The sequence below is a fragment of the Myripristis murdjan genome, chromosome 22 (genome assembly GCF_902150065.1).
Source record: "Myripristis murdjan chromosome 22, fMyrMur1.1, whole genome shotgun sequence".
Taxonomy (NCBI): Eukaryota; Metazoa; Chordata; class Actinopteri; order Holocentriformes; family Holocentridae; genus Myripristis; species Myripristis murdjan.
The window spans coordinates 27,869,528-28,140,544 of record NC_044001.1 but is presented as its reverse complement, the minus strand read 5'-3'; the positions used below and the strand labels follow the sequence as shown (position 1 = coordinate 28,140,544).

Here is a 271,017-nt window from a genome sequence, read left to right as displayed (position 1 = left end):
CATCATGCTAACTGTATAGACTCATGGTGTAGCTTACTAAAGTACTAAAACCTGTGTGAACTGTTTTCAATGTTTTCTATAATTGTTCAAACACAGCAATCAAAAAACCTTGATCATAGAAATTTTACTTTGGAGGGCAAAAAAGTGTTTATTGAACTGAAATGTGCTTACTTCACAAGCCATGTGTCTCCCTTCTTTGCAGGATGAGTGAAATGGATGCCTCTTCAAAAATATGTGGTCATATGACCAACTTCTTCTATGGTTTTCTAGATAACAGGGGTGGCACTACTTGCCCCTTGGCACAAATTACCCCCCTCTCCCCTACAACCCAACACTGCTGTCACTTTGTCCACAAGCATGGCCTTGCTGTTTCTCTGTGGCTTTGGACCAGAGCAGCACAGGGTCTCTCCAGCATGGCCCAGTGTCAACGAAAATGTGTAAAAGACCTGCCAGTCCACCACAGGAAAGCATGTCACTGTCATGTTTTGCATTGTCCAGGTGTGAAAAATGTGGTTTCATGAAAGAGCAGTAACATGAAGTCATATAAATGGAGCCCACATAGGAAAGCAGGCGTGGGGGTCAGTGGGTCAAACACTCGGACATTCACATGAACAAGTGCACATCCAAGTTCAAGCAAAACCAGAGTTTGCTCTAACGGGTTTGCTAATGTTGGCATGCTGGGTAACATTGCCAGCAAAATTTTTCTAAGCTTAACCCACACTTTAACCAAGTATTTTACCTAATGTTTGCTAACAAGCTAAGAGGCTAATGCTCACTTGGCTAAGAAGCTAACACCTAGGCAACAGGCTGATGTTTGAGCATGCACACATGTTATGCTTCACCTGGTAACTGGCAGTGTGGCTCCTGCATGTACTTCTAACACCTAGCTGAGGCAAAATGTGACCCCACGGGTGCCGCCAGGAATTTTGGGCCCCATGAAAAAAAAAAAATATATATATGTATTTACTCAATGATGGTTTAATAATTTTATATTACTTTTTACCTATTTTTTGGGGCCCCTGTCAGGCAAGGGCCTTTGGAATTGTCCTAACTTTTCCCACATATACGGCACCCCTGTGTGACCCTGACACGCTTTCCTCTCGTGGACCAGTGACCAGCCTGTGTTGATATTGGCTTGTCCCAGTGCCATCCCATGCAGCCAGCCTGGGGCCTCATGTCTTTGTGCCGACTCATGATTAAAACCGTGTGCATGCTCAGCTAGAAATATGCATTTGCATTCTTTTTTTTTTTTTTTTTTTTGCATGCATGCATGGTCCTATTTTATAAATCTCACTTCTTGAGGAACTAGGCGTATGTGCACAGGCCTCTTTTCCACTATCACATAAGCTGTAAATGTATGAAGATACACCATTAACCAGCTGTTTGTATATCAATTTGCCGCCTGCTCCACCAGTCTTTCCACCTGTCACGTAAACAAAGAGCAAATAAAAAGTAGCATTTCACTGATTGCATTACACCTCGAGGTTCTCCAGCAACAACAGCTGTCATTAAGCACGGCTTTGTTGCCTTTTATACCGTTCATATAATTACTTCATCACATTGGACTTAAAGCATCAAGTGGTATCTCCCAAATGTATCTGTGATTAGTTTGCAGCTCTCAGATCCAAACCCACATCACAAGGTGTGCCACAGCTAATAAAATAAAAACATCAACAGCTAAATAAAATGTTGAGTCTGACTTATTGTAAATTAAAAGGCTTAATTGCAGCAAAGTAATTAATCAGTGTTACCTTAATAAATCTTACTTTGATTGGCACTTTACAAACCTCTGTAAGCACAGACACACACACACAAAAAATAATCCAAACAGTGCAGAAGGTTATCAACCTAAGTAAACAAGGTTTTACTATAAGATTCTGTCTCTCACCTTATTTTTCATCTCTTCCTCATCACATCATCCTCAGATCTCTGTAGAAAAACATGTGTACACATAAAGAATCCATGATGTGTGCACATTTTTATAAAAATCTGTTTTTATAAATATGTTAAAAATGGTGTATGTGTGGTTTTTGTGTGTATACATTGTCTCTGTATGTGACTCTGTGCTGTAGCTTGCTGATGGCCTACTCGACTTCAGCCTCAATATGCTATAAAGACAATACACATGATAAGATATCATGCCAAAATATAAAGCTTCAAATGCAGTCATAACTTTTCCCATTGCATACTGAATGGTACCACTCATACAAAGGTGTGCTACAGAGTTCCTGATCATTTCACAGCAGTACAAGTCCATTTTGAAAGATTTCTTGGGGAATCAGGTCCTGCACAATCTTACACTGGCAGTTCGTAAGTGATGTTCACACACCGATTATGCTGTCACCGCGAAGAGGAGAGAAAGTGTGTGTGCGTGAGAGAGAGCGAGAGACAGAAAAACCAATGATCCTCACACTCTTCACAGTACATGCATCTCAAGAGCTATTAGCATCCATTGAGTGTAGAGCATAAAAATCATAATAGCTTTCCTTACACCTGTAGAGAGCAGTCGAGATGGTGTTAAGCAGGTTTTCGATGGCCTCATTTTCCATGACCTTATGGCACAACGGCACCCATGGGCCACGTCTTAGCAGCGTCGTAAACGTGCGAAAGTAAAAGCTATATCACACCCACACGGTGACATTCAAACATGCATGCACACATGCAGGCGCCTGCAAACACACACTGAAGAGGCAGCTCTATTAAGTGCACGAGTGCACATAAGTTTCCATTAAAGCATTTTATGAAAATTACGATCAGAATATAAAAAGAAAAGTGGCAAATTTAGGTGAAAGTTTCCTTCATTTTCATACTTGTATATTTTTTTTTCAGAGTTGGAAAAGTTATGGTGAATAAATAAATTGAACAATAAATGACATTACCAACTCATTTGTTTCAATAACATGTTTTAGTCTGATTACACAACAGCTCTAAAGGGTTTATCATCTGAGTTGTACTTGCAACTGTTTTTATATTGGTCACACTAGAGTGAAAAAAATCTATATATCTAAATCTATCTCTCTCTCTCTCTCTCTGCATATACATAGACACACACACACACACACACACACACACATATATATATGCACATACTTCAGCAGTATACCATGGCTCATCATTTTGCTGAATGCCATAACAGTAATTCTTCCCTTCTCCATACAGAAGGTATTGATCATATAAAAGCGATGGCTTGTGAAGTTACATAAGAGGGAAACTCTCTGGATTCATTGATTTGAAGCTCTTAAACAATGAGACTGACTTTATTTGTAGATCCACTTTTGGATGTATGAACTGTTAGATTCACCTGCAGTCTCAGTATTTTCCTCCCTTTTCTCTTCTGTTGTCTACCATTTTATTTTTAGTTGTTTATGCTGATGTATTTTGCTCCCTGTCATTTCTCTTTATTACATAAATACCATTTGACCTTTTGGGTGTTGATTAGATGTAGTGATTGCTACCAGATGGGTGGGGACTCTGATTCTCTGTGTAGCTCTGATCTGTCATCCTCTAATTGATTGTTGAACTTTGAAATTGTTTGCTTGTTGTGTGAGGGATTCTTGCCCTGATGAAGACCTGCTTGGTTGAAACGCGCTGACTTAATAAAGGCTTTTTAATCTGGCCTCCACCTTCGCCCTCCTCTCGTTCTAAAGTGCCTTGGTTAAGGGATACTGCTGCTTTTTTACCAGCAGATGTTCTGAAATGCTGTCTGTGTTAGGTGCCGCCTCCCCCTGTCCCTGTCTGTGTGTTTTTCCTCTGTTTTCCCCTCCCCTTTGTGTTGTCCTTCTGCTTTGTAGGCTGGGCGTGGCAGGCTCATCTCCCTCACCTGTTCCACTCACGCACCTGGTTCTCATCCTGTCATCATCCCATCAATCTACCGCCTTTATATTCCTGGTCCAGACCTCCACTCATCGCCAGTTCGTCGTTTACTAAAGCGTGGTAACTAGTCGGCTCTTGTGTTTTGTGCTAGCATTATCTCCGGTCAAGCATTTTTGTGATTTCTTGGATTTCCCTGTTTTCCTCAGACCCTGCTTCTCCGTGCCCTGCCTGCCACGTCCAGCCTCGCTGGTGGATCTCCCGTGTTTTTTGTTCTTGTTTTTGTCCCCCAAGTCCCTTATTAAACTGTGTTCCTTTTTTTACCGCACTCCGCCTTGTGGGTCCAGTTTTTCCTGAGCTTCAAGCTTAAGAGTCTGCACATCAAAGCTGCTGTCACTGTCATGTTGAAGTCTCACATGTGAACCACTGTGATGGAGCTGTCTCCAGAGGAGACATGTGGCTTGGTCCTGTTTTGGTTTCGGTGTCTGGTCCCTCTCTCAGGATACTGTGTGTCTGTGCTGCCTGGGCTGCAACGTTTCACACCACAGATTTTTAGAAAGCAACAGCACACACCACTGAAAACACCTGAGCATCTAGAGAAACTTCATTCATGTCTGAAGAGAAAGATATGTTGTATGTCCAAGGACTATGTTTGCTAAACTGCGATAGGCAGGTTTACATTTGGTATTTACAATTTTTTTTTTCAATTACTGGCACACTGAAATGACACCTAAAGCACAGCTCACACTCAGACACTCACACAGAGAAGAACCTCAGCTCAAATCTCTAAAACTCAAAAGGCATTTTCTGCATTGCACCCAGTCTGCAAATCAACATGGCACATTTTGCAACACACTGCGTACAGTTGTCTACAGTGGAAGGTTCATGATCTCCAGCTCTATGGCAGGAAACCCCTCATCCAAGCCATGGAGGAGACCTGCCGCCACACTGATGCAGGGTCTGTGTGTGTGTCTGTGGGTTCGCCATTCAACAAGGTTCTCCCCTCACCATCTCACGAGAGAGAACACAGCCTGTGATGTGGATGGAGTGCTGCGGCCTGATCCAGCTAGCTGAAGAGACGATGCATGTGCTATGTTCTATTTTATATTCTGTTTTCTAGTTACAGCAGAGTATGTTCTCGTCTGATTTTCAGTGCAAAATGCAACCTTCACAAATGTATGGATGTACAGACAGATTTTACAGCGTGGACAGAAAAAAAATATTTTCATCATTGTGCAGTGCTGGTCTTGTGTGTTGTGTTTGGTCAATATATTCATGTAACCATATCTGAATAAAATCGAACCTGAATAAAATCATTAGAAAAGTAGAAATTTTAAGTGTTTAAGGATTGAGCACAGCAGTGTATAACTGGTTCACACTGAATCAGATTGTATGAACAGTGTGTGCAGAAGACCCTCAAGGACCCCTGGAGGTCCCCGGGCACCGAGAGTGTTTGGTTTGCCAGAGTGAATTAACAACGCTGCGTAATCACTCTGCATTGTAGAGCAGCTCAAAGGCTTCACACTGCAAGTCAGGGCCTTGTCAAGATGCCTCTGTCAATATGTGGCTCACCCACACACACACACACACACACACACACACACACACACTTTTCAATTGTGCAATTTGTGTTTGACAACCGAACACATACACACACACACTTATTGGGTGTACACAGATACAGGCACATATGTAGAGGTGTTAACAATACATGTAACTATCCACTTGTTTTCACATATACACAGTGTGCATGTGTGTACGTATGTGTACACACACACACACACCCACACACCACAGCTCCCTAAGGGCAGGCATGACTTACATACTCTGAAGCAGAGGAGATAACACAGTGATCTGATCAATAGCACTTTGGTGGCGAACACTCCCTGTCCCCCTTCCCTTGGGCTATATACTGTTTGAGGGCAATAAAAATCCTAATGGATTCAACCTCTCTCCTTCCCTCTCTCTATTTCAGCTTATCTCTGCTACGATCGCTCTCCCTCAATTCCCCTCCCCTATATCTTTGCCTCTCTTTCACATAGGGACAACTTTTCTTAGCAAAGTAGACATTTCTATCTTCTAAGAGCACGCCAGTGTACGTAGTGACTCAGCTTGTCATTAAAGTTGTGTCAGCACGTACAATATGTGGGGAGGTAATGGAAATGTTAAATAGGATTGTTGGCCAGGAGAGATGAGTAGATTCTTCTGGCTAGAAAAGGTCACAAAACGAGTTCCTGATTTATTCATTTTCACAACAATATTTTAAACAGGTTGCCTAAATATGTAATGAAACATGCATAAAAAGATGCAAAAAAAAAAAAAAAAGGATAAACCTAAACTTAATATTCGTATTAATGAGACAGACTTTGTAACAGTTGAAAATAAATTATTGAGGCAGCTCACTAGCAAAATAAGCTAATCACACTTTTTGACCGTTAAAGCTTCTTTGCCATTGCCATGGAAACAAAAATAAGCCTCGAGCGCAGGGAAATAGTATCCTGTCAGCTGTAAAAGTGATGAAGCAATAAAGTGGCATCCAGAAAAGGTAATGGCAACAAATGAAGAGAAACTTCATGTGGATTATGTGTTAAAGGATGTGGGAGAGCGGCACTGTAAAGATGCCAACAGAGAGGGTATCAGGAGAGGAAGCAGACTAACAGTCGGCCATGATGACACCCTACACACTCATATCCCACTGAGCACAATTACAGTATATAGGGGAGACTGGGGTAAGATGAGCCATTTTTCATATTTAGGATCACTGCATCAAGGCAATCATAGTTTTGTCGCTAACTAATATATCTGCATATATTTCAGGATGTTGTGCATCTCTTCAAACAAACAGAATGAGTGTAAACATAACTGTTTCCACAATATAGCGTGTCCAAAAAAAGTGGTCTCGTGGCACAACTTACCCCGTGTATGGGGTAAGTTGAGCATAGGAGCGGGGTAAGTTGAGCCGTATCCCTCCTCCCCCCCACCTTCCTCCCCACCTCCATCAAGCCCCTCCCTCACCTTCTCCCTCCCTAAATAACAGTCACTTCTTCACATTCTTGTGTATTTTTATGTATTAAACACAATTCAACAGGTACAATAAACAGCTGTTTTAACATGCCTTAAAGTGCACTTGGGAAGAGAACATTAACAGCTGTGTTTTTGGAAAGAAAACACTACAACACTAGTTTCTTGGTGTCCTTGCTGACAGTAAGGTCAGTTATGAACATATGAACGTAACACATTTGAAGACTGAACCAAAATACACTTACCCCATACACTTAATAAGTAATAAGTAATAAGTAATGAATATTTATTATTTTATTTATTGATTGATTGATTTATTATTTCATATTTATTTAATATTTAAGACGTTTAGGCTACAGCCAAAATATACTTATTAAGTGTAAGGGGCTCCGGCTCAACTTACCCCTGGCCAAGTGGCTCAACTTACCCCAGAGCTACCATTTTGACTTTTTTAGTCCCCACAACTAAAATGGCGTACTTTTATGCTAGGTTTATGACCTCATGTTGTAGCTCATAGATACCACAACTGATGTATAAAACAAATTTAAAATGATCTATTTTGGTCTTAACACAATTCTCATGAAACTGATGATAGACTACATTCACTTTCAAGAGTAAAAAATGTTTTTTTTTTTGGAAATAAATGTCTAACCACTTTACCCATGTGGTTCTTACCTTCACAGACTCCATGAAATGATGCCTTCCTCCTAAGTATTTGGTCACATGATCAATGTTTTTTACTTTCCTAGCAACAGGGGGTGGCTCAACTTACCCTTTGGCTCAACTTACCCCAGTCTCCCTTACAGCAAAAGCACTGACCCAATGTAGTTACAAACTCATAATACATTTATAAAAGAAAATTTCCTCAAGATGAGGGATGACATACAGAAGGAGAACTGTTATGAGCAAGCCATTTTAGAGTGGTGTTGAAAATTTAAAGTGGAATCAAATGCCACACCCTACTTTTTGAGGCAGGCTTATATAAAGATAAAGGGCCAGGTGTTTTCCACGTTTTGTGGGATAAATGTTCAAGGCCTAGAATAACCAGTTTGATTTTGTCAGTGTTCAGCGGTACAAAGTTTGTGAACATTCAGTTTCTCACACACACGACCAATCTTAAGATTCATAACAAAGGCTATAGCTCTTATTGTCTGGTTTTCAGACCCCATGAATCCTGCAGTAACTCTGGATTGTGGTCATGTCTTTATCAGATTTCATTTACCAAAGTCAGTGCTTGTCCCACTTATGGGCCAAAACCACTGGTCAGCGTTACACCAATCGTAGTAGGTTAATAAAAAAAAAAAAAAAAAAATCCCAGACACTTCCAGATATCTCAGTGGATTTTTTCCAGACTATGTTTTAACATCCTAGACTAATGATAGCTACATTTTTATGATGCATATAAATACTCTGTTACATATGCTGGCGGCTTCATCACAAATGATGAGACGCCAGGTGCTGCTTTCACCAGATCCCCATGGTTTTTCTCTTCCAAATGACTAATGATGGCGCCTTGCCCATGTTAGAGATGTTGAATGATTTCATACAGTTTGCCCCGTGCTCTTTTCTGTTTTAGCGTCCTTCATCAACCATTTTGTATATTTTAGATGAATAAGCCATTGCTCAGAAACCTTGCATTTCCCATCTTGTGGCCGTGGACAGGTTGGCGCAGCATGTGTCACTGTTGATTTGCACACCGTAATGTGACAGGCGTTTGAATCGCTTTGCCCCGCCCACTCAATGGACAAAAGGTTCAGCTGCCTGCTCCCAATGCGAACAGCATCAAAATAGGCTGCTTGTATGATTACATTGTTTTCTGATTGCTTAGGCTTATCTTTGGAACTTGCGGCTGTTTTTTCTACACACAATAGCAAACAATTCTTCTAAAATTCTTCAAACACTTTTGAAAATATATGTTTTTGTGCCAAAGTAGTACACACAAAGCATCATTTGAATAAGCACACACACTCGAGTCAGCTTAGTAAAAGTCCTGTCCGCCACCACACCTACCTCCTTGTATGGACTTTGACACTCCCTTAACACGGCACCATAGTGTCATTCTTTACAGGGCCACTAGAGGTCACTTGACTTTAAAACGTAACTTTAGGTCTTAATAAGCTGCTGTACAAACAAACTATAGGGTTGTTTTTTGCCAAAGCACAGTCTCAAAACTTCTTGTACAGCAGGCGAGGTAACAAAGTAAAAGTGTCTGAGTGCCCTTTAATGATCTTGTCGTGTAATGATCTGTTTAATGATCTGATTAATTTGTATGGGTTGCATTGCTGTAGCAGATTTTATATAATTTTATAAGAGGAGGCCTCATTTTACAACAGAACGTTATTGAATCACTGCTGTATAGTTTTCTTCTTATCAGCAGGTTAATACAATAATATGATGTCAACTGGTATATGGTTTATATAATTATTTTTTATTTAACAATTCACTTAAAATGAACACATTGTGATTTTGCATCTATGGCTAATTTTGGCACGTCAGTTTGAAACAGTTCAAGTTAGAACAAGCCTACTGAACTCTTCCTCACACAGTTATGACAAGTGGGCTATCTCAGTGTTCCCCAAAACAGCAGAGCTGAAACAAAAACCTGCAGGACAGGTGGTCCTTGAGGACTGGGTTGGGGACCACTGGGCTAGAGTACCTCTCTTCTTGGTAAGGCATACGTGTATCACAGTCAAATTAATGTCATACTCATGTCAACCTCAAATCAAAGTTGTTTGTGAGATTTAGAGCTATGTGACATGTTTTGATATTGTGCCTCTCCTTGGCAGCTATGGAGTACAGGGCAAGATGGAAAGAAGGAGGGGAAAGATAGAAAAGAGGCAGAGTAAAAGAACGAGACCACAAAGAGTTTGAGGATCGATTGCAGATCGTTTTCCTTTCTTCCCTTCCGTCAATCACTGTGCCTGAGAGCTTTGTCCCGTCTTATTGATTAAGCATTGTGTGTCGCATTTCTCTTTCATTTAAAGAACACCTCTTATAGTTCATCTCCACCCATGGTTATCTACAGTGGGAGAAGAGATCGCTTCTGATAGCCCTCAGGGCCCAGATATCAATGATGTCGGCTGAAAGGAGGAGAGATGATTGAGAGCAGCTAAATGCCAGAGTATAGAGCACACAAGCAAGAGCAGGACTCAGCTTTTCATCCAACAGCTGTGCATACACATCCACCCCTATGAATGGGTCTTATGTTGGAATCGAATGCTCCTGGTCGACTCAAAAATATCAGATGACCAACCTTGACCACCTAATTCGCAGGCATTTATGATTGGGTGCTTATTATATATCTGCCAGGATGTCAAGAGGCGGGCCAATGGCATGGTCCATGTAAAGGATAAATGATGAATGCCATAAGTACATTATTTAGATCATTGTTGCTTGCTTTGTGATTGGACTAGTTACTGTTACAATGATTTATAAACATCATGATCAATAAGGGTAGGTTATGTGGATATTATTTACCATTAACATGGTACACACTGTCCAAGTTATTAACATGTGTCGAGGTGACGACCTGAAAACTTGGGCATCATGGAACTTGCCTGAGTTTGCCAATTATATTTAATAGGGTTTTATTTGCTGTGCTTGAATGTAAATTTACAGTGGAAACTCAGAAATTTATGACTCTGCAAGATGCACCCAAACACACTATGTGTAAGTGCCATCACATATACTTACATTGGTTGTGCTGGCTTTTAAAATTAATTTCTGCCTGGGATTCTATAATAGTATACAGTACTTCATTTTGTTTAGGAAGTGGGCAGTGGCAATGACTGTGGGCTGGGGATGGATGATAGGAGGTTCTGCTGAACAGGAATAGCTCAGATCAGCTCATTAAAAAAAAAAAAAAAAAAAAAAACGGAAGTAACAAACGATTTCATTTTTCAACCGTGTCTCCAAAAAAATTAGTTCCCATGCAAGTAAACTGCATTCTTAATTACATTTAGGGAGAAAGGTATTTTTGTCCTGGATTCCATTTGTTTCTGACATATCACAAATATATTTCTAATTAACATATCCTGTACATAACATCAGATGGTATTTTAGCCAGTTTCCTTACCTTTAGCCAATAAACCCACTTGGTTAAGGGTAGGGAAAGGTTAGGCTCACATATAAAAAAAACACGCCTTTAATTTGTGTGAAGTGAACTTGCAATGGGTGGATGCGGTTAACATCCACCCATTGCTCCAAACAGGACAAGAGGATAGTGTGGTGGACTGTGTCAAATGCTGCACTAAAATGGAGGAGTGCCCGGCATCAGCACCGGAAAGTAAATCATTAGTGACCTTCATAAAGGTAGTTTCAGTACTTTGAAAAACCTGACTGAGAGATTCAGTCATTGAGTCATCATTCCTAAAAGCTCAAAGCTGATTTGCAACAATCTTCTCCAGGACTTTAGCTGCAACAGGAAGTTTAGAGCAATGGTTCTTCAGAGGTTCATTCCTGTTCACAAGTGGGTCATTTAATCTCATATCCCTTTTGGTTTGGAGACCAGTTCTAAATAAATTTTGAAATACCTTTTATTTTACATGAAAGTGCTCCTTGACTTGCAAACAGATATTTGGAGAGAGACTCAGATGTGGTTGCTGTAGCCAGGTGTGTTGCTCAACTAGTGGGAGATGTTAGGCCTGGGTGCACAGACAGAGGTTATATTTTCTACTCTCCATGGGATTATACACTGAACATGATTTAGAGGAGACACAAATCTGAGGCTGGAGCCAATTATCACCATAATCTTTATCTTTCCAGCTGCACCAAGAGGAACTGGTTGAAGATGAACATATGCAACATCATATGCACAACAAGAAAATGTTGTAATGTCTAATTTCAGGGTAACATTATTTCCCTCCCACAGCTACACTGTAAAGAGTGTACTGTAACTCTTCTAAGTCTGCTAATTTTGCTAATTTTCTGATAATTTCCTTGTAATTTCTTTCTTCCTTTCATGCTTTTTTTGGTCTGCTGATTCTCTAGGTTTTTCCAAAAACAAAATACTTGCTTTTTTCAGTAAATTTATGGTAATTTTATGGTTATTTGATATTAAATATACAATGTTTTTGAAAGAAATGAAGTGAATTTGCTTAGGTCTCTAAGGTTTAATCACGTATTCGTAGAAGCAGTAGCAGTAGTACACTGCAAAAAATCAAAATCTTACCAAGAATATTTGTCTTATTTCAAGTCAAAATGTCTTCTTTCTTGTCAAAATATCTCATTACACTTAAAATAAGACATGATCACCTCAGAAGTAACTTTGCAGTATTAGTAGTAGTATTGGTAGTAGTAGCAGTTGTAGTAGTAGTGGTAGTATTAGCAGAAGTAGCAGTAGTATTAGTAGCAGTAATAGTAGTAGCAGTAGTAGTCGTAGTACTTATAGTATTATTAGTAGTAATAGTAGTAGTAGCAGTAGGAGTGGTAGTAGCAGTTGTAGTAGTAGCAGTAGTAGTAATACTAGTAGTAGTATCAGCAGCAGCAGCAGTAGTAGTAGTAGCAGTTGTAGTAGTAGTAGTGGTAGTAGTAGTAGTAGTAGTAGCAATAGTAGTAGTAGCAGAAGCAGTAGTAGTAGCAGTAGTAGTAGTAGTAGCAGAAGTAGCAGTAGTAGCAGAAGTAGCAGTAGTAGTAGTAGTAGCAGTAGCAGTAGCAGTAGTAGTAGCAGCAGTAGTAGTAGTAGCAGTTATAGTAGTAGCAGTAGTAGTAGCAGCAGTAGTAGTAATAGTAGTAGTAGTAGTAGTAATAGTAGTAGGAGCAGCAGTAGTAGCAGTAGTAGCAGTAGCAGTAGTCGTAGCAGCAGTAGTAGTAGTAGCAGTTATAGTAGTAGCAGTAGTAGTAGCAGCAGTAGTAGTAATAGTAGTAGTAGTAGTAGTAATAGTAGTAGGAGCAGCAGTAGTAGCAGTAGTAGAAGTAATAGTAGTAGTAGCAGCAGCAGTAGTAGCAGTAGTAGTAGCAGCAGTAGTAGTAGTAGCAGTTATAGTAGTAGCAGTAGTAGTAGCAGCAGCAGTAGTAATAGTAGTAGTAGCAGTAGTAGTAGCAGCAGCAGTAGTAATAGTAGTAGTAGCAGTAGTAGTAGCAGCAGCAGTAGTAGTTGCTTGTTAGTGCTGACAGAGCTCTCTCTATCAGTCAGGCCCTGGTCCCTTTCTTCTTCAAATCAGATGGTAAATTAATTCATCCAGTGAAATCAAGGTAGCCACATTCCCACCATCAGGCCTCATTTCATTTCTGTTATCAGAAGTGACTTGTCAAGAAATAGGAAATTGAAGGAAAATTGACTTATCAAGGATTATAGGCAGTCAAAACACCATTCGGAAAGTGAGTAGGTCTTTCCCCTGTTTTTTTTTTTTCCTTTCTTTCTTTCTTCTGTGCCAGCGTGGCTGTCAAAGTGCCTTGGAGCATTTCCTATATTAGCCGTTGCGGCTGTGGAGGTTGGTTAAAGCAATTTCACAGCTGACAGTTGGCTACCACACCAGTTCACAAACTCTGTGTGTGTGTGTGTATGTGTGTGTGTGTGTGTGTGTGTGTGTGTGTGTGTGTGTGTGTTGTTTGTGATTGTTTTCCAACCAAGGCTCTTATAACTCAGTCATATTACTTTGTCATAATAAGTAGTGTAACAAATTACTATCTCACTTTTTAGAGATAATGTTGCTGAAAGTAAGAAAGAAAGAGACACACAAAGACAGAAAGAAAGAAGACTAGAGGTCTGGGTGGATGTATTCTATGGAAGACTTTCAAGGTCTAATTCAATTAAAACCAAAGTAAAATAAAGTGAAGTAAAACAAAATAAAATGAGTGTTTTTATATTCATGTCTTAAGGGTTACACACATTTAGGCTGAACATGGACAGACTGTTAAATGCCTTTTATTTTCCTTTTTTCTTTTCTTTCTTTTTTTATTTTGAGTGATGTGCTTTTCATTTTGACGTGATTGATGCGACAACATCACAATCAAAATTAAAGAACAGGAAAATAATGACCTGGTTGATGCATCCATATATAGTCCTAGTACCCTGAGAGCATCAAACATTAAATCTGTTACATTTCCTCATCATTCATAGGGGAATAACCTTGACTTTTGTCTCTGTTCTTCCCCCTTTTTTTTTTTAGGAGGATCAGAGGATGAAGCCACAAATTGATAGTACTTTATTCTACTGGCTACAAACTACAGTGCAACTACCTTGTAATTGCAGGGTAAAAACAAACTATATTATAGGTTACCAAAACAAAGATTCTAGGAATTACAATGGGTTCAGATAGGACATGGAAGCGCTGTAAAATGCTACAAGTGAAATATTTTCACTTGCATTTTGAATGGTCATTTGGGCTTATAGCTTAACCCTCCTATTATGTTTGGGGTCAATTTGACCCCATTCAATGTTTAACATCTCTTAATAAATGATTAACATCATTTTTTTTTTTTTTTTTTTTTTTTGCTTCATATTTAATGAGTTTTCCTGATGTAATAGGAACTACCGGGTAAACATGAAATTCACATGATGATATGTTTTCAATGTCCTGTACACACTTTATACACATCAGTTATAAATAACAAAAATCTGTACTTAGAAATAATATAAAGCCATTAAAACAGCAAAAATTAATATTTCTTTCCAATTTTAGGTCAATCAGTCAGATTTTATGGTGATTTGCATATTTTTCCATAGTCGTGTAATAGGAATACTGGATGTATAAGTGGGGGTGGGAGGGAGTTATGTTTTATTTAAAGGGCTATTTAGGTCATCAACAAAGAAACATAAAGTACCTGACACATAAACTTTGGTAACAATTTTAATCATAATAATTTTGTGGAGGTTTAAACTGCTGGCGTCAAATTGACACCAAACATAAAAGATGTTAGTAAAATTGAACATAACAGGAGGGTTAAGGTAAGGCTTAGGTTAAGGTTAGGGTTAAGGCATAAGGTGGTTAATGTTGTAGAGAATGAAAGTCAATAAAAATCCCCTCATTTTGCTAGGGAAAAAAAAATCATTTTTTTAAAAATGGTTGAACTATCTCTTTGTGCTTTGAGAATAGCATAGAAATCCAACAGCGTATAATGTTATCCACCCAAGTCTTGAATGTAATTTTGGCATCACCAGACAATAACACTAAGCTCCAAGAGACAACAGCGTGACGATGATCTCCCAGCAGAAACATGGAGGGTGACTCCTCTTGCACTGGACTCTCCTCGGTTCATTTAATAGCATTAGCAGAGAGAACAGCATAAAGAAAGAAAAAAAATGGCAACTTTGTCACTCTTCTCATCCTCTCTAGGTAAGACACAGCGAGATCAGAGGAGATGGTAAAAGAAAAAAAAAAAACAGGGGGATGTGGGGTGCAGTTAAAATCACATTTCCCACTAGATCTAATCTGGATAATCGCCCAAATGGCTTTTTCCTGCTGTCTTTAAAGCCGTCTGAGATTAGATGACCTTGCAACAGAGAGAGGAGGAAATAAATCTTGGTGTTTAACCACAATAGGTGTGGCTATATTACCTCTATTCTACAAGGCTGCATGGGATTTTTTTGTTTGTTTGTTTATTTGTTTTTTCTTTTCTCCAGTGCTTGACAAGCTAGTGTGTGTTGGCCTTGTAAGGAGCAGTACAACTGTTTTTTCCTTTGATTCACTCTAGTGTGTGAACCCATAGTGCCTTGAGGTTGTCTACATCATTTGCACGCACGGTGTCTGGGATAAAGGGTACAGGGATAAATATATTACCATGTACAGCATTTCTTACTCATGGGTACTGGAGTAAGAAATTAACTTTTTGGGGGCCCCTGCTAGTGGAGAAGGCCTGGAAACTGGTTATGTCACTCACTGACTTACTGACTTACTTTTTTACTATACCTATTTTTCAGAATTCACACAGTGGAGCCCCCTAGCAGTGACAATGCCTATGGAAACTACACACGCTTTATGCCATTCGTAAAAATATCACAGTACAAGATGGCTGCTGCACACGACAGTGGCTTTCAAAGTACGGTGACCAGATGTCCTGGTTTGTCCGGGATTGTCCCGGTTTCAAACTGCGTGTCCTGAGTCACAAGTGTCTGTACAGCACTAAAATGTCCGGTTTTCAACATTCACTAACAAACTATCCTGGTTTTTCACTACTTGCACCTGCAATTTGAACTGAACATACACAAATTAGGCTATATACCAAAATGTTCATTGTTTTCTGCTAAATCTATTGGTACCAAAATCAAAGCAATCTGACCTCTACTTTTGATGCTATGACCCTTGGAAGCCGGTGATGTCATGCTCAGCAGAGATTTTGCTAAATGCACTGAACTATCTTAAATTACCTCTTTAATATGGCAGTAGTTGGTAGTAGAAGCCAAGCTGGACCTCTTCTGAAAGGTTAGGATGTCCATTGCAAGATACTGAGGTTTAATTTTGGGTCAGATGGATATTATTTATGTAATATGTCCCGTTTAGACAAAAATATGTAATAAAACTAAATATAGATCAGGAAATTACCTTTGACGTCTCGTTGCAAACTTGACTTTGATTGACAATGTCTTCTTCCAGTAGAATAAAAAAAAAAAGGTGTAGAAAAAAATAAATAGAAAAAAGTGTTTTAACTTGGGTTAAAACACCTTTTTGCTGGTGTGTGTTATTCTCCAAGCCAAGCATGCAGTTCTCCTTCAAGACAGCAGATTGCGCCGTGATCAGGTATGGCAGGTATCGCTTGCACCGTCTCCCCATTGGAATAATGTCAGCACAAGATGACTTCCACAGGAGGATCAACAAAACCTGTAAAGGTCTATGAAGTGGATGACTTATTGGTTTTTGTGAAAGAAGAACAGAATGCAAACCTCCATACTATACTGGCGCACACAAGCGAAAGAAGAGTGAATCTCAACCCAGAGAAATGTGTGATAGGCTCCACGTAGAGGTCTTACTTAGGGCATGTTTTTTGCCTAGGGCGCCAACATAGGCAGGGCCGGCACTGCCCCACACCCCTCAGAGATCAATACCCAACTGCATCAGCTCCTAAACAGGACTCACCTGGGGCGTAACGAGGACACAGCCTTCCTGCAGATGAAGGAGTTAATCACGAAAGAAACAGACCCTCTCCTCGCTGATTATGACCCCAACAAAGACTTGTGGTTGCAGGTGGACACATCAGACAGCAACCTGGTGCTTTTCTACAGCCAGAAGAAAAGCCAGTAGCAAATGCCTCAAAATCCCTGACAGCCACAGAGAAAAATTATGACCAAAATAGAGCTGTTCTATTTGGATGCAAATATATGGCAGAAAGTTTGTCATGGAGTCTGGCCACAAAGTCCATACTAAGAAAGTTACTCACCGCTGCCCCTACAAGGATGACACTACAGTTGCAGTGATATGACATTGAGATCCTGCATCATCCTGGGAAGAACATTCTAGTTGCTGACACATTGTCCAGCAAACCAACAGCTTATAGTGATGAGTCACTAAGCAAGGGGATGAATGAACAGACCCTTACAATCCCAAGTAACCTACCAGTGTGTGACAAAAAGCTTGCCGAAATCAAAATAGCCACAGAACAACACCCACAGTTTACCAGACAGAAGCACAGGTCAGAGTGGCCAGATAAAAGGAAACAATGCCCTCCCATCATACAGGGATACAGGGACCAAAGAGACAGGATCACAGAAATCAGGGGAATAATGTTTAATAGGACAGAAAAGGAAAAAATCATAGTGCTGACCACCTTGGAATGGGTAAGGAAATCAAGACTACTGTGGGAAAACGCCCAATCTGCTTAGAGCACCAGAATTCAAATCCAAAAGAGCCTATCATGTCACACGAGGTACCAAATCATCATGGCAGGTTGTTGCAACTGACCCTCACATATGGAATGGGGAAAACTACACAGTAGCCACTGACTACTATAGCCGATACTTTAAGCTGGAGAAAGTCCATCCCACCACCTCAATGCCAGCCAACCAGCTGCCCTAATGTTCTCCAGTCTAGTCCCCTGTTTCTAGTTAGTGAATCAGTTCAGTTCGTTTTTAAGTCTTGCTTTCAGTTCAGTTCTTTGTGTGGTCATTGTGCTTGGTATTGTGTTTCGTCTGCAATTCCTGCTAGTTCCTGTTATCTCTGTAAGCAAAGACCTCACAGACCTAAGCCTGCCTCTGCTCCTGTATTTGGACAGCTCTGCTTCTTCATTTCCACACAGAAGATGTACCAAAACTCATCATACACCTCCTGGTTGGGTGTTCTGACCTGTCTGTTGTCCTCACCGATCCCCAGCTAAACACAGTCCCTTCACATGGTTTGTGGTTAGTGTCTTGCAGAGGAGTTCCTATTGTCCACCCTATTGCCTTGTTGGCCCTCGGTGTCAACCCAGTTCCTGCCCTCTCAAACCAGTTGCTCTCTGATGCCAAATGACCCGCCTGACCTCCTGACCCCCCCAACAGTGTACTTATCAATGTACATCTCCTGCTAGGCACCAGGCCCAATCTTAGCTCTTAAAACTACAGCTATGGAGGATTATAAAGGACATCCTGGCTTCATTCGTCCTCCCACCTCTCTGGAGGAGATCCTCTTCATGGGCAAAAGAAACAGCCTCAGACCCTGCATCAACTTCTGTGGGTTAAAGAAGATAATAGAAAAGTCTTGGTACCCCTTCAACTACTGTCCTCTGCTGTTGAACAGCTTCAGAAAGTGGTCATCTTCAACACTTAAGCCTATAAAGCCTGAACTATGAAAGAATTGGCAGAAAATTCCAATTTTTTGAAACTGAACCCTTTATTTAGTCCTATAACAAAATGTAAAAAAAAAAAAATAAAAATAAAAATAAAAAAAAATATGTTATTAAATATGATTTTTCTGTTGTATCATATATGATAGTACTTGAAGTGCCAAAGGTATGGTCCAGGGTGAACAGGGGATGTGTCCAAAGGTATACAACAGTATTTGGTCAAGTATTGATTAAACTGAGACGGAATGTGTTATTTGATAATGTGTATCATATATGATACAAATGGCTTTATAGGGTTAAAACCAAGTTGTAGATGTCCTTCTCCATCCAAACCAGTCCCTATGAATATGTGGCCATGCCCTTCAGTCTTGGCATGGGCCTAGTGCCCCATGCCATCTTCTAGGCCCTGGTCAATGATGTGCTCTGTGTGATGGTGAACCAGTTCCAGTGTGTGTATGTGGATAGAATCCTGATACTCTCTGGGTCTCCCCCTGGAGAACATTCAGCATGTCTGATGAATTCTTCAGCGTCTCCTTGAGAATCACCTCCATGTCGAACCTGAGAGGTGCAAATTCTGATATGCCTTTGTGGGATGTGTAATTGCTTGTGACAGTGTCCACATAGACCCTTGTATGGGGGTATGGGTTCTTTGTGTTCTCAGTGACATGTGATGTAATAGATAACAGCCAAAGTACAATATTTGAGCCAATGACCTTTCACTATTAAGGTATCTTATCCAAACTGCCATCCCCTGTATTGTTTGTAATATCAGATAGTCCACAGAACTTGATCATGCAAACTGGATTTCTTTCTTTGTTAATATGGGTGCACCCAAATGGGCCAAACTGCCACATTTGAATCAATTCAGGAAAGGTCTTTCCATGGACAACTAGTGAAGAATTGATTGAAGTCTACAATAAATACGTGATAAAACAAAGTACTACATCACATTCATCATGTTGGAGGGGGATGATGCTGACTGGTCAGTATTGAATTTCTAATAAAAGGCAAAGGCTAATGAACAAAATATGATCAAAATACTTGAGCGAGGTAGACTGCCAACTTTCTGTCAAGCAAATAAAAAGAAAGTTAGAGCAGGAGAGACAGAAAGAGGGATGGAGAGAAGAAACACACTTTACTTACCTCAGCGGTGAGGGAGGCAGTGTGTGGTCTGTGTTGTGTTGTGAACAGCGTGGGCCAATCGACTTTGACACCTCATTTATTACCCTGAACACACCAGAACAAAAGCACAGTGACATTGCCATCGCCCATGCTGCAGTACAGTCCATCGGCCTCTTTCTCTACAACATAGACTTGATGGCACAACCTCTATTACCTGTGAATAGTGGGAGATTTCTTAAAAGTCGGTTTGAACTATCAAATGTAATGTCAGCATAGAGGCTTTGCAGTTGTGTCACAAATTTTGTAGTGTATCTTTGGCAATCTTGGAGGATTCATAGAAAAATTGCCTAAGGCTAATGATGGCTAATGTGAAACGTCTGACACATTGTGTTCGTTGTGGTGTGGATACATGATACAACTGGAATATTCTGCTGCAGCAACTGGAATATTCTGTTTACATGTTACTTAGCATATTCCCATGTTTCAGCGTATTCCACTCTCTTACATAAGGCAACACTCAACCTGCGGGGGGGCAGCAGTACGCGTATAGGCGTCTGGTACATTTCTGTGTTTTCTCCCATTGATATCCTCCATGATATTTAAGTCTTCCATTAGCTGAAGGCAGACTGCAGTCTCCTGGCTCTTGCTGCTTTTCGCCATGCTGTAGTGTGTGCCATGTCATTTTCCCCGCTTGCAGTAACCATAGCAACAAAGACGCCCCAGAATTCCTTACGAATTGAGCATGCGCAGTCGTGACTGAATATTCCGTTTCGTGGCATTTTCCGGCTAAGGTGTTTACATGCCTCAATATTCCAGTTGGAACAGGCATATGCCAGGGGTCTTATTCGGAATTCTCTCCAACCAGAATATGACCTTAATCGGGTTCGGTGCGTGTTTACATGACACGTGCGCAACCGGAATATTGCGAATATTCCGAATAATACCGGAATATGGTGTGCATGTAAACGTACTCATTGTGGAGGGTCTGGAAACTTAGAGCTTCAAAAACTTTAATTCCTGCATCTGGTGAATTTGCATGCACCAATTTGTACCTTTTTGCATCAAATTATGGTAGAAATGCCTTTATTTATGGAAAAAATTTAAGCACCAGGTGACAAATCAAAACATATTGTAAAATAGTACAGTAAAGCTCTCAAGCATACCGTATTGCTGTCAAACATGTATTCTACGGTAGATCAACTTTTCTCATTTAATATTATCCCTGCTGACTCAGCACACATATAGACATGATTTACTCTTCTGTCCTCTTTTGTGTCTTTTATTTGGGTAAGTAACCTCTTTATTAAATATGGCACATGGCACATGGCACATACCCATATCATATCATATGGGAATTTCCCAGTTTGGGATCAATAAAGTATACCTATCTATCTATCTATCTATCTATCTATCTATCTATCTATCTATCAGTGATAACTTAATTCTAATTAATTTCTAAAACCCTGAACTTTAATAGCTCATGTGTTTCAACATGATTTCTGCTCATGTTTAAAACTTTATGCACATTCATATCACACATATCTGTGTTTTGGGATGATTTTTAGGAATCACATGCATCTCAACTGTTATTGAAACTGACTGAAAATAAGAGTATAAGACATTTTGGCCATAACATTTGGCCATTAAAACATTGATCTAGCAAGCTTATGTGGGCTTAGTTAGCAAACTTTCTAGTCATTTCATGACCATGGGAATCCGGATTATGGTATATGAACTGCAAACGTAATGTTAAGTTATGTTACATTATGTTACGTTACCGTAACCAAGTTTTTATGCCTAAACCAAATTTTTCTCCAAACTTTACCAAATGGTTTTGGTGGCTAAAGTAATGACAATGGCTAAAATGCTGCCTGACTTGATATACAAGATATGTTGATTAGAGACATATTTGTGATACTTCAGAAACAAATGTAATCCACAAGAAAATATTCTTACCCCTAAACATAATTAGGAAATATAGTTTTGCTGTATGGGAACATAATTTATTGGAGTTTGCAAGAAGTACTTCTAAAAGTAAACATCACCTTGTGCTGAAGAAAAATGACCTTCCCCTGCTGGAGGCATGCTTTGCGTTAATGGGTTATATTGCTTGCTGCTATTTATTATCTGTATACTGTAAATTTGCTTCATATTTTGCTATCCACTTTGCTGCTGTAATGCTTAAAATTTCCCCACTGTGGGACTAATAAAGGAATATCTTATCTTATCTTATCTTAATGTTAACCTTTTTTCAAAATAAAAGTCCTCTGTGTCTTTACTGGGGCGGACAAATGCACATGTTTTAGCTATAGAGTGAGATGTATCCCCAGCGTCCCCCTGAAATCTACGCCCATGAGTCGAGTCAATGGTTGATTCAGTAATAAGTAAAAATGAAAAGATTTGTTTTCAGATGTAGCTTATTGTGATCATTGGTGTAGTTAATGACTTTCAAGCCAGTTTCCTGCATGTTCATAACAGATGTTTGTACTGTTCTATGCAGATGAAATGATATATATATATGTGTGTATGTATATATATATATATATATATATATGATAAAAACATAAACATTTATGAAATCACTGTATATCATTTCATCTGCATAGAACAGTACAAACAAATGGCCTCTGTGTACATTAGATGCATTGACCTAAAGTGCGTGTGTATGACCTCATACTTTTTGTCCACTTTGGCAGATGGAGCATTTGACAGGAGGGAGGCAGCGAGAGAAATATGGCTATAAGGAGAAAGAGAGAGAGAGAGCTACTCTTATTAGCTGCAGCGGGCCTAGGTGGGTCTGTGTGATAGAGATGGATGGTCCTCCTGTGGCGAACAGATTCTGTCCCCGGCCACACACACACACACACACACACACACACACACACACACACACACACACACACACACACACACACGCACACAAGCATACCAAAAGACTTACTGCACATCTACCCCATCACACACTTTATCATATTCTCACTCTCAAACACACACACACACACACACACAGACAATGACTGCACTGAGAAAACATTAGGTGCTGAGGGATTTCATGACTGCATGCATGCATGTCTATCCTGAGAATTGTGGTGAGCAACAGGGAAAGCAGATAGTGTGTGTGTGTGTCTGTCTTTTCCATGGTTATGAAATCACCATTCACAATATTGCAGTGTCAAACCATTCTTGAAATGTGTGCCAGCCAGGGTAAGTAATGGTGTGTGAGTGTGTGAGTGTGTGTGCGCGCGTTCAACTTGTCCTTTTTCAAATCATCATTCCCAATAAAGCTGTGTCAAATGTATTCTGGACATGTAGAGTGGATATACCAACAAAACTGGAACAGATTTCAATTCACCTGACAGGGCACTGCAAATAACCGTGGCCATAATCTTGTTAAAATACCTATTACATTTGCTTGGGTTTCCAACAACTGGTTGAGAAACATTTTCTTCCTTTTGGATATTTTTCTTTCTTTCTTTTTTTTTTTGCAATTATGCAGTTTGGCTGGATGTAATCCAAAAGAGAGAAAAATTATCAGCACTTCTGACTAGGGTGTCAGTTTGAGAGTGTGTGTGTGTTTGCAGAGATTGGTTGCTGTGGGGTTTTGAGTGTTTGAGGCGAGGACTTGGGTTCGGTTTCAGCCACAGTTGCCACAAAACACACCCACCCACACACACACACAGATACACATACACACACACACAGAAGGGCACACTCATACGATCAAAGTGGGATCCCCAGCAAACAAGGCAGTTTAATTTTACGAGTGCTTTGCCACAATGTATGAGATTGTCCATTGCGGTCATAAACCTTTTTCAAGTTGGACTGCTCAACGAACATTTTGAAAATTTCACACACACCTTTTGCCATATAAATTAAATCTGGGCCATTCATTTCAGTTAGGGTTAGGGTTAGAAGAACCTCTTCTTGTGTGGAGGTCCACCTGTCCTTCGCCCAGTGCTGATTTAATAGTCTTTATGCCCTTTGCCTAATTCCAATCTATTGGGAGCTTTTTAGTTTGAAAATGTTTGGGACTTCCTGTAATCAATATCTATTTCCATTATCTGATGTGCACCCAGGGACCACGTTGCACTGAGGCAGCCCAGACATCCCTTTCCCCTGGCCACATCCTCCGGCTCCTCCTGGGGGATCCCGAAGGGTTTCCAGGCCAGCTGGGAAATGTAATCCCCTCAGCGTGTCCTGGGTCTGCCCTGGGGTCTCCTCCCAGTCGGACATGCCCGATCATTTTCACAGGGAGGCACCCAGGAGGCATCCTAATTACAGCAGATGCCTGAACTACCTCCGTTGGTCCCTTTCAATGCTCTACTCCAAGCTCCTGCCAACTGCCTGAGCTTGGCTGCAGCCATCCTGTGAAGGAAGCTCATTTCAGGCGCATGGATTTGCACTCTCACTATTTCAAGCACTACCTAAAGCTTGTGACCACAGGTGAGGGTTGAATCATAGATTGACCAGCAAATGAAGAGCTTTGTCTTTAGGTTCAGCTCTCTCTTCACCACAGTTGTGCAGTACAACACCCGCATTACTGCATTTTACCCCTCACTTACGAACAAGTCCCCAGAATATCTAACCTCCCCCAGTTGGGGCTGGAATTCTTTGACATCCTGGAGGTCCCAAACCATCTTTGTCCCACTGTGAACCATAGCCTTGGACTTAGAGGTGCTGACCCTAATCCGAATGCTTCACACTAGTAGGACCATGTCTTTTGCAAAAAACAGAGGTGCAACCCTGACCTTCCAACTGGAGACTGTCCTGTACAGCGACCTCAGCAACCCTGTGTTAGAGAGTAACTAAGCATTAAATCACATTAGGAAGAAAACTGCTGCACTGCCCTCTTTGGGTTGAAGCTTTCAGGCACTCATGGCCACACCCAATCAGTGATGTGGCTGCAGGTATTTTTAGCAGCTGTCAAAGGGAAAGCACCTGTGGCGGTGCAACAGAAGTTTTATGTTCATGCTGACTTGCTCCTTAGTATAATGGTGATAAGGGCAGTGGTGTTTTCTAGAAAAACCTCCTTCTACAGCACTGATTGGGTGTGGCCAACAGTTTGACCTGCCTGAAAATTTCAGTCCTCACAGGGCAGAGATTTTCTGCCTTATGTGATTTATTTATGACTAAATCACATAAGGCAGAAAATCTCTGCCCTGTGAGGACTGAAATTTTCAGCGTTACTCTTTAATTACTTTTTTTCCACTTTAAGTGCATGTGTAGTTGGTATCGAAGCACCAGGGCATTCTTCTGCCTGCTGACTGTCTAGCTAACTTTCAGACTGTGACTGATTCGGATCACGGCAATGGAGGAAATGGACACCACTGTGATACTGAACACAGTTTGTTTCACTTTAGAGGACTCCCAGACAGCTCAGCTGACAAATCAACAGTATAACAAATACCTTGTGTCATGTGGAATACAAGTGCTAACCACATGAAGTGACTAAAAAAAAAAAAAAAAAAAAAAAAAAAAAAATCCTGTTGTGAAGCAATTTTGCTCTTTTTTTGTATTTGAACAGAGTTCATGTGTGATGACCTTTGACCTGTAGATTTGCTTTTCCTGCTTACAAAAATTATAATTATGATATATAATTAGGCAGACTAGCATTATTTAAGCTTCTGTTGGCATTGGTGCTGGCATGAACAACCTCAGCCACATGAATGACATCAGTGATTAGCAGCACACATCTCCCATAAACCACTAAAAACCGCCCACACCCCCCTCCCCCCAAAAAATCATTGGATGTGTTTTTTACTTTAAAAGAAATTCATGCATGCCCCTTTCATGCTACACACTGGTTTGGTCTACTGCACTTCCTGCTTTGATTACAACTCATGTGTGTGTGTATTTGCATTAGTGCAAATATACAGTGTTCCCCAACAAGGAGCTGGAATATCCGCCCTTGTCTTTGTTGACTCCTGAGAATTCCATTAAGGAATGGCCGTGGGAAAATAGGACCTTTGCCACATAGGGGACTGGAAACATAAGGTAGACTGCAGTGTGTGAAATATTGGCCTTTTTTGTCCAGATGGAGGGGTGGAATTTATGTGCTCCTCTCCCTGTATCTACATTATCACTGCTGCTTTTTTTTCTCTGTCGCCATAATCATTGTGTTTGCTCCTCCTCTGAAACTGTTTCCCTGCCTTGACCCGTTTCCTCATTTTCCTTAGATCTTGAATCACCTTCCCTTCCTTCTCTGGCTCTTGCATCCTGTGTCTCCACCTCCCCTGTGTCTTCTTTTTCCTCATACCCATCTCAAGTGCTTGGAAATATAATAGCCTCTAATGTAAGCCTAGATCACTTAAAAATTTGACCCAATGTATCCAGTTGTACTGAGACTTGGATAGAGTTAATTTCAGCAAATGAAGATTAACTAATAATAATTTTAGCTGCACATAGGTGCTGACAGCTACTGAATTCATATGATTTCTGCAAAATGGCTTTCCCTAATAGTGAGGCCGTGCTGCTTTTCATTACATTAGCAGTATTGAGTAGTCAGGCCAGGGCCTGCACAAGGCATGCACGGATGAAGAATGTGTTTTGAGATGCCCATATATGTCAACAAGACAAGCAGTTCAGCTGCCCTCAGCACCAGCTGGGCCATGCTGTCAAGTGGTTTGGCAGATCTGAACCTAATGAGAACAACGTCTGATTTGTGTGTGTTCATTAAAATTAAACTTCTGTAGAGTGTTGGGTTACAGTTACCTGATTGTCATGAGAGTCCAGGCAACATCCTCACTAGTTGCTTTGTGCTCCCCTTGGCTTCCACAGCACGGCAAAACAGATCCCAAATTAACACTTTTGTCCTGGTACCATTTTTTTGAGGAATTTAAACATCTTTTTTTTGTGTTATTTTCCTATTTGAACTGCAAAGTAGACAAGGCAGGTTGCTTCTGTAAGACACTTCCACATAGTAGCTTTGCACCAGGACTTCTTGATTTTTAGATTGTCTTAACCTGCTTTTTTTGCGGTCATTTATGCTCTAGATGTGTTATTTTGAGAGCCGTGCTGCCATACTAGAAATACAGTATTCTGAGTTCTTCTTCCATTGGTTGATGGGCAGGAAACATGTCACACATCCATCAGAGTGGGGTTGAAGCAAGTATAACAGGCATGAGTAGCATGAACAGATGCATTTACAGTAGAATAAGCTGTACTGAATTTACTGACGCATGCTGTTTGAACACAATGTAAGAAGAAAAGTAATACCTCATTTTTTAATTAAACTCTGGAAGAGTACAACAGAAATGCTAATGACAACTGAGAGAGAATGTTGAAATAAATACAATAAAATAAAATGAAATAAAATAAAATAAAAGCAGCATTAATAAGCCATAACTTAGTGACAGTAAATACCCCTTCTGATGTGTTTCAAAGGGGTAAAACGTATGCTAGAGTGGCATTATTACAGCGAGAGAAGGGGAGAAAAAGAAGAGTAAACAGTGGAAAGTATGACAGAAAGAGTAGCAAATGAAAAAGTAAAGATGAGGTCAGAGTTGAGGGAGGAGAGACACAGAGAATTACAGCAGGAATGTATCATTGAAGAAAGAACCGTCAATTTCAGAGCAGAGCAACAACACTGTTGCTAAGATAACACCTACATGTGCATAATTTCACAGTACTGGTATTACAAAAAGAGCAACTGACATGCTTGTTCCATGTTTGTCCTAAGACCAGACAAGACTGGGTAAAAAGTGAAGACATTACCATAACAGGGCCACACCAGTGATTTTGCATGTTTAGCATAATATCAGGGCTGTACAATTAAACCATATTAATTTTGACGTCTGCATTTAAAAGAACATGTTTGCTTGCAATATTGTATGTAAAATGACAGCTCTGATTTTTTTTTTTTTTTTTTTAAATCAAGCGCTCCTTATCCTACCATCTGATCAACCACAGGCTTCCACTTTAAGGCTCACTCCTTTGCATGCTCGTAGCGGCAGTCAAGAGAATACAATTGAATGGGATGGGATGAAAAAAAAAAATATCAGGAGTGGAAAATGGATAGTCATCTGGAGTTTGGATGCACAGTTTGGATTTGGAGTGAGTGATGTTGACCAAAAGCATGAACTATGCAGGCTGGGTCTGTGCCACAAAGCAACACAACCAACCTCTACAACTTCCTCAAAAAACACCACAGAGTGCAGTCCGATGGACACATGATGGCACGCACAGTTACTTCACAATTAAACAGAACAGAGAGAAAAAAAAATACGGTAAAGCTCAACAACCTCTGTGCCTGTAACACTGATTGCATTTCAGCAGCATAGAAATGACCTTCTGTCTGCCATGTGGCCTAACACTCTTACAATTGAAACAATATAGGAACAAACTTCAAATAAATACATAAAAGAATGAAAAAGAATAACAGCCCAATAAAATGATACAAAATTAATTAAAGAAAGAAGAACCGGAGCCATAAGAGCTGGTTCCTATCACAGAGGCGTAGTTCTTGTCATAGCTGAAATAACCAAGGCAGTCGCACATGATTGAGCTGAAGAAGTATCCAACAAATCATTAACAATCAAGGCTTTAAGAAAATGATCAACACAATGTGGCTCAAACCCAAAATTCTAATTTGAAAATGGAGAGATTTTGATTGTATGACGTGAAATCTTTAGTATTCCCGCATCATTTGCAAAGTGGCGTACTGCAATGTAAAATGCAGGGAAATTGGAGTAAATGGGCCAACTCTTCAAAATCACTGGTATGGTCCTTTTAGCATTCAGTGCTAGCTGCATCGTTATAAAATGTCGTGATTTCATGCAAACTTCAATCTGAGGTATTTTAACTCATCTCATGGAGTATTATCTTGGAGAGTGGTTAGCAGTCAGTTCTCCAATATGTCCTCTCAAGTATTAAAACCGCCCATGTGCTCGGACCAGAACTTCCACACCTCGTCTTGGTGCTCAGCTGGGAGTTCTTAGTGAGGGTACACCCTGCGTTATGACAGCCTTGGGTAACTCTGGACCACCCTTGCCTCAGAGACAGCTGTTGGCTGTTACAGTGAGTGACAGTCGCGGCCATCCATACCGTCTTTGAATTTGTCCGTTTTGTCCATCGGATGGAGATGAAGGGGAGTAATGAATTGCAAAGATACCATCACAAGGTCACTTCTACCTATCGCTTACTGGTCAGTGCTTTCTATTGTCTGAAGTGAATATTTACTGGCTGTAGGCAACCGTCTCAATGGCTGACTTTGTAATCAACTTTCCTCTCTTCTATGATTATTTAAATCTCTCATAACCTCCACTGCTGTGTCCTCATCCTTTTTGTGTTTAGTGGACTGATTTAGGGTTGCCTGTGTGGGTTTACTTTCTCAGGACTATGTGACCTTTAAGTCATTTACATTTGCCTCACATTACATTTCCTTGATGTACGTGGATGTTTTTTGTTCACGTGTCCATACAGTAAATTTCTTGTGCCTAGACATGTCATTAGGCACTACGAATGTATGGACGCAAGCTACGCAACATGTGCCAACCCAGAAGTTTCGAGCCATGTTCCAGCTTCGTCTCCGGGTCCGCTTCAGTGCAGCAAGCCCAGCAGAGCGGCCACCCAGCATCCCAGCGCTGAACCTTTAACCCACAGGAACAGTTCATACATGCTGATCTGCCACAGGCCGAACGACTCAGAGAGCGTAATCTGAAGACGCCTTGTCCTGGTCCGAGCCTTACTCCTCTTATGCCTGTCAGAAGCAAGACAAGAGAGATGAAAAGGGACGGTGTCAGATGTGAGTCACAAATGGTTTTCATCAAGTTTGCTTTCATTAACTCTTAAGGTTCTTTCGTAATCTACATTTCATAAAGTTGCCGCATTATTAAAAGAAAGGAGGCAACAAGACGTCATCAACACACGATCATTTATAGGAAAAATGAAGTTTTTCCTATCATTGCAAAATCAGCTTTGGCAATTAAGTTTCTACAAGGCACTGATGAAATCTGAAACCTAAACTGTACCCAAACAAGGCAACATATCATCCACGATGAATAATGCAATTATCTCTTGGGCCAACCAGTGACCTCTATGTCACCTTGTTTGAGCTTTAACTGTAGCGGCCCCCCTGGGTTAGTATAGGTGATTCTGAAAACACTTAAATGTACTGATGAGATACAGTTTCTCCAGGTTTTGTCCAAATCCAACTAGCATCTGAGTAATCAAGTGTGGTAAACAAATGAACAAACAAAATGACAAGACTGATTTTTGGTTAATGTGCTCTCAACAAAGTCCTACAATTCAATACTGTGACATTTATCATCAGCCACAACTGCAAGGTTATAGATCCACTCGCAAAACATTCATGTGGCACAGTGCAATATCATTAACGCCTGCAGTCATGTTGTTCATACACTTCAAGCTGCAATTTTTTTTTGTCTATATACATCTTTCTAATCAGCCTAAATAAGGAAGGGGGTCTATAACAGAGACAAACAGCCCATTCTCCTTTCTGAGATGTGGGTAGCTTCACTCTATTTTTCCAATTTAAATTCTGGTGGTTGGTTGGTATGGCCACTGATGGAACATTTTTTCCACAAATGAAGTGACAAATCCAAAAGTGTCTCCTTAACAGCTTTGTGCAAGCGCTCTCAGAGAAAGCTGGTCTCACTGCTGATGGCTGGAACTTTAAATTCAGCCTTTCACTGCCACTTGGGGTGGCCAAAGTATAACTTTAAACCCTGTGCAACAACAGGAAAATATTGAAGGCTGTCCTCCACCAAAACCGACCCCATACTTCATTTGCACCAACAGCTTATTAGGACCTATAGTTAGATTTAAGAGTTAAGCGACCTCAACCGGTCATGTAAATAACAACAAGGTGGTGTATGAGGAAGTGAGGTGTTGTAGAGTAACAAGCCACAGAGTCCACACTGGGTGGTGGATGGGTCAGCCCTTCACAGGACTTGCAACCCAGAGACTGGAGTTCTATTCCCACGTGAAGTGAGTCTGTTGTTTGTGTCCGGGTATTTTGTTTCGTTCATTTCTGCATGTTTATTATTGTCACCACGACGACAATGATCCTCTAACCTTACCCTAACCTGAACCAAGTGTTTTTGGTGCATAAACACAACTAAACTGTGAGCATTTTGACGCATGTGCGTCACAGCTTGTGGTGTCTCCTGCCACCGCTAGGGGGTGCTAATTTAGGAAACACTCCTGTGGGTCGATGAGAGGGTAGGAACAAACAACCTATGCGGTCGTATGGGTTGGAGGACTTAATGATGTGTCCCAAGAGTCAGTGGGTTTTCTTTTGCTGCCAATTGCTGTAACAGCTGATTTTACTTAATATTTCCTTCTCTGGTTAAATTTATGTTTACTGGTGAAGCTACTGTAGTAGGGATGTAAGTATGGCCGCCCCAGAATTTGTGCTAGCAAATTCTGACACTGGCTGCCCTGATGAATAATCAACGATTAGGCTTTTTTTTTTTTTTTTTTTTTACTGCTTTCACTATTAAAGGGATAGTCAACGCATTTTGAAAAATGTAATATTATTTCACTTTCCCCCCACCTGTTCTGTAGGACATTAGTGGCTCTATCTTCCTCTCATTGTTACTGAGTGCTGGATACAGGCTGGATGCTCCAAATGCTAACTGTTAGCCTCCTGCCATTGAGCTGGACTTCCCCCCAGCTAACATTCTGAAAAATAATCACCCATATCCACATGAACACCAAGTATGAATCCTAGAAAATGTTCACCTCAAGTGAAATAAGACTGCAAGCAGTGAGAGATGCTGTGACTGTGGTGGACTGGAGGAGGGAGTGGGGGCTGGAGGAGGAAGAGGCTCCCCAGTGTCCCCCTGTGCTCTGGTATTACATTACTATTTGTGACACCACAGTTGGTTAATATTTTATAAGGTCTGCTTACTCAGACAAGCTCTACCACTGTCATACAGCACAAACCATTCACTCTGCCAAGGAAAGAGCAGTACTCTGTGTGTGTGTGTGTGTGTGTGTGTGTGTGTGTGTGTGTGTGTGTGTGTGTGTGTGCGCGCGCGCCTGTGTGTGTATGTGCAAGTCCTGTCCTCCCGCCATCAACAGAGAGCTGAAGTGACAGCCCAGATCCCTTCTCTCCCAACCAATTACACAGCAGAGGGAGCCAGCTGCTCTCTCTCTCTCCCTCCCTCTCCCTCTCTCTCTCTCTCTCTCTCTCTCACACACACACACACACTACATCCCAGAACCCGGACCAGCGTATTACACAATAATAACACAGTTGGGACGTTGGCTTATTATATGAAATATGTTACAAAGCTTGAATCCATTTTTTTTTTTTTTGCATTTTGTGGTTGTAACAGCTTGAATTTAAAATATACTAGTGTGATTTTTTTTTTTTGTCCACAATCAATACAAAATAACCTATCATGACAAAATGAAGGCATGATTTTACAAATGCTTGCATATTTACTGAAAATGAACAAGTGCATGATGAAGAAACATCTCATTCAAGAAAGCAGGAAACCTCTTGAGTTGATATTTTGCAGAAACGTCTTTGGCAACAATGACAGATTCCAGTCTTGGACACAGTATCTCCATCCACTTGGCATACCTGCATTTTGGGATTTTCTGCCATTGTTGATTGCAGATTTGCTTAGTCAGTAAGTTACATGGAGAGTGCTTGTGAGCTGTTATCTTACATGGCTTCCAAACTGGGTTAGGAAATTGATTAAAACTGTAAAGCTGAAATGATTTCAGTAAGTTACACTAAATTTAGTTATGGAGCATCCCAATTCCTTTCAGTGTCCATGAGATGACCAGTGTAATCCCCCTGTGGCCAGCAGGACAACAGGGCAGAATTAGGACAACAGAACATCATTTAAACAAACAACAACAACAACAACAACAACAACAAATCCAATTCAGTTCCCATTGGTTCTGGAATTGCTATATCATGGAATTTTTCGGGATGTATTCTACACAAGGAAACTCATACATGGAATATGATGAATATAAATTATAGGCTATTCAAGAATGTGACAAATGTGTCACTTTGCAGGAAAACTATAATTAATGTATTTTCCTACTTGTTATAGCAAACCTATGTAACTGTACACCCTATAATTTATATAGGGTATTTATTTAAAACCCATTTAAAATATCTGATATTATTCCACTTCCTCTTTAGCTGTTATGTAGGACAGCAAAAAGAGGAAAGCTAGCCACAACATCCTAATGTAGCTACTTCAATGAAGCAAACAAATGATGGCAAACTCTGCTGCCTCTGTTGTGTCTGCTGCTCCTCTGGCGCAGATCTTTCCAGATGTTGACAACTGGAAAAATCAAATTTTAAACAACAATTTGAGCAAAACTATTGTCTGTGTGTATTTAATATTCGTGCATTTTATTTTGGGAAAGTGACAATTGTAAGTGATGTTAAACCTTCTCTGAGTGGATTAAGGTGGTTATTTTTCAGAGTGTTAGCTGGGGGGAAGTCCAGCTCAATGACAGGAGGCTAACAGTTAGCATTTGGAGCATCCAGCCAGTATCCAGCACTCAGTAACAATGAGAGGAAGATAGAGCCACTACTGTGCTACAGAACAGCTAGGAGGTAAATAAAATATCAAAATTTTCAAAATGGATGAACTGCCCTTTAAGATGCTATAGATTTGATGTCAAATCAAAGCCACATGTTTTAGTCAGCCTGCCAGCGAGTTATACAGTCGAGCACTGAGTCTGTCTGCCAGCCAGCTAGTCAGTCAGTGAGTTATCCAGAAACTTATCCATCTAATTTGCCAAGTCATCCATTCATTTATCTTTTGGATGGTTGGCCATCTATCCACTCTGTCTGCCAGCCAACCAGCCAGCCTGTCTGTGTCTCTGCGATTTTATCCGTCCATCCATGCCTCAGGATTATTCAGGCTGAGGCCATTATAGAGTTGTTCATTAGAATGGCCGGGCTCAGATCAATACGGCCAGTACGCTGCTGGCTGGCCGGCTGTGAAAAGCACAATATAATCACCGCCTTTACTCCGGCCAATATACTCAGAGAGACACAGCGAAGAAAAAGAGGAGTCGGGAAAACAATCACAAGAAGTGGGAGAGGAGAAGAGGAGGTGGAGGGATAAGGGGTGGGGAGAGGAGGGGGTGGATGGAGTGATGGAGGTGGAGCAAGGGAGAGAGGAAGGCTGCTGGTGGAGAAAAATGTAGATATGAAGCCTGAGTGAAAATAATGATTGCTGACTGCCCTCAAAGTGATATGAATGTGTTTATTTCCCCAGACTGCACTGCTGTTGTGGAGGTACAGATAGTGAATTCTGTGTGTGTGTGTGTGTGTGTGTTTGCGTGTGAGTGTGTGTATGGGGTCTAATAGAAAAATGGTTGTTCCTCAAGGAACTTATATGAGGGGTTAGGTGTTGTGTTAAAGGATAACATCAGTATATATTCTTTATGCTGTTAACCCTCTGAAACCTGAGCAAATTCACTTGATTTCTCTCAAAAACATAAGAAAAAAAAGTGAATTAGAAACATAACTAGAAAATGATCACAAAAGTAAAATAAACGAATGAATGAGTGAATAATACATTCAAAAACAATAAAATTTTCAGAATATTGTAAAATGAATAAATAATAAACAAAAAATAATACATTGAAACAAATACAAAAAATATCCAAAACTGTGAATAAACAAATAAATAAGTAAATACATTAATAAAACAAACAAAAAAACAAACAAAAAAAAATACAAGGAATTTATCAAATTAGAAGAAGAGAGATTAAATTAAATTAAATTAAATTAAATTAAATTAAATTAAAGATTAAAAGAAATAGAGTGAATTTGGCTCCTGCAATTCTACAGGATCACATGGTGTGCCAAATGCTGCCCTCTGAGTTTTGAGCATAAATACATTCTCACAAAAACATTATTTTATTCCACATAATCCAAAAACAACTTGTTTCGATCAACAAATTTCAGGAACAACACTGCACACAGAACTGAGTTTTGGATTTTTGATTTGGTGGATGAAACTAGCATTCAAACTGAATCTTTTTTTTTTTTTTATGTATACTCTACCATACATATAATCCATATAATTTCCCAATGGAAATTAGGGAAATTCTGGAGTTGTGCAATACACCACCACATTTCCTGGCTGTGAACGCGATAACTCAAACACTGTTTTGTTTCTTTTCAAATTTGCTGTGCACATTCATGACCCCTCGAGGAAGAGAGGGGTGGGTCTAAAAGATCTTCAAAAAGGGTTGGATTAGCAGGTGGTATGCTCATTTCACACTGTTTTGCAACTCACTCTATAAGTTTCAACATGTAGCAGTTGTCACAAATAGTCTTTTTACTGGGGAAACTGACATCCTAAAACAAATGCACAAATACACATTAGAAGAATTCTATCATGTCAAATGTGTCTGAGAGATTAGAATACATAATGAATGTTCCTGTCATTTTTATGAACTGGAGACAATTGTCCATTTTTTAAAGTGTTTTAAGTGTTTTTAACTGATTGGACTGAAGGATTTTGACATTTTATTCACTGATAGGATAACAAAATGGATGTAAAATTTTTGTTTTGTAGAGATTTTAATAATTATGTGGAAATATTTCAAAATGAAACAATGGACTGATTGTAAGCCAACCTTCACTGTCATCATTTCCTTCAGGAGATGAAAGAATATGGCACAACAACTGGAAACTGAAAAGAAAGACAGGAGGTGCTTGTGGCTCTCCTGTTTGACATAGAGAAACAGGAGGCCTGGACTGTTTTGGCGAGCAGGTCGGATGAACTGGGCAGTGAAGCTTCACAGCAATAAAAACGTGCTGAGAGAAAGACCTTCAGGTCTCTTGATTAAACAAGAAAACAAAAGATTTCGACTGTAGCTCATTATTTCCTGTAACTTGCTTAATACAGATACTGCTTACTATGAATTTATCTAATCAAGAATTTAAGTATATCTGGACTACAGTGGAGTCCAAAGTCAGCATCACAAGAAAAAAGAACAAGCCTCTTTTAACCGTCTCCACCACAAAGGGCTTTTAGGAGGAGATGGTTACAACAGGGACTTCTTCCTGTCATGTTTCAAATGATGCGGTGTTCATCTGACTGTGCTGAAAAGAAACGAGAAAAAAGCAAAGAAGCAGTGGAGTCACTTCACTGCCTCCAGTGTTTCCCCTATCGTTGCTTTGGCAGGGCAGCCAACCCCACAGCCCTCCTGAGAAAAACTAAATATTTTATTTTAGTTACCTTATTTATGTGCACTTGTTTTATTTCAGCTCAGTGCGAGAGTCTCTACTATGTTTTGCTGTCATTTACAGCATCACTAGTTTCTCTGTTGACAACAAGTGCACCCAAACACCCAGTTACATTTAGTTTTTAACGAATGTGTACAAGAAGTCACACAGTTCACAAAATGGTTCACAAAACAGATCACTAAATCAATCCTGAAATCAAGAAATTTTCACTTGTTGACGGGCTGAACATGATCATGCAATTTCAATGTGTTCAGTTCATCACCCAAAAGCAGAACACTCTCTGAATGAGAGGATGATTTACATAGAGAAGATAAATGGGCGGTAACAAATTGGAGGGATGGATAAAGCAAGGGACTAGAGAGGCGGTACACAGACGGTCACTCGGCAGAGAACTGATCAGCAAATCAACTAAAACCTCACAGCACAAGGCAATAAAATCGTTGCAAAATGGGTCATCTTCTAATGCAGGCCTCATGTAACTAAACATTCTAGCTGAGTGCACAGAACTAATCTAGCATTTGTGTTTTGGCCTTATTATGCTTGAGGCTCTGTGTTCAGAAGCGACGCAGGCACACAGCACTCATACAGGACCACTGAACCAACTAGTGACCCAATTATTTTGCTGAACGGAACCAAATGAACTGAAACTTCCAAATGAACGACTGCCAAGGGTAGGGCCGCCACACACACACACACACACACACACACACACACACACAGCAGTCTACACAAAGTCTCTGAGCGGAGCAGAGGAGAGACAGGCGAAGTGAAGATAATGTTACTCAAGCTGACAAGTCGTTATGGTCGTGTCAGAGTCATTTATTAATGTCATCTGTATAAAACCAAAGGCAAACCCAAACTTCTGAAATTCCACCCAACCTGAATTTGGTTGAGTTCAGGGTTCAGGGTCCACGCCCATCTGTCCCACCACAGCAGTCAACCTAGAGGACACACTGGCTTCATAGGCTCAAACGAAAAACAGCTGCATAACTTTTTGTTTCACTGTGCGAAATCAGTACAGTGCATACCTCTGCCATCACTGTGCAACTGCCAACATCTGGCTGTTCCACGTGTTGGATATTCACCGAAGTTAATTACGGCACGACCACAACCACAACCCCCTTTGGCCAATCAGTGTAAAAGATTAAACACTTCTTCCTTGGCCCATGATCAACCTTTCCACCCAGTCTCATACAAACTGGTTCATAACTTTTTGAGAAATCCTTCTAACAAACAAACAGACAGTTAGAATGAGGTGAAAACAGTTACATGTTTTAAGAAGCTGTGGTGAAACACATCATCTCAGTCATACTGATCCATTTGATATTTTTGCAGAATTTGTCAGATGATCGAATCCACATGAATACCAGTAGCAACCTTGGACATCAGTGGATGCTGAAAAAATGCAAGATTTTCAATTCAAAGTGAAAATTGCTTGGAAATGGTAAAGACTGCGAGATGCTTTTACCTGGCCACGGCACGTATACAGCAACGGGACATGTTGATGAAAGAGGAGGAGGCGGCCCTGGTCTGCAAGGTGGTCTCAATGCCCCTCAGTAGGTCATTGGTCTTCAGCAGCAGCAGCATCTGTCGGGGGACTCGGTTCAGCAGCTCACTGATCTGGGGCAGGTAGAGGGCTGCGTTGGTCCGGATCTCAACGTCCTACAAAGAAATGAGGACACTCAATAATAATACTGATGACAATAATAAATGTAATATTATTTTCTTTGAAATGCTATTTTATAATTAAATAAATACTTAATTAAAAAAATACTCATAATAACAATAAAATAATACAATTTGTATTATCAATTCACACAGAGTACTTGCAATGTTGTAGCGTGAGTATAGCCACTCACATTCAAACATACTGAATATTACCATAGTCTGAGACTGGCAGCTTCAGGCATATTGGCATTGTGTCTGCCTTTATAGCCTAAACCAGTCTTATACTAATGTACGTATAGCCTCTATATTATGTACATACACACAAACTACACACATGCATACACACAGTCCATAGATATGTTCTCTAAATCCCAGTGGAAAGTGTGTTTGCAGACAAGAGTTGTGAGACAGAGACAGAGAGAGATCACAGACAGATTTCTGCTGACTTGCATGTTTCAGTACAACACTGCTCACCTTACTGCAACTCCAGGGAAATCCTTGTTATAGTGCAAGCCTTATGATAATAATAAATACATATGTTAATAACAATAATAATGATAATGATAATAATAATACTACAGTGGAAACTTTATAGTGATCATGGTTGCAGATCAGAAGCTTATATGGATCAAAAAGCTGGGACAGAATCATTTGTATTGAAATGCTGTTTAAATAATTCACTTATTGTCATTGTCTCATGTAATTATTTATTTTTTTCTTCCTTCCTTTTTAGCATTAGGATATACAGAAAAAAATATAATGTAATCTTACTGCTACAAAAGGGGACATCAGTTCAGGGCACTTAAGGTACAGCCCAATGGGAACAAAAAACCTTACTGCAAACATACGCTGATGTGTCACCGCTAAAATGATTACAACTTTGTCCTCTATACAGGTCATTTACCTTCTTTGAAGGGCTTTCATGCTTATTTGAACTCTGTTACAGGTCACTTACAATTCACCATGGCATACAGTGAGTGTATTCTGGATTTTCTCGATGTTAGAGTAGCCAAAGCAGGTACCTCCCTCAGCACTGACCATTTCAGGAAGAACAAAGATGGAACAATTTTCTTCATGCACATAGTCACCACCCACCAGCTGTGAGGAAAAGCTTTTTCAAAAGTCAACTACAGAGTTAAAAGAATCTGCCAAAATGAATCAGTTCAAAAAGAAAAGAAGACCTATAGGACAGATTTAGCAAGAAAGGTAACCAAGAAGCTTGATTTAACCAAGCACCAGAAACTTCAGGATCAGACACAAATTGAATTACCACAGACCAAAAGTCCCTCTTTGCAGTGCATCACCACATACACACCACAAAGTCCAGAACTCCTCAATATTAGGAAACATTGCCATATTTTGAGAACAGATCCCATCTGTGGTGGCAAATTTCTAATTTCAAATTTTAAACCTGAGAGACCATTTGGTTAGAAATGAAGTGCGCCCTCAGATAAACAAAGCATCTTTACCTGTCTCGGCTGGGAAATTACAAATATGCCAACTATGAAGAGTGCAAATACACCAGATGCATGAGGCAGTTTTCTCACCCATGACCAGGCCATGCCATTGACATTCACATTAAGAGCACTATCAATTGCAACTCAAAAAATGTAATCTATGCCATTAAATGTCTGTGTGGCCTTTCTTATGTGGGTGAAAACTGTGTACAAAGGATGCGTGACCACTGCAGTGCCATACAATGGGAAGACCTCACAAACCCTGTAGCAAAAGCATTTTTTTTTTAAAAAAAGGGGACATACACTGTGTGACTTCTTCCACTTTGGGACTTAACAGATAAAACTGAAAAACTGAGGAGGTGACAGTTTTTTCATGCTCCAGTTTTTTCATCCTCCAGTTCTGTTCTAATGAACAGCATGAACTGATGACGCCACTTGGATATGGGGCGAAACGTCTCCCAGACATATAACTAAGTCCAGTTGGCCTGATTCAATTTCCTTGAGATGCCTATGACCCGGACAAATGAAAATATGCACAGACAACTCCCATGATGATTGTGGATAAAGAACTGACCTGGTGTAATGTATCTTTATCTTTGGCACTTGCCTGAGTTGGTCGTCAATGGGGCTGGGGCTCCAGAGTGCAGGTCTGTGTGATTGAGTGCATCTACCCCACCCACTTTCTATCATGACTGACTTTGTTGGTCTTTATACGACATCATGGTATGTCTGCCTCCACGGTCCCATTTGACTGGTTAACGCAGATTGACAATAAGAATATATGATAACAGCTTCTCAACCACTAGAGGGTGCAGCAGGCAAATATTCACTAAGAGTTGAATCGAGGTCAGCTGGACTTGTTTGTAGATTCTAGAAGACGTTTCACTTCTCATCCAAGAAACTTCTTCAGTTCTGACAGACCGGTGGGGCATCCCAGGTATTTGACCTGTGTGGGGACGTCCAGGAGTGAACGATGGTCATTAGGGTCACCTGATCCAGGACAGAATGTTGGTTCTCAGGGTCACAAGTGGTCAAGGGTGAGTGGTTCAATCTTCTTGGAAGGGATGACAGGACATCATATTAGGTTGAAGACAGATGGTGTCTGAGGTCTCTGTTCAGAGATGGTTTCTCTATCTTGACATAGCTAGAGACACCATAGATCATTCACTCCTTTTTTGAACCATCTGTCCTTCCTATCTACGATGTCTATGGCAATTCCTATCTACGAACATTATGGTCCCCGAAGGAATGACCTTTTTCTTTCTTTTGATCAGGATGCTTTAATTATGACATCCATTAAATGGTGGAATAACTGTTGAATCAGGTGCTTGACAAAGCACTCAATTCAACCTGAGTCCTGAGCCTTTTAGTCTGAGGAGTGGTGGTGTTTTGTCTGAGTTCTGATGATGTCCTAAAATGTACATTGTACTGGTGCCACACACTCATTGCTATGGTGTTTTTTCTTCACTTCTGAGGACATCTATATACCTTGCATGGATTTAGTAACTCATCCAAACAAATTACAGAATCAAGTAAGTGACTAAAACTAGGACAGGGGATGCTAACTCTTTAGCTATTCCCCTATCAATTGCTAATGTATAAATTGGGAGGGGTAAAAGCCTATAAATCTTTAGTGGAGCCAAGTGTTTTTCTTTCATTACTCAGGGAAGACATTGCTGTGTAGAGTTAGTGGTGTCTCAGAATTGCTTTTGAAAAGAGCTAAGGTGCATTTGGCATAATGCATTTCTTGAGAGAACGCAATATAAGAATGAGTGAAAAAAATGAATAAATCAAGTAATTGGATTCCTATCTCTGTTTACTACTTTTCTGGGTCTTTCAAGTGTGCTCTATCCATAATTGCAATAGCATTTGAAGGTAGCATCTGCTTGCTACTGCTATGATTGTTGAAAAGGTGCACAACAAGTGTGGAAAATCTATGATATAATGAGAAAAATACTGGACTTCTGGATCCGTGGTACAATGATTTGGCTTCAAAACACTTGTATTATACTACAGAGGCTATTTTTCATTTCCTGGACTTCAAAGAAATGGTCTCCGGCATCTTCTGTGTTTGGAAAGAGGCTGCCAAGGAACTTCAACGGTATTTAGACTGATATGACACCCGCACCTTGTGCCAAGATATAAGTCAACATCTCAAAAATAAGTTTGAGTATTTCTTGTTCCTTTCCTAAGATGGCCCAGGGATTTCCCAAAGGGACTGAAGTTGAACATGCTGAAATGTCAATAATAGACAGTTTCAGTGTTTCTGAAAACTTACAAAGCACCAAGAGATGGTCACATTGTCATCATATGAGGTGATAAGTTTTTTTTTCTAATACATTCACAACTTTAATATAACCCATTTAATATAACAATTTGAGTGGATTCATGTGGTTATTTTTCTGAATGTTAGCTGGGGGGAAGTCCACCTCAATGGTAGGAGGCTAACAGTTAGCATTTGGAGCATCCAGCCAGTATCCAGCACTCAGTAACAATGAGAGGAAGATAGAGCCACTACTGTCCTACAGAACAGCTGGGGTGGCGTGAAATAAAATCACATATTTCAAATGGGTAAAATATCCCTTTTGAGAGTAAAGTTCACAATCACAGGTGTAGAAAAAAGGAGAGGTTTGGGAAGAAGATCAAGACCTGTCTGATCAACCAAAGCTTAATCAGCACAGTTCCTACACAACACAGCACTATGAGAAATCGTTCTGCTACTTCTCATAAACTACACTTCTCTGACACATACACACACACACACACACACACACACACACAGGCGCGCGCGCGCACACACACACACACACACACACACACACACACACACACACACACACACACACACACACACACACACACACACACACACACACACACAGAAAGACCATAGCTCCATGCTGTTGAATTTATTAGACAAGACATCTCCTCATTGGCTAATTTATATGCTTATTAACATTTCATTGGTGGATTTACGAAACACATTAGGACTAAAGTGCCTGCTGTGCAATGTTGGTTAGGAAATGTGTGTGCGCGTCTTTTTGTAAGTAAGATCTATGGTTTATGGCAATGCTCGTTATTCTTGTGTGTGCATGCACGGGAGAGCAAGAGAGAGAGTTGTAATGTATGTGTTTTACATGGGGGGATGGATGTGTGTCTGTTTACACTTGCGCGTTTCTTATTTATTATGTCAGTGACACCATTATTTTCGTTTCACTGAGGCAGATGCAGAAAATAACACCGACTGAGGTTCCTGGGCTTTGTACTTACCAAAAGTGGGTGCAGAAGTCTTGAAAATCCAATAAGTGGGGAATTTGTGTGCCAAAACAGTACAGACTAGCAAGTGAGTTTTGAAAGCCAGAGATTTCAGCACCTGGCCAAGTAATCGTCATTGGTATTGATCAACAACCTTATCAACCCACTGCAGCTCTATAATGGTCAATTTGTACTACTGGGCAGTGGAAAGAAAAAAAAAAAAACTTTCTCATTGCCCCTTTAAATTATGAAGCAGGGAAGATAGTAGAATGGTGCACAGGCGAAAGGAAGGAAATAATGAGGGGGTTGTATGTAACCAAGGAGGGGAGGAAGGAAGGGAAGAATAAATGATAGGCTTGCAAGTAGGGTGGGACAGCAGGGATGAAGAGATGGAGTAAGGGAAGAAGGAAAGATCATTGTAGGAGTGAATAAAGTAGTAAATGAAGGATGGGAGGGATTAAACAAGAATAGATCAGTGGAAGACATGGACAACCATGAATTACAAATAACAGTCCAAAGAAATTATGAGGGATGTGAAAAACAGAAAAAGAGATAAAGTTTGCCTCCATGGCGACTATATCTCCTCTTTGATGTTGTAGACAACTGCTTGTCTCTCCATCTCTGCCCTAGTGTTCTGCTCTACTCCACTTCAAAGGCCTCTTGCTGCTGCAGGTAAACAGGGCTAAATTACACTATTAGGTGTGGAAGGAAGCGGGCCACATATTTAGAGCTTAAAACCACATCATTTTTGCCATCCGTCTTTAGATTGAAAGTAAAATCAGAACGTGCACAATCTGCCTGAGAGCAGAAAATTACAAGACTGGACTGTAGGACAATGGAATTGAAAGATAAGTGGAGATTGGGAAGTTGTTGAAATGCCTTTTATGTGGGCCAAAACCCTGAACATGAGCACAGTCAGACATGCTAGTTTTAGATTTCCTTGTAAATAATGGCAAATGTGTTCTCATCTTTTTTCATTCAATATTTTCCCATGAATTCACAAAGCACTGTACACGATTATTAATAAACACTCTGCTCCACATTCAGTTACAAATATTCACACTGGATACTATTACTACTACTGCGTTTTTCCTCCAGTAACTTCTACACTTCCTGTATAAGTCTGGGCTGGAGAAGCAGTAGTCACCACAGAGACAGGAGTAGATTGCTTGCAATTCACCATTTTTGATTCTATTTTGAGCTGTAAACATTCTGCTACACATCATCAAACTAAAACTTTGTTTATTTAACAATATGAGTGGATTAAGGCAGTTATTTTTCAGAGTGTTAGCTGGGGGAAGTCCATCTCACTAGCAGGAGACTAACAGTTAGCATTTGGAGCATCCAGCCAGTATCCAGCACTCAGTAACAATGAGAGGAAGATAGCACCACTGCTGTCTTAGATAATAGCTAGATGGGAAGTGAATTATTGTCATAATGGCCTCTGAAATATGGTACACTTACAGTTTTACCGTTTTTCTCCTGTAAAACAAAAGAAAGTGGTGGCACTCCTTATTAATTAAGCTTTCTCTGGGAATATTCCTTACAAAAATAAGCAAATCAGAAAAATCCACCAATCATTTACAATCTTAAATTTGCATCAGCCCGCCCTTGCTATAACAGATATGTGGAGTAGCAGCTATTGGTAATACTTTACAGGAGAGCAGGGCCACCAGTTCAAAATAATACCTATAATACCAGGATTGTAGTCATTTTAATACTTTTCAAAAAATTAGATGATTAGATGATATAAGCATTTTTTAAGACTCTCTAATTGCTGTCATAAAACAGATGTAAAATAGAGTTAAAATAGACATATGCACTCTGGACTGACACTTTTGACTACGTTGCCATTTCAATCAGCAACCTTGTCAGGGTTTCTGGATGTTTCTCCACCTAGTTGACTTTTACAGAATTTTCCCAGGATGTGTCCGTGTGTGTGTGTGAGTGATTGAGTGAGTGAGTGAGTGAGTGAGAGAGAGAGAGAGAGAGAGAGAGAGAGAGAGAGAGAGTGAGAGAGAGAGAGAGAGAGAGCAGTATTGTCAGAGCTGTCAGTCTGGATAAACAGGGAAGTGACAAGCACAGTGAGAGACAGACAGCAAGTCAACATCCTGACGGAGATAAACACACTGACAGGAGGTGGAGTCTCTCTCTCTCTTTCATTCTCCATCTCTCTTCTCTCTCTGCCTGGCTTTCTTTGTCTTTTGCTCAAATTAAGTGGTGTGAACAAACAACACTGATGCAAGAAACACAACTCTCACCCGTCAGCATCCTACAGCTTCTGACTCGACTACATTATCATTTTATACACACACACACACACACACACACACACACACAAGGTCCCAAAGGGGCTATATTGGGGAGCTGGGGGAAAGAGACAACAGCAATCTGTCCCCTGAGACATACACATGTGAAAACACATTTAATGTGCTACAGAAATGGTTCAACTGATATTTATTTATTCTTTTAATTTATATTATTTATTTATTTTATTCATTTGTATTTATATTTATATTTAGTATTTTTTAAGGCCTATACAGATGCTGCATTTTATGGACTGAAGCTGCTGGCTGGTCCCACATATTTGCAATGTATTCAAAATCTTTGAATTTATTCATTTTTATGAATAAAATTTATGATATTTTTAATCAATTATTTCTCTGTTTCTCAGATTATTCATTCCATACATCCATGTCTCTAACAGCCACATTGGTACTGATCAACTCTACAATAAATACAGAAAGACCAATTTTAAGGCTGACACTGGCTCAGGCCGAACCGCCAAACAAAAAGCGATCAAAACGCTCGACATATCGGCGAAGCCATGTAGCCATCCAAACTAGATAAATCCTTCCTTCCGGCCTTGCTTACTTACAAACCCTTCATTCCTCCCTCCTTTCTTTGCAAATCGCTTACAAATCGAAAACAAAAGCCACCAGCCCAACGACATAAAACCCACAACATAAAACCCATCACAAACCATCCCCCCCTCCTTCAGTCCAAATAACAGGGGCTGGGTGCTCTGAAGTACTCTGCTGAGTCCTGCTTTGGGAATAACAATTAGCAGCAATTATGGGAGGCTGGTTAGCGGGCATTACAGCTGTCAGCAGGACACAGAGAAGGCGACAGCACTCTTATTTGCATCTGAAAGCTCCAATAAGGACATATTGTATTGCGAGTGGCGCGGTAATAGGCTATGCAAAAGGCAGAGAATGTGTGTGTGTGTGTGTGTGTGTGTGTGGGTGAGTGTATCGAAGAGTCGGCAGTATGACTTTGTACAGCAGCCAGCAGACATGAGGAAATGGTGAGGAGAGAGACACAGAGGGAGATGAGAAAGAGCAAGGGAGAAAGAGGACACAATGAGGCACGTCAGAATCTTTTGTATGATCTGCAATTATTATGTTATTCTTCACGATGCCATTCTGGTCCACACTATTACTATGGAATTTCAACTGTACTCAGGGCAGCGAACCTTCCTCAGTTCATTTTTTCTGTTTTTTTTTTTTTTTTGTGCTGTCACTCTTGAGGCTGCAAAAGACCACTGCGCAGGTTGGGTGAAAGAGGTAACTTTGAAGTTTGAGGATGTCATTACCCAGAAATCCTGCACGTTTGACTTAACAAATGGAGCTTTCCTTTGGACTTGAGAGTGAATAAATCCAACATCCTACATGACGAGGTGCAAAGGAACGCTAGCTAAGTGACATCGTGACAAAATGGTAGAGAGCACAGTCAATGATGAACAAATTTTTTCTGTGACAGGGTTTTTATTTGAAAACACGTAGTGATCTAATGTTCTCTGCATGTTCCGATGGTATAGATTTATAGTAGTGTATTATTTCAGTTTGATGAATGGACCTAGAACCTGGTAGTGAAGCTGTAATTAGCCTAGCTAACATTAGCGGCTAATGTTAGCTATTGTCATTGACTCTTGTCAGCAAGCAATTTGCTGTCAGAGGACAAATCAGTGTTTTCTATCTTCTGTCTTGCGGGCGTCCATGTCAGTTTCAGTGGAACACATTCAGTATGGAGCTGGAACATCGGGGTACGGCCCCGTGGCTCACCATGTGGGGAGCCTACCGTGTGGTGCTGGGTGCCGATGGGTCTCTCCTGGCTTGTGGAGCAGAAATGCCCCAAAAAATCTTTAATAAAATAAACAAATAATATGTAGGAACAACCAGCAGTCAGGTAAAAACTGCATAAATAACTTCATCATATGCTGACCTTCAAGCTCAGAAGTGGAGATTTTTCTGACCTCCAACTAGTTCAATGGAATGCCAAGGTTGGGGTTACCGGTCATCTTGAGACAAATCCATCCACCGTGACTTCACGAGAAGGCACACCAATGGCAGAATGGATGGAAGTGTACGCTGTAAGTGGTAAACAACCAACTAAAAGGCTATACAAGTCATTTTTCCTGCATGACATTAAAATAAAATGTAACATCATATTGTCAAACCTGTTTCTGCATGTAAACTGTCAAAATGTGCTGTCAGTGTTATTTATTAGTTAGAGTTATTTGCTAGTTAGTTTGCTAGTTGCGAGTTTTTGTTTGTGTGTGGTGGATCTGGAATGCCTAGAGGTCGGAAGTTGGAAATTACAACTAGGAAATTCTGAACTCCATCTTTGAATAGATTGCAGTATTAGTGTGTGGTAGGGTGGAGACGGTGAAGAGGATCAGCCATTGTTGGTGAGTTAAACTGTCTGTGGACAGGGGTGCTTGCTCACTGCTGTTAAAGACAAACTTCTGGGTTTCAGTTAGTTTGGAGTCATTACTTCCAGTCTGGAGAAGATTTCCCACCATTGAGCATGATGACACCAGAATTTAATTTGGGCAAATTAATTTGGGTTAATCGATGGCATCTCGATGCCAGAGGCTAATGAAGGCCTTTACACTGAGATAAAAAGAGCTGATTTCAAAAGTCAATCTATTAGCATGCAAGATGCATTTGGCATGTCCCACTGCATTAAAGTCAAAAAGGAGAAAAGAGAAAAGGGTTTGTGTTTTGGGGGGGGGGGGGGGGGTAAGATGCCTTGCTGAAGTGGACGGCAGAAGTGGATGATAATTACCCAAGCCAGCAATATCAAGCATGCAATTCCCTCTTTTGCTATTTCATCACTAGAATACTCTATAAGCCTTACAATACTCACTGATAGACTACTAACACTACTGCTGCTACTACTGATAATAATAATAATTCTCCAAATCAAAAAACATCCTCAAAATAATAAAAAAAAACACCTCTAGAAGACAGTGAAGGTGAAAGACTACATTTATGCATGTAGTGTATGCACATAATTAAATTCATACCGAAAGCTAAAAGGACAGTACTAATAATTACTATACAATTATGTTTCTAACCTCTTACCTTATTTAGTACTTATCCTACTTCCAGATAATTTTCCAGTAAGTAATTTTTGTTACAAACTTTTCTCCTAGCACACACCTGGTAATTAAAGGAGTGGGAAATAAAGCATTATTGATTTTTCCTTTAAAAACTATCCACAACAAATGTTCACATAACTCCACAATTGTTTTCTACTTTTCTTGCTTTTGCTGTTTGGGTCTGTTATTTTATTTTCATGCTGTTTTAGTGCTTATATTCTACTTGTCTTTTTCTCAGCTCAGTCCTATTATCCATTATCATTTGCTGCTGCAATGACCTAAATTCCCCTCACTGATCGATAAAATTTCATCTTACCTTGTATGAACTTTATTTGATTCTATTCAATGGATGGCAACAAGATGTGCCTTAGCTTGCTAAACCACGATGTCCACCAGTTTCATACACAGTTACCGTTTCTGTTCATTATCTAAATGATTTGCCTATAAAACTGAGACCAGTTGAAGATCACCCACAATGACCTTATGCAGATGATTTGCCTAACTAATTATATTGTTTTAATGTTGACAGAAGAAAAATCCACACAGAGATAAATATTCATCTATGTGTGGACATAAAATTGAGGCTGCAAAAAGCCAGTGCTTTCAAAGCACTCAACATTTTGTATGCGCATTGATTAAACTATCACTAATGGAATGCATTATTAATTGTTCGAGGAAGGACTTAAAAACTAGCTATAGACAGGAGAGCAGAGAAAAGAGGAAAAAAGAGGAGATTAGAGAAAAAGACGAGGGGAGAGAAGAAGGGAGTTGTCAGGAGGGCCGCACAAGACAGAAAAAAGCAGCTGAATGGTTGTGAGAGAAATGTGTCTCTAATAATGTCTTCTTAACTCCAGAGTGCTGCACAATCAACTAGTGTACTGATGTAGAAGGCACTACAGTGCTTTCTGCCCTAATGGGCTGTGTGTGTGTGTGTGTGTGTGTGTGTAATGAATAGAGAATATAAATTACAAAGTCAGACGCACTGGACTGATGGAAAGAGTGCTTTCATCTCAAAGAAGAGAGAGAGAGAGAGAGAAAGAGAGAGAGGACGGAATTACATATTTCACACACACCAATTGCATGTTCATGGATGCATAGCAATGCACAAGATGTAGTTATGAAAATATCCTTTCTGTTGTTTCTCTGTCAAATAAAAAAAAACCAAACAAACAAAAAAAAAAACAGATTTGCACCGATACTGCCACAAAAACCATCTTCTCACTGAAAAGTTCATTCTGCCCTGCTTTAACATGGGGTTCTCATGTTACCATTGAACTGAGACAAAACGTTTTAGGCCATTAGCCTTCATCAGTGCCATTGCTCATGGAGAAGAAAACTCTCATTTTCAAGAATTAACACATGCAGAGTTCCAGCAGGTGTTCCTAATGACAATCACTTGTTTCTCCTCTCTCCTATGAATCATCAATGGCAATGGCAAAAAGACCATATCAAGTATCACACTGAAAAACACCACGCATCAATCAAGGCTGCAAGCCACATGTGAAAACAAAACAAATAAATAAAAAAAAAAAAAACACTTATTAAATGCACCACAATCACAACAGTCTATTGAGGAAACACTTTGAAAACCTTTTTTTTTTTTTCCAAAGTTCACTTTGTGACCAATGCTGGTTATATGGCAATGTTTTTGCAAGCCCGCTGTAAATCTAAAAGTAGGTATATATCTTAAATTAATAATATCAACCACCACACCTCCCACCTAGATCAGCGCTAATAGCTGGTCCTGAATTGGCCATGTGCGTGCAATCGCCATCTGATCCAGGTCAATGTACGACCTGGCTCTACAGCTGTTTGGGGCAGTTAAAATAATTGAAAGCTGCTGGGTCCTGACCCAATGCAGCAGATAAAGGAGCATCCTCTTGGGTGAAACGCATTCAGCAGCCCCTGTTGCCACATCGGCTGTGCAATGTATCCACCCCCAAGGGGAAGGTTTGTCGCCGGCCCTCAGAGGAAAGTACAGCAGGCATGGGCATTCTCCCAGGGCACGAACCGATACACCACTGGCCAATCAAACGGCTGCCAGAGCTTCTTTGCTGGGTCCTGGCATAGTTGCCAGGCATTTGGACACAGATGTCCCTGGGACATCATATCCACCCCATGTTGAGGTGACCTGAGAAATAGTGGGCCTTGAGGCAGTTCCAAGTGTCAGGCAGCTTATCATAGGATCTGTGCCGCCTGGGAGACCTCATGACCTCATGCCCTGGTGGTTTAAGTAGGCCACTGCAGTGCTGCTGTCTGACCTCAGCAACACATCCCCTTTCAGACACTGCTGAGAGTGAAGCAAGACCTTCTGAACTGCAGTCTGGTGCAGAGGTTCAATTCTCTATCTCGACGAATATTTCATAGCACAAACTAAATGAAAACCAAAGGGCATGTATTCATCACTTGCAGGCAACCCTACTGTAATGCCAAAAGGCCTTTCTACAACGACTGGGTGACTATCCAAAATGCTGCGACAGTGTCTTGACTAGGACTACACAGTCTAACCCCATTACTCCAGTTCTCAAAAATCTGTCAATGACCTAGGACCACAACATATTACATATCAGATCTGTTTTATCATCTAAAAAGCAAGCTGGTCCCTCAAGGAATCTGGTTTTGGCGTTGGACATGTTCACATCCATATCCAGAGACTGTAATTAGGAAAGGTGGCTTGGACAATTATCAAATAAATTAATGAAGAATACAATTCCAAGCTTATTTCCTATCTTCCTATACTGCAGAGGTCAGCATAAGGTAGTCAGTGGGAGATAACTAGCCTTCCAGGAACTGTTTTTGGCCTGCCAAAGTAATTTAGGATTCTTTCAATATTTTCAAATTCACTTGATTTTTTCTGTCTTGGAGCACTTTGAAGGAGCAAGACAGAGAGAGAGAGAGAGAGAGAGAGAGAGAGAGAGAGAGAACAAAGAGCACGCACACACACACACACACACACACACACACACACACTAAGTGAGAGAGAGAAAGAGAGGCAGAAAGAGAAAGGTGATGGATACAGTGGGAGAGAGATACAGATGAAAAAAAGACAAATGGAGGAATAGAAAAGCATGAAACAAATCACACGGAGAGGATGAAATCAAAGACTAATAAGCATGAGATGCAGACGAGGGGTGAAAGGAAGAGAGAAATGACAGAAAATGTGTGGAAAAAGGAAAAGAGTGGGGGAGACTGACAGATCGTATAAGCACTACGCTTTAAGGAAACTGAAAGGAGCACATGTGAAATCACAATGTCACTAAAAGTGTGTCTAGCTCTATCTCTCTTACAACATGCACTCACTCAATTGCTTCCTCCTCTCACTCTCGCGCTCTCACACACATGCACACACACAAAAAGACCAACTCATACACACACACAGCATGTGCATACACACAGAGGCTGGGTCTTCTCTAAAAAAGGAGGTTCATTGGGAGCAAAGAATGGGAGATGTAACAGACAAAGCTAAGTGAAAAAGAGCCCTGTAAGCCTAGGGCCATGAACTGCATGACAAATATGCTCTTCTCTCCTGTCCAACCCAATTCTGTCCTTTTCCTTCCTCCTTTAAGCCCCCCACAGAGGATGTAATTTTGGCTTTTTGTTTGCAATTTCATCACGCCAGACAAATATTTCTGGTGAATTTCTTAGGTTGTGAATGATGGTCTTGGTGGTCTTTGACAAACTGATCTAAGATTTAACACTTCTTTTGTCCGACTGGAGGGTTTGACACGCATGACACATGAAAATCAAGACAGTCAAAAACACCTCTGCCAACACCATACACTTGTCAAGATATGTCAATTCTACATGATGGATATTCACCAAAAATTAAATCACGCTCACTGCTACACCACCCTCTGGTCAAACGATCTTGCCCAATGACCAACCTTTCCACAAAAATTCCTGATTTTTTTTTTTTTAATCCGTTCAAAAGTTACACGTCTTTTCATAAAAGGCCACACCCACTGTCACGCCCCACTTTGGCCAATCAATGTGACCAAACTTTCCAAAAAGTTTAACGCAAATTCGTTCCTAACTTCCTCAGATATTCTGCTAACAAACAAACAAACACACACACAAACTGTCATGGACTCAGCCAGAGCCTCCAGTTTCTCGTAGCCCTCTACCTCTACCACTCCCTCCTGTCTGCTCACCTGTCACCTGCACCCACCTGTACCAACTATACAAGAAGTTGCCCACAACAGACTGCAGGTCCATCATTTTTATTTCCTTTACGCAAGAGCTTCACTAAAATAATGCAGATGTGACCAAACCTGAGCATAATTTCTACATTTTTGTTCGAACCCAGCCCGACCCACACTCTAACTCCTGCCTCCTGACTGTGTGTCTGCACTTCAGTCCGTTCTGATCTGTGACACAAACACACCGAATGGTGCAAAAATGTAACCCCTGTGGTGGTGATAACAATCAATATCATCAATATGTGTATCATGTGTGAGCAAGTTACTTTAGTTCTTGTAATGTTTTGTTATGCATTTATTCATGAAAATAAATCAGAACCTCAGTGGGTAGACTGTATAGACTATTGAGCCTATTTGAGCTATTTCTTGCAGACAGAATGGGCATTTTTTTATCTTTTATAAATGTTTTTCAGAGCATAGGCTCAAAGCATAGGCTCTGTGTGTGTGTGTGTGTGTGTGTGTGTGTGTGTGTGTGTGTGTGTATGGCTATGTGTGTGAGAGAGGGAGAGAGAGAGAGCAAGTGAGCGAGACAGAAAAACTTCATAGGGCTGTAAAAAACTATACTTGTAAAAAATGAGAGCGAGATAGAGAGATGAAAAGTACAGTTTGAGGATCTGGACATATATTTCATTATTAATTACATGTAGAAGCAGGGTAGGGGTTCGTGGTACAACTATGGAGAAGGGGGAAAGTCTACAGAGATCAAAATTCCAGCTATACTTGTAGCATAAAGAACAACTATACTGATAGACCTACGTGTTTCAGCTTGTGGCTTTTGTCAGGGTCATCCCTGAGCCCCTGAATAATTATTTATATGCTGACATTGAATCACGTTGATGCTATGAAGGGACAACAATAGCATAACCAATGAATAGAACATTAGAAAGACCAACATTTGTCCAATTTAATGAGACTACGGGTGTAAGCCACGCCCACTTCCATCTTCTCCACTCTTGTAGTTTTTAAATGGAATTTTGGATTTACAAACACTTTCACGAGCACTTTAGATACTTTTGTGCGCAATTTCCTTATGATTCTAGGCATTTCAAACACAATGTAGTAGCAATAAAGGCAAGGGTATGTTTGTTTGAAGAAGAGTGTCTATTGCTCATACCTCTGCAAACTTATTGGAATTAGCTAAAAGGTTCAGCATATTTTACTGTATTTCAGTATTTTATTTTGGTATTTGTGACTGTCTATATATCCTGATATGTTAACAGACCATACCAGTGATTTTGAATGTTTGGTCCCTTTACTACAATTGAACCATATTTTGCATTGCAACAAAGCCATATGCAAATCAAGCAGGGGTATTAAAGATTTCATGACATAATCAAAATTCCTCCACTTTCTAATGATTTTTGGTTGAAACAGCCACCTTGTTCTGCTTCTGGAGCTAACAAAGGTAAAGGAAGTTTGAAGTCTCTGAAAGTTCATTTTCATATCTTAGTGGAAAGCAGAGGCTGGAAAAAAGGTAGGAAAATTAAATTGGAGCTGTAAAATACAGCTGCTTGCTTTGGTAAAAGATTAGCAGAAATGCAAAGTTTATACATTTTGTAAATATTAGACTAAACATGCAAAATCATTGGTGTGGTCCTACAATAATGCCCCGTAATCTCCCTCCTTAATTTACATTTCACTTTCAGAAATAGGGGGGAAAAAAACATTTATTCATGGACTAGTCCTTGCCAAACTCTTTCTGTATGCCCAACATGTGTGAGTGGGTGGCACGGGTGGCACGTTCCCCATCAGTGCGCTGTTGCAGATTGTTGTGTGGTGCTTCTGCCAGCTAAAAAATGTTGCATAACAGAGATATAAATAAATCCCTCACTCTAGTGCAGATGGCATCGTAGAAACCCTGTTGATAAAGTATATATACACACACACAAAGACGTACAAAACACACACAGAATGATGGCACAGTGCAAACATATACAAATAGAATTTGAAAATTGCATGATGCTCAATCAATCTAAGACCAAATATGTCTAAATGCTGGAAAGTTCACATTTGTATAAGGGAAATGTTGATTCTGTGGGAAACTAGGTTTGTGGATTTTGCATTGATAAAGTGAGGTTATTCTGTCCGGCCGTCACCTCTACAATGGAGTAATGTTTTACCTCCGTGTGTGTGACCGGTGTGGAGCTGATGCCTGAGTTGACGGCGGTCCAGGATCTAGCAGTGAGGACACAGGCAAACAGCGGGTAGAGATCTCCAGCACCCAACCTGCGGCTGTAGCGCTCCACCCCAGACATGTCGCCTCGAATCAGAGACTGCCACAGCCGACAGTAGTCCAACCTGAAGTCTGGCTGCAGAACCTACAAGAGAGTGGAAGAGAGGCCAGTAGCACAGGGTAGTGAAAAGTGGAACCTCTGAAACCCAAGAGCCTGTGAGTGGGCTTTTATTTTGAAAGGTCTTGTTTCACTACATGAACAAAATTTGCTTTATTTATTTTGATTCTTATTTTTGGGTGGGGTAATTTCTTTCTTTCTTGCTTCTTTCTTTCTTTCTTTTTAGAAATTTTATTGGCAGGTTTGTGGTAGCTTTCTTGTAATATAATTTTAAATACATACAAATTTTCCTGTGATTTCCATAGTTTATTTTATATATTATTTATTTATTTATTTTAAACTATTTTTGCTCATTTTCATTGCTCATTTTGCTCATTTTTTGTAATTTCTGGGATATTCCGTGGCTAATTTTCTTGTAACTTTTTACCGATGTCTTGCTAATTTGCTGATTACCCTTTTCCTGTGTTTTTGAAAGAAATCACATGAACTTGCTCATGTTTCAAAGGGTTAAAAGCTTTAATAACCACTTAACACATGCATTTTGACAAAGATCCAGCATCGCTGATGTGATATTAAAATATATACTTCCAAAATTTTCTTTTATTTATTGAGTGACTGATTGATTTTGCATTTTGTCAGGTCATTTTTGTGCTAATTGTCTAGAAATTGTTTTGCTAATTCTCTGACAATTTTCTTAAAGGAAAACAATGTAGAAAAAGTAGAGTGGAGGAAAAGAGCTGAATAACAAAGAGTAGAGAAGCCTAAAAGTCAGGACAAAGCTGAATCAGAAGAGCAAAAATAAGCAAAATAGAACATAAAATAAAATGGAATAATACATAAAGTAGAAAGACTATACACATAACCAAGTGACACACTTGGTACTAAAGGACCAGGATTCAGAGCCACTGGTCAAGGCCAATTAATTCTCCATGTCTCTCTTTCCACATATCGACCAAAACAGTTCTGGATCTTGAACCAGTTCCTTTCAGGATTCTCCAAACCAAGATGCTAACTAGTGACCTGGTGAGCATTTTCATCAGTTTGGGAGTGGAAGCATTGTGATGGAGGTGTCGCTGGGCTGCTGGTCACTGACTCCAGCTCTGGGTGTTCCTGTCCAGACAACTTGATCATAAATGGGAGCCATCTGTTTTTTGTTGACACTGGCTCAGTGTGACTGCAGTTAGGATGAGGTTTCGGTAGTTCAGTGGGAGGGAGATGACATCGGACAAAGCATTGTTTTATAACTTCTTACTGATAAAGTCTGATTTTATTAGAGCTGGAAAATTTGGATTTTCCACTGTAGGACTAAAATCCAGGCACTGAGGAGGCAGAGGATCTTGAATGGCTGGTTGTCTGAAGCAGATGATGATGATTGAGTCTGTGGTGGAGAGAGTCATGAGGAGAAGGGACACCAGGGCCAGCAGCAGAAGGATAGCAAAGAGGGCCCTCTCTCCTCAGGTCAGCAGCCTGGTGGTGGTGTAAGAAGAGATTTCATTCATTCCCCCTGTGGCCATTCTGGCCTTGGCGAGTGGGTTCTTTGAGCGGATCTCAAGTAACCAGAGCAGGCTGGTCACTGCCTATGTGCTGCAGGACCAGAAAGTGATTTAGAGGTGGAGAGCAGGGGAATATTGAAGATGGCAGGCTTTTGGCCAATTCCTCTCGCCTTGCCCTCGACCACCCCATTCGACAATAGGCTGTCAAGTTGGGAAGTGGACCAGCTGGCAGAGGGAGCGCCATTCCAGGAAATTGTGGTGTTGGCTATAGGGTCAGCAGGCTAACAGCCAAAAGTGCAATCCAACACAATACACCGCAACAATCCAGCATCAAGAGATGTGGTCCACATAAAATGTGGTGTGAATTGAGGGTAGGATAAAAAAACAATAAACACTAAACAACGATAAAATCGCGCAGTGAACTTCACATCTGAGTGCAACAACAAACTTTTTGGCATGGCACAGATATGATATCAGGATGAATGAATACCTCTGATATCTTTTAAGTGAGCATATTTGTAAAGTGTCAGTCAATATGCTCCCACTTTATCTACATAAATATGGCCTCCTGTAGACCTGTTAATGTGGGCACAATGCACATTTGGCCGCCATGTCCACTACTAGAAATTTACACACTTACTTTTATATTTTACATATTTAAACAATCATTTTACTATTAGTAGTATATTTCAGAAAATAATCTATTTTTTTCCAACAAATAATTGCATCTTCACATACCAAAGTAGTGATTTTTAAATATTTTTGAAAAGAAATAAAGGAATAAAACATGAATAAATCATGCTGAAAGTGGGGTTTCAGAGGCATAATTGCTTATTTTTATTTTGAAGCTGTGCACTTACATTCTATTTATCCCTGCATCCTATTACGTCTGCCGTTAAAACAAAATCATTTCCAAACAGGGGATCAATAAGGTTTCATGTTATGAATGCCTTCATTTACAAACCCCTATTTCTACACACAACATTTTGTGTCTATTTACTGTGCATACATGGAAATTTCAGTCTACTTAAAGATGACAGAATTAGCAAAACTTGTCTCTCTATGAACACCTTTTAGTAAAACAACCAATCCCCCAGTAAAGAGTTCTCCATCATTCCCATACCCACAGTGCACTGCAGCACTTTTCCTAACACACTGAGGCCTAACTGATATTGCATCATAAAGGATGCTACATGGTACATAGTGTGCAGTAGTAAGCAACTGGAAATGACAATGAAAATAACTGTGTGTGTGTGTGTGTGTGTGTGTGTAGTGGATTAACATTCTACTCCAAAGTGATGGTTGAAATCAGAAGTCATTACTGATAAATTGGTGCCATTATTGTCCAGAGTGGGAGGAGAGGAGTTTGTCTGAGTGTGTGTGTGTGGGTGTGTGTCTCAGACATAGGAGATGTATATATCCTGTTTCCATGATTCCTTTTACAAGCCCAAACATCAACTAAGGAGGACCAACAAAGAAGTTTCTATGTCAGACCAAAGGTATTTGTAATAAAGTGCAAATATCCAAAATCGCTACTTTGGTGTGTGAAGATGGTTTGAGTGTGTTTACAGTCCATGAATGTGTGCTGGAGTGTAGAGCCTGTTCGATTAAGGCTGTGTGTGGCGCATCTCTCAAAGCACACAGAAGAATGGCACCCTTCCTAAAGAACAACATCAAATCAGTTTTTATCAAAAAGCTTTTAGCCTGCTGCTGCACTAATAAAAGTGTTTGTCTGCATGTGTAAGTCTGAGTGGCATCTATATTTCCCTTTGTCTGTGTGTGTGCGCATCGGTGCTGTCTACATGCTGCTCTACCTATTGACCCAAGGCAGCATGAAAAATGGACTGCAATATAAGAACAAATGATATTTTCTTTTTTTGACCGGCAGCCTGGCGATTTCCCAACCTGATAAAGGCCGTGATCGAGGAGGACAATCTCCGTGTTCTTGCTTTGGGGACACTTGCGAACCAGCACGTTGCCTGGATGGGGGTCGCAGTGCACAAACCCGTGGACGAAGATCATTTCGCTGTACATCTTGCCTAGGTTCTCTGAGATCTGTTGGACACAAGATGGAGGAAAGGAACATTAATGAGGCAGACATGCATCTAGAGAAGGTCTTTCAGGGACAAAGACAATGATAGTTGAAAAAATCCCCTTATATTTACACTGCCTAAAGAAGATACTGGCATCTGACCTATGTACTGGTGTTTTATTAAAAATTTGATAGCAGCATGTTATTGTTGTTCACCTCCAATATGATGGATATGATCCTCCCTGACCAACACCACTGCATAGTGGATCTTTCCATTAACTGATTAATGTTCTGACCCATAGAAATTGAATGGGTAGAATCGATGTGGGCTTTCGTGGGCCTTTGGTTTATGGCAAATCTGAGTTTTTCCAGCAACAGCAGTAACATTCACTGATGTCACTGCATTGACGATTCATAACCTATCTCAGGCTAATGTTAATATTAGCTAATTAGATGTGTGCTAAATTGTTGGAAACAAAGTTGTTGAATAATGTTCAGGCAAAGCCTCTAACGACCTGACAGGTAAGACTCAACTACTCAACAACTCCTAAAATCAGGAGTCACAAGGTTATTTTCACAATTCTTTTATTTGTTTTTTCTTTATGTTTGCTGAGCATCACTTCTCCTAACGTAAACAAAGTCAAAGTGATGCCGACACTGTGACATCAGTTGAACACTGAAAATGTTGCCATGGCAAGGTGAACCATCTGGAAAAATTCTGTGATTTGCTGTGAGCCAAAGGTCCTCACCAGTTTTACCCATTCAGTTGCTATGGTTGGACCTTCCCACCTCTGTGTACCATTTCAACCAACATGGATACTGGCAAGAGGATAAGAAAAACACTGATCTGTCCACTGACTGCAAATGACTTGCTGACGAGAGCCAATGACAATACATTAGCCCTAAATGTCAGCTGTGCTAGCTACAGCTTTATATGGTTATTGTGGCACAGAGTTTTCAGATCTGCACGGCAGTTCGGACTTACATGGCATTCCTTTGTACTTGTCCCTGTAAAAAGTCCAATTTATCCTATTATCTGAAGCTCAATAAGTACTTGGACATACATGAGGTAAGTTGTTATATCATCTAGTTTCTTGTTTGGTGTGCGTGTGTGCTTGATGTGTAGGATGTATTCAGTAATGGATGACAATATTTACACCTTATTCAGCAGCTGTATTCACTGTGACCATATTATGAATTACTATATTGAGCAATTGTTTTTATGTGCACTTGGGTAAGATAGTTAGCTAATCAGGGGGTTGTTGAAGGCAGAGCCAAACACTCATTAAAAACATCATTACTGACTAATTTGAAAAAGCACCGATACATAAGGAGTGATCGTATGGCTTTCTGAGACATGGATAATGCTGCATCAATCATATGGAGTACTTCTGAAGACATTTTTAACTTTTAGTGATCGGGAAAGAACTGGCCACTGGTTGTTTGGAAGAAAGCTGATCTGGTGTTGTGCTAGCAAACTGTGTTGGTTGTATAAAAATAGAAACCTCTTCTGAGTCAGGATTTGATGACTACAATTTGGTTTTAGGGGTGCATCGTCCCTTTAAGACCAATTTAATCACACAAATACATAGCAGTCCAAACCAGACTATTTCTGTTTTAACATAACCAGTGACCTTCTGAAACTACAAACAGGCAGGATAAGAAAGCAGTCACCAAGAAATTCAGTATGGAACATGGAATTCTATGGACTTAAAGCAGAGAGAATGCATATTGTACTAAACCACCTGTTCTGCATGAATCAAAGGGTGGACATTTTTTTTTTTTTAATCATTGCATGGTTGGAAAATACAACCTCTAAACTGGAATTGAGACACTGTAATATTCATTAAGGCCTTATGTTTAAATAGATACCTTCTAGACTGCAGGTCTATGTATTCATTTGTTTCATTCTCTGCTGTAATATGTAGACAGACTTCATGTTGTAGGCAATGCTTTTTACATCCTTAAAGCAACATATAAATCTTATGTAAATGATAATTTAATTCACAAGATTCAGCTAAAGCATTTTTAAAAAGTACAGATATGAGTCATCGTTAGTCAGAGTGTGGAAAATGATGTGTGCCCCCGGAGGACAATCTAGGGCCTTGAATGTCAGGACACACATACCCACATACCCACACACGCACACACGGACACGCACACGCACACACGCGCACACGCGCGCGCACACACACACACACACACACACACACACACACACACACACACACACACACACACACACACACACACAAGGGAACACATATGAAAGCAAAAAGACAAGTACTTCTGCTGACTCAAGACCCATCATACAGTCCCTTGTCATAAGGTGGGACAGAGAGGGTGCGTGGGTGGCTCTTTGCCTCCGATTGTCTTTATTCTGCTGTCTGAATCAATGGATTGTGAACAGAGAGAAGAACTGCACTTTGTTTCCATTGTCATATATTCTTTCTGTATCCTGGGGCATTTTCTTAAGTTTGACATCTGTGCCTAAACTGGACAGGAACTGTAAAACCTAATAGGATCTGGTTAGACTTACTATTGGTTAAATTTTAAGACGAGAATAGGTTAGATTTTCTGAAGAAATTTGGTGTGTATGCGTCATCTTGAAAAGTTGAACTCATTGGGAATAATTGGAGTAATGGAAATTGAAGAAAATTAAACAATTAGTGGTAGTTGTACCATTTTTAGTTCTAGTAGTACTTGTATCACTTAACTGTAGTGGTAGTAATAGTAACAGTAGAAGTAAGAGAAGCAGTTAAAATTAAGGCGGTCATATTAGTAATAGTAAAATACAAGTAGATGTATCAAAATGAGAAGCAGCAGAAGCAGTAGTTGTGGTGGAATTGAATAATACCTAATAATATTTGAAAAATTGCAGATAACATTTATCTGAAGAGTGCAGAACTCATTTATAACCCCTGCATATGCACAAAATGTGGCTTGAAACTTTACAGAACTTTATTCTGAAAGCCAACACATCAAGATCATCCAAAAATATCCTGGTCTGTAATTAACCTTCATTTTATGACGTAATGTGGAAAACCACAGAACTTGAATTGAGTAGAACAGACAACATAGCAGGATGGTTTTTACGTGCGCCACCAGGCTACATTCATACGCATCGACTTCCAGTGTCCATTAACCCTTATCAGTCAAACCCTTAGTGAATCGAATCGGCCTGATACGGTGTAAGATCAAACTTCGCGTGCATCCCACAAATCTAAATAAATTGGCTTAGTGATCTGGAATTGCCTTGTCTGGGTGTTGTACTGTCTGTTGTAAGGACCTTCAATGGAGCCACTACTGTGATACAAGATGCCTGCAGAGAGCTGGCATGGGAATCACAATGTCATTCATTATGCACACACACACAAACACAAACCTATTTAGTGAGGATGTGGACAGCCAGCAAATTATCTGAAAGAGGAATGGGCAGACACTAATGGCCATTAATTAGAGCATCTCACTTTGTCAGTAAAGAGAAAATGAGGCGTGCACGCAAGCACGCACACACACACACACACACACACACACACACACACACACACACACACACACACACACACACACACACACACACACACACACACACACACACACACACACACACACACACACACACACACACACACACACACACACAGGTGTTCATGATTTGACCGCTGGGTCACAGATAGAGGAAAGAGGTGAAACAGATACTAACTTCCTCATTTGACCTGCAATATCCTGTTTTCTTGTGCTGATAAAACGTCTAAATCATTTCACAGTTTCTCTCCCTTTTCCTTGTCTCATACAATTCTTCTCAGCTTCACTTTGTCAAAACTCATCCACTGTTTTCATTTTCTTTTTACCTGGACTCAACTCGTTATTGTGGGTGAAGCAGTTGGAATTGTCAATCACAATGATTTGCTGAACTGAAACACTGTGCACCCTGTATGTGGTAAAAACATGGGTATGTCTGTAGAGAGCAGGGGAAATACATGAGCCAATGATGTGAGCAAATATGAGCAAAATCAAACCTTTTATAGATTAAGCCACTTTGCACAGAGACTTTGTAGAAATAAAATTGAAACATTAAAGCAATCCAGGCTTATGACATGCTTCCAATATTTTGTTCCAAATATTGTCAATGACTTCAGGAGGACCTAAGTAAATTCTTCAGGTCATAAAACAGCCTTGAAAGAGCCCTGTCTTCTAAAAATTACACTCTTATACAGCTAAACTGCATTCTCATGTATGTTTCGAGGGGAATCTATTTTCACAAATGTTTGTTTCTAATGTATTACAACAGCATTTGTAATCCCTGGGTTTCAATGTTGTGCTAGGAGGTAGGTGGGGTGGTGGATGGATCAAACAACTAACTTTCACTCAAGTGACCTGAGTTCAAGTCCAGTACAAAGCGATAGTGGTGTAACCAGTGTTTTTTTTATGCCTACACCTAACCTTGCTCTAACCTTAACCAAGTGATTTTTTTTAATGCCTGAAACTAACCTTTCCCCTTCCCTAGAAATGTATTTGTGATATGTCAGAAACAGGCATAATATGTTGACTCCCAAAAGTAATTAAGAAATGCTTTAGTTGTATGGGAACTAATTTCTGGGAGACAGGGTTGCTTGAAATGTCAGAAAAACTCTCAGTGCTCTCCTTCATATACCAATGCATTTTTAGTGCAATGCATTAAACCTTTGACCAGCCAATCAGTTAAAATTATTTTTTCTAGCTATTTTCAAATTTGTCATTGGAAGAAGTGGATTCAGATTCAGATTCAGATATACTTGAATGTCATTCAAACATGTTAAAAAACATGGAAGAATGAAAAGTGTCTCCCAGGACCAGTGAATAATAATAGATAAATAATAATGACCTAAAAAACAATAACTTAAAAAAATATAATAAATAAAAAACATATAACAAATCATGTGTAAACTGCAACATGTGGGATAAAGTGCAGTGGTGATGGAAAGGTGCAGAGGACAGTTCATAGCCCAGAGTTCATGAGCCTCACAGCCTCATGGAAGAAGCTGCACCTCAGCCTTGTTGTCCGGGCAATGAGGCTGCGCAGCCTTGTGCCTGAGGGGAGGAGGGGGAACAGTTCATGGGCTGGGTGGGTGGGGTCTGCTGTGATGTTCATTGCTCTGGTTCTGCATCTGCTGATGTAAATATCCTCCAGAGAAGGAAGGCTGCAGTTGGTGATCTTTTGAGCAGATTTCACTACCCTTTGCGACGCCTTCCTACCAGCCGCAGAGCAGTTTCCCATACCATACGTTTATGGAGGATGTCAGGACGCTCTCCACCACACACCGATAGAAGGAGGTCAACACATCAGCACTGAGGCCAGCCTGCTTCAGTCTCCTCATGAAATACAGGCGTTGGTGAGCCTTCTTGACTATGCTAGTGGTGTTCACAGTCCACTTGAGGTCGTTGGAGATGTGCAGGCCCAAGTATTTAACTGTGTTCACCAGCTCCACAGCCTCTGTTTCAATGAAGAGGGGAGGAGGGGTGTGAACTCTCCTCCTAAAATCCACCACCATCTCTTTTGTTTTCTCCACATTGATGCACAGGTTGTTTGCCTTGCACCAGTCATCAAACTTGCTCACCTCCCTCCTGTACATATACTCATCATTATTGAGGATCTGACCAACAACGGCTGTGTCATCTGCAAACTTCACAATATGATTGCTCGGGTACCTTGTGGAGCAATCGTATGTGAGTGCGTGTAAAAGAGGGAGGCACACACCCCTGTGGCGAGCCAGATATCACCAGTGCAAGCTGTTCCTAATTCCCATTGGCTTTAATGAGAAATATTAATAATGCTAGAGAGTCTTATTAGAGTGCCTTGCAAAAACCAAACAACTCTATTCTCTTAAATTGACGAATGCGTGATTAGTGCTTAAAATGCTTGAAATTCATATTAATATGCAGTTGAAGGGTGAAAGATAATTTAACGCTCCTTTCCAAGTATCCTTCTTGGTTAAAAGACTGAAAGACTTAACCCTATTTTCTATTGCAAATGCTACTATTCCTAATAATGAAACAAACAGTTAAAACATTCTGTGGTCCATTATTACTGAATGACAGACTTTTCTCAAGGCCGCTTTCGAAGCTGCGATCTCATGACCATACCTGTTCATTCTAAATTACTGTGCTTCACCAAAGAAAGCTTTGTGGCTGTGTGTTTTGTAGGTTAGCAAGTTAACTGCAGAGGTCCATTCAGCAGCTCACTGGAGACACCCAAATGACATTAAGATTGTTAATCTGCGGCTCCAACCACTGCAGACATGGAAAAGTGCAGCAAGATACTCCAAAAAGTATTGTTTGCTGATGACATTAACTTGTTTTTGTCCCACAAGGAACTGAGTGAACTTGAACAAATCCTAAACAGTGAGCTTGAGAAAGTAGACACTTGGTTCAGATGTAACAAACTTTCACTTAATATCAGCAAAACAAACTACATTGTATTTTCCTCCAATAACAAACAAATTGATACTGAACATGTTGATCCCAAAATAAATGGACAGGACATTGTTAGAGTCAGCTCCACAAAATTCCTGGGGATCCTCATTGATGACTCTCTTAATTTCAAATAACATATTGATCATTTAACTGAAAAATTATCCAAATATGTTGGTTTGTTCTTTAAGTTGAGACATTTTCTCCCACTCCCTGCACTTCATACCCTTACCCTATTTGAGCCTCATATAAATTATTGCAATGTCATTTAGTGAAACACATTTCCAAGTTACCTAAAAAAGCTACAGATTCTCCAAAAGAAAGTCATACGCGCCCTGTCGTGGTCTGAATTTAATTGTTCTACCAGACCGCTTTTCCGTCGTTACAATCTCTTGAGGCTTGTAGAGTACAATTACCTCCAGAATGCTTGTGTGATATACCAGGTTGTTCATAAACTAAATCATAAATTATGTAATCTCATCCCAATCTGCCTTCCTCTGCACACCCATGACACCAGAGGAAAACAGATAATCACTGGGAAAAAACAAAGGCTAAAACGCACCAGCTAAAGTGTCGTGTGCAGAGGACCGCAGATTTGGAATGAGCTTGATGCTACCTTAAAAATGTCACATCCTGTCTCCACCATTAAGAAAAAAAAAACAAAAAAACTCCTGTCTATATATGATTGATTACATGTTTGTGTGATGAGTATTGTTTATAGATGAGTTGGTTGGTACTCCGATATTATCACTCATTTTTTTTTCTTTTTGGGACTGTTTGTTGTGTGTCTGTCTGTACTTTATTACAACCATGGATATTGGCCAGTATCCTGTTTGTCATTGCTATGATTATGCAAAATCAGAACCCTTCCTAGAAGCTTTAAATAGCTTCCTTGGGGTGACTCTTTCACACATCAGGCTGTTGTGTGTACTACTAATGCATCATATCCATAATGCTGTTGAGATGGAAGAGGAATATATGAGCATCTCAAGGTTTTTCTTTGGAATGTCAAATAAGTGAAGTGTTGTCTTGTTTTGTCATGGATGCTTGATGCCTGTCTGTACGCTATGCAGCAAATGGTAAACATTTAAATAAAGCTTGTGTGTGAAGAAAAAAAAAATAAAGAGATAATCTAGGCTACATCAGCAGGTGATCCCAGCTAGCTAGGGGATCTGTAGAGTGAGCGTACCCTCCAATAATGCACTGGATGGAGAATGGGCCCTTGCCAGTGATTCAGATTGCCATCTTGTTATCACAACTGTGTTCAATGAAGAACTGCATGGTGTTGTCTGATGTCAAATCTGAATGTCGGTACTGAAAAGCTGATCATGTCTGCAAGCCCACTGAGCGGCCAATACTTTTCAAACTTAAGAGTGCCAATAAGAAAAGATGACACGCGCACACACACACACACACAGTCTGATTGACGGTCCATTTTCCCTCTGCCAATTATTGCATGATTGTGAAAGCAACCCTGAACAAATAACTTCAATACTGTACTCGAAATATTGTACAAATAACTTACAATGGAGGATTCTGAACTGCAGTAATGACACATCAGTGCATGTTTTGACTGTTACTTCTTTGAAAGTTTACATTGCCAGCAACAATAATTTCTCCCGACATTTCAATCACAGAGCTCAGCTGATGAACACATCTGCATTCTGTGAAGCTGACAGCAACAAACAGCTGGTTAAACTGACTGCAGAAACAGTTTATCAGTAGCTCTTGTCACTATACCCGTTTACAGTAGTTCAGAAGCTTGTTATCTGGCAACTCGCCCGCTGATGTGTTTTTTTTTCTCTCCTAATAACAGCTATAGTTCCAGTTATAGTTGGTTGATTAGATGACTTGTTGATCTGATTAACCATCTGTTTACATAACCACATGCCAGAGCGCTGTCCATGGTGCTGATTGCTTTTTCTTTGACTTCTCCACTTTCCCAATTCAATAGCGTAAGTAACTCATTTGATTGTCTGTGTGTGTGTGTGTGTATGTGTGTGTGTGTGTGTGTGTGTGTGTGTGTGTGTTTCATAACTAGCAAACTTGCATGCACTAGGGTCCATCATTCTAGTGTGCACTGGGACCATCGTCACTACACCACTGTAGGCGTCTGCTTGTTGTGGGCTACTACTTGGCAACCTTAAAATGTAAACAAGATGGCACCACCCACAATTGAACATATTTTCTAATTGTACTTTCTTTGCTTTATTACCCTCACATTGGTATGTAGACTGCCATTCAATTGTGCAATGAGCAGGATAACCCAATCAAAGCCTGTTACCAAAAAATATATTTCAGCCGCCTTAACTGTATTATCTACAACTTATACTATAACAGTTTTTGTTTCTGGCTGTACTGATACTGATACTAAATATTACGAAATATTATGACCAGTTCTACAGCTAGTATTTTATACTATTTTATAGTAGTATTTTTTACTAATGCCACATTGCTAAATTTTTTTTTTTTTTACCTCCTCTTCAAAGTATTGACACCCACAGGACTTGGAACTACATCAAATCGAATTCTGAAGACATTTAAAGCCTTTCCAATAAATTCAACTTTGTAATTTTTCAAACTGAAGCATGCAAATTTTCTTAAGAAAATTTTACTTTTTCTGGTTAATACTGTATGTATGATCCCATGACATGCTATCCAATGCTGGCCACCTCCACCCTCATGAAACAGCATGGCATGTCTGCACTTTGTCAATGTGTTCTCCTGTAGCATACAGTCATAGTTGCTTTGATCAGTTTCGGCAGGGGAAAAAAGTAACAATAGAGCCACAAATTCTGATAATGGAAGTTACACTATGATAACATGTAACTTACAGCTTTACATTGGCATCAAAAAACAGTAAGGTATTTTACACTATCAAATACGTTTTCTATCGTCTTTGTTGTCGACCACATTTTCTGGTAAGGTCATTTAGGCTATCAAAAGAAGCTTCCAGTCATTTGTATTGCCTACTGGCTGTGATAAGTTATACTACCTACAACTTTCCCAACTGTGGTCTCTGGTGCTTTGTGAAATTTTACAAATGTTTGGATTGTTCTGTGGTCATTGCAAAAGATAGTTCCCAACAAAGCTGCAGCAAAAATGCTAAGGTTGTCATCAATAAAGCTAGCACTTTGTTGTGCTATGTACAATTAGAAACGGTGGGAAATAAAAATGTTAATAGGGCCTGGGTTGAAAAATACAGATTCTACAGAACCTTGAATTTAAATCCGAACAACCCAGGCTCACTTCCTCATTAAACTCACGAAAAGCTTTTATTTTCAAATATTTTTCCCCTTCTTTTTTTTTTCTTATTTGAGCATCAAAACCTAACCCTAACCTTAAACAAAGTTATTTTGCTTGTCTAAACTTAATGTTACCTATCCTTTTCAAAACTAGGTGAAAATACTGTGTCAAATTTGTACTACTTTCACATAATAAATGCTGATAGAACACAATCTTCAGATAATTTGTGTCTATAACATGTTATGTGCTTTACATTTCATGCTTATTTTACACAAATAAGACTGCATGGGATGATGTTGCTTGAATCTCATAAATAGACAGTTACCCATCTATTTATCTATCTTCTCCAATCCGTCCCTGTGTGATCATCTGTGTGTTGTCCTCCTCTCTTCTCCTCATTCTTCTCTCTGTCTCTATCAATCTCGCTCTCTCTACATGTCTACCTCTCTCTCCATCTATCCCTCCATCCTTATCTTTCCTTAGGCAGTCTATAGACAGTGAAGGATGTATTTCAGAGTTGTGTGTGTATGTGTGTGTCCCTTTGGGGCCCGATGCTACTGCTATTACCATAACAGTCATTAGCCACCCTATCTGTAGCAAGGCACAGGAGAGGAGATAGAGGCTAGGTTGGTGGATGACTTTACACTGTCTCTCTCTCTCTCTCTCTGTGTGTGTGTGTGTGTGTGTGTGTGTGTGTGTGTGTGGACAGAGAGACAGAAAGAGAGAGAGAGAGAGAGAGAGAGAGAGAGAGAGAGAGAGAGAGAGAGAGAGAGAGAGAGAGAGAGAGTGTACAGTGTATTCACGCTACCATCACCAACTACCCCAACATTTCAGAGTTTAGTCTTATTATTGGTTTGGTATGTTGAAATGATCTTGGGAATCTTTTATATCTTTTATATTTTTTCTGGAAATTGTTCACACACTATGGTTGTTACAGATGTTACAGTGATCACTGGATGTTTTATGGTTGCTGTGCATTTCTAACATCATAGCAACCACACAGAAACACCACCAACACAACCACATAGCTACACCCTTGAGGAGAAAACTGCACCACAGTGCTCCGGAGTGATGCTAACATTAATGAATCTCAACCAAGCAGCAGCAGGAGTGTGGCGAAAGCTAGCTCGGCCAAAGCTAGCATGGTCTAGTAACATGTTAAACTGTTATTATTCTACATTAGAGTTCCTGACTTGATTGTATTTGTCACTGCTGGACTGGTTTTATTTTTGGCAGCTCAGATCATATACTCTTAAAAAGGAAGGAACATTGTCTAGTAACATGTTTAAGTGTTATTGGATTTTAATTTCTACATTAGAATTTCAGATTTTAATTTTTTTTTAATGCCAGTTTTGTTTTTGAGTCAAGGGGGAGAAGAGATTTTCTTTTACTTATGCTTTAAGTTTGTTTAAAGTTTCTTAAAATGTATTTATTCATACATACTGTATACGCTGTTGGACTGAGTATTGGTACTCAATACCTTTTACGCTATCAGCCAAAATAACCCAGAACCAGGTAGTATCAGAACTTCTCCAGTCAAACGCTACTTGCATCTGATCCTTCTGTACCCAGATTGAGGAAAAAAATGACTATTTGTTTTTGACAGTTTTGTACAGTTGTTTAATAAATATTTCAATAATTCAATAAACACTCAATTGTAGCTGTGTAAAAGTCATTTGGATGGACAGGAGTGATGGCATTTTAATAACACAATGATATAAAAGAAAGTTAGTACAAATAAACCCATTTCTACTTTTTTTTTCTTCCCCTTGCCCAGTGAGATTCGATCAGAGAATCGTTAAAGAATTGAATCGATAAGAAGATTCGATCTGATTATTGAATGGCTGATCGAATCACATGCTATGGATTTTGTAAATGCCTGCTTCTGCTGCCCCTTTTCAAAGTATTTTGAACAGTGTGTGTGACAGCTTTTCTTATGGTAATGATTATGAACAAAAAGGAAACAGATAACTCATTGAAAAAAACAAAAGAATAAAACAAAAACAAAACTGTTATGGCAGTAATGTTCCCATCCCTGAGGTAAGCCTTTTAATATTGTGGTACTGCAGTCATGAAGATTTTGTTACACTGCTACTTAAAAAACAGTGTTTTGGCTGAATTCTTTTTTGTCATCTCTCTCCCTCTCTCTCTCTCCCTCTCTCTCATATATGTATACATACATATATATACACGCACGCACGCACATATACACTCATAATCAAAATTTTAAGACCAGTTGAGAAATTACAAGAATTTACATTTTGCACTGTTGGATCTTAAGAAGGTTCTAAGTTGAGCTTCAAAATGCAAAAAGAAGAAATGGGAGTGACAAAAAAAAAAAAAAAAATTGAGTAAGCAATTTATTGCAAACAACCATTAAACTGAAATAGGCTGTTCATCAGCTGATCAAAAGTTTAAGACCACAGCCTTTAAAAGCCCAAATCTCGGCAAAAATGTGGATTCAGTGTCATTTTCTGCCAGGTATCCACACTGTCATGACCTCTGGACCACACACATACACACACACACACACACACACACACACACACACACACACACACACACACACACACACACACACACACATATATATATATATATATATATGTATATGAGAGAGAGTGAGAGAGAGAGAGAGAGAGAGAGAGATACACATCTAGTAAAAAAAGAGAGACAGAGACAGAGAGCCATGCTGATTTAAGGCTGAAGATGAATAGACTGATTATGTGTAGGTATATTCATATGAAATACACCCATGTCACCACACATAAATATATACCTACACACAGAGAAAGGCACACTTGCGCCAAGATATTAAGCATCTAAACAAAGAGAGAAGATCTCTATCTCACAAAACACATTCTCACACACATACACAATGCCTTCAAGAAGACAAAAAGATACATACACACTGCTACTAAATCTTAAATACTGCCTTTGTCAACTCTTATTTTCACAAAACTTTAAACTTCATGGGGTAGCGCCAAAAAAAAGTGAAAAAAAAAAACAAACAAAAAAACAAGACCTCTGGTCAAGAATGTGAAACGATATAAAGTATAATGTTGGTACATTCTGGTCACGTCTTGGGGCCGAGTCCGGAGGAAAGTCTATTTGGGCCCTCATCCATCTTCTGATTACACACACACACACAGGGGCCAGCAGGCGCCACTGCCACTTAATAATTCTATCCATTCTGTCGCTCTGTGTCTGTGTGTGTCTGTGCATGTGTGTGTGTGTGTGTTATTATGTCCCTTATCTATCTCATCAGCTGTCTAATAATGCTCATCATCACTGGTTAATGGCCAGTTAGTATGTGTGCATGTATTTGTGTGTGTGTGTGTTTGAAAATGGGTGTCTATGTGTGCATGTATGAGCCCAATAAAAGATTTATTGTATTCTGTGTATTTGTCATTGTCTGCCTTGCCAGTTCTCTGTGTGAATGAGTGTGTGTTGTTTTCCCCTGCACATCACCAGCCACAAAGGAGTGAATGATATCAGTTGCCAGGTTCTGGGATGTCTCCTTATGGTTGCTTTGATTGCAGGGTTAGGGTTAGTTATTGTTGCATGTGGTCCTACCACCTTACATAGAGTTTCTATATTGTGCCTACAAATGCTAACAATCACAAAACATTGTAGTTTTGGATGCAGCTACTGAGAAAAGCCTAAATGTAGAGTGATCTCTCAATGACATTGTCTTGAGAGGTGTTCTAACAGGATCTGACAGCATCGTGGTCACAAAAAACAAGAACCAGACATCCTGGAGAGTTGGGATTTACTTATTTTGGGTACTCCTATGTTTTACCTGAAACAAAAAATGAGTGAGCACCTATGTACTGTATGGCAAGTGACGCTAATTACTTACACCGAAGCCACTTTTTGGCAGGACGCCATGGAGGAAGCTGCTGCTTTCCTAAAAAAACATCATTGCACACCTGAAGTTTGCCAAAGAGCACCTTGACAGTCCACAACACAACCGGGACTGATTCAACTAAGGTTGAATTGTTAGGGAAGAAGATGCAGCATGCATATGGAGTAAAAAGGGCACTGCATACCAGCATGAGATCATCATCCCCATGGTGATGTGCGGTGGAGGAAGCTACATGATTTGGCCTGAATCCAACAGAGATGCTGTGGATGCTCCAAAATTCCCCCTGAACGTTGTGATCAGCAGCTACTGGGAGCGCTTGGTTGTGATTGTTGCTGCCAAAGGTGGTTTGACCAGTTATTAAATCCAGGGTTCACTTACTTTTTCCACCAGTACTATGAATGTTTAATGTGAACAAAATCAAAATGCTGCTTGGATGATTAATTTATTATTACAGTTTCTGAATTCTTTTAATACAAGCAACAGTCTGGAAATGCAAATACTTTTCCCTACTGTCTCCTCTCCAGATGTGAAAATAATCAAATTTACATTCCATACCAAAATTACACCAACCACCCACTGGGTGGTTAGTGTGGGATTCAAAGTGGTATCACCTGTTGCTTTGAGTAAACTGTGCTTGAAATAAACCCTCACTCTGTCACATGGTGGTCGAGTGCTTAGAACATCCCACCAGCTCTTTAAGAAAACTAATCACAGGTTGTGTTTTCAACACGATTTGCAAGTGTGTGAGTGGTACTATTACAAATCATTCAAAGTCATTCATTGTACCACATGATTCATGGCCTTTTAGTTCTACAGCAATTTCAACTCTTCAGTAATAAATCTAATGTTTCAAAGAAAAAAACTACTCACTCACATGCACACGTGTCAGACACACAATAACAGGCTGTGATGAATTTTCTCAGAGACCCAACAAATGTTAACAGCGCAAAGGAGATAATTCCAGTAACATTCTCGCACACCACCTGCTGGCAGCACTCATGACTATAGAATATTATTGCTAAATAACTTTAAAGATGAAGAACCCAGTTCAAAATGTGTGGTTGTGATAAGCCAACAACAACAACAAAAAAAGACATTTATTTATCCGTGTAGAAATGCTGAAAATGGAAACCATAAGTTCCTTCTTAGCAGTGTGTGAGGGCTCAGGAATTAAACATCTTTATATTTTGCTGCCTGATTCCAGTCAGAATCTTCACTGTTATTTCAAATGTATTTGATTTTTCAAATTCAAATCTGGACACGCTTTGATATCTTTCTGCAGTATGAACTAATCAATGAATCAAACCAGTACAGAACATGGAAACAGCATATGGTTGAGTAACAGAGAAAGATACAAGGGGGGAAAATCATCCATTTCCATGTTGGGTTTTTTGAGTTGACTCTGTATTTTAGCGGTGCGACTGTTTTGCCATTGGTGGAGCTGAGTGGTGTTCGAAGTCAGGCAGTGAAATGGAAAGAAAATGTGAAAAGCAGCTGTTAATTGTGAGATGTTCAATCATTTAAGATTCTGTTCATTTGGGTAGTATATGCGCAGCCTTGCGTAAAGTGCACAGACACTACTCTAGTGTCTTAGCAAGACCTCATGGATATGGATATGGAATTACCAGATTTTGCCCTGAACTGGCGTGGCATTAAGGTCAGGCCTGTAACTGTTAGTAGCAGCCCAGGAAAAACATTAATTACAGTTTTTCAGTTAGTAATCAACATGTTGATGACTACAAAGAGATTTATCTGATTATCTTCTTCACTGCAAAAACGCAAAATCTTACCAAGATTATTTGTCTTATTTCAAGTCAAAAATGTCTTATTTCTAGTCAAAATATCTCATTACACTTAAAATAAGACATGATCACCTCAGAAGTAAATTGTTTTTAGACAATTTTCATTTGTTTCAAGTGAAAATTCACTTGAAACAAGTGAAAATTTGCTTGTTTCATTGGCAAAATTTGCCAGTGGAAAAGGTGAAAATTCACTTGAAATAAGTGAAAATTAGCTAGAAACAAGAAACAAATTTTGCCAATAAAACAAGCAAATTTTCACTTGAAACAAGAGACAACTGTCTAAAAACAAGTTACTTCTGAGGTGATCATGTCTTATTTTAAGTGTAATGAGATATTTTGACTAGGAATAAGACATTTTTGACTTGAAATAAGACAAATAATCTTGGTAAGATTTTGAGTTTTTGCAGTGTTTTTCAGTAAAAAGGTAGATATGTGGATATGTTGCCTATCATATTTCAGCCATGTAGACAGGCCTTGTTTTTTGCATTTCCATACAATTATGGACCAGTTGTTGATACCTTGATGGTACAGCACCATCAAGGAAAACTGGATAGCTTGCCATTTTTCATGTCCTGCTGACAAATAAAATAACTTGAGGCTCTTTGGCTGTAAGTAGTTTGTTACAATTTCAACAAAAACTGGCATTAGTTAACTCTTGTCTTCAAGCTGATTAACTAGCAGCACCTGCCAATATGAGGCAGATGCTGCATTGAAGTGCTCTCAGTAAAAGGATACAACTGTAAGCGCAAAAAGGGAGCTAATCCAACTGAGAAAATCCAAATCTTTGGTTGTGCTTTAAAATCAACACATTACAAATTAAATTTATTTTCAGTTATACTGAAGATTGCTGTCAATCTTTTGATAAAAATATTCATGTAATTCAAGTAAGTTGTGTGATTTTACAACATTAGTGTGTTTGATTTGGGTTTTGTATGTTGTTTGCTGAAGAACTCTCATTACAACTGGGCTCAGCTGTGATGCATCACATAGTAAACCTTGCTAATTATGTGTTAGCAACAATGTTAGTTTGGCTGTGGCAATGAGCTACTTTCTTTTTTTAATATTATTTTTTGGCCATCTTTGGGACAGTCACAGTAGAGAGAGACAGGAAAGGCAGGGGAGAGAGAGAGGATGACATGCAGCAAATGGCTTGGGGCGACCACCAGTGACCACGGTTCGAATCCAGCTTGAACCATGGCTGCTGCAATCAGGACTCAGCCTTAGCAAATGGTATGCGCTCAAGTTGGCAAGGGAAAAAATGACACTAAACAAGTTTGTTTTGCTTCTTGTTTGCATGTTCATAACATGGTATGGCTCACAAAGCAAACACCTATTCATTGTTGAATTCATTTAACTCAGAATTTCTGTCTTATACATTTGAAAGGCATGGTTTTCACATTGTTATCTCAGGAAAATGGAAGCCGTCATCTTTAGGAGACCCCACGGTGGAAAAATAACAGTTTCTTCTTGTTGTGAACATTAATTTATCTCAAGCTGACTCTGTGAACTTTATGTTATCGCAGGTTGGGAATTTACAAGATGGATATCCAAAGACTGAGTTCCATGAATGCAGCGTAAACGTAAACAAGGCAAGGTGTGAATGCTGAGTAAATAAAAGCATCATTTGCAACCATTTTCGGCTGGACAATTTGACGACATTTGAAAGTGCTGTGTTATCCATTTTCCAAAAGGACATATATAATGTTTTTTCCTGTTGGACTGTGATGAAGGCTAGCAAGAGGTTGCGGCAAGGTGGTGCGTTTCTCCTTACTAAAGCTAAACAGACAAAATATACCAAGACACATTACACTAAATACACCAACACAAAAACCGCACACACACAAAGAAGGTACAGCAGCACGTGGTACCTCGTTGACGTTGATGCCGTGTCTCCTCATGTAGTCTCTGTCGTTGACCTGTCCCCCCTGAGCAAAGTCCATGGTCAGGATTCTCTTTGTGGACAAATCCCAGTGGATCTCAGGAACCTGAGGGAGGTAGGAAGGGGAACAGGCCAGGGGATAATGGGGAGGAGGACAAAGAAGAAGACGACATGGTTAAACCAATATATAAGAACTGAAAGCATCATTACATTTGCACTGTGGTAATGTTACAAATGTCCCATCTTTGGGGAACATCATACACACACACACACAGGCCTGACTGTGCAGGTCACGTGTGAAGATATTAAGTATTCATTAGAGCTGGGAGCTGCTCTGACTTCCCCTGCTAAAGATAAGATTCTATCTTGAGTGTGTTTGTGTGTGCAAGAGTGTGTGTGTGTGTGTGTGTGTGCGCGCGCGCACGTGCATGTGCGTGCGTGTGCCTGTGCGTGCGTGCGTGAATGTCGTTCAAATCCTAACTCAAAGAACATTTCCCATGTGACAGATCAATAGTGTTGAAAAGCTAATCTGCCCTCTGGACCGGTTTTAAACACTAGAAGTGATTGGATTCCAATAAGAGATGGTGGGGGGTAGAAAACTCTGAGCTGTCCGCTACAACCACAGTCTTTTCCTGTCAGTCACTGGGAGGTGCCCAGGGCAACCATAAACCTTTTCCACCAGCAAGGAACTGGGTGCATTCTGGTTCGTGAACCTAATTTTGAAAAATTTTGAGTGTTTTCGAGAAATAATAAAAATAAATAAATATGTTCAGAATCAGTTAGTTCCCAGCTTGAACCAAAAAACAAAAGGACGTGAGGTCGAAAACGTGACAACAACAACAAGAGTGGGTGTATATTATACTACAAGGAAATGTGGAGACAGCAGAGAAATCAAAGAGCATGTGTTGGTCTGCTTAAGAAACAATATCATTGTTTTCAGTTTGGACATCTGAATTTTAGGAAACGATGGAGGGGAGTACTAGAAAAGGTTAAAGTCAACAAGTTAAAGAAAGACTCCAAAAAACAGAGACTCCAAAAAAGGACCCAGAGAAAAGATTATCTAGAGGGGTGTTGTGAACTCCTCGATGGCGTGAGCAGCAAACCAGCATACTGGATTGCTGAATGCAGCCACAGGAATGCTGCAGTCTGTGGCCAGTGACCATGACGCAATGATTCAACTCCAAACTGGTGCAAACATGGGCTTGTTTGCTAGTTACCGCCTTGGTTCCAAGAATCGTGAATGGAACTTAGTCAAAAAACAAAACTGATTTGGTCAAAAGCAGCTACCAATGTCCTTTTACTGCTGTGCCTGTTAGCAGCTCCACAGGAGCAGCAGGAGGCTTAGGTGCCTTGCTCACAGGCTCTTCCAAAAGCTTACTTCATCAAGAACCATCAATCACTGCAGAAACAATAACAAAAAAAGTTAGTGTTTTAACTATCTTAGGTGTTTTGATTCATTCACAGTTTCACTGACTCCCAAAAAAAAAAAAAAAAAGTTCACTGTCGATGGTGATGAAGGTCATATTTTTTATTCAACACTGGTGTATCAATGTGCCCTTTCACAATATTATCATAATAGTCGGGGCCAAAGTCTCAAAAGCTCAATAAATTGGGTTGAACCTGACATGGTCTGCCATACTTTTTATTTGTGTTTTTTCTGTTAACTTTGACCCTAAGGACCAATAATTGGAGGGTCTGCTCTGCTGGAAATATCGCGAAAAAAAATTGTGGCCATTTTAGTGTATGCACCCTGTATTTTTTATCAGAAAAATGTTGCATGTTTTTCAGAATTTTGAGTTGTCTAAAATTCCATTGAAGTTCAGCGCCTGTTGATCGCCAACTAGTAGTTAAATCATCACAGATTCAATGATTTTGGTTAGATTTTTATCATTTTTTCTGTGGAATGAGTATACAGTATGTTGAAAAGAATGGCATATTGACTGATGTCATAACTTGGTGGAATAATTGATTGCCAATGAAGTAAAGATGAAAATATTGGAAAAAAGTGAGAAAACGCCTAATTTGTTTGCATTAAATTGATGCAAAATAATTAAGAAATGTGTTTTAAGAGTTATTTTTTCAGTGGATGTTGTAAGCACATGTGTTCTCTGTATCTGGAATGCATTGATTGACAGCCTACCCAACCCACTGAGGATTTGAGGGAAAAAATCGTTTTTAACATTTTTCTGATAAAAAATACAGGGTGCATACACTAAAATGGCCACAATTTTTTTTCGCGATATTTCCAGCAGAGCAGACCCTCCAATTATTGTTTCTTAGGATCAAAGTTAACAGAAAAAACACAAATAAAAAGTATGGCAGACCATGTCAGGTTCAACCCATTTTTGAGACTTTGGCTCCCCGACTATAAGCATCCAGACTTTGAAGAGATATTGCCTATTCAGAAGAAAACAACACTGTGATCGTGAACTAAAACTAAAACTCCTTGTTCCTAAATCCCATGTCAGAGTAGAATTTGATGAGGTCATCAGCTGCAGGCCTGATACACGGCGAGCAGCAGCATCTGCAGTGTGAGGCTGATCCAGCCTTGCAAAGTGAATCCATGTGGTTCCTTTATTAGTATAAGAAAAGTATAAAAAAAAGTTTTTTTTCAAGTATTTTTCTAATAAATTTGTGAATTTTTTTCCTCGTAAATTTACGACTTTAATTTAAGAAATTGAGAGTTTTTCTCAGAATATCAACCCCCAGCTCCATATTTCCTTTCTTCCTACAGTGGCCCTAATACGTGTGGCATGTGTGTGTCTGCTTACCTTGAGAAAAGAAAAGTGGGCTAGCATGCGGGCTACCCTCTCAGCATTGCGTCCCTCATTGAGGAAGTCCAGCTCCAGTGGCATGTTCTTCTTGGCCTCCTCCACCAACCACATGAAGGCAAAGTCTGGGAAGAGCCAATGGACCGCTCTCACCAACACCTTCAGAATCAAAATCAGCACCAGCTTCATTGCCAGTTTTATTTACATATACTTGTAATTACAGTGATCAGGATATGGATTTTGAAATGCAAATACAGATATTCCTATTTTTGGATGTGGATTCAGTACGTTTAATGCCTAGTTCAGACAAAAGGCAAAACAGATTTGTTTCTCAACTCAGATCTTTAAGACAGACTGTCCACACTGTTATTCGCAAGAGATGAGATCCAATTGGAATCCCATTTCAAACCACGAATAAGGTTTGGATCTGATTTGCAAAAATCACATTTCATGTTTTTTTTTTTTTTTTTTTTGCTGTCCAGACATTCTAAAATCAATCTGGATACAATCTGGATATGACAATAAATAAGTTTGGGCTGGCAGTCCGAAAAGGTCTTAGTTTGACCACTTTCATGCATCTCTCTTGAGATTAAGACAAGAGCTGCATATTATAATAGGATAGATAATGGCAGTCAGAATGAGTTGTGATAATAATAAAATTAGGTAGAATCAGCATGAGCCTTTGGTTCATGGCTAGTTGGCATATGCAAGATGTAGGGTGTGCAGCTATTTGAACCTGGTTGGATACACACACTCACCTCCATTACCACTATGTCCTTAGAGCTTTGAGTCTGAACTTTGGGATGTTGGACCTTAACTGCCACAGTCCGACCATCATGGAGCACCGCCTTGTGGACTTGCGCTAAAGAGGCAGCACCCTGGGGGCTCTCTTCAAAGGAGACGAATAACTCTGACAGCTAGAGTAGAGACAGAGGGAGAAGGAAGAGGAAGAGCGGGCGAAAGTCCGGGAGAGGAAAGAGACAAATAGGGAGGGGGGAAAAAGGGAGAGAAAATGAAAAGAAAAACAAGATGGATAAGGAAATGGATAAGCAAAAGAAAAGATGAGAAAGATAAAGTGGTGGGGAAGAGATGGGAGTGAGAAAAGAGACAGAGATCATTAATCTGATTAGCTCTCTTTTAGTGCTTACAGTACAAAGTGTACAGTGGATGGGGCCAGGAAAGATGGGGGAAAGAGAGATATATGCATTGACAATTACAGGATTATTGTATTAAAGCAACAGTCCACCAAGTGAACTGATATGAGAGCGGAGAGGAGGCATTATGTGGCTGAGATCATGTAAGGGAAGTTGCAAGTTGCATACACTTTGGATACACTTGAATCCACTGAGCCACCTGTGGTACATAAGTCTGTACCTTTTTTATTTAATATTTCAATACCTCATAAACAATCTTTTTAGAACAATTTATTAACGACAACAACTGACTTATTAACAACTGACTCACACTCAAGAATCTTTCAATTGAAGATATTCTATGAAATTACTGCCACCAAAAAAACAACTTAACACATTTAACACTGAACATACCTTTAAATAAATTCTGTGGTGAGGAAGAGGGAAACCAGTTGTGTTTGTTTTTCTATCGTCCAAAAGTGGACCAACATCCAAAACTGGTTAAGACCACTCAACATCTATGTCAAACTAACACTGGATGAGATCTCTACCCTGATAATAAATACAATTGCTCTGTTTGGTAAAATATTTGTATTAACTGTCTAAACTGTAGAGAGCCTATCCATTTATTTTGATTGTAATTTGTTTTGTTGCTTTTTTTTTTTTTTTAGGAGCAACATTTTTTAAATTTATCTTCTTGTGAGTTTAAATTGCCATGTTATCATTGTATGGGGAATTGTATTATTACTACCTATGTCAGTAAATAGTGGGACAAAACATAATAAATTAAAACAATGGATATACATATGAATGCAAACTAGACCAAACAAACAAACAAACAAACAAAAAAAGTGGAATGGATGTGGTAATGGGAAAATAGCAGGAGAATATCCTAAGAAACAGAAAATGAATGAAAAAAAATGCACAATATTAAAATATAATATGAATAAAAGTAGCATGAAAATACCAGAGGATATAAGACTATGATGACTATATCTTAAGTTACAGTATGACAATGCAAGGAGACATGTTGCATACATTTTCATTATTAGAGAAAATTTTCCTTAGTCCTATCTTAGTCCTAATCTTAACCCAAAAAGAGCTGAAGGGTAGCTATAGGTAGGCAGAGACTAATTAAAATAGTTACCTTAAATTAGTAACCACCCACAATAGGCATAGCTAATTGGACAGGAGAAAAGGCCCCAATCCATTATAAAACTAAACCATCCCTGACAGCTCCTGCCACCCAGTACCAGGCATCAGGTGTTGCCAATAGTTTTCACAATTCCTCCGATACTGCAACAAAGACGTGGAAGTCCTCAAGGAGAAGACAAATTAATAAGTGAAGTGAGTAGCTATCTTTTCTCGGATAATATAGCCTACACCTACTAATCATCAACTACAGATATTGGGGAAGGAATAGATAACCCTAAACCCAACCTTCACTATAACACCTCACCCTAGCCTTAACCCTCACCCCTTCCTTCACCCAAACCTTAACCCTAACCCTTTCCATCACCCAAACCTTAAACCTCACCCTTTCCTTCACCCAAACCTTAACCCTCACCCTTTCCTTCACCCAAACCTTAACCCTAACCCGTTCCCTCACCCTAACCCTTACTCTAATCTTATGTGGCATCACTTTTGATGGCATTAATGCCATCAAAAGGCCAAACTGCTGCAGTACCCTGCTCACTAAAACCACTGTGATGGTTGAACAGTGACTGAATAGTGTCCACAAGCACTTTGTTGTTTGGCTCATAGCTAGAGACAGCCAGTCTGAGACAGTATGTTTGGTGTCTGGCACTAAGGCGACTCCTGTACTTTGATTTGATGATTTCCCTCTATGAATAAGCCTTCTCACAGAGGTAAGTGGATCCAAAGTGAGCTTTCATTTCATTTCAGCTCACGAGGTGAGGAGAGGAAAGTTTTCACTGCTGACAAGTCCCCAGAAGTCACCATCTCTCTATCTGGCTTTCAGTCAATCTCATTTTGGAAATCAGCCATCTCCGTGTCAGCTCCATTTGGCAAAGCAAATACTTCCTCAAATTTGGCAGCTAACAGCTCTGTATCAATGGGCAGGAATGGGTTTGAAATAAATGCAGCAATATCTTCTATGATGTCCATGACTCAGTAAAATGCTGACTGACCTGTTGCCCAGGCCGTCATACACCGCAGCTTGGACATGGCCATCTGTGTCATATAGCAACACCAAAAGGCACCCTTTGGCATCTGATATCGATGCAAAAGGTAGCAATTAGAAACCAAAGGCACTCTTTGGCATCAGTATGAGACAAGGGTGACAGTGATGTAGTATAAAGAGAAAGCAAAAGTCCTGCAAAGGGAGGCAGTTGGGGTGGATGGCAGGAGCGTAAGCAACAGGACTTTAACCCATGAGACCAGAGTTCGATTCCTGCTTCCAGCGAGACTCCAGGGTCCCATTTGATTGGTTAAGACCAAGTGACGATAGGAACAGATGATAACAGCTTTCTCACCTGCTAGAAGATGCAGCAGGGCTCTGATAACCTATACTCTATGGGGGTGATTATGACTGATAACACTGACTCAATAACATGATATGGTTGAATCAGGTGGACAAAAAAGAAAAGGGAAAGAAAAAAAGTGTTTCCATTGTGTAGCAGACTGTGTAATTATGTTTTTCTATTCTCAGGATCTTTCTGCTAGTCTCAAAGATGTCAATTACAATGGAGGGGTTGGTGACCACTGTTGTAAAGATATTTTCCTCATCATGCTCACTAACTTTCAAACACACACACACATACACACACACACACACACACACACACACACACACACACACACAGCTTATAGCAGGGACACACATAAGAAGTATTCAGCTCAAGTGTCTTGCTCACTTCCTCCATAATTTTCCTAGACATGTTGTTCATAAAATACTCTGTAGTTTTCTTCCACTCACTATGCCTAAAAAAGCTGAAGGATCTGGGTCAAGAAACAGGAGAATAGAATATCATCTAATCCCTGTAGAAGCCACCGCAGTTTTCCACCAATATTCCATATTCAGACACTGCATTAAAATAGATTATTCATGGTTTAACAAAGTGTTGGCGCTGGGAATTTGGGCCTCTAAGCCAGTCAAGATGTTGGCTTGAGCATGGAGGCAGCCAAAGAGGCGTTCAGCAGGCACACAGGCAGGTAGGTAGCTAGTGAGCATTGGATAGGCATGGATACAGTTACAGACAGGCCTGGGCTGGGGGCCAGGGTCTGTTTAGCCCCCTGGTGCCAGGTGATTAGGGGGTGAGGGCTGAGGTGTTGCCAGAAGAATGGCAGACTGGTAAGAATGACACACAACACTGGAAGAGTACTGTTACCTCATTTTATCAGCTGTAGAGAGCAATCACACATAGGCTTATGCATTAGGCAAGCAGGAAAGCTCAGTTAGAGTCAAACTGATCAGTTTGCTGAAATGCCTGTCTTAATGACATTTGACAGTTTGAGTTGTCCAACTCTGATATATTGAAAATTATGCAATTTATTCCATTACATTGATCAATACGGAACTTAATGTCTATGGAACACCCAGAACTTAAACCTTTGAAACCTAAACAAATTCTCTAGATTGATTTTTTTTTTCTTCCAGAAAACATGGGAAAAAACTATTAGAAAATTAGCAAAATTACTGGAACTTAAAGTTAGGGAAAAGACATATTGAAGATCAGCATAAATAAATTAATAAATAAATACATAAATAGTGATAGATCAGTTTAGCGATTCTGCATCAATGTCAGATTTCTAGTTTAAATACTTATGAATACATTCAGATGCCTTTCATAAGCATTAACCTGAGTAAAGTCACTTGATTTCTTTCAAACACATGGGGAATAAAGGCAATGAATGTGAATTAGCCTGAAAATAAGCAAGATATAAGCAAATATAGAAAAAAAGAAATAATTGGAATGTACTTAGTCTTGTGTGGAGACTAAGTTTGTAATGTGGTGATCTGTGAATTATTTTTTTTTTTTTTTTGTACATCCAAAGATTTCTTATTTTGAGAATTATGAAAAATTACTGTGAACACATTTGCAATGTATAATGTTCAGTGCTACTTTTAATTAATAATAATGTTCTGCCTAATAAAGGGCTTCTCCACAAGCCATATAAGCCATTGTGATGTGTGGTTGCACAACCTTTACATTTGCATTTTCTCTCCAGGGAAAATCCAAGGGGTTTTCATACCATCATTCCTGTCACAGTCTGTGATTTAAGATGCTGTTTAAAACATCTGAACAAACAAATGGTATAAATTATTTTGAAGACACTGGGAAAAATGAATTAATTTTATGATCCGGATGTATCAAAAATGTGAACAAGTCAGAGACAGATGGCGACGGGGCTTTTGAAGCCTATAGTCTGTGCTGCATGTTCCTTTAGCAGGAGATTTGAGGCAATACAAACTGATCAGACTGTCAGCTTCGGTCAGCACTAGCACATGCACGCGCAAACACGCACGCACGCACGCACGCACGCACGCACGCACGCACGCACGCACGCACGCACGCACGCACGCACGCACACACACACACACACTCTGTACCTGCTTGTTATAATAAAGTATCTAAATGAGATGTGTTTCTCTATGCTATGGCTCCTCCTGGGTCTCATTGTTGCCTTTTGATGTAGTTGGGCCACCCACTCAACTCCATCACAGCATTTAACACCCGGCTTGCCCTTCCAATAGGGGTTGTCCCTCATTAGCCCCCACTCATCCCTGTGGACTCTCATCCACACACAAACACAAATTAGTGCGTGGGTTTGAAGGTTAAGGAGGCATCTCATGGGATCTGAAGTCATTAGACGGGACTTGTATATTTTGTGCCCAGCCCCACCCCCAGCCCCCGAGGCTGGCCCTTCTCTGTGGCCATAGTAACCTGTTAACCCGAGACAAGGCGAGGCTTGGTGGGGGGAATACGACTTATACCTTGCCACTGCTATGGCAGCAGTAGATTTACTTTACATTTAAAGTGTTTTTAAGGTGTATTTTTACTGGCATGGCAGATGGCTGCTATGCAGCCACATCCTATAGTGAAGTGATCAGATAAGAGGAGCTTGAGGTTTCCCCTCTGTGACGGCTGGCCTGTTGGCTTATCTCGAGCCTCCCTCAGAAGACCGCTGGTCACTTGGATCAGACGAGTCATGACAGCACTGATAAAGCCCTGCTGACCTGAACCACTGGCCGTCGTCCACTGGAAGGACAAATGTTGACATGTGCAGTGATGCGACTTTGTCCACATCCAGACGCACATTCTCTGATGTGGTTTCTACTGTGTTAGCCAACATTTCATGTTCAGACTGCATTACATAATGTTTGATTTACCCTTTGAAACCTGTGCAAATTCACTTGATTTATTTAAAAAACAAAAACAAAGGGAAAAGGCAATTAGCAAATTAGTAAAATATAAGGATATAATTTGAAAAAAAAAAAAAAATTATCAGAAACATAAATACAAGAAAAATGTAATAATAATTATTAAAATGACATATTTGAACATCAGATTAGTGATGCTGGATCAACATCTTTTTAAAAAACAATGGGGAAAAGGTGATTACCAAACTAGCAAAACATTAGTAATTAATTATTAAATAAAAATAGCAAAAACTATTACAAGAAAATTACAAGATGATAAATAAAATAATGAATTAATAAATGAATAAATAAATAAATACATGTCATAGAAATTATTATTAGAATTATTAAAATGATATATTTAAACATCAGATCTGTGATGCTGGATCAACATCTGAACAAATTCACTTGATTTTTTTTTTTTTTTTTTTTTTTAACAATGGGAAAGGTGAAGAGCAAATCGGCAATTAGTAAAAGGTGACAAGGAAAGTAAAAAGTTACAAGAAAATGATCTGAAAATTACCAAAGAAATATAGTGAATTTTGGTGACCTAAAACCTTCCAAGATAGATGACTGGCCACTTATGTACAATAGGGTTGGGCACTGAAAACAGATATACATGCATTTTACAAGGGCCAGTCAATGTCATCCATGTCCTAGCGTATACAACATTGTGTGTTTGATTACTTTTATAATTTTTCACAGCATCTTTAATTTTTGATATTATTACAGATATTGTTATTATGGATCAACCAATTATCAGTCCAGACAGATTATCAGGTCCAATTTTTCAGTGATTGGTATTGTAATTTTGATTGACATGATGGCTAACATGAAAACCACTCAGACTCCGCCGCACTGTAGTGGGTGGGACCACACTTCTGATCATATGGTTACAATTTCCATTCCCCTTTTCATTGCATTCTTAATTTTCTTCTTCTTTCTTCTTTTTTTTTTTTTTTAAATTTTTGGAATGTTTTTTACTAATACAATATTGCTATTTAAACATTTGTAAATTCAAAGCAAGGTATGTGTTGTTGTTTCCAACTCTGTAAATTTGACACTGCAGCTTTCAAATTTATTACAAATAAATAATGGCCTAAATGTCAGTTAGCCGTATCCTTGATTATTAATGATCCTGAAAAATCTATATCCATCCATAATTATTATGCCTTTCTGAGAGTTTTAGTGCTCCACAGTCTTACCAGTGGTTCGGAGGTTTTTCCATCCTGACAAGAATAAAACAGTGCACATCTGTGCATTTTTAAACACTGCTATTAGAACACTGGCTACCAGGAAAAATTACGTTCCTTTTAAACTGACCATTTAAGAACTACGCTGGGTGCAACACACTCCAAGCAATCAAATGCTTTGCAGTTCTGACATCATCATTACATGACAAGGCCCTGCAAGAAAACTTGGTTGGTTGCAATAATACCTTATCCAAATCCCCTGGCTCTGGTCAATTATATTAGTAATTTGCTTAACAGAAATGCACTGCTGTGGATGAAGTCATTTGATCATCTGCTGTTGTCTCAGCAGGTGGCCTTGTTCAATTATGGGGCGCCGGGTCACCTCTCTAACCCGACAGCAAAATAAAAAGCTACGGATGACCACTTAGCATTCTGCCCGCTGCATTGGCTGCTCTTCAAATTACACAGGTAGAGACACATAAACAAAGCAGTGCAAGATATAATAAAATAAAATAAAAACACATTCCAGCTCCCCAACAAGTGTAATCACTATGTCGGTACTTTCTTCTTTCTGTCTTTTCTGTATTCCATTTCTTTTAACACAGTACAGCTCAGATGCCATGATAAGCTGACAAACTACAGCACTGGACAGCTGGTTTAAAATAAAATTATGATTCGAATTCTAAAATCCCACTGCTTGTTTTGGGAAAAGATTAGCTAAAACACCAATTATAAATTATATATTATTTTATTAGAGGCCCCAGTGACAAACCTCTGGAGCCTTAAAGGTTCAGTTGTGGGCTTTATTTTCTGAGACTGTAATAAGTTTCCATAACAGTGGCTGATGTCCTACCCTATATACAATCATATGGCTGCATTTGTTCCTGTTGCATCACTGCTGTGTCCATGATCATGATCAAGAACCCTCTCAAGTATTATTGATATACTGACAAAATGGAATGATCACAAAGTCGGGCGGTTTGCAATCAAAGTAAAGACGAGATAAGAGGCTCAGCCACTTGACAGATAACCTCAAACCTGGACAATTACGCTGGCCAGCTATACCGCTCTAAGGGCCTAAGTGAATTCTAAAAATCCCTGTTTTTGAATTCTGAGGAAAGAATGAAAAAGGGAGAACTGAGATAAAGACGTTGGATGACCTGTTATTTGGAAAGGCAGAGCTTGTGGAGTGTGGAAGAGGACTGTCCTGGGTTTCAAAGTAGCTCTTTTAGCATGGCTTGTGATAGCGCATCTATCAGGCCCGGCACTCCCTAGGAAAACCGATTACCAAAGGTAATAAATCCAAATGCTGTGGGCGTGGAACGGCCTAGAAAATTATATTTTCACCGCTTGCCTCAGAATTGAACATGTTTGCCATGAGCAGCAAAAATAGGCATGCACACCGAGGCCAAGGCAAATACAAACATAAACAGAGAAAATATCTTCTCTCAAATGTGGAGCCTCATTACATACGCACCTGACATCTCTTTGTGCTCTTTGTACATATAAACACAAATACTACCAATAACACACACACACACACACACACACACACACACACACACACACACACACACACACACACACAGATGGTGGATGACAAATCATAAGCAAGCTGTTGTGTTCCAGAAAGAGCTGGCTTGTTGTTACCTTTCAACAAACAAGAAGTCATTTTAGCGAGCCTGACAGGACTAATGACTGCTCTTGAAAAGCAGAGAACGGGACAAACACTGTGGCTGGGATGCTTGCTGCTCTCATTGATAATAATGGGACCAACGCTCCTGTTATGGTAGAATTAAAACTGCTATCATACTCAATCCTTATTTTCTTCCGTCTTTGCGTAGCGAAGAGATGGTTAACCCTTTGAAACCCGAGCAAAATTCACTTGATTTCATTCCAAAACATGGGGGGAAGGCAACTAACAAAGAAGCAAAAGTAAATGTTACATTTAAAAAAAAAAAAAAAAAAAAAGCTAAGCATTGACATTTATTAAAACTGCCAATTATTAAAATTATACATTGAAACATCAGATTAGTGATGGTGGATCAGTGTCAGATTCCTTGTGGCTGCATTCAGATGTCTTTCACAAGCATTGAACCCTTTGACCTGAAAATCAGCATGGAATTAGTAAAAAAAAAAAAGTCAAAAACAAAAACATGACAAGAACACTATAATTATTCTAAATATATATTCAGTATTTCAAATATTTCAAATTTAGTGAAAATAAAAGCACCATAATATTGCAACCACATTACCCCAGAATTAACAAAAAATAAATAAATAAATAAAATAAAAGAAGACTTTGCACCAATGCAGATGGTGAAATAAAACACAATGCTAGAGTCAGAATGCTAACTCTGAGGCCACATGACCTGGGTAACAACTATGTGTACTCTGTGCGTGTATTCTCCCACTGCAAGTGCCTCTGCCTGCAAGTGTGTGACTGTGACACACAGCAACACACACGTACACAAAAGACAAAAGACAAAATCGCTTTGGTAGGGGTAATAGTAGGTTGTGGACTTAAATTGTAGTACAGAAACATCCGCATCAATATTGCAAGGCATGCGATGCAGATGTAAACAATACCCATATTTTCAAGCTGAAAGGCAAATGTCTGTGGATACGGGTATCTGACTGAGAACAATACAGCTGATGATATTATTATCTTGGCTAAACTTCAATGTCATATCAACTGAAGCATCATGCAGTGTGTTTAGTAAATTCCTGAAGAAATACCACCCTCAACCATGATTATACTCCTGCCATCTTTCATGAGATTGCCCCCTCAATTCTATGGGTCTCTGAGAGGCTGAACGATAATGTTGACAAGGTGCTCTACATGGTGGCGTACAATCCAGGCTGACGCTTTGGACGGTCTTCAAGCTTGTAGTCCAAAAGACTTCATCAGCTCAACTTTTACTGAAAACATGTTCTCAGATTTCAGTACATCCTTACTCCCCAACCAATATCAATTTCATGAACAGCAGTGCTGGAAGCAATGTGTTAATCTGATTCTACTACTTTTGGTGGTAACTATTAACGTAACCTGTTACTTTTTCAAATTAAATAACACAATTAGAAACACTAAAAATTTAAAGGGACCCCTTACTGGTTGCTTTTGTCTTGATAGGAGGCAAACACAGCCAGTTCCTCTCATTTTCCATTTTATGATCTAATGTTACCTAACCTTAAGATGATGCAATGAATGAATGAATCAACACATTAGCATTAAACTGTGTTCAATGGCAACGTGAGCTTTCTGTCCTGGAAATATGGACAATATTTTTCCTACCTCAAGATCATGGACAAAAATATTGTGGTGCATTGTAGTCTATGTGTGAGAACTTTGTCCACATCAAAGAATAATAATTCTAATTTTTTGAAGCACCTGGTAAAACAACACATTTCTGCAGGGCTAAACGCAAAAGACCCCCAGTGTGGGATCCGCTGACCATCCAAACAGCCAAGGCTTCATTTAAACTCAACAACTCTGCAGTTTGCAGTCTGTAAGCCAAGCAGAACTAAACAGACTGATCACCAGGTATGTTGGTGAAGACATGAAACCTGTGTCAGCAGTTACTGTTGTGTGCATTGACAAGAGAAATGAAGCAGACAAGTGAATTTACCTAGGTACTACCTAGTGGCTGTAACTAATTACTAATTTTCAGTAACTTGCACAACACTGATAAACAGAGGGTGAGACGTTGATTAAAGCAGTTTAGCTTCCCAGTGCTGTTCAACATTTATTTTAAAGTCTCAATAATAATAATAAGCTCTTGGCATAAAATATGTAAACTTTATGGGATTAAGGGGTCCATATCTTTTCTTGCACTGGTGGTAAACAACCCACATTTTATTCCTTCCTGTGGAAAACCTAGATTAAACAGATAGCAGGAATTGGGGATAATACACATAAAGGAACTGTTAGATGGAATAGTAATGAAATCATTCTCCCAACTCAGGACAGTGTGTGGACCAGAACAGAAGCAAGTTTTTAGATACCTGCAAATGTGGAGTTAGTATTTCTACTTAAATCTATTTTGGTTTAAAAAAGGATACTAAGCTATTTTTGCACATAAATTGTCAGTTGGGAGAAAATATACCAATACCAATGCTAGCCAGTTCACGTGGGAATTGGATCTCAGGACACATTACAAAAATCACAGAATACTGGAAAACAAAATCTCTGAAACTTAGACAGCAGAAACGTGGCCAATGTGGTCAACTTGAGTTATGTTTTTCTTCCTGTCATGCAAATTAATAAAAATAAATATGTTCAAGAGGCATTATTTTCAAATAATGCCATCTAATCAGCACTTGCTCATCACATTCAGCTGAAAGCTGAATAACATGAGAGGCAATGCCAAAGCAGTAAAATTAAGAGGAATTGTCTAAAACTTTGTAGCTCCGAACAAATATGTATTAGATTGTATTGGAGCTTCTCTGCCAATAATCAATCCAAATAGAGCAACACAGACGTTGCTATACAGTCTAAATGCACATCATCTAGATTTTCAACAATTTATTGACATTCTCAACAATATATTTGATTGTAAATCATTAAAAAAGTTGCATAATAGCACTTGTGAAATGAAACCTTTTGTATTTGGCTGTGATATTATTACAACAAAAAACTGGGATATTTCAGTATGCACCACAGGCAAAATGTTGATGACATGACTAAGGCACAAAGGAGCATTCCGAGTAACGGATTAGCATAGGCTTGGAGATACAGAGTGTTCTCCTTTAGTCACATGAAAGACCTCATTTCCAGTTGGGCAAGTACAGTATATCCCCTCCTGGAGGCTAGAAAAGATCTTGCCAGCCTTATCTTGTCTGATAATTCCTCACTCCCATTTCGCTTCAATCTCCTGGAGAGTCACAGAGAAGAAACGCAAAGAAACCCTTTGCCAATCTAAATCTCTCCCTTAGAAAAAAAAAAAAAAGTTTATGAGCAGCACATCTGCACTCTGCCATGCAAGCCCATTGATTTTTGAGTATCTGTTTCCCTCACTACGAAGTTTGGTGGAGTGTCATTTAAAGCCTCACCTTGATCATGTATTCCCAGGGATGCGTTCAGGCCTGTCAGATAAGCTGATGACAAAGAGCGATGGGACAGGGAGAGGGGAGTGATGCGAACCAGGCCACAACATACATCATGATCAGAAATGAGCTGTCAGCTCCTCAGACTGGTAATAATGTCTAGCCGTTAGCATAGTTAACCTCATACCTGGCTACTCACATCAGAAATTAGAGGAGGCAATGAGGGTTGAGGAGGAATAGTTTTGAACAGGGGAAGAGCTGCTTGGGTGGAGCTTAGACAACTGCAGAAGTGTAATCCATTTCCCAATGAGAATAAGAGGTTGTCATTGCCAGTGCTGCCCACCTCTGATTTAACAGTACAAAACCAAGCTTTATTTGCTGTTTAATTTTGCAGATTATAGCTGGCGGAAGCATCGTGCTTTGGCTCATCTGTTTGCTTGAATGAGCTGTGATTAACAGGTGGTCCCTAACACATGCAAAGAGAAAACAGCTATTGATTCAAAGTATTATTTTTGAGAGACAAAAGGGGAAATCAGAGAAGCAGAAAGTAAAAGTAAAATGCCTTTCCCTTTCCCATCTCAGCTCTCTGTGTTTCTCTGTGCATATTAATATGAAAGCAGAGAGTGAATGACAGATACGTATGGGGAAAAACAAAATTAAAATATAAACCCACATCTCCAATATACCCTTGTTGCTGCCTGTACTCAAGAGGATAAACTGGAAATCATGCTTCCAGAAGCCTTTTACTCCTTCCGTCATTTGCCAGTAGTGTAAACTGTGAAAGCTCCATTTGCACTGGAAGAAGTGTCCCCTTCCTGTTTTGTGTCATAAAACAATTTGTCTGTGCCATTAAACAATGCAGCAGATGTTTTGCCTAATCTAATCCTGTGCCACACAATGTAAACTGCAGTGTAAAGGCCACCGTTCTTCCAGAGACAATAATTTAATTGGTGATTACCGTGATGTCTCAAAATGAATGTGCTAATGACATATTAACATTTAAACCAGGGGTAGGAACCTCCAGCCTCCAGGCTGTATGTGGCTCGCAAGACCATTTGACCCGGCTCGCGAGGCACTTCATACAAAATAAAGCATAAAAAATAAATTATAAAAAAATCAACTCAAACATGGTCTAGGCAGCAATTGCTTTTTCAGAGATAAAAGAAATAAGATAAAATAGTAATTTGACTAGCACGTCCCTCAGGGTGGTCCCTCCCGTCTGAATGCCTGTCAGGGTCAAGGTCAGGGTAAACACGCAAGTATGTCTCATCAAACCAGGGGGGGAATTTTTCATGGCTTTCGTTCACTACCCCTGATTTAAATGCTACATGTATCACCTTTAAAAGGGATATTTCACCCAGTTTTAAAAATCTGATATTACCTCAGTTAGTCCCCAGTGGTTATTTGAGACAGTGGTGCTATCTTCCTTTTACTGAGTTCTGGATACTGTAGGGATGCGCCAAATGCTAACTGTTAGCCTCCTAACAGTGAGGTGGACCATTCAAATTTTTCAAAGTTGGCTTGATGACGTGTATCAGATTTTTAACTGCTCAAAAAATTGACTGATTGATGAATAGATAAATAAATACAATTTCTTGGGTGGTCTAGGATCCTGAAAAGTTGCCTGAAAAGTGTGTTAAATGTGTGTGATTAAGGGAGGTAGAGGAAATGAAGAAGCTAGCCACAACACTACGTGACAACTATCTCTTAGTACTCTGAATAAACTTGTTATTTTTGTCCTCTAACATGCATACATGTGTTCAATGCATACATGTGTTCAATGAAGGATAGCAAACTCAAGCAATCTACTTCTGTCTCTGTGGTGGCTGCTGCTCCACTGGTATGGAGTGATACAGGAAATGCAGAAGTTACCAGATCTTACCAGATGATAACAGCAAAATTAGTTATAAACAATAATTTGAGCAAAACTAGCATCCATGTGCTCTTCATAGCCATATGTGCAGCTTAGTTTTGGAAAAAATAAAACACTTGTAAAGTGCTGTTAAACCTTCTTTCTGTGGATTAAAGTGGTTATTTTTCAGAGTGTTAGCTGGGGGGAAGTCCACCTCAATGGCAGGAGGTTAACAGTTAGCATTTGGAGCATCCAGCCAGTATACAGCACTCAGTAACAATGACAGGAAGATAGCACCATTACTGTCCTACAGAACAACTGGGCGAGGGAAGTGCAATAACATCACATTTTTCACAGAATTATCACTTTAAGTAGTGGCCAATTAAAGCTGGGTGAAATGTGTCGCTGAGAGCCTGAGGTATCATTGGGGGACTTGCCTGCTGCAAGCTACAGCCACCCAGGATCTCTGCTGAGCTTCAGGTAGATCAGGAATCTGTGGTTATACCCAATTAACTCTTCCTCTAGTGTTTCTTAGTCCTTAGCTTAAACCATATTTGTGCCATATAACATAACAACCATGACTGAAGCAATGGAATATGTACATACAAAAAGCAGGTGATATGAAAATAGGAAAATGAATAAGAAAAGATGTGTGCAAGTTTCAGATGGGGAGATATGACTAATCTGCCTGAGGGAGGAGAGGTGTTTCCAGGGATGTGGGTGGGGTGTAGGGGGTAGAGATGGAATATGAGAAGGAGAAAGCAGTAGTGGAAAATAGTGTTGTGAGTCTTTATGGTAATGTCTTAATCTTTTTTGCATGGAGAAGAGGACAGACCCAGGAGGCACTCTCCCCTCTGCTTTCAATTCCTTCTCACCACACGGGCCTCATCATCTCTGAAACATGCCGACAACCGTCGAGAAACGATTGCTGAGCTTTGGAATGCACATGCACATAACACTATAACCACATTTGGTTAGGCATAGACAGCTATTTGATGTTTTGGAAGGGGTTTCTAAACAGACTATACAAAAAAAAATGTTCCAAAAATATGAAGCAAAGGATGACAAACACACAAAACCCTACACTGCTAACACTGTTAACACTTGGTGTTCAGCATTTCACTTTCCCAAAGTGGGATCCGGGGACCAACATGGCTCCTTGGTAATCAATTAATTTCACTGTTGTTCACTGTTATATAATATTTGTACAATGCAGTACGAGTAGTATCAAAACTGCACTCATTGTTTTCTGTATTTTCTTTTGTATTCCGTTTGTTCATTGAACGGATATGGGACAAAGACCTCAGCACCTTACAAAGAATGAGCTGATGGATGGATGGATGGATAGATAGACAGATAGATCTTTATTGTCATTGCACAATCATATACGGTATAATAATGCAACGAAATTAGTACTCAGTACTTTCGGTGCAGGGGAGAATAGCAACCTGAACTTGTCGCTGGGAAGAACTATCCACGGAGACCCAACGGTGTCCTCCGGAATGTCCTGGTAGCGATGAAAGTCCAATGAAATTGGTATTTCGCAGTGTAATCCCAAGATCAAAAGGTCCTGACGACTGTTGTTTCCTTGTTGTTTACATTTCCTCTTGAACTTGTCGCTGGGAAGAACTATCCACAGAGACCCCGGTGTTCTAACGGCATCCTCTGGAATGTCCTGGTAGCGATGAAAGTCCTATGAAATTGGTATTTCGCAGTGTAATCCCAAGCTCAAAAGGTCCTGACGACTGTACACGTACATTGCCCAACATATGGTGGTGTTTTCAGCTAAAAACACAACCGTTCACATACAAAAACATATAATACGGCACCGAGAGTGGAGAGCTGTAAGCCGCTGCGTCTATGTGCGCCACCATGGCAACCCCAACTGGGATAACAACTGGAACTGGGATAACATATGAAAAATGTATAAGTAATACCTCTAAAATATCCCAATCATCAGCTGATCCACCTCAAAACCTCTGACATCAAACGTATCTCACTCCCAGGAAAAGTTTCTTAATGATGCTTTGTCACAAATGTGCACTCTATGCATGGATGGACTTATCGACTCTTTTTGCACACGTTTTGGACTTGCAAGGATATACCTCTCTTTTGGAAATTGATTTGTTCCATATTGAAAAAGGATTTTGGATCACTGACTGGTTTGGAACATCAGTCAGGTAGCACACAGGGTGGTTTATTCTGTTTGCTTGCTAGCTTGAAAAATAAGGCCCTGGGGCCAGATCCAGCCAACAAAATATAAATCATGTCTAAAAGATGGAATCCAGCACCCTGCCAAATTTACCTTTGTATAGGAAAACAAATTCATTTGTTCATTTCACAAAGCTGTTGTGCTGTGCACAAATGATCCTGTAGATGGCAGTGTCACATGGGTTGGGTTTAGCCTGACATGGTAGCTACTCCTGTACGCACTGCAGGTGGTGCCAGCTAAAAATGCAACAAAGACAAATTTCATGCTGGCTCACAAATCACAAGAAGAGCAAACAGTTTTCAGAATGGTTGTTTTTAAATGAGAGCGTGGTGCAGGCTGACACTCAACAACATGATAGCATTCAAAACAAGTACAGCAGCTTTCTTTTGAATGCTTTTACATTGTATTGTTCATGAGGCAGTGACCGACAAGATGTACTCCTACTTCCCAAAACAAGCCTCTCTGGGGTCTCCCCTGGAGAACTCAGTGAAGCATTGTGGGGACTGCATGCACAGTTTTAACATTTATGTACCATAGTGCAGATTTCCACTTCAAAAATACTACCAGACTTGAATAAGCTAAAAGAGAGGACAGCTCCACTTCCCACTAATGCAGCATTACACACTGGTGATGAGTTCTGAATATATGAAATAGCAACAATTAATCAACTAATCCACTAAGAAATTTGAAATGGAAAAGTACTTTGATATAACTTATGTGTTTTGAAACAAATTGCACTGGTATAGAAACTTGACTTAGAAAAAATGTTAAACTTGGAACACGGCCCCTAACCTGGTCTTCAATTCTCTATCTGGCCCTTGAACCAAAAAGGTTGCCCACTCCTGGCCTAGACAAAACCCTTGAAATGAATGGTTTCTATTGATTTTTTCACGCTCACAATGGTCCCGGTGTTAGACTCGATATGTTAACCATGAGTTTCACTTTCACAATGACCTCCCCACCTGCAGTACAGACAAGACATTTTGCAGAGAGAGTTACAGCGCAGCATGTAACTACGACACAAAGTATCTTTTGTAAATTGTCTTGGGGACAAAATATATGATGTGTTTTTACAGGACAATTTTTATTAAATATAATATAATGTACATTTATTTGGGGATCTTTCATTTGAAATTAACTCTTCAAAACAAACAATTAATATTCTTAATATTAGATTTCACACCTCTACAGATCTTAATAGCTAAACTATTAAGACGTAGGATTATGGATGGCACTGAGCCTGTAGTCCATTCTTACATTAGTGTGTGCTGGCTGTTGCTCATCCTTCAACAATTAGTGAAAACTGACCAAGATCCAAGAGCGTCCCATCAAAGTTATGCCACCCGTCTCACATTATGAGACCAAAGCCTTTACTCTATTAGCTCATTTCATTCAGTGATACACTAATCAGCTAAAATGTAGCTGGCTTAGCTTGGGGTGGTGAAAGTTCATGATGAATCTTTCTCCATATTCATTCCTCAAATTCTACCAAAGTAGAAACTGGAGTCTTGTTACTGCCTTGTGTAACATAAAAAGAGGCTAATATGAACATGATGTTGGCCTGTAAGGTGGAGGGTGAACATGACACCTCTAGCCATTGGATGATGAATTATGTAAACAGCATGGGGATCCTGTGCAGTAACAGCTGAGGCATTCATTATGCAAATATGCTAAATAAACGAAATTGTCTGTGGCGACCAGTGTGTCCCTGCAGCACAACCATCTAGGGAAGTTGCATGCAGGACAACTGGCATGTGATGGGATTTGCCATGCAAATACTGTAGTGCTTATTTGGGTTGAGAAAACTTGTAATGTCACACATAGGTCTGTCATCCGTCAATAGTAGCTATACCTGCCTCAGAGAATACTTGACAAAAAAAAACAAAAAAACAAAAAAAGAAACAGAAAAATGTGTTTGTTTTTTGTATTCATTTATGAACAGGTTTCTTTTCAAAGATGAGAGCTAGCAGGGCTACCATTGTGGGGGGTCAAACCTCTTTATTTTCTTTGCTGTTCCAGTTGTGTCACCACTTCCTGCCCTGTAGCCTCTGGTTCAAAACCCATCAAACCAACCAGTCATTACTTATGCTAATCTCAGCTGTGGAGTTAATAAATATGCTAATATATGCGCGTGGGCCCTTGTCCCAGAGGGGGGAGCTGCAGCAAGATTCCCATCAACATACGTTCTCTGAAATGAGTTATGGCACAAACAAAATGGCCCCTGCGGCCTCGCAGTTGGATAACAATACAACGGTGTCTGTGTCAGAACGGCAAATTGGCCAATTTGGCTGCTGGCGTCGGGCCACTGACCCAGCTGGATAGAATAACATAAGCCACTATAGGAAGGAAGACAAGAGTCAAGAGGGGAAAAAATATATATCATTTTTACCGAAAACAGGCGATGATTTTTACATCTCAGCCGAACTATCTTAATGTGAGGGCCTGATAACAAAGACATGGCATCCCAAATGAGCTGAATAGTCAAATCACTTTTACCTTGTATTACTGTTTTTATTTAAAAAAAAAAAAAAAAAAATCTGACAATGTTATTACTGCTGGGGTTTAATTTTGTATTTATTTTGTGTATTTATTCTGTTGGAAATCATCAAGTGGAAAGCCTCAATGCCTGGCTAAATGATCCTCATTCACTCCGACTTTCAAATTACTCTTAAGCTGCTTCACTGACATGCAGTCACCCAACATGAACATTTTGTCTCCAAGATATAACTGATGTTAGGATTTGCACGTCAGATGTAATCTCGCTAGGCGAACAGTTCACCTGCATTTTTGTCTGTGAGAAGTAAAGAACCATGTCCACACAGTACGATGGGACAAGCAGCAGAGTTGGGCGATATGGACCAAATCCAATATCCAACAAGTCCTCCAGCCCATATGACCACATAGGTCATCTGTCCAAACCCTCTACCATGATCCAAAGGACCATTTCCTCAGCACAATAACACACTAGGTAGCAAGCTTGAAAGCTATCTTACTAGAATACTTAGTTCAGATTATGAGAAGGTTATTATTAAAGTTAGGAGAGGCATTTCCTAAATTAGTAGCACACATGACCCATAAGAGTGTGTCTAATATGACCCAAAGGACTGGTTCCTGAGCAAGATAGTTGGCAAGCTGGCCACTAAAAATACTTGGTTAAATTTAGGAAAAGGTCAGGTTTAAGGTCAGAAAACGTTAGCTAATGTTTGCTAATTTTAGTAAAAACTAACTAAAAATGAACACTGCTCTAACTTGGATTTGAAGTCAGGTTGGCTGAGTGAAAGTCATGTTGCTTGATTCATAAAAAGCTGCTGTACAAACACCCCATGGGCTTGTTGTTGTTGTTGTTGTTTTTCCCCCAGAGGACAGTCTCTAAATATGACAATGTTTTTGACCAAATACCTTGATATCAATACTGTGAATATATTGTAGGGATGAAAACTGGTAGTTTTACAAAATTTACACATTTATTATACACTTTATGATAAATATAAATTTATGATAAACAACATATCATGATATTATGATACCCAAAATCCCAGCCTATATATAGTCATGTATCACAATATCGATATAATAGCCTATGGATACACTGCCAAGTCCTAACGGGTGACAACACAAACAAGACATACATGCATGCATGATAGAGGAACCAATCACATGTTATCCAACCAATCAATGCTAGAACCAGTCAAATTCTGATGAAAATCTGGTCTACCCATGTTTATGCCGGTTTCTGCCAGCTAAAACTAAAATGAAAATTGTAGCCCTTCTGTCCTCAAGGCAACTACATGGAACTTTAATTTTGTGTTGATTCTGGCGGCCCCTGTGGACAAAAGCACTTGTGGAAAGATGATTGCATTTCCCATCAGCACCGCCGCCCCGTGTCATAAAGATCTTGATCTGGCTTTATTGTTAAAGAAAGACGTTGATGTAGTAGGTAGGAATAAATATTTACATCCTGGATCATAGCTGACCACAGCAAACGCTTGAAAGGTGGTTTAGCTTCATTTAAAAGGATAACGACACAGCAAAAGCCATACTGGCTCTGTGTCATAAATCACTTTGATTCTGCGGGGACACCGACCCAGTCACAGGAATTTAAAATGAGTATATAGAGATAGCTTGTCTTGTTGTTGCTGGTCTCGTTTGCTTATGTAGGTCATATAGAGCGTTCAGTATTAAACTGAGTCCATTTCAGAAGCAGTTAAAAACTCCTTGCAGTCGCTTTAAGTACGGGCAACACACTGCAATTTAACGTTTTTGTTTTCCTGTAAAACCTAATTAAATCCAAATTCAGAGAAAATGGAAAATGAAAAAAGGGAAATGAAAAATGCAACTCTATTATGAGAAACACTGCGCAACCCACTTCTGTGTCTGAGTGGTTTTCATAGATTTTCATGTCAATCAAAATTATGATTATTGAAAAATTCTGAATACTGGCCGCAGTTTTAACAGGACAGGTAATTGGTCGATCCCTAGTAAGTGACCCTAGCTTCCCAAAGCTCGAAATCCACAGCCCTCTCTTAACTTATGCCACCTTACAAAAGCTCTACAGTCACATTCATCCAGCGCTGTTCCTTTGACGCTTTCTCAATTGACATGACTTGTTTTCTTTTGCCATGCCTCAGCACCAGCAAAATGCCTATGAGGGCAGGAAACATATTCTGTTTGATAAAGCAGCATATTGCACAAGCTGGCTTTTCAGCACTTTCACTGCAGAGGGGAACTGACAGCCTACAGAGCCAAAACTAAGGCAAGGCTCTCCAGATCCATGCACAGTGGGATTGCATATGTCACCACAAATGGTGCTGAAATCAGAGACATAAATGTATTCCTGTGTGTGAAGTACTCACACATGAACAGGATATCCACACACATAAGAGAGCACATAAGTGTGAACATCAAGTGTGTAAAAACAAGGAGAAACTTTGCTGAGGTATAAAGAGGCACTCCCTCCATTCCAAAGCATCTCAGTGTAACTCATCAGTACTACTTTTTTTTCCCTTCCTCAGCAAGGGAAGGGGGCTTGATTCATTCATGCAGCCCTTTTTGTAGGAAGTGGAACAAAATTAAGGCCTTTTCAGGGATAATAACTTCCCACGCAGATATAGGGCAAAATCAAACTGAATTCATGCTTAAATAAAAAGCAACTCAAAAACAGTATAGAGTATATTTAGGGAGGCTGATGGAAGCTCACACTCAACTTATTAGCACATTTCCCTGGTTAATTAGAGCTTTTAGGGGAAATGGTAAACGGAAAAATGATTAAAACGATGGCTAAAAGTGCTAAAATCATGCTCAAAATGTGTCACAGTGGGCATGAGTTCAGCCATACAGTCTTTACTGAAGAACACAATTTATTTTTATGATTAACATTTTCCAGTATTTCTTGCTCTACTGGTTCTGTTTCAGAAAGGCATGCCGTGCTTGTAGACAAGTGTAATTAATTCACTGTCTTTGCTCATCACTTTGGTGGGTGGTCCTTGAGGCAACATGAACTTCTCTTCATCCTAATCTTAATTAATTTTGAAAAAAAGTGTCCCGCTAGGAAGGCAAGTACAGTGTGTATATGTACTGTACAGTACAACCAACCAGTGGATCCTTCTTATAAGGCATTTGTTTCTCTTAGGGAAGAGATGTCAGAGAAACGGCCCTGGGGCCAAATCCAGCCTGCAAGCATGTCTGTCCAGCACCCAAGATGGTTTGGGAAAGGCAAAAAAAAAAAACCAACATATTTTTAAATCAAAATATTCTATTTTTTTTAATTAAATATTTGCATCCAATTGCTATCACCTTTATGTAACAAAATAAAAATTAAATATTCTCCGATTGTTACCGTGTTATGTCAATTTACCAAACCAGCTATTTAAACAAAAAACATTCATCACCTCTACCTTATGTCTGGATTGTACTATGTTTTTTTATCTTGATGAACGCTACATACTTTGTCAGTTATACTACAATAGAGATAATAATCTCCCTAGCAAACCTGTTGATAATACATTACAAAATAGTTTGACAAAGGATCTTCAGTCTACTGTGGTCACCCTGGCTGCCTGTCTGTAGACAGCTATAAGACAGTGCTCACTGTTATCTCAAGTCCACAACTAGAAATATTCAACTTATTAAAACAATGAAATCTTGAAAGTTCTTGCCTTGTATATCAATAAATGACTCACTTACTGCCTTTGAGCTTACGTGTTCCCTGTTCACACCATGCAAACTCCTTGTCATTCCCTGAATCATCTGGGTATGACAAGGTGTCGCAGTGACAACTGCAGTGTCATCTTGGTTCTATAGCAAATGGAACATGTTTAAATAAATAAATAAATACATGAAGAAATAAATACACACAGACACAGACACAGACACACACACACACATATATATATATATATATATATATATATATATATATATATATATATATATATATATACACACTACTCACAAAAAGTTAGAGATATTCGGCTTTCGGGTGAAATTTCAGGATGAGCCTAAAATGCATTCTAACCTTTACAGGTGAACTTAATGTGACCTTCTGTAAACTTTTGAATGCACATGTCCAACTGTTCAATGTTTCAGTACTTTTTGCACAAGTTGCTGTTCTCTAACAAGGAGTTTAACGGCAAAATTCACATCAGGTGTTTGATGCTCCAGCTCATCGAGGTCGTATCATTAGGGAACGGCTGCTGGAGACTGGGGTACCTCAGATGGAGTGGCCTGCACTTTCTCAGACCTGAATCCCATAGAAAACCTATGGGATCAGCTGATTCGCTGTGTAGAGGCTCGGAGCTCTGTACCCCAGAACCTCAATGTCCTGAGGGCCGCCCTTCAAGAAGAGTGGGATGCAATGCCTCAGCAGACAATAAGTCGACTTGTGAACAGCATGAGACGTCGCTGTCAAGCTGTAATTGATGCTCAAGGGCACATGACAAGTTATTGACACTGACATTTTTTGTTGTGGTATATCCACCACTGTTGTTGGCTTTTGTTTCAAGAAATTGTTTGAGATGAGGAAATCACCAGTGTATGCTTCTACTTAAATGCCCTACTTTCATGATATAATATCACTGTAGCGTGAACTTTTTACATTTTCCATAAATTTCACCCAAAAGCCAAATATCCCTAACTTTTGTGAGTGGTGTACATATATATATATATATATATATATATATACCATCAATACCAAGGTGGGCATGTCTGCAAAGAGGAGAGCCGTGGCTGCCCAGAGAACCCATTTTCATTCAGACATCTGGAGGTCAGAGGTCAATGGACCCCGCTATAAATGCCAGTTTTTCTCTCATCAAAATGTAGCCTAACTTTGGAGCGATATTTTTGCTGACAACCTAGCATGACATGCCTGGTACTAACGGATTCTTAGGTCATCTAGTTTCATATGATATGAGTTTCATATGATATCTTTACATGTCAGTGATTCAAAGCTGCAGTCACAGTCCAGCTTCAACATGGCTTGCTTACTTTTGTTTTCATGGTCAAATCAATTTGGCAGGGAAAAACCTTGACACATATGGGTTAGCCTGTACTACAATGTGTGTGTGCATGTGTGAGGGGGTTGTTTGGAATCTCTCGGTGGGCGAGAGAGTAGTCATTCCCGCCAACCTCCCAGTGTTTAACAATATTGGAGAAGGTGATGAGTCACGAGAGAAAGACTCCCATATGGACACAGGAAGTGCTGGGTGAGGCTGCCTTCTCTGTGGGGGTGAGGAGGTGGACGTGTGTGAATGTGTGTGTATATTACATACATAATAAACTGACACCGAATCGAGCATATGCCAAAGTGGGGAGGAAAAAAAACAACAACAACAAAAAAACTTTTTTGGTATGACACTTGGTTTACAAAAGACAAAGGATCCCTCTTTGAGACTGTAATTTTACCCTCTAAACTAAACTGATTTCATTTCTCTTTTTGTTGTAATATGGGGTAATTTCAACTTGTTAAAAAAAAAAAAACAGACATTAATGTTTAATTTTAAATATATATTTTATAATTATGTGCTTGTTTTGTCCATTTACAGGTAAGTTTTACTTTTATTTATTTATTTTTAAATTTTTTGGTAATTTCTTTTTTCCAATTTTCTCGTAATTTTCTTGTAAATTAACTTATTTAGTATTTTTTGTCATGGTTTTTTCATTCCATGCTAATTTTCTTTCTTATGCTAATAGTCTTTTGACCAATGTTGCTTATTTTATGATTACGTCCTTATACTTTTTGGGGTTTATTTTCGGGTCATTTTCTTGTAACTTTTTACCAAGTAATCAAGCTAAAATCAGCACTGTTGTTCCTCATTTCTCCAAAAAACAAAACAAAACAAAACAAAAAAAACAAAGAAAAACAAACAGCATTGAAATTCAAGACTACATTGTCATTATCCCTTTTTTGTTCCCCTGTCAGTTAAACATGAGCCGCTGCTGCTCTAAACTAGAGGCAAGAGGAGACGAGGTGGTGGGGGTGGATGCAGGATGTGCACATGTGTGCGCACACACACACACACACACATACATACACACATACAAAAAACAAGCAGCAGAACAAGCAGCATTGGAGCGCATGAAAAAAAAACTCACAAAAAAAAAAACCATGAAAACAAGCAAAATAAAACGAGAGAAAGCCTCTGCTGTGTTAAAATCAGCAGTATGGCAACATCTCCTTTTTCCTGTTTCATACAACGTGCAAAATGTCCGTATCATTTCAGAGACTTCAAACTTTCTCCAGACCAGTACTCCACCACTGTAATAAAGTCGTCCATATTAGTTTTCCTAAAGGCAGCAGCACTGTTGTGTTTTGATGACTTGAAATTGGATGGAGTGCAATGGTTTCTCCACTGGAAAACAGTCCTCAGGATTTTGATTCTATGTTGTGAAACCTTTGGTAGCCCTGCATGATCTGCAAAATTGGCATATTCTGACATGTCAACTTTCCAGGAAAGAGGAGAAAAAACAAAACAAAACATCTGAAGTCACTAAGAGTGTTATACAGTATTTTGTGATTTTTTTTTTTTTTAAGTAACACCAAATATCTTGTGTCAACTGACCTGTGATAATAACCATTAATGTGTATGTTGTTGTGGTAGAGAAAAAGTTCAATCCTCTCTGTGTGTGTGTGTGTGTGTGTGTGTGTGTGTGTGTGTCAGTGAGGGTGGCCAAGCATGACACATGGTACTTCCTGGCCCCTTGGTGATATCAATACTTCCTTATCTAAAACAGCCAGAGGAGACTGGACAAAATGGCTTTAGCTTCCCCACTATTCCATCTCAGACACACACACACACACACACACACACCCACACACAGAGGGAGCGGGGGGAGAGAGAGAACGCAGCAGAAAGACAGAGAGTTGTGCTGAGCTGCAGAAGAAGACCATTTGAACACATCTTAACACTCCCTCACTCACGCCACATGGGTAAGAGGCACTTTACAATGATTTGACAGAAATAAACACTGTACAGCATATTGAATCATACACAGCACCAGAGCAGCTATGGGAACGTGTTTTTTTTGTTTTTTTTTTTGTGCTAAATGCTAAATTTTCACTACAAAATACTAAATCCTAATTCATTAACTCTCATGTAATATCAATCTGACTTTCTGAGCTCTCAGATTCATAAAATCATGCCCAGATTTTAGTTACATTGCACCATTGTCTACAGAAAAGATGCCTTCAATTTAAAGATTATGCTGACAGCAGCCATCTGTGTAGCTGCAGTTCTTTGATTACACTGATTCTTACGTATGCAAGTGTAATACATGCACCAAGTTTGGTCTTTTAAATCCTTCCCTGTAGCAAGGCTGAGAGCTTCACTGCAAGTGTACTGCCAAAAATGACTGAAGTAGATACACCCTGAAACACAACCTGATTTAAAGCAGCGACAAAACAGCAACAAAGCTGAAAACCTGTTTTGAAGGATGCACACGAACCCACTCTTGTAGTAGATTCACTTTGACACCATGACCTTCTACGTTTCAAGACCAACATGAGAGTCACTGTACAGACCACAGAACAGGATGGCTGGAGCAGCAGACATTTTTATGTGTGCTGATCAACAAATCCTCCAACCTATACAATCACATGTTGTTTGTTCCTACCCCAGTATCCTTCAGTACTAACCCCTACCAGTGGCAGGAGATATGCCACCAGCTGTGGGGTGCATGCGTCAAAACAGTTGCAGCTTGGTTAAGTTTAGGCACCAAAAACACTTGGTTAAGGTTAGGGTGAGGTTGAGGTTAAGGTTAGAGGACCTTTGCCATCATGGCGACAATACTAAACATGCAAAAACAAACCAAACACAAACACCCAGAATCAAATTTCAGTCTCCAGGTTGAAAGTTCTGTGTAGTGTTGACACATCCGCCACAACGGTACGACATGCCACATTTCAGCACACAGCACAATTAAGGTGAGTGTTGCATGTGATAAGCAGTACTTCTTTATTCATATAGTAAAACCTGTCAAGCCACATAGCCTGTCTAGGCCAAGTACGATTGGATGAAAAGAGCTAATAAATCAAAAAGCCCTCAATGCATCTTTGTGATAAATTCCATTTGGGCAGCTTTTTTTCCTGATTCATGTGGGTCACATTTTTAGGTCGGAAAAGCAGGAATTCCTGATCAATCAGGAAGAATTATATCCCTGTTAAATGCAAAAGAAGAAAAGGCTACTGGACAATGCTAATGAACTCACAAAATGAATTTACATTGCCACATAACAGACTTGAAACGTGTTTGATCCAAAGAGAGACTGCATCACTCATGGGGAGCGACATGTTTACTGTTGCCTTGTTGTGCTGATGCACTGAACTCAACTAAGCATGACACAGCTATTGCCAGCTCTTTAATACATACCCTCATGCGCGTTCACGCTCTCAAACACACACACACACGTTGCACAACACTGGTGTGTTGGGCGAAGAACATGGAGCAGACTAAGGCCTCCCAGAATAACAGAACAATTACCTTGTGTCTGGCAGCCTCTAAAAGGCTGTCATAACAACTGGCTTTGACAGCAAGCTCACCGCTCTGTACAAACACCAGCACAACACCATTAACAGCAGCATCAAGAATATGAGTTGTCCATGAAATGAAATGAGGACATCAGCCTTACATACTTTTGCCTTTTGCTGCCCTTTTTCCTTTTTCTTTCTCTTTACTTAGTGTGTGTGTGGGTGCACTCAGGTTCATGTCATGTTCAAAGTGGGCAAGACAGGACAAACACACACTCATACCTCTCCAGCTGGACTTGGGCATTAGCCTGAAAATACCGTCCCACTTACCACAATGCAGTTGTTGGCAGTTAGGTAATAAATTACATACATTTTACAAATCTAACTTGGTAAAAACACACACTGCTCTACAGCATTTCTGATTTTATTTAGAAAATGAAATACCAGTTAACTCCGGAGAAATTATGGACAGAAAAAAAAAAAAAACCCTTCAGGTATATTTCCCCAAGTAGAAGAAAATCTAGTTTTCCCATTTTTTTTCTCGCAAATTTTTAACTTTATAATCTCAGAATTTTCACATTTTTTCCCCATAAATTTGAGTTTTTTCTTATTAATTTTCCAAGAATATCAAGTTTTTTCAACTTTAATCTTGGAATTTCTGAGTTTTTTTTTTCTCAGAATATTACCACCTCCCCAGATCTGTTTTGTTCTTGTTTTTTTTTTTTTTTTTTTTTTTATCCTACAATGGACCCAATAAGCGATTGTACAGTAAAGTTACAGTAAAATCAACAAACTTAACACTGATAGTAACGTGTTTATGGATATGTGAGTTGTGTTGTGTGTCACTGAGGTCCTTGAACCTCAAACAACTGGATGATCTATGATTTCTCAATCCCTGAAGACTGTAGTGTTTTGCAAATTCTGAAGCATGCTGATGTTAAGATGCACATGAATACATTTCTTCTTATCTTTCATTCATGCGGTATATCAATGAATTGTTCCCCAACTGATGCAAAATGGGGTTATTCTGTTGACTACTGACTATTGTTGGCTTTTGTGTCATGTAATTCAGATAGAGAAAAAAAAAACATCTTATATGAAAGTCTCACACAAGACTAAGAATATTACATTACATTATTATTTACATTATAATGGTTCTCTTCTCAACTGAATGATTGCAGAATGTAAGAAAAAGAAAATCAATACATGCATTATTTTTTTTCTTGGTGCTTCCACATTATCTAGGCTGTTAGAGCTCTTTTTTTGGAACACACAAAGGTCTTGAGCGAAACTGACGTATTAACCTTGTGACAGAATCCAGTGTATTCTCATGTCTCACCTCCTTCCCAAGGTCCTCTCTGATGACCTGCTTGATCTCCTCCATGCTGCTCTGAGGGGCTCGGCTGTGGAGCACCTTCAGTGTGGATGTGTACTCCTCAGGTAGCAGGTAGTCCAGGGCACCCAGGTGCTGGCCCACCTTGATGAAGGTCCCCCGGTTGGCACAGCACAGGTCCCGCAGGCGCTCCGCCGACCGCCGATGTACCTGTGGGTGATGGAGAGAAAACAAGTTACAACAAGAGCTTTTTACTAATACAGATGTCCCACTAGGCCTGCTAGAGGAATGAGGTCACTGTATTTCATGGCAATGCAAATATATTTTGAGATATTAGTGTGCAGCATTGACAATATGACCTGTTGGTGACTTTATAGGGAAGGGCACCGGGTCACAAAAATGGACAAATTTCACCCTCTGGCAGACATGAATGGTTTCACCAAAATTCATTTTGATCCAGGATACAGGATCATCTTGACTCCAACTATGGAAATTGAATGAGTAAAACCGGCAATCAGAGCATTTCCAGGTGGGTCACTTTGCCATGGCAACAGCTATAACAGTTCAAATGATGTCACAGCATAGGCAGTAGAGTTTGTTTACGTCAGGAGAACTGAGGCATGGAGAAGACTCATTTATGCTCAACGTTAAGTACGTATACAGACAAAGCCTTCTGTCCATATTCTGTGTTAATTTCGTCCATATTTGTACACATTTTCAGGAGGCTTACAGATACAAACTAACCGGAGCAGTACAACCGGAAATCACAGGGGCAGTGTAGCCAAGAGTTGACTGACCAACAGTCAGTCAACAGAATTCAACAGACAGTAAACAGAACAAAACAAACAACAGCAACAACAACAACAAAAATATTTCAGTGAGACCAATGATGATTAATGTAGTGCAGTGCATTACAATATCACAGCTCAGCCCAACAAAAAAAAGTGGACTTTTGATGGAACGCACATACGTTTTAGATGGATATTATCTGGATAAGATACACATGAAAAGACAAATGCAAATGTCACCTGAGACACATCTGAGGACTTACAGAAAGCAAACAAGCAAATATTCAGTCCAGCAATGTCAGGCAAAATGGGCACACTGCTACTTTTGACAGTCTCACCGCTGTCCTTCATGCTATGTTTTTTTCCTAGGATGGCAACGGAGTGTTTAACATTTTGGATGGCCATTTTGTCTTATTGGTTACAGTTAGGGTTCAGCATAACTTTGTTAGTCTTAGATAAGGGGAAGGTTGTGGAGAATGAATGTAAGTCAATTCATTTGTTCCATCACCAGAACAAACTAACAGGAATGGAAAACTTGCATCCTCCACAATTCTCTGGGTAATTAATCAAATTAACTGTGTATCTACCTGCTCTGAAAGGATACAAAAAACATAATATTTTTCCATTCCCTATTGCAGTATATTCCCAGTGCATTTTTAATGGAATGCGTCTTGTGTTAGTGCAGTATTGCAATAACTAGCAGCTATCTAACTGGGGAAGAACTTCAAAAATCTTAAGTCGATTCAGAGGTTTCTGACAGATGATTCTGACAGATGAGTTACGGCTTTCACAGGGCAGCCCTATTTTAAGTTTTGTCAAGAGTTTGTTAGAATAGTATCTTAAAAAATAGGATAAATAATATAAAATAAGTTGAAAGAATAGGAAATCCCAGTGTAAATAATAACAGAGAGGGCAAATATTATCTATAAAGATGTACATAACAATAAAAAGTAACAATAACAATAATATATTAAAATAAATTCAGTAGGAAAGGGTATTTTGTTTTGGGGTACCAGGTATTTCCTGTGGTGCGTGTGTGTGTGTGTGTGTGCGCGCGTGCGCGCAGGTGTGTGCGTGTGTCCCAGCCTGTCCCGTCTGTCCCATTTCAACCAGCTGGAGCTGATAATGCTTATAGAGTGCCCGTCTCCTGAGACCAGCACAAATAAAAGCTGTGAAATGAGCTCCCCTTAACCTCTTTAACCTCCTGCACACAACACACACACACACCATGTATCTCCCTTCCCCCAAACCAAGCTCCCAGAGGATCATTTGACATGAGTGCGATGATAACAAAGAAATGACAGAGACAATTTGGCACAGATCAGCAGATGCACCTTCTGCTTAAAGATGGCCCCTGGAGGAAACATTGGATATATGGCATTTTCTGGCATAGAAACCGTCAAATTTATAGATGGTGAATATGGGCGCAAAAGTCCCGTTTTGGAGAGCTGATCATAACAAAGACCTTGACATCAATTTGCCCAGGGCTTGTTGACTTATCATGCATTTCATCATCACTCCTTTCTTTAAATCTCCTCCTCCTGTCTACCACTCTTTCCATCTCTGCTTTCTTTCTCTCCCCTCGTTGGCCACCCCCCCATCTCCTTCTTTATACCAGTAATCAGTGTGCTTTGTCCAATGGAGGCGGGTTCACAGCTGGAGAGCGACATCGCCCGAGCAATGCTGCTCACTGACAAGCCTGAAAGAAACAGTGCTCTGGGATTGGCTGATGGTGGCTGCTGCCCACCATCTCTGCGTACCCGGTGTCCAATCAAATGGTGCGTGAAAGAACAGCCCCTTCAGCGAATCAGACACGTGGTTTGCTTTTCAGTACAACACACACTCTATCTCAGTGGCAGCATTTTTACCTCTGGGTATCCTCAGCCGATTCTTTCTACTGATCGTGGTCACACAGTTGGCAAGGAGAGTAAATAAAAGGCTGTAGTGATGTGTGTATGTGTATGTGGGTGGGAGGGTGATGGAGAAGGAGTGTGTAAAGATAGGAGAGGGTGAACAGGACAGAATGAGATATGGCATAAGGAGGATAGAGGAAGCGGGTAAGGAAGGAAATGCGTTTGAAAGGAGCACAGTAAAGAAATTAAAGAAGAAATTGTGGCACGTACAGACCCAGTGGCCTGGTGCTGGTGCCAAGTGGATTGTCTGCTCCCCACTTCCACACCTGAGCAACATCCAGCAGAGCCGTCTCCACAAGCGGGCCTCCAGCGTCCTCAGAGACACATCACACTCTGGACACTGACTTTTTAGCAGGCTCCCATCAGACAGACGGAGAACAATTTGAGCAAGAACTAACAGACTGAAGAGCAGTTTTTATCCAAGAGCTGTGGACATTCTGCCACCACCACCACCACAAACATTATGAACACATGGACAAATGCAATATTAGCATTTAACAGCAGCATCTATTTAGCTGCTATTGAGCTGCTGCATCAGTGCAACAGCTCTGCCATAAATTCTACCATTTAACAAAGTTTATAATGTTCAGTTTATGTTGACATTGTGGAGAATGTGTAAATTTAATTCTATGTTTATTATTGAGGTTGTAGTTTACAGAGGTCTTGTTCTGGACTACATTATACTGAGAGGTGTTTCCATTTTTTTGTCCTCCCTAATTATATACATGAGGGGGACAGAATAGTAGAAACACCTCTCAATAAAATGCAGTCCAACAGCAGCACTAACTATGAGCTCAATGCCAAACATAGAAGTGAATGAACACCTCTGTTACTGTGACAACAAGACAAGCTGAGCATTATAGGCATCAGAAAAGGAAACTTTACGGTACAACAGTTGGGTTGGACTGGATTAGATTGTACAGGTGGTCATAGTGTTATGGCTGATAGGTGTACAGTTGTGCTCACCCCTCCCCAAATCAGCATGGACTCCACTTTCAGTTTCACTTGTGCGACTCCAGCGACACCAGCAAATGAAGAGAAAACAGGTGGAGAAGTATTGGGGAAAAACAACATTTGTTTCTCAATAAACTTTACAAATGGACTTGTGTGGTGCAGACTCACAGCTGTGTTATTTACATGTAATCTACCATTTGTAACAATGTTCAAATGTATGCTCAATCTGCATAGTGGAAGATAAACAGGCCTCCCGCCTTGGCTGAGGATGGTAAAACTCTTAAACGCAAGCGATTGGAAATCAAAATGGGAAGAGAATAGAAGGAAGGGAAAAGGAATAGTCAAGGGAGTGGGAGGGAAAGAGAGAGGGAAGGAGAGAAGGAAAGAGAGAAGGAACAAGAGAAGGAAGGAGTGGAGAAAGAATAAAGTCTGGAGGAAGGATAGGAGTTGAAAAGGAGAAGGAAAGAATGATGGGAGGAGGGAAAGAAGAGGGAGGGAAAAAACAGGAAAAAGGCAGGGGGAAGAAAGCAGGAAGGGAGGGCAAGGAGGACAAAGGAAAGGGAAATCTGGCTGGAAGGAAGTAGGAATATAAAGGAAGGAAGTGGGCATGGATGCAGGGAAGCAAATAATTGTTGGAGGAGGGAAACAAAGGAGGAAAGGTGGGAGGAGGACAAGAAAAAGAAAGAAAGAAAGAAAGAAAGAAAGAAAGAAAGAAAGAAAGAAAGAAAGAAAGCAATTGGAATAGAATGTGACTAGGAAAGGGAAAAGGAAGAATAGAAGGAAAGCAGGTAAGGAGGAGAGAAGAAAGGGAGGGGAGAGAAAGAAGGAATGAAAGAAGGAAGGAGGGGAGAGGACAAGGAGGGAGGTAAGGACAAGAAATTAGGAAACTAAGGAAATCAGACTGGGAAGAAAACAGAAGGGGGGACGGAAGGAAGGGAAAAGGAGAGTAGGAGGGAAAGAGAGAAGGACGGAACAAGGAAAAGGAGGTCTAGAAATAAGGAAAGGACAGGTAAACAAGCAGAACAAGAGGGGAGAACTCATCAAACCAATATTGGTAGCCAAAGCAGCTTTCAAATGCAAATACGGTGTTTTAGGACATCGCTGTCATAGTTACACTTCCCACTGGAACAGCCACTCACTGTAACTGATGAGTGAGCTCACGCCTGGCTCATATCCCAACAGAGACCCTGGAGCAAACACATCCAATCAATAGGCTTCTGATGCATCTTTATAACGCCAAACACAAGTTAGCACAAATTAATGATCTGCCTAATCAATAAAAAGCAATTATTATGGTGTGCTTTAGAGTCTCTCTTAACTGAAAAAGCAATATTGAGGTACGAGAAAAAAACAAAACAAAACAAAACAAAACAAAAAAACAAATACAAAATGCTGCCAAAGGTCGACTTACACTGATAAAAAATTAATTGTTTGTGTATTTTCAAGGTGTGTAGAAGGTTTCACAAAGACAGTCAACGACAACATTAAACAAAAATGAATAATGTTCAATCTCACAGGGTTTGCTCTTTTTTACACAACAAAAACAGTAACAGCATTACCACCAATGTCAAGGGTCGTTTTCTGCAGCTTGTGAAAATACAACAGCTACTAAAAAGCTCATACTTAAGATGTTTCAAATCCTAAAAGCCATACCCCATACCCTGAACCTCTTGATGGGACAATATGTTTCTTGCTCTGAGCTCCTTAGTAAAACTGTGGGCCTTTGCAAACAACAAGGAACTGGCTCTGCTCTGTTTTTCAACCCTAGTTTTGAAATGTTTGGACCATTTCAATCAAAAATAGACTGATTCAGAACTTGAAAAGTTTGTTCCCAGCTGGACCAAAAGGTAATGGGATGAGAAGTGGGAACCGTGACACCAACAAAAGTCGGCGTGTATTATTCTAAAGGGAAAGATGGAAATGACAGAGACATCGAGGAGCGTGCAGTAGAGTTCTCATCGGGCCTGAAAATTAAGACCCGACCCGACCCGGGCCCGACTGGGCCAGCCCGAGGCCCGACCCGACCCGACTAATTAGCCGAACTTTAGGCCCGACAGCCCGATAAAGCCCGGAAAAAAAAAAAAAAAAAAAAAAAAAATCGCCAAATTCGCCATTATTTAGCAGAGCCGGTCGGCCGCGGCACCGGGGCACCATCAGTCGATATCAGGCGGGCCGGCCGCGGCACCGGCCAGCATCAGGCAGCTCACCTGTCAGATCCGGCAGACCTGACGGGTAGGCGCGGTATCGGACGGTGCCGCGGCCGGCCCGCCTGATGCCGACTGATGGTGCCGCGGCATGTGCGGGTCAATACGCTAGTCACATAATTCTATTTTTTTATTTAAAAAAAAAAAAAAAAAAAAATCCCCCACAGAACCCGAAGCCCGACCCGACCCGCCCAATTCACATAAATTTTAGGCCCGACCCGACCCGAAAATGTCGGGTCGGGTCGGGTCGGGTCGGGTTCGGGCAGAATATGAGAACTCTAGCGTGCAGTCCTCTTTCAAAGAAACAAAACTACTGCTTTCAATTTGGACATCTCCAGAATTTCAGGAAAAGATGGAGGGTAATACTAGAAAAAGTAAATTATATCTCAAAATTGCTGATGTGTTGGTGAAAGCTGGGTTTGTTGGAAACCAGGACCAAATTATCAGTTTCAAGGCAAAATGAGCAGGATTTTCCTAAAAAACAATGTATAAATTCATACAAAAGTAATCCCTCTCAACCATCACTTCTGAGCCACTAGAAGCATTGGTTGGTGTGTGTATCTGCAGAGACTATGCCCTCTGCCTGGATTTTTTGTTTGGCTGAGCTCGGGACTCTTCTGGGTGTCGGCCTTTGAGTAGAGGGTGTGTATCTCCCAGCCAATAAAAGCAAGTAGTGCCAGATGGATTGCACAACATCCAATAGGAAGTTACAAAAATCGCAGATGCAGACTGCGTGATAAAAGGAAATGTTGCCAGAATTCAGAGTCCATTACAGAAAATCACAGTCCAAAAGGCACCATGCAAAAAGTGGCACTGGAAGGGCTAATATGAGGGAGTATTATGAACTCCTCAGTGGTGTGCTGGGTTGTAGACCAGCAAATCAACAAAGTGGGAGAAAACAAGCCTCCTCCGTCTGCTTTTCCCATCACGTCCTGCTCACTGCCCCTGGACAGTGACAGCTACCGCTATATTGTTTATTAAACAGTACACACAATGCATTCAAATAGCACATATTTATGAAAGTGGTACCAAGTCAGCACTTGGACCAATCAAGACAACAACTTCTCCAAAAAGCTGCTTGAACTCAGATTTCAGTATCACTGCCTGGAGTAAGAACTAAATCACGTTTCAGGAACTTAACCTGTGTCTTTGCCAGTGGAAATGCTTCTGGAACCTGTGAAATATCCTCACGGCATGGCCTACCTCGGTAAGATCTAGTTGTCAAAAAGGGCCATGCAGGATCTGTGGTGAAGTAATCCCATTGCAGAGCTTAGGCTCCATGGTTCCAGTTATTAATCTGATGTAGGTTGTGCCATGGGGCTTAAGACAAATCTGTGAGGGGACACCGGGGTAGGTTATACATAACTCAATATTTAGCTATTTAAGCAGGTATGACAGAGCTACAACTTGTTTGTCATGAAATGAAGCCTATCAATCTACAGGCAAATATGAGATTCAGTCTCTGCATCAGGGATGTCGAACCATGTGCCATGGAGAGTCAAAGGCTGCAGGTTTTCATTCCAACCAAAAACTACACCTGGTGATTTCACTTATTGGTAAAATCATGTTTGAGCCATAAACAATGTTTATTTCCACCTAAAACGAAACAAACAAAAAAGTCTTGAATAAAAACAAAATGTCAATTCAAGTTCAGCAAAGTCATAAAAATTGTCAAAGGAAAAAAAAATTGCAATATGGAACTGAATTGATTTTCTCCCTAACCCCTATCAAACATTCATGAGTTATTGCTGGAAGGAAATAAAAAATATTCATTATTAGCAACCCCCTCTATACTTGTGTCCTCTAGTATAAGTTAGTTGTTATCCCAAGTGAGCGTGTGTGTGTTCCCTGGGCCAGATACAATCGGTAATTACAGAGGAAGAGGGGAGGTCAGACAGAGTCCATCCAAAAGCCAGAGTTAACAGCTCAAGCGACTGTAAAGCCTTTTAATTGACAATGTGCACAAACAGATAACATCAAGTCTACAAAGGGCAATGCTTGCACACAAGGTAGACATAGGCCTGCATGCCCAAGGGTAGAAAGATGTCTAAAGAGCAATGAATCAGCATCCACTATTGCATAGGGGCTTAGTATCATCGCCAGTAAAGTAGAAAATACGTGTCTATTTACTAAATTAAGCATTAATGGCCTCTTGCTGGCTCTAAACACATCAATGTATCTTACTGAAGCTATGAGTCAGCAGACAACAAGAGACCAAGCCACAAGTATATCTCAAGTCTTGGCTCTCAACACCCAAGTCAAGTTATAAAGTCAAGACTGACAAGTCCAAGTCAAGTCTGAAGTCCTAACCTTTGAGGTTTGAGTCCTTGACAAGTCATGATGTGCTCTTTACCAATCTGCAGACGCTGCTGCTTGTTGTGTATCACACCTGCAGTTGATGATCTCATCAAATTCTACTTTGTAATGGGATTTAGTACGTTTTTTTTTTTTTTTTCTTGTAAATTTGCGACGTTATAATCACATTTTTTTTTCTTTTAATTAATTGGTGAGTTTTTTCTTGTAAATTTACCACTTTAATCTTGGAAATTCAGATTTTTTTTTCTCGGAATCCACCAGCCCATGACATTAATAAAAATGTCTTATAATTACCATCATCACCATGATCCTGTTTCAATGAGGACTTTAGGATATGATGATACTCAGTAAATACTGTTTTGGCACATTATTCACATGTTCAATCCAAAACGCATCAGCCTTCCAAACCCACTCGTCCCTCGGTGATGATCAGTGGTGATGGCCAGTTGAGACCTTTTTAAGACTGTTTAGGCGCAATCTGTGGCTGCTCTCGTTCTCTCTTTCTCTCTCTTCCTCTTGCTCTCTCTCTCTCGCTGTATGTAATTAAAGTGTTGGCCCTTGGGCCAATTCCCAGAAGCCCTGATCTATGGACTGGCCTTCAGATGCTATTAAGCACAGATGGCAAATTGTTTTCTAGGAATCATTCCTCCCTTCCCTTTGTGCTCTCTTGCCGTCTGCATGTGTTGTAGGGAGAAGTGGTGTTACACATCCAGCAGATCACACAGAATGGTTAAATCAATTCCACAAAGATACTAGATAACAGACAGGGCGCTCAGCTGGATAGCTTTCTTTTGGGTGAGCTCAGGCAAATTCAAATCAAGTAGCCCACTGTTTCACATATGTGAATGAAAGGCATTGTTAAGTAGGAATGAAACAATTTTTACAATTTAATTTAACTATTTGGAATAAAAAAGGGAAACATACTCTGTTTCCCTCGTATTTTTGAAAGAAATCATGTGAATTTGCTCTGGTTTCTAAGGGAATAATGCTTGTGAAATGCTTTCATAAACATTGTGCAAGCAAATTTTCAGGCTATTTCCTTGTATTTATTTATTTATTCATTTATTCATTTCAATAATGTTCTTTTTTTTGCTAATTTGCTAATTTTTTCCCATGTCTTTGAAAGAAATCAAGTGAATTTACTCAGGTCTCAAAGGATGGTCAAATTTCTGTGCCAAAGATATTTAAAAAGTTTCCAGTGTTTCCCCCAAAAGTGTTTCACCACAACAGTAAATCCACACTGTGAAAATGAAATCTGCCTATCTTTTGCCCTGAACCATCTCTCTTCATGAAATGCACATATTGGCTCTTCAGTATACCATGTGCCATGAGTGTCAGCTTGGCCTGTAGCCGGACAGCAGAGAAGAGGGCCCTACACTGGGACTCCAGCTGGAGTAATTGATTTTTGCTGCCACGCCAGGGCTAAATGATTGGGATTAGTGGAGTATGAACAAGGCCTATTTATTATTGGGATGCTCATGATTAGCTCGTTACTCAGCTCACCAAGGCTCATCTAGCTGCCTGTCACAGGGAAGGGGAGGGGGATTCTATGTGTGTGTGTGTGTGTGTGTGTGTGTGTGCGTGCGTGCGTGATTTGGTGTCTGTATGCATATATTGAGCCTGTGTGTGCGTGTGTGTGTGTGTGTGTGTGTGTGTGTGTGTTTGTGTGTGTGTGCGTGATTTGGTGTCTGTATGCATATTTTGAGCCTATGTGCAGTCTGCACACTATATAAGTGGTTATCAAGGCGGGGTCCAAAAACCCTGTCCTTGAGGGACTTCCAGGGGGTCCTGAGCAAAATAACGAATAGTTTAATTTCACTATATTTTCGATAATTCACTAGTATTTAATTCACTCATTTTAATACTCTTGCTGAAGGTCCACAGGGACCAAAATGTCACTAAGATCAATACATTGTGATGCTGAGCAAGGGCAGTGTGCAGGATCCTTTCTCAAGACTGATTTAATTCACTGGAAACTGTCAGAATGCAGAAAATGTATGAGGGATCATTTTAACATTTTCTTCTTTCTGGTTTTAATCTCACCACAATTTGTCGGTGAAATTGAAATAATTTAACCCTTTGAAACCTGAGCAAATTCACTTGATGTCTTGCAAAAACATGGGAAAAAAATATTTAAAAAAAATAAATAATGAAAATGATAATAATAATGAAAAAATTACCAGAAACATTAGTAAGAAAAAAAAATGTAGAAATAAAAAAATAATGATAATTACAAGAACACAATTTTACAGAATGCAATTAACAAAAAAATCAATACATAAAATAATTTATGATTATCAAAAACTATTCTAAAAAAATTACAACCAAACTATATTTATAATTATTAAAATTATAAACAAAGGTCAGATCAGTGATGCTGGATCAGATTTCTTGTCTTAAAATGCTTGTAAACAAGCATTTTAACACTGAATACAAAAAAGCCTTTGATATAAAAGTCCTTATAATGCAAAATCACTTCAAATGGAGGACCGTGGCTTACTGAAAGACAACCTGGGGATTCAGAAGATGAAAAAGTTTGAAAGGCCCTGCGCTAGAAGCAGAACAATCTGGCAAATCAATTCAGAAGAATTCCCTACACATTTAATGCAATGTTGTCAAATGTCTGGCATCTAAATGGACTTACTGCATGGAAAGCTACACCTTAAAGATGTCAACAAGCCAGGAAAAATCCAGCCAGTATGTTTTGTCCTAAACCAAAGGCCTCACTCAGGTCCTCACTATACAGTGGCTTTGGTCACTGGCGCTGTCATGTTTTTTCTATCATTGTCATACAAGATACAAGAAGAAAAGATATTCAAATAAAAACACACGTTCCTGAATGTTAAATGTAACGAACAAAAAGGGAGGAAGGAAAAAAAGGGAGAAAAGAAGGGGGGGCAGGCCCAGCGGAGTGATTTTTTTCTCTTTTTTCTTGCTAGGAGCCACAGCTAATTTCATGCTCTGCATTTTATTGTTATGCTTCGGTAATTGTGCCTCTGTGCTGCATGACCGCTGAAAATACTCACCACCATAAGGTAGTAGATACTAAAGCTCACTATTGCTCGCACCAGTATGCACACACACACATGCACACACACACTGAGGTAATAACTGTGGAATTGCACAGCAGATGTGGGAGATGGAAATGAACAGGAACAAGAGCAGAAGTATGCTGGATCCCTGAACAAGAGAGGCACTTTATTTCCAATAATCTCATATTATACTGACTCCATCTAAGATCTGTTACGCCAGGTAAACTCCAGCCATTTGCTTCTGGATACTAAGAAAAACTTTAGCTGCGGCTTGTAGGCATCGAACCATGAAGCTATCAGCCAGTCAACAGTCAGTCAGAACTAGTGGTCCAGTGACCAGGTAGTAATCACCTTGCCAGCACACAGCTGGCTGATTTCTTGCTTTAATTCAGTAATCAGTCACTAATTTGCCAAACACATATCCCTTCCCTTACATACCTTCCACTGAACACATTTCATGATAACCTGAAATAACCTGAGATTATTTGGCTCTGAAAACCTTCCTTTCCCCTGCCATATGTCCTGCCCGGACATCCTGTTCTAACAGGAACTGCATAAAATCAAGACAGTAAGAGTCCATTTCATGGGGTCTTTAAGGATGTTATATTCGTACCACGCATGTTTGGAGCAGCTCATTTGAACTGTGCAGGATTTATTCTGTTGAGTCAGTTTGCATGGCCTGTGAGAACAATGCCATTCAAACTATAATCCAAACCTATTACATGACTACAAATTGCTACTTAAGTAGAAGTACTGTTCCTTTGCTGGCATTTGACTGCAGTAGAAGTACTGCTGTTAAAATCTACTGCAGTTAAAATAAAAAGTATCTCATTTAAAATGTAAAAGCGACTATATTCTTTTAAAGGGGCATTACACAAAATTGCTGAAGGTTGATTGAAGGAGGACCCTTTTATTCCATCGGGTGCTGATTCAGACATAATTCATGGATCAGATATTGGACTGACATTACCAATTGATGTACTGACATGTGATAGACAGCACACATAGTATGTCAATGAAATTTCTGTAGTTAATCTGCCGACACTGACTCCACAACAGTCTGGTAGCCTGCCTAATTGACTGCTGCTAGTGAACACAGAGATGTTTTCTTCTTCTTCTTCACCACTTTCTTTTTGGACACATGGTGCTGATTATAGTATAGCACCAAAGTGGAATGTACTGGTATTGCAGTCAAATTAGAAAATGATATTGTAGTGGTCGTTATTATGAAATCTGCTACCAGTAGTGAATAATAAATTGCTTTACACTTGACTTGTTCTCGTTTTTCAAAAACATTACAGGAGTTGCCACAGAAATCTGCACTAATACACCTGTTTGTATGTGAAATCTACTAAACCCACGATTCAAATTAGGCCTGTTGCGATATGCGATAAGTCGGTTAATTGCATGGTAAATTTAAATGAAGTTGGTAACTTTTCTGACCGCGATTAATTGCCACATTCATGTGTATTTGTTTTCCTCGTCGCTCTCTGCCAAAGACCAGACGACAAGAGCATTCACTGTCAAGCCTTGTCTGTTAGCGAGGTGAGCTGGTTCATTAGCGGAATGAACGGAGGGAACGCTCTTGTCATGTAGGATCTTTGTCTGTGGGGGGGCAGGGCCATGGGCTACACACATACGCACACACACAGAGTGCAATCCTTGTGAGGTAGAGAGGAGGCGGAGAAAAGCGCGAACGACAACGACATGGAACTTCTTCCCAAACCAAACGCAGCCTAACCCCTGTGTGGGAATGTTCTGGATTCAGAGCAAATAAGAGAGGGGAGCCCAGTCACCTGGACGAGCCAGTGAGCCGCGTTTATTTTAAAACTATCCAAACTAAAAGAGGCAATATGAGCAACTTCAGTGCACACCTAAAGCACAACCGCCCCACACAGTTTGTCCAGTTAAGGAAAAAAACAACAAACCAAGACGCAAAGGGAAGTGTTGGAAGTGTTGACTGTTAAGGAATGTTAGTCTCTATACCTCTCTGTTACTCTTTAATATTAATATACACTATATTACCAAAAGTATTCGCTCACCTGCCTTTACTCATACTATGAACTGAAGTGCCATCCCATTCCTAACCCATAGAGTTCAATATGATGTCGGTCCACCTTTTGCAGCTATTACAGCTTCAACTCTTCTGGGAAGACTGTCCACAAGGTTGAGGAGAGTGTTTATAGGAATTTTTGACCATTCTTCCAAAAGCGCATTGGTGAGGTCACACACTGATGTTGGTCGAGAAGGCCTGGCTCTCAGTCTCTGCTCTAATTCATCCCAAAGGTGTTCTATCGGGTTCAGGTCAGGACTCTGTGCAGGCCAGTCAAGTTCATCCACACCAGACTCTGTCATCCATGTCTTTATGGACCTTGCTTTGTGCACTGGTGCACAGTCATGTTGGAAGAGGAAGGGGCCCGCTCCAAACTGTTCCCACAAGGTTGGGAGCATGGAATTGTCCAAAATGTTTTGGTATCCTGAAGCATTCAAAGTTCCTTTCACTGGAACTAAGGGGCCAAGCCCAGCTCCTGAAAAACAACCCCACACCATAATTCCTCCTCCACCAAATTTCACAGTCGGCACAATGCAGTCTGAAATGTACCGTTCTCCTGGCAACCTCCAAACCCAGACTCGTCCATCAGATTGCCAGATGGAAAAGCGTGATTCATCACTCCAGAGAACGCGTCTCCACTGCTCTAGAGGCCAGTGGCGGCGTGCTTTACACCATTGCATCCGACGCTTTGCATTGCACTTGGTGATGTGTGGCTTGGCTGCAGCTGCTCGGCCATGGAAACCCATTCCATGAAGCTCTCTGCGTACTGTACTTGGGCTAATCTGAAGGTCACATGAAGTTTGTAGCTCTGTAGCAATTGACTGTGCAGAAAGTCGGCGACCTCTTTGCACTATGCGCTTCAGCATCCGCTGACCCCTCTCCGTCACTTTACGTGGCCTACCACTTCGTGGCTGAGTTGCTGTTGTTCCCAAACGCTTCCATTTTGTTATAATAGAGCTGACAGTTGACTGTGGAATATTTAGGAGCGAGGAAATTTCACGACTGGATTTGTTGCACAGGTGGCATCCTATGACAGTTCCACGCTGGAATTCACTGAGCTCCTGAGAGCGGCCCATTCTTTCACAAATGTCTTGATTCACAGTCTGCATGCCTGAGTGCTTGATTTTATACACCTGTGGCCAGGCCAAGTGATTAGGACACCTGATTCTGATCATTTGAATGGGTGAGCGAATACTTTTGGTAATATAGTGTAAGTATTGTTTACAAAGACTTGATCATCACTTTTATTCATTGTTTTGGTCGTTTTTTAGTGTTTTTTTCTTAATAGAGAAAAAGTGTATTTTTTATATTGTTTTTGGTTTTTATTCAAGTGCAATTTTTGATAAGAGACTGAGTCCATTTCAACGTTTTTGGTTGTGTTTTTTTTTTTTTTTTTAATTATTACAGTGCATTTTTTGTTATCAGGGCGAGTTGGTCAATTTTTTTGTATTCATAAGATCTTTATTTTTTTTATTTTGGTATTTTAATGTCTTATTTATTTTGGAGATTTAATTTTTCTTGTTTGCATTTTTAAATATTCTTGTTTATTTCTCTTCAAAAGGGTATACTTGGATCATTAGGCCTTTATTATCATTATTATTATAAGTTTAAAGAATGGTCTGAAAATGTCAAAATTACAACAATAATAAAAATGGTCTTAAAAGCACAATATTACGCAATATTATTGCTTATCGCAATGATTTCTGACGCAATTAATCGCACAGCAAAATTTGTTATCGTGACAGGCCTAGTTCAAATAAATTGAAATTTAAATTAAATGCATTTTTGTATATTCCTACTCTTAATAGAGATTTTGTGTGATTTATTACAGCCTCATTAAACAACAACAACAACTACAACAATCATCATCATCATCATCATCATCATCAAGAAAAATCAGCTCTGGTGTCAAAAGTGGTGAACATGTTTAAGTATATGGCTTACGCCAAGTCTTCTTCTCGGTGTCAAAAATATCTAAAGCCCAGGTATTGGAAACGGATCAGAGCTGAAAATCAGTGGATCAGTGCATCCCTAATGATGAGCCACCATTGCATGATAATTTCTTAAAGGGGGCCTATTATGCTCATTTCCAGCTCCATCTTTTTATTCTGTGAATAAAGTCAACTTCCAGAAGCCTGCTGAGGCGCGGGCCAAAATTTGTTCTCTTGGGAGGCTGGCAATTTTTATTTTTTAAATTTTATATTTGGCTAATTGGTTAAGGTTAGGGTTATGTTTTGGATTAGGCATAAGTTGGGTATGGCTAACATTAGGGAAAGGCAGTAGAGAATTTTAAGTCATTTTGCCCACGTAGGGAAAAAATGAAAACATCACAAAATAACATGTTAACTCTGATTCACTGCTTCATTCTCACTACCACCACTCCCTTTCTACATTCACTCTCAAGCTCACTTAACCACAGGTTCTCTCCCTCTCTCTCTCTCGCTCTCTCTCAGCTCTTTATCAGCTCTTTTGCATGCTTTACCTGGAGCAGATGACCATAAAAAAGAATCCGTGACAAGCTGACATCAGGTCATTGCAAAAGCAGTCTGAAGAAAGAGAACGATGGTGTATCAGTGAATCGCCAACTATAACTTTTCTTTTAATAAAAAGCAATGCAGATGGAAAGTAGATACATGCTACACAGTAATGTGGTAGATAAACCATGGTTAAAACAAAATCACATAGACTGGACATGGTGCCAAAACATCCTATGCAGCTGATAATTTGAGCCACTCAAAAGCCAAAAAAAAAAAAAAAAAAAAAGCCAGCCACTTAGTGTCAACCTTTGCCAATGCCACTGTATAAAAAGAGAGGTGCTAAAGCTATTGTGCAGCTTGGTCTTACTATGATGAATCTTCATCCCTTCCAAATAAACAAATGAACACAAAATTGCATTTCCAGCAATACAACTTCAATTACACCATCTGGCTGTGGGGTATTGTTTCATACATTGTAATGTAGAAGGCAATCACCTTTGTTTTCATTTTACATGCATGCCAACCAAGAATGCTGTCAGAGTTAATTTGACACAAGTTAAAGAACGAACACAGGCTAGTCAATAAAAGACAGCCGCAAGCTACTGAATAGTGCCCAATTGCCTTGTCTTCAAAGCTTGTTACACAGATCTCAGACAGCAGTTTTATCAAATCATTTGTAATGGCATCCACAGTGTGCCCTCTTTATAATCTGAATGTGCATGTGCAGCCTATATTAACCATCATCACTGCAGGGCAACAGGGCATCTCAGATACAAATAAATATCTTTTATAAGCTCTCATTATGGCCACCACTTGACCAGGTATGAGCCTACATAAACACTCTACATGAATGTCCTAACTATCACTACCACCACCATCCCCAACCACACAAACACTGACACACCCTGTAATAAGAGGGGGACACACAGTTACACCCTTGCTATCCAACTTCATTCCCTGTCTGGCAGATTAAAGACAGAGTAGCTCTCAGCTAAAAATGGACAGCTCAAAGCCAGCTGCCCTCTTTTCATTCGATTCACTCAATTAGAGTAAATAAACCCGCACCATTTCCTGGTGTCTTATATTAAACAGAAGATCAGTGTTGTCTTTGACCATGCAGAGGTGCCACACACACACACACACACACACACACACACACAAGTTCCGCCACCCTGAAAGAATTGGTAAATGCAAGTGGTTTAGGTTTCAGTCAGAACATTGTGTGTTGTTATCCTGTTTTTATTTTTCATCCAGTCAAGATGGCCTATTTTTCTTATAAAACAAATGATTCAATAAATATAAATAAGGTGATTTGACCGGTTTAATTATTTGTTTGGAATAACAATCGAGGAAACTTAGAAGGACCAAACCGGTGATACTGTATGCTTAGCATATATATAAATATATCTACAAAATGTACAAGTTTTTTCCATGAAAAACATTGTTTTGCACCTTAAATGTAACTCTAAAGCTTGCCCTCTTTGAAAATGTGCAGTTCTATGAATATGAAAATGAATCTCAGATTTTAGGGGTGTGCGCACACACCTCCACCTTCAGTAGATGAGTGTGAAAACACTTTCTAGTTCTCACGTTCTAGTGGCAAACGTTTCACAGATACAAGTCAGTATAGTCAAGGTCAGCCATTTGAAGGGACAGAAACATGAGAAAAACACATTTTTGAGTGGAGGGAGACTTTAATCTTTTCCCAAAGCAAGCATCCAGCCATTGTTTACCATTCAGTTGACTATGATATTAAAATAAATGTTCAGATATCACCATAATAATCAACTTGAAATTGTGTGCAATGAAACGGTCTCTCTGCTCGAGAACAGTCCCCAGGAATCTTCTCTGTTTGCAGGAGGGGCACCCGCCCCCCTTGTGATCTGATTGGCCACCTCGTGTGCCCACCAAATTATCACTGGCTCTTATTATTGTCAATCAGTGGGTGCTAAAAAACACCAGAGAACATGCAAGCAGGTGTAGGAACCGCAGGGGACAGGGAGGACATGTCACCCCATTTTTAGGAACAGTTACACTTTCCATTGTCATAATTACAATGGGAAAAAAATCCAACAGGCATGTGACTTTTATTTTGATAGATAGGATCCGAAAAACTGTCAGAAAGCATCCATTTTGCTTGACAATGCTCAACCCCTCATGTTACCCACCAGCAGAGAAACGTAATATGCAATAGCAACATGGTGCAGTTTCAGCGGCCGAATTTCAGCATGAACGTCAGTTCAACTAATGCTGCCCGAAAATGTTTGTAAAAATGTTGGTAAAAAATCCTTCCAGGGATGTAATAAGGAACTAGGCTAAGTAAACCAAATGTTTTTTTGTTTTGTTTTGTTTTTTTACACAACACAGCCCAACAGTGACATAAGCCTTAGCATTTATGTAAAAAACACCCTGATACATGCAGCAGGTAAGAGGAAGGTAGAGCTGGAAGACGTGAGGTCTGCTAATAAAATGATTTCTGATGAATAAATGGGATGTTACACTGTAGTTTTAAAATGGGATACAGCCTATTGGTGTTTAGACAAACATCACTGCAGCCATGTCTTATCTTTAGGATCAGGAGGGCAGGGACATGACAAGAGGAGAAGAGACAGAGTCTCAAAATTATTCGTGGTGAACATGTTTAAGTATATGCCTTATACCAAGTCTTCTTCCCCAAAGACAGAACAAATCAAAATTGATAAAACTGACAGCCTACCAGAAGTGTTGTATGTTATTTTATCAAGAGAATCCTGGTAGCAGGAGCAGGGAAGAGTCAGGTGGAGCTACTTGATCTCAAGTGTGGTCTTAAAATAGATTAATGATAAATACAGGGTTGATTCAGAGCTGCAGGCTGTGAGGTGGGGGCTTAAATGGATATGTGATGAATAAATTCAAGTTTATGCTTAAGTTTTTAAATGAACTACATTGAGATTTAGGGCCATTTGCTTAGACAAGCATCACTGTAAACTTTTTTAGGAGCAAAAAAAAAAAAAAAAAAAAAAAAAAAGCAGCAGCATAATGGTGAGAGTTCACTTCAGACACAAGATTTCAGGTGAGGTCTTCAAAGGGAATAGAGTTACATGTTTTACTGTGCTGTGGAGATATATCAGTACATGTGTACTAGTTGTATGCAGTCAAAAAATGAAGTATTCACTTTTGATGGCCCTCCAATCACAACATGTGAAAACTGACAGTGCTGCAAATAGTGTTAGTCCTGCATAACACATTTCCCCCGCTTAATCTGTCTTAGGCTACTGTTAATGAGTTTACTCACTGCACATAAGAGCCAGATGTTCATGAGAATAACAACAAGTGGAGAATTTTAATGTTGACAGTGCAAAATGTAAAGGTCATGCACAGCTTCCTTACAGGGTACAACAATTAATGTAGCCAGCAAAAACACCATGAAGACAGAAATACACTGAATTACTGTACAATTTAAGAAAAACAGGCCTAATTGTTTCAGCTGCAGTCTAAAAGTTGAAGAGAGAGGTTGGAGGCAGCCTTCATTTCTATTGATGCTTATGGAATGCCCCCCAATTTAAGAGTTGTTCCCCACTATGCCCTCCACTTGAAAATATTCTGAATCCACCCCTGCTTTCCATAGCCAATTATCAGCTCTGTGGTTTATGAATGCCCATGACTTTGTTAGCCAGAGAAGCAGAACATTATACGTGTTTCTACCAAAAATTCATTATTTGAACATTTTGATTAAAGGTTGTAAAATCTTTCCTAACCATGCATGATTTACTTAATGCTTTGTTGTAACATAAAATGTGGATAAACTCTAAGGGGCCAAACATTCAAAAATCAGAGGTAGTGTCCTTCAAGCTATGGCAAAGACCCTGCATCTTTATCGTATGCCACCTAAACATCCAAACCTGCTTTCATTCATTACATTTAAGGAAACACCAATAACAAATACTGAATCCTGCACGTAGTGACGATATTGGAGTGCGATAAATTATTACATGTGGGTCACTGAACTATCACGCTACAAGAAACAGTCCTGAATACTTCCTGATGTGATGTTTTTGGCATCTAAATGGATTTCTGGCATTGTGCTCACCCACTGCAATGTTTGACACAACAAGCTCAGTTTTGGACTGCCACATGGACAAGAGTTCTCACAGGCTGCCACACCTTGTCATACTCATTTGATGCCTGTGGTTGACATGCTGGTAGCAGTGGTTTGTGTAAAAGGCCAGGTCATGATGAGTGTTTTCAGAAATTTAGAAAATGCACACAACAGGTTGATTACACCTCAAACCCATGAAACCAATACTAAAAAAAACAAAGCTTACAAAGCTGTTTGTGTCAAACATTCAACCAAGCAAAGCTTCTGGAATAACTGGAGAATTCTCAACCCGTCTTCTGATTTTAGTTCAAGTATGAACCACTGATCTGCGCCAAGTATTTCAATTAAGAAAGCTTGCTAACTGTGCATCCTAGATCTGTGGGTCCTTGGGGGCCTTGCAGCAAGCCCTCAGCAAAATAAGGAAGAGTTTAAATGCCGCTGCATCCAGACGCCTGTCACAAGCTTTTAAACACAGAAAATCTGATCCAGCATCAGCGATCTGACCTTTACATATACGATTTTAATAATTACAAGCATAATTTTCTTTTCATTTTGCGAGGAGTTTTTTCTTTATTAACTTCCTGGAATTGGTTTTGCTAATTTTCTTGTCTTTTTTTGCTAATATCTTTTATGTTGTTTAAATCATACTAAACTAAATAAAACATAGTTTGTTTGTTTTTTTTGTGTTGACTTTCAGTAAAGTTTTGTTTTGTTTGCTAGTTTTATGTTTGTTTTTTTAATTAGGATTTTTTCCCCCCGTTTATTCATTAATTTATTTATTTGCTCATTTTTCCAGTCATTTGTTTCATGGCCTTTTTCCCATTTTTGCTCGTGTCAATGGGTTAATTCACTAGGACACAAAAAACATAACAGTGATTGTGATTTAACCTCGCCACAAACGAAAGTATCTTTTCTTATCAGAGTTCCAAGGGCAAACCAATTTGAAGTGGGGGTCCAGGGCTTACTGAGAGTCAACCTGGGGGTCTACAACATGAAAAGTTTGAAAAGCGCTTGTGTCAGATACTAATTGTTTTCTACATTAATTATGATGGGAGAGCATGTTTGACTGGTTGCTCCCTCAAAAACATGACATTCGAGTCCGAACCTCCCAGGCATCATGCCAGCTGCTGTTTGGTTCACCAATGCCCTCACTGGCAGGAAGAGAACAAAAGTGACAGAGAAATTAAGTATGTCTGTCTGCTGCTGGAACTCAGCTTGTCATTGTTGCTCTAAATGCAGCAGGCAGCTAGGAAACAAATGTTAAATGCTCCCTCCTTTCCTTATCCCTCAAGGATTTTCCCGCCACAGACCTGTTTGCTTGAAATGCTGTCGTCACAAGCTCCTCAAGGTCAGGAGTTATGTATCTCCCCCATCCCAGATTTACATACGTCCCTCAGAACAGCTTGAGCTGGAGTGGTGGTGCTGGGCCCTTATCAGAGCCCAGCACCCTCCCTCTCTTCCTATGGGAGACTACAGCACTGCTCACCGTGGAGGCTGTGGTGACTGGTGACATCTAGTGATTCAAGAGCTAAGTGCACGCCTACCAACCCTTTGAGACCCAGGCTCTTATTTTGACAGGTCTTATCTAACCCTAACATTTTGTTTTTCTTTTTTTAAATTTTGAGGAGGGTGTTTTTTTTTTTTGTTTTTCATTTTTCATTTATTTATTTTAATTGAATGGCAAATTCTGCAATTAAAAATGTAAAAATATATTCATCAATCATACACTCTTTTTCACTACTTTTGGAAATACTTCAAGAATTTAAATGACACAGGCATTTAAACACCAGATATCTGACAGCCACTAATCTGACAATTTACATTTCATTGTAATTTTGTTAGTACTTTTTGATCATTTTCAACTTTCCAACTTTTCTGGTATTTTTATTTATTTATTTATTGTGCTCATTTTTTGCTAGTGTTCTGGTGATTTATTTATTTATTTATTTTTTGCTAATTTGTTCACCCCTTTCTCCATGTTTTTGAAAGAAATCAAGCACAGGGGGTGCCCCCCTCACAGGATAAGAGTGCGTACGTTGTTAAGGCTGAGTCCTGATTGCAGCGTCCTGGGTTTGATTCTCTGAGCCCAGGCCATTTGCTGCATGTCTTCCCCTCTCTCTCCCCTTCCTTTCCTGTCTCGCTCTACTATGACTGTCAAAAAAAGCAGAAATGCCAACAAAATTATCTTAAAACAAAAAAAAAAAAAAAAAAAAAAAAAAAAAACAGAAAGCTCAGGTTTCAAAAGGTTAAAAACTCTGAGCTACTGTGGTGCCTGAGAGTTTGTAAATCCTTTTGAATTTTTTGTATTTCTACATAAATATGACCTAAAATGTGAACAGATTTTCCCTAGTCCCTAGCCCTAAAACTAGATGAAAGAACCAAATTAAACAAGTGACACAAAAATATGAAACATATTCATTCATTCACATCGATGGTTGCATTCACTGTCTTGTCACAAAATCTTGTGTAAAACTCTACAGAAGATAACTAAGCTGTACTCAAATATTAGTCTTTTCAGTCCCAACTCTTTGTCTTGGCGCAGACACACACTCTGGTACCTGTCAATGCAGAATAAATGACAATAACATTTACCCTCTAAGCCATCTCAGACAACTAGCCTGTTTCTCATTAATAAGTGCCAAGAAGAAGCCAATACGGCAACAGAGGACTCCAAGGGAAGAGGTCAGTCAATTAGAAATGTAGCCACCCCATCACCCTTGCCACTGAATTCAGAATCACTTTTATTTAACAGGCTATATTTGAATGAGTCTGATTATTCACACACACACACACACACACACACACACACACACACACACACACACACACACACACAAAAATAGTAATAACAATAATAATAATAAATGCTCAGGGACCGTGGACCACTGGAAATACGTCCTACAAACAGGAGTTGTAACCTCCAGCTGTGACCTTGACAGAGGTCTGCGCTCTACTGACTACCTTCTTGTTCTTGCTGTAGCAACCTTAGATATATCTACATTCAGCCCACATGATTAACTTAACAGAGAGAAAAATACGTTTGCTATGAATGAGCTTTCCCATGTGAAAATGCCCCTCTTTCAAATATTCAAAAGAGGTTTGTTTGAAACGGGGCATGCTTTTCATCAGAGCATAGGGCATGAACGCAATACAAGTCCTTATCTCCAACCCTGTGGAGATATACTGGAAATGAATTTGCATGATACTGCGCAGATGTGCAGAGTGAATCAGCGCTTTTTCCCTTTCGTGTCAGCCATGAAAAGCCACCTTCAAAATGGTCGCCTCTGAAATTAACTCTCCTTTAAGCTCCTGCCTTTTTCTCATGCAGCTGAGGAAGCAAGGGGGTCATTAGACATCAGTATCTGTTTGTCTTTGCTCTCTGCAACACCGTTTAATCTTCCTCTCCGTCCTTTGCTTAATCTGCCTGCCTTTTTGTCTTTCCTTCCATACCCCCATTTTTTGAGTCAATAATTTTGTGATGAAACATCTGTGTGATTTCTGGTGACCTCTCATCCACTCCCCAGTACATGACGCTGCTTCTAAACTGTGCTCATAATCAAAGGTTGATTCTCTCTCGTCAACTGTAATCAAATCACACTACTAAGATTTGATGGTTACAGGTTTTTGAAGACCCAAACTAATAGTTTCTGACTGATGCTGCCAAGGGCAAATTTTGTGCTACCATCTAAATTCTTTAAATTTGGTCATTTTCATGCTTCACAAAATATGATTTATTGTGAGCTTCACCCATAATTTTATCCCTGAACATCTGAAACAGTATATAAGCAATAAGGAGACAGTAACACTGTCTACTGGAACCCATACCGATGAAATTGTTTTAGGTGGGTTGGCAGTTCCTTTAAAAGAATCTTGCACCTCAAAATGAAAAATTAGTCAATAATTATTCACTCTGTTGTCCGCTCTACTGAACTTTGAAGGACCATCAAACAAACAGCAAGCTAGGCCCTGTAGTTCTCAGCCTTCCCCAAAGTATTGCGGTTAAAAAACCGTACCAGTGACTTTGCTTGTTTAGCGTGATATCTACACATTTCTGCTAATCTTTTTCCCAAAGCAAGCAGTCATATTTTAGAACTCCAATTTAATTTTTCCTCTGTTTCATCCAGCCATCGGTTTCCATTCATTCATTCAAAATGAACTTTCAAAGACTTCAAACTGTCTTCACACCAGTAGTCCATCACTGTAAGAAAATCGCCTATAAACCCCGTTGAGACTGCAAACAGTGATTTGGGCCTCTAAACAAACGCGAACTTGAGAGTAACCTCCATAATACTGGAGGTGGATGACTGGATATCTAATTCTTAACCCTTTGAAAACTGGGCTAATTCACTTTGTTGTCCAAAATTATCATATTTAAAATCTAATGAAATCTAATGAAATTGCCACCAAATTTATGAAATAGGGAGAAGAAAAAAAATTAAGAAAATTACCTCAAAAAGAACAGAAAACAGAAAACAGAAATTTTACAAGAAACTACAAAAAAATCACAAGAAAATTACTGTTAAAAAAAGCAAAATAAAAACAAATAGTGATTTTTGCTCATAGCATCAAGTAAAAGGTATAAAAATAAAAAGTTAATAAAAGGGCAATATCATCCTGATAAATCAGTCTAACCTTACACACTGCTGTCCACCTAGACAGAGAGCACCAAATCTATATCCAGATATATCATATCTGGATATAGATTTGGCATTTTGTTTGTCCTTTCATGTAAATCGGTAAAAGTCCCTATGAACATTAAAAGTAAAGCTCTAAATACACTGGAATTCCAAGTGGAGGGCAGAGTAGCCAAAAACATTAGCCAACAGTTTAGTCCACAGCGAAAGAGTCACACAATAACCTTCACACTCACTCTCTCTCGTTTTTTCCCTCCCCTAGGACTCAGCTAGGCCCGTCATGCATTATTCATGCGAGTTAAGTAAGCTACATTTAATTTCCCAATCAGCTGTTGGCGTGGCTCGTAATGAGATGCTAATAGTTGAGGAGCCTGAATTCCCTGAACCACAGTCCCTAAGAGGAAAGGAGAGAGGGGGAGAGAGAGAGAGAGAGAGAGAGAGAGAGAGAGAGAGAGAGAGAGAGAGAGAGAGATGTTTAGAATTGCATAATCAGCTCAAAGATAAGGACCTAACCACATCAGCCAATGCTCTCCCATGTCTTGTGCTCTCATTTGATTTCTGTTGATGTGTGTTTTATGCTCTCTCTCCCCCTTATGCCTTCTAATCAGCCTCGTCAGCATGGGACTGGAGAGGGCCTTTGCAAAAAAAAAAAATTAAAAATTAAATTAAATAAAAGAACATGAGAGCAAGACAGACAGCCATAAAGAAGCAGGAGACAGTGTGCATGTGTGTGTGCGTGCATGTGTGTTTTATTTAGGATTTAATAGTACATCCTCTAGAGACAGGAGATTTGTCTCCCTTGTGTAGTCCCTGCTTGAAACTACTACAACTTCTCTGGCAGTGAGGAACTCCATCCGTTATCACAAGACTACTTCACACACTGAAAAGGTCAACACTAGCAGTGATCAACAGTATTCATTCTGACAGCCATATTTGATTTATTTTCAGTTTTAGTCACAATTTAGTCATTTGAATTTTTATTAGTTTTAGTCAAGGAAATTACAATAGTTTTAGTCTATGAAAAGCCTAAGTTTGATAAAATCTTTCACATTTGTTCTCTTAAATTTCCTCATTAAATTATGTATTTGTTACCTTTTGCTGTTGTACTGTACTTAAAGGACCATGCCAGTTATTTTACATTGTTAGCATAATATCTAAAAAATGCATACACTTCATGTGCTTATCTTTTCATAAAGCAATCAGTTGTATTTTAGAACTGATGTCATTTTTCCTCTTTTATCCATTCATTCTACTATGATATGAAAATGAGCTTTCAGGGACTTCAAACTTTCTTCACACCAGTATTCCATCACTTTAATAAAGTCGTACACATTCATTTTCCTAAAAGCAGCAGAACTGTTGTGTTTTGATGACTTGAAATTAGGTGGAGTGAAAGATCTGCTGTACACAGAGAATATGCTATGATCTCTCTGGCTGTGGCACAACTTGACTACATCAACATTCGTCTCTTCCTACAATGGATTGGGTGACACACGTATGTACTGGTAGAATGTTTTTTTTTAAAGTGAACGTGTGATTTATTGGTCTGAAACAAGTTAAGATACTGTGTCTGCTTTTGCAGGATATGTGGTAAATTTACAGCACAAAGAGAGACAGGTGTTAGGGATGGGCATTTCATGCAAAAATGCTCTTTAGTAATCATGGGGAATTATTCAAACACCCACCCCCACCTACTTTTACCATGGTCTCATTTTGGCTGTACAAAGTTATCAACTTTGTATAGGCAACATCAAATATCAGAGAGCAGATAAGATAAAAGCACAGGAGAGGAATGTTTTTCACTATTGTGATTTTGGTTTGATGCCAGAGATCCTTTTTGGCCTTACACACACTTAGAGGAGGAAGTTAATAGCCAGTTAGCCTGCAGTGACCTCCTCAGTCTGCATAGACTGCAGTGATTCAGGTTAAGGTCCAGGATTGTTCACTTTCAAGTAAAACACATACACACATACGCACAAACTATACCCTCCACCCTGTAAACACACAGTCAGGTAGATCGAATGCTCACTAAGTTTGTGTAGGAGTGGGCTGTAATCCAATTCCCAGGGAAAACGGCAAGATAAAGGACGAGGATGATGGGAGGAGAAGAAAGGTAAGAAAAGAAGGGTATTAAAACAAGAGGGGAGGTAGAGAGAGAGAGAGAGACACACAGAGAGAAAGAGAGAAAGAGAGAGAGAGAGAGAGAGAGAGAGATGCAGACTCACTATCTTTCGGTAATGATCAACAGAATAAAGGTGGTGCATAGAGATGAGTATAGCTGGATTTACATGATCTATATACATTTGTAGCTTTTTCAGTGCAAGTGAATGAGAAGGTAAAATTCATCCGTCCCATCCCATCTCTGTTGACAGCTACACATGCAAAGTAGCGATTGGGCAAGACGCACAGATCAGGTAGCCACAGCATCAACTAGGGAAGACGACTGCAGCTGCACACTGCGGTGGCCTTTAAATGCCTATAATATTTAGCTAGATGATGAAATACAATACCAACAACATCAAAAAAAAAAAAAAAAAAAAAAGTTAACACATACATACATCCCTAAGTATAAAATAAAATAAACCTGTTGCACTTATCATTATGTTCGACCAAATACAAATGCATTTAACTATCTGAAGGTACCTTTTTAATCTGCAGTAAATGTCCATGACAGTCAACAAGCTGGACCCTTTCTGAAAGCTTATCAAGTCCAGTGTAAGATACAACAGAATTATGTTTTAGTAGGCTATATTTCACCTCCGTCGCATCATATCACCCTCAGATTGCTCCAGAAAAACATGTACACAAGCACAGGTGTCAGACTCATGTTAGGTAGTGGGCAGTATTCATTCAAATGAGACCTCACAAGGGGCCTACTGAGCTATGTCAGATATGGGCCTTATCCATACAATCCAATCCATCCAATGCCACACTGAGGGCGTAACATTTTCATGTGAGCTTCTGCACCCAAAACAAACATGTACACATTTTAACGGGCAGTAATAAATATGATTGGACTCACAAAATGTTTGAGCCACTCTGAAAACAAAAAAGTAATCATTTACATTGTGAGTTAAGGAATGGCTTAAAGGCATATAGCCTTAAGTTAATGTTATAATACAGAAATGTACATTGTTTTATTTGTACAATACTGGAGTGTCCTTGTGGTGACAACTGCACTTTTCTGGGGAGGAGGTACACAAACACAGCTCTGCACTGTTGTGCTGTAATTCTGGCTTTTAGGCCTAGCAGACTTACCATTAAGATGGTGGAAACATGGCTCAGGATGAGCCTTAAGCATTTGATTGCCACATGGGAAAACATGTTCATCTAGAGGACATTTTGTTTTGTTTTAGAGTTCACAGAAACATTTCAGCTTATCATGCAGTATTATTCTGTAGATTTGGGATCCAAGCAGCTACTAAAAAATACACAGCCCAAAGGCTTGGAGAAATCAGGCTTTACACCAGAACATTACTTTTCTGCAGAAGGCAATAAAAGCAGTGCATCGGCCCACTCGGTGCAAGGCATGTTCACCGTCTCATCCACCATACTTGAGAGAGCTCCCCTGCTTGTTGTATGATATATACTAATTGGCTGTGAATGGCCACTCGGTTCACTCAGGGCAACCTTTGATGAGCCTGGTGGCTGGAGGAGTGGCTGGTTAAGTGGCTTTTCAATGAACCTCTTCAAAGAGACTGATAGCAGCTTGCCTTGTCCACTGAGGGAAAAAGAGAGGGTAAGATGCTTGCAGAGGAGGAAGAAGAGGAGACGCTACCAGTGCAGAACTGAAAGCTCATTAACCAAGAAGTCAAATGTGTTGGTTGAGATGAGAAGCACACATACAGCTGGATGTCATAAAGTGGTACCTTGATACATCTGACCAACTGACCATGGGACTTGACCCAGGGCAACACAAATGTTTTCTTTTTCTTGTTTGTTTGATTGCTTTTAATTACCATGGTTGATAATCTTTATTTAGCCTAATAACCTATTAAATTTGTCTTGTTTTTAATCAAATGACAAGTGTTCTGTATTCCCAACATACTCATACTCAATAGCTGTAGTCAGTAAGGAACCACCTACAGTACCAGAGGAGGATAACACAGACTAGCTGATATTCAGTTTTTAACACAAGGCCAATGTCTAAAGGACAGACACAACAAAAGCACAGCAGCCTCTAGAGGGGAGAAAAAAATAAAACAGAATTCAATAATACCATAACCTTGGCAGCGACTAAAGACTCATAAATGTACATTCAAGCATAAGGGCATGTACTGACTTAAAGGACTGATCCAACCTTTTGAAGTATGGGTGATTATTAATTTTATCCAATATGTGATGACAGGATTGGTACAATGACAGATTGATACATCTATGCAATCTCATTTGTAAATCAACACGATTCACTTGCTTCTGTTCCCCTATGCGTTAACGTCACGCTACATTCATGTGTTGACTTCTTTGCTTTGGAAGAATCCTTGTTGCAATATATATCATATCACTGTAAGTCGCCGTTACCATAGTAACCTGACATGGCACATGTAAAACAAGCAGGAACAAGGCAGTCAGAAACTTAGTCAGCCTGCTCGTTAGAGTCAGAGCATCAAGCATCTAAGAGTCCAATACATTTTTTTGTTGAAAAAGTAAGAATCGTGTGAGAGAATCATGATCTCACCTCTTAGAGAGAAAAAATTGTGATTCACATTGTATCAAGAATCGTGCAGCCCTATTGTGGAACACTGTCTCAGTCCACTTCATTGGCTGTTGATAGTTGCTGAGTATGGGCGGGAACGCGCTGCAGAACATGGCAATCCAGAGCATCCTAAACCTGCTCAACAGGTGACATGTCTGCTCAGTGTCAGCTAGACAGGAAAACATGTTGTGCCCCACCAACAGTCCCTATGCTCTGTTTCCTCCTTGGCTAATGACAAGCCGTCCAACCAAATTTGGTGGAAATCCCAGCATCCAAGTTACGCTACTGTGTGACAAACAAACAAACAGATGCACACTGAATCGGTGGGGGGACAATAAACGTAGAGACATTAGGTGGGGGACAATAAACACAGAGCCCTTGGCATGAGAGAATTTATCCACCTAGTTCATGTGGCTTTTGAAATCCTCTATCTGTGGCCTGAGGGGAGCGGGTAGCATCCATTGTATGTATAGAGTGTAAGCGGGTTACCAATCAGTCTTTTGTCCTAATAAGAGTGAATGGGACCCAGGTTTACTAAGCAATGACCTCTCTTTTCTCCCTGCTGTCTGCTGTTGACAGAAAACGAGTGCAGAAAAATCGCCGGCATAATGATGCTAAACAAGTCCGCGCTGCTGCCTCACCTCCACGACTTCATAATAATTAGGAGGCAAGCCTCTTCTCTGTATTAAATCACCACCATGCATTAATTCTAATCAGGCTGTGTAGCCAGGCTTGACCAGCGGGCCCCAAGGGGCTGCACTGTGTGTGTGTGTGTGTGTGTGTATTATACACAGACAGAAACACACACACACACACACACACACACACACACACACACACACACACACACACACACACACACACACACAAGGCCAACCATGTTGAACCGTGCTCTTCAAGGTTCACTGCGTCTCTTTGGCGGAGGAACAACACCCCCTACAGCGCACCATTTTACTTTTTACACTTTGAGAGCAGCTGAGTCTTTGACCTTTGAAGCAGCGGTCTCCTGAGTGAACCCTACTCAGCCATGACTTGGCCTTTTAACAAATATGAACACAAATGGCAGATAGGATGTTAGTTGGCATTTACTGTTATTAACTTTAAATCCTGAAGGTGGGCTTTCCTCCCTGACCAGGTGTTTTAAGGTGTATTTCAGATCCTGCTACAAATAATAATGTGTTCACATGTATAAAAATTATGTGCTGTGGGTGTATTCCTCTGCAATCAGAGATGGGCTGCTGAGCAGCCAAAGGTCGGCTGCTATTTGCTGCTATTTTGTTTTCTATAAACTGTGAGCTTGTAAAGCCTTTTGAGGCTATAACAGAGCTCAGAATAAACTTGAACTTGAGGTCTTTTTTTTCAACCTCAAATCTTAAGGCTTGAGCTTTTGTCATTGTTAATATCTTCTCCCTTAAAAAGATAACAGTGATTTTTAACGTTTGGCCCTTTAACTACCTTTTCATGCAAGGGTTCAAAGGATTTCACAAAATATTATCAAAATCCCTCAATTTTCAAATTTGAATTTTTGGTTGAAACAGCTACCTTATAATGTTTTGCTTCTGTGGCAAAGTCATCACAAACATTCATAAACCACAAAACTTTAAACTGGCTGTGTAAAGCAAACATTTCCCTGGAGATTATTTTCCAGCGGAGAGACTGTTTCGCTCCACTCAACTTCAAATAAACAAATAAACTCCCACACATTGTCTGACTTACAATAAATATTCATGGTAACGTTTCAGAACTACACTTTCATCAGGCTAATGGTCATTTGTCTGTCATTTGCTGAAGTTTATCTGCAACATTTAATCTATTCGTCCCACACCTGGCTCGTGAAATAGAGTGTTTTTCGGTTCTTAGTCATGAAAACACAACAGTGCTGCTGCTTTTAGGGAATCTAATGTGGACGACTTCATTACAGTGATGGAATACTGTTGTGAAGAAAGTTTGAAGTCTCTGAAAGTTCATTTTTATATGAATAGAACCAATGGCCAGAGCAAATGTTGGAAAAATGATATGACAGTTCTAAATACAACTTTGTACTTCAGGAAAACATTATCAGAAAGATGAAGTATACACATTTTGCAGATATTATGCTAAATATACAGAATCACTGTTGCAGTTCTTAAACTGCAACAACTGAAAAGTAGAACAGTCTGTATGTCTAGAATGACCTTGCATGACTCCTACTTCCTGTAAAGCAGAGTGTTTTAAATAGTGACATCATCCTGCACTAGTGGGTATGAATTAAATTTTCAACCAATAAAACCTTCACAAATATTTAAACTTCCTCTTTCATCCACCTATCACTTCGAAAATGCTTCTACTTCTAAACTCTAACTGTTAAACTGAAATCCTATTGGTTTGCACTTGTGAATGATCCTTCCCTGCACCGTATCCCACCCAAACATCCTGGTTCAACAGGAAGTACATCAAATCAAGAAAGTGAGAGTCCATTTGATGTGTTGTTATGATGGGAAGAGACTGAGATAGGGTTTTCCACTTTCCCACTACCACCTTTAGGAATCCTGTCTTATCCTATCTTGTCTCAGGAAATCCTTGATTCTCAATCCAACATCATTTATCAGCTTTTGCTACCCAGAACCGCTACTACGATGCTACTTTTCTCATTTTGCAGAACTAAATGTTACACTGTAACTTGTTTTTTCTTAAAGAAATATTTGACTACCTACATGTTGCAGGCAAGACTTTACGACTTTACAAGAAAAAAAAAAAAAATCAGAAAAACAGTTTCAGTAATATCAGAATTTGAGTTATTTCTCACAAATTTGCGACTTTACAGTCTTAGAATTAGATTTTTTTCTCATAAATTTGTGTTTAGTATTTTAAATTTAATACTTTTTTCTTGTAAATTCAAGACGTTAATTTTGAAAATGAGTTTCTTCTCAGAATGTTATGTAAATGTCTGCATCTTTGTTTCTTGCCCTAATTTCTTTTTTGTCTGTGCCGTTGCTGCCTTTGATACACTTTTTCTGTCTTAAGTTCAGTTAGGAACATTGACCTAGGAACTATAAATCTGAAATGTCTATTTTCCTAAAGCCAGTCCTAGACCTACTTACTATGGTCACCAAACTGTTAAGACAGGATTTGAGAGTTAGGAGGTTTCCGGAATATGGCCCCAGGACATCAAACTGAATCCCCCAACTTTTTCACATTTCAGGTTTTGCACAACACATAAATACCTATAAAAGCTACATGAAAGACCTACACAACCCTCTGGCTACTGCCATGGAATGACTATTGATGCTAAACAGAGTTTATCTTTGAAAGAGGATTTTCAGAAGAGCTGGTGGTAGAAGCTTGGCTCGCACAAATAACCAAACCAATTCAATTAGATTCTTGCGACAGATCAGACTCAAAACCCGACAGGACAACACAAGTAGAGAAGACAGTAAACATCACTACTTGAATTCAGAGAGCCTGTGCTATCAAAAAGAAAGTATTTCTACCTTGGATCTGAGGGACCAGTACTCTTCGGTGCCATATTCAATGGTCTTGAAAGAAGTGAGGTAGTCGTAGCTGATGATCGCCGTCTGCAGAGGACATGACAAGCCATCAATGCACATTTTGAATACTTTGCTCAAATACAAATACATGGACAACACATGGCAACTTACTAATTTGTTCATCCATTCATTGTTTTGTTCACATATTTTTGAAAGAAGTCAAATGAATTTGGTCAGGTTTCAAAGTGTTAAATGCTTGTGAAAGTGTAATAAGACGCATTTCACAAAATCCAACATCCAATTTAAAAAAAAATTGGTTGTTGACACACCATCACTGATCTAATGTTTAAAGAGAAACAATATGAAAATTTTAAAATTATAAATATAGTTTCCTTGTTTTGTTTTGGGTTTTTTTTGCTAACATTCAGGTAATTTTCCCAATATTTGCCAGTTTTTGGCTAATATTCTGAAAATTATCAGATTTTTTTCTAATTTTTTAATGCTGTCATTTATTTATGTATTTATTTATTTATTTATTAAGTAAGTTAGTTATTTACCTGCTTACTTATTTACTTACTTTTTTTGACAGATGACCTATCAGAACCAAGTGATTTCAATGAACCTATAGCCTCTTCCTGTTTGTATATGCAAGAACTGAAGATGGCCAGATGAACAGAAACATTTTATTCCTTTTCCTTTTTCTTCTTGATTACTTCAATCTGGTTTTATGCACTTTTTTTTATCATGTCCATTTATATAGATACAGCTGTTCTGTGCAATCATCCTCACTGTGTCAGAATAAGCACAAGTGAACCTTTGAAACTCCACTAGGGAATAACTTACCAGTAAATTATCAGCAATCTTTAAGCTTCTGCCATTAGAATTTGAAACTTGTTCATTTTGGCGACCTCTTGAGTCCCATATTGGTAGTGGTAGTATCAACAACAGCTATAGTACAAGTAACAAACAGTATGTACCCAAATACCAGACAAATGTTGTCATATATATTACATATATAGTCAATTATGAACCAGTCATAGATACCCCATAGCCCATATATATTGAACATTCAGATGGGTGATAAATGAAAGGAAAAGCCAACATTAAGTCACTGTTACTGTTGAAACATTACCCTGGTTGAAATAATGCTGTATGCTATAACAGGAAAAGCAATAATCTGATTTGAGCACAAGAATTAGGCCTAGTGCATCTGCAGCTTTCAAAGGTAAAACTATGAAAAGAGAAACTGATTATTACCATCCCTTAATTATAGGCTAAAATATTACTTGGCTGTGAGTCTCAGTTATACATAAATTTTCTATAAAGGATGGCTATTATTGTCAGTTACAACAATGGTTTACTTTCATGCTTATAATTATGTATGCACATTTTAATGTACAACAGGTCAGCTCAAAACCTTTATTTGTGGGGACAGTGAAAGTAATGACAGTCCAGTGACTAAAAACACTTATTTCCCATGTTTATTTCCTCCTTTTATCACAAAATGAACACAGTTGGATAATCACAATATACTGTAGTCATCTAACTTTCTCCATAGCCAAACATCTCTTTCAGGTGTATTTCAGAAAAGGAATGAACGGGATTTTTTTTTTTTTTTTTTTTTTTTTTTTTTTTTTTTAAATCATTCTATTTCTGCTGGTTATTTATTGGGGGCCCAACTGCAGCCACTAGTTTTCTCAACTGATGTTGGGCTCATCTGGGCGATTGGTTTCACTTCAGCATATTTCTGTTGAGGAGGCATCTGATGCCTCATTGTTCCCACGGTAAGCATTGCCTATGGCCTAAGATTTCACAGCATGTTTAAGTTGTAATGCAGCACTTTGCTGTTGTTGGGTTGGCTTCACTGTTCTGACTTCACACCACGTTTATCTGTGAATTAACAAAACTATTCTGAATAGAGAGTGGATACCCAACCTGAACCTGGTTTGGAAAAAAATTTTAGAAATTATCTTCAGGTTGGGTTTGGTCACATTGACATTATTTTAGTGAAACATTAGTGTGAAAAAAAAAAGACGGACATACTGTCTGTTCTGGGCAACTTCCTGAATCGTGCTGGAGGTTTTGTGATGACAGTGAAGGCAACATGTAGGCTAATTCAGACACAAAAGAATGTCTGTCAGGTTCACGTCGGGCTTAGTTACTACGCTCTCAGGGTTGGGTTCCGAAAAGAAAATGCGGCCCAATCTAAACTCTAATTCTTAAGAGTGGAATGGTGGCAAAAAATTAATCCTCATGTACTGAAGATCTTCATCCCCTCCTTCTTTCTACACACGGTTATCTGAAATGTCACTATGATACAAATGGAATAAGAATTTGTATGCCACATTTCTGAAAGTTCTTAATTTCTTCAGCAGTGTTATCAAATCAAGGTTAATATCTAATATCTGATAGCTAACTGTAATTTTAGTTCATTTTGCTTATTTTAAGAGTACGTGTCACTCAAATGTTTTGCTTTTGGTCTGGTAGCTTTTGCATTTTTATTTATTAATTTATTTCATCGTCTTCATCTTGGCATCTTGTCTTTCATTGTGTGTGCATGTGTAGCTAGGTAGGTGTTTTGGTTTGCTTTATCTTATGTCCTATGTTCAAAAGATGATAAGAAAATACCCAAAAATAAAAAGAATTGGCGCTGTCATTCACTCAAACGATTGCAAATGCTGTGTTCTTAAATAACCAAAAATATCCAACTAATGGGGACACGGCTTAAGGGTTGTAAATAAGTTAGTTATCATGAATGCTTTCAAGTCCCTTTTGAACAGGAAACATTTTAGGTTGGAAATGCATCGCAAGATTTTTTACAGCTACAAACTGCTATATCCTAGATCACACAAGGCAAAGTCCTGCAGTTACTCACAGTGACTGCAGCTCGTCCGAAGCGGATGAGGCTGAGGTCATTGAGGTCCAGCTGTCTGTTGTGCAGGTAAAAGCCAGAGGAGGCGAGTGCTGCTGTGGCCAGCGAGGAGACTTTCAGCAGCCGACCAGCCATGAGAGGCACTGAGACACAAGAACACAAGCACAGGTTGAATCTTAATGTCTGCCCTCTGATTTGAGGACTAAAGGCTGTTTTATACATGTACAATGTGTATCTGAAGAAAGTGTGTGATGACTAAACAGATGTTCAAAAGACAGAAAGTGTCCCTGGCGAATCGTAAGGTTGCAGACGCTGCCATTTACTGTCTTACATTTTCATTGGTTGGACTAGCCAAATATTCCTTTGTTGCCATGAAATCTCTCCATATTCGAATGTGAATTTTTTGCTGAAACACCCTGCTTAGAATGTTCTGCTTCTGCGGCAAACAAAGTCCTTAACATTCATAAAACACACACCTGATTACTGGCTGTGTAAAGCAAACGTTTCCCCGGGGACTAATTTCTGGATTCACTCCGCCCAGTTCAAGTCTTCAGAACACAGCAGTGCTGCTGCTTTTAGGAAAACTAATGTGGAGGACTATTATGGTGATGGAATACTGGCGTGAAGAAAGTTTGAAGTCTCTGAAAGTTCATTTTCATATCATAGCAGAATGAATGGAAACCAATGGAAGGAGAAAAGGGAGGAAAAATGATTTCAGAGTTCTGAGATATGACTGCTTTGATATAACTGCTTTGGGAAAAGATTGGCAGAAACATAAAGTATAGACATTTGTAGATGTTGATGATGCAAAATCACAAGCATGGCGCTTCAGTATTTCCTCATCGTCTGTCAAAACAAACACATTGAAGTAACAGGCGGCCATCTTTCCTAAATGGAGACACATCCAGCTGGTTACCATGGAGATGGCAGCTTGTGCCGCAGATGTGTTAAAAGGCTTCATGTGAGTATAAAGGTCCAGTGTCATCCACCACTTCTCTCAAGATGTTTGGTGACACATCTTTTCACCATGAAAATGCCTGAAGCCCTCACAGATTTTGACTTCAGAGTGGAACTTAATATTAAGAGCCTTGTGTCACCTGAATACAACAACACTACTGTCTCATGAAAAGCCAAACACACTTGGCCATTTGTTTTCACTGATCAGACAAAAATAGGTCTGGAAATCACATGCTAAGTATCTCTGAAGATTTGTCCGATTCATTTTCAAAATGGGGTGCTTGAGGGGCTTCCATGCTGCCCTCAGGGAAAAAAAATTAAAAAATGAAGAAAATTTGGGTTCCATGATAATTCACTTTACTACAAATTCATACAGCACAAAAAATATGATTATTACGACATGTTATTATTTTAGTTACATGTTATTTTTAAAACATGTTTTAATCTCTCCTGTCAGTGTTTAAGCATGACATCTAAAAATCTATTAAGACACCTTTCACAAGCATTTATACATGAGAAATCTCACAATAAATTTATTATATAATGGGCCAAACTTCACTGATGTGCCATCAGGGATACAGCATTTTGGAGGCAAAGAATACTTTTCATGTAAATGATTTGGTGATAATTTTCTAGTAATTTTCTCTCCTATTGTTTTTCACTAAGGTTGCATTATTTTTTGACTGTTTGCTGGTGCTGGTATTGCAGAAAATTAGCAGCCTGAACGGTACCCTCAAGACCACACTTTGAAAAGCACTGTTGCTGAACTAGGAAGAGGGCTGGCTAACTCGCATAATGGAGTGGAGAAATTAGAAATTAGGAGAAAATTACCCATTCACATCTGACCAAGATACAGTATTGAATGACATACGCCTGACCTGCACTTAGGGATGGGATAACTTAGGCTACAACAAATGGCCTGAGGTCAGATTTGAACCCAGGACACTGCAATCAGAACTAAGTCTTAACAAGTGGTATGCACTCTATGAGGCAAGCCACTGGGGCACCCAGCAATTCAATTTTTTTACAAATCACTGAGTGGATTTAAAGTCATTGGTATCATATGGCATCAAATGAAACTGGAAATCCTAAGCAATCCGTTGGTACATGTCATGCCAGGTTGTCAGCAAGGGGACTAAATATCACTCCAAAATTCGGCTAAATTTTGGCAAGGGGAAAATTGGCATGGCCATTTTCACTGGGGTCCCTTGACCTCTGACCTCCAGTTCTCTGAATGAAAATGGGTTCTCTGGGCAGCCACAGCTCTCCCCTTTACAGACATGCCTATCTTCTGCTAATCCCATGCAGTTTGGGCCACAAACCATGCAGTCCAATTGTGTTCTTGTGGCCTGTTGTAAAATGGTGTGTTTGTGCAGACTGGGGCCTAAACAGTTTTGGAGCTGCATCAGTTGGCTTTGATTGGAAAGCTGAGACTCTTGTGGATTCAATGAGCCACATTTGATTCATGTGTGATGATGTTAACCCCCATAGTAGTCATGTCATTGTCGTGAGACCATTTTTTTTCAAACTTGACATCACTGTATGAAATGACCTATAGTGACCTCTAGGATAATCACAGCCTCATGTAAGGTTACAACCAAAAACTTGAGGAGAATTCAAAAAACAAAAAATCACAATAACTCATAATATTGAATGGCAACACTTAAGAATCACAACACACATTGAATCAGCACCCCAGTATCAGAATCAGCTCAGGAGATAAAGGCATCATCCCTGCCCTGGCTGCACTGACATTAGACCTGATGCCCTACACCTGCAGCACTGCCCAGGCTTGTCACACATTACCTGACGTGCTGGGTGCCTCGTTACTGCAGCAAAACTGCTCACAACAGCACAACTTTGCCCCTAATAATGTTCAAACAAAGCCTGAGTAAGTAAGCCTGAGTACTATGTACCAATTAGCCTATAAAGTCGAGCTGTCATCAGTTTGGTGTGAAGTTACCTTCCGCTACATCCTACAGGAGTGTTTGCACGGTACTGGCCGCTTCTGGCACTTATGCAATGGCAAGCTGCGTTTTGTAACAGGCGCGCCGGACGAGTCAGGCAGCAGAGAGCACCCAGGCTCGCCACAAAACCCCCGCTTCACTATGACAACAGCGAACGAAAGGACATGACAAACCAAATACAACGAGAGAGAGAAATGTTGGCTACCTTATCAACGTTTTTCACTCCACACGCGCTGTCATTCACTCGCCGGGTTTGTTTCGACCTCTCGCCGTGCACGCTTTCGACGTCAACGGCGCGCAGAGCATTCTGGGGAGCCGAGTACTAAAACAGACGGGTGGTCGTGTTGGTTTTAATGTTTACAGTGTACAGTGACGAGCAGAGAGGTTCAGTGTAATGGACCCGTCAATGCCGGACCGTCCCGTGTTTTACTCTATTCAAGCTCTATGTTTTTTTCTTCTAATATCCCGTTTTGAACGAGGCAGCGAAGCATTCGTTCAAACTACAACCCGATGACGTGTAAAACAAGCGTCACACCGCTTTGTTGCTGTTTTTTTTTCCTCCAGTAAATATGTGAAAGGCATTATAATCACAACATTTTGCTTAACACTGAGAAACAAACTGAATAGCAGAATGAAGTAAAAAAAAAAAAAAAAAAAAAAGCAAATAAAGCATTATTTTAAAACAATATATCATTTAAAATACATAGTAACAACGATAATTATTAATAAATAATGATACTTAAAGGCAAAGCCAATGCATACAAAACACATAAAATAGCCAAAATACATGCACATTACATAGATTGATGTTGTTGAAATATTTAATGTACAATTTGATGTTTTAATGTAGTTACTGTGCTGTCCAAACATTTGAGCAAGTTGTACTTTGGTGATTTGAAAAAATTGTTCTTGAAAGTTTCATGCCAATAAAGCCTTTGAATTGAAATTGAAGATAGATAGATAGATAGATAGATAGAAGAAAGATAGATAGAAAGATATACTTTTTTACTGTGGCAGGCTTATGAAGTTTGTTAAGAGAAGTGCTGGGAGTTAACACTAACATGTTATCATTTTTAAATAGACAGATAGAAATGCATATGTCATATCCACTCTTACTAACACAATTTGTTGTTGTTTTTTTCTTGGGGGGCAGGGGGCAAATTAAGGGCCACTGTCTTTATCTGAGCATTTACACATCAGATTAGAATTTGTCTTATTTTTTCAGTCCCCTGTCCATGTCTGTGCTCAACTCTGTGCAGAGTCTACAGAGTGAAGTGAGTCTGTTCTGCAGTAGAAATACATCAGCACAAGTCCAGCAGTTTTTCCACGCCTTGGGTGTTGTCGGTAAGTGGGGTCAAGGTTTTGCTTTGTGTGCTCTGATCCCGCTCACCATGGGATATCTATGTCTGCCAAGTAAAGCAGGAATATGGTTTTTCTTATGGACAGCGCTGAAAATGTTGATTGCATAAACTTTTAAGTATCAGAGATTTTTTAAAAGCAAAGAATGGATACCAAGTCTAACTATCAAAAAGTGAGTATTACAGATGCCAGTTCATTCTAGCAGTTTATATCTTTCTCTAAAACCGAGGCCTAAATATCTGATTGCCACATCACAGCAACAGTTACTGCCATGGGATTAATAATATCTATGGGTTCAAGAAATGTTCAAATAAAGTTGAAAACAAAAACATATATAATAACCATTGTTCCATTTGATTTTTTTTTTTTTTTTTACATTTTGTTTTCAAAACCATCTGAGCACTTATTAAGCCAAGAAAGACTGCATATCAGCCTTTTTTTTTTTTTTTTAACAACAGACAGAACAAATAAATAAATGAAAACACAGTCCATTTTATTGTCATTTATTAGGAAATTCTCCACTGCTGTTTGAATAAATAAACAATGTTAAATACACTTAAGTTTGTATTGTCTGGCTACTGTTGATGGTGTATGATAGGATACCACTTACAGATGCAGCAGTAAAGCATCATGGACAATTTATATAATACCTGACAATGGCATCCAGGCCCAGATTCACTAAAGGTTTCTACATGGAAGAGCGCACCCACCAAAATGTCCAAATCAGAAAGCCATGCTAGTCAATAACAGTACACAATGAGTGGAGAAGTGTGCCAAGGCCTCCTGGCCGTGGTCCTGCATGTGGAAATCTCATTATTTTTTATGTTTATTTATATGCAAGATCATGCAAATCCAAGTGTGTCTAACTCAAAAACCCAGACACAAACAAAATCTAAATCTGGCCATGTTCACTGAGGCAAAATGGCTGGTTGGCAACCAAAACTAAAGTGTCCCATTGGCTTCGCTCATTGCAGTGGAAGCAGGCTTGCCAGCCGAGGTAGTTGTAATTTTCACACCGCTTTGTTTACTCCCCCCGCCGCCCCCCTTGCCACATCTCAACTGGTCAGCAAAAAAAAAAAAAAAAAAAAAAAAAAAAAAAATTATATATATATATATATATATATATATATATATATATATATATACATACACATATCAATTTCCTTTGTTTCCATCATTCTCGTCTTTTTTCTGCTGATTTCCAAGATTAATCTGTTTCTACTGTCATACCACCTTGACGCTTCACCACACCAACTGCCTCAGATTACTGGAATGCGTGGAAAAAATCCCTAGAGAGGTGGTGTCAAACACTTTACATAGACAGTTTGTCCATGCAATATCAATAGAGCTGCTCACTGCTGCATAACCACAGGCCGGTGCCTTTAATCTTAGTGAATCTGGACCTGAGAATAACAAAAATACAACAGCAGACATTTCTCTCAGACACATCCATTCACACAGTTTCAGTCGTATTCTCCATCTTTGTTTGACCTTTGCTTTGTCAGTGTCCTCTGCCCCACAAAAGCCCTCCTGTTCCTCTGAACTTGGAGCTGAAAAGAAAGAGAGGAGAGTAAATGCATTTGTAAACACATGTATATCACAGTAGTTCTACATAGGAATGAGACAATTATTTCATTGTCTGAAGAAACTGATTTTAAATGATGCTCATTCAAATGCATCAAATGACTAAAAGAAGAATCCTTCTAATGTCAGCCTGAATCGAGATAATGTATGTTGAATCTGTTTACTTTTGACACTTAGAAAAACACACCAAACTCGTATAAATACTACAAGACGCAAGTTGCTGCATGAACCCCATTTGTTCTATTATTAGGGTGTTTTCTTAGTCTCTGAAAAGTTGACATTTTGAGATGCAAGGTTTTCATGTCGACTGAAGGGTCCCATATACCTTTATGGGAGAGGAATCCAATCTGATCTTTTTCACTTATGAAGCCCTTTGCAAACCCACTGGAAAACATCAAGGTCTGTAAGGCTGTGAGACCAGACACTGAGATTGGGTGATACATGCTGTGAATGTCCTTATGGCTGCATCATGGAACAGGCAACATTTCCTGTTCCACCAGGCGCCAGCAACATCACAACACAGCAGCATGGCTGACACACAACAATTCCAACTCCACCAAACCTAAAATACAAAGTCTGGAAAAACTTTGGCTTCCGCAAGACAAACTACAACCTAAAATAAATACAAATAAACATTTTGCACAGCACCTCAGCTCATCTCTCTTTGACTAACTCCGGTTGTCTTCACTATCAGTGCAGATTAAACGCAAAAGATGGAAGAAGTGCAAATCGATCGAGCAGAACAATCATATGTCTTGTGGTCCTACAGGCCATATCAGTGTCATACTTTATGGAGACCTGCATGTAAGCGACAGCAGGAGCTTCTGCGGGATAAGCAGGAGCCACAGTTGGTGACCACACAGCTACAGTGGCTCTTTGACACATAAGTCTAAAATGGCTGTAATAGGTGGATATGAACTTCCTGCTCCTCCTGTAGCTGTAGTGACAATGGAAACCTAACTTAAAAAGCCTCACACTATTTGCCTTGGATTACTAAATAATTTTATGGAAGAAACCCCCATGTGTTGTGCTAAACAGTTAACCAACAAACCGAGGCAATTCCTCTTTTTTGTTCACCGTTTTTGATAATCTCACATTTCTTGTAAGCCGCTACTTGGCAATACAATACAATACAAACAGGTTAATTGTTAACCAGCGCCAGCTGTTACAAGATAATCTTTTTTTTTTTTTGGAATGTATTTAGTCCAATGTGTTTTCATATTGTTATCTTAGTAATAATAGTGTGTCTTAAAGGGATACTTCACCCATAAAGCAGAATTTTGTTATCAAGTACTCACGATGTGCTGCCTTCAACCTGTGTACCTTCATAGTAAACTCGCATTCCAAAAACACTAGCCATCTCTGATCCAACGGAAAAAAACGGGGCTATAATTTTAGGATTGTACAACAGAGCACAGGCGTATCCGTTCACACATGGGATCGTGCACGCACAGTTCATGACTGCACAAGGATTTTACGGAAGTGGTCTGTAACTCCGCTCTGCTTAAATCACAGACACCAGGTGTTCTTTTTCGCTTACAGGCATTTAATCTGAGTATCCATGGTATAACATGCAGTGAGAACTAGATGAAATAAATATACAGAAATCATAAATAAACCAAGTGCGATACACAGCGTTCACCATCGCAAACACATCTTAAATTATCGATTGAAGTAAGATTAACATAAATCATTGGATGCATTAACTCTAGGGGAGCAGAAAGGAACACACAAGTGACAAAGGCCTTCACTTCAATCAGTAACACACAGCTTCATGTTACTTCTCTTGTTCTGTCAGGTGCATCAGTAAAATGACCCCACCCTCATCGTAACATAAAACATTTAACTCAGGTTATTAAATGAGCATAAACTGGATAACTAACTCTACTGGCAGCTACAATGCTGCAATATCTGAGAGAAAATCTCTGTGTTTGGGAGGTGCTGAGCATATGACTAGATGCCCAAGACATGTTTATACAGGAGGACATGTGCACTTGTTAAAACAAAACTTGAGAATTTTGCAATTGCAAACTGCACAATTACAGAGCCATTTTTTCCACTGGTTCAGAGATGGCTGGTGTTTTTGGAATATATATTTACCATGAAGCCTTGTGAGTAAAGCCCTCTTCTTTGGGGTTTGAAGGCAGCACATGGTGAATACCTGATACAAAAATTCTACATTATGAGCGAAGTATCCCTTTAAGACTAGATTCAATTTGAAATGAAAAGGCAAGGCACATCTGTGGTGTCTTCCATATCCTCCACACTGAGAATCCAGGCCGATAGGTGTCAGTATTGCATTACTTTCATCTCATCTTCACATTACCCTTACATATCCAGTCTTCGTCATAGAACTAGTGAAGAGCAGATATAATAAGTGTTTTGGTGGATTTATGAAGAAGTTTACCTTGGTTCCTTCAAGAATGTGGGGGTCTTTCTGCAGTGCATTGTTCAGGCCTTCTTCTGTTGTGTACCCAATCCAGCAGAAGCCTTTATGGAAGCCTGTCTCCTTATCCTGGTACAACAGAAAATACAGTCAAACACTGAGACACAGCACATTAAGACTGGGCTGACGCAAAAAGGATTCATTTGTGAATCAGATTAAATCATGGTTTACCATTCAACTCTGTTGCACATAATTTAGTCCTCTCTTTAACCTCGGTCTATATTCTAAACATAGGTTCAATTTAATCCTGTTGTGTCAAACGTTTAAACTCCAATTTAAGCTATGACCAAGAAATTAGTGAAAAGTAGCAAGAACATTACAAGAAAATAACGAGATTTTTGTTATTATATAAAGCAGATAAATAGACAGATAAGAAAAGTAGTAAAAACAATAATAATAAAAGTAACAGAATATCTATAAATTTCACACATTACCAGAAACTTTGCCAGAAAAGAAAGAGTTACAAGAAAACCTTGTAATAATTAAAATAATACATTTAAAACATTAGATTTTTAAGATTTCCTGTTTGTGTAAATGGCTGTGAAAGGTATCAGGACTTATTTTCACAAGCATTTAAGCATTATTATTTAATATCACTTTAAATCACTAAACTTGGACTTCCTGATCCAGGAATAGATTTTATTTGTATAAGAGCTCCGCTTAATTTTAAATCTGAATTTGCTCATTTTGAAGCCAAAAACTCCTGAACTGATTACAACACCCTCAAGCAGAGAGGAGGGACTCGTCAGTGAAATCACCTGGTGGGGTTTTTGGTTGGATTAAAGCAGTGGTCCCCAACCCAGTCCTCAAGATCCCCCTGTCCTGTAGGTTTTTGTTTCAGATCTACTCTTTCACACCTGATCCATTCAAGGGCTTCATGCTGATTGGTTGAAACAGATCTACCAGAGCAGGGTATGCATGAAGGCGTATGGGTCTTAATTGGGTCATGTGTGCAAGAGTAGAGCTGGAACCAAAACCTGCAGGAGTCAGGACAGGGGGGCCTTGAGGACTGGGACGGGGGCCACTGGAGTAAAGTAATCAGTGTTGATGCAACCCAGACAAAACGTTTTCAGCTTTGTTCATCTACTTGTTTCATGCTGTTGAGAACTTACAAAGGGCAGGAGGCACTTCTTGACCTGGCCAAACTGTCCAAAGTACTCCCTCATCTCCTCTGCAAGAGAAAAATGACACTCACGTTACATGGATGATGAGCAGGTGTCTTCTTCACTGATACGTTCACCCCAAACTGTCATGCCACAGCTAATACAGTGCTAGCAAGCGTGTATCAAGCTTTCTTTAAGTGGAGCGACTTTTTACCAACATAACACCACTGACTTTGATTTTCTTTGACCCAGAAACAGGTGAAGTCGAGCTCTACTGTTTGATACAGCGAGACAGTACGAGCACGTCGCGGTGCTAACAGGTCGCTAGCTAACCTTGACGGCCATGAGCAGTGCTGTCGAGGCTAACGTTACATTCTTAACAGGCCATGCCCCATGACTGGAGCGTGAAAATGAAGTTTGAACTCACTGCTTGCTATTGTCCATGGTATTTTCGACACGAACACTTCGAAGACTTTCCTCGACGGTGCCGCCATGCTTCGTCCTTGCAGTCTCTGACCTCTGCGCTGTCACGTGACGCAAACTGCAACCGGCAACACTGCGGCTTGGAAACGTATTTACGTCCGCTTGCTCTTTTAGCTGTGATGATTTCCCTTGCCGTGTCTTAAAAATGGTATTCATGTATTTTATTTTGTATTATATCAATATATGAGACTTTACACAGACGTGTCTTTCGTCGTAATGTGTCAAAGTTGAAAGGTCAGTTTAGTAATGGCCAAAATGGCAGCCTCCATAGTGGAGCATGGAGAAGATGCATTTAGGAAATTGTTCAAGTTTTACAAGCGACGAAACCCTCCCCCTGATTTCAGCGATGTCATCGACTTCTCGAAAGGCCTGCGCAGCGACACGGTGAGGATAATGTTAAGTATGACGAGGGGCTAAGTATTTCACAGGCAACTTGTGTGTGGAGCCTTTGGAAGACAGTTATGGTTTGGTGGCTCGTTAAGGGTTTTTCCAAGGAATGGGAGCTGTGGAGATGAACAGTAAACGAGCATGTAGATCCAGAGGAGTCTCCCCGGTTGATCTGTGTGTTAAGCTAACGTTAGCTTGTGTTTTGCTATCAGCATAAACTGATCTAGCCATAGAGGATCTAGCCATTAGAGCTCATCTTCTTCCTCGAGCTTTCATGGCGGTTGGCAAACCACAATGCTGCATTACCGCCACCTACTGGATTTTAACAGCTCCACCCTGGAAACTATTTAGTGTTCAGCCATAGTGCTGCCATTCACAGCACTGTCCCTTTGCAAATCCTTCCCTCAGGGTTATTATCCACCTCTTTCCCAGAATTGTCCACAGCAATGGGGAGCTATTTAAAATGTATTGCTCTAACAAATAAGTCTCATGTACTTGTACTGGTAGAACCCAAGTAAAACCCAAGTAAGTTTAGGCACCGATGTGTCCTTATTTTCTCCAAATCGGAAAAATAAAGAGTGTGTTTAAGACGGGATTAGTAGTAAATGATTACTGCACTTTTTTCTTGGAAGTTGACATTTTCACATGATCAGTAGTCATAAGACTATATCCAAGATTTCCCAATATGTACAAAATTAAAAGAAGAAATGTTCAAACAACAGCCATACCAGGTTAATTTGAAAGGTGTTATTTTGTAAGCATCTGTTTTTAAGCATTTTTTTTTTTTTTTTTTTTTTTTTATCGAAATCAGTGCTTGAATAAGTGCTTGTATTTATGTTGGCCAGAAGAATAAGTCACCATGTATTGACATAAAAATGTTTCAGTCCCTCCATATTTGTCTGCTGTAAAGCAAGGGTCAGACATATTAATTTTTGGGTAACCAGTATAGCCTCATCATGGTGGGCAACACCCAGATTTACAAAGTGTGGTCTGACTTCACCAGTTCATGATAGCAGTTAGTAAAGCACAATGCTACAACAAATTACCTCATTTCCACAGAGGTCAGTATGTAGTTAATTTAGTAGAGTAACTGGATTACACATAAAATGAAAATTGGCTCAATTTATAATGTGTATGTTTGTGTGATGATTGACAGGTAGTTTCAGCTAAACTGGACACTGCTGCAGTGAGTGATGTGGAGGCCAGGAGAGCTGGACTTCGGCCTGTCAGAGACTGGAGAGCTTTTGGCCTGCAGGGCTTCCCAGGTATACACCCCATCAGATCAGATCAGTTCTCAGCTTCCAAAAGGGCTGCTTCATCTACTTTCTACTATCTTCTTCTTCAATTCTATAGTTGTATAATATTATAGGATTTAAATTACAAAAATATTTGTAACGTGTACTAATTTTTAGTAATGTTTTCATTGTTTTATAAAGCATTATGGTCTTTCAAAATAACCACAACACTAACACAGATTTATTTATTTGTTTATTTATTTATTTAAACTTTATCAGTTTGGTGCCTTCTAGATACAGCGTTCACAGTAACAGCATCCCATGCATCTCATTTTCTGTTATTTTATATCGACTATTTATGCTAAATATGAGCTCTGGGTTCTGCACCCCGGAGGATTTCAGCTCCACTGTGCCACTGGAGTGTCCGCTCTTACGCCGTCACTGCCACACACCCAAATGGCCCAAAATGATAATAATTTTTTCACTAGCCCATGACCAACCTTCTCACTAAATTTTGTGCAAATCCATCCAGCAGTTGTTGATTTATCCTGTTGATGGATGGATAAAAGCACGGGGCGATGGCATCTCCTGCCAGAGGTTTCACCTCCTTGGAGGGGGTAATAGGACAATATCGCTGGATATATTGGCAGACGAGTGTACCTTGTTTAGGATGTTCTAGTATCTCATCATATAACACAGCACTGTTCTGTTCTCTGATCTTCAGGGTTCATCTTCATCTCCAACCCCTTTCTGCCAGGCTCCCAGCCCTTCTGGCTCAGACAGTGTCTAAAGACTTACCCTCAGAAACCCAACATCTGTAACCTGGACATGCACATGTCGGCCACAGATACCACAGACATCTGGGACAAGAGTGCAGATGCCCTCAGGTGACGCTTTACTACATATGTGTTGCACAAATGTAGTAAAATACTTACACCTAAAGTTATTTGAACAGAAAATGTACATTGGTGCAGCATCTGCACAGAGCTCGTGGCTATTCACAAAATATAAGTTTAAGCAGATTAATTGTCTCTCATTTTCTTTCATTCACAAGCAAAAAAATTATTTAAAAGTTGAACCACCTCAGCTGTCAGTTCAAGTTAATCCTTCATTAGATTAGAGTTTAAACATTTGGAGAAACAGGACACCGACCATTTCATCACTGATACATAAGATACATTTTGTGTTCATATATTAAGCTTAAATAGCTAAGCACAGTATCGGCTTAGTTCATATATGAATATGAAATATGAAAACCAATGATTAAACTGAAAAACCAAGGCTGTAACATTATTCCAAACTAAAAGCCAGATTGAAATGCTAGGTCTTCAGTTTCCTTTTAAAAAATATCAAGCTTTACATTGTGATATCAATAACATCTGTGTCACTGGGCCATGTCACTTGTGAATATATTAACTGTGAAGGATCAAACATTAATTTTATATTAACTCTTTTATATTACTCTTAGTGCCTAGTCAATCATGGAGTAAAAGCTGAGGCACACATAAGTTTGTCAATAAACAATTATTCTTTACCAGAGAGTTTTTTCTTTTCTTTTCTTTTCTTTTTTACAATGTCTTTTCACGTTTTTTAGTAATTTTCTTGTAACTGTTTTCAATGGTTTTGGGGGTTTTTATGATAACTCAATTGTAAATATAGAATTGTAAAATGTTGTTGAAAGAAATCAAATTTGCTCAAGTTTTAAAGGGGTTAAAGCAGCTCACCATGAGTTATTGATTTTGGGGAAAGCGTCCCTTCTTCTACCTTCATTTTTGGAGCCAGGGATTTCAATTTCTTAGAATCAGAATCAGAAATACTTTGATCCTCGAGGGGAAATTGGGTCAGTTGCAGATGATCATATTCACAAGAGACAAATTAAATGATAAGAAATAGCAAGGAATACAAACATAAAAATATATGCCTTACAAATTGTAAAAGTATGTGCATTATGTATAAGTTGCATCAAAAGTATGTACATAATGTGCATTAGGTCTTAAGTATGTACATTAATCCTACAAAACATTAGAGCAATACCACCAGGCTCTCACCTGCGTGCCTCTCTGACCTCTCACTCTGTTTGATCCCCACAGGGCTCCTCCCTCTGGTAAGAGGGAACCAAAAACACTGCTGGAGAGGCTTCGCTGGGTCACCCTGGGCTATCATTATGACTGGAATACCAAGGTAAACACTGTTTGAATGTCAGTTCAGCTGATTTGGATTTCTGAATACAGATACTGCTGTTTATAAAAGTGAATACATTTTTCTGCACACAAAATATATTTTATTTCAAATGAAAATTGAGAAATATGTTAAAATTCCAAATATTCAGTATTACCCTCCAGAACGGGCATAACCTTTGCAGCAGAATTTAGACCATCATTATCAAAAATCTCCACTCCATTTGAATGATCAACCTTTGTGTATACTTTTGTGGAATCCTATCAAACTGTCTCATCATAAACATCAGGCTCAAGGTCTTCTCAGTGAAGTATTGGCTGAGTCTTGTGTAAATATGTATCAGTTAATCTGCATCATATCAGAGGTAGATGACCCCCCCAGATCCCATTTGTAGAAAGGTCAGCATCAGCAAACAAATCTGATCTGCATCTGTCTGACTTACTGCTTGTCGGTCAGTAATTTTATTTCAAGAATTTTCTTGAATCAAGTGTCATTTTTGTGAAACTAGTTGAGCAATCTGCCTTATTCAACCATGTTTGAGAATATTAAGTCATTTCCAGAAAGTTCCTTACAAGAGTTGCTGCTTCAAATTAACTCACCCACTGTCAGATTTTGAGAGTATGTGAGAGCAGTGAATTTACATTATGTGCAGTCTACATTCTCAAACACTAGAAACTTAAGAGGAGGTGCAACTGAGAGTAAATACGACGTGAAACTGTATCTGCATGATGACAAATTCAGTCAAGCTGGATAATTTCCATTGCATTTGAGGAAGGAATGCCTCCAGGTCTTTTCAGCCAGCAAGGAATTGGTTCTGCTCCAGTTTTTTAAACCTAATTTTTAAACATTGAGTATTTTAACCAAAAATTCATAGGTCCAGGACCTGAAAAGTTAATCTCTATAAGAGGAAATCTATAGCCAGACCTGAAGTGGGAGCTGTGATGACAATATTCTACATGGAGATGACAGAGAAATCAAAAAGCTGCAGCAGTCTGCCTAAGAACCATTAGTGTTGCTTTCAATTTGGAAATCTCCTGAATTTCAGGAAAACATGGGGTACTAAAAAAGTAAATAGTAAATTGTAAAAGTCAATTTGAGTTGGCAAAGGCTGGATTTCATATGAGCCATCTCTCGGACCAAATTATCAACAAGTTTGTTTGTTTTTTTTTTTAAATGAAAGATGTACAGAGACTAGTTTGCTAGTTAGTACCTCAGTTCCAAGAATCCTAAATGGAACCGCTTCACAAACCAGAAGTGTTCTGGTCGAAATGCCTTCCATCACTCCCTGCGTGTCCTGATGGATGTGGTCTTTGTACTGAAAGCTTAAAATGTTGTATTTCATGTCATTTCCTTCATAGACATACTCGGCAAGTCATTACACACCTTTCCCAGCTGATCTCCATATGCTGTCTTGCCACATAGCGGCTGTCTGCGGTTTCCCAGGCTTCAATGCTGAGGCAGGAATCCTCAATTACTACCGATCTGATTCCTCACTAGGAATTCATGTGGATGAATCAGAGCTGGATCACACGCAACCGTTGCTGTCGTTCAGGTGAGAGCAGACAATAGAATTATAGGAAATACTGCTGGGATTAAAGAATTATTGCAGATTGCAGCCTTAGACATCAGCTGTGGTCAGGGAGGAGCCTCCATCTTATCAGAAGTGGAAAAAGAAGAAGAGGGCTTTTCAAACTTTTTTTATGATCTGGGCACCCAAGTTACATTACTAAAAAAATAATTACCAAAAACTAACTGAACATAGGTATTTAAAAAAAAGCAAATAATTACTGGAACACAAGTTTTAAAATTTTGAAAAAAAAAATGGAAAGGTCAGGTCATTGATGCTGGATCAGATTTCTTCTGTTTAAATGATCTTGTGCACCCACTTGAAGGCTTTCAAGGAGCCCGCTTTGAAATCCACTGGTATAGGACACTCCAGTCAGTATTTGATGTGTGCAGTTAACATGAAGAACACTTCCAAAAGACTCCTGTGACTTCCTGCTCTGTGATGAGATGATATTCATGTTTACAACTCCTGACAGCATGAAAAGCAGTGAACAAGTGTCCCTCTTACCCTCTTTTTTTCATAAGTACTTTAAAATAATGTAACACGTGTCTTGTTTTGACTCATGACAGTTTTGGACAGTCAGCCATATTCCTCCTGGGCGGCCCCCAGAGAGAGGACCCCCCCACTGCAATGTGCATGCACAGCGGTGACGTGATGGTGATGTCAGGCCCCAGTCGCCTCCTCTACCATGCTGTACCACGTATCATACCAGCACCCCAAGGAAACCCCTGCCAACTGGCTTTAGAGACACAAAGCCCAGGTCTACACCAAGGAGGCACTCAGAACTTAGCCCAGGAGGAGAGCACTGTGGTGGGGCCAGTGTCCAGGGAGGACTGGAGAGTGTGCTCTAGGTACATAGAAAGCTCCAGAGTGAATGTGACCATCAGACAGGTGCTCGGGCCGGGGCAGAGCTTCCCAGAAACACTCCCCTCCCACCAACGGACAGATGCAAGCCGGACAGAGACGTATCATGATGGATCACCAGATGGAAAAAGTCGAGGACAGAAGAGGAAGAATTCGAGTGACTCTAGTGATACAGTGGAGACGTAAATCATGGAAAGACTTCTAGACCTCCTGGCTTTAAAGGACCATACCAGTGATTTTGCATGTTTAGCATAAAATCTACAAAATATGTGCTTCACATTTCTGCTAATCTTTTCCCAAAGCTAGCAGTCATGTTTTCAAACTCTGATATCTTTTTCCTACCTTTTATCCAGCTATTGGTATCCATTCATTCAACTATGATATAAATATGAACTTTAAGAGACTTCAAACTTTCTGCACACCAGTATTCCATCACTGTAATAAAGTCCTCTTAGTTTTCCTAAAAGCAGCACCACTGTTGGGTTGATGACTTGAAATTTGGTGGAGTGAAACAGTCTCTCTGCCAGGGAAAATAGTCCCCGGGGAAATGTTTGCGTTTCACAGCCAGTTATCAGTTCTGTGGTTTCTGAGTGTCAACATTTTGTTAGCTACAGAAAGCTGAAATCTTTAGTGCCCCTGCATGATTTGCAAAATGCTTTGCTGGAATGTAAAATGTGGAGAAATTTTTACTAAATGAGCCAAACATTCAAAATCACAGGTATGGTCCTGTAAAAGATAGGTTTGGTATTTTTCAGTACAGGCCGTATTAAAACAATGATACCTAACATTTATGACTGTATGTAGCACAACCTCCGCTAGCCTTAGTGAAGCTACTTAGAAACCTTCAGCACAATCCAATAGGGCACTTGTTGCCTCAAACCCATTCAAAATGTCCTTTTTGAAAATGTGAAACTCACAGCACAGTCAAATACATCTTGAAATTGTCCACCCAAAAAATGGTTGCAAATTTTGCCTGCTAATAAGTTTTAGTTACTACTGACAACAATATATTGCCTTAGATGCAGTCATTTCAGAATTGTGTGCTGCTTCTCTTCAATAAAGCTAGCACTAAAATTGTGCTATATATGATTATAAATGATGGGTATTAGCATTTTGAATACAGCCTCGGTTGAAAAATACTGAACCTCTCCTTTAATATGCATTTCTTGATATGACGTAGCTGAGTTATATTTGCACATTATTATGTTGAAATCCACCATCCAAAGTTATTACTCTGGACCCAGTCACCCTGGTTGGGTCATTTTATAGGTCCAGTCCAGGATCACCGGATCCTCTATACTAGAGCCAGGTGATTAATGTACTGTAATTGGTTGGAAGACAAAAAAAAAAACCTTCATGACCATAGAATAAACCCGTGATAACTCACATTACAGAATTATGTCTTTTTTAAGGTGGGGAAAATTTGTAACAAGGTCCAATTGCAATGTGCCACCATGATTCATGGGATTGCAGTGAACTTCCAGTGATCATTATTGGATTTTGTTCATGTGTGTTCATTCCCATAATACCAATAGAAACTCAAACATGAGACACATAAAGCTACAACCACTAACATTTGGAATGTGGATCTCTATGTAGCACAGTAATGATATAATTTAAAGATGAGTCCACATAGTTTGATTCAGTTTGTTTCAAAACTTTATTCCAGAGAAACACTGAGGGCATCCTTACTTGCAGCGCTGCTGAGATAGTTAAAATCAGCATTAGTAAAATGAATAAAAATGACATGCATATACACTACTCACAAAAAGTTAGGGATATTCGGCTTTTGGGTGAAATTTCAGGATGAACCTAAAATGCATTCTAACCTTTACAGGTGAACTTAATGTGACCTTCTGTAAACTTTTGAATGCACATGTCCAACTGTTCAGTGTTTCAGTACTTTTTGCACAAGTTGCTGTTCTCTAACAAGGAGTTTAACGGCAAAATTCACATCAGGTGTTTGATGCTCCAGCTCATCGAGGTCGTATCATTAGGGAACGGCTGCTGGAGACTGGGGTACCTCAAATGGAGTGGCCTGCACTTTCTCAGACCTGAATCCCATAGAAAACCTATGGGATCAGCTGAGTCGCCGTGTAGAGGCTCGGAGCTCTGTACCCCAGAACCTCAATGTCCTGAGGGCCGCCCTTCAAGAAGAGTGGGATGCCATGCCTCAGCAGACAATAAGTCGACTTGTGAACAGCATGAGACGTCGTGGTCAAGCTGTAATTGATGCTCAAGGGCACATGACAAGTTATTGAGACACTGACATTTTTTGTTGTGGTATATCTACCACTATTGTTGGCTTTTGTTTCAATAAATTGTTTGAGATGAGGAAATCACCAGTGTATGCTTCTACTTAAATGCCCTTCTTTCATGATATAATATCACTGTAGCGTGAACTTTTTTATTTTCCATAAATTTCACCCAAAATCCAAATATCCCTAACTTTTTGTGAGTAGTGTATATTTGCAATGGAAAGACAAAAGATGAAACATATATGCATGCTGTACATTGTGCATTCGATTAAAGTAGGTACAACTTTTTTTTATTTATTTATTTATTTATTTATTTATTTATTTTTGTTAAGACTGCTGTGAAGAATTCCAAGTGACATAAAGCAGTTTTCCAAGCTGTGCTCTAGACCAGGGGCTTTGAAACTTTATTATATTCTGGACCCCCATGCTGGACCCCCACTCTTAGGGCTGCACAATTAATCGAATTTTAATCGTGATCACGATTTTGGCTGCCACGATTAAATGAGCCTGATCGTCGGCGATATTTACATTTAAAATGCGGGCTCTGCTGCGTATCTAATCAAGCACTTTCTCAGCCAGTAGTCAGCCAACCACCAGGGGGCGAACGTATGGTTAGGGCTTCATTAAGCTGCCTAAATAACGAGCGAGCGCACCTTGCAGCGGCAGCTCGGTGGCCTGGTGAGAGTGAGTCATGTCGGGAGAAGAAGGTAGGCTATGGCAGTTCCTGCAACAAGTTCCCCGTCAGAAAGGCTCCTCAGGGCCTGCTCACATTAGGGTCATTTGCTGCGTATCGTACTAAAGCAAAAATGCCCCCCTCCCCAGTCCTCGGCTGGCCTGCACTCACATTAGCGAAAGCCCAAACGCGCCCAAACAGTCCCGTCTGACAGCCAGAGCGGCATGTCAGCTGGCTGCTACATTCAACCGGGTACCGCGCCCACCCGGTCAGGTCTGCCGGATCTGACAGGTGCGCGGCGCACACAGACTGCTGCATATACCTTTCATCATCAATCAACTTTTGTTTATACACGGTTGCAGCAGCACCATGGACAGCGACACAGACAACATGGTTGATTATTGATTGCGCAACGCGGCCATTCGCCGGTAATCGCTGCGCGCATTAAACGATTTGCGGAGGCAGGAGGAAAGTTGCATGATTTACGTTGTATCCACGTTCGCGCGGTGCGTGCGCGACCATGCATGTGCTCGTGCATGAACGCCCGTATCGTACTGGAGCACACCCCCTCCAACCGTGCCAGAGTGGGGGAGGTGTACTGTATTCAAGCACGGAACAGAGCGATCACACGAGTCAAATAATTTTATGTTTCATTTTGCACTGAAAACTGTTAATATATTGTTTTTTAAAAGTAGTGCAATAAAAATACAGATGCTTTCCCTAACATGATGAATAATCGTGATGAATAATCGTGATTACAATATTGATCAAAATAATCGTGATTATCATTTTGGCCATAATCGTGCAGCCCTACCCACTCTTATCAAACCCTGGACCCCCATTTGAAATGATTTTGTCCTTGGAACACCGATATGAAAAACATGGCAGAAAAAAAGTGATCAGCAAATTAGCAAGAATTTCCGGGAACATTAGTAAAAAAAAAATAAAAATTAGCAAAGGAAAATTACCAGAAACTCTGCACACACACAACCACAAAACAATCACCAGAAAATTAGCAGAAAAAAAATTAAGAATTACAAGATTATAATATAATAATGATATGATATGATATGATTATTGCCAGATTTCCTGTGACATTTAACCCTTTCAGCCCTGTGCAAATTCATTACATTTCTTTCAGCAAAAAAGATTGGAACACGAGTTAAAAAAGCAAAGAAAAATGGTAAGAAAATTAACAAAAAAAATGTTACAAAATTACAGGAAAACGGAATGTATAATTATATGATTAAATGTAATTGTCAGATTTTACAGTTGTCAGCAGAAAGTTTCCTTAATGAGTTACTGACTTGCTGACTTTTCAGAAGTAACACAGTGGAGCCCCCTAGTGGTGACAAGCCTGTGGCGACTACACTGTAAAAATATGCCTTCAACTACAAAAAACAGATTTCATACATATATATCTATATACATTTTCTAATTAATTTATTTATTTTCTCAAAAGTACCTTACACTTTGAGTACATTTTAAATAAGCTACTTTTCTTACTTCAGTAAATTTTTACAGTTGTAAAATATCAGTAAAATAACAGTACTTCTACGAGATTAGCAATATACCAATATAGGATGGTTGTATTGGATACATATATTCACACACATGTGTATGTATACACATAAACAGAAAAAGACATCCATGCGATGAATAAATATCCACTTATTTCCTTAGTTGCCACATCTAACATCAGGAGGGCCATAAGAAATAACGTGAACTGTATACCTCACCTAATTTTCTCAATCCTTCAAAGATATGAACTTGACTTCTAATTCTCATTGTATTTTTTTTCCGTTCCACATACTTAAATTACAAGATCCTTCCATTTGGAGTTAATTAGGCTATCATCTTTTAACCAATTCCTTGTTATTTGTTTTATCATTGCTATCCTTGTTAGCCTTGCTTTCGTACAAAGACATATCGACCTTTCCAGTAGTGGTTAGAATGGGGGGGCAGAGGTAGGGGTTTGGGTAGTGGCCCAGGAGAGGAGGAGGAGAGGGGGGAGGAGTCTGTAGTTACAGCTCAAGTGTTTTGGGAGACTGCTGCAAAGATCAGAGTGTGTTTGGACAGACAGTGGTCAGGCATGACCTGCCCAGAAACTCAGGGACAGAAACCGACCCAGTCAACTCAGGACAGAATCCACACAGCAGTTCACTAGGACAGATAATTATACCAGACTAAATTTATCCAGTCGACTGCTGAGCTGATAATGTCAGAGGGAGCCAGTCAGGGTGACCATGGAGAGAAAGGACACCAAGACAAAGACAGTGGTCAGTATGGAGAGGTTGAATCGCTTAGCTGCCCGGGCTCTGACTCAGCAGAAGAGCAGCGGCCTCCAGACCATCAAAGTGCAGAGTCCGGATCATCAGACTCTACAGAAGAAGAGGACGAGTGTCCAGGATGCCAGTCGATCGGCGTCCTGGTTTTGCCTTGCGGCCACAAGCTGTGCTCAGCATGTATCCAGATGAGCCAGGAGGAGCTGGGCCAGGACGGCTGCACCGTCTGCTACGGCTCACAGCTGATGGACTCGGTTCTCAAGACTTTGCTGGATGCCCTCTTTCAGGACCAGCCCAGGAGGCCGGGGGTTACCCCTGGCGCGGGACAGCGGCTCGGTGACACAGAGGATGTGGTGAACGTCAGGGATGGGGCCGGGGATCCGGAGAGGGAGCAGGAGCTGTGTGTGCGGCACGGTGAGCTCCTCAGTCTGTTCTGCTTGGAGGAGGAAGAGCTGGTCTGCCAGGAGTGTCAGAGAGACAAGCATGACGAGCACCACTGCTGCCCCATAGAGGACGCCGTCCTGGACTGTAAGGTGAGATGCAAACCCAAGGGAGGGAGGGAATAAAGCTACTGCAATAACTTGACCTCAGTGTGTATAAAAGGATATTTACATGTGTAAAGTTAGCCTCTGCTGCTGTGGAACTGAACCTTTGAAACTCAGGAGTGTGTAGGAGGGCTAATTTAAAAAAATGTATTTATTTTAAAGTTTTATTTCAACCTCTGAAGGCAATAGAGAACAATCCCACACACTGACTTAACTTGCAACTCAGAATGTTTCCTCCCATGCACGTTTGCAGGATTGTTCTCTTTTGCCTTTGTCATTCTCCTCCCATACACACCTGATCTAAGACATTTTTTGATACAAATGTGTAGACTGTCAATGTTTGGCCCATTTAATACAGTTTACCTGCATTTTATACTGCAGCAAACAATTTTGCGAAGCACGCGGGGTACTAAAGATTTCACAACATACAATCAAAATCACTCCATTTTCAAATAAGAATTATTGGTTGAAACAGACACCTTACAGCGTTCTGCCTCTGCTGCTAACAAAGTCATCACCATTCATAAACCACAGAACTGATAATTGGCTGTGTAAAGCAAATGTTTTTCCTGGGACTATTTTCCCTGGCGGAGGGATCATTTCACTCTGTACAATTTCAAGTCATGAAAACACAATGGTCCTGCTGCTTTTAGGAAAACTAATGTGGATGACTTTATTACAGTGATGGAACACTGGTGTGAAGAAAGTTTGAAGTCTCTGAAAGTTCATTTTGATGTCCTAGTGGGATGAATGGAAACCAGTGGCTGGACAAAACAGAGGAAAAATGATATTCGAATTCTAAAATACTGCTGCTTGCTTTTGAACAATGAGCAGAAACATGAATTATGGTAAACATGCAGAATCACTTGTAAGGTCCAGATAACCTTGGAGGGATGATTCATCTCGTTATAGATGGATCCAGTGGGTGCCTACATTATTTGCTGGGGGTATGTTTCACTTGTCAGAGTCTGTAATCCTGCTTTTGTGATAATATACTGTAAGGAGTAATAATCTGCCATGATGTTCTGTCTAGAAAGAGCTACGATCTGCCGTCAGAGCCCTCCAAGACCGGTTAGACACTCTGACCTCCATTAGAGAAACCTGGCAGGACACAGCAGCTCACATCAAGGTTAGCACAAAACAGATGCTCATCACACACACACACGGTGACTGAAAAGTCCACAGGGAGGGGGAAGTATCAAAGTTGCTTTGCCAAAGTGGGATTCAAACCAATAACTTTATTTCCAGGTCATATATCTTGGCACCTCAAACCACTTGGCAATAATGATAACCAGTGTGTAACAAGAAAAACATCTTTCTGATTCTGGTCTTTTCAGACACCCTGTATTCGGGCTGAGGTGATTTGGTGGCTGGTTGACATTAACCAGCCACAACAACATAACTTTTTTAGATATCCATCTAACAAGCAAACAGACAGGATGACCATCTAACTCTGTGGGTGGAGGTAATAAGTTTTACTTAATAAGTCCCTCGTAACAAAACTGTTACCCTTTAATTTCCCAGAATGTGGTTCTTTTACTCTCCAAGTACCCCTCAATTACAAAATAATTACACTGAGGCCTGCGGGCTGTGAAATAAACTGAGTGTTCACTTCATGCAGGCGAAACCTCCGTCAAGAGAGAGCTGGACCACAAACACTGGACGTTACCTCACTTATCGCTTTGGTATACTGATATTCTGATATAGGATCAATGTCTGGAAAACAGAGCACTTTGAGTGTCAAACTTAGTGTCAAAGTTACCTTTTGTTGTCTTTCAGCATCACCAATATGCAAAACAAACTGCCAAGTGTAGTTTTAAAGTGTAACTTCATCATGTGAAAGCCCACATAGAGGCAGCACCTAACTTGAGAGCTTGTACTCCTGTGTTCAGAGCCAGTCAGAACACACGGCCCAGGTGCTGAAGGAGGACTTTGAGAAGATGCACCAATTCTTACGTGATGAAGAGGCAGCTTTGATGTCAGTGCTGAAGCAGGAAGAGGAAGAGAAGAGTCAGAGGATGAAAGAGAAGATTGACAGGATCAGCAACGACATCAGAGAGCTGACAGATACTGTGAGAGAGGTGGAAGAGGCCATGGAATTAGAGGATTTCCTCTTCCTAAAGGTAACTGGAAGTTACAATTTGTGCCTGATGCAGTGCCCTGCTGGTTTTGTAAACCAAAAAAAAAAAAAAAAAAAAAAAAAAAATTAAATAGCAGGGTAAATACAGGTGCTACTGATGACACTGATTAAAGTTCTGCTCCACACAGGTCGAAAGGCTCTGCTAGACTTAAATAGAACAGAAACTTCATTAATGTTAATAGTAACATGTGTTTACCCTGCTCCTCATGTCAAAATAGATGCTGTGAAAAATGTTTGTAGAGTAATCAATTACTAACTGAACAGTTAACATCCAACCATATTCAGCACTCAGTAATGATGACAGGTAGATAGCATCACTCCTGTCCTATATAACAGCTGGGAGGAAAGTGAAATAATCCCTCTGAGGAATTTCCTGCTTGTGGCTCAAGACTCTGAGTCTGTTGTTCTGTTAGGCTCTTTTGTGTGCTGTTGTAAGTATTCTGTATTTAAACTGTATTTTAACCACGCTGTGGTGTTTTTTACTCATCTCTCATTCAGCTGTAACCCTGTCATATTACATCTGCCTTTATAGCTTTCCCCCCTTTAACTGATGTACTTCTTTCCTTGTCCCTTTCTTCCCACAGAACTACAAGAGTTCCTCTGAGAGGTGAGTTCTTTCACTAGTTTTTAGCCCATTGTATACCGTCTCCTTTTGTACTGGATACATATTAATCAGATGAACATTTTGGAAATTTCAAAAGCTTTTGATGAAGTGGACCTTATAGTTGCAATGGAATGCCTCCTACAGCTGTGTGTCAGACCGGCCCCCATGCCGTGGTTGTACAGCTTTGTCTCTAGCAGCAGGTAGAGTGTACCAGGAGAGCAGTTCCTACTGGGATGAACTCACAGGGGGTGTAACCCAAGGTGCACTAAAAGGCCTTTTTGAGCAACAAGAAACTGGTCCCGTTCCTGTTTGCAAACCTAATATTGAACTTTTCTGTTCTGTTGAGCTTTTACACCAAAATTAAATTGGTTTGGAACCCTACAAGTTATAGGGCCTGAAATGGAAACTGTGACAACAACATGAGTGGGCATGTATTATTCTACAGGGAAAGATGGAGACGACAAAGAAATCAAGTAGCGTGCAGTGGCCTTCTGAAGAAACAAAACTATTTCTTTCAACTGGACATCTCCTAAATTTCAGGAAAAGATGGAAATGAGAACAAAAAAAGTAAACTGTATCTCGAAATTGCTGAGTTGCCAAAGGTTAGGTTCATAAGAACCCAGGACCAAATTATTAAGAAGTTTTTAAAAAATAAATACTTCTAAAAGCACCTAGTGAAAAGTGCCACTGGGCAAGATAATATGAGGGAGTATTATGAATTCCTATAATAGCTACTGACAAACAGACGTAATGGGACAAAAACATAGCTCCTGTACAACTTCATTGGTAGAGGTAAAAATACGTATAACCTCAGACTGGACCTACGGGGGTCGATCTTCGAGTGTGTGCTATGTAAGCAAACAGCTTACAGTGTAGGTCAAGCAATTATGTTTACATGTGTGTGCCCTGGATAGACTGTATAGCAAGCCAAAGTGTAAAACTATGATTGTGACATTCAGGAATACTCCACCCACTCTCTCCCCCCTCTCCCTCACCTGGAGCCCCCACACTGCTGCTGTACTGGGGTCAAGAAGACGAACTCGATGAGGTGTTCTCTGAGGAGGCTGAGAAGGTCTGGGGTCACCACCTCAGACCTGGCAACGACTGGCTGTGTTTGCGCTACACTGGGGTGCGCCTGCCAAGTGCTCCAAGCGTGCCAAGTGTGGCAGGGTAATCTGACCTGGGCTCTGTCAAATCAGATGGAGCATGTTCAGAAATTTGTCTGCCACATCAGCGTTTGCAGGCTTATTCCAGTTACCAGAGAGCACCTCAAACCCTCTCAGATCCCCAAAATGACAGCAGAAAGAAAAAAATAATACCCAATTCTATTCCTACCAAAACTCTTTAAACACAAGCCTAGTGGAATATATGGTTTAATATATTTATTTGTGCATAGGATATTCATATGTGTGTTTCTTTGTTGTTAAGTATGTGGGTGTGAAATAAACTTGAAATTAAAGGCATAAAATTATTGGTTTAAGTTGATAAGTTTGGATCATTGTCCTCTGAGTAAAAATCAGATAGCCGCCAGTCATGTCTCCAACATAAGGGTGAGCTATAGAGCGGACTCAAGAACTGACCATAAGCTATCACCCAACTCAGATTACTTTATTTCACCAATTAATCGCCGGGCCGCAAAAATCAAAGTCAAAATAAGAGAGCTAGCTAACGTTAGAAAAAAAGGGTGTCCCGTAATCTTGAATTGACCGACTAATTCTTATTTTGGCAGAAAACCGAAGTGTCAGAGAGAACGACTCGCAGCGCGCCAATTTGACGGTTTGCACTATGTTTGTATGTACAGATATGTTTACCTTATGCCTTACAGTACTTTTGTACTAAAAAATATGTTGGACAGTAACTGTCATCACAATAATGGCCTGGTGCAGGTCTGTGTAAAAATAAATAAAGGCCTGCAGCGAATAGCCGCCTGGTTCTTTTAAACGCCCGGGGTCCAAGTTGATTTTGCATATTAAATGCCCGGGCGATTAATTGGGGAAATACGGTACTTTATTTGTTTGGGTTGCAGAGGAACACTTGACCCATGATGGTCTAAATGCAGCTTCAGAGGCTTCCCCATCCTGGTAAAAATACATTATGGGGGAAACACTGAGTCATTAGCTGGGTTTCCATTGAAAATGTTTTGCATATGTTATGCAAATTATCCTGAAAAGTTCCAGTTCGGGTTTATGTAGAGCCCAAAATCATTCCCTCCCTCACAACATACAGTCAAATAATGTCCATTCTACAAATTGGCAATCTGTATTATTGTGGCTAAATTAATAAACTAATAGGCTGGTGATTACTGATGGAAGGGATGATGTTCACTATCAGAAGCTCTTGACAGCACAGACAGAGGAAAAATCATAATGGTTAGGTCAGAAAGTGTGTCTTAGTTCATTTTAGCCTAAATTTCTGTGTCTCCTAGGGCTCAGTGCAAAGTAGAGGAGCCTGAAGAAGAGTCAGGGGCTCTGATTGATGTGGCCAAGCACCAGGGCTGCCTGCAGCACCATGTGTGGGACAAGATGCAGAACATCATCCAGTACTGTGAGTTAACACCTAGCATGACTGTTAACTACTCAACATTACTTTGCATCTATACATCCATACATGCTCTCACTCATCTATGATGAATGAGAGCACGGCTTCTCCTCTTTGCCCCTTTGGGAAGCAGAGGTCTATAGGTCACATTGTCCTTCTGTCACCAGCTGGGTCCAGAGCGGCATACCTCCAAATCATTTTGGTGATTCCCAATGAAAGTCATGTTGGCTTGAGGATGAAATCTGGCAATTTTACCTTTCCTCTCGCACCATCAGTTGAGCCAGCACAAAAAATAGTGTGCTTGTTTTAATCCCGACCTCATTAAAATGTCTGGTATTATTTAGAATTGTACAAATCAAAACTTCTAAGATCACTTTACAGAGATGGCAAGCTAACATGCAATTTTTCAGTAATGTTTGTTTTTTATTGTCATCATTCGGTGTAGAAATCATGAAGAATCTGGAATCCTTTCTATACAGAAAGAGGCCTGTCGGTTGATTTCCCCTGACTCAAACAAGCGTTTACTGCTGGGGATCGAAAAGTTACTTTCACTCGTAAGAGTCGGGGCGATTAAATCACAACACAGTTTTTATTCCTCCCAAACCCCTTTGAGTCTTCATCTGTACCTGATCCTATGCTAGCATGTGTTGCAGCTTCAACCAGCTATAGTCACATAGTTACGTGTGAGCTTGTTGGCGTAGCGCACCAAGGATTAGATCAGAGGACAAAAGAGGTGAGGGCGAGCAAAGGCTTCCATCTAAATACGGAGCTTAGTTAGCAATGGTGTTAATCGTATACTTTTTACATCCGTTTTACTACTACAAGCTTCCAAAATGTAACTTTTTAGCAAGCTCAACAATCATTTTAGCTATGAAAACATTTGCTATCATATTGTTGCATGCAATCATGACAATCACATTACTCTAAGGGAACGCCCACTCAATCCTACTCAATGATTTACTGTAGAAAATTCGGCCCTTAAAATTCTGTTGTATTATAATTTTGACGTTCAAGAACTATCAAGTCTTTGTGGATTCAGCTTGCACTCACTCAAGAATATGAATAAATAATAAATGCTGTTTGTAACTAGGTTAACCATCCCTTTAAGCTCCCTTTGACTAACTGTCTGTCTCTGTACCATGTTTATGTGTTTCCCAGTTCCTGTGATCCTGGACCCGAACACAGCCTCAGTGTGTTTAAGTGTGTCTACTGACCTGTCAAGTGTGTCTGTGTGCGAGGAGCAGTCTCTTCCAGACAACCCTGAGAGGTTTGTGCACCTGCAGAGCGTCCTGGGCTCGGAGGGCTTCAGCTCAGGGAGGCACAGCTGGGAGGTGGAGGTTGGAGACAACAGTCACTGGTCTCTCGGTGTGGCCAGAGACAGCATCCACAGGAAGGACTGGTCTTCGAGCTCAGAGAACAGGTCCAACTCTGATCAAAACCCTAACTCTGCCTGCAGTGCTACCGCTGACCCTGGTGAGGGCCTCTGGACTGTCTCCCTCTCCTCTGGGCAGTACCATGCGTCCCCCGGCCAGAGCAACCCCCTCAAATTGAGGCGAAAGCCACGAAGGGTTCGAGTTCAGCTGGACTGGGAAAGAGGTAGTTTGACTCTGTCCGACGCCAATGACAACACCTTGATCTACCGTTTTAAACATCAGTGGAACAGCATGCTAAGACCCTACCTTTCCACTACATGTTCTAAACACCCATTACGAATTACAGCTGGGAGGGTGACCGTCACCACAGAATGAAGTCACATGTTCGCACATAATACTTCTAGTGGATAAGATATTAAAGGACCTTACTGGTGATTATGCATGTTCAATGTGATATTTACAAAATGAGTACAGGTAACTTCATATATCTGCTACTCTTTTCTGAAAACAAGCAGTCATATTTTAGAACTCCAATATCACTTTCCTACCTTTTATCCAGTTAATGGAGATATGACACTTAATGTTCAGAGACTTCTAACTTTCGGCATAACAGTATTCTCTCACCGTAATAAAGTCATCCACCGCAACAAGTGGCATACCGCAGTCAGACTCAGAGGCAGACAATGTGCTCAGTGAAAAAAGAAAGAAAATGAGAAAAGGCAGACCCAGTCTTTTGAAAGGCTCTTTGACAGGAACAGGGCCATAAGAGCTGTTCAAAGAGATCCCATCACTGGAAAATACACAATTATCAGTTCTGTGGTTTATGAATGGGGACAACTTTGTTAGCCACAAAAGTAGAACATTACCAGGTGGGTTTTTCAAACAAAAATTGAAATTTGAAAATGAGGGATCTTGATTACATATTGTAATACTTTGCAAAATGGTCTGTTGACATTTCAAATGTGGATAAACTGTAATAAACAGGCAACATTCAAAATCATTGGTATGGTCCTTTAACCATCATTATTGAATAGATTAACAAAGTCAGATTTCAAACACATAAAGTTCACTGTGAGCTCGGATGTCCTAACTATCCGGTACAAATTTCAGCAGGCAGAGTGACAACTATTGGAGAATACATTCTAAGTGCTGCATAGAACTGCTATAGAAAAACTGCAAAGTAACTCGACATCTTAATGGATAATTCCAATATTTTTCAACCTTGGCCCTATTTTTCCACCCTTTGGGGTCCAATTAACTGATAAGAACAAAGTTTTTTGGAATTGGTCCAGTATTAAGCTAGATCGGTTCAGCCAGCAGCCACGAAACAGGCTGCAAAGTAATCAAACAGGGCATTTGAACGCTGCAAATTCCATGCACTACAAGTGTTTGTTTTTGCCACTGACAGGTTCAGATTGTTATTATACCTGCCTGACAACATTATAGAAAAGATCCCAACAGAGACAGACATGTGTACCACCTTAACAGAGGTCCAGCTCAAGGAGAAGTCTCGCTCTGAAATCTCACATGAGGTGACTTGTTGCAAGAAGACAACAGTGGAAACACGAGAGTACCAACCGGGAAGCATTTGTTTGGAGTGCAGAAAATGTAGCTTAGCGTTATCTAAAAGATTTAAAAAAAAAAAAAATGTTTATGTTTGCGAATGTCCAAAATATGCCTTGGTGCAGCTTTTGTAGAGAGGGACACACTGAGGTTGTGGCTAATTGTGCTACAATTGGATCCAAACACTCCGGTGCATCTGCAGTGACCATTTTGACTGGGATTACAACTGCCAGCCAAAGACAAGAGGAAATCCTACACCAAAGCACTTCTACCTAAAGAAAAATGCCGGTCCAAGAGACCTGCTGCTAACAGAGTGGAGAAAATGTCTAATTCTGATAACATTTTCATGATGTTATCAGAAACAATCTGAACCTGTCAGTGGCAAAACCAAGCACTTTTAGTAGATTTGATTTGATGGGTGCAAATGCCCTGTGTAATTACATTGCAATGTGTTTTACGGCTGCCGACTGAAGTGTTCTCGCTTACTACTGGACTAATTCCAAAAACGTTAGTCCCTATCCGTCATTTCGACCCCAAAAGGTGGAAAATAGGGCCCAGGTTGAAAAATACCAGAATTATCCTTTAACCACAGACAGCTATTAGCTAGCTTTATTAGGGACAAAATTACTAGTAATGTATATTTTTATTGGGATGGGGCAAGTGCCCAGTAAGCACAGTTTAACACAGCCAAGGTAACTGAATTGTGTGAATTTTCAATTTCCAAATGTCTCAAGTATAGAATAGTGTGTGTGCTTATATGTACTTATATTTTCAAGGGTTAGACCAATTACAGGTTGATGATTTATATGGCTGAAAAATGCTTTTAATAATTAACTGGATATCCACCATTATCAGTGTCAGCCACCTCTGAGATGATGAAAGATCCTCAATATTTACATAACAACTTAAGTCTGTAAAACTACTATGATTTTCAGTGCCAAGTGTAATATTATTTCATTTCCCCCCAGTTGTTCTGTAGGACAGTAGTGGCTCTATCTTCCTCTCATTGTTACTGAGTGCTGGATACTGGCTGGATGCTCCAAATGCTAACTGTTAGCCTCCTGCCACTGAGCTGGACTTCCCCCCATCTATGTTTTTTAAAGGCCATACACTACTCAAATTGTTAAATAAACACATTTGAGTTGATGATGATCTTTATCAGAATTTTACAATTTCATATTAAAATCTGCTCATGCTCCTAAATGACGTGGGGGCTGAGTTTCCCACCCTGCATGACTGAGAAGACTGTGTTTTTGTATGTAGGCCTGCAGGAGCCAAACATTGTAGTGCTGCACTGGTGTCCACAGCCTATAAAGGAATAAAAAAAACTTGCTGACTGTGGCTGTCTCAGATCTTTGGCTTTCCTCCACTGGGTCAACACCTGCTTCAGTCCATCTCTCAGCATCCACAGCTGTCAGTCGGACTTCCTGTCATTGAAAACATCATGTGATCTGTCCTGGAAAACTCTGTGCAACCTGACTCTCTCTCTCTCTCTCTCTCTCTCTCTCTCTCTCTCACGCACACACACACACACACACACACACACACACACACACACACACACACACACACTCACTCTGAGGAATTTGGCTCACATACATGTATTCAACCTTTCAGACACCCCACATCATTGACCTCCTTTCCTAAAATATACAATCAGCACATCACGAAACAAACAAACCAACCAGTTCAACAAACCCGGCAATATACAGCAAGGGAGTAGCCATCATTTCAGAAGTGAGTGTTCAAATTATTATCTTTTATAATTTTTTAAATTTATTTATTCCATTATTTATTTCATTTTATTTTAAATGTACAAAAGATACTGTCAATTCTTCATTTGTGCCAAATTCAAATTTGGCACACATATCCACTTTGACTAAGGCCAAAGGTCAAGGTCACGCCTATCCCATTCTTATCAAAGCAATATCAGGAATGCCTTGAGCCAATTTCTTCAAATTTAGCACAAATGTCCACTTGGACTCGAGGATGAACTGTTTAGATTTTGGTGGTAAGAGGTCAAAGGTCAAGGTCACTGTGACCTAACACAAACATTTTTGTCCATAAGTCAAGAGATCATATGCTAATTATAACAAAGTTTCACACAAATGTCTACTAGGAAAAAATGATGATGAAACCAGCTGTTTAAAGTCAAATAACAATTTAGCCTACTTTGGGTTTTTAAATTCAGTTTTATTTGTATAGTGGGAAATCTTGAACCTAAATCTTGAGCAATTCTGAGCAAGACAGGGAGAGAGAGACCTTTGACCTTTAACCATTAACCTTTAATGGTCCAATATTTCATTTACATTAAAAAAAACACACAAAAATAACACAGATACTCCTGTAAATATTATACACAACCAACACACACAATAAAAATACATTCATTCATTTTCCAAATTGCTTATCTGTAAGGGTCATGGGGGCTGCTGGGGTCTTTCCCAGCACTCACTTGGCAGAAGGCAGGGGAAAGACCCTGGATAGGTCGCCAATCCCTCACAGGGCAGGCAGACAAACAAGCACATTCACACCTAGGGGCAATTTAGTATCTCCAATTCACATATCTTGCATGTCTTGGGACTGTGGGAGGAAACCCACACAGACACGGGGGAACATGCAACTCCACAAAGGAAGGACCCTCGAACCAAGGTCCTTCTCGCTATGATGCACTAGTGCTAACCACTGCACCACCATGTGATTGGTGTGTTACGGAACATAAATCATCTGCATATCCCCAAACAGAAACAAAATCCCAAGTTTTAAATGATTTTATAATAAGTGAACTCAGTTTTAAGCCAAGCAGCCATTAAACCCCTGAACATGAGTGTAGTATCCCTGTGCCTTTCATTTAGTTTCTTCTACTAAGCCAGATGCTAATTTTAGCCCCATCTATTAACTGGTTAACCAAGGTGGCAGTTTGTGCTATGCTGCTGGCTACATCATTGCAAAAAAAAAAAAAAAAAAAAAAGAAAAAGAAAAAAAAATGCATGTGCCACATATCTGTTTGTAGCCACAGCCCCATGCACCACCCCCTACTGCAGTTATGAAGTGCACTTCTCTATGAGGGGTTTATACAAAGACCTCCAGCTGCCTTTGGGAGATGAACCTATGGTCAAAACACCCAACCACCTTGACTCCCATGCACCGGCTAGTGATTTTCTGTTGAGAACCTATACAGTGACTGCATACAAGGCCTTCTTTGATATTCTTGGGAAGTCCTTTAGTTCTGGTGTTATAAAAGACAGAAGGGCCCCATTTTTTTCCTCATCAGCCCCATCTGGGCTGCGGTGGAGCAGCCCAGCAGAAAAAGATGGAAAACCAGGCCACATAACTGGCGAATCCTCCTCAGATTTTCCCCCAAGTGTCTCTCTGAAAAAAATATGAAATGCATTGAAGTCCTGTTGGTAATGTTGGCACCATTGTAACCAACTGACTTGGCAATAATTCTCCCTCTACAACAAGCTTTGGATTTTTAACATCATATTGACTTGTTATGAAAACTGTGACATCATCAGCATATGCTGACAAACAACAGAATTAACAGTGTTATCTGAAAAGGTTAGCCCTAAAAGACCCTGCCTGAGCTGATTTAAAAGAGGATTGATGACAAGTAATACAAAATCCCAGACAAGGGACAACCCTGCTCAATGCCTCTTGGAACAGAGACTGGTCCACCTCCCCCCTTTAATAAAACACTGGCTCCAGAGTACAATAACCCTTGAAATAAACATTTGTCCAAAACCTGCAAGTGTTTTAAACAAATAACCATGATCAACTCTATCAAAACGATTCTCTTGGTCTATAGAAGGAAGGCCAATGTCCTGCTCCTGAATCTTGGATATATCAGTAATGTCCCGTACCAAAAACAAATTATACATGACTACACTCAGAGACACTAAACGTCTGGCTAAGTGTATGATGTGTAACACAATTCCAGTCATCTCCCACCGCTGTTAGTGAGCTGTTATTGAACTGTTTAAATTTGTCATTCAGTTTGTTAAACAATCTCAAATAATCAGCACCAGTATTATAAACATACACATTTAGGAACACAGGGTTGATCTCAGACTGTTGCCTGAACTATTTGGATTCTGTCCTGCTCTACTTCACACACTAAAACATTTGATAAATGGAGGCACTGTGAGAAGAGAATAGCAACTCCTGCACTGAGGTTGGTACACAGATAGCAAAAGGTGCCTCCTGATGGACAGCTAGGCACCTTGCATGGCAGCCTCTGCCATCAATGTGTGAAAGGGTGAATGTGAGGCAAACACTGTAAAGCGCTTTGAGTGGTCAGTAGACTAGAAAAGCTCTATAGAAAATCAGTCCATTTGCCATTTACATTTTTATCAACTAAAATGTACATGTACATTACCTATCAGATGATGGTTGAATCCATATTAATTCAGTAACATTGTTTCAATGTATAATCAACTAAAAATTTAATGTAGATTCCCATTTAGATGATGGTTGAAGCCACACTGATTCAGTGTCAGTTGTGCTTGAAAATCCAACATTGATTCAACATAAAACCGAGGGGTCACTTTCTGTATAATTTCAATGTCAGGTTTCAACATGGATTAAATATTTCTGCCAGGCCACATTTCAACATTGTTTCAATCACATTTTGCTATCTGGGTACCATTACTCAATCTACCTCATTGTTAGCTGATCATATCCAACCATTTTCTAATCTTCATAATTGAGTTAATGAATCTGTTCACATTAGGGGGGAAAAATCTGTTATTTCCACAGAGTGTCTGCCATAAGTTTCATCAAGGAAGCAATTAATCTCCTTTAATGAGTATGACTGCTGATCATCCATGACACAGTATCAGAAAACTGTGATAAGCTATCATCCTCCAAAAATTTCTTCATATTCAGGGTCTTCACTGTGTTAGTTTGTTGTATTGTATTTATTGTATTACTATATTAAAGAATGGTAGAATTGAGGAAAACACAATAATCAATTATTTTGAACAAACGTGTCAGCACCAAAATGTGCATAAGAGTTCTCTTGAGTGTTGGTAGATTCTGTTCTTACCTAAGAACAGTTTTTGGATCTGGCTTTGCTACAGTTAGTTACTTCTCTGCTGTAGCTGGTGCTATTTGGTTGCATTTGCTGTTTGAAATCAAAAATATACATCCAAAGCAGACCAATAAGCCTTTTAAAGCAGATTTGTTTCACTTCTTTCAATGTTACAAATTAAGTGTCTTTGTTTTCTATAGCTTTTCCTGTATTTTTTTTTTTTTTTTTTTTTTTTAGGTTTCTTGCCTCTCTTCCAAGTTTTGTGTCAAACTAACAGAGTTGCTTTGTCAGCTCCTTGCTGTCTTTCAGGTTTAGATGTTCTGTAGATCTCTTTTGTGGTGGTATAATAGATACTTTTGTTGCTATTTGTCTTCTTTTTCAATCTCTGTATTTTCAATCTGTGTTTTCAATCTCACAGCTTTTCAGTGTCTTCATTTCTCCTCCAGTGGTGGAGGGTGTTTTAGGAGGTCCCATTTTGTGTGTCAAAATGGGAAAAATGGCTTAGACTCTCTCTCTCTCTCTCTCTCTCTCTCTCTCTCTCTGAGTGAATGCTGAGCGTGAATGGGTGAGTGCGTCAGATTGTGAAAGTGTGTAAGTTTTTCAAGCCTTTTTGCTTGTTTTTCTTGTACTTCAACTTCACCCACAGTGAAGTTTCATGCATGGACTTGTCCACTTGGCGAGCAGAGGGGCTGCTTTCAGACTCCAGTTTATTCAAAGGCTACTGACTGGACCTGCTGATCTGGTCTGGAGACCCGTAGCTCGTGCCATACTGGAGCAGTGTGGTGGGCTGGGTCTGGCAGAGTCACTTTTTCTAATGGATTTAAATGGATGTTATTTGAACAACCTTCCCTCTTTCTATGAAGGACTTTTCAGAATATGGGGAATGTTCTGTAAGGAGAGACTGAGCTGTGACTCTTTGTTCTGGCTTCTTAGGGCCTGCTCACGTTACCAAGTTTGTACCGGAGGAAGTTACCTCCGAAACTGTCAAGGTAAATAAACATCCCTTAACCTGTGACTGATTAAAAGAAACAAAAATGTCTTTTAGTTAAAAGGAAGACATGATGAATGCATTTGAATTATACTGATTTGTAATCACGTTGGACCATGCCTGTTGTCATATTTCAACGTGATGACATGCAAACCTGGGGCAATCGCGTTTGGGCGTGTTTGGGCTTTAGGTAATGTGAGTGCAGGCCAGCCGCAAACAGCCCTAATGTGAGCAGGCCCTTTGAGAACCAGTGGTTCATGGGACCCGGCTCTGGTATGAAGCAGGCCCAAGACTGTGTGAAGCCAAAATCCTCACACTGGGCCATGTGGTGTAAGTGTATGGCCCTCACCTGAACAATACTGCAGGTCTGGGCTCACACCTGGGGATCAGGTCAGTCAGGGTGACCAGGCTCCTGCTGAGGGACTGGAAACAGCAGCTGGCTCACTCTGAGCTGCTTATCCTGTTTTTGAATATGATGGTTTTTTGTTAAAACTAAATAATGTTGTTGATAACAAATTGAGCACCATGGTAGGTAAAAAAATATTTGTTGGTTAAAGTTTTGAATCAGCATAAACTAAAAGATGGAGTTGATACTCTCTGGGGAGCTCACCTGGGCCTGGAGGCTCAGAGGCCTGAGTGGAGAGCACTTTACAAACCACCGTTAACCAAGAGGGCTGCTGACCTGCAGTGGAGGCTCCTCCACGCTGCTGTGGCTGTCAGTACATTCGTGTCTGTGATCAGTCTAGGTGTTGCTGATAGCTGTCCTTTCTGTCCGCAGTTTTTCAGTGTTTTTTGTAGACAGCTCTGTCCATTATTTCAGTGTTTGACTCAGAGTTTTGCCTTGTTTGATGAGTCTTTCACAAGTCACATGTTCATTCTTGGGTCCAAGTATAACAGGAAGAACAAAATCAAATGTCAACTCTTCAATTTTCTGTGCTCGATATCAATGTAATACTGATCTTTAAACATATGTTAAAGGCACGATTAAAAACCGATTTTAATTTCTTTGCTTTAACAGATAATATGGAAGAGTTTAAGAAGACCTGGTGCCTTAAACAAGTGTTGTGTTCTGTAAAAGATGATGAATTGGTCTTGGTTATATCTTGAATTGAATATGGTTTGAATATGTTTTATTTTATTTTATTTTATTTTATCTTATTGTTTTATTTTTTTTCTTCAATATTTCTTGGAGTGCTGTTTTCTTTGTATTATCCATTTTTGAACAGTTTTGAGTAAATAAAAGTGTTCAAAATGTTTTTAAAAAATTCTCTATCTCATCTGTGTCTCCACCTCAGGCCTCTCTCTCTCTTGTGTCTTTACCTCAGGCTTCTTTCCCTCTCTCAAATTCAAATTCAAAGAGTGTTTTATTTGCATGACAAATAGGCACTTATATCACCAAAGAGACATCAAATATAGGACAAAAAAATCAGTACATATTCATATCCCCAATCAGTTATGATGAAAGTGTGATTAAAATCAAAGTTTTGTGTGTCAAAATGGGAAAGATGGCTCAGAGTCTCTCTCTCTCTCTCTCTCTCTCTCTCTCTCTCTCTCTCTCTCTCTCTCTCTCTCTCTCTCACTTCTCAGGACTTAAGGCTTGCAATATATGGAGGCAGGGCATGTGGAGGCAGAGCACTGCCAGAGGGGAGCAGATTGACATTTTGTATAATATGGCTTCCAAATGTGAATGGCAGCCTCCATTTCACCTAAATGATAGCAGCTGCAACTAACAGGATTCCTGAAAAAATGTCAGCCTCTACTACCCAGTACTGGACCAGGAATGATACTGATAACCAGGGGTGAAAGTGGGCCCCTATGATCCGGGAGTCCATATCACTATAAGATTCATTTGTACCACAGCACTGGGAAGATGGAGCAGCACCTGCCTGCCAAAACCTGCACACAACCTGTCACATTTCTAACAAGAAAGCAAATCTGCTAACATCAAACCAACATAAACAACAGTTTTTACACAGAGTTAAAGGCTTGAATTCAACAAGCTATGTGACTTCCACAGGTCGTGGAAGTAACTAGCCACGGTGCGCACACACACACACACACACACACACACACACACACACACACACACACACACAGTGGTTAGAAAGGTGCATTTGATTTATTGTTCCAGCACTTTCAATTTTTGCACGACCAAACTGTGCACTTTATTGATGCAATATGAAGTAATGAGGGTTGGTAGTAGTACAGTACAGCCGCCCTGCCATCCAAACCTCCACTAGTCTTGCCATCTGATCCTTGACCAGTCCCACCACCACAAACGCAAACACAAAGTACTGCAACAGCCACCAGGGTATGTTGTGGTGACAACTTTAAATAGCATATGCATTCAGATCCAATTAGTAGTAATGTTTGTTATTTTATGTTGTTTTCTATGTGAATGCCAAATCATCTGATTAAGCACTTCTTTCATTTTTGAATATTGCTCTAAAGAGAAACATACAAAGGGCTGTATGATTAATGTAGTTACCTCTAATAGTTTGAAGGTCAGGGAAACTCACTTCGCAAATCTTACCAAAGGTAAAAAGAAAATGACTAAATTCTGACAGGCCGCAAGTTAATGAACTGTTTGTCTGGAATGAAATGTAACTAAATGTTTCTCAAATGTCACAACAAATGTACGAATGTTCTGCATTGCATGTAAATATACATCTTGTAGTCTTTAAACAATTACATCTTTGTAATGTCAAATAAAAGATTTGTTCTTAGAGTAGAGGCATTAAGGGCAGTCAGCTCTTTACAGAACGTTTTCTTTAATCTCAATACACATGTCTCCAAGGAAAAAACACAAGAAGAAGAACAAAGTAATGGAAAAAAAAATTGACAAAAGCAATGGAAAATTTTACCTGTGTAGCTATTCATCATTTCCAGTTGAAAACTAAATATACATAAGTCATATGTATGTAGCTGCTGTCGAGCTTTAGTCTTAAAAGAACTATATGTTTCAAATATTGATGTCAAAGCAAATATTTGTTGTTTGAGTAGTGCTATTGAACGAAGTGGGAATTTCAACGGACATGTCTCTAAAGATGAAACATGAAGAACAAATATGATTTACCTGGAGGTTATTTAGCTGGCTTATATTTATATTTCACCATTTCAAATTAGATAGTGAAAGAACTTGCTTTAGCACATAGATATAAGGAAACCTGTCTCCTAAAAATACATTACCATACAACTGACAAATTACTTACTTTACTTCCTTCCTCTTCCTTCCTCCATCTTCCACAGTCTCTCTCTCTCTCTCTCTCTCTCTCTCTCTCTCTCTCTTTAAAAGTCTCTGCTATGAGTTAGCCAGCCTATACCTCCAGCCATTCTTGTTTGCATTGTGCAAGTTCAGACCTGTAACTCCAACCTGAACCTGTGTCTCGTCTCCTCTGCAGTCCTTCTTCCAGTCTGTGCACTTGGCCGGCTCAGTAACTTTGTAACAACATCATATACATTCACTGAATGAAGATGATGAAAATAAAATGTACATTTCCTCCTAGCAATGTTATCAAAACACATTTTAATGGATGAAACTATCTTGAGAATAAAAAGAATATCAGCCAGTCTCTCATAGCTTTAGATGCATGCATGCATATGTATGTATACATACAGTACATACGTATGTATATGTTCAAAATGCCACTGTGAATATTATATGATAGTTACATCTAATAGTATGTAGGTCAGGGCAACTCTCTTCCCAAATCTTAGTAAAGGTATAAAGAAAAATGACTAAATTCTGACAGGTTGAACAGATGAACAGATGCTCTGTGTTGCATGTAAAGACACATCTTTTAGTCTTTAAACAACTACATCTGTAATGTAAGTGGTGTCAAATGTCATATTTGTTCTTTGAGTAGTAATGTTAAGAGCAGCTCTTTACAGAAGAACAGAGTTTTAAGATTTACCTGGAGGTTTTTCAGCTATTGACCGTTTCCAGTTGGAAAGTAAATATAAGTCATAAGTATGTCAACATGTTATTTAACTTTATTCTTTAAACATATATATCTTCCAAACAGTGATGTCAAAAGAAGTGTTTGTTGTTTGAGTAGTGGTATTAGAAGCAGTACTAATATTATAATAACATTTCTTTGCAGAAAGTTTTCTTTAATCTCAGTAGACAGGTCTCCTAAGGCTCAGATCAGACGCAATTCCAGAGCTGCATCAACTCAAGAACATGTAGCAGTGTTTACCTTTTACAAAATCAGCAAAATTGGTCATGGAAAGAAACTTGACAGTCATGTGATATAGACGCAGGTCAATGAAAAAGAGAAAACAGATGCAAGAAGCATAACTTCATTCCCTCATGTTCTCTGTCAATGACCCTAAATGCTGCTCTTCCGAAGGTAACATGATGGTAGCTAACATCAGTGAGGATGAGGTCAGGGTTAAGGTTACCAAATATTACTTTAGGAGCTGGGCTACAAACATGATCCATATATCTCCGAAAGCCTGTGTGCTTTGAAAAACAAATTACCCAATGTTCCCAAGGAGCTCAATAAAGTATTAAAGTATTCTGACTCTGAAAACTGATTTTGCTTAGATTTTAATTTAGGTCAGTTGAGTGAACCACTCAACCCCACCAACCTCCTTATGCAGCCTTTGGCGCTCCCTTAATACTACACTATAGTGTCATAATTTACAGGGCTCACAGGACAGTGAGATGCATGAAGTTTGGCAACAAAGCAACAAGGGGAGAGCAAATGGTAACAGACAAGCATGCCCTTTTCAGAGCTATATAGACCATGTTGGTATCCCAGCACCCAAAAGACCTCATCTAGCCACAGATGAGCAGATTGTTAGTTTCAGAGTCAAGTGCAGTTTCCAACAATGCATCCCATCCAAGCCTGACAAATATGGAGTAAAAATCTGGAACTGTGATGGAGGGGCCAGCTACCCTCTCAAAGGTGTGGTATACTTTGGGAGACAAAACTGGCATATCGGTTCTATTAGTTGAAGCCTTATTAGAAGATGAATGGATATATTGTATGTTGGCACAATTAAGTCAACCAAGCCACATAACCCAGAGGAGATGTAGGGTAAATATGACAGAGAAATCAACAGTTCAGTTTGGTTTTCATGGACAGCTCAACAGGGTGTCATGTGTAAAAGGAAAAGGGCTGGTGCTTTCCTCCATGTGCCATGACAGCAAGGTTGAAGGCAAGAAGCAGAAATCAGAGCTCATACTACACTACAGTGCAACCAAAAGTGGTTCATGTAACCAAAATGTGTACAACCAGATGAATCAACTCAACTCAAATCAAATCAAATCAAATCAAATCAAATCAAATCAATCAACAGATGGCTTAATGGGCTGTTTATGAACAGGTGGATGGTGGATGTTGGTGCCATCACTGCCTCCATCATCTGGATGGGGAACTTGCCAGATTGGAAGTTTTCAGAACCTGGTCAACATCGCCAGATCTACCTGAGACAGCTGGGACATTCCCTGGTCATGCAACACATGAGGAGGTGAGCTGATGGTGCACGCCCCAAACCCCGGTGAGTGAGGAAAACTCCACCTGTTGCTGTGGGCGTCTAACGCTCGGAAGGAAAATCTATTCAAAATAGGTGTTGCATTTGCTCCCAAAACACAGCCAAGAACACAAATGTTTGCTCCTGTCATTGGCCAGTATGCCCTGAGCATAGCATGAGCCAAATAATGTTTACTTGAAATTACCAAAAACTACATGAATGAATGAATGAATGAATGAATCAGTCAGTCAATCAATCAATCAATCAATCAATCAAAGGACTTTCAAAAACACATCTTAATTTCAGATTAGTTACCTCTGCAGTCCTTGATTAAATTCAAAATGATAATCCCTCAGTTACAAATTTTTCTTGGTTTGGGGGCAACCTTTACTTATGATTTAATCATTTTTGTTATTTTGGTTTTTTGTGTGTGTTTGTTTTTTTTTTTGTTTGTTTGTTTTGTTTTGTTTTGTTTTGTTTTTTTTGGCTCAAATTTTCATCGCCTTTCATCATTTTGTGAATTTCCTCAAAAGGCTAATTTGAAAACCCGATAATGCTCATAAATCCTGTATTGACAAAGCCTAATCTTGAACCTGGAAATCAGATCGTTGAAATGTTTTTTTTTTAAAAGATAAATCTACTCATATTTCAGTCCATAACTGAGAAAGTGACTTTGAGTTACTTCAGTTTAAGGGGAATTTTAGTCTTTTTCGGAGGCTTAATCCCTGTCTGGGTAACAGCCCCAAAGGTTTTAATGAGGAACAAAATTTATGACTGTACGTATAACCAAATTGCATGGCCAGGTGACCAAAGGAACATCTTAGTGTTTCATAATTTTGTGTTTGATCCTTGAAGGCAGCAGCTGAAAATGTGTGGAGGATAAAATGCAGAACAATTCAGAGAAATAAAACAGGAGGAGGGGCAGAAAAGGTGCTGAACAGTGGGAGTGACTTACCAAGCAGCAAATATAATGCTTCCCTAAGCATTCCCTATTCCTTCCTGTGTGTTTGTGAACTTGACCACACTCTTCTCTCACACTCCTGCTTGTCCTCTCTTCTTAACTGTGGGTGATACTGTAAGTCATGGCTCAAGAAGAATATAAGGTCCTAGATAAAGCAATGTTTACATACAAAAGGAGTATTTTCATGATGAACTATACACCAAATCTGACAAAGGAATATATTGACAGCTTGGAGGACTTCGAAATCAGAGATGATGATGTTTTCCTTGTTACTTACCCCAAATCAGGTGAGTAATACTTGAGGAATAAACTTGAACACTGTATGTGGCAGACACAGAACAAACTCTGATTGTGGGGATTTTAATTTTTTCACTGGAAATGAGCACAGATTGAAGATGAAAGATTTATGAACCTGGAGCTCATGATTGTCATTCAAAACCTACATAAAATTCCAAATAGGCAGGATCTTTTTTTGTTGTTGTTAAATATACAGTAAAAGTGTGATTTTAAAGTGAATATTTTATTTTTACGATGGTAAGATCTGGGTCACACACAATATCCGAGATTACAGACATGCCTCTTGCAATCATGAACCAAACTGCTCACGCCAAACTCGTTTCAGAGGTTCATGTAACAAGCTTTACAACCGCTTCAATTTAACTTCTATTTTGACAGGAGGTCATACTGACAGAAAGGTCTCCATCTACATTTGCATTGGAGGACAAATCCAATTAAATCGTGTTGAAGTTTGAATGGCTGTGAGTCAAAATGACCCTGGTCGGTTTCACCAGAAAAATATAACACAAATGTTTACATGAAATTACTGAAAATACTAAATGATACCACAATCAGATGATGGTATATGGGCTTTTGAGTACTAATGAGGATTGTCCTTGGGATAAAAAATGCAATTTGTATTATAGTATCTATTTTCATTTTACACAATATGCAAATTAACTGCAAATTTTCTCAGATGACAATTACATAAATACACCTGCAAGCAGGTATGAGCGGGGTCCAAGCCCCCCCGCGCAAGTCGGACCTGGCGCCCCGCGGAGCCCACGCAAGTTGGACCCCCAGACCCGCACATTCCAAGCGAGTCTCATGTCAAAAATCTTTTCGGGCAGGGCCACCAGTGCGTCCACAGGCTTCAAAATAAAAAAAAAAAAAAAGAAGAAGAAGAAAACATCAGTAAAAGCGCCATCTAGAGGTTGATTTGTGCCAAATTCGGTGAGCATATTCTGAAGAGGATAGAAAACATCCCCGTGTCATGTCAATTGGACATATTTCTGGGAAAAATGCAAATTTTGGTTTTGGCGCCCCTTTGTGTAGTGGCCAGTTGGTTACAAATTTCCCAGGGTCCCTCAGGGGAGTTGGGGAACAAAGGAACTGAAGTTTGTTGTTAATTGGACTCATGGTTCCGGAGATATGACACAAGTCCTTTTTAGGTACGTTTTGGGGAGGAAGTAAAAAATTTGTAAATTTGGCATTTTTGTTAAAATTCTTTTAAAAACTTTTTGGTTTGAGGGATTCTGTGTGACAAGTTTTGTGGCAATCGGACCTACGGCCTAGGACAAGGTCGAAAAGTTGGGTCACGCAAATTTTGCAATTTTGTGGAAAAAAACATAGGCGGAAATGGGCGTGGTTTATATCATGAGATTCGTCTCCACCCACAGAACGTGAGGATATAAGGTATTTGAATGTGTGACTTGCGATTTGGGAGTTATTGACCTTGACTATAGTGCCACCTGTTGGTGGACGTGTGTAAATTTTGTACTGGACACATTGTTTGACTGACAGGTGATCAGGTTGGGTTTTCATTACGCTGCCAAACGGTGCCAATCTCCTTTGATCTGACATCAGTTGTGACGGGACAGTCGATATGGAGATACATTTATGTGCTGATTGAGATAGTAGCATTGAATAGTGGTTTTTGTGGGTATTTATTGCATTGTTAATGTGTCTGACATCCTGGAAACCTGCCTGGAAGGTTTTGGTGACGTATGCGTACTGCCTGCCGGTCAGCCAAACTTCCACTACTCCGGCTCCACTCTGCCTGCACTGACAGTAGACGTGGTTTCAGATGGCCAGCTTAGAGCGCACCTCGGCGAAGCCTTTTGGCACGAATCTGTCACTGTGCCAAGTTGAATCTGTCGACACCTCCCTCTGCTGTGCCACCAGTCCCATCTCAGCACACCTCGGTCTGCCAAACTACTAAACTGAGCGCGCCTTGGGTTGCGCTGGTCCAAACTAGCTCTGCAGGGGGTTCGCCTCACTGCCCCACCCTGCGCTGCGCCGGGAAACTAGAGCCCATAATATCAACAACAACAAAGTCATATGTGTGACAGTAGTCGTCTCCTATTGGATCTTCTTGTCAAGATTCCAAGTGACAATGAACTCTGGCGGTCATCCAGGATTCATAGAACCTTAATTACATTCGTAAATTGTTCTATTTCATTCTTCCTGGATGACCTGTACTAACAAGGTCACAAGGACAACAAGACCAACTGCAAATACTATAGCAAAATAGGTACAGAGCAAGGCTGTGTTGATCCTTGTACCCACTAGAAAAGAACACACACACCTGCAGCACTGTGTGGTTGCATCTGTCTATTCTGTGAAGTGTCAGTATGAGTAATGGGAGTGGAGGCAAGGCATACAGGGGGCAGTCTGGCCAGGGGTGTGCCAGGGCATCCTGCCCCAATGAGCTGACTGGTTCAGAGAGGGAAAACCACAGTGGACACTGTGTCAGTGTTTCCAAAACAGGTCAGCTTCCTCTCTGCCTACTTCTCCCAAATCATTTGTACCATCACTGGGTTCAGTCTCCATTTACTTAGAGGAGAGGACATCTGCCTTTGCCATGAAGACAGATGGTTGTGGAGTGTGCTTGAAAAAGGCATTAAAGGGAGCAGACTCTACTTCCGTGTCAAGTCGGTGTCAATCAGGGCTTTGGTACATTCCCTTTCCGGTTTGTGTAATTTGTAAATTTGTTTCAGCACTTGTAAAAGTGTTTCGCGTCTTGTTAATTTGTTTTCCGAAATGTATATTTGTTTCGGGACTGGTAAAAGTGTTCTGGTAATGTAATTTTGTTTTGTGATATGTAAACATGTTTTCCAAAATGTAAATTTGTCTCAAACTTTGTAAAAGTGTTTCACATTTTGTAATTTTGGTTTGCACTTCTCGGCCACCGTATTCTCCTCTGTTGTTCCACCTCACGACATGACATTAGCCACAGACAAAGGGGGGCGTTTAGGTACACTGCAACAGGTGCTGCAACACTATTGTGTTCAAATTCCGTGGAATTTCAGCTGAGTTTTCGGCTGAACACAGATTCCGAACAGGCCTGCTTATCAGTAAATAAACAACGTATTCTCATGAAACGGCTCGTATGATATCGTACGAAAAATAATGCACACATTTTCGTGCATATTCCTACGAATTTCCAGCAGCACGAGCGATCAGCGCGCCTGCGCGAGCCCCGAAGTGAGAGCCTTAAGAAAAATGGCGGACATTCCTTTTATTCTCAGTGGAAAATGCAATATTTTAAGAGAGCTTATGCATTCAAATGCGTTTTGATAACATTTCTAGCGGGAAATGTGCATTTTATTTCCAAAATCTTCGTTCAGTTAGTGTATATAATGTTTACTTTGTTAGTTATTACGAAGATTCTTTCAGGTTTCTATCGTTGCTATGGCTGTTGCTATGGACGCTGCTACCACTGTCGCTGATGTAGCTTCCGCTCGGAAGTATTGTCCTCACTGACTGTCACCGTGGAAATCTGGGGAGGGAGGCGTGGGGTTAACCTGCTCTCACAGAAATCCGTGAAATGAGCATGACCTCCTAATAACGCATTGCATGCTCCTCGCATGTAACCTGTTTTAATCGATTTCTATGGTTTTAATTCTGTGTGGTCACCACACAAACGGTGTTCACTGGAAGTCGGCGAGATTCCGTGACGTCACGCTGTGGGTGGTGGTTCATAGATCCCGGAAGTGCAAATTTAATCGATATTGTGGAAAAAGGTCTGATTATTAGCCATAACGTTGTAACCATCCAAGGCAGACTTACCACGAGCTGTGAGGCTGTGTAACGATGGCATGTGCTTCAGCCGAGTCCACAAGTCCCGTATAATATCAACTTTATTTTAAGAAAACACGTTTTATTTGCGATGTCATATCACGGAGAAGCACTACATTACCCATAATCCTAGTGTTTATCAGCGACGTGTCTGATTTTACTTTCATCAATAAAGTCAATAAAGTGTAATAAAGTGCATGAAAGTTGATAATATGCTGATATGTTACGCCATTGAACACAACCCTTTCAGTCAGCGAAACAGAGCGGGTGGAAAAACCACGGAAACACGTCAAAATAGCACTAAAGATTTATATATATATTTTTATTTTTCATAACACATCTTTATTCGTGATATAAACATAGGCTACATGTTAAGATTATAGTTTTGGTGTTGAAAAACTACCGTATGTATGTTTTTTAAACCTAATTTCAAAACTTTTCCCCTAACCCGGAAGAGGCGTACCAGAACTACAATCTGCGCGGAGTTGCAACACACAGAGGTCACTAATTTTTCAATCTTTATTATAGTTTTTGGGTGTGGGAACAACGCCTGTTTGGTCAGATTTTATTATTTTTTTTCTTAAGATAGTGAAATCATGTTTTTTCCATGTTTTGACACTAGTCATTGGCGCCCCCTATTGGTTTGCCATCGGGCATGATAGTAGAGGTCAAGAGCTTTCCAAAAATGTTGACCCCATGTCTGTGCCATTTTTTGTTGCTGCACTGTAAGCCTTTAAAAGTGTCTCAGGTGGCCATATTAAGTCAATGGGAAAATATGAAATATGAAACACTGAGTATTTTAAGGGGAAAATAAGCTTTGAAATGGTCCAAATTGAAAAGTATGACTGTGTTTAAGACTAACATCAATATTATAAATAAATTTGGCCATTACATACCCCCTTAAAGAAGTTTGACTGATTTTATCAAGCTTGGCCCTAAAAGAGGTCTGCAGATGTACACCTGAGACAGCCTTGGCTTGGAGCACGATGAAAATCAAACTTTGTCACAGAACAACAATGAAGACATCGTTTGAAAGGTCTTGACCTATGGAGTAACATATCTCAGTGTGAGACCAGTGGGCAGTTCCTGCTCCTCAGGAATGCCCTTAGAACCTTGCACCTGAGACACTTTTAAAGGCTTACAGTGCAGCAACAAAAAATGGCACAGACATGGGGTCAACATTTTTGGAAAGCTCTTGACCTCTACTATCATGCCCGATGGCAAACCAATAGGGGGCGCCACTGACTAGTGTCAAAACATGGAAAAAACATGATTTCACTATCTTAAGAAAAAAAATAATAAAATCTGACCAAACAGGCGTTCTTCCCACACCCAAAAACTATTATAATGATTGAAAAATTAGTGATCACAACATCACATAATAGACATAACATATTAGAACTACAAAATCTATGGCGCAGGACACCTCTGTGTGTTGCAACTCCGCGCAGATTGTAGTTCTGGTACGCCTCTTCCGGGTTAGGGGAAAAGTTTTGAAATTAGGTTTAAAAAACATATATACGGTAGTTTTTCAACACCAAAACTATAACCTTAACATGTAGCCTATGTTTATATCACGAATAAAGATGTGTTATGAAAAATAAAAATATATATATAAATCTTTAGTGCTATTTTGACGTGTTTCCGCGGTTTTTCCACCAGCTCTGTTTCGCTGACTGAAAGGGTTGTGTTCAATGGCGTAACATATCAGCATATTATCAACTTTCATGCACTTTATTACACTTTATTGACTTTACTGATGAAAGTAAAATCAGACACGTCGCTGATAAATACTAGGATTATGGGTAATGTAGTGCTTCTCCGTGATATGACATCGCAAATAAAACGTGTTTTCTTAAAATAAAGTTGATATTATACGGGACTTGTGGACTCGGCTGAAGCACATGCCATCGTTACACATCCTCATAGCTTGTGGTAAGTCTGCCTTGGATGGTTACAACGTTATGGCTAATAATCAGACCTTTTTCCGGAATATCGATTAAATTTGCACTTCCAGGATCTATGAACCACCACCCACAGCGTGATGTCACGGAATCTCGCCGACTTCCAGTGAACACCGTTTGTGTGGTGATCACACAGAATTAAAACCATAGAAATCGATTAAAACAGGTTACATGCGAGGAGCACGCAATGCGTTATTAGGAGGTCATGCTCATTTCACGGATTTCTGTGAGAGCAGGTTAACCCCACGCCTCCCTCCCCAGATTTCCACGGTGACAGTCAGTGAGGACAATACTTCCGAGCGGAAGCTACATCAGCGACAGTGGTAGCAGCGTCCATAGCAACAGCCATAGCAACGATAGAAACCTGAAAGAATCTTCGTAATAACTAACAAAGTAAACATTATATACACTAACTGAACGAAGATTTTGGAAATAAAATGCACATTTCCCACTAGAAATGTTATCAAAACGCATTTGAATGCATAAGCTCTCTTAAAATATTGCATTTTCCACTGAGAATAAAAGGAATGTCCGCCATTTTTCTTAAGGCTCTCACTTCGGGGCTCGCGCAGGCGCGCTGATCGCTCGTGCTGCTGGAAATTCGTAGGAATATGCACGGAAATTTGTGCATTATTTTTCGTAGGAATTTGTACGAACGTTGAATGAGAACAGCCTGAAATAAAATCCCTGAGCTGCAATAGATAGTGCATCCACGTCATGTTGGCTAGCAACAGAGGATAAAGTAACCAGGCCATCACCATCATCACAGGCTCAGACTCTGGAGCCAAAGGGTCGTCACAATTGTGTTTCTTCTTTTTGTGGGAGGCATCACCTTGTGTGTGCCTGTGGCACTTGGAACCCAAGGATGACTTACATGCAGGCGTTCCTGAAGGAGGTAAGTCAGCCACAGCAAAGCCACTGTCAGATTTGGCCAAGATAGCAGTCCTTTCTGCTAATGATGTAGCTGCAATTAAAGCAAGAATCATCTGTCACTGCCAGCCTGCCTGTTGTACCAAGACACGGTGGGCATTGTTCATGCCTGTCCTCTGGGCTGAGAGGAGTTACAAGCAGGAGTTACAAACAGAGAGCACAATCGGCTTCGGAATTGAGTTTCTGTCACAAACCTACCTGAGGTACAGCCCGAGGGTTAAAATGGTCTAACAGGTGGCAGCATGAAATGAAAGTGGAGGAGCTGACGGTGGTGATGATGATGAAGGCAGTCTGACTTCCTTTTAAGCTTTCAGTTGTTCTCTAGCAGTGGAGCATTGCTCAGGTCCCAATTTCAAGTGCTCTCCATAGCCTCACAGTCACTTCACACTACTCTTACACCAAATATAAACAGATCTGGATAACATAAGGGTCAATCAAACCAAATCTAGTCATGTTTCAGTCTGTGACCCAGAAAGTGACTTTGACTTATTCCAGTTTAAAGAGGAATTTTAGTCTCTGATGAGGCTTAATCCCTGTCTGGGTAACAGCCCCAAAGGTTTTAATGAGGAACAAAATTTGTGACTGTACCTATAACCAAATTGTGTGGCTAGGTAACCAAAGGAACATCTTAGTGTTTCTTAATTTTGTGTTTGATCCTTGATCTTTGGTGAAGGCAGCAGCTGAAAATGTTTGAAGAAGAGTTCAGAGAAATAAAACAGGAGGAGGGACAGAAAAGGCGCTGAACAGTGGGAGTGACTTACCAAGCAGCAAATGTACAGCTTTCCTAAACATTCCCTCTTCCTGCCTTTCTGTGAAATTGGCCACACAAACCTGTTTCTCATGCTCCTGCTTGTCCTCTCTTCTTAAATGTGGGTGATACTGTAAGTCATGGCTCAAGAAGAATATAAGGTCCTCAGTGATCTTTTGTTTACATACAGAAGAAGTGTTTTCCCACTAAAGTATACAGAAAATCTGACTAAGGAATATATTGACAGCTTGGAGGACTTTGAAATCAGAGATGATGATGTTTTCCTTGTTACTTTCCCCAAATCAGGTGAGTAATACTTGAGGAATAAACTTACACTGTATGTGGCAGACACTGAACAAATCCCTATTTTGGGGATTTTCATTTTCTCACTTGAAAGAGCACAGATTAAAGAAGACAGATTTCTGAACCTGGAGCTCATGATTCACATTCAAAAGCAACATAAAATTCCAAAAATGCATGTCAACCCACAAATATCTGAATAGGACTTTTTGTAATAGGATAAATACGGTAAAAGTGTGGTGAAACCCTGTTAAAAGTCCTACTAACAACTGATGTTGTTTTAATGAGGTAGATACAATTACATGTAATTATGAAAACAATACCACATTGTTGAAATGCTGTCTTGACAGGAGCTCACATTCCTGAATATATGCTGATTTTTTAAGATATCATTTTGATGATGGTAAGGTTTGGTTTAAATTGTCAATAACTCCCAATTGTTTAAATTTGGTTTAAATTGTTTAAAATGTTTCCTCTTTCGTCCAAGGTTATTGTTGTGCAAATAAATACTTTCAAGTCGGGCTCCAGTTGTACAATTACAAGATAGGCAGTTACATAATGCAGCAAAGTTATGCGGCTGCCAGAGGGTGTGTTCTGTTCCAGCAACCCGCCCCACTGTACGGAGAAAAAGCCCACTGTACGGAGAAAGAGCCCACTGTACTGAGAAAGAGCACAACTGCAAACATCTGTTTGCAGTTGTGCAAGGATCTGTGTGTTATGGACCGGGACTGAAAAACTGCCCTGCACTTTTACCCAGTTTAACCCCTGACAATCAAAGTGCAGATAGCCACAGCCACGGCATTACTATTTTTTTCTTATATCCAACCATCTCCTGAAGAGAAATTCTTGTTCTTATAGTATTTATCTTTTCTGACCCAGAAGCACAGTCTTAGATCTACGGAGAGATCTCAAGCTCTTTTTCCATGGGACTGATTAAAAACATGATTCCAGGACCTGACACACTCACCCCCCAACATGAGACCTCTCTTGGACAGTGTTTACACAGTCATGGCAATTTTTTTTTTTTTTTTTTACATCAAAAAGAAAATATCTACATGTCCTAGCCCTCTCTTATCTCTGTCTCTGTGTTTGCCAGTGTTTTGCTCTGTGGCCAGAGTCATGACACTCTGGCCTGATGGACATTGTACCAATATACAGCAGAAGAGGGCCTGATTAATGCGTTACAGGAGCTCATTTATTGTTATTATCATTCTTCTCCTTCTTCTTCCTCTTCTTCTTGTCATGGTTATTATTATTATTATGATTATTATTATTGTTACTATTTTACAACATCTCTGACACAGACGGGCTGTGCTTGAAATCGCCTACTAATGTACTATTTATACCACGTATGATGTCAAATTGAGCATGTAGTGCATTCAAACTGCATAGTATGTAGATTTCATTAACGTGAGAAACACCCATATGTACACTAGATTTGCAAATTTTTTTTTTTTTTGTATGCATCATGAGCTTACTGGTTGTACTCAACTTCCCCTAAGTTGTGTGAACCCAGACTGCGATGACGGACTGTGAGGTGGATGGTTCTGATGCCAGCCAGCTGCAGCGTCCATACAAATGTGTGATTTATTCGCTCTTGATCAGTGTTCTGATGCTGCAAACAATTGTAACTTAAGATTTCAGTGAATGTTTCTCTCATCTCAGCTGGTCACATCACATTAACATACTGGGAGCATACCAACTTATTGAAACTAGGTATAATGTTGCTGTGTCCATGTTGCTAGAAGTCGGCTGAAAAAGACCTTGTACATCCTGTCTGCAAAACAAAAGCGCAACTCTTGGTTATAATGTATTCGGCGAGTAATTTGTGAACAATGCTTTTATTTTGTAAACAATTGGAAGTGTACTTATTTTGTACTGTGGCTAGCTTATGAGTTGTTTGCCATCTCTGAAAACCTTGGAGAAAATTCATCACAAATTTATCACATCTTGGTAATCTACATGGTTACTTTGTCACCTGAAAAATGTTTTAAAATGTATTAAAGTGTTGAATTTACTGTGTTAGAACAAAAAGTGTAGCAACTTTTAGAATCTGGTTTAAAGTCCTTATTTTGTGCCGTTCGGTGTGAAATGCATTCCGAGATACTTAGCAACATACACTATATTACCAAAAGTATTCGCTCACCTGCCTTTACTCATACTATGAACTGAAGTGCCATCCCATTCCTAACCCATAGAGTTCAATATGATGTCGGTCCACCTTTTGCAGCTATTACAGCTTCAACTCTTCTGGGAAGACTGTCCACAAGGTTGAGGAGAGTGTTTATAGGAATTTTTGACCATTCTTCCAAAAGCGCATTGGTGAGGTCACACACTGATGTTGGTCGAGAAGGCCTGGCTCTCAGTCTCCGCTCTAATTCATCCCAAAGGTGTTCTATCGGGTTCAGGTCAGGACTCTGTGCAGGCCAGTCAAGTTCATCCACACCAGACTCTGTCATCCATGTCTTTATGGACCTTGCTTTGTGCACTGGTGCACAGTCATGTTGGAAGAGGAAGGGGCCCGCTCCAAACTGTTCCCACAAGGTTGGGAGCATGGAATTGTCCAAAATGTTTTGGTATCCTGAAGCATTCAAAGTTCCTTTCACTGGAACTAAGGGGCCAAGCCCAGCTCCTGAAAAACAACCCCACACCATAATTCCTCCTCCACCAAATTTCACAGTCGGCACAATGCAGTCTGAAATGTACCGTTCTCCTGGCAACCTCCAAACCCAGACTCGTCCATCAGATTGCCAGATGGAAAAGCGTGATTCATCACTCCAGAGAACGCGTCTCCACTGCTCTAGAGGCCAGTGGCGGCGTGCTTTACACCATTGCATCCGACGCTTTGCATTGCACTTGGTGATGTGTGGCTTGGCTGCAGCTGCTCGGCCATGGAAACCCATTCCATGAAGCTCTCTGCGTACTGTACTTGGGCTAATCTGAAGGTCACATGAAATTTGTAGCTCTGTAGCAATTGACTGTGCAGAAAGTCGGCGACCTCTTTGCACTATGCGCTGCAGCATCCGCTGACCCCTCTCCGTCACTTTACGTGGCCTACCACTTCGTGGCTGAGTTGCTGTTGTTCCCAAACGCTTCCATTTTGTTATAATAGAGCTGACAGTTGACTGTGGAATATTTAGGAGCGAGGAAATTTCACGACTGGATTTGTTGCACAGGTGGCATCCTATGACAGTTCCACGCTGGAATTCACTGAGCTCCTGAGAGCGGCCCATTCTTTCACAAATGTCTTGTTTCACAGTCTGCATGCCTGAGTGCTTGATTTTATACACCTGTGGCCAGGCCAAGTGATTAGGACACCTGATTCTGATCATTTGAATGGGTGAGCGAATACTTTTGGTAATATAGTGTACTTCAGTATGAACAGTCAGCCAGTCAGTGTGACAGTAACAGCATACTAATGGTGTGTGGAGTAAGCAGTATGCAGTCCATACTGTTTGAGTATGTAGTAGACAGTATGGTAGTAGGCCAGAGTCAGAGATACACATGTGGCTCTGTATCTCTCTTTTTCTGTTTCAGTGGCCACTTATACATCCCAGTCATCAACCTGAACACCTGAGCAAGTCCATAGCAACCACCCCAAACACCCTAGTAACCACCCCTGCACAACCTAGCAACCGCAATGCAACACCCTAACAACCATCAGGAACATTGATAGCAACTGCCTCACCTTAGCTACCAAAAGAAACACCATAGCAACCACCTAGCAACACCTTAGTAACCACCAGCAAAACCACAGCAACTGCCTAGCAACCCGTCTGTATACCATAGCAACCATTTAAGCCAACACTACACACTAAACACAAAACAACCTACAAAAGGCATAGCAAAGGGATGGCAGTTTAGTGCACGGTCACTCGTTTGGCAATCTAGGCAAGAATATTTCTTTAAAGGCCCCATGATGTCCACTTTTACAGGGTTTTATTTGAACTGCTGATCTCCCTAGCAAGACGTATTTGTGGTTTTGAGTACCTGTGGTCTGCTAAATATAGTTTCACAGCTCCTCTCTCTTGCCTTTTCCCGGAGCTCTAGCAGCACGGTTCGTTAAGCCAATCAGAAGAGAGAATCAGCACCTCTCCACTGATTGGCTGACAGTTTTCTGAGTGACATATGGTCGGGCCAATCACAAGCAAGTAACTGAAACCTAGGTTGCTCAACGGAGCTCAATGGTGCTCACGGGTAAACAGGAATTACCATTTTATGTATGATTGTCATGGCTACCGCTGAGCGTGATGTTATACAACCATACGTGTTTGAGCCCGACTCCAATCCCGAACCATAGATGGCAGGAGACACCCAACCACCTCAAATCCGTTTATTACTTTAGCCAATTCTAGTTATTATTTTTGTTATTATTATTGTTGTTGTTGTTTTTGTAATTATTTTTACAGCAGCTCTACATCAGCACCTCAATCTTCTCTTCTTTACTCTTGATAAAAATGTGTGCATCATCTAATGTGAATCCATTTGGTTGTGTGTGATCTCAGAAAGTGGCATGAAGGTATTTATTTAAACTTGAACTGAAATCAAACAGGAACGGTGTGGACCCAGAGGATCATGACCCTCATCTATGAAGACGAGTTACCAGAGATGAAAGAAATGATTACATACCTCCAAGTACCCTGGCTAGAGTATCCAGTCATCGGGGGTTACGACACCCGCCGCTCACCACGCCTCTTTGCCACCCACTTGCCGTACCACATCATGCCCAGCGGTATCCAAAAAAAGAAGGCCAAAGTCAGTCCATATGCTACATATGCATGTAACCTCACCACACACACACACACACACTCACACACACACACACAAATCCAGCATTAGTTATATACATGTAAAAACTGTGTTGTTGCAGCAGAAAATAGTAAAGTACAGCTTAGAGCTATAAACAGTTAATCTTCACCAACTGTCCACACCCAGATTTGAAATCACCATTGTGCTTTCTTTTTTTAGGCATTTTTAAATACATATATCATCACAGACTGTTACTTTCAGCAATTATATGTGCATTAAGTTTGAAACTATTATTTTTAGTGTTTGACTTTAGGCAAACTAATAATAGGTCTTATAGCAGAATTAAAGCAGTATAACATACTTGGGCAAAAATACATTAAAATTAATTACAGGAAAACAAATGACAACAGCATACAACAGCATAGTAGTGCCACTGTAAGGAGAAAAAAAATGGAACAGTAGGAGTGGGGGTAATATTCTGAGAAAATAAAATCAGACTAAAACACTCAGCTTGTCGTTGCTCATATGATGTATGAACTTTGCCATTTTTTAAATATCAAGTTATGTTCAAAATCTAGCAAATGATAAAGAAAATATGTTTATACTGAGAAGACAAATGTACAAAGTAAATGCATGGCAGCTTATATGCATGATCTCCTCTCCCACTAGGTCATCTATGTATTGAGGAATCCTAAAGACACAATGGTCTCCTACTTCCACTTCGCCAGGTTCGTTAAGAACGCGGAGCCCATCGAAGACTTTGATGAGATGATTGACAAGTTCTTCAGTGGATGGAGTGAGTGGTGCTATCTCCCATTGAAAAAATAACCAGTATGTTTTCTTTAAACAAACTTCACAGGCAGTCAGGCAGTGGGCCGCTCTTGATTGCAGCGTCCTGGGTTCAAATCCAACCTCAGACACTTTGCTGAATACCTTGGCTCTTACACAGTAGTTTACAAAACACTTAACTGTGTTAATTGGGTTTTTCATTCATTTTTCATTAATTGGTTGTTTAGTCAGTTAGCTTCAATTTGAATTACCTCACAAAATTGTGTATTCTCTTGCACTAAATATATAAGAAATGTTCATCTATGTGCCTGAATCTCAACTAAATAGACTCTATTTACTAAATTGAATTAAGATCACTCTATTAATAATAACAAGGATAAACTTTGTGTAGCACTTTTGAAAACATAGTTGCAAAGTGCTTTACATAATAAGTACAAATGATACACATTTTCTGCGGTCGTCCGGTAACTGGAGGGTTCCCGGTTCGATCAACGGCTCCTCCAGAGAGTGTCGAAGTATCCTTGAGCAAGATACTGAACCCCTCACCGCTCCTGATGGACAGCTGGCGCCTTGCATGGCAGCCTCTGCCGTCAGTGTGTGAATGTGTGTGTGAATGGGTGAATGTGAGGCAAAAACATTGTAAAGCGCTTTGAGTGGTCAGTAGACCAGAAAAGCGCTATAGAAATGCAGTCCATTTACATTTGCATCAAGATAAGAGCATAAAAAGTAAACATGATAAAACATGGAACATAGGACCTGATAAAACAAAAGCATACAATAAATACAGAAAAATACAAGTTGTGCAATAAAACAATAAAATAGTAAAAGAGAGATAACAAACACTGATTGCTATAAGAAAGCCTTTTTGCAAAAGTAAGTTTTCAGCAGTGAGTTTGCTAAGCAAAGTTCCCCAGGTAGGGTGTTCCACAGCTGTCGGGCTCTAATGGAAGACGCCCAGTTTTCTTTAGTAATATGGTTGTGGGAACAGTAAGAGGATCCTACCTGAGGAGCACAGTCAGTGACTTGGCTCATAGGGCACAAGTAACTCTAAATTGTAGGTAGGGGTATAGCCATATAGGGCTTTAAAATTAATTAGTAAAAGTTTAAAATCAATTCTATACCTAATTGGTAGCCAGTGTAACGTTACTAGGATGAGAGTGATGTGGTCTTGTCGCTTAGAGTTTGTTAAAAGCCTGGATGCTGTGGTTTGAATGAGCTGGAGACAGGAGATGGCCTTTTGGCTGAGCCCCGAATACATGAATTTACATGTCTAATCAGGATCTAATGAATGCAAGGATGACTTGAAGGTCCGCTTGAGATATGAATGCCTTAACTTTAGCAATGTTCCTCAGCTGGAGGAAGCATGATTGTGTGCCTTTGGTAATTTATTCATCAAAGCAGAGGTCAGAGTCAAAGTCCACACCCAGATTGCAAGCAAAGTGCTTGACATTGGATCTGAGGTTACGAAGATTACGAAGAAGTTCTCATGTTAGGTGTGGGGGGTCAAATAAAAGGACCTCAGATGTGGATTCACCGAGCTGGAGGGAGTTTTGCAACATCTGGCAGTTAATGTCGGAGAGACAATTTATAGTCAGTGCAACATAAAGTTGTATATCATCTGCATAGCAGTGGAAATTAATATTATCCCTGTGGATTATTTGACCCAAGGAGGCATGTAGATAGAAAACAATAAAGGACCAAGAACTGACCCTTGCAGAACACCACATGAGAGGAAGGGCTTGGGATGAGGACAATTCTCACATTACTGAGAAATGAGAGATCTGAGAGATCTGAGCGAAACCAGGTGAGAGTAGTGTCCTTAATGCCAACAAAGTCTTCCAAGCGGTTCAAGGATTTTGTGGTAAACTCTCAAATGCAGAGCTAAGGTCCAGCAGGATTAAAACTGAGCAGGCCCCAGAATCGGTGGTGAGCAGTAAATCATTGTTAACTCGAATAAGAGCTGTTTCTCTGCTGTGCTGGGCACACACACCTGACTAATTACCTTTGATCATGTGTGATGAAAAGATGAGGAAGAAGTTTACAGACAAAGGAAGAAAGCCTACTGTCCGAGTCACATAACTGGATAACTTTGTCAAGCAACGGCCATCTACTGGTCAGTTATGGGGACTGTTTTATCTATAGTTTTCAAGAATTAGCTATAGATATAATTTGATTTGGTTTTAGACTCTTTTTCGAGCTTGTCATGACTGTATACAAATAGCCAGGGATGTAAATAGGCCAAGGACTCTGATTTAATACATTTTCATGTAATCTTTCAGTTATTGATTTCATCTTACACAACATTTGCAAACGTGTAGCAGGCAGAGCCACTGATAAGTCTATCAATCAAGTGTGCGTGTGCATTGTCAGGTTTTTGAGCAGCTATTTGAAACACGCAACAGTAAGGGTGTGTCTTGGAAGTGTGACACTTAATAGCCAAAAAAATACTTTACTACGTTAACGGCTCCAGTTTCTACATTTTTATGATTTTTATTTAAACCCTGCCAATAATATTATAACCAGCCAAAATGTAAAACCTTATTACACTGTGGGCAAAAAGTTTAATACATTATTGATTTAATTCAATTCAGTTTTATTTGTATAGCATCAAATCATGTTCTGAGGTTATCTCAAGTTACAGTTTAGAAAATGTATTACAGTATTACTTTATTGACTTATTACATTAAGAACAGAAAAAAATTATGTTATTGGCAGTGACTAAATGAGCAGAAGTTATTGCATAATTGGCTACAGCAGGTTCCTTGAAAATAAATGGATAGGCTAGGGTGGGGAGGGTGCAGGGAAGGGTTAAGGAGATGAACAACTGCCCTCTGTATTTCTAGGCCTGTGTTTCTGCCAAAAATGTCTGGATAATATCATAACCTAGGATTCCAGTCACACCTGCAGTACTAAGAAGAATAAGTTATTCTTAAATTTGGTGTATTTTGTCACCTGACCATCATTCAGTAGTTCCTTTCGGTTTCCACCAGTTATTCTTTTTTACAAAGACTGTGACTGGAATCCCATTGTGAAGGAATTTTCCTTCACAGATGTGACCCAGATTGCTTATGGCAGTGCTTATGGATTGTGGATAGTGGGTCAAGTTGTGCCACAACACTTGCTCAGTAGCTAACCGACCTTAATGAACTAAAACCTGCACTAAGTGATTTCAGAACCAATTAACAATCTCGAAACTAACCTGTGTTTTATGGAGACTTTTGTAGCCCTGATTATATAAACTAATACCAAGTCATTAGACCAAGCCATTTTGCTATTTTTCACCTCTTTTCTCTTTGTTGTCAAATGCGGGCTGGAATGTTGCTCCACTCACTCCTCCCTATAGAGTATAAAGCAGGCGCTCTAATCCTCTAACTTCATAGCCTTACCTCTTCAACTTCATTTGAAGCATCTCTGAAACCACACATTGTGCAGGTGAATTAATCCATATTTCACATCAGTTACGGCAGTGTTTCTGACTGCAATCAGCACTGCAGCTGGAAAGTTCATTCATAACAGCTGTTTACTTTGTAGTACCTTAAGTCCGCAGCATCACCACATTTTTGAATTGGAGGTCCAGTTCAAGATAATCCATGTAATCCAACAGTAGCCCTGTGAGAGTGAAATGTATTCCTCATTTCAGACCTTAACACCCTCTAGTGTTCAGAAATTGCTTACTGCAGCTTTAAAAAAAATCACTCAATTGTATTAGTGACAAAAGTGACAATTGTATTAGTGACTCAATTGTATGAGTTCCCAGCCAAAAACAAAACAGAAATAAACCTTGTATATGAAGTCTGCTGAGATTATGAAGTTATATGTTAAGAAATGCCACCAGCTGAGGTACGTTTGCCAGAGGTGTATTATGTCAACTAAATATCCCAATCCCACCCCGTTTGTCTTTTTCCAGTGATTGGAGGTTCCTGGTTTGAACATATACATGGATGGCACAACAACCAGGACAAATTTAACATTCTCTTCCTCAGCTATGAAGACATGATCAAGGTGATCAGTGCTAACACACACACACACACACACACACACACACTGTTATTTTGATACTGTATATAAACAGGATGACAGATATTTTAGTTTACCAATAGGTTGGACAGATATTGTCTGGACATCTATGGGAAATGCATCATACATCATACATCATACATTTTGATCAGATTTAGTACAAAATGCATGAATATGTATTATCATGTTTATTTGTAGTAGTGGTAGTAGTGGTGTCCCATGCTCTAACTGTTGTCTCAGAGGCTTTCTCCTGCCAAGGATAAAAATCTGGGGCACACAATGAATATAATTTTTTAGACTTTTGGGCATGAAAATGTTTAAATATAAGATATTGCTTGCTGGCACAAAATGTCAGTCATTAGCAGATTCAATGAAAAGTTATTTTCTAGTCTTGTTAAAAAAACAAACAAACAAAAAAAAAAAACAATATTGGTCAAACTGTAGGTGTGAAAGCAACTTTCCTGCTGTAAATTGAGCCACTTGCACACACATTCTTCCTCACTGTGTTTATTTTCTCTGTTGGTCAGGACCTGAGGTCGGTGGTAGTGCGTATATGTGAGTTTTTAGGCAAGAACCTGTCAGATGCATCTATCGACAGAATTGTTGAGAAGGTGACCTTCAGGAACATGAAGACTGACAACCTGGCCAACTATGAGTTCCTGCCAGACAACCTTGTGGACAAAACCAAGGGAAAGTTCTTGAGGAAAGGTGAGCTCTCAGAGATCTATATATGCGCGTGTGTGTGTGTGTATATATGTATATATATTTATATGTATGTGTGTGTGTGTGTGTGTGTGTGTGTGTGTATAGATAGATAGATAGATAGATATAGATATATTTAGATATAGATGTAGACATATATACCCTTCTCACTTGGGTCACTTAGTAATGGGGCACCTTAGAGCAGTGATTCTAAACCCAGTCCTCAAGGACCCCCTGTCCTGCAGGTTTTTGTTCCAGCTATGGGGAGAGCAGACAGGCAAAGCTTGCGACTGTGGCAGTACATCACTTGGCATTTGTGTGCTGACATCTGGTGGAGATCATGTAACATTTCAGTCACATCTTGGAAAGACATTCAGTGCTTGTTTATGTCTGTCATTTTCTACCCACCCCCCTTCCCATGTTTCAGGGACTATTGGTGACTGGAAGAACTCACTGACAGTGGCACAGAGTGAGCGTTTTGACGAAGTCTTCAATGAGAGAATGAAGGACCTCCCACTCAAATTCATCTGGGACATCACTGAAATCCAGAACTAAATCTCTCCACAAGACATTAATGAGAGGACAACAGAAGAAAATAACATCCCTCCTCCCAAACTCAAAAAAACAAACAAAGAAAAAGAAACATGAAAAGGAAATGGAAATGTAATGAAATTATTCAGTTTACTATGAATATGATCTTTTTTTTGGGACCCTCTATACTTACATTTTCATATTTGGTAAACAAACAAAGTTACTTTTAACTGCCACATGATTATTTAGATATATATAAATTTTAGCTTGTCTACTTAACAATATTTAATATACACAGCTGATGTTCTTTACCATTCTGTCTGACCCCCTTGACATTGAAGCCACATGTCTAGAATGACTGTTCATAGATCTGGTCCCGATAATGGTGTGGGTCGCCACATTAATGAAACTAACAAAGGATATGAAATTAAGACAGATACGAAACTACCTAACTTATATTTTCATAAGACAATCAAAAAACTTTAAAAATGTACAATCAACTATTTCCATGTGTTTCAGTTTGAGAAGTGCAATGTTATGACCAACTGTGTCAAAAGCCTCCAACAAGTCAAGAAATACTTGTTGGAGACATGTTGGAGGCTCCCACTGTACACTGCTTATTGATACTGGCTTTACACCGTTCAAATACCAGTGGCAACCATGTAGATCGATTTTAATTTTCTAAATATTGATTTGATATTGATATTGATGGACACTCATTTAAGATTTTTGTTTCCTTGCACATTCCATCTAGTGTGGTTATTTTTAAAAAGAATTTCTGATATACAAATAAGATGAATATAATTGGCTAAAAAAATTTCAAGCATCATTCTTGTGGATGGGAACAAATTTATTTATTTTTAATTGTTGGGGAATTATTCTTTTTGTGAAGGATAAATATGTGATTTGACATTTCCATAGGCAAAGGCCTTAACATAAGTTTTGCATTAATCTCACAACCAGAAGATGAGTTCTTAAGAGAATCTATGATTTTATGGACTTTGGTACTGGTAAGTGACTAGGACAAATCCCAGACAGGTCAGCTGTAGGTACACCTATAGGACAGTGTGTAGGTGTTACACGCTGAGGTGGGATTCATTAACTGTTATGAATTTTGAAGCCAATTTCTGTCAAGAATTTAAAATTTTGAGCTATAAAAGCAGGTTCGCTGACAAGAGATCTATCTAATATAAAGTCTTTCTCATATTTTTTCCTCTTGTTGAATGTGATGTTAATGGTGTCACAAAGTTTTTCAGTCCCTCCGATAATGTGATTCAATTTATTCCTATACTGTGCAATGGATTATGGACTGAATATGGTCAGGTTAAAAATCCACCTTTCGTACAACTTAGGTTTGGTCTTGAGTGATGTTATAACAGCTTATGGATTATTAAATTATCATTTAAATTTTCATTTCTACTTTTTCTTTACAGTTTTTTTATGGGAAAAGGTATCTGGAAAATAATGACAAATGGCGTGGAATAACAATAATAAAACCTTAAAAGTCTGATGTGCAACAATGTGTCTGATGTTCCTTAATCAAGACTACTGGCCCCATATGCTACTAGGCAGAGTTTTGCATGTGATTGGGCACATGTTCAAAGTTTGGTGTACTTTCAGGCAAATCTTAGTTATAATAATAACGAAACATATTTCCAAAAAATCTTTTGCTTATCCTAAAAAACTCATGTATGGTTTTGTGATATGTAGAAATATCAGAATTGCCATTTTATTTCTTTGATGTGACAGAGGGACAGGAAAGGCAGGGGTTGGCATGCAGTGAAGGGCTCAGGCTGGAATTGGTGGTGGACTTCAGAACGCGTACTCCATCATCACCATCAACAGGACTGCTGTGAGAGTTTCTCGGGGTTTGCATCACTGAGGGCATAAAATGGTCTTTACAATGTGTGTACATTGTTTGGAATGATCCAAGGCATCCTCAGATCACCTGGTATCCGAACTGCAGGTGGAAAATTGCAACTTTCCAAGGTTACAGTAATTCAGAACACAAATGTGGGCATAAAGGATGGTTGCATTGCTTTATTTTGCCCACTAGATGGTACCCTATTACCATCTGTGGACGGTGTAGGTTTGGCTGTAAACAAAAACATCACAGTGTGTAGCCAACCTAACCCCCTTAAATTAAGTTATCCAGGATAAGGTAAGTGAAAAATTAAGTTTTGGGGTGTACATCAACCAAGATATTCAAAATTTACTCTAACATGAAATTACAGTGAGATTGTTAAACTTATCAGTGGAGAATGTGTGGATAGGCTATAGAGTGAATAATCTCATACTTTCTGTGTGTGTGTGTGTGTGTGTGTGTGTGTGTGTGTGTGTGTGTGTGTGTGTGTGTGTGTGTGTGTGTGTGTGTAACCCTGTAAATATGTGCAGGAGCATCACACCAGCATTTGAAAAAAAAATGTGGCTTTTTCCTACTTCTTTTCCTACTTCTTCTTCTTCCACTTCAGTTCGATCATGCATCTATAAAGCAAAAGCAAAGTACACTAAACTTTAATTATGTTAACAATGGCCAGATGTCAATGGTAGCAATGTTATATGTTGGACCTTTTGAATGTTTAAAGGCTGATACAGGCAGCAACCTCTGGACTGAGTAGTGAAGCCATGAGGGCGCCATAAGGTGGCATTCCTCCTAACGGCCAGCAGATGGCGACTATGCTGACTGCACAAACAAAGGAGTCTGACATGGAAAAGGAGTCTCCCTTGGAAGTCAAATCAGGAAAAACACTCTACTTCTCTCCTGATTTATCATCTCAATAAACATTTCCCTTGTGAGCTTATGGCATCAATCACTAGATTCAGGTCTGCATGTCCACATTATGCATTTAACAAACCCTAACTTTTTGGTGCAATCCAGTCTTCATTGGATAACTGTGGATTCTCAGGAGCTAGTGTTTTGCCCTGTTGAACCCTGTATGTCTGACAGTCAATCAGCAGTTAGTGCCAAGAATGGCATATCTCAAATTATAGATCCAGCTGAGCGTTTTGATCGGACTAGAGGCAGTGTTGTGCAAGTTTTAATTTCATAGGGCAAAAGAATAAATGCTATCACTGTCCTGGGAAAAACACACATACACACACACACACACACACGTTTGTTGTGCCTATTGCCTGTTAGCTATAACATAGCCTTGATATGACAACAGAAAGAGCTCTCTCTTGTCCTTGTCCATGTCCTTAACATTAACTATATGGGTGTATTTTACCCTCTGCTGGGCTTCAGAATGAGGTCGCCAGGGAGCCCACGATAAAAAAGAACATCTCTCAGCTGGTGTGAATGACAGTTCCAATCTTTCACACCAAAGAGCTGATCAAAAGAATTGCTTCATCCACAAATGATAAGACACTATTAGTGAATTGCAACTGGATTACAAAAACCCATTCACTGCGTTGTCACTTCAATACTGGCAATTCCCATGACAAGAAAAAAAATCCTTTAAAATTTTTTTTTAAGGATGATTCTGACATAGCTACAGTTTACGGTAGTCTGTGTATCTGCAAAAACCCACCACAAAAAGTTGTTGAGCTGTCTACAGATGACACATTATTCACAATGTATTGCCCCAGATGGTCCCTGGTGAAGTTATGGATGAGATGGCTTTGTAAGTAAGGTATGAGTAAGACCCATAAAATGGGAACAGCATTGTTTACTTTGCAGAAAACAGGTGTACGGGGGTTAAATGTGGTGAGGCTGTAGTTTCCACTATAATAGTTATTATTAAACTCTTATCTAACACCCCTCTCCCTGCCTTCATGGTCCTTTTGCTCTTATGCCTACTAATTAACAACAGCCATGCACATCATTATGATACTCATAAAAACACTCTCATGGCAAAAACAGTTGATGCTGTTATATGCAGCTAACATGCCATGTACCCACTCACACATGACCAGGCTGCCCAGTAGGCATTAGATTCTGTTTACCTCTGAATGCTCCCCTATTGCCCCCAGATGCCCCACCTATGGCAACAAGAATGTTGCACTGGTGGGAATTCAGTCTCTTTTTTAGTGAATAGACCCCCTCGGCTCCGGTAAGAACCAGCTCCTCTTGCTCCCAAACTACTCCTTGCTCAGGAATTTCCATTTTTGTCAAAATCAGCCATGTCTTCAATAGTTTCTGATCAGTGTTTGTGCACACCCGTCACTTGAATTGTTCCAGCTGAATCTTACTGTAACCTCTTCGCCTAACCACTTAACACTGAATTTGATGTGTAAAATGTTAAATAAACATAATTCATTGAAAATGCACAATAACTATTCAAGACAACAACTAAACCTTTCAATCACATAACAACCATACAAGACGAGCATAATATTGAAACATCAAATAAAATATAGTACACTGAAATATTGCATGGTCAAACTTTAAAGTATGGTAAGAAGAAGTATTCTAGTAGTAGTCGACAACACTAAGGAGATGTTGCTGTGTAATTTGTATGATAGACAATCTGAGTTTGTTGCAAACTCATTGTTTTCAGTGCATGTCCCAGTCTTGCATGTCTCCACAACACAGATTTGCATATTGAGTTGTTTATTAATCTGTAATAATGTTATTTTTGCATAACAGGTTACAGTTACATCACAAAAGACCCTTGCTTTTAAGGTATAGAAACACACACACACACACACACACACACACACACAGCAAAGGAAGACACTTGACAACTCCATTGTTGCTAGCAAAGCCTTGAAAATATTGTTACCAAACAAGGTGGATATCATGAGTTCATATGGTGAAATAGCAATGTCACAAGTGGCTGCTCAGATGCATGGGCTGGCTCCCATTGGTGTCCCATTGCTGACGTGAAGAGCTGGCTTGTTCGCAAACAACCCAATACATGTGCAAGACTGGCTGTTTTACCCGTGGTGCAAAAGAACTAGAAAAGGCTAAATTCTCTGAAGAAAATTTGCATGCTTGCTTCAGCTTGAAGAACTACATAGTTGAAGGATTCCAAGCAGTATTTATTGTAACTGAAATAGTTAAAGGAGTACTTGAAGTACTCGAAGCAGTACTTAAATTACTTCAGGCAGCTGCTAAAGTAGATAAAGAGGTATTTGGTGTACTTGAAGCAGTAGTGGAAGCAACTGGTAGCAAAATGGATTCAAGAACTTAATGTAGTACTTGACGTAGGAGTACCAGCAGTATTAGTAATACAAGGGGTGTGCAAACTGCCCTGTTTAACTCACCCTCGGGCAGCTCAGGCATTATCACTAAGCGGACCTAAAGCACTGTTACATCATTTGCTCAGCCAGTTTCCTAAGCACGGCCAAGCAAGTGTCCAAGAGTTGAACAGGTTATCAGTGCATTTATGTGTGTGAGTTATACTGTAAGTGTCAATCCTTTATCCCTACGTATTGATTGTAATTATGTTAACATCATGATGGTTAAAAATAGCATACAATAATATAATGTACCATTCAGATTACATATAGCAGTTATGCCATTATAAGCTTGTTGTAAGTTCTAAACTTGAGTAATTGTTTAATAGCAGAATTTGTATTCTGTCCTGAATGTAATTTTATGTAAACTTGTTGCAAACGAGCAGTGTGACTGGTCAGTAATGCAGACGTTGCAGCTTGTCGTGCAGTCCTTTTAGGCTGCTACCGGCGGTCATAACCTAGTAGAAATTAAAGATTGTTGACTGAGCTCCTGGATTGCTGCAGTCTTTCTGACAGACAACTCAGGCCAGACTTGTTTAGGCCAGCTTTTGATTCATCCATCTACATTAATATATTTCACAAGGGTTTGAAGTACTTGAAGGAGTATCAAATGTAGCAGTCGTAGAAGGGGATGAAGTACTTGAAGAAGTACACAATGTACTAGCAGTAGTGGGGCTTTAAGTGCTAAAGTAGTTGTAGTGGTTGCAGTAGAAGGGGTTGAGGTACTTGAAATAATTCTGAATGTAGTGGTGGAAGGGTTTTAAATAATTAAAGTAAAACTCATCACTCCCTGTGCACCAGAGGATTTTCCCACAAAGACCCACTCTTACACTAGATATTCAGGTGATCAAATGAAGAGTTCATTTGCAAAAACAGATATCTCCATTTGAATTTATTAAACCTTTTCAAACTTTTTTGAATTTTATTAAAGTTTACTTTATATTTATTTCTATTTTTTATAGGTTTATTTAGCCTGGCATAATGTTTATTATCCTAAATCATGCTTTGTGTGTGTGTGTGTGTGTGTGTGTGTGTGTGTGTGTGTGTGTATATATGTGTGTGTGTACTCCAAGCAGTATCAGTGAAAAAGGTGTATTCATTTTAAGGATGGCTTTTATCTGTATTTGCAAATGAACTCTTCAAATGTAAAACTTTTCATTAACTGGTTGATCAGTCGAGCTACTATTGTGTTTATTAATTGTGACTTAGCAGCAAAATGTCCAATGCTGCAGAGGCGCTTCAGGATGTCCTGTGGTAATATGATGTTTTTAGTTAGAATCGGCCCCAGGGTTCTTGTCACATGTCACCATATCTCCACCATTTTCCAGTTGTTGTCTTCTGTTCACTATCATAAAAATCAGTCTCCATTTTCTCATTAAAAATAACCTGATTTCTAAACAAGATAGATTGAAAACTGGGCAATGAGGAGAGGGGTGTCAGATTATGCACCTGGGACTCCCAGAAGGTGTTAAAACACCAGGAGCCCTCTCCCACAAAGCAAACGAGTGATCACATCAGGCTAGCAGGCTAGCAGGTGCAAACTTCACATTAAAGCAAGGACTAATGCCTTCCTTGTAAATGCTTTTATGAGTGCATCTGTTTTCAAGTGCTGTGGTGGTAATGTCAGTGAGGGAAAGGAATGCTTGATGACGTCGCAACCACATGGGGCAATCTCTCGATATCCAGCTGCACACACGAGCAGTATGATCAGGACTACACTACAGAGACTATATTTTTTACATAAAGTGGCATAAGACTTATATTATGACATGACATGTATTACATGACTTATATTATGACATATTCTGAGATAGATATTTGTGACATGAATAACTTTCTCCCAAGAAAAGAAAACAGACAACCAAGAAAACATGCGGTCAGAAACTGCCCTCACACCCTCCCCCAAGGCAGCAAACCACAAAGGTTCTGTCACTTTAAAAGCTGCAAATCTGGTGGGCAAAAAACTTAAAGGCATAGTTCACCCATTAAAAAAAAAACAAAAAACAAAAAAAAACGGCTAACATTCTTAAATATAATGTCCGTTATCCATTCAAAGACAGTTTAACTTCACTTATTAAGTATTGCTTCCTGAAATTATGCACATGCATTATGCACATGCAATAATGCACATGCAACTTGCTAACTTCTGCACGTCCTGTATTACTCCACGTTAGAGAAGCAGTAGAGTTCTTGTGGTTGCTGTGACCTCCCTGTAGTGTAGTAGTAATGAAAGCGTCTCCCTAAAGAAAGCAATAAGACATCATGTTACTGAACAGCTTATCAAGTATGCAATATAATACATTTATATGTGTGTGTGTGTGTGTGTGTGTGTGTGTGTGTGTGTGTGTGTGTACATATACATATATAAATATATGTTATAGGTATTTGTGTTTATAGTTGTTGTTGTAGTTGTTTTGTTAAATAAATAATTAGGATTAGGATTATAAAAATCATAATTATTATTTCTGAAATCATATTAACCACAAAGAACTATGTTTAGCTCACATATATATATAAAGAATACCATACTATAGCCAGGGTCATCATAAGCAGTTCTGAGCCAAACTAACAGACTAATGATGATACATTTTGTAGGCCTCCCAATAAAGTCTGTTAATCACCAAACATGCAAACTCAGACAACACAGGCTTAGGGAAACCACTGTAACCACTATCCATTCTGCAAACCCAAAGAAACAGAGCTCTGAAAAAAATCTGTTGGAAATTACTTGTGTCTCTGTGAGTGAACTCCAGTCAGCGCTGCTGTCCTCATCGATTCTGACTGATTCTGCTGAGGATGACTGACAGCAGAGGCAGCCATTCTAGTTTGAATTAGGGAACTTCAGAGCCAATCACTGCAGGAGGTGTTTCCCTTATTCAAGTTGGGTTAAAACATATGCATTAGATCTATTATATAAAGCCAAACCTTTACAAAAATGTATGGAAGGGTAATTTATTAATCAGACAGCCATAAATCGTTATTTGAGAAGCATGGGTTCATGTAAGGGTGCATCCCTGATACATCCCTAATGCAAACCCCAGTAACCACCACCCTGCTGCCTGTATGTAATGTATCAGTCACTAGCAGCTACAAGCTAAACTTGTTTAATACATGATGGGAAAGAATAAACTTTTGTTCTTGTTATATAAAAAGACTGTTTTTCTGTGACATCATAGACAGTTACTGATAACATCCACTGTCGTGGTTTGGGGAAATTAGCTTCATAAACGACACATGGTGCCTGTCCACCAAAACCCTTGTTTCTGTTTATGACAGCGACTTGCGGTCAAATGACTAAGCATCTGAAACATTTTCTTAATGTATGATGTCACAGTATCACATGTAGAGCACAGTCACAGCAGTGGTCTAGCTGCTGTTCATTTCCAGGGGGGTATTTTATGATATCGCACCTGTTTGTTTGCTTATCTATGACTCATTTGCCCCTGTGTTGCACTGCAGTATTTTGTTCTCTGCCATCTTGTTCTAATTTTATACAGTTTGTAATCATACCCAAGGAAACAACAATTAAGTCATCTCTGTACTTCTCAGCTCATGATCTAGGTGTTTTTATTCATTTTATTAGTCAGGATTTAAAGGAGAAGCTCTGGTATAAACCAAATGGTGAAAGATACTAAACCAGAAACTTGGCCCAAAGTATGAGAAAAACGTTTGGCTTTGAAAAAAGGAGCCTGCATTTTGTGTCTGTCATAGATATGTTTTTTTTTTCTTTTTAATTAATGTTGTGTGCTTTGTTGAGGGCTACATGTTGCTGGATTGATATTGTAATCTATGCAATCTCCCTTTGGTGCACAGTGGACCAGTCTGTTAAAGCAAGGAAAGCTAATTCTCCATTGTTAAGAACAGTCACCTCAAATCTTCAGTACACTGATCTTTTATTCACTTTTTTTTTTATCACAACATGCTGATGAATGTTGTGGCAAAAGAATACAAAAAATAAAGGATTCCTAAACAAGGGCTTAATGTGTCCTTGCTCCTACAAATCAAACACATCAAACAGCCATTTAATTACCCCAGTGTGATGACTCATCAGTTTAACAGTGAACTCACTGTGCGGATGTTTATCACAACAGGATGGCCATTAGAAAAGATGACCACATAACTTTGCAATGTAAATGCACCCTTTTTACACCATCATTGATCACACACACACACACACACACACACACACACATATTGGGTCCTCTCCCAGAGGCCTGAGAGCCTGAAGGTTCTGCGCAGTATCTCAGCTGTTCCAAGGACTGCGTTCCTCTGGACAGAGATCTCAGATGTTGTTCCTGGAATCTGTTGGAGCCACTCTCCCAGTTTGGGGGTCACAGTCCAAAGAGCCCTGATTACCACCAGCACCACTGTTGCCTTCACTTCCCACATCTTCTCCAGCTCCTCTCTCAGCTCTTGGTATTTTTCTTCCTGATGTTGCTGTTGCTCTAGATTGCCACCATTGGAGGTGTCTTCCATTTTGACCCTGGGACTTCTAGCCTGAGTTTGGTGCAGATATTCATGTATTCTATGCCAACCACTTGGGTATGGCGCTCCGTGCTGTGATGGGCTGTACTGTCTGAGGGGCATCTTTACACAGCCTGCACCTGGGGTCCTGCCTGGTATGGTAGACCCCAGCCTCTATGGATCTTGAGCTTAGGGCCTGTTCTTGTGCTGCCATGATCAGTGCCTCTGTGCTGTCTTTCAGTCCAGCCTTTTCTAGCCACTGCTATGTTTTCTTGATATCAGCAACTTCTGCTATCTGTCGGTGGTGCATACCATACAGGGTCTTGTCCCTCTAAGATAGTGCTTCTTCCTCTTCCTCCTCATCATTGGGCCTCTGCTGCCTGAGGTATTCACTTAGCAGGTCATCACTGGGGGCCATGCTCTTGATGTATTCCTGGATCTTTGTTGTTTCATCCTGGATGGTGGCTTTGTTGCTCACCAGTCTTCGGCCTCCCTCCTTCTGTTTAGTGTACAGCCTCAAGGTGCTGGACTTGGGCTGAAATCCACCATGCATTGTGAGGAGCTTCCTTGTCTTGATATCAGTGGCCTCTAACTCCCCTTTTGGCCAGGATATTATACCAGTGGGGTATCTGATCACCAGCAGGGTGTAGGTGTTGATGGATTTTATTCTGTCCATTCAGCTGGAGCTTCAGGACCTGCCTTACTCTATGGAGGTATTTAGTTCTGGCTGACCTCCTTGCAGCCTCCTCATGGATTCCATTTACTTGTGGGATTCCAAGTTATTTGTAGATGTCCTGCATGTCTGCTATGTTGCCTCCGGGTAGTTCAATCTCTTCAGTTGCGACAATCTTGCCCCTCTTTCGCTCATTCCTGGCATACAGCTTGATGTCATCCATGTAGAGGAAGTGGCTGATGGTTGCTCCACTTTGGAATCAGTATCCAAAGCCAGTCTTTGTGAGGATCTGGCTGAGGTCTCCTTGGTATATGGTGCACTTGATGCTAACTTGTGCATTTGGCTTTGAGTTCGCCTCTAGAGCTGTCCTTCACATTCCCACTGAGTTCTTGATGAAGGCTCTTAGAGCCCTGTTGATGTTGTACAGCTTCAAGCATTCCAGTATCCATGAGTGTGGCACTGAATCGTAGGCTTTCTTTTAGTTGATCCAGTGCACAGGTTGATATGCATATCTATCATATCATATCATATCATATCTATCTATCTATCCACCACAGATTTTCAATGGGGCTCATGTCCGGCGATTGAGCTGGCCACTCTAAGACCTGGATACTGTGCTCCTGCAGCCAAGTTGTACTGGCCTTGGATGTGTGGCAAGGGGAATTATCTTGTTGAAACATCCAGTTTTTACCTCGACGGAACAGTGCACATGCAGAAGGGAGCATGTGGGTTTCAAGAATGTTACAATACTTGGCAGAGTTCAATGTGCCATCACAGACAGTGAAATGACCAACACCAGCAGCACTCATGCATCCCCAAGCCATGATACTGCCTCCACCATGCTTGACAGTAGGTACTGTACATGCTGGAGATAATGCTTCGCCTGGCCTTCTGCATACCCTCACATTAGTAGGAGGAAGATAAAGCTGGAAACTGGACTCATCTGACCACAGAATCTTCTTCCAATTCCTGGCTGTCCAGTTCTTGTGTGCCTGGGCCCAACGACACCGGGTTAACCTCTGTCTCTCATTGATCAGGGGCTTCTGGATAGCCTTGTAGGACCTTAAGCCATGATCTAAAAGTCGGCCACTTACAATGCGGGTGGAACACTGGACACCAGTTTGGTTTGACCACTGCAGCTGAAGCTCCTGTGATGTCATTTGGCGGTTTTGCCTGCACATTTGGCGGTTTTGCCTGCACATGCAGATCAGGATCATTTCTTGCTGAAGAAATCCTTTGACGCCCAGATCTTGGTTTGTCTTCCAAGCTGTTGGTTCGTCTGTATTTCTGCAGAGTGTATCCAACTGGTGAAGGACTGCATCTGCACTTCCTGGCTATCTGGTGGCAGCTGTACCCTTCCTGGCTGAGAATCTTTATCTTCAGGCGTGTTTCCTGCATTAGGTTCCTTGTTTTAGCCATTTTTGTGTCTGAAGAACTTTCAAATGTGCTGGCTTTATATAGACACGAAGCTTGGCAACAAAAATGGTGTCTTTTAATAAAAAGAATGACCTTCATCACTGGTACCAAAATACTCAAATACTCAATATTTTGGCTGTGACTGTACTAAAAGAAATTGCACTTGAAGACCTAAGAGTGATTCTTAATGCAATATTTCACAAATGCATGGGGTGTCCGAAAACTTTTTTCCAGCACTGTATATGTATGTATATACACATACATACAAATAAAGTTTCACTACCTTGTCACCCTCTATTCTACATCTAAGTTGTATTCTATGAATGTCAAAATAGAATTAAAAAAAAAAAAAAAAAATAGAGCAAATCGATGGCATTGAAAATGAGGGTAACCTCAATGTCCAAGAATAAATAACGGTTGAGAAATCAGCTGGTCTGGACAGAGATCACAACTCACAGGGAAAACACTGTGAGCTTTTCTGATAACATCTTCTGGTTTAATGAAATCTTAGCAAAGAATCAATATTGTTCTCAGCTAATTGTTCATCTATGTTAGCCATCGTTGCAGTGGCTAGGCCCGTCAGGTGACCAGCCTGGCCAGTAGCCTTCTAGATACTTTGCACTGTTGCCAGGTTGTTGCCAGGTTGGTCGAAATATGTCATTATTATCCAGAAAAGAATATGAGTATTGAAAAAAAAAATACGGAAATTGTCCACACTATAACAAACCAGGCCAAAATTTTGTCAGCCCACCCAAGCTAATTTTTACTGACATGATCCACCTTGAAGCTGCCCAGTTGGGCGGAAAATTGCCCTATCTGGCAACATTTCTTGGGTGTAGAAATTAATGCCCCAGATCCAGTTATTCTCAGGGTGTGGTGTCAACCAATCAGGGGTCACCAGGAAAGGCAGAACATATTACACACACTGAGATTGTAGGCAGCTCTTTTCCTTCAGTCATCATGTGTCTGTGATAATGTTTGATTAAAAACTTGGTTTTAAAAAAATTGACCAACATTGATGTAGTTATGGTAAAACACAGGGGCCAGTGTGAGGGCAGATTTTTTTGTCTAAGGCCCGCAAATGTTGAGGAACGTTACTGAGGTAAACCTACAGTCTGGCGTGGCTGGGTCATCTTTTAGACATGCACACAATGGCTTAAAAGACCAAATATTTTGAAAAATATTAGATCTCATTTTGATGGCTATGACAGGCAGCATGTTGGATAGTCTTTTACAGATCTTTCCAGTTGAGGCTAGATACTGTATGTGATCCAGCTAGGGAGGGGAATATGATGGGCAGACTGCAGGCTGATGGCGGGCTTGTTATACTGATGTTGCTGGTGAGAGTGGTTGCTGCAAACTATAGTGGACATGAAACTGTGCGTGAGCAGGCGGGCCAGCTACATGCTCCTGGTTGTGCCTCTGGGAAACATATTTTCTGTGTAAGCACATATTTCTATTTTAAGACACTGATTATTTCAGAAAATTTTAGGAAGTCAAGCCGAGCTCAGAATGTAAATGAGTAAAATCATGATAGCTTTTGCTCAAATATTAGTCGTTTTGTTCTTTTTACATCTTGACTCAAGAAAGCTGAAGTCCTGGTTATGTGCCTTTGGTGGCTGGGGCTGCAAAACGCTTCCAGTCAGGCTTTGACTTTCAAATGTGAGCCTGTCCACTCAGAGGTTTTTGTTAATATGTAAATACAATTTCTCTCCAGTTTAAATTCAGGACCATGACAGCCATTTAAATAGGGGAAAGTGCTTTTCCTCTGATCAAAGCACAACGCAAACTCAATCTGATCCACAGGTAGGCAAAATGTATTTGTGCAGCATTTTTCTTGGCAAGGACTTTCTCGTCTTTTGGTGGTTTTCCCTCGCCTCTTCCTCTAATTCAAAAAGGCATTGCTACTGGCACATTGCAGGGAAAATGTTTCCATCTTTGTTCCATTTACAGTAATGTACAATATGTAGAATTGGATGAAAGGCACATTGTGCCATCTAGGAAGTGAGAGTATGGACATACATATACAGCCACGCTAAATTGGGTCATTATATTACCTTAGTTCCACTTGCATAAAAATAATATTTGGTGTTCTTTCAAGGGTAAGTGATCTGAATAAAGAAGAAATCCCAAGTAACACAGCCAAAGGGAGGAGAAGATGGAAGCGTGCTAGTGTTTCTCCCATGAATGTAAAGCTGTTTCTTATAAAGGTACAATTTGTGCAAAGAACAACAGGCAATCATCAGTTGGTCTTTTCTTTTTTTAAGTAACTTTGGAATGTTGTCCCAAGTGGACAATGAGTCACAACAGATTCCAATCACCGCGACCTTCCTGTCATCAGGGTTCATCAGCACGGACACAGCCAGGCCTGTCTGAAAGAAAATTGTGGGAAATAGTATTTAGGGCTGACATCACAGTTTTGATGACACCAGCGGCAATTCTGAGGCAGAGTTTTGCCGTAATTTATAAATGACAGTGGTCACGTTGGCATTATCTTGTCCCGTATTGAGACTGACATTTGTAAGGATGTGTAAAACATCATTTTCCAGTCAAGTTTCATGCACTGCCTTTATCCTCCAGTGACACGGAAAAGTTCAATCACAGATTTACCTCATCGGTTAAACAAACTGATTTCATTTAAGTAAATTGTAAGATTTACAGAATGTAATTTGTCCTAAAATTATCAGCATGTTTCATTATTTCCCTCCTTGAAAATATCAGTAACGTATTCTCCCATGAGACAGAGAGAGAGAGAGAGAGAGAGAGAGAGAGAGAGAGAGAGGGAGCATTGCATGTTGTAATAACGTCCCGGCAACCACTCTTGCTTCGAAAAAAAGGCAAGAAATCAAAAAGAAGGAAAGGAGGAGGAAACGTGGGGAGGGGGACTTGGCACCCAGACCCAATACTGTCATGTATTCTCACTGACATCATCATTGTAAAATTAGGAACCTGGTTTCATCTTTCCTGCAGATGTGGAAGCTTGAAATTGCATTCCGTGGGCCTGTGCCACATTTCATCAGTGAATTTTCCCCTCTCTGGCGTCCAAAAAAGGGGCTTGGCTGCATCCACCCCCCCGATCCCCCCTTACACACACACACACACACACATGAACACGCACGCACGCACACACTTTTTTGCTTGGCATGCAGATTGGAGTTTTAGATGCACAAACATTTTTCAGAGGCAGAGCTGCTCTGAAGGCAGAAATAATTTCATTGGTTGAGTTGAAGCTCAGTGGGCGGGGCCACAGAACTGCAGTTTTTCGGAGTAAGCTAACTGGCAAACCTAAATGGCACAAAGGGAGCTCTGGTCAAAAAGCAAATAATAATGACTTTTTATTTTTCATAATTGCATGATTACTGTGCCAGCTTTATTACTGGAATACTCCTCAGCTCATTTACTTTTCTGGGATCAGTTTCTACACTTGCAAATGAGAAAATGTCTTACCACCGCTGTTTACTGGAAGAAGACAATGAGAACAAACTGACAAGTAGCCGTCAGTAAGACATTTTAGCTGATGTAAGTAACAGTTTCTGTGATATCCTCTGGCGCCAAATCCACTCTTGTTTTAATCAACTATTTTTCTACCTACTGGGAATCTACAGGTTTAAGCAGGTTACATTTACCCTTGAAGGCTCTTTTAATACCACTCACAGTGAAAACTGAGACTGATATCACAATATCAAAATTTACAAGAAGTGCACAACAACTAGCCTGACATTCAGACTGAGTGATGATTCTGTTTCAACTCCATTATTGAGTCTGAAATGTACCCCGTTAGTCAGTTTTCTGTAGACGGAGGGATGTGATTCACTAACCAGTCACTGCTGACTGAAGTGTCCACCTGTTGGAACACACAGTAGCTGCTTTAGCCAGCTTACAGTGCTCACTTTTTAAGGATTCCTGTTCCTAGATATCTAGCTAATGTGGCTGGTTTGAACTTGGCAGGACAGGACTAGGATGACCAGCTAACCTTGGCAACTTAGAGGCCACTCACACTGGCAAGTTTGATCCGCGCCCAAGCACGATTGCCCCTAAAATCCGGATTCTTTGACCAGTGTGATCGCTCCGTATCGTGCTTGAATACAGTACACTTCCCCCGCTCTGGCACGGTTGGAGGGGGTGTGCTTCAGCGCGGTACGGGCGCATACACGAGTACATGCACGGTCACGCACGCAGTGCGCGGACGTAAATTATGCAACTTTCCTCCTGCCTCTGCAAAATTGTTTAATGTGCGCAGCTTGATTACCGGCGAATGGCCGCGTTGCGCAATCAATAATCAACCATGTTGTCTGTGTCATTGTCCGTTGTGCTGCTGCAACCGCGTATAAACAAAAGTCGGTTTATAATGAAAGTCCAACAGTCTGTGTGCGGAGATCCGGCAGACCTGGTGCTGGCCGGCACCACGCCGGCACCGGCCGCGGCACCGCGCGGTGTGCGGCCACCCGGTCACCCGGTCTGCCGGATCTGACAGGTGCCGCTCCGGCTGTCAGTTGGACCTTTCTGAAGAAGGAGGAAGTTACCTCCAAAACTGTCAAGGTAAATAAATATCCCATGTCTGATTAAAAGGACCAAAAACGTTTTTTAGTTAAAAGGAAGACATGATGAATGTATTTGAACTACACTGATTTATAATGATGTCGGGCCATGCCTGTGTCTATTTCAACGTGATGATGTGCACACCGGGGGCAATCGTGCTTGGGCGCGTTTGGGCTTTAGGTAATGTGAGTGCAGGCCAGCCGGGGACTGGGGAAGGGGGGGATTTTGGCTTTAGCACGATACGGGCTCAAACTTGCCAATGTGAGTGGGCCCTTAATGTGGGTCTATTTCTTTTTGTAAGAGCAGTCTATTTCTTTTTGTAAGAGCAGTGGGCTCAACTCAGGGTGTGTGCCTGCTGTGTGGCCTGCAGGGGCTGCTGCCATGTGCACACCTCACCAAGAACCTTACTTTACAGAAGGCAGTGCAAGAATGCAGGAGCTGTGATTAGTCAGCCCGGCTGCTTTTTACTTCTCGCCCTGTGTTTCTGTTGATTTCTATGGATACTTTAAGTTTACCCTAATATCTTCAAAAATGTATGCTAATCTTTTCCGAGACATAAATCAAATTGGAGAACTCTGGTATCATTTTTCCTCCCTGGTTTCCATTCATTCCATTACAATATGAAAATGAGCTCTCAAACTTTCTTACACAACAGTAAGTTCTGTGGCACAATCTGATTGGACAAGAGGTGTTCCATGAGTGTTAATGTACAGTATAACAGCATTCTGGTGTTTCATTAGTATGTATCACTCTGGTTTACTAGTGTTCACTAATAACTGTTAATTGTGCTAGCCTAATTCCTGGAATTTATGTTGTGACATTCATAAATGGTGTTGGCACAAAGATGGACATGTTTCTAGAAATAACTGGAGTTAAATCATGAATGGTGACCAGAGAACAAAGGTTGGGAGGACAGAAGTGTGGATACCAGTGGCTGCTTTCTTCCTTTTTGCGCCCACTGTTTATCAACAGCACCCCCCGCAGTGGCCTCTACTGTTGGCCTGCAGCGCCCCCCCTCTGTTGGCCTGCAGCGCCCCCCTCTGTTGGCTGGCAATGCTGCCTTCCAGGCTGTGGTTTTGGTTTTGGTTCTAGCTCAGGAAGCTGCTTTACAGGCAGTTTTCAAGACAAGAAAGCAGCAGGAGCAGAAACTCTACTGGAAACCTCCAGGCAGGACAGCTTTCAGTCAGGAAACTGTTTGTGTTTGTCTCTACCTGATCCGTACCTCCTGCCCACTAACAACAGTGCGCTTGTGCACCACGATGAGCCACGGCTAAAAATTTGAAAAATAAAGCCATAGGCCCACGTTTTATGGTTGTATCGACCAAAACAGTGAAAAACCTACATTTGATAGCTACAGTTAGCTTTGTTGGTTAAAGCTAGCCTTGTTGGCTAAAGCTTGAAACTGGGTGGAGTGAGACGGTCTCTCCGCCAGGGAAAATAGTCCCTCAGCGAAACATTCACTTTACACAACCAGTTATCAGTTCTGTGGATTATGACTGGCTAAAACTTTGTTAGCCGCAGAAGAACAACTTCATAAGGTGCCTGTTTTAACCAAAAAAAATATAATTTAAAAATCAAGGGATTTTGATTATGTGTTGATTTGCAACATATGATGATTTGCAGAATGGTTTGGTACAATGTAAACCGTGGGTAAATTGTAGTAAATGGGCCAAAAATTCAAAATCTGTGGTTCTTTAAGACAACATGGAGCCAGCTGAATAGAGAACAGCTGAGAGGTTGCAAATGTGTTCAGTTCTATGACATCTGATCCTCAAATTATTAACATTGCCAGATCTCACTAAATCCATGGTGAGAAGTATTGGTTTGGACACCATCAACGTGTACAACAGTGGACTCTCTGCTTCAGAGACTCTAAACACAATCTCCTCCATTTTCATCTGCACTTCACTGGAACTGAATTAATAAAAACTGGCAACTAGTATTTCAGTGATTTATGCACAGACCCAGTGACAAAGAACCATAAAAGCTTTCATTGCAGCAGACATCTACAGTGCAGCTACCATGACAGTTTGATGCACAAATATAAACCGGCTAAATATACAACATAAACCAGATTATTTCTTTTCATTCTCCAAAGCAGCTCTTCAAGAAAAGTTTGTAAAATCAGCCTCCTTGTAGTGATTGGATGTGGGAATTTCTTGTAGGCTTCAATATCTCACACTTTATCATAAAATATATTGTAGTATTATAGAGACAAGCAGCAGTGAAGGAAATGAAGGTTATCACCACCTTGGACAACTATATTCACTCAAGTTATATTTGCACTAATATGACCATCTATTCTTACAGAAGAGAACAACATATGTTGCAAGTTGATTTGTATTCATAAATAAAAAAAATCTATTTTGAATGTTTAATGTAAGGAATTTCCTGTAAGTTTTTTACAGTTAGCTGTAAAAGAAATACAAGAAATCTAAATTTATAATTATTAAAAGAAATGTCAGATTAGTGGTGCTGGATTGAAGTTAGAGTTCTTGTTTAAATGCTTGTGAAAAGCATCTGAACTTGAAATTAAGTAACTCGGGACCAGGAAACAGGAATACATATATATATATATATATATATATATATGTATGTATATATATATATATATATATATATATGTATGTATATATATATATATATATATATATATGTATCTGACAATTAGGATTACAAGAAAACAATATCAAACGAAAAATCGCCATAGAAAATAAAAAAATAGGTGAATTTTGACTTTCACTGTCCGTGGTTTTGGGTTTCACAGGGTTAACTCAGCCAAGTCAAGTGTCTCTGCGTCCACAGCCACTCTGCCGCTGAGAAATGTTTGCATAAGTACAATCTGCTTGACACCCTTGGCACTACTTTTTCTCTTTTTCTTTTTGTTCTGTCTCACTATCCCGCTCTCCTCCCGACTTTTGGCTGAGCCCGGCCAGTGGTGCTCTCCAGTTTCCAGTGAGTCCAGTGCAGGGCTGCTTAATCCCCAGGCAGAGCCCACACCTGTGGCTGATAGGATCCTTCTGGAGTACAAAGGCTCTGATTTACAGCCCTGAGGAGCTGAGGGCTGAGCTACAGCTGCAGACCGGCAGGAAAGGGAAGTTGTTCATCACGCAGCGTGCATTTCACCAGCAATAGCCACCGCGCTCACAGTGCAGGCCAGACCCTCAAACATCACCTAAGTGACAGGTGGCAAAAGAGTGCCGGCCCATTTTGTAACAAATTACAGCCCATAAAAGCTGCCTCTGGACTCCATTCATAACACTTAGAGGGATGCCTGACGAGTCGTTTTTACAAGCAAATTCATTGGAGATGAGCAATTCTTGCTCTTTGGGGTTTTTTCAGTTATCATTGGATTTACTTAGTATGTTAATTTCACATTTTCCATTGGTGAGTCGAACAGAATTTGTTCTGCACTTATGGGAATCCTTGTAGGAGGTGGTGATGTTGAGAGATGGACTGTTTGGAGAGGAGGTGGGACCAGCGGGGTCAGCCAGCAGTGAATTGGATCGCTTTAGGGTTAGAAAGGAGCATGGTGACGACTGCTCATGGGCCTAAGCCTACACTGAGTACATGACACAATTACCCCCACACCTTGATATGAGGCCTAACAGCTGGTGCACGTGCTAGAATAGTAGTATCATAAAATGTGTAAAAGTTTCAGTCTAAATCCTGGTTAATGCCTAAACTAAATCCTGTGCTGCAGTCAGTTTGGGCCGAAGGGAGAGGGGGAATGCACATGCATCCTGAAAATGATTAATTTGTTTCACTGTTCAGTGTTTGGATAGACATGGAATCCACTACAGCTTGGAAATATTGTTTCTCTCTGGTTTTAGAAAAAAAAAAAAAAACAACAAAAAAAAGCTTTGACATGTTGAGCTCTTATGCACATGTGAATTTGGAGCGTGAGCATGGGACACGTCTAGCGGAACCAATCCATTTGGTCAAGCCCTTTAAAATCCATTTCCATACAGTTTGTTGTTAAGACAAAACACATCTTTCCTGCGCACTTGGAAGTAAGCTGCATTTATATACACCAATAAATGTCTCCAGTACGCTTAAATCATTTAGTAGTCATAAATTATATTATCTGCTATGATACAGCAATGTGTCTCGCACATATGCTGTGAATAGGAGCAGGATCTTTATAGGGAAAATTGTATAATCCTTTGAAACTTGAGCAGATTCACTTGATTACTTTCGACTAATTACCACATAATGACCCCCAAAAAAGTGTATGAAAAAAACTGAAAAGAATTGTATTTGATTGTTGTATTTAAAATTACAAAAAAAAAAAAAAAAAAAAAATCTGAAAATTAAATAATACAAACAATAGGACTTGAAAAAACCAACTGCATGAAAACATAAAAAAAACTCAAAAACAAACAAACAAACAAAGTATAAACAGTTGGAAACAGTTTGGAAATTTGCAATCGCAATAACTGTTGCAAGTACAACCCATCCTGATAACAACAACCCATCCCTATGCCAATGTTAGAACTAGGAAAAGCATTTCACTAGTTTGTCAACATGAAATGTCCAAATGAAGAGAGCGGTTGTAATTTTGGACAGTCAGAGCAGATGTCACCTTAGTCAGCTTAGTTATGTGAGTTTAATTCTTTGAGTTTAAGTTCTTCAAAGAACTATTAAGAGAGAACCTCAGTTTTACGTTGGACAGATCCTCCTTGATCCACTGATCATAAGATGGAAGAAAAGCACATATTTAAAGATCCCCTCCAGCCAACCATGAAATGCCTAAAACCTCATCTCTGTTCACGATGACTGAGCGATACTGCTGAAGAAAATGTGAATTTCCTGCGGGATGAATAAAGTATCTACCTACCTACCTGATAGCACAAGTCTTCTCAGAAACGCCACAAATTTTTAAGACCAAGAGCAGCCAATGAGCTGCCTAATAACAATATTACTAATTACTAAAAAGGGGGGAAAACCAGGATGACCAGGAAGTAACATCTGATTCACAACTGACTCTGTGGTTTTTGCCTGGAAACGTTGACGGTTTCTAGAAATTTAAATGACATGTGGTGTACAAGAAGTAATAACAAATTTGAGGGATTTGCTCATACTGAACATAAAACTTTTTTTTTTTTTGACAGCTTGTCACTGGGGCCTCTAAGGTGCAGCTTTTGTACTCTTGACATTGGGAACATATTTGTCCCGTTGTGGTTTGAACCTTACAGAGAGCAGTTTTGTTACTATATTATAACTACGATAGTGACTGGAGAATTATATGACCTATTTTTCAAGTTACAATCTCTTTTTGGCTCTGAAAAAAGGTTCACATAATTACCATGAGGTCCAATAATTAACCCTAGGGGGTGCATTTGTATAGGTTGTACCTTGGGGAACAGAAATGGACTCCTACTGTACCCCTGTTTCTGACAGTGTACCTCTTAAAATACTTGGCTGGTCTTGAAACATATAGTACCTCTACATGTGGGTCCTAGCATGGAAACATTTGGGAACCCCTGCGCTATCAGACATAGCAAAGAGAGCAAAACAAGCTATCATTATTGTGCAGACAGTTGCAATATACAGTGGCTTTTTAAAGACTCACTAAAACTCTGACATAAGTTAAAAAGAGGCCATGCTGTTACCTCAGGCCTCGAACCTTGGCACATCGATTCCAGACACAGCTGTCTTGGAACCAGTTCTCTTGTTTGTGTACCCATTTTCACATGCATGCTTTGGAGTTTTATTTGCAGATCCCTGAGCATCACAGCTATATTCCCCAAGCCAGACCACCTGCAACAATTAAAAATGCCTCTGCAGCTTGCTGGCTCAGCGGGGCTCTGATCAACACTGAATTATATTATAAAGAAAAGTTGTTTTGTAAATGGCTCTAAAAGGGGATCTGGTTTCAACCCCCTGGTCAGTTCCAGAGCTGGAGGCCCATGATTTCCCCACAATGTTCCTGTTTTGACCAAGTTGAATAAACCAGGGAATGAAGTGCAGATAGAACAATGTGGAGACTCAGTAAGTCAGTGCATTTCCCCCACCCATAATTCTAAAATAGAGGTAATTAAAAGATTTAGACTCAAGTGTGGGAGAAGGAGTTTGTTGAGTTTATCATCAAAACATCACTTTATCAGTAGACTGAAATTTAGTTTCTGAACACAGGCATCTGATCCCAACTCTGCCTCAGAGTGTGCTTAGTGAACAGAGGTGCAAAACAACCTGTACCAAGTGTTTCAGGTCTAAATGCATCGTTGTTATAAGTTGCATTTGGCATGCTTAGAACTTGATTTTTGTTTTGATTTGTTTGGATGAAGTTGGTGATAATCTCCACCAATGGATTTAGACAGGGTTGATGTTTTTGCTTGTTAGCAGGATATCTCAAAAATTTAAGAATGGATTTGTACAAAACTTTGTGGAAAGATTAGTCATGGACCAAGAAAGAACTCATTACCTTTTCAGGCTCATTGTTCAAAAGGGGGAATGGAGGTGGGTGTTGTCAATCACATATAGACATATGACTTATGAACGGATGCACGTAACATGGCAACATTTTGTGGAAAGCTTCGTCAGGGAGCAAGAAAGAGCTGATTATGCCCACTGCCACGCCCCACAACAACTGGCCCACCATAATTTAAAATGGGGCATGCCAGTGGGCATGGCCTGTCATGAAAAGAAGAAAGAAATAGCCAATCTTCTCCCTGATGGTCTCATTTGGCGTATGTAGGGCAGATAAAGGTATCAGTATTACATTTCAAATATTTGTGAAAACACTTAACACTGGGAAATATGCTGCGCACCTCAAATCACATTTTGATAATTTCAATAGAAATATTGCTTGTTTGTGTATTCAGTTGATGTCTGTGTTTGAATGATAGTAGACTAAGCTTATCACATACTAATTTACCAATACAAGTTAGGTTTATTGATACAGAGATTACAAAATAAATAAAGGTAGAGCTAAGAACAAATTAAATGAAAAATCATGTTCAGATTTTATAAAAATTGGTCAGCTATCTTTTTAAAACTGCCGGGTAAGTAGTAGAACACTTGGGGAGTTGGGGTGAACTATACCTTTAAGGTTTTGGAGTTGTTTACACAGGACTACTTCAACTGGATTATTTTGCAAGATTTTGACAGGAATGATTATATGATTTCCCCGATGGAAAATGTGTTTGACACGCAAAATCCATATTTGGCCCACAGTGTAGGCCACTGGGAAGACTGGCTGTCAGTGTGTATTACCATATCCAGTCAATGCCTGTGTTTGAATGTGTTATGTAGATGATATGAGAATTAACTAATAACATTATTTTATCAATAATAGAGATTAAACAAAACAAAGTTGGAAGTGAAAAGTCATGTTCCACAGTTTGAAGGTTTTTGACCTGGTTCTGGAGCAGTTTGCACAGGACTGTGTTATTTTGCAAGACTGTCAGTGCATATAAAGCTGGTTTTGATCAACACTGAGTAATGTCTTGTGTGCAGATTCTCTTCATGACTCCACAGGAAAATGCTTTTTTTCCCCCTCAAGCACTGATGAGTTAGACATTTTAGACCATTCTCTCCAAAAGTCACCCCCTCCACCTCCATCCACCTTGTTTTGTCACAGAAAGGTAAGTTATTACCAAAAATATTTAATTTTATGCCCTTCCAAATCTTTCCTTCCTTGGCTTGCAAAGCTGAAAAGGGGAGGACATCGTAATTCATCTTAAAACAACAGGAGGGTGGCCTTATGTTGAAATGATTCCTGTGTTTCCCCTGGCTTCAGGCTTGTATTCTTTTGAAGGAATTCTGATAAATGTGTCTTTTGTCAATGTGTGTTTAACACATTTTCATAGCTTTAGTGTTACGAATGTACCCGCAGAGTTCAAAGTGGCAAATTTGGCATGTGTTATTGGACCACTGTTGGCTGCAGATGCTGGCAAATAGCTGACACACTTCATATGATTGCCTGAGAGACAAGAGGATGACGAAAGAGGAAACATGATTGTTCAATAGTTGCAGGCTCAGTGACTTTCTGCAGTCCAGGGCTATGCTTTGCTACAGCATCAGGTACATATTAAGAAGCATCTTAACGGTATGGCATTTTCCCAAAATGTATAATGACTAATGACGGTTCTAAAAAAAATCATGGCATAGTAAGAGAGCTTCTGATCAAGCTAAGAACATCCTAAGGAAGTAAAGGAGCACCTGCACAGGATAATGAGTGATGGGATGAATGCATTAAAGCAGGGCTATTCAATCAGTGGTCCACAGGCCACATCCGTCTCGTAGTGACTTTTTCATTGACCCACAAGGATATGTGTGATTTTCAATACAAAATATTTTTTTCAATAAACATATTCATTGAAAAATACTGATGCTGCCTCTCCCACTGCACAGCTTTCTGGTAGGTCAACTATGCTACGTTACATAGCTCTAAACAAGTAAATAAGTAAAATTTTTATTTATATTGCACTTTTCAAAACCTTGGTTACTAAGTGTTTTCAATAGGATACAAGGTTAAAAGAACAAAAGATGAATATACAGGAATAATAATAGTAATACATTCATCAAAAAAACACTGAAACAGGAGACAGAGCAATAAAAACGAACAAGCAATAAAAAGTAACAGACATCACAAATCAAAATAGTGTGCATGATAACTCAAATGCTGAAACACTTTGTAAAAAGATAGTTCTGCTAGGTAAACAGGACAACCCCTACTTAGATTGGGTGGGTGGGGGGTGGGTTCTCCCCACCTCAGGTTTCCCCACTGGAAGTCAGAGGTGGGGGGGTGAATCTAACTAGCGCACCTCTAACTGTGTACAATACAAGTCAAATCAATCACATATCAAACTGCTACCAAATGAACCACAGTTCATTCTTAATACTGTGGATATATAGTTTTACAGATATATTGTTGCATTTTTTCTGGTTTGTGCAAAATCATGAAAAATAATATAAATAGGGTAATAGTGTAATAATTTGATTCTGTTTATATTTGTGTTTCATTAGCAGCATGTATGTGCTGCTGATTACATCAAATTTCTTCTCATATGTGGAAATTTTCACTCACGTGAAAATAGCAAATCACATGTGGAAATACCTAGTTCACATGTGATATTGTTTTCTTTTCAGATGTGAAAACTGAAAATCACATGTGAAAAGCAAATGACGTGAAAAGTTAAAGTTCACATGTGACATCATTTTGTTTTCACATGTGAAAATGTTAGCTCACACATGAATATTGCCATTTACATGTGAAAATGGTAAATCTTCTTCATCTTCATCTTTATTTTCGGCCACTTTTCCAGAAACGGGTCATGTTGGCAGCAGGCTGAGGATGTCAACCTAGATGATCCTTTCCTTTTGGGCCACATCCACCAGCTCCTTCTGAGGGATCCCAAGGTGTTCCCAGGTTAGCCAGGATACATAATCCCCCCAGCATGTCCTGGGTCTGCCCCAGGGCCTCTTCCCAGGTAGACGTGCCAGGACCACCTCCTTCAGGAGGCAAGCAGGAGGCATTCTGACTAGATGCCTGAACCATCGCAGCTGTCTCCTTTCAATGTGGAGGAGCAGCGGCTCTTCTCCGAGCTCCTCGTGGATGTCTTAGCTCCTCAGCCTATCCCTAAGGGTGCACCCGGCCACCCTGCGAGAGAAATTCATTTCCACTTCTTGTATCTATGATCTCATTCTTTCAGTCACTACCCAGAGCTTGTGACCATAGGTGAGGATTGGAACAAAGATCGACTGGCAAATTGAGAGCCTTGCTTCTGACTTAGCTCCTTCTTCACTAGAATGGTCTGGCACAGCGACCGCATAACTGCTGTCACTGTACCTGCTGTCGCTGATCAGCCCTTCGATCTCCCAATAGCTTCTACCCTCACTCTTCTGGTCCACAGTCTCACAGCCAACATTGTTTCTCTTGAATCTGAGGTTCGATGATCGGCTAGAGTCTCCTTTCCAGCACCCTGGAGTAAGCTTTCCCAAGGATGCTGAGCAGTGTGGTACCCTGATAATTGGAGAACACTCTCTGTTCCCCCTTTTAAAAATGGGAACCACCATCCCAGTCTGCCACTCGCTGGCCACTGTCCTCAACCTCCACACACCACTGAAGAAACGTGTCAGCTATGACATCCCAACAACATCCAGAGCCTTCAGCACTTCAAGAAGGATCTCATCCACTCCTGGCGCCTTGCCACTGCAGTTTCCCAACCACCTCAGCGGCCTCTGCGAGGGAAATAGGCAAAACTTCCCCCAAGCTCTCGGGCCCTACCTCCTCCACAGAAGGCATGCTAGTAGGGTTTAGGATTTCCTCAAATGTTCCTTCCACTGTCCAACCACATCCTCAGTTGAGGTCAGAACCTCCCCATCCCTGCTGAGTGCAGCCTGGATGAGGCCCTGCCTGCCCCTCCTGAGTCACCTTGAATGTTTGCCAGAACCTCTTAGAGGCCAACTGAAAGTCCTTCTAGATGGCCTCCCCGAACTCCTGCCATACCTGAGTTCCATGACTACCATCGCTGCAGAACTTCTGGCCTGCCGGTACCTCTCAACAAATTCTGAAGTTACCTGTGCTTGCCAAGCCCGGATGGCCTCCTTTCTCAGTTTGACAGCCTCCCGCACCGATGGTGTCCACCACTGGGTCCTTGGGTTGCTGCCACGACAGGCACCAACATCTGTTTGGCCATAGCTCCAAGATGCAGCTTCAATAATGGAGGTTTTGAAAAGGGTCCATTCAGACTCCATGTCCCCAACCTCCCTCAGGATCAGAGAGAAGCTCCTCCGGAGATGTGTGTTGAAGACCATCCAGAGTACTCTGCCAGATGTTCACCCTCCCCTGCCCTCAGATCCAACTCACCACAAGGTGGTGATCGGTTGACAGCTCTGCCCCTCTCTTCACCCAAGTGTCCAGAACATATAACCATAGGTCTGATGAAACAACTACAAAGCTGATGATCGATCATTAGCCTAAGGAGCCCCCAGCACACTCCACAGTTGGCTCCAGGAGGGGGCCCTGTTTTCCTTGTTCCAGTTGAGATGCCTGAGTCACTGCTGAGCTGCTCACAAGGGTCTTCTGAACCACTGTTTGTCTGCCAATAAATTTGCCAATATTTTTAAAATAATAATAAAAAAAATTATCATGTCATACATGTAACTACCCTAGCCCAAACATAAGACATACACATAATAATAACACAGACGCAAAAGTGCGCAGATGCAGAATTTTAAATCACCATGGCAGAGTCAGGAAAACATAAAGCTAAGCAAAAACGTGAAGAGGAGCATAGCGCAACCTTTTAGACACTGACCGCACTTTATGTCCTGACTGCATTTGTACTGATTGTACTGATTGCTTTTTTTCTTTTTTTTTCTTGCTTTATTGTTGTAATGGTACTTGGTATTTTGTATTTCATATTTAAATGGTATTTTTACCCATTGTAGTGTGTATTGTACAGCACTTTGTGCCTCTGGCTGTGAAAAGCGCTCTATAAATAAAATTTACTTACTTATTTACTTACTTTTAATTATCTTGTAAATCTGTGGTAATTTGTAAGAAACCAATTGAATTTGTTCAGCTTTTAAAGGGATTTACCAGCAAAATGAGGAATTGTGGTGAGTCTTGTGAGTCTTGCTGTCCTTTGGGCTGGTTCAGGACATGCTGCAATAATATCAGTCATCATTGTTCAATAGAATAAGTACAGTATTGTTTGGAAGATGTACAGTAGAAAGCTTGGATTTGCTCCTGCTGTAATGTTGAACATTTCTTTTTTTCTTTTCCTCTCTGTCTGCGGTGCTGTCTGGGGGTGTTAATATATATAATAATGAGGGAGGGCTGATGGCCCCTTCTGCTTTCCAAAAAAAAAAGGGTATGATATCCATGTAGTGACGAACCCGCCTCTGTCATGTGAGCCTATCCCATCTGCCTCAACTTAGGACAATTTGTCTAATTGCGCTGAATTGAGCTGCTGTCAGTGATTAAAGTTGTTCAGAGGAGGAATGAATCTCTTTGCCCATGTCAATTATTAGCTCATTGATTACAATAATGCGGGAAATTGCCCATTGGAATCAAATGTTAGCTTAGACACCTGGCTCAAACAGTAAAAAACCACAGGAGCTGGGTGCTCAGAGGAGGAGGCTGCATTCATCTGTGAAATCAAATGTGACAGTAACAGCGTGCAATGCTAAGTCACTCATTTCTAGTTGGAGAAACCTAATCTGGGTGTGAGATAACCAGCACTCACTGTGCTGAGAGACTTGTCACTCTGGAAGCCCCATTCATCCAGTCTGTCATTATCTGACGGTGAGTGATGGCATGACTAAAGGATAAATGCAGGATGTGGCTAAAATGCAAAAAAACTTTGTGAATTTATGATTAATGTCCTTTGAAAATATACTGTAAGGCCAGATGAATAGCAGTAAAGCTGTAAAGCTCTTACATTATCTCACTGTATTTAAATAATAAATGCATATCAAATTTACAGATAAATGTACAGAAGGATTCAATAGTTGTTAGTATCATCATTACTATCATTATTCTTATTAATCTCATCACTATTAAAAAATATGGTATCTATTCATTGAATATCTTTCACCACTACAGCAAAAAAACAAAACAAAACAAAAACAAAACAACATAATATGGTAGAAATCAACAATAGATGAGTGGAAGATGGGATGGTTGGGATAGAGGGTGAACATGTTAACATCCTCCCCTGCAAAGCTTCGCATTGTGGTACAAGTGGAGTGTTTGTTTTGCTCTGTGGAATTGAATCCAAAAAATGGCTATTATTTCCGACTTAAGTTAAAATATATATATATATATATATATATATATATATATATATATATATATATATATATAATCCCTAAAAAAAAGTTCATTTCTTACCCTGCCTGAGAGGAGACATCATATAAACTTTTATTTAAAACACATCCGTAACACCTATACAAATGGTTGTGGCATCACTGAATGCAGTTAAATAGTATGCTAATCTTTTGAGAAAGGTTTCTCAGCAGTATGTATGTGAAAATCCACCACTGTCATCATTAACAAAAATGCTGGTTAGTGACACCAGTAGTGTAGTGACAGTTGTGACCATTTATGGGGAGCTTGGGAACTTTACTTTTCTAACCCAGATGTTCCCAACTTGATTTGATTTTGATGTCATGTGTAGGTAGGTAAGTGGACCCAAACGCAGGAGCAGAGGCAGGTTACATTGAAGAATACAGTTATTTATCAGCCAAAGCTAAACACCAAGGATCACTAGGATGATACACATGACAAGACAGTAGCTGGGTTTCCATCCACCTATATTTATTCGCATTTTCAGAAATTGCGAAAAAAAACTTGGATGGAAACGCCAGAAATTCCAAAAACGGCCGAAAATTCGCAAAAAGGTTTTTACGCTTGGAGGGGGTGGATTTCTCAGCGTATCGATAAAAGAAAATGCGACTTTTTGCTGTGGAAACAGGTTTTGCGAATAAACGACGACTGGACCGGATACCACGTCACACTTCTACGCTACAGTCTTTTTATTAGTTATTGTTACTATTATTATTAGTCTCTTATTCCTTATTTAGGATGGTTCGGTACGAAGTCAGCGCTGCCAAAATAGTAAGCAGACTTCTCCCAAGAGCCGACAAGTTCAGCAGGAATCTGTCCCTGATCAGCTGTTGAGTGTCAGCTGTGTTTGTTGTTGTTCAGTCGACACACAGACGCTATCTTATAGCGTCATCTCACGGCGCACTCTCCTCTCAATAATCGCAAAACAAAACTAATGGAAACAGGCATAAATTCGCATTTTCTTTTGCGTATTTTGACAAAATTCGCTAAAAAATTTCGATATATTTGGATGGAAACCCAGCTAATGACTGGACAACGACAGAACTGAAAACAGGACTTAATCCTGTTTTCGGTTCTGTCGTTGTCCAATACAGAGACTAACGAGGAAACAAGCCACACCTGGGGAAAGGGATGGAATTCCAGACTAGAGAACACAGAGGACTGGCTGAGGGAAACACTGGTCTGGGAACAGAACAATCAGGGATAATTACAAAAACTCAGGACAGGTGTGGGAAGCTGTGAAAGGCAAACGAGACTGACACAGAGGGCACAGGAAACTACAGCAACATGCAGGACAGGCACTGGGTGAAACAGAGAGTAAACAGTGTCCAAACATAAAGTTCAAAAACACATGTCTATGCACACAGAACCATGACGTCTGATGTGGTTTTGAGCTGGCAACCTTTCAAGCAGAGCCCTTCCCCTTGTTGGTGAGGGGCATGTGAGCGTGTATTCTACCACTCACCAATTTAACCCTGCATTATTAAAAAGACTCAGAACAAACAACTATGAGCAGCTGCCGCAATATGTTCACTTGGACAGCATTACAAGCAACTGCAAGGCATATGCACTTAGGAAAAAAAAAAAAAAAACAGCTGGGTATTTTGTGCTTTAGAGTGCTGTTTAAACAGTATGTGACTGTCAGTTTTGACATACTATTTGTCAGGAGGGGCAGCAGGCTAATTTATGACACTACAAGTTGCAGTACTTTATGTGTCATTTGGTTTGACTTGAAAGGAATAGTTCACCCACCCTGCTGTTACATAGGACAGTAGTGGTGCTATCCTCCTCTCATTGTTACTGAGTGCTGGATACTGGCTGGATGCTCCAAATGCTAACTGTTAGCCTTCTGCCATTGAGGTGGACTTCCCCCCAGCTAACATTCTGAAAAATAGCCGTCTTAATCCACTCACATTGTATATCTACACTCAAATAAACCTGACGAAACTGAAAATCAAATCAAAGCCATAAGGAAAAATGGGCCGAGAGCCTTTGGTAATTTCTTAACCTTCCCCCAACTCCCATTCTCAGAAATAATCAGTTTCATCCACTTGAAGGTTTAGTTTCACTTTAAGTGTGTCTTTCCAAATTAAAATGCACATATGTCCACCAAATGCACACGGATGACGGTTTGCTCAACTTCCTGTTTATAACAGAGCAGTTCGCTATCGTTTGGTTTCTTCATTGGACACATGAACACATGTTGGAGGACAAAAATAACAACTTTCTCCAGAGAACTAAAAGACAGCGGGCAAGTAATGTTGTGGCTTGTTCTCTCACACACGTGTCACATCAGCCCCGTCTCACGGCAGTTTGTAATATCGTCACAAAATGTGATCTGTAGATTTTGTGTTTTCCTCAGCACAACCTTAAAAGTAACGTACTTCAGTTGGCAGTATATTTTCTGCCCGTACCATGTATTGTAAGGTAGTATAAAGAGCCACAAAGTCTAATTTCTGCAGTAGGCGGAGTGGTGGATGGGTCAGCAGCGCGACTCTCACCCAGGTGACCAGGGTTTGAGTTTGAGGTGAAACCAGTTCATTTTCATAAAGCAAGATTTTGTCCAGATTCCAGGTTTGGTGCTTAACCCTAACTTAACCTTAACCAAAAGGTTTTCATGTTTAAACCTAATCTCTAATGTTAACCAAGTGGCTTTTGTGCTTAAACCAAACCTTTTCTTAACCATAACCAGCTGTTTTTTTATGCCTAAACCCAACCTTTCTCCACCTAGATGTATGTTTCTGCTGGCTAAAGCAAAATTTAACGACTTCTGGAAGTGTTTTAGCCAGTTCCAGTCAAGAAAAATTTGTGTTCCTGGACATGACTATTGCACTGCACTTGTAACTATTGTGCAAACTGCCATGACACGTGGTTTTTCACAAACCTTTCAGGCACTGCTGCAACTGAGGGACATCAGACTGCACAAGAAAATAATTATACCATTGATCTTTTTTAAATCTTTAAACAGTCAACATTTTTTATGCAAAAACTCTGCTCACGGTTGCATTTTTGTTGAGCGGCAGAAACTTGATGGTAAAATATATCTCTGTTTTACCCTGGAAAAAGTGTGTGACGGCCAGGTTGACTTGTCCACTTAGGGTAAACTGAACCCAGCTGCTGAAGAGGCTGACTCAGCAGATAAGTCAGCTTCCTCAGCAGCAGAATCAGCGTCTGAGATCATAATGTCAGAGATTATAATGTCTGAAATCATGAGATCATAAAGGATCATTACTGGAGATCCTCGGGTGACACCAGTGGGGGCACTGTCATGGCGGCTAAATCATCCCCCAGCCCCAAAGCTGGATGCAGCAGCTTGTGGTTGTGAGTTCTCTGTGAGCTCTTTTCATGTTGCTGATCCCAGGTGGGTGGTCCTCTCTTTGTGTCTCAGCGTGCCATTGGCCCATTGGCCGTGGTCTTGCTGTCATTCAGCAGCAACTTGACTATTGCAGTGCTCTTTATTCTGGTATAAGCAAGCGAAACATCCGAAGACTGCAAGTGATCCAGAATGCTGCCGCCAGGCTTTTAACTCATAGCAAGAAAACCGACCACATTACACCAGTCCTAGCTGCCCTCCACTGGTTGCCTGTGAGTTTTAGAATTGATTTTAAGATTTTACTGCTTGTTTTTAAAACCTTGAACGGTCAGGCTCCTGCCTATATTAGCGAACTGCTAATTCCATATGAGCCTGATCACTGCCTGAGATCTTCCAGCAGGGCCCAACCAGCCGTTCCTAGGGCCCGGCTCATCACTAAAGGGGACCGAGCCTTTGCCATCCGGGTCCCTAAGCTGTGGAACTCCCTGCCTGGAGATCTCAGGCAGGCTAACTCAGTTTCTTCTTTTAAATCTCGTCGTAAGACTCATTTTTATCGCATGGCCTTTTATTAACCAGTGGTTTTTAATGTAACTTGTAGTATGTTTTTATTGTTGTATGAGCTCTTTTAATAGCTTGTTTTATCATTGGTTTTTGTACTTGTATTATGTTTTATTGTTGTATGGGATCTTTTAGTAGCTTGTGTTTTATGTGTATTTGTTTGTTATTTGTTTTTATTGGAAAGCACCTTGTAACCTTGGTTTGGAAAGGTGCTATATAAATAAAGTTATTATTATCTATATACATATACATGTATATAAAATAGGCCTATATCTATATAGGCTACATGCTGAATTACAGGGAGGTTTATACGAAATGATGCACAAGATGTTTTCTATTTGATGTGAAGCTCAAGCAGATACACAACATGGATGTGGCACTGTAAAAGAGGGAAAAAATGTTTTGTTTTGTTTTGTTTTTTTTGTTTTGTTTTGTTTTTTTAATACTAACTTTGAAGTTAATAAGGGGAAATTTAAAAATAAACACTTAATCCCTTATTTTTATTATTTAAAATTTAAAAAAGAACTGTGGAGCCAATAGGCAGCATTTTATTAGTTTATTTATATATATATATATATATATATATATATATATATATATATATATTTTTTTTTTTTTTTTTTTTTTTTTTATTGTATTTAGTGTACTTTTTGTATCCCCATTGTCTTGTCCTTTTTTGGTAATTTCTTTGTATCTTTTTTACTGCAGTTTTCTTGTAACTGAATTTTAAATATATAATCTTTTTTGAACGTGAATTTGTTCAGGGTTCAAGGGGATAAAATCCTCACAAAGGGACAGAACCACTGACCTTCCAGTCACAAACCCACTTCTCTAACCTTGAGGCAGCTACCCCATCAATCAAAATTTCGTATTCATAACTCAGCCTGTTTATCAAAATCCAGTTAATGAGTTCATCACCAGTTTTTCTTTTAGGTTACACAGTTTGTTTGTTTGTTTGTTTGTTTGTTTTGATGGCCATGTGCAAGAGCCTAATGAAGGTCCAGAAATAAATGAATGCAATCTATTCCTTAGTGCTTGGTGGAAATGTGGGGAGTGAAGTGGTGCTGTGCGTTCTCCACTACAACCATGGCCGCATGCTAATGCTGTTTACACAAGCCATGCCCTTGTAATCCCCATTACCAGAGACGAGCAGGAATCCACAAGTTCTCTGCCAAATGCAACTGAAAACATATGGATCAACCAGGAAGGGCTCATAAATAAAGATATGACTACATTTTCTGCCCCTTGTTCATGTGAGAGCGATATTTTCTGGCTATGCTGTGGATTTTTATTGCATGCAGTGAGCAGGCACATTCAAATGATGCAATGATGCATTTGCTAAGTGCACTCAACACCATTCTTATCACATTAGCTAAAGAAAAGCTGTCCATTTGTAACTGTTATTTATTTGGTTGTTTTGGAATGAACCTGTCTTTGAAATCATTCATTGTTAAAACCTAAGACTATTAACACATTGTAAAACCAAACGTTAAAGCACTGCAAAATTGAAAAATTAAAATTGTCCGGTATGTTTCAATGTGAACGAGCCTTCGTCAGGTTGGGCGACTTCTTTTTAGGGTTTAATTGATGGGTTTTTGAAACTGATTCTGATATTTCTGAAAGGCAGCTGCCAATGGAAATGGTTTTCTGTTGACAGGCTTGTATTTTTACCCATATAGATGCTAAAACATTTGAACTATTGCTTGCCTAGACTTTTGTTCTTGCAGGGTGGAACGGCCACTCAAACAGTGTTTAGACCATCATGGGACACTTAAACTCTTCACTGAAACCAAACTCATGAAATTCTTTTGGGTTTTGGGGTTTGACCATGACACTTATTCAACAGTTAGGGGGAACTCTGGGATACATTGTTGCCTTTAAATAAGAGATTAATAACAACTGCTAGGCAAGGCAAGGCCAGTTTATTTGTATATCACCTTTCAAGCCCAAGGCAATTCAATGTGCTTAACTCAGGATTAAAGAAGGCATAAAACAAGATTTAAAAGGCACAAACAGATGGAAAAAGAAGAAAGAAATAAATTAGACAAAATAAGAAAAAAGCCATAGAACATTACAGAGCATAATTTAGTAAAAGGCATTGGAAAACAGTTTTAAGCTTCAGTAATCTACAACGCATTATGACATTGAGCTAACAGAATAATTTAGCTGTGGTCACACACACACACACACACACACACACACACACACACACACAGTTCAAATTGAACCTTTGAAAATAAAGTTGCTTACGTGAAAATACATTTTCTTACTCCTTTTGCTTTAACTTACAAACCCACACACACACGCACACACACACACACACACACAGGCACACATTTTTCTCTCGGAGCAATTGAAGCACAATTTGATCCATGTGTTCTTACACATGCTGAACGATGTATAACCTGTTGCTCAACACTGGCCCCGTGTCCAGAGAACAGTAGTAAAGGGCGTGGTTCCTCTCATTCGGTGGACGCTGTCAGAAATTCCTCAACCAACAAATGAGCCGGGCAGGCCTTCGAGCGGGCCACGGCAGGTGATAAATATTACTCTGCTTCTCCTTTTCCACCAGAAATGGCAGCATTGGAGAAGTTCACCACTCAGAAAATATGAATCATGTGTCGAAGCCCCTGAGTTCTCAGCATCTTTTCCCATGTCAAACTAATACAACATTTACAAGGCTTGGCCTCCGAAAAAAACAGATATGGCCCGTAACACAGTTTAGATAAAATATGAGATCTGGGAGATCATCTACTGTACAGCAGTACGGATGGAGCAATAAAATGTGTGCATGTGTACTCTATGTGTGTGTATGTGGGGGGGTGGGAGGGGGGTAGTGATGGGGCTAGTGGGGGCATGGAGGAATTATCCATGAAATGAAGGCAATATGATCGTTCAGTACAACCTTGTTCAATAAATTCCATGTGTTGGAATAATATGACCTTGCACTCGCTCTCTCTCTCTTTGGTTCACTTTCACTGTCTGTCAAAATATACATGGATGTCAACGAGGAAATCAACCAGCTTTTGCAGTGGCTGAATATTTTTGGAGACGAGGGTCCTGCAGCGCCTGATGATATGCACATGATCCCCTCCTCTGCCGCTTGATTGCATGCTGTCTTTTTATCCTCCCTGTAGGGTTTTGCATGTTTGGGCTCCACTTGGTCCTCAGGTAGTGTGTTTCCGACACAGCACAAGGCACTGTTAACGACAGGGGAGATTTTTTCAACTCGGGGAGAGAGACAGAGCGTGGGACGAGGCTGTTTTGGATACATTTGTTTTATGCCGGGATGCGTTGCTACTCTGGAATGCATTCAGCATGAATATGGTCCTCCTGGGCTCCTGCATAAACCAAGAATGTCTCAGTGCATACTTGTAGCCATCCGTCATCGCCTGAGAGCCTTAGTGGTATCAAACTGTTTATCTTAGCAGCTACTTATTGCGCTGGCATTACAAGTGAATTGCAGTTCACAGATAATAAATAACGTTGCTTTGAAATTATTTTCATTTTCATATTTCTGAATGTCCGGCCCAGACAGTGGCAAGAGGAATAAATACTGGGGCCTCAACAGCTGAGAGCCATTCTCAAATGCAAGTACTGCACTTAAAAGCTTCTCCAGTAGCCAATAAGCTCAATGCTCTGTTTAGTTTAGTGTTACATCTGTTGAATTCATTCATCACATGAAAACAAAATAAGAATTTCAAGAATCCAGTCTAAGATTTTGTTGTTGATGTTTGGGTTTTTTTTTGTAGGGTGTAATCTTATACATTATTAAAGATTCAATATTTGCAGCTTAATCAAAGCTCTTTGCGGCTTTCTGGGAGCATCAAACTGTACAAGAGGTCTTAACACGACTTGCATATTCAAACCGTTGACATCAAAGTGCATGTAAGAGCTATGTTTAGCCCGTATTGTTCAACTTTAACAGCTCTGTCAATAAAACTGACAGAAAACATATGTTTATTTTTTTGTTCAGTAGGCTTGCCCCTCTGTTTTCATTTGGATCCTGGACCGCGCCTTTTACCACAATAAACCAATCAATGTACACTGTAATGGCTAACACATGGGAGCGCAGGATCACCTTGTCACATTCAATGATCCAGTGTGGATTCATGGATGTCGAGGGTAGCCGCAGCATGCTATGGTACAGTAAGTCGCAGGATGTTACAACATGGTCCTACACCACAACACAAGCTCAGCCCGAAATGAGGTTCTCCTCATGTAAAGATTTCCATTATTAAAGGTGCCACATGTAGCATCTCTCTACATCACTATATCATTGTCAGATTAACTGTGATGGAGTGATATCATTACTGTAAAGAGCTGAGGCAAAGCTCAAAAGAACTGGTAGCTTCTGTCTCACATCAGTGGTGCACTAGTTTTCCCTCTAAATTAAAGAGAAAGTTTGATCATTTCACAGCATTTAATATTATTTCACATCCCCCCAGCTGTTCTGTAGGGCAGTAGTGGTGCTATCTTCCTCTCATAGTTACTGAGTGCTGGATGCTCCAAATGCTAACTGTTAGCCTCCTACCATTGAGCTGGACTTCCCCCCAGCTAACATTCTGAAAAATACCGTTTTTTCAGAGCATTAAATACAAATATTTTACCAAACAGAGCAATTGTATTTATTATCGGGGTAGAGATCTCATCCAGGATCTCCAACATAATGTTTAAAGGTTAGTTTGAGATAGATCTGTTTGACATAGAGTGATCTTAACCAGTTTTGGATGTGGGTCCACAAACTTGCAACTTTTGGACGATAGAAAAACAAACACAACTGGTTTCTCTCTTCCTCACCACAGAATCTATATAAAGGCATGTTCAGTGTTAAATGTGTTAAGTTGTTTTTTTTTTTTTTTTGGTGCAGTAATTTCATAGAATATCCTCAACTGAAAGATTTATGTTTGAACATTGGTTATAAGGTCTCAAAATGATAATGGTGATCATTTACTGTTGTTAAAATGCTGCATGTAGGACCATTAAAACCCTGTGGAACCCAGGAGCCCATGGGCAGGCTTGTTTTTTAATTATTATTATTATTATTATTTTTTAATTTGATTTCACCCTCTTAATTCATGTTATTTGTTTTTCTTTTTACTTATTTTAATTTTTAATTTTTCTTAATTTTCTTATTTTATTTTTGGTTTTCACAAAGTTTTTGGGTTTTGTTGTATTTTTAAGGTAACTTTCTTGTAATGTCATTTTGAACACTAATTTACTTATAATTACTATTATTTTTAATATTACTTGCAAATTTTCCTTTAATGTTACACTTTTTTTTTTTTTTTTTTTTACTAATTTAAATTCTTGGTAATTTCTTCCTGTGTGCCCATCGCCTTTTTCCGTTCAGGGTGCACAGGGTTAAATCAACGGTTCACATGTGTCCTGTGTTATAGTTTTGATAAGTCACAGTGAACCACTGATCTGGAGTTATTGTTACACAAATGCAAAGGTTGTGTTGACTGGATTCACTTACACAGTAAGTACAGACATACAAGCATGGATATAGTCATGCATGCAAGTAAACACATATACATATACACATACCCACACATGAATGGCATATGCGCACACACACACACACACACACACACACACACACACACACACACACACACACACACACACACACACCAGTGTAATTAGCCTGTAGTATGGCTGGAGCATGTTAGGTGTCCTGACACAAGCCTGGCTACTGCAGCAGCCCTCTCTCCATGTGGATCTCATTACCGGAGTGGGAAATATGACTGGGATACACAGGTAGTACACATTCTCCATCAAAGCCCAAAAGCCTCTCTCTGGTAAATTATACCCCGAGCTTCCATGCTAGGCAAAGAGAGGCAGGGGGGAAAGTGCTGGAGTGGATGAAGGTGGGCAACTGAAGATTGAAGACCGTCTTCTGGCCAGATTTGATATATCACTGAAATCTATACTTTCATCTTTTGGTTTGGTAACAAGACACAGTGCATCCCCACCCTTTGATTTATAATGCCTGCTACAGCAAAACACTAATCATTTATTATATTCGCTGTGTGCCAAAATACTTTCACACAAACTGTCACAAGGATGATTAATTGGATCATGTATATCTTAAGGTATTACTCACAAGGACTTCAGAGCTTTTTATGTTAGAGGCTATTACATTGCGGCAAGCTTTTGTGTGTGTGTGTGTGTGTGTGTTTATGTGTGTGAGAGAAGCGAGTGAGAGAGAGTTTGTGTAAGTGTGCATATCTATAGACTAAGCATAATGTAACATATTACTCACAAGTGATATGTAGTGGAAAAATCAAAGGTGGAAATGAGGTTTCACACAACCTGAGCTCCAGTTCCGAAGGCTCTGACATGTCTAGTGGCCAGCCATACAAACACTTAAAGTTGTTTTTTCTGAACGAGTAAACCAGCGTTCAAGTTATTAAAAGGATAGTAAACCCTTTTTGAAAATTTTGATATTATTTCACTTCCCCCTTAGCTGTATGAAGTGCCATCACTGTTACTGAATGCTGGATACCGGCTGCATGCACCAAATGCTAACTGTTAGCCTCCTGCTAAGCACAAGGTAGGTGTTTCAGCCAAAAATTCAAATTTGAAAATCGAGGGATAGTGATTATGTGTTGTGAAATCTTTAGTGCCCCGCATGATTTGCAAAATGGCTTGTTGCAGTGAAACATTTAGAATCACAAGTATGGTCTTTTAAGAGTATCTGTGCTCCAGTATTGGTCTTATGCCAGTAGGTGTCCCCGATTATGTGCTCTAGACTTCTTCAGTTGACTCTGGAGTGATGAATTAAGTTGCACTGGTTGTAGTCAAATACAAATTGCAGGTTGTTTTTGTGGGAAGATGGCAGAGAGAAAAAAATGTGAAAAAATAATTGTGAAGAAATTCAGGAGGGTCTCAAACTGATCTCAAATATGATCAAAAGTGGTGAGATGTGTTTGAGGCACATGATAATGCCAGTCTGTAAACAGCAATCTGTCTTGGCTGTCCACTTGTGAACAGATCACCAGAGATGGTGATACTACCAAGTGTCAGCAGGGTCTTAGTTTACTGACATGATTACACAAAAGTGCAAAAAAAAACAACAACAAAAAAACAAAAAAACAAAAATAAAAACTAGATAACACTACATAACGTAATATAACATGTAATGCCATAATAGAGCATAGCATGACATAATGCAAAATATTAAAGGGTAACATAATGCAACATAACACAATGCAACATACCATAGCATAACATAACAATATTAAATAACTTAACATGACATGATATTACATAACATGATAACATGACATAACATTTAAATAACATATGACATGCAACACAATGTATTCCTAGACAAAACATAACAATGTAAAACTTAACATTACATTACATTACATGGTGTGACACAGCATAACTTTACAATGTAGCACGTAACATAGCATGGCAATACATAATGTAACAACAAAATGTAACAATGTAACAAAACATAAGATGATGTTACATAGTGTACCATACCATGATGCTGCATAATGTATCATAACAATGTAACAAGTGACATAACGTAACATAACATGATGTTACATAATGTAACACTGCGTAGCGTAACAATGTAACACATGACAGAGCTAAACATGATGTTACAATAATGTACCATGACATGATAATGTAACACATATTATAACATAATGTAATGTAAGGTGATGTCCAAGGTGATGTCCATTGTGGTTTGGGGACAGATAGGGGTGTATTATATGAGAAAGTGCACAGAATTTCTGCTGAAAAGCTGAATAATAGTCATGAATCTGAGATGAGACAAAACTGTCTCACATTTTGAGTTAAACAATAAAGTAAAATCCATTAAAACAAGCAAAAAGCACAAGTGAGACTGTCTAATTATTCACGTTCCTGCACACAGCAGTTGTGTGTTGCATGCACACTGAAGTCATAGAAGCTTCAACCTGGGGGCAATAGTAGATGCACGCTTGAAGGTTGCATGTATGTGTATGTGCGTGCACGCCAACGCACCTGCAGTCAGGCCTATTTGCACAAATCAAAACCAGCTCTAACCACAAATAGTTCCACTGTGAGTCAACAATATGTTGGTTTCTACAACCAAACACCCTATGTGGTTTCATACGATCATAAAATTACACATTCCTTTATAGTGCACTGGCATGAACCCAACAGCAAGCACTAAAAGGCACAGGGAATATTGTCACAAGGTGAGGGGTGTTACATGCTCTTAGGGAAGAAAACAAGAGAAATGATCAGTAGGAGGGAGATGTAGGGGTTGTGGGGAGAAACACATGGAGAAAGAGTGAGGTAGAGAGAGAGAGAGAGAGAGAGAGAGAGAGAGAGAGAGAGAGAGGGAGAGAGATACATCTGCTTTTGTTATGTTATGTGTTATCCATTAGGTTACAATGATGCCCCGCTGTTTGTGCTCAGCTAAAACTAACTAGGACCCAACACAACAAAGAGGATTAAATGAGATGAAGCTTAATTGAACCCCATGGGTAAATTGGGTCACTGCAATAGCAAACAGTAATAGCAGCAAAGAAGAAACAGCAAAGAAAAACACAAAGTAGGCGTTTTACCCTAAAAGCCCACCAGTAACTAGATGCCAAAGTATATAGGCGTAATTTTCTTTCTGTAAATATTTGTATATGTCATAGAGGTTTTATATGGTAATGGCGTGCAAGAAAGTCAAATAAATGGTTGCAAGAAAAAAAGAGTGTTTTACACCTTTTTTTGGTTTTCAGGTTCCATATGTGAAGAATGCATGGCATAGAAATGAAAAATGCATGAAATCTTTCCAAAAAAAGTGTTGAACATAATGTGAACAATTACAACACTAGTTTGGAATGTATAAACTGGAAATACAAGATTAAAACTGAAATGAACTGCAAAATAACTGCAAAATAATAGCAATGTGGAAAAGAAGCAAATCAATGAAACAGGTTTAACAAGTAAATATATAAATAAGCAGAAAGTAAATATATTCTATATGCAGTGGTAAAGTAAATTTAAAGATATATACAATGTTGAACAATTGAAATTGAAACAAACAATTTAGGTTTCCAGCACTTGCAGAAAGTTACAGGATAATCCTTTCTTGATCACAAATTAAATAAACTGCCTGATGAAATACAGCAAACCTGTTTTGCTCACGACAAAAAGCAAGCGTAAATATGCAATTTCCCAAATGCATTCTGCTTATGAGTCTATCTCATAAATTAAGCGCACAAGAGGACTGACGGGCTGCTCACAGTGGCTACACCAACCTCCATCGACTAAGCTACTGGCTATACTTCTAAGTTACGTCGAGCATTATTTGTTTGCATTTGCTGCAAGAAAATGACCCCCTGCAGTGTGAGGCATCACTGTAGGTCTATAAGCACCATAAGCACCATGCATAAGCACCATGCAATTCATAGCCAGCCTGTTCATTCAAAGCTTCTCTGAATCGGCACATTTTGCACACCCAAATTTCAGATCAAATTTAAAAGGAGACACTATGTTTTTGGAGATTGCGGTAAATTAAAACTACACTTTAGCACATGCTATACTGAGTGTTAGCAGCACAGACTTTAGATAGAATACAAAGGCATACGACCCTAAAAATGCACTGATCCCCCCAGCGGCAGTGCTCTCTCTCTCACAGAGACCTGAGATAGAGATGGAATCAGGCCCAAAAATTCCCACATTTTCTGAGCATGACAAAGTACTAAGCGTATGAGCAGCAGTAAAAATAGAAGTAGTAGTATCAGTAAAAATAGCTGAGGCAGTTGTACAAGCACTATTATGGGAATCTTGGGGCTGTGTCAAACTTTTCCTAACTGCAGTCATATTGATGATACAGTATTTTCAAGAAGGGGGTTTGTTTTCAACATATCTCAACCTGTTGTGTTAGGACTGTCCCTCCCTGCAGTGACAGCAGCTATGTATCCCAACTGGACCATATTCTGGCATGTTCACTGCATTCATGTTAGCTGAGCCTGAGCAGTTTTACACACCTCTTGGAGCATAATACAAGATTGTGCACCCAGTTATACTGCTTAAACACATTTACACACCATGCACAGGTGAATTTGGAGCAAATTCTCCAGTTTTAAAATAATGCACTAGATATTTGCGGTGGTGTATTAGCTGACTGGTAGGACTTCTCAATTGTTTTTAGAATGCAATATGTGGCTGCAAGTGTGATCATAAATAAGCTAAACGGTTTTCATGTTTGACTTGTTCTGTTTGAACTAAGTTTTCATTCCAGTTGTCCTCATCTCAGCTGCTGTGAGAAGCAACTCATGTACAACAAAGGCTGGCAAGGGTGAAGCTGAAGTGTATATAAAAAGATGGGATCACCTGGTAGCGAATCACGGGGAGGGAGGAGGGAGGAGGCCACAATCCTGCCAACACCAAATTCATCAAAGTGACAGACAGAAATTTGCATGGACTATGTTTACCTGGGCACAAGAAACTGGCATATTGTGAGCAGCCAGATTATAAGTTGACAGGTGTTGTTGTGGGACTGTATTGGTGTTATGTATTGACTGATAGACACCTTTTAAAATAAAACAAGGTATTTGTGTGCACAAGCACAGGCTGCCAATTAAATGTCTGACTGTCACACATTCTGTGAGGCTATTTTTGCAACTGTTTTGACCCTGGCATCAGAAGAAAACACTTAACATTTAGAGGCATAACATGTCTGCGTTTGTTTAAAAATGTGGGAACAAAGACACCCAAAGTTTTAATAGAGCGAGATGTCTCTGTGGGGATCTGCTGGCAAAATCTGAACATGACGTCACTGGCTTCCAAAGGTTGTAACATTTTTGGTATATAATATAATATGTGTAGGTTTGGCTCAAATTGTGGGCATGAATAGTGAAAAACTGGATCAATTCGGGAGTGAATGTTGAAAACTGGGATGTTTTACAGATATCTGTCGGGACTCGGGACACCCAGCTTGAAACTAGGACAGTCTCGGTCACCATGTGCATGTGGCATAAGTCGCTTGCTGTTAGTGGACAGACACCTATGATGCCAAAACCACACATGCTACAGTCGCCAGAGAAACATCAATACTGAACTGCAGGAATGATCCTAAAGCTGGAGTAAGTAGAGCTCATGGAGATGATCACAAATGCGCTGTCAGAGTCTTTTGCTGAACGCAGCAGTTTAAGCCAACCTTGTACTACAGCAAAAAACAAACAAACTTGTGCTTCATAGCTCAAAGCAAAAACTTACTCTGCAAGTAATACACAACTCTACTCCATTTAATTGATTTTAGCTATTATTAACTTGAAGCAAGTCACAGGCTTTTTTCTAACATTGAGATTTATTCCCACTCAGCCTCCAGCATTAAACTTTTCAGCACAGAACTACTACAACTTCTTACCTAAATCCTGACTGCCTATAATCTAAACATTACAGGGCCATCTTGGACTAAGGTTCAATAATATCCATTTTTACATTACATCATAACTGTTATCAGCTTTTTTTAGTTCTTCAAAACAAATGAATTTATGTCAGGAAGGGAAAGAAGGACAAGTAGCATCCTCTTTGCAAGAGGAGGGAATTTATGGGAAATATGCTCTTATAGGTTCACACTGATGATTTTGCATGTTAGGCGTTATATCTTCAAAATGTATATACTTATACATAAGGTTTCTGCTAATCTTTTCCAGAAGTAACAAAAAGTGTGTATCTTAAACTTTGTCATGTTTCCTCCCTTTTATCCAGCCATTGGTCTCCATTCATTCCATGATATGAAAATGAACTTTCAGAGATTTCAAACTTTCACTTTTCACCAGCATTAACACACCAGTACCAACACTATAATAAAATCATCCTCATTAGTTTTCCTAAAAGCAGCAGTTTTATGTTTTTGTTGCGCAAATTACCAGTTCTGTGGTTTTATGTTAGCTGCAGAAGCAGAACATTATAAGGTGGGTGTTCCAACAAAAACTTGGTATTGATGATCAAGGGATGTTGTGAAATCGTTAGTAGCCCTGCATGATTTGCAAAATGGTTTGTGGCAAATGGGCCAAACATTCAAAATCACTAGTATGGTGCTTTTTAATTTAAGAGGCACAGTTCATACACAGCACAGTCATTGTGAGGTTTCACCGCTACACTCGGGCCCCCTACATTTTGTTTCACTGTAGCCTCAACAGAGCTCCACTATTTCTTTGGACTTCTGTTTTTACGAGATGCAGAGAATTTTTGGATTTCTCTGTCTGCTTCCGCCTGCCCTGCAGAATGTTTGCTCCAGAAAGAGTGCAGGCGACAAATGAGCTGCTGGTGAAATATGGAGCTCTCTGCGGCAATATTCAATCATGCATGTTGAGCGGACTTTACAAATTACTGGGAGCATTAACAAGTTGTGCTTTTTTGTTCAAATTCAGACCGACACCTTGAGAGACCAGTGAGAGGACGGCGGCTAAGTCTTTTTCCACAAAAATCAAGGACCTTCTTCCTACTTTGTACGGAGGAGAGAACCTGGGAACGAGGTTAGTTTCACTGTTAGTGGGTCTAAAGCTACCAGGCAAATCATCCTTTTAGAATGAATCGACTCTACTATCTCTGCTGCTGTTACTGATATCTTGTGTACTTACAGTGGAATGTTAGTATGAATAACACTAATACTCCACTGCTACTTATTACAACTACTGTTTACGCTGTAGTATTCTCGCTATGACTGTGCGAACCTGTGGAAAACAAGGTGTGCACATCCATCCTGGTTCTGGTGCAGGATAAAAGAAAGAGCAGCTGATAAATGTGGAAAGTCTGCAGCCACATCAACAACTTGCTGCTCCAAAACAGTTTCTGAGAGTGACACATAAGTTTCAACCTCAGATGGTCTTTGTCAAGTGTGTCAATTACTTTTTCATTTTTGTTTTTCCCTCTTCTGTATTTTACAGTTGGAGGAAAGAGGATAGGAAAAAAAAACATTTGGACAATATATGCCTGTTTGCATGGGGGATGTATATTATGATATTTGTGACATGGTTATTGTGGTTATCTTAAGTGTGCCATTTACCCTTGACCTATATACATGACATACATATACATCAGGAAGTGACATCACAACAGTGGTGTCACTCTATAAGGTTTTTTTTTTCCTAGAAAAATGCATAAGTAACACCATTATAAGACATTATTTGTGACATCTAACCCTGCTTCCTATGATGGCTTCCTTGTTTCATTCATTATTTTGAAATACTCCCCTCTGCTCTCGACAACTTCCTGCTCCTGTGTGTTTTCCTGCCATTGTGATCATGCTGCCCTGCCATGATGCGTTTCACCTGTGTGTCATTAGTCAGTGTATTTAGTCTGCGTGTTCTCCTCACTCACTACCACTTTGTCTTTTTCCTCTATGCCACGAGTAGCAGCATTCTCCTAGTGATAGTTTCTTTGTGGTTTTGCTGTCTGCATGTTTTCCTGGAGCTCGGCCTTTGCTTTCTCCTTTTCAACTGTGTTTGCCTGTGCCGCTGCCTGAACTCCTGTGTCCCGACCTCTCTGCAGCTTCCAAACTCTTTTATCCTACCTCTGAGTCAGGCTGTTGACCTCTTGCCTGCCATTGTTCCAGTCATTACAATAATACAATCCTCAGACATTACAAGGAAAGCTGATATCATGCCAAAGTGTGTAATAGACCCGCTGGTCAAAGGCAGCGTGAGGTTTTGTGTTGCGTAGGCGTCACAACTAGATGCGCCACTTGTCAGGTGCAGCGTAACATTAGCGTTGGCTATTGGTTAGAGTTTGTTTTAGCCTAACATATGCTTTGTATATTGTATAAAGAGCTCAGTCCTCAGTGTACCTCCATGTAATATTAATCATGTTGCTTTTTCAAATGCAGTGCTGTTTAATAGTGTCATGGCTTTTGTAGTATGATTCACCTTATTGTTGAAAATAAATGAAAACTGTGATAGCTGGTCATGCCACGCTACCTATATGTAGTTTTCACACCTGTGAGTACTATTAGTGCTAGTACAGTTTTCTTGAGTAAACCTGTTCACTCCAAATAGTTACAGTAATATTATTTCAGCGTGCGGTGTTTTTTTTTTTTTTTTTTTTTTTTTTTGTCTACACTGAGATGTTGCTGTGACTGGCCAGCACCTGATTGCAAATACTGGCTGTGCATGAGGAGTTCTGTTCACAACTTGAAAACCTATTTCACTGCTTGTGAAATATTGTGTGGCAATAAATTGCTCACTTTTGCATCTAATTTTGTTCTCCGCTCTTGTCCTTATGTTGCACCCTGATACCCCTCGACCGGGTCGTAACACTGGCCATTGTCCTAACCTGACCCTACGTTCTCACCTACGCTGTTCTGTTACTGTTACAGATTGTAACCTTCATCTACATCTTTCACTGCGCTGGAGTGGTTTATGACCGATGGCTGTTGGCCATTGTGTTGTTTGTTAGCACTCATAATGGTTTTATGTGCTATTCACTGTGATTATGGGATGGTTCACATGTGGTGTCTTTGCCTCCCTTGACGGTTGCTGGATGTTTTATGTTTATGGTCCAGTGAGCTGTTGGGGTGTTCACTTACATCCAGCTTCATCCTTCATCCCAGTGGTGACAGCCGTAAAGGGCGGAACCCCAACACAAAATAGAGCATAGGATAAGAATCCTATCTTCAAACTGTAGGAGTGTAGGCGTAGCTCTTTAGGGTTGGGGTCCCACCAGCTCCCTGAAGAAAGATCTTTGGGGAGCAGAACTACTGTATGTTTGCGCAGCACTTCTACGTTCAAGGTGTGGCCCTCCTCATGGATGTGGAATCCTCAATAGTGTGGGAAATATTGGTGTGTCGGTTTCGAACATTTTGTTCTTTTTGAACGAATGTTATGAATAAACTCTGTGAGAAATTGTGGATTCATGGATGTTTGATGCACTTGAGCCACAGTTTTGGACTGAAATAGAGACTGACACTCTGAGAAATGTTATGTAAGGCTACAAGGCTTGTGTGTGGCTGCTCGACCATGGAAACCCATGTCATGAATAGGGTTGGGAAGAAATGGAGCCGGATCCATCATTTTCGCAAAACCGGTTCCCATAACCAGGCCCGGGGTGGATACGCCCCCAGTGCACTGCTATGAGGAATGTCGGACCATCATTATCAAGCGAGGCAGGAGAAGAGTTTCTAATTCCAAACTCTTCGGATAAGAGTAAGACCAGCAGCAACAGTCAAGTCAATCTGTTGTTTATTACTTGTTTATTCTAAGTATAATCGTGTCATAAAAAAAAATACAAAAATGTATATATTTGGAACTGTTATCGGAACCGGTAGGAACCAGAATGATTGAACCATTCAGTGATTAAGAGGTGTGGCCCAATACTTTTGTCCATATAGTGTATTTTATATATATATATATATCACCACATACTGGCCGGGTTGGACATAAGCAATCTGTGTGCAGTTTACTGTATTAATTAGTATTACTATTAGTATTAGTATTACAACTATTAGGCAGATCAGGCACAGTGCCAGGGGCCCCGCCTTCCCCACTATAAAGCCCCCACAACCAAATTAACCCTCTGAAACCTGACCAAATTCATGGTGTCTCACCTAGTAAAGTGAGGACTACATATCAAGGCTGAGTCCTTACGGCAGCGGCCCGGGACGGTTCCAGTCTGAGTCCTTTGCTGCCCTCTTTCTCCTGCCTTTCCTGTCTCTCTCTACTGTCACAATCAAATAAAGCAGAAATCACAAAAATGTTGATAGAAATTGTATAAATTTATAGGGAGTGCATCTCAAACAATCCCTGTAGATATCAGTGAATGCCTAAATACATGTTTTGCTGTTGTTGATTGCTTAAAGCAGTTCATAGGCCCGGGCTAGTTAACTTGGCGACTTCTTCCCTGAATCCATCTGTGATTGAATCATTCTTTGGATAAATGACACTCAGTGCTTAAGGCTAGGATTGCTTCTGGCCAAGTATAGAAGCAAAGTGTTTACTCATATGCTCATTTTCTATGTATTTGGTACATGTGAACACAGGTGGTTCCCAGCACAAAGAGAAGTTCAATCAGAGTGCTCAATGTCTTCACGATCAAACTGCTTCCATACAGAGGGAAGCTTGGCCAGATCCACGAATTGCTCAATTTGAGTATGAATGAAATGGAAAATAAGTAATTCATGGGGAGAGAGCCAAGCGAGCACTCTCTGGGTTTATCTGACTTTTTGCTAAAGGCTCAGTATGGAGCCTTCACTGAGAAATGGATATTGCAGCAAAAGTGTGATCATGAGAAAGGCCAAACATGGAATTGTGTCGATATTTTTATTTTTTTGTCGTCATTGTTTGTGCTAAGCAGTCATTGTTGAGGTGTTCACCTGTCAATCAAGGTGTGTGACCACCAGTGTTGGGCATGCTGCCGAAAACAATAATCAAGTACAGCTTATCATTACTTTACTAATTATTCTCTTTAAAAAGTAATCAGATGACAAATATCCTTAATTTGTATTACTTTAAAAACCCCAGATCAGCCATCATCAGAAGAACAAGACATCAAATCATGAGAACCAATCAAGGAACATATTTCATCTTAATAGATATATGTTTATTATATATATAAATATCCTATCATAGAGCAGCACACTTGGTAGATCTCCACTTACAGAAATAGATTTATCATCACAGCTGATCACTTAGTCTATGGCATTCCTTAATGTTTTCACTGTGTGTGTGCATGTGTGTGTATGTGCACATTAAAGTGTGGATCAGGCCGCATATTTTTGTCTGAACCCGACTCGAGCCCGAGAGCATAGTAACTGAGCCCGACCCAAACCGGACAGGCATTCTTTTTTTGTGTGGCCGAACCTGACCCGAGCCTGAGATTTCGCTTGTCCTCCATCTCCAGGTTACATTTACCACCTGAAATAGCCTACATGTTGCCTTCAGCGTCATCACGCAAACTCCAGCACCATACAGGAAGTTGCCCAGAGCACACAGCAGGTCCATCATTTTTATTTATTTTACACTAGAGTTTCGCTAAAATAACACGCACGACTGAACCTGACCTGAACACAAACCACTGATTCTTGGGAATTTGGATAAATCATGTCCCACTAAGAAAAATACTATTTCTGCTGGAAATTTACAACATTTTAATGAATAAAAAGAATCAAAGGCATAATCAGGGGGTCCTTTGGACATTTGTAAGGTTCTTTTATAGGTTTATTTTTAATTTGTATTAATTTAATAATTATATGTTGGCCCATGGCCTACAAAACCAGTTGTCCTCGGATAGGAGATAATCATTTCAACTTGATTAAAACAACAAAAAGTAATAATTTCATTGAATAATATCTTTACCACATGAAAGAGTACATCATAATATGTATTCAAAACTACAAACGATGGGTTTTGAACAATATTTACTATTATTTTGTGGTTGCTCAAAATGTGTCCCAGATATTCGTCACCACCGTCAGATATTTATTTAAAAAATAATAATAAAAAAAACTACAAGGTCAATTACATCCCTGAGGAGCCCTTTTCAAACCTTCAGCTCTACTGCATGCTTCAAGACCACTCAGGCTCCTGGAAGTTTTCTATTTTCTCTTAAATCTCTTCATATTTTTGGACATTGCTACTGTCACAACCATAAATTGTCAACACCGTCACTTTTGTATAATCAGAATCAGAATCAGAATACTTTATTGATCCCCAGGGGGAAATTACTTTTTGTTACAATAACAACTCCCACTCCAAGTGAACAAGTTAAAAGAGCAAATAGTCAAGAAAAATAAAGAAAGGAATATAAATATAAATATAAATATATATAGCATAATAAAAAGAAAGAAAAAATATATGTACAAGTGCAAACATGGACAGGAGTTATTGCACTATAGGTTATTGCACATAAGTATAGTATTGAATGTGGGTTATTGCACAGGTTATTGCACATGAGTATGGTATTGAATATGGATTATTGCACAGAGGGAATTTGCACAAGAGTTTGTTTCGGGGGCCAGCCCACTGACTCAGAGTGTCTGACACTCAGAGTGAGGAGTTGTACAGTTTGATGGCCACAGGCAGGAATGATTTCCTGTGCCGCTCTGTGGTGCATCGTGGTGCAATCAGTCTGGTGCTGAAAGAACTCCTGTGTCTGACCAACACGTCATGGAGCGGGTTGGACACATTGTCCAGGATGGACAATGGACAATTTAATAAAAAATATTAAATTAGATTATGGAATAAATGTACACTTTTTAAGAAGAGGTCTGATGCAGGTAGCAACAGGGGGGAAACAAGCTGGCTAATGTGAACAACTCATGTGTATCATGTGAAAGAGTAGGTTTTTGTCACCACCGTCAGACGTCACCACCGTCAGGTTTTCTGTCTGAAGTCTGAAAAATGCTTATAACAGTGCTCAGGATTGTTATTTTTTGTACCAAATAGTTAAATAAAGTTGTTAAGCAAGAAGCCATTGACTTGAGTGGTATAAATTTTGGAAATGTATGTTTTAATGAGGCGACTGTCACCACCGTCAGATTAGTGTCACCACCGTCAGAGGCAGTTATATTGGTTTTAAATGAATATGTTTACAATATGTTTCTTTGGTGCTGTTGAGTTATTAAAGTAATAGTCTCTTTAATACAAAAATATGTTTTTCAAATTAAAAAAAAAAAACATTACGGTGACGGTGTTGACAAAAACAAAGTAGCCTAATAACTGGAAAAACCTATTTTATGAAAAAAATGCAAAATGAGGAGGTTGCACCGGTACATTGCTGAACAGCCAAGACCTTGGCCTATAATGATACACCTTCAGGTTTTGTAATTTAACTTAATTTTTTTAACTTTAATTTTTTTTTTTCAAAATTAAAACCTGTTTTATCCAAATTCCCAAGAATCAGTGAAACATAATTCCTAAATTTTTGACTGAACTCGGCCCAACAGGTTGGACCGGCTTGCACACCGGATTAGTGCACGTGTCTTTTCTTTTCATTGTTTCATGTGAAATTTACGGTAAGGGCCAGTCTGAACTGGTTTGCTGGGAAATGACCTTGATTATCATCTGTAATTAAATACCCTGTAAGGATTATTCTCAGCAGTATTGATATTAGTTGCAGTTGCATTAGCGTCAATCACTCTTGGAAGCAAGTTCAGTTCACGAGGTAACGTGATGAATACTTTCCCAGCTGAGAATATATACCACTGAACTACATCACCTGATTTTCCTTGTTTCTGACCTCTATCACCTGTCCGTCTTCAGTAGTGTGTTGATCTAACCTGCTGCACTAGACTATGCTAAAGCAAGCCAGCAAGAGCGATTTATTTGTAGCTACCGCCTAGCTAACGTTACCTACCGGATGTTAGCAAATATTGCATTACATTTCTTTAACCTTAGCCATTGCTTTTTCCTAACCTTAACCATCACAACAAACCCGTTCCTAACCTTAACCAAGTACTTAACAAAAGCTAACTAGAGGCAGACTGATGAGAGCACTAGATGCTAACAGCTTTTGACCCACTACAATGTGCAGGAGGGACCAATTCATAGCCTTTGCTCAGGTTTCTAAATGGCTAATTAACTGGACATTGCTAAAACGCAGAGATATGAGTGATTATATTAACGTTACGTTTTAATCTCATCACTTTGATTTAATTTGACAAGTACGACAACGAGACAGATCCATAGTTAAAACACACCAAAACATCTTTGCATATCAGTCAGGAAAGCAAACATCACTTCAGGTGGGGGTCGAGGCTTAATGAGAAGTCACTTGGGGTCCAGAACATGAAAATGTTTGAAAACCTGTTTTCTGTCCCTCTGTCTGCCTGTTAGGAGCCTAAAGGAGGCCTCGTGCAAAGTAGATTGTGCTTTATGTCCAACATCTCCATTTAAGGAATTTAATTATCCAAATATGAAACATATCAAGCTCTTATTATGTTTGCATCGAAAAGTCCAGATCTGTTTGAGCATGGCAGTGTTGTACACCACTGTTCCAAGTCATTTGAATTGCCCTTTGAAATCTCCCATTTCGGAAGGGTGAGTTCAAATTTTTTTTTGCCATCTGATATAGATTACATTTGGTTATGCTTAATAAATGGTCAGAAGAACTGACAGAAAAAAGATTACAATAGTGATCAAAAACTTAATTCAGGGACAACTGAAAGAACTTACGTAATCCTTTACATTTACAATTAAACATCCAAGCTGGCACACCTCCTTACCAAGTGGTCTTAACCAGTTCTCCTCAGTTTGTTTCCATAATGGTTCTGGAAAATAGATTGGACTACACTGCAGAACCTGAAAGGTAATTAATTTTTTTTTTTCATATGTCTGTTGGCCAAATGTGACTTGATATTTACTCAGTGACATAACTGTTGTATCATCTTATTTATGGGCCTTAATACTAATACCAAAGCTCCTTTATCCATGGCAGTCTCAGAAAAGACAACAGTTAACTTTCTCATACTGCATGCTCCTTGAAACAGCTGCTGCATGTCCATCTATTCTGTTTTGTGATGATCAGCTGATCATATTAAATCACATCAGTGTTATCTGATGTTGGTGATAAGTTAAGGATCCATTAACAGTTAAAAACATGTTCAATCACTGTTTAAATGTTTGAATATTAGTTACTGACTCCTTGAAAATTCCAGGTTCAGGACAGCGCTCCAACAATAATTTCTCCTTATTGCTGCACAGACACCTAGGATAAGACGCCCCTTCTGAGTGTGCTTTTTTTGGCAAACAAACAAACCAATGCACTTTCAGCTATTTACACTCTACTTATAATTAGCCTGGCAAAACAAAAGAATCAGGGCTAAGCACAATAACATTCAGAACAGGCTTAGGCATGATGAGCCATGCCACTCACAAGCCATAGCAAACAATGGGAACTGGAGAGATGGTGCTCAGTAGAGTGTATACTGCTCCTCCAACAACTTCATGTAATTATCAGGATCTGCCATTTCTCAGGTTAACCATGGCAGAACTATGGAGCCCCAGAGAGACCACATTTTTATTTTTTATTTTTCCTGAGCGCTATGTACTAAATTGTGCCCACAAAATACTAAATCAGGATTACGAAAGCCTAATTTGTGTACACGATTTGATTATTTCAAGCTCTTAATTTGCTCTCAAAAACTAATGCTGCACAAATTAAATGTCCAAAGGACGTCCACAAATCCCATTTTTAATGTCCACATTATTCTTGATTCAGTTGATTCTGAATATGTTGCATGGATTAAAAACATAGATTACCATACTGAGATGCAGATCCTTGGGGTATCACTTGTCAAGGCTGAGCACTGACCGCAGTGTCTTGGGTTCAAATCTGAGCTCAGGCCATTTGCTGCATGTCATCCCCTCTGTCTTCCCTGCCTCTCCTGACTCTCTCTACTGTCACTATCCAATAAAGCAGAAATGTCAAAATAATAATAATAATAATAATAATAATAAAAAAAGAGTTGTAGATCCTTTGTAATGAGCTATACAAGTTGAACTGATGTTTTTCATGGAGACTGGCCAAAGCCTTATCTCATAAAAAATGTGAATTTTCTGTTTCCATTCAGGAAAATATGCATTCAAAGGAAAGTGAGAGATCTGAAAAACATGGTATTAGACTCTTGTGATTACACTCAGTTACTTATGCCTCTTCATCCCAAAGGGTGTATCAATTTGGCCTACATTACATGCTATTGTTTTGTGGGACTGTTACAATCCTGAACGTCACAACAATTCAAGGAAGAAACTGATTCATGGAGGACGACATCTCTTCAGGAATATGTTCACCCTAGACATGATCTGTTTATAGTAGGGGGAGTTGCACAGGAAATGTTTAAGCTCTGAATTTTCAAAACATATCAATTTTATGATGTTTTGACTTCATTCAACTTCTGTTGTAAGAAAGTTCCACCTAAGATACTAGGCCAACATCTTGCTTTGGGACATCCAATTACACCATTGCTTCCCTGGACGAGTCCACATAGAGTTGAATCGAGGTCAACTGGACTGTTTGTAAATTCTTTCACTTCTCATCCAAGAGGCTTCTTCAGTTTTTCAGAACTGAAGAAGCTTCTTGTCTTCAAGTCTGATTTGTTCTTGTCTTCAAGTCTTCAAGCATCTACAAACAGTCCAGCTGACCTCGATTCAACTCTATTTGGATAACCATGACCTGGATGACTGAGAACCTACAAAGACGTCTTGCCTGGACGTTGACTACCCTCAGTCCTGTGATATAATAAAATGCTTTGTTTAATTCAGGAGTGAGACATTGAATTACTTGCCTGGGAATCAGGTGACTCTGCAAACTCATGTTATTTGCTCCAGCAGATTGGTCTGGTCCCCTCCTGTTCAGACAGATGTCAAGCTAACCTGGCCCAAGTCAGGCCAATTGCGACTGTTTGGGTAACATGGAGTGGATTGATATGATCACTGACGTCGTTGAGGCTCACTTAGTGCTAGGTCACATATTTTACTGCTCTAATTAGTTGTAGGTCTATCCAGTTGCATACCCGTTTATCTAATATGTGGCGGGTTTGATACAATGACTGACAGACAAGTGTCATTAAGACTCAATGGTTGCTCAGTGCTATGTCACATGTTGCTCTGATTGGTTATAGCAGGACTATGATATAGCGAGTATTTCACTCACATTTGCCCCTAAAAATAGATATGTGCAAATGTTACCTCGAATTTACAGTGCAGACACTTAACACTTTACTTGGATGCAAACCATAGCATTTCCTGTAGCTGCTTCACAATAAAAGCCTCCCACTGGTTCGCCGAAGAAAAGCTTTTGTTGCTGTTGTCGTTGTTGACACTCACAGTGAAGAGACAGGAAAGACATGGCAGAGAGAGAGGATGACATGCAGAAGAGAGTCTGGGCCGGACTCAAACCCAGGCCACTGTGGCTTAGCCTTAATACATGATATGTGCTCTACATGGTGAGCCAGCAGGGGGCACCCCAATGGAGGGTTTTTATTAACATGAAACATGTAACTTAGTCCACATACACACACACGCACAGTATAAATATGTATGTAATACATTGTTTGTCAATAAATTCTGTGTTACTTGAGGATTTTTCAGTGTGACCCTAAATTTCTTTGTGTGCTCCTAATTGTTTTCATTTTCAGAGTGTAGTCCTTGGGGGAAAAAGGTTAGCATAGGGCACTGTGTCTATCCAATTGCATCCAGGGGCCACTGACATTACAAATGTCTGTCTTTAATAACGTCCCTTGGAAATCAAAAATGAAATGAGAAGTTCCACGCTAATTCACATTTGCGAATTGGTCTGATGCCAGGCTATTGAGTCAGCTCAGTTTATCACACATGAGTAGTCATTTGTACCCACATGCAGACCCCAGACCCCCAAAGGGGACACAAACTGGACAAGACCAAGGGCTCATTCACACAATCCAGCAGAAATGCACTACCCTTATTTCTTTTGAACTGGCTAGTCCGGTAGAGCTCTGCCATGCGTGCCGCAGGGTCATCCAACAAAAAACACAACGAACATCTGAAGAAAAGTTGAACCAGATTCAACTTTTGCTGCAATGCAACCAAACTAAAGTGGGGATTGATCCACATATTTTTGTCGGAATCCGACCCGAGCATGAGAGCACAGTAACCAAGCCTGACCTGAACCCAACAGGCAGTGTTTTTTGTGTCATAACCCAACCCGAGCCTGAGCTTTTGCTTGTCTTCCATCACTAGGTTACATTTACCACCTAAAATAGCCTATGTGTTGCCGTCAGTGTTGTCACATAAACTTCACCACTATACAGGAAGTTGCCCAAAGCAGACAGTAGGTCCATCATTTATTTATTTTACACTAGAATTTCATTATATGGTCATCTTACTGTATTGTTTTTTGTATTTTTACTGTGAAGCACTCTGTGTATACGTACTGTGAAGGGTGCTATACAAATAAAATTTTACTTACTTACTTGTACTTACTAGCCACATGGACTTTTAAAATAAAGTCCATGTGGCTGACCCAAACATGAACATAATTTCTAAATGTTTGTCTGAACCCTGCCTGAGCCATCAAGTCCTGACGGGTCCCAACTGGACAAATGGCTGGACTGTTGGATTCAGCCTGAATGCAACCCAAGTGAACACAGGAAGGACATACAGAGCAGGCAAACAATACCAACACAGAAAATCAAAGCAGAATCAGACAGATTTAACAGGATTGTGACACAGTGTTTGGAGCTAATTTTCAATGCTGACAGAAAAAGAACTAATGAACAGGAGAAATTCTAGTCCAGGGATTTTCATGTCCTGGGCCCCAAGTTGACTTTCATTACACCTCAGCCCCCCAATTTATGTGATTTGCTCTGTGGACCATGATGTGAAAAGATATTTTGGCTTGTGTTCAGCCAAAGTGAACACTGACAAATAGATTCAAAGAGGTAAAATTAAAGCATAATAACAAAATAATCATTTGTGCATTTTCTTTTAGCGTAATAATATTAATTACATACAGAATAATTTCTGGTGAAATCAACCAACCACATCAACCCCCAAAAAATTGTAAGAATTAAATGAAAATTAACAAACAATATATTGTCAAAAATAGCAAGAATTCAATACTATTAAAATTATCAGTAATGCTAGATTAATGTCAGATTTAATGTGTTTACATGCTTACAAGCGTTTAAGCTATTTCTTGAGAACCTGCAAGGTCCTCAAGGACCCCTTAGGGTCCGTGGACTCCACTTTGAAACCCCTAGTACTGCATCAAAATATTACAAAATTGGACTTCATTTTCTTTAAAGCACGGTTGTTTGCCGGCCTGTAATAATAATTATTTATAACTGTTGCTGTTATTGCTATCATTATTTTTCTTGTGTGGAGAGTTTGAATGTACCTCATGGTGTTTCACAGGCTTTTCCACCCACAAAACAACACTGTTTTGGGGGAGTCACCGAGCACTTTGGATTTTTGGCATGAAAATTCTGAGAGGTCCTGAAAATCAGCACAAAATATGAGCTATAAACAACTTTCACTCCATCAGTGTTGGAACTGATATTGGCTTTCAAACCTCATATTAGCTGAACCCTGATATTAAGCGTTTGCAAGTTATTTGCTATTCATCTGTGTCCCGCAGAAACCTTTTCTCTAATTCTTCCCTCATATTTTTTACTTAATTCCCAGTCCATATTCTGCCAAATTGTCAAACAAACAAACAAACAAAACAAAAACAAACGTCAAGCATGTTTTGGCATCAGTGAGAATATCAATCAATTTTTGTCCCTTCCAGTAAAGTTGACTTTTTCGTGCTACTTTTTTCCTTTGTTTTTTAACTTCCATTTGGAAGCACAAAGTTTCATTTTGCAGTGTCTATTTTTGATGCGCTTGTGTTCATGTCCTCCAGTCCTTGTGTTTGGATTACAGCTGAAGTGATGTAAATTGCTTGTGCAGCACAATGTAAGTGATCTCTAAACATCATTTCAGACAAAGGTCACTAGGCTACTCTCTGATTTCCTTTAGAGACATTTTCTGTTTTTGTTTTGTTTTTTTCCTAAGTGTGTGTGTGTGTGTGTGTGTGTGAAGTGACTAAGTGCTAAACTGCCTTGCACCGGGCACTCACACCAAAACCATCCTTTACAGTTTGTATTCCTTTACCTCTGCAAAAAAATGTAAATTATGTCTGGCCAGTGTTTTATTAGTGCACACAGACACTCAGCACTCGCTGGGCTTGTGTGGCAGCATCTCTGATTGATTCCTGTGGCTGCACTCATAAACTTGGCGCTGTGATGCAATGTGAACATGTCCTGCCAAATACTCCCATCAAAAAACAGTAGGGTTGTCTGAGTTAGGATAACACACCTCGTGCCATTTTCAGTCACAGTGTAGAGTCAGATTCTTTGGTTTTCGTTCATAATTTTCAGGCACTGTCACACTGAGCTTTTAGTTTACAAAGAAAGTAACACAGCTGCACGTTAGTCTAGGCCAGGCATGACAGTGAGGATATACCACAATGAAATCAAATAAAATAACTATATAAATAAATTAACCAGCAGATGGCGGATTTCCTCTTTCACAAAGCTACAGGCTCCTCCAGTCAGCTCGTCTGTCCTGCAGGCTGCTGCTCACCAGCCCTCAGCCGCTCGGCCTGTGTGACCTCCTGTGCTGACCTGCTCCAAATGCGGACATTTCAAATACTACATATTCAACTTTCACCAAAAAAAAAAAAAAAGAAAGAAAAAAAAAGAAAGAAAAAAAAAAGAAAAGAAAAAGACTGGGGTATCGTATATTCTATATGTTTTGCTCCTGAAACTGCACCAACACACTTCAGATCACTCATAAAGTCCTAAATAACCGTATGTACCATTCAGTTTCTTTTTGATGCAGATAAAAAATTATTTGTTGGTCTACAGTATCAAAAGTGCAATCCAAATTGAGTTTTTGGCATAAAAAAAAAAGCTTTTTATATATTCACTCGCTGTTTCCTCTCTTGCTACCTATGATATTACTACTAATAATTTTGATTGAATTTGATTGATTTGATTGTTATGATGGTAACAATAACTATAATAATAATGAATTTTCAAAGAAGGACCCTATTTAAAACCTTGCTCTTAGAAATGGACAGTGCAACAGTCCCTCCTTGCACTGATTTCTCAGACCTGTAAGTTTCAGATTAAACTCACTATAACATTTTATTGTCGTGTGGGAAAGCATGGACGGCCTTCATTCCCGAAGTAAGTCATTTGTCTCAGCATTAATATTCATTTTTATATTAATTTGACTCTTTGACTCTCTGGCTGGAAACGCGAAGTAATACCGCGGGCATGTGGACGCCGCACGTTACTTTCCAGGCAACGAGTTTGTGCCTTTACTGAGTAAAAAGCTGCATTTACAGGGCAGACTGGCCACCAGAAGTTCCGAAGCAGATGACTCATTATTATTTAGTCAAAGTGACAAACGCACAAGCAGCAAAGCAAGGGCAAAACGGATGGTGCACATTACACTTTTTGTTGGCTTTATCTCGGCTCTTTATTGTAATGATAAAACCCCACTGAACCACCGCGCGCGTCTCCAGTCCTATCCAAGCTGACGCCCAGGGGCTGTCACAAAAAAAAAAAAAAAAAATGTCAAGATGACAGAAAACATGATTTTTTTTCCCCTTCTTTACACTAGAAGATCGTGTAGCAGGGGGTGTGCTGCATTGTGTCCCATTGTGCTGCTGCTGTTGTATTGTGTGTATGTGGGCTGGCGGAGTGACGCGCCAGTGGGAGTCGGACTTGGTGTTGGAATAAAGAGGCGGCGGCGGCTCTTGACCGCAGAAACAGTGGAGAGGCGTCCCGACCCGCAGCACCGCCACGGCTCCTCCGATGCTCTGTCTTCGTTTTTGGCCAGACTGGAACCCGACAGCGGACGGGACATGCTGCCGCCCCAGCCGTCCCATTAACCTACCCGAGACAAGGCTGCTCACCTCACACTGCCCAGCTCCCAGCCTCCGACGGGACCCTTGACTTTTGGAACGGAGAGCCTTAAATCATCTGTTATTGGTAACTATTCCCTCTATTTCGAGTAAATATCAGTGCCATGAGCCTGAGGGGAAATCATGTTGGTGTATTTTTAATGAGTAGATGCATGCATAAGATTGTTTCATTATTCTTTTTGGACACAATTTTTGCTTCATAAAGTGCTGAGGCCACACTGAGAAAACTAAGAGCAGGAGATGGGAGATGAGTTTGGGGTTCGGCTGCAGGTGGGATACTTAATGCACGCATGAAGGATTTATTAAGACATATAAAATAAAAATAGGCCTCTGGTTTTTCCACATTCACACTGCTCTCTGAAAATATCGCTGGCAATAATCTGCATGTTTCTTTTTTTAATTATTATTTTTATCAATCTCTCTTTCCCGAAAATGCAAAATACACATGGAAGTGCCCGTTCCCATGCAATTATTGTTTTTTTTTTTTTTTTTTTTTTTTTTGTTTATTAAGGAAAAAGAAAACCTCCTCGGTAATGTGTTTTTCCTCGATAACGATTGCGTGTATTTACATTAGGCTATAAGAGCAGATTTGCCCATATGCAACTCATGTTTATCTGTCTAAAATCGCATTCCCACTGCCATTACGCAGCGCAGCAATTCCCCAAAGACAGTTGAGTACGGTCAGCTATTAAAAATATATTGAGTGAGCTTCTTTAAATAGCTTAATGAAAGAAAAGTGGATGGGCTGGTGGAAGGCAAAACATTTAGGGATCCTAACTTGATCTGCTTTAGCTGAATCAACTGAAGACATTTGTCCCCATGCGCAAAGAGCAGCTCTGCAGCCTCCATAACCTGGGCTGGCTACCTGTCCGGGATGCCTGGGCCCTTTTATCTGGTTTAGGGTGAAATGTCTTATCAGTAAATGCTGCACCGTTAGAGGCACCGCGGGCTGATCCGAGGCAACTGGAATAAGCATTTCCATAGACATGCTTGTGGAGAAGGGGAGAATTTTTCCACATCGAGGGCCTGAGCTGTTCACACCTTCACTTTGAGCTTTGAGAATCACCTTTTCCGCCACGGAAAGGTGATTCCTGTTTATCTAATTAATTATGCCGGGTTGCTGAAGAACATTTCGGCTCAAGTGAAGTCCAAACGCATCATTTTATTAGTGCATGAACCAGGTGTGACGGGTTTAACCCAATGGCCTTTTTCATCACCTCAGTGGAGATCAGCTCATGGTCAATGTAGCCGCCCTGAGGCTGATGCTGTCTGGCATGCAGGGGCCCAGAAGACTTGGAGCAAACAGCTCTGCACAGTGTGGCGCAGGTTCAATCCACGCTCACCTGGCTCCAAAAACCTGCGTTTTCAAATGTATCACATGCGTTTTACTTGTTTATTCATTTATTTTAGAATTACAATAGAGAACAAAGACCAAGCAAAATTCACCAGAAATCAAATTTAAGTCATTACATTACATAAACATTTGGTTGTTTCTGGGGTTTTTTTTCTGTCTATTTGGGGGGGGGGGGGGGGGGGGGGGTTGGTCATTGTAATTTCACGTCTTTTTCATTTTTTCATTTTTTTCTTTTTCTTTCTTTCTTTTTTTTTCTTTCTTTCTTTCTTTTTTTTTTTTTTGAAAGTCAGAAAGACATCAAGTTGGCTTTTGTTCAGGTTTCAAACGGTTAAAAAAATGTCAGGGAGCCCCCAGGACCAGTGCTGAACAAGCAGCTTCTCACACTGAAGTGATTAAATAATAATAGATTGTCAGTCATTAGTAGTTGCTTCACTTTGTTCACTGAAATTTACGTTTCACAATGGTTCAAGCTTTGGCAGCACATGATGCAGAGATTTTGCCACAGAGCTGAGTGAATCAGCAGCCCTGTTACCTGTAAGGCAACATGCGGGCGTGTGCATTTTGCAGAATTTTGCACTTGGAGCCAGCAACTGCACTGAAAAAAAGGGTACTTTGTTAGTAGCAGAGCAGCCCATCCTTAAAGCGATCATGCGTCCGTGGAGGTGATAGGCTACATTTCAAATCAACACACCGAGGCTATCTGAGGCGCTGAATCTCACAGTCATGACCAAAGGAAAGGGCCACATCGCTGTTTGGATTTGGGGGCCCTTGGTATGCAGACATCAAAGGGTTAAAGGAGAGGAGAGGCTCAGCTGCAGAGCGCTTATCTCCTCTAATGACCTCCTAAGTAAAAGTCAATTACTTCTGCGTCATGATCAGAAAGGAACACACTACAGGGGGCTTTTTGAGCTTCACTGCCTCTAATTACAACTATTTCTCTATCGTTTATTGAATTTATCTGAATTTACCCACTTCTACTCAGGCAGGACTTTTAGATTTTAAAAGATACTGAGTGCATTTCTTTTAAAGTAATTTTAAACATAGGTAATCCAGCAGGATCAGTTCAGTTTATCTTCTCTCATTTGCTAATCCTCAAATTCTGTCAGTTACCGGATGAGAGAGTGGTTTTGCACTGATTTGCAAAAAAATGAACAAGGATCGTCTTCCTTTACTAATCTTTGGGAGGCAAAAAAAAACAAAAACATTCCACCTCATTTAATTTCATTATGTAAATGTAAAGGTTTGTTAACCCCTTGCTGTCTTCCAACTAGTTAGAAACCAATACTTAGAAACAGATTTTGTGCCTGATAATGAAGTAACATTTGCAAACCACAGACGGTTATGGGATGACCATCACACTGTTTAGAAACCAGAAAGAAAGAAAGAAAGAAAGAAGCATAACTTGCAGCTTTAATAAACTGCAAGATGACTTTAACAATAGTGACCACTTCAAAGGTAAAACTGAGGGAAATTATAGAACCATACCAGTGATTTTGTGTGTGTGTGTGTGTGTGTGTGTGTGTGTGTGTGTGTGTGTGTGTGTGTGTGTGTGTGTGTGGGTGGGTGGGTGGGTGGGTGGGGGGTGGGGGCACATTTACGACAGTGTACCCACATTTTACATGGCAACAAGGTAATTTGGAAATCATAAGGGGATTCGGTCCCCTCCCCTCCCCTCTCCCTCCTCCCCCCACCTCCAGCCATTGGTTTCCATTCATTCCACTACGATATGAACATGAGACCTCAAACTTTCTTCACACCAGTATTCCATCACTGTAATAAAATTAGTTTTCCTAAAAGCAGCAGCCCTGTTGTGTTTTGATGACTCTTCGAAAACGGGGCAGAGTGACACAGTCCCCTCCACTAGAAAATAGGCCCCCGGGGAAACGTCTGCTTTACGCAGCCGATTATCACTTCTGTGGTTTATGATGTTTATGAATGGTGACAACTTTGTTCACCGCAGAGGCAGAGCATTATAAGGTGGTAGTTTCAACCAAAAATTCCTATTGGACAAATCAAGGATTTAGTCAAATTTTTTGTACCCCTGCATGATTTGGAAAGTGGTTTGTTGCACTATAAAATGTGTGTTAATTGCAGTAAATCTGCTAAACATTGAAAATCACTTGTATGGTCCCTTATTTCCACTAAACTGCACTATGAGTTTTTTTTTTTACAGTAATACTACCAAAAGCTAAACAACTGCTACCATCCAATCTAATGCATTAAGGCATCCCATCTGAAAGGAGTGGCATGGCAGCTGTGTGGAGAACAAGACTGGAGCTGCTGTGGCTGCTGTCCATCACAGTCTGCCTCAAACAAAGATACATTATTGTCTATTGTTATTCCTGCTTATCAAACCTGATTTAACAGTTCGCAGGTATTTCTCTGGCTGAATGCTGTCATTCTCTCTCGCTGCTCTCAACAGCCCCAGGCATGTTTCTGAGAACAGGAAACACCCACACCAAACACACACACACTTACTCTCTCACTCACACACATACACACACCGCTGTCTTTCTTCATGTCTGATGTGTTTGTGTCTGCGAGGGTTGCCAGTTGTTTTGTGTACCCTTCGCTGACACGTTGGCCACACACGTACATACATGCAAGCACACATGAATACACACTACAGCTGTGAGGCCCCTCAGCGACTGCGTTTATTGCCTCACTGCTAACCCTGTAAACTCGTCTTAATTCTAATCTAATCTAACCCCCTATGGTTGAAAGTGTGGATTTTTCTCATCTTGAGTAGTAGTTTGTCAACCTTTTCCAGGATGAGAACAAGACAACTCAAAAGGAAAATGAGCCTTTGTTGGCAAAACTGTGATGAGATATCTGGACATTTTAGTCCAAAAAAAAAAAAAAAAAAGCCTCAGTTTGGAAGGGAACAAACATATGGACAAACTACATTTTTGATACTAAGCCAAAGCTAGATACAAAATACAAGAAGCTCCAGTGAGGAATGTAGATCAATCTGTATAAAGGTCACAAACACAATGCAAATACACACAGACAAAAATGGGGGGGGGAATGATTCAATACATTAAAATGGTGCTGTAGTTTTTAATGACCAAATCTAGACTCAAACTAATCAAATTTAAATGGCTGCAATGTATTAATCACCTTGGGTGTTGAAAAAAAGTCACAATGTGCTACTTAGAAACAAAATCCTGGAAGTCTTGCTTCCCCTCATTGATAAAGTGTAATTTATGCCATTGTTAGTCATATTTTAGTCAAAAAGATTAAATGTTGATATCCTAGTGGGGACATTTGGCCCTCATAAGTACATAAATACACACACACATACATTCAAAGACATGCTGGCCTCCCTCATCAAAGTGTGTCTTTTTCATTGCATGTCGGTCCAAGGTTGGAGCACTTCCTGTGGAGCTCAGGTGTGCTGCAGACAGCTTTTAGCTTTTAGCGCTTCTCTCGTAGCGTGGATCCAGCTGGGATTCAAACCACCGGGCTCCTCCACAGCATTCAGCCTGCTCACTTTGTAGCGTGGGGCCGTATTCTTTAACATGCCGCCTTAATATTCTGACAGTGAGGCCCCTTCAACAAGTCTATTAGCAAGCTGGGCTGGATGTGTATTGGATCCAGATAGAGGTGTGTTATTTTGCACTGGGTGTGTGGTGTGTGTGTGTGTGTGTGTGTGTGTGTGTGTGTGTTAGGGAGGTGGGGGTGGGGATGGGGATGAAGATATACAAACTTCACTTACCATGTTTCACAGCATTTATCATTCATTTCACCCTTATGTACTTAAGGGTGAAATATCTTAAAGTGTCTTAAATTTGAGAAGTATTAGATTGGAACTCTAAACCTGAAACTTTCTTTCTACTTAACCTACTGGGAAAACACCAGTTGTAGTCTGCAGCTGCTATCTAAGCGAAAGGAGTCTGTTCGAATCAGTAACTGACCATTTTCCTACCTAAAACTGACTTCAGCATACTCATTTGAATCACAAAAAGATCTTATAAAAAATCAGTCTTAAATTTGGTTAAGATATAAGTTGAAAAGGTCTTACAAATATTAAAATTAGCTGTCTGATACCTGTGGACACCTACCCTGTTATTTTACCACTGTATTTCTTATGGTTATGTGGTTGTAACTCAGTTTAAAGTCAGTATAAAAAAAACATTACTACTACTTTCTTGAGAAAAAAATGGTTTTTAGTGATTATTTCATTCATACCACTAAATGTACATACAAATTATACACTAGTAATCCTACTAGATTTTTTAACAATACTTTGTTGATTCAACTAGGCAAATATATTAGAAAGAAAGGAAGGAAATTAACAATACAGTGTAAAATGATACACCATACAAGCCCAGAGATTTATCAAGTCCCAAGGCGTGTGCTCCCTTTGTGCAGTGTCCATTGTTCTTTATTTTTTGTCATTCAAGAGAAATTATGTTGGAAACTGAAACCCTGTCACACAAAAGCTGGCAACATGGTCAGAACTCATTTTCCCAAGACACCACACTTATATAGCTGGGATTTAATCATGCTGATGAACCCAAAATTGTGATGTGCAATACCTAAACAAAAATGTACATAAGTAAGAGTAACATTACTGACTTTAAAAAAAATACTTAAAAAATGTGGTAATGCTTTCCCACCAGACTTAATGGCTTGTATTCTACTGACCTCTTGTTGATATTTAATGTATATATTAGTTGACATGCTGCTGAATATCTAAAGGGGATTATCCAAAAAATTGAGAGCAAAAGTACAAGTTCACAAAAAAGTGATTTAATTACAGTAACATGAACTGGTGACTTTACACTCTGTTAACATTTCCTCTCTCTTGCAGAAGGAAGCCTGGATCTGGTGTGGCAGCCATGGGCAGCAAGACTCTTCCAGCACCAGTCCCTCTGCACCCTTCACTTCAGCTGGCCAACTACTCCCTCCTGCAGAGCTCTACAGGCCTGCAGCTTCCAGCAGATCACTTCCCTGGCATCTACAGCTTCAGCGCCCTCCATGCCATCCACCTCCACCAGTGGACCCTGGGCTACCCGCCACTGGCACTGCCCCGCTGCACCATCTCCAAGTTGCCTGCCCAGTTCTCCTCCATGACCTCCATCCCCATCTTCCCCCACCTCCTTCAGCCTAAGCAGGACTCAGCGGGGCAACTGCAGGGCTCCAAGAACAAGCCCCGTTTTGACTTCGCCAACCTGGCCGCGGCAGCCACCCAGGAGGATCCTCTGAAGGCCGAGGACCTGAGCATGACGGGCGCCGCAGTAGCACAGGTTTCATCTCACCATCCCACCTCAGCCGGCCTCGGATGCCTCCTGGACGTGACTAAGCTGTCCTCGCCAGAGCGCAAACCCAGCCGTGGCAGACTGCCCTCCAAGACCAAGAAAGAGTTTGTCTGCAAATTCTGCGGCCGCCACTTTACCAAATCCTATAACCTGCTGATCCATGAGCGGACGCACACGGATGAGAGGCCGTATACCTGTGACATCTGCCACAAGGCCTTCAGAAGACAAGACCACCTCCGGGACCACAGGTCTGAACCACACCTCACCCTCACTTACAGACAGTGGGTCTCAACTGGTGGCTCATGGTCCAAAAGTAGACTGTAGGCATGTGAATTCACTTGATCCAAAAAAAAAAAAAAAAAAAAAAAAGTACAGCTATCCAGTACAGTGCTTTTATTTATTTATTTACTTACTTATATA

General features: G+C 39.9%; 6 protein-coding genes across 9 annotated transcripts in view; 4 read left to right on the top strand and 2 right to left on the bottom strand.

Moving 5' to 3' along the window:
• Positions 1-27,439: 27,439 nt before the first annotated feature.
• adck1 (aarF domain containing kinase 1) lies at positions 27,440-145,466 on the bottom strand. Of its 2 annotated transcripts, none has more exons than XM_030045073.1 (11): positions 145,380-145,466; positions 142,254-142,393; positions 139,382-139,465; positions 106,773-106,976; positions 78,413-78,571; positions 77,655-77,813; positions 74,873-74,989; positions 57,509-57,658; positions 53,940-54,137; positions 37,323-37,516; positions 27,440-29,344 (listed from the first exon to the last, which is right to left on the bottom strand). In XM_030045073.1, the coding sequence occupies exons 2-11, from the start codon at positions 142,383-142,385 to the stop codon at positions 29,185-29,187; spliced, it is 1,557 nt and encodes a 518-aa protein (XP_029900933.1). In that variant the 5' UTR covers positions 142,386-142,393; positions 145,380-145,466; the 3' UTR covers positions 27,440-29,184. The 2 variants fall into 2 exon arrangements, with proteins under 2 accessions (XP_029900933.1, XP_029900934.1); XM_030045074.1 differs by lacking the exon at positions 145,380-145,466 and adding an exon at positions 145,171-145,341.
• Positions 145,467-147,683: 2,217 nt separating this feature from the next.
• slirp (SRA stem-loop interacting RNA binding protein) lies at positions 147,684-152,230 on the bottom strand. Its single transcript, XM_030044716.1, has 4 exons — positions 152,094-152,230; positions 151,676-151,734; positions 150,525-150,632; positions 147,684-148,083 (listed from the first exon to the last, which is right to left on the bottom strand). Exons 1-4 carry the CDS (start codon positions 152,158-152,160, stop codon positions 147,997-147,999), a joined length of 321 nt encoding a protein of 106 aa, XP_029900576.1. The 5' UTR covers positions 152,161-152,230; the 3' UTR covers positions 147,684-147,996.
• alkbh1 (alkB homolog 1, histone H2A dioxygenase) lies at positions 151,511-159,768 on the top strand. Of its 2 annotated transcripts, none has more exons than XM_030044715.1 (6): positions 151,511-151,778; positions 153,693-153,801; positions 154,496-154,658; positions 155,862-155,952; positions 157,308-157,501; positions 158,086-159,768. In XM_030044715.1, exons 1-6 carry the CDS (start codon positions 151,764-151,766, stop codon positions 158,564-158,566), a joined length of 1,053 nt encoding a protein of 350 aa, XP_029900575.1. In that variant the 5' UTR covers positions 151,511-151,763; the 3' UTR covers positions 158,567-159,768. The 2 variants fall into 2 exon arrangements, with proteins under 2 accessions (XP_029900575.1, XP_029900574.1); XM_030044714.1 differs by lacking the exon at positions 151,511-151,778 and adding an exon at positions 152,357-152,533.
• Positions 159,769-163,529: 3,761 nt separating this feature from the next.
• On the top strand, positions 163,530-171,171 carry LOC115380772 (E3 ubiquitin-protein ligase TRIM39). The gene is made up of 6 exons (XM_030081979.1): positions 163,530-164,129; positions 165,175-165,270; positions 166,034-166,264; positions 166,866-166,888; positions 169,311-169,429; positions 170,582-171,171. Exons 1-6 carry the CDS (start codon positions 163,530-163,532, stop codon positions 171,169-171,171), a joined length of 1,659 nt encoding a protein of 552 aa, XP_029937839.1.
• A 13,726-nt stretch (positions 171,172-184,897) lies between these two features.
• LOC115354279 (amine sulfotransferase-like) lies at positions 184,898-203,722 on the top strand. Of its 2 annotated transcripts, XM_030044597.1 has the most exons (7): positions 184,898-184,963; positions 192,702-192,846; positions 197,393-197,595; positions 198,259-198,385; positions 202,286-202,380; positions 202,923-203,103; positions 203,525-203,722. In XM_030044597.1, the coding sequence occupies exons 1-7, from the start codon at positions 184,943-184,945 to the stop codon at positions 203,650-203,652; spliced, it is 900 nt and encodes a 299-aa protein (XP_029900457.1). In that variant the 5' UTR covers positions 184,898-184,942; the 3' UTR covers positions 203,653-203,722. The 2 variants fall into 2 exon arrangements, with proteins under 2 accessions (XP_029900457.1, XP_029900456.1); XM_030044596.1 differs by lacking the exon at positions 184,898-184,963 and having other exon boundaries at positions 192,623-192,846.
• Positions 203,723-263,947: 60,225 nt separating this feature from the next.
• The window catches only part of osr1 (odd-skipped related transcription factor 1), a 10,182-nt gene continuing 3,112 nt past the window's right edge, over positions 263,948-271,017 (top strand). The window contains exons 1-2 of the mRNA XM_030044740.1: positions 263,948-264,046; positions 270,150-270,845. Of these exons, the coding sequence (XP_029900600.1) occupies positions 270,178-270,845 (668 nt within the window). The 5' untranslated portion in view covers positions 263,948-264,046; positions 270,150-270,177. The remainder of the gene's footprint in view (positions 264,047-270,149; positions 270,846-271,017) is intronic.

What these genes read in the sequence shown, in the direction of transcription:
- adck1 (XM_030045073.1), bottom strand. Translation starts at nt 142,385, where the DNA reads ATGGCTGGTCGGCTGCTGAAAGTCTCCTCGCTGGCCACAGCAGCACTC. An exon ending in GAGAGGACCTTGGGAAGGAG is followed by an intron (nt 78,572 to 106,772) that starts GTGAGACATGAG and finishes TCTCTACTCTAG; the next exon opens with CTGTCAGAGTTATTCGTCTC. An exon ending in AGGACATAGTGGTAATGGAG is followed by an intron (nt 77,814 to 78,412) that starts GTGAGTGTGTGT and finishes TTGATTCTGAAG; the next exon opens with GTGTTGGTGAGAGCGGTCCA.
- slirp (XM_030044716.1), bottom strand. Translation starts at nt 152,160, where the DNA reads ATGGCGGCACCGTCGAGGAAAGTCTTCGAAGTGTTCGTGTCGAAAATA. An exon ending in ACCATGGACAATAGCAAGCA is followed by an intron (nt 151,735 to 152,093) that starts GTGAGTTCAAAC and finishes TTTCTCTTGCAG; the next exon opens with AGGAGATGAGGGAGTACTTT. An exon ending in AGAAGTGCCTCCTGCCCTTT is followed by an intron (nt 150,633 to 151,675) that starts GTAAGTTCTCAA and finishes CTGTTGTACCAG; the next exon opens with GATAAGGAGACAGGCTTCCA.
- alkbh1 (XM_030044714.1), top strand. Translation starts at nt 152,396, where the DNA reads ATGGCCAAAATGGCAGCCTCCATAGTGGAGCATGGAGAAGATGCATTT. An exon ending in ATTATGACTGGAATACCAAG is followed by an intron (nt 155,953 to 157,307) that starts GTAAACACTGTT and finishes TTTCCTTCATAG; the next exon opens with ACATACTCGGCAAGTCATTA. An exon ending in CAACCGTTGCTGTCGTTCAG is followed by an intron (nt 157,502 to 158,085) that starts GTGAGAGCAGAC and finishes GACTCATGACAG; the next exon opens with TTTTGGACAGTCAGCCATAT.
- LOC115380772 (XM_030081979.1), top strand. Translation starts at nt 163,530, where the DNA reads ATGTCAGAGGGAGCCAGTCAGGGTGACCATGGAGAGAAAGGACACCAA. An exon ending in AGGATTTCCTCTTCCTAAAG is followed by an intron (nt 166,265 to 166,865) that starts GTAACTGGAAGT and finishes TTCTTCCCACAG; the next exon opens with AACTACAAGAGTTCCTCTGA. An exon ending in GCAGAACATCATCCAGTACT is followed by an intron (nt 169,430 to 170,581) that starts GTGAGTTAACAC and finishes TGTGTTTCCCAG; the next exon opens with TTCCTGTGATCCTGGACCCG.
- LOC115354279 (XM_030044597.1), top strand. Translation starts at nt 184,943, where the DNA reads ATGGCTCAAGAAGAATATAAG. An exon ending in TGTTACTTTCCCCAAATCAG is followed by an intron (nt 192,847 to 197,392) that starts GTGAGTAATACT and finishes GAAATCAAACAG; the next exon opens with GAACGGTGTGGACCCAGAGG. An exon ending in GCTATGAAGACATGATCAAG is followed by an intron (nt 202,381 to 202,922) that starts GTGATCAGTGCT and finishes TCTGTTGGTCAG; the next exon opens with GACCTGAGGTCGGTGGTAGT.